The following is a 258,789-nucleotide window of genomic DNA, read 5'->3' on the forward strand; positions in this document are numbered from 1 at the left end:
AACAGAAAGATATCTGGAAAATCTGCAAATACTTGGAAATCAAGCAACACACAAGGATAAAAGAAAAAATAAAGAGAAATTGGAAAACATTTTGAGCTGAATGAAAATGATAATGCCACACATCAAATTTGTGGGATCAAGTGGAATAGTGATTAGAGGGAAATTCATAGCATTAAATTATTAAGCATTTATACATACCCCCCCTTCACCATCAGTTTATTTTGCAAGGAAAAACAAGGAATGAAGGACAAAATCCAGTCCTGAACACAAGTCCAATAATATAAAAGTGAACTGCTACAGATTAAAGAAGGTGTAAGTGGTATCAAAAAACATTCTGAACTTCAAACTGCTTATTTCAGTAGCAGATGCTTGCTGACAACATACAGCTAGTCTAACAAGAGGTGAGATTCAGAAAGGTCAGTGAAGGAAGGCTGGAAAAGTCAGGGGGTCCGTGAACAAGAGTAGCATGGGCTAGCAAAGTTGATAAACTCTGATACCAGGACAGAGGCTATAGCCATTGATTTGAAAATATTCCTTTCTAGGCATGGGTTGTCTCTGGGACATAATATACTTGTCACCTCCAGAAATAAGAAGTCTCTGAGTTTTGTCCAAAATTAAGAACTGAGATGCGGGGATTGTGTGCTGGTTTAACTCTGTAATTCCCAAATATTATCCCTACTTTGGAATCACCTGAGGAACTGTTTGTAGAAAATACTCCAGGTCCCTACTCTAAGAAAATCTGATTCAATATACTTGATGTGGGGACCTTCAAAAGTTTCTCAATTCATTCTAATGATTCTCAGTTTGGAAAGTACTGGTATAAATACTACCACTAATAACAACAACTGCTACTAGTTATTGAGTACCTGCCAGGTACTAGGTCCTGTTTTAGGTGCTTGACATGTATTGTTAGATTTAATTCATTAGCAGAAGGGCATTGTGAAGATCAAGTGAGACAGTGTAAGAAGTTTCAGTGCAGTTCATCCCCACTCAGAGGAATACAAATGGACAAGGAAAGTCATCTTGACATAGAGACGACAACTTTTTAATTACCTGTAAAGACATGAAAAATGTAATTAACACTGATTAAAGCAATAAAAAGACTGATGATGTCAGGGGTTAAGACCAAAAAAAGGGGAAAATATTGAGGCAGTTAAGGAAAAGTACCCAAAGAGGTAGAGAGCATTTGTCTCTCAAATCTGATCTATTCCTGGGCTGGTATAACAAATTGGCTTCAAAGATTCTGCATAATACCAGAATTGTTCAGAATTCCAAGTTCAACATTCACTCTCCGCCAGTGCCAACTTAGGAGTTAAACGAGACCCCAAAAGACCTATACCCTCTAGGTCTAAGGAGAAAGCAATTGGCTTCCTTAGAGTCCAAATCCTTTATAAAATTTTCCTAGACGAACCTGTTGTGGACAAAAACTTCTCAAATCACATTCAGTCTGAGGTAATTCTTACCGAGTATTCACCAACCTCTTAAAATGTACCTGGTCCCCAGCTGCATGTGGTATGGATACCTTACTCATTTTACATATTGTTTCTTGCTTAGCATGTTTGTCTGTCTTACTGATGTCTTGGATCAATTATTCCAGAAAGCAGAAAAGATGCTGTTTAATAGTGCCTAGCAATGGCGTATCCAATTACAATTCAGAAGTGTTCTTTGATAATGATGATATATGTAATAGGAAATAAGTACTATTACATACCACATGAAATTAGGATCAAGAAAGCCTTGAACAAAGTACAATATCATTCTGGCTAAAATATAAGAAATTTTTTTTGAGGACAGAGGTAATAATAGCTGTCTATTGGTCTGATACTCGAGCCCAAGGACATCTAGCTGTCATCTAACAAAAATCAGAGGTCCAACTAAGCTAGAGGTTAAGTGCCAGGTCATTTTCTAGCTCCTATCCATGAAATGAAGGCTATTTCTGATCTGCAATTATGTATTTCTCAAGCTTATGTGCCCTGTGCCCAATCAGAATCATCTCTGTTCCCTCTCCTTCCTCTATTAACCACATCCATTTAGCAACACATCAAAGGAATTAAGCTTTTTAAGTCTGATCCATTTAGAAATGGCCATTCATTACAGCTTAAAACAGTACCTAAGAATCAGGAACAAAAACAGAATTTTTTACATTAAGGTTTATTTTCTCAGGTTGCCACACTTCCTTTAATCACTACTTCCAATATCCCTCCTTTTGCTGTTCTTATGTCTACTTCTGTCTATAAATAGAAGAAAATCTGTGTTCAGTTAGCATGAATTACCATCTTTTATGCAGCTCCTCTTTTTATTCTCAACTCTGGACCCAATAAAATCTCCTTGGCCCTGAAAGATAGTGTCTCTAGAAATGTTACTTCAATTTTTAAAACTTAAACATTTACGAGGTAGGCGGATCACTTGAGGTCAGGAGTTCGAGACCAGCCTGGCCAACATGATGAAACCCTGTCTCTACCGAAAATACAAAAATTAGCCATGCGTGGTGGCACGTGCCTATAATTCAGGCTATTCGGGAAGCTGAGGCAAGAGAATCGCTTGAGCCTGTGAGGTGGAGGCTGCCGTGAGCCAAGATCGCACCACTGCACTCCAGCATGGGCAACAGTGAGACCCTGTTTCAAAAAAAACAGAAACAAACAAAAACTTAAGCATTTAAACCACATTTCTGATAAGTAATGAGATAGAATATTGAAGTTACAGTATAATAAGCTTCATTCTATCTAAGAGGCAGCCTTAGAGATCACCATCCATAAAAATGAAACAAAGGGCAGGCAAAGCTTTTACACTAAAGAGGTCTTGTTCATATTACTTGTATTATGGGAACCAAACAACAGTCGCATGAGTTTCCTAATCTTTTCAAACATACTTATAAAAAACAAGGCTATAATAAATCCCAGTTTACAAACCCTGTCCCAAATATTTAAAAATATTTTCCTGGACTGAAACAAATCATCAGAGACCTGCATGCCTGGACCGCATGTTCCGGTGTCATTGTAGAAATAACCTTACTAGAATGAACTAAGGTGTTGGCCATCGGGTAATACTCAAGACCATTTAAAAGACACATTCCTTTGTTTTATCCACTGAAAAGACATGACTGCTTTGTGAATGCAAAGAAGTTTCTTTCAGGCCTCGGTGCCAGGAAACATTCTTCTCTGCTGCAACTAGCTTTATATTTGATGGACACTAGTTCCTATAACTAACCACATTACCTTCTCTTTGTGGCCTGCCAGTTTCTCCATGGCCCACTTGTACATGACATTTTGGGGTAATAGCGTCATTTAGGTTACTAATTTCACCCAGAAACAAATTTTCTCATTTAAAGATACTGTACTATGTTTGTTTTTTTTTTTCATAAATCCTTTTTGGATCATAGTAGGGTAGAAATAAATCAATTACATAATTGTCCTAAAAAAAAAAAAAGGCTACTAGGATGTCTGCCCATACCTCCTTAAAAGAGGAAATGGCCCGCATGGACCAGTTACTTTCCAACAAATTGCAAATCACTTGTAGATTATTTGCCAAGGCAAGAAAGGCTGCTGCTCTAACTTTAGCCCCTACCATTTAATCCAAGGTAGATAGACAACTGCCTTCCACCTTCTCACCATCGCCAAAAAGATTCAGAGTTAGTTATAAAGGTCTCAAACACCTTTGGAACAAGACCCAGAAAAACAAACTTACCACCTTAGGCTTATTTTCTTGAGAATCTGGCAAAAGCTATAGACTCAGAAAAGTGTACATAACACAAACTTGTACCCAATTTCTGGGATTCTGGAAGGCCCATAAATACCCCCCAAGCTCATTCATGAGCCTTTAGTCAAGAACTCCTTTCTAGAAAATGGCAAGCCTAGATGCCACCCACTAGAACAAGAGAGAGAGAGAGAGAGATCCTGCATATTATGTTTATGTAAAAGGTTCAAAGATGGGTTGGGAATCACAGACATATTATTCGGTAATAAAATATTCATACTGTAATAACTGCCTCAAAATGCCCTGCTTCGCTCCTCTTCACTCCATAGTCACTGTGTAATCAGCAGTAAATTCGGCCTCACCCCAGTCTCCTTATCCAGGTTTATTCTTCCTCAGAGGACCTCCCTCCAAATAACATTATTTGTTTGTTGTCTGCCTCCACTGACTAGAATGGAAGTTCCATGAGGGCAGGGGTTTGTTTTGCTCATGGCTGTACCTCTGATACATAAGAGGCACTCAAATATTTCAATAGGTTTTTGGGGAACAAGTGGTGTTTGGTTACATGAATAAGTTCTTTAGTGGTGATTTCTGAGATTTTGGTGCACCCATCACCCAGGCAGTGTGCACTGTACCCAATGTGTGGTCTTTTATCCCTCACCCCTCTCCCACCCTCAAATATTTTTTAATGAATACCCTATAGGACTCTCTACTCTTTATAGAAGGGGTTGACAAACTACAGCCTGCAGGCCAAATCTAGGCTTCCACCTGTTTTTGTAAATAAACTTTTACTGAACTCAGCCACGCTTATTCACTTACATATTATTTATAACCGCATCAACACTACAATGGCAGAGCTTAGTAGTTGCAATGGGAACTACATGGCCTGCAAGGCCACAAATATTTACTATCTGGCCCTTTACAAAAAGTTTGCTGGCCCCCTATAGCATTCATTTGGTTCTTCTTTTCCAAACTAGATTGGAAGCACTCTCGAGACAGGTCTTATACTTCTTTGGACCTAGAACAGAGTAGATGCCCTAAAATAGCTAGCACTTTACAAACACAGATTTCCTACTTCCAACATACATTATTTTTACACAGTTAATCCAAAGATAGTATTTTCCATCATCAATGCATTTCTAGTAAGGCCAGAACTAATTACCTGTGTTTGATGATTTGGGGCAACACAGAGAAGGCATATTGATGCTATCTAATTAGTAAACTTTCTAGTTCAAAACCACAATCATGTAACCTTTAAAATATGAATGCATATTTAACAACTGGAAAGTTCTTCCTGATATCTTTCAGGCAAATAATTTTGAGGTAAGCCATAGTTATTTTCTCAAAGTCAAAAATCACTCTAACAAAACATCTATTTTTATGTCAGGCACATTATAAGCACTCAACAGTCACTGAATATATCACCCTCCCGTAAATATTCTGCTCATCGATTTTTGCAAATTACAATTACCTGAAAAGAGACATCAAGATTTATACCCTTTTGCCAATTCATTTAAAATATGCTCAGTAATTCTCAATTCTTTAAAAAATTATATCCTTTTTGTCATTCTCTGAAAATTTTAATTTGCATAGGTATCGTTTCCCAGGAACTGAAGACTAAATGGAAAAATCCAGGCATGCTACCAGTCCACTGTTTACTCCAACTACAGAGGTAATCAAACAGGATATTTTCCTATTATTGGATGATATGTCATTGGAAAATAATGTAGCCCATGGAATAAGAACTGAGAAGGGCTAGGAACCTTAATGAATTATCTTTGCTAAGTTATTCTGAATAAGCAACAATATACACAATAATATACAACCATTTGAGAAAACTATTGTTTATTTAGAAAAAAGGTTACACTGGTAGAATTCGGTAGATAAAAAAATTCTCTTTTAAAAATGTCACTGTGAAACTTTTCCAGACGAAAGTTCAGCAATACAAAGCTCCTACAGCTGTAGAATTAAAACAATTATGTTTTGATCCCCCCGCCGCCAAGATTTGTCTAATATAATTACAAGAAAAAATGGCAAGGGACAAGTGATCGCTGGTACCTTTTTCTTTTTTAAACACGTTTAATGTTGTACATGTACTATATAAAATGATTCCTAAGCATTTCATAAGACAATGCTCCCACTGCTTTTAGTGACTAATATTAAGAACAAGCCAAATAATAAATTAAAACAGTTTTAAAATGAGGTAAAATCAAAAGGGTTCAACAATTGTTTATTTTCAGTTTCAAACAATAAAAAGGAAGCATTTCAGAATGGAAATAAAAACTGAACCCAGGCAATATTTAATTAATCTAAAGTAAAACTCTGTACACGGGTAACCTTATGCAGCACATTGTGCTAAAAGTATGGAACAGTTAACACTTTCAGCCATTACTGAAAATAAACATGTAGAAACTAAGCAACAAGTTAAAATACAGTAATGCACGACTTAACAATTTTAAGTTTTCCACATGGAGCAATAAAGCAGATAACTGAATAATTTAAGGAGATGCAAATGGCCCTCTTCATTCTTAATTCTTGGCAATTTACTCAGGAAAATAAATTTCTGGTCGCAGCTGAACAGTTCCAGTCCGATCTCACCTGAAAGAAACAAAGTGATTATATTGATAGAGAAGAAGGAAGGAAGGAAGGAAAGGAGGGAGTAGGGGAGGGAGGCTTAGTCAAAGGAGGTAGGAGAAAAGGAAGGGAGAAGGAGAGAAGGAGAATGAAAGAAGGAGGGAGGGAAGGAGGGAGGGAGGGAGGGAGGGGAGAAGAAAGGAAGAAGAAGAGAAGGAAGGAGAGGAAAAGGTAAGGAGGGAGGAAGATTTAAGAAAGAACGAGAAGTTAATGAGTTCCATCGGTAACAAAGACTTGAGTCCCCAGAAAAGGATGAAATATTTGTGTGTTTCTTTTTGTCCATTCTTAGAATCCATTAAAGATAAACACACTAATGATGACTTAAAAAAAAAATTGAACATTGTGTGCGTGTGGGAGAGAGGGGTGGGGGTAGGGAGAAAAAAATGGAGCAACAAGTAAAACATTCCACAAGGGCAAGCAATAGCTTATTAAAAGTAAGTAGAAAATGTAGCAAAGAAAAGTAACCTATTTTACATGATCAACAAAAAAAGGAAAATGACATCACATTTTTCACAAGGACACAATTTTAATAGTAACTTATATTAAGATGCAGTGTCTGCTAAATTATAAAAATTGCTTTAAAAATATATTGACTTAATTATACTCATTTCCTTTCCTTTATGTATTGACATTTTTCAAATACTTCATATTGAAATAATTTCAAAACATGATTATTACAACATGTGGCAAATATCTTCACATCTGCCTTCATTCAAATTTTAAGCTAATGCTTAATGCATTAAACTTTATTGATGAAAATACTACATTCACATATTTCTTAAAACCAGGGCTAGAAGGGTCCTTAGAAAATAATCACTTACATGAAATGCTGACAAATAATTTACATACCATTTCTACACAGCATTCTGTTCACACCATGTATAATCTTGATATTATCAATAACTGTGGATACATTTAATGTTGAACTTACAATTTAATACTTAAAAGCCATTGTTCCTGTCCATTAATTGCTGAATGGATAAATAAAATGTGGTACACACTCATACAATGAAACATCATTTAGCCATAAAAAGGAATGGAGTACTGATACATGCCACAACATGGATGAGCCTTGAGAACATGATGCTAAGTGAAAGCCAAACACAAAAGGCCACAAATTATTGCATAATTCCATTTAAATGAAATGTCCAAAACAGGCAAAATCACAGAGACAGAAAGTACATTACTGGTTTCCAGGGGCCGAGGAAGGGAAGAATTGGGAGTGACTGCTAATAGGCATGGAGTTTCTTTTTGGGGTGACAGAAATGCTCTGGAATTAGACAGCGGTGATGCTTGCACAACATAGTGGATATACTAAAAACCATTGAATTGTACACTTTAAAATGGCAAGTTTGAGGCCAGGCGTCATGGCTCACGCTTATAATCCCAACACTTTGGGAGGCCGAGGCAGGTGGATCACCAGGTCAGGAGATCGAGACCATCCTGGCTAACACGGTGAAACCCCTATCTCTACTAAAAATACAAAAATTAGCCAGGCGTGGTGGTGCACGCCTGTAGTCCCAGCTACTCAGGAGGCTGAGGAAGGAGAATTGCTTGAACCCGGGAGGCGGAGGTCACAGTGAGCCGAGATCGCACCACTGCACTCCAGCCTGGGAGACAACAGCGAGACTTGGTCTCCAAAAGAAAAAAAAAAAGTGAAAGGTAAATTTGATGTTATATGAATTTTATCTCAATTGTTTAAATTGCAAAAAAAAAAAAAGTCAATGTTCCAATTAAGAGCATCATGGTATCACAGTATGGCCATTAGGAGAATAAGAAATGGGTTCTCAATCATAAAGATGTCACGTTACAAGAGGCAAGGGAAATTTTGGTGACACATTTAAGGTCACATTAAAGGATAAAATTGCTGTTGCTGTTAAAACATGTCAAGAACGTCTTCCCCAGGAACTGAAATTAAAATTTTTACTAGAAGCCAAAATCCTCAAGCAATATAATCATCCCAGTAATGTCAAAAGTATAGGAGTTCACACACAAAGACGGCCTATCTACGTCATTAAGGAACTGGTTCCTGGAGGCGATTTCCTCTCCTTTCAGAGAAAGAAGAATGAACTAAAACTCAGTGAAATTTTCATTAGATGCTGATTCTGGATGGTGTATCTCGAGTAAAAAATGTATACACAGGGACCTTGCTGTAAGAAACTGCCTGGAGGTGAAAATAATGTTCTGAAAATCAGTGACTTTGGAATGTCTCGTCAAGAGGATGGTGGTGTGTACTCATCTTCTGACTTAAAGCAGATTCCCATTAAATGGACAGCACCAGAAGCTCTTAATTATGGGAGATATCATTCTGAGAGTGACGCACGGAGCTTTGGCATCCTCCTCTGGGAGACTTTCGGCTTAGGGGGTCTGTCCATAGCCTGGAATGACAAATCAGCAACCACAAGAGCAAGTGGAAAGAAGATACTGGATGTCAGTCTCTTGGCAGTGTCCACAGAGTATTTTAATAAAATAATGCTGAGGTGTTAGGATTACAAACTTGAAAACTGCCCCCAAGTTTACTGAACTTCAGAAAGAGCTAGCTGTCATCAAGAAGAAAGCTGCATAGTGATGAAGCAGTGCCAAACTCAGCCTTCAGGACTCTATTTTCAGCAGAGCAGTATTTTTCTTCTTATTAACATTTATACCACATTACCTGCAACATTCTCCTAAGTGTTTTATTAACTATTTTTTAAAAATATGTACTGCTTTAACCATTGTAAATAAGAAAGTGTAAGTTCTGAATGTAAGGGATCACACAGATCTATCTTTTTCACATCTAGGACTGTTGCTGCTTCTCAAAAATTTTCTACTCCAGGCTCAGTTCATAGTCTGCTGTTCTCCATCACAGACACCTATTGGTGCTATAAGCTGTATTGGTAATATCACATACCACATTTGTAGGACACATCTCAACAGAAGATGGCCTTCCTACTCTGCTGAGACAAGATTATATGTGTGAACGCCATTTTATATTGGTAATTATCTGGACCTCCTGAGTTGTTCGTTTGTTTTTTTTTCTTTTTGGCCAGAGATAGGTCCTGTTTTGTTAGTAAGACTGCCATTTCCCTATGTTTCACAATGCCGTCCTATGCACAAACATCCTCAAAGAGTTGAGGCAGCTGATTTTAACTGATGTTACAGAGAGCTGTGATAGCAAGAATCAAGTTTGAAAAGTAAGGTGGTCTGGAGAAAGGAACAGCTAGGGTGGTGATCAAAGTAGAGAAGAAAAGGCAAACATAAAACCAGCCTTCTTAACAGAGGTATGCCTTTATAAAACACATACACGCTTTTTAATTTTATTATCAAATTCACCAAAAAGGTCCTAAGAAATGTTTTAGTAGTTTATATAGATTCTTCATAAAAGAGCCCTCTGGATGGCAACCAAACAATTTTTAAGAGAAACTATAAAATCAAGCCCACCAAAATAATATATTATTTTTGGTTAAGTGTCTTCACTTCACAGGAAGCATCCCAGAACTGCATTCCATGCATTTTTACTAGTGTCTGAAACTGTCAGGATTTTATTCTCATTCTCTCGTTCTTTTCACATAAACCCCAGGTAGAAAGGCATAAAAAGATGAACTTGACATTTAAAAAGTCAAACAAATATTTATAAGGAAGAAAGAATTTATGAGAAAGACATGGGGACAGCCATCCTAAATCCACTTTACTCCTTCATTTACCCTTATACTGCAACCTAGGAATTCTTTATAGCAAACAGAGTTCCTGAGATGTTCCACGTGGATAAAATGTAACAGAGTTAAGACGTGGATTCTGTTGAGCTGAAACTTAACTGCACCCAGGGATGCTTTTCAGGATAATTATGTGTGTAGGGGAAAGACACACTCAGGGCAAATGTTGCATGGAAGCCTTTTATAAGTGCTCATGCCCATGTCAAAATTTTAAAAAACAGCATATAAATGAATATTTGCTCTACCGTAAGTGGAAGAGCAAGGAAATAGAAAATTTCTCCTGCCCTCTTCAACTTTTCATGCCTATGAATATCAGTGCACAAAACCTATACTCAGTATTTTTTTTAAGTATAAAAGTTGATAATGAAGACAGAAATGATTTGTGTCTGTCATTTCAAGCTCCTTACAAGAGTCTAGTATACATTTAATGGTTACTACATACAGACCAAAATGAGAGCATATTAAATCTGCCCTCAAAAAATATGCTGCAGCAAATAAGCAAGCTCTTTTAATCAGTATAGGTTTCCCTCCTATAAAATGGTGTGTTTGGTGGCAAAAAAAGTCAACATTGCACTTATACAGAGATATTAAATGTTTCTCTGGCATCAATGTGAACATTGATGAGTTCCCTATCCCATACCCTTTACCAATACCTATCGTCAACAACTAGGAATAAGCCTCAGAATGGCAATGCATTCCTAAAACAAGAAATCTTCAGGAGCTTAGGAGGTCAGTTTCCAAGTATGAACTGAAGGGAAAACAAACAAACAAAAAATGGCTTAGAGCTAGAATTACAAAATCAATTGTCTACAAAGGCCAAGAACGTGATGAAAACAAAAGAAATGAGCTGAGTGGGGACTGACTGAGGTGAACTGTTTTTAAAAAGGCCCTTGCTCTATTCTAAAGGGGGGCAGCACCTAGACAGACAAGTCTAGCTGAAATCAGGACATAATGATGCTATGCAGAAATCAGAACACAATGTTACCAGATGTTCCAATCCTTCAAGAAAAACTGAAATTTGGATTTTGTCAATTCTGATTTTTAAAAACAAACAGATTTTTAAAATTTTGAAATATTGTGTGAGGTTAAGAAGGTGCATTTTGCTGGCGGTGGTGGCTCACATGTGTAATCGTACCACTTTGAGAGGCAGAGGCAGGAGGATTACTTGAGCCCATGAGTTCAATACCAGCCTGGGCAATATAGTGAGACCTCGTCTCTACAAAAAAAAAAGAAAGAAAGAAAGACAGGCCGGGCGTGGTGGCTCACACCTGTAATCCCAGCATTTTGGGAGGCCAAGGAGAGCGGTTCACTTGAGGTCAGGAGTTTGAGACCAGCCTGGCCAACGTGGTGAAACCCCATCTATACTGAAAATACAAAAAAATTAGCCAGGCATGGTGACACATGCCTGTAATCCCAGCTACTCGGGAGACTAAGGCATGAAAATCACTTGAACCCAGGGGGTAGAGGTTGCAGTGAGCCAAGATCGCACCACTGCACTCCAGCATGGGTGACAGAGAGAGACTCTGTCTCAAAAATGAAATGAAATGAAAAATAAAATAAAGTACATTTAACAAGCCACATTCTGCCCAAGGGCTGATAATTTGCAATGTAGGATTTAGAGGACATGTGAGACTGGAAGGAATGGACCTGCAAAATATATTTGGCCTTCTTGGAATGGAGGATTAGAATAGGAATGTAGTAGATTAAAAATACAGATTATGAATAAGTAGTGCTAACTGCTAATGTTCTTTAAAATCAAAGTCCTACATCCAAAATAATAAAAAGCAAGGAGACTGTATCTCAAGGCCTGGGAGCAAATGTCAGCTTAGCACAGCATTTAGTTCACAAAAGGACTTTCAAAAGTTTGCTGAACTCGACATCCCTGAGTTGAGGATCACATATATCAAGTTAAAATTGAGAAGCCAAAGGGTGGTGGTTCTCAGAGGACAATTTTATAAGCAGGAATTAAAAAAAAAAAAGTTAAAGTAGGAAGAAAGGTTAAAGGCAAAGGAACTAGTAATCTTCAAGAGACTAAATCAAGGAGAGGCAAGATGAATTTGTACAAAGACTTTAAGGGCAACAGAAGATGCAGAGAAGGAACAGAGTTTTGCAACCAAAAACAGAAGACCAGAAAAGATGACAGAAGACTGGAAGGAATTTAATTATGGTCATATTTATATACTGTTATCTTCTTAATTCTTAAGAGACAGAGTCTTGCTCTGTCACCCATGCTGGAGTGTAGTGGCATAATCATGGCTTACTGCAGCCTCGAACTCCTGTGCTCAGGAAATCCTCCTGCCTCAGACTCTCAAGGAGCTGGTACTACAGGTGCATACTACCATGCCTAGCTAAGTTTTATTTATTTATTTATTTATTTATTAGAAATGGGGTCTCACTATGTTGCCCAGGCTGATCTCAAATTCCTGGCCTCAAGCAATCCTCTTGCCTCAGCCTCCTACAGTGTTAGGATTACAAGCATGAGCCACCATGCCTGGCCTTGTATCTTAATTCTAATGTGATTATTTTAATGTTTGTGAAAATCAGGATGATACTTACAAATCACTGTCATTTCTCTACCAACCCTCCTTAAAAAAACTGTTCTAAAAACAATAATGAAATCTTACAAGTAACGACATCTTTCAATCATGGAAATATGACATATGTAAGAGTTGTCCTTTCTATAGAATAGAAAATAAAAGGTGAGTGGGGGAGGGCAGCAGATTTCAAAGTAGCCTGTAAATAGACGGTTCCAATCAGAAATGATAACATTCTTAAAGAAAAGGAAGAAAAACAGACCTGACCAACCCTGGAATGTATCCAAATAGAAAGTAGCAGTCAACAGCCAGAAAAAGAAACTATCAGCCAGGCATGGCAGCTCATGCCTACAATCCCAGCACATTGGGAGACCAAGTCAAGCAGATGGCTTGAGTCCAGGAGTTTCAGACCAGCCTGGGCAACATGGCGAAACCCCGTCTCCATTTAAAATTTTTTTTTGTTTTAAAATAAACTATCGGCCGGGTACAGTGGCTCACGTCTGTAATGCCAGCACTTTGGGAGGCCGAGGCAGGTGGATCACCTGAGGTCAGGAGTTCAAGACCAGCCTGGCCAACATTGTGAAACCCCGTCTCTACTAAAAATACAAAAATTAGCCAGGCGTGGTGGCACGTGCTTGTAGTCCCAACTACTAGGGAGGGTGAGGCAGGAGAATCGCTTGAACCCGAGAGGTAGAGATTGCAGTGAACCAAGAATGCGCCATTGCACTCCAGCCTGGGCGACAGAGTGAAACTCCATCTCAAAACAAACAAACAAACAAAAAAGAAACTATCAGCCAGATGGCCCAGCACAGTGGCTCAGACCTGTAATCCCAGCACTTTGGGAGGCCAAGGCAGGTGGATCACCTGAGGTCAGGAGTTCAAGACCAGCCTGGCCAACATGGTGAAACCTTGTCTCTACTAAAAATACAAAAATTAGCCAGGTATGGTGGTGCGTGCCTGTAATCCCAGCTACTCAGGAGGATGAGGCAGGAGAATCTCTTGAAGAATCACCAGGAGAATCACCTGGAAGGCGGAGGTTGCAGTGATCCAAGATCGCACCATTACACTCCAGCCTGGGCAAAACAGCGAGACTTCTTTGTCTCAAAAGAAAAGAAACTATCAACCAGAGTCTCACAAAATTAAGAGTCTACCCAAGAAGAAAGTATCGTACAAAGTTGTCAATGAGGAATTCAACAGGATGGACATCCAGCTAGACATACTTTTAAAAGAACATCCGAATCTAGAAGTTTTGCTATAAGACCACGAGCCAAATATCTAACCCTGACCAGTTTTGTCATCCCTTTGTTCCTAAGAGGTTACACAGAGGGGTAAAATACAAATTCATGGTCAGTGCAAGAAAAATTCAAATCTGTAGCATAACCTTCACATACAAAAGAATAATATTTGGGTACTGAGTAAACAGAGATATATAAAATCACTGTGAAAGTTGTCAGTGACAATGGCTGGCTCATTCCTCATGAAGATATGAAAGGTGGGCTTTTTGTTTTTCTTTTAATAGGGAGACCACATGTGACAGCAAAATGCCAGATTAAAAGAAAGGTTAAAATGAGGATTAAGAGTTTATGGCTCACCAGAGAAGATAGTTGTAAGGTTGGGATGGGGGTAGGAGCAGCTAGAATTGAAGAATTAGCAGTAATATTTCCTTTTAAATCTATTAAATTTGAAATGTTCTTTTATAACTCTCATTTACCCTACTTTACCCTAATCTACTTACATAGCAAGCACCAAAAAAGCAGGAAAAGCACACCATTCATCATGTGTTGACTATAAGGCAACCTCTCGAATCCCTGCTTTGCAGCCAAAATAAAGATGACAAAATCCATACCTTTAAGCCCATACCCTTATACAGAACTGGCTCTCAGACATTTCTCACTTGTAATTTAAACACTGGTAAACAGCCTTGGTTATCTATCTGGTCTCATAAAAGATTAGAAGCATCCAATAATATTAGGGGGGAGGTATAGACAAGCAAGGATACTTAATTAATATATTAACGAAGTATAGAAAAGCAAGTATACTTAATATATTAAGAAATGATGGCTAACATGGAAGCAAGAAAACGGGCTATAAAAAAGCAGAGTCGGCCAGGCACAGTGGCTCACACCTGTAATCCCAGCACTTCGGGAGGCTGAGGCAGGTGGATCACGAGGTCAAGAGTTCAAGACCAGCCTAGCCAACATGGTGAAACCCCATCTCTACTAAAAATACAAAAATTAGCCGGGCGTGGTAGCAGGCGCCTCTAATCCCAGCTACTCAGGAGTCTGAGGCAGGAGAATCGCTTGGACCTGGGCGGCAGAGGTTGCAGTGAGCTGAGATCGCGCCACTGCACTCCAGCCTGGGCGACAGAGTGAGACTCCGTCTCAAAAAAAAAAAAAAATAAAAAAATAAAGGCAGAATCAACAGCCTCAAAACACAGCTGTCTGGAACCATTACATTTAGGGGGCAAATTGTCCTACGTACTTCAATAATACTAAGGCATCACCAAACAGTAACTATTCAGATTATCTTAAGTGCTCAAAAAAGGCGATGTTAGGGTCTGAACACTGTATCCACTATGATGGAAACACAATTTATTTAAGATGGGTAAAATACTTTTTAAATCTCACATAAAGCATTAAGTGCATTACCTAAAAAAAGAAAAAAAAAAAGAAAAAAAAAAGTTACACATTGTAAATTCCAGAACTAAAAACACAGACCATATTTTCTGTTGCAAAACATGGGCAGTGGTAAAAAAAAAAAAAAAAAATGGCATGAAAACTTAAAAATCTTTGGATAAGACATCAGCATGAGAAAGCAAAAGGAACAGAGAACACTAAAGGATAGAAAGACTGAGGATAGTCAACTGGCTCTGTTGACTAATATCTTTATGACCCTCTTCAACTTAACCTCTCAGAGTCTGTTTCTTCACTTATAAAATGCAGATACCACTACCACCATTTACAAGACAATAAGGACTTTAAAAACATAATTAATTATCCAGAGAAGATGGGAATAAGTGGTGAAGAGAAAGCCAGATGTTCTTAAATATATCTCGGTGCTTAAAAAAAAAAGTGTGGCTAATCAGCAAGCTTAAAATGAAAACAGCTTAAAAATAACTCTGAATCTTGTTTTGCATCTATACCCGAAGACTTGGTCGTTATATTTAGGTGAAAAAAACAAGTAGTTGTAGCTTGTAAAATGCATCTAGTTTTTCAACATTATCAGACCTCATTTTATGTTTCTATCATTAAGTGAAAAGGTGATGAGAGAACACTCACCTTGATGGAAAGTCTTCATTATCTGTGCTTGTCCGAGGACTTATGAGTAGATGACAAATTAAGGGAAAACAACTTTTGGGAATGGCGGAAAGAACAGCATCTCCCCTTTTAGTACAGCACCTCAGGTTGCAGGCCTAAATGGGCTCTGACCAGCCTGGTAGCCTCAAACTCTACCAGCTCTGCTTGTCTGCCTCATCATTTTGCCCTTCTATTCCCAATGTCCCCAGCCCTAGGGACTCTCTGTTCCCTTTCTTCCTCTCTGTGATAATATAACCTGAAAGACTATAAATCCCTTAGTGGCATTAAAACATCTCAGTCACCACAGAAGTATTTTTAAATATCAAGAACATCAAGTATCCCACTTTCAGATTTCACACATTTTGAGAGAGTTAACTGGAAAGACCATTTCAAAACTAATCAGCCCTTAAGCATATAAACCACATACTAAAAGAGTACAATTGTAAACATGACCAGTATCAAAGCTTTCTACTACAATAACTGAAAACATCAAAATGAAAAGGATATTGTTTCTTCTCTTCCTTTCCTCCTGAACTGTCCCGTTTCTCTTTCTTTTCTATCTTTTCTTTATCATGCCTGGACTCCTATAAGAAATAGTAGAATTAGCTGGGGAAGGGAAAGCCAAATATAAAAGCCAGCTCAAAACCCCTTTTCATCACCCATGAGCTATATTTGTCTTCAAAAACTTACTTAACATGACACCAAAAGCATAAGCAACAAAAGGAAAAAAATAGATACATTGAACTTCACCAAAAGTAAAAACATTCATGCATCAAAGAACACTATCAAGAAAGTGAAAAGACAACCTATAGAACTGGAGGAAAAATTTGCAAATCACCTATCTCATAAGGATCTAGTATCCAAAGTACACAAAGAACTCTTACAACTGAGCAACAAAAACACAAACCCTCAAAATAAAAAATGGTCAAGGTATCTGAACAGATTTCTTGAAAGATAAACAAATGGCCAATAAGCACATGAAAAGATGTTCAGCATCATTAGTTATTAAGAAAATGCAAATCAAAACCACAATGAGACACCACTTCACACTTACTGGAATGGCCATAATAAAAAACAAAAACAGAAAATAACCAGTGTTGACAAAGATGTAGAGAGATCTGCACCCTGATACTTTGTTGGTAGAAATGTAAACTGTACAGCCACTGTCTAAAAGATTTTGGTGGTTCCTCAAAAAGTTAAACATAGAATTACCATATAACCCAGAAATTCCATTCTTGGGCATATATCCAAGATAATTAAAAATAGGTGTTTGAACAAATACTTATAGCCCCACACAAATGTTCACAGCAGCACTATTCACAATAGCCAAAACGTGGAAACAATTCAAAAGTCCATCAACTGAAAAATGGATAAACAAATGTGGTATATTCATATAATGAAATATTACTTAGCTATAAAAAGAAATGAAGTAAATGACACATGCTACAACATGGAAGAACTTCAAAAACATTATGCTAAGTGAAAGACATCAGACACAAAAGGGCACATTATTGTACTATTTCATTTATATAAAATATTCAGAATGAGTGAATCCATAAAGAAAACAGATTTATGGTTCCCAGGGGCTGAGGAGAAGGGGAAATGGGAGTGACTGTTTAAATGGGTATAGAGTTTTCTCTTGGAGGTGATAAAAATGTTTTGGAACTAGATAGAGATGATTACACAATACTGTAAATATACTAAATGTCACTTAAATGTACACCTGTAAAATGATTAATTTTATGTTATTTGAATTTTACCTCAATTAAAAAACACCTAAAAGAACAGCCTATCTTTTAAAGCATAGAATTAAAATGTTCATTATATAATTTTCTAGAGCTGTTTTTATGAACTATGAATAAATGGCATATATTTTCAATATATATAACAATGTTTTGGAAACAATTTATACTTTAGTAATGGCTTGCTTATTACTTTATGGCAGATGCGTGAGATTCATTTTAAATATCAACCATTAATATGTAAGAGAATGTATCTTATACTCAATTTTTAAATCAAATACAAGTATCAAAGAAATGAGTTTATTAGGAGAAAACGTTACAAAAATGTTTCAAATCACAATCAAGACTTTATGATGCTATGATGGTCAGAGAGAATACACGTGACCATATTTTAATCTCAGGAATAAAGAGAAACTAAAAGCAAAGAGTTGGTGGAGAAAAAAGAAAATGCAAAGAACAGCTGAAACTCAATCAACAGAAGTAGGTGGGAATGGAATGGAGAGGGGAAAGGAATCTCAGAGGTATACTAACTCTACCCTCCTAGTAATCTGGGACTGAACTGACTCAAATTCCCCAAACGGAATGCCCTCCCTCAATACCTCTTCTTCCCACTCCTAAATAATGAACAAAAGACTATAGGACTAGGAAAAAAATTCAATATTTGCTAAATTTTCAGGATTGATTTTTTTAAGATAAAGCATATTATTCCTTTATTTTCCTAATTTACCTTTTTGCCACCGGAGGAGATTTTATCCATCTTCTCAGATTTAAATGAATCACTGCCTTTTTCTTTGCCTGAAGATTTTGACTTATTTTTTTCCTTGTCTTTCTCATTTGGATAAGGAGATTCACAAGGACTTTCACTTTTATGTTTTGAAACCCCCACTAAAATTACAAAAGAAAATCATGAAAGCCTTTTCCAATTCACTTCGATGATATCTTCAAAGATATGAATAAGTCTACCTACTTGTTCCATTCTCCTCTTTACGTCTCTTGGTTAAGTCCGGTGGCACTTCACGGTCGTTGTTTGAGTGATCCTAGAACCAAGAATTGTGAACTACATTGACCAAGGGCTTCTGTTTTTGTTTTAAAGTATTACTTTTATATGAGAAGGGCACAGCTAACTAGCAATGGAGAGTATTTGCAGTAGTTTCACATACTTGGTAAAATGGCATGAAAGACAAGCCGAGCTGACAGAGATTACTAGGCTGAAGATCCTTATTAACGTAGAAAATGCAAACACTTCAGGGTAAAAATATCAATAAAATCATGAAATAACAGACTACTATGGAACAAACTAGTATTTTTTAAAAGGCAACATACACACTGGTGTACATGATAATGAGCTTTCCAAACTAGTTTAAAAAAATTTTTACAAACCCTTTTCCGCTCTTTCCTGTCCTTTTCATCTTTTTTCTCTCTTTCTCTGGATCTTTCCCTTGACTTGTCCAAATCTTTCTTGTCCATTTCTCTCTCCTTACTCTTGGACAGTGGTGGAGGAGTATGATTAATGTAGAGCTGTTAAATTAAGGCAATATTACTAAAGATTATTAGTTTTCCAGTATTGGCATCATTTGTTTGTTTACTAAATGAAACACAATTGGGAATTATACCCAAAGTAAAAACTGGTCAGCTATCTGGATTACAAGAGGTAAAATAAAAGGGCATGGCACAAATTATACAAAGGCTTCAATTCTTGGCCTTATAAAAATCACCATTTAAACTCCATCAGTTCATTTGTGCCTCAACTGAGACTCATTAGTAAATTCACAAGCTAGAGTATTCCTTATAGCTCTATTGTAAAGACCTATAACCACCATTACAAGAGTCCATATATGAACAATAGTGACTGGAGTTTCTCTACTGTTTAAAAAAAAAAGAAAAAAGAAAAAAACACCTCTACACAATCATGGAAATTTTAAATAGTCTTACCATCCACCGATAGGCAGTCAATAATGGCAATAGGCAAAAGTATAAAAATAAAACCTAGCTATGATTTTGCTAATAATTCTTTTCTGCCTCAGTGTGAACCATGCAAAGATTATCCCAAATTATTTTTACAAATGTAAAGGCTGTGTGTTCTCTACTTCTGAAAGCACTCCAATTTCTATCAAAATAATCACAATTAACTGTGAAATTTGTCTTCTTGGTTCTAAATACCTCAGAAAGCCATCTAGTCAGCTGAGGATGATTAAACAATTCAAAAGACTAAAAAATAATGAACCAATATTCTCCTCTGCCTATTCTTTCTCTGCCAAAAGGGCTATACGCAATAAAACAGCCAATCATCAAGGATATTCTAACTAAATAATTGAGAGATAACCCTTCTTAGGTGAGTTGTAAATATGGAAATATGCTGTAACATAAAATATTTAGGAAGTAGTCAGGAAATAATCAGATACCTAACCTTATGGCATTTATATCTGTGCTACAAGCCTATGTTTAATTTAAGACATTAAAAGTATTATGCAGCAGAATACTGAATATAACTCATTACATAACTACACAATGCTAGATACACCTTAGGAACAAATAGAATAGTGAGTCAAAAGTCAAATATTTTTACATGAAGAAATCCTTTGGTATTCAAAGGAATACATGAAAAATGAAGACCATCAGTTTGAGAATTAAACACTTATTTTTTAACACCACCAAACATTTTCAATTCAGTTGGCTCAGAAATACTGCCATAGCAATGCAGAAGTAGATTCTTTAAAATTTCAATGTTTAAAAGTTGATAAACTGAAATAGACAAAATGCTTATTAATAAAGAGCAAGAGAACGATAGTCATAAAAATACTTGTCTAAAAGATACTCTTGCTGGCGAGAATGCCTTAAATGACATCAAGATTTTTCTAATCGTGAGGTTTATTCATATCTTAACATTATTTATGAAAATGATTAAGACAAAGGAAATATTGCTGCAATACTCAAAGAAGACTTCTCTAAGTAGTAATTTTTCCCAATAAAAGCAAAAAAAAAAATACACACACACACACACAACCCTTATTAATAATGAAGTTTTGAACTGTGCTTACTTTCTGTACTGCGAGGAATTGAGAAATTTTTCTAGAACTTACTTCTGGCATTAATGTTCAAATACTTCATTCTTGACATAAAAAGTCACATAGCTCAACTGACACACAATCAGAAATTCTTAGTTCAGAATGTACCCAATTCAATTCCTTCTTTAGAGTAGTTCTGATCAAATACTCTTTTGCATAAAAACAGAGTTTCTCATTGCCTAATGAATTAAATGCATACCCCTTAGTTTAGGCATTCCAAACTCTCCACCAACTTTTCACAATTATATCCTGCTATAGTAACCCAATGCATTCTATGCTGTGGCTATCACTGCTCCCTAACATCTGTCCTTTCCAGCAGTTCTCATTACTAGAATGGTTGTTCATTTTTATCTTAACTTCTTAAAATCCTACTTAGCCTTCAAAGATGGCCAAAGTCATCAGCACTCAACCATCCCTCAACTCTGCAACTCACTTTCCATTATTTTATATTTACCTTTTTTTTATGACAAGTGCTCCCTATTAACTTCATGTCATACATTTTTGTCCATAACAGTTTCCAGTATGGTAGAAGAGCTAAGGTGCCTTTCTACTTTTACATACTTCCTAGTTCCTTGTACACACAGTGAATACTCAATACAAGTTTGACAAATAAAATTAAGGATTCATTAAATGGATTTGTATGTAGCATCGCTGGGTTTTGTTCTTGATTGGCTTTTATTCTTGACATTCGGATCATTAAGGTCCAAAAAAGAATTTGACTGATTTTCAAAATCTGTTTCAGAAAACTCTGCTCCACTGACTTTATTAAAGCTTCACTATATTATATAAAGATGGCCTCACTTTTAGGCTTGGGTTTGGCTGTAAATCCTCATTTTGAGATGGTGAACAAATTAAAAGCTAAATTCTGTCTTGAGGTGGTTACTGATGCCCTCCTAAATTAGAGAGAGGCTGATTAATGGAACCTGTTTTTTTTTTTTTTTTTTTTTTAACACTATCTTCATCAAAAGTAGCTGCTAGAATTGCTACATCAAAACACAATTGATCAAAACTAGAAATACACTATTTGGAAATTAGGGGTAAAGGGTGAACTGACAGAAAAGATTTGGATACTAAGCTAGATTTTTCTTCTTTTAGTTAATCTCATTTGAAAAGCTAAAATCCATGTATTGCTTTTACCACAAATTAGAAAGTAAAAATAGCAAATAAATAATAAAGAGAATCCCACAGAAAACGCATAACTAAAAAGTCAAACTAAAGCAGGGAGAGAATTTTATAGGTACAAGTGACAAGATAATATGAAAATAGATGCGTATCTTCCAAACCCTCTAGAAAGTAAAAGCTACCTCAGAAACAGGCTAAAGATAATCAACTCTGGAGATCACTCAAAGTCCAGTGAAATTTTTTTTCTAAGACATTCATATGCTATTAAACTTTCTAGACACATAAAAATGCAACATCAGCTACTATGCAAACCAGTACTTTGCATGCTTTACCAAAGTGCAAAGGCTTAAGAGATCACTTCAAATATTTATTGAATACCTAACCTTACTGCCAGGCACCATGCTAAGCACTAAAGATCTGAAAAGTAGTAGGAGTCACACAGTTTTTAGAAGCATATGTATATGCCATTTTCAAATTTTTCTGGTTGCATGTGGAATAAATTAATTAAATTTTAAAGGCCTGCAAAACACCATTTTTAAAAAGGAGGGATGTGGGAGACTGGCTTGAATCACTAATTTTTAAAAACCAAGGCAAGCACACTAAAGGAGCTAGAAAAACCCTCTCAACTATTGTTGAAATGGGTGGTGCTAGGAATCAAGAAACCTTAATTTTAGTTCATGTTTTGATACTAACAAATTCTATGTAACTGGGAAAGCTAAAGAACTTTTAGTCTCTCATTTGTCAAAAAGACACTATCCACCTGCCCTGTCTACCTCACAGCACTGTTATGAGCATGAAATGAGACAGTACATATTTTCAAAAGGCCTTTTCACAAATGTGAGGAACCATCATCGATTAGAAAATCCAGTTAATTCTAACAGCAGGTTACAAACTGCTTCAAAGTATGTTTCAGTAAACAAATATTCAGAAGTTAACACTGTTAGCCCATTAATTTAAAATAGCCCATAGAAGCCACTGATGGTTAAGACTGACATAAACAATTTGAAACTGGTTATAAAAACCTACTATATTGCAGTATATATTTAAGTTAGCCAATAAAAAGTTTACATTAAATGAAAGTTCTATAGATATCAAAATTGAAATGGAATATAAATTAAGTTTTCCAAAACTAACCTAAATAGGAACATCATTTTAAATAATAATCCCATGTAATAAAAAATAGCAGTATATAATTCCAACCTGATATCAACATTTTTGTAACTCCTACTAGGTATGGAGAACTCTGTTAGTATTGTGACGTTATGGCTAACAGCAAAAAAACAAAAATACGTTGGACGTTTAGAATTTTCAAAAATAATGTCATTAGGTTGATGTTGTGTCTAATGTGTTATTTCGGCTTGTTCTTCAATAGCGTATTACAGAATAACCCCAATATCTACTTCAAATAAAACATCCATTCAAATCAGAAAAAAAATAAAACTAAATGGAAGTTCTCCCAGCATAGCTGAGACTTTTGATTAATATAGTATATTCTAAAAAACAATGCTACAATTTTAGGACACAGGTACACTGGCTAATATAAACTTAAAAATTAGTGCCTTATTTGCCCAATATCCACAGACATTTCATTATAAATCTATACATCTAAAAGCAGTTAGTAATGTCAACTGGCTCTGTTTCAAAATTTCATTTGGTCCACCAGTAAAGAAATCATGCTTAGCTGATTTCTATTTTAATCATGGCAAGCAATATTTATGCTGAAAAATAGGCTTCATTCTGCTGAGCAGATTCATTTGCTTGTAGCTTGTAAGAGGAGGCAAAGTAGAAAATCAAAGAAGGGTACACGTTTTATAACAAAGACAAAACAACATGAACAATGGACAATTCAAGCATAATACTGAAATAAACTCTGTAATAAGATACACAAACTGCACACTACTTTTAGTAGCAGAATACTCAAGAAAGTAGAATAATAGGTAAGAATTAATACTGACATGTAAACACAACCACCGAGTATTCCTGTCCAGGGGAATGATTCTTTCACATTAACAGTATCTCCTGATATTGTGCTGTAACTACCAAAAAGGTACCTCAGCAGAGGATATATAAAGAATTTTTATAGATTGAGATGAGTTCCATTTTTAAAACAGATATGTGAATGCATCAAATTTATTTTTTGGTATTTTGGGTTGTCTAAACAGTCAGACAGCCTGGCAGATTTGTTTTGAAAAATTAAATAAACCCAAAACAATCAAATAACCTCTTCCCCGAATGTTAAACTTATTTCCAGATTTTGAAAAAGCATAAAAGGAGAAGGTATAACACAGCAAGCAAGGAGAGATGATAGAAATGTTGCCACATTACACACATTTTATAACAATCTCATTAAAAGGGATCACTGTCATCTGTTGTTTCAGTTTTAACATTTAATATTTTTGAAGGTTATTCAATGTAAGCAGAGTACTTTATCCCACTGATCTCAGCTTACTGAATGTACTAGGGTGAGGACATCTACTAAGTAAAATAAGTAAAGAACATTTGGTTTACTTAGGCATGATGATTTTAAAAGACTCAAACCTTTGCTGAAGATTCCTTGAGTTCGATGAGACTGTCCTGTAGAAAATGAATGGAGATGACAGGTGAGCTGGCATAGTTCTCAGAACCCAGAGGAACTTTGGGAAGTATGGCTGTAACCTGGAAATAAACCAGCTACTTCTTGTGAGGATAAATTTCATGATGTCATTATCAATATGAATATCAACAATAAAAAAAAACATGTAATGGAATTGTAATGTTAAAAACTAAATTAAATGTACTCAATGTAAGAAATAAAAATCTTTCTCTGCTCAGAATTTAAAAATAAATGTCAATGCCACATTGTTCATATCTCTCTACTTAAGCTATAGTTAAGAGGTTTAAGAAAGCAAAACATTTTTTTCTCCACAAAAAATTTAAAATACTGGAGGTCACTGTGGAAGAACAACATTGCCTTATATTTTTCATAGTTCTTCTTTAATTGGGAGGATTCACATTTTACTTTATTTGTAACTCTAATATGAATATACACATCCTAGCTAAAAAATTCAGTGGCATTGTATTAACAAGAAAACAAAATATATAAGAGTAATCACTTTTTTTTTCTGCAAAGTGCCTATCATGGTGAATCTCACACCTCCCCCACACAAAGAAAGCATTAAAAAAAAAGAAAGAAAAAGAAATCAACTACGATATTCCACCACAGTGCTCTTGATGAAGAATTAATAACTTACAGTTTTTTAAAAGTTCAACGTACTGCAAATTCAAAGATTCCATGAAATTAGATGACTTTAGAATTAAAATTAAATATGGAGCAAGGAATGGCTACCCTGAGTCTTCAAGAAGGCTACACCCACGATTTTGTGCTGCAGTTGAATGCCTGGGGTTTCTCTTTGCTGGGTGGTAGGATTGGATGCCACATCTGCTTTTATCGTAACGCAAGGTTCAACTTGTTGGGAACCCAATGGGTATAAACAAACCTCCAAGGGAAGATACAACAGAAGCTGCATGCTCACTGAATATACACAACTACAGGAGAACTGATCACCAAGGAGACTTTAAAATGGAACTCCTTTCAAGACTCCTTCTTAGAAGGCACACATCGGTATGATGCTCATCAAGAAGCTTGAATTCAGAGGTAACTTGTTTATCTTGTGTCATCCAGGAAGTCTTCAGTGCTATATATTCTTCAATATGCTGAAAAATAGGCTTCATTCTGCTGAAAAGATTCGTTTGCTTGTAGCTACCATTGCACTCCAAAAAAGACTGCTTAAAGCAGTTGAGGCACTTCTGGGTAAAATTTCTCTTGCACTTTGAAACACTACAAAATTAGTGCTAAGTCCTTGAAGTTTTAACATTTTTATAATAAAAATACTCAATAGGAAAAAAAATCAGTCCACCAATATAGAAAAATTCATTTTCTAATGCAATATAAAACCTCCAGTGGCTCCAGTGAATGCTTGGCATAAGACTTGAAGGAAGTCAGGACACTGGTATTCCAAACAGGTGAGCCTAACATGGACGCTGCCTTCCTCAGGCTATACTAACCTTTACTGTGGAGGAATGTGATGGAGAAGGGTGAGTATCAATTTTGCGGCGTTTTTGTTCTGTTAAGACAAAAAGAAATAGTCAGAATAAGGTACATTTCTAGTTTTCCAAACACTTAAAAAAAAACACCAACTTGTATGACAATCAAGTTCCCCTAGCAAAACCCCTATATAACTTACCAAAACAAGGAGACAATAACCAACTATACATTAAAATAACAAAACGTAAGAACGTACAAAGAAAGGTAAACTTGCCCCTTTCAGGCTCTGGAATATCTGATCTGGGAACAGGTGATTTCAAGGACCCAGAAACTGGTGTTTTTTCTCCTCCTTTAACATTTTCCTTTGATTTCATTTCCTTTGCTATATCTCTTTCTCTGGATGGCTCCTTCTCTCTTTCCCTTTCTTGAGTTGATTTTGATTCTGCGTTGGGGACAGTGGTCTTAAATTTCTCATCTTTAGCTTTTTCTTCCTTCTTGAATTTTTCTTTCTCTTTGTCAGACTTCGGCGTTCTTTCCTTGGTCTCTCTTGCTTTTTCATCTTTATTTGGCCGCTCTTCCTTTGGTTTTTCTTTACCATCTTTACCAAGTACCCTGGCCTCTGGAGTAGTAGCTGGAGTCTTTTCTTTTTTCTCTTTTTCTTTTTCTTTCCCTTTTTCTTTGTCATTTTCTTTAACAGCTTTGTTGCTTAAGAATAAAAACATGGGATTTTAACACAAATAATCATAAAATATATCCTTTGATATATGATAAAATATATCATAAAGGGTTTCTTACTAACTTCAAAAATACTAGAACTAAGGGGGAGTCCTTTGAAAACTAAAGGACAACTTTAAGACAAGGAAAAAGGAAGAAGTAATGGTCGGGTGCAGTGGCTCATGCCTGTAATCCCAGCACTCTGGGAGGCTGAGGAGGGTGGATCACTTGAGGTCAGGAGTTCGAGACCAGCCTGGTCAACATGGTGAAACCCCGTCTCTACTAAAAATACAAAAAACTTAGCTGCGCATGGTGGCGGGCACCTGTAATCCCAGCTACTCTGGAGGCTGAGGCAAGAGAATCACTTGAACCTGGGAGGCAGAGGTTGCAGTGAGCCAAAATCACACCACTGCACTCCAGCCTGGGTGACAGAGCAAGACTCCTTCTCGAAAAAAGGAAGTATTTCTTTATCCAGTAAATCATAAACAAATTCATTAATTGCAGATTTAAAAGATGTATTAGCCGGGCACGGTGGCTCACACCTATAATCCAGCACTTTGGGAGGCCAAAGCAGGCAAATCACGTGAGGCCAGCAGTTTGAGACCAGCCTGGTCGACATGGCAAAACCCTGTCTCTACTAAAAACACAAAAAAAATTAGCCGGGAGTGGTGGCACACGCTTGTAATCCCAGCTACTAGGGAGGCTGAAGCACAAGAATCGCTTCAACCCAGGAGGCAGAGGTTGCAGTGAGCCAAGAATCAAGCCACTGCACTCCAGCCTGGGTGATGGAAAGAGACTCTGTCTCAAAAAAATAAAAAAAGAATTATTAAAATAATGTCAGGCTCTTTTTTGGCATACATTTATAACCTATGAGAATAAACGGTAAAAACCAAAACTATATCCCACAAACCAACCAAGGTAACTACTATCAGGAAATGCATTACTTAGCTGGATGGATCACTACTTAAATTAGTGTAGGCTTTTCTTATGTCTGTCCTTACTCAGATTGTTCACAGCAATCCCTCTATCCTAAAATATTTGTTTAACTTCACACCTACATTCCCCTGAATATCCCAGCAGGAGAAACAAAGTCGTTATACAAGCATAACTATACAAAACATAATTAGGATGTAAAGCGTATCAGCAAAATAGGGTACATACAAAATTTCAAAGCCCAACATAAATGACTTTTCACATTACTCAACAACCACTCCCCTTCTACTCATGAGGACTCATAGAAGAATTTAGAATTATGAGGGCCAGGTGCAGTGGCTCATGCCTCTAATTCCAGCAGTGTGGAAAGCCAAGGCAGGTGGATCGCTTGAGGCCAGAAGTTCGAGACCAGCCTGGGCAACATTGCAAGACCAACCCCGTCTCAAAAAAATACATTAAAATCATTTTTAAAAAGAATTTAGAATTATGACACATGGCACAGTGTTCCTACCTGTTAGAGCCACTATTTCCATTGCTTGAATTCCCTTTAGGTGTGGTACTAGAAGCTTTATTAACAGCTTTCACACCACACTGAGATCTCTCCCTTGATTTATCTGAAATAAAAAGTAAGGTTTTATTTAACAAGCCCCTAAATGTAAATAAGCTACAATTTCAGAGCAAAATGATTAGAGAATAATTAGAAAGAAACAGCAAGCTGATTACTTCTTAATGCTTATATACTCCTATCTAGGGAATAAAAAGTAATACTAAGCCAGCATTGTACTCATTCTGTGATACAAAACATTTCACTTTGTTGAAATAAAATATATTACTTATAAGTTTCTACAAATAAGCATACCAGTCTCCTCAGTACTGCTTTCATCCGATTTAGATGCACTTCCTATTGATGATGAAGAAGGCCCACCACCAGGCCCATTTTGCACACTGGCAACTGCATTCCTCGGAGGGGGGTCTTTGTGATGAAACTCATTTTCAGGTATCATGTATGACTTTCTACTTTTCAACTGCCCAGAGTAGCTGAAAGTCGCACAAAGTGTTTAAATATACAAACACAAATCAAAAAACATAAACATGAGGTTTTTAAGAATAAAATTAGCAAGTTATTCATTCTACTATGTGGTTCTAGAGAATTAAAAAATACCAATTTTTAATAAGTTCTTGAAGGTTTTTATAGAATGACCAGCTTTCTTAAAAATTACAATTTCACTATAAACTAATCCTTAAACTAAGATGGCTTTTTTTTTTTACTCTTGAAGATCTGTTAACTATGATGATAAAATTATATTTCCTCCCAATCAAGAAATATTATATATGACTTTAAAAAAACTATCATCCAGTATAGACCGGAAGTTGATAATCAGAAGTGGTAACTCTCACCAGCCTGTGGAAACATGATCGCATAATCTCCCATAATCTCCTGAAGGCAGAAGATAAACTTCAACACTGTAAAACATTTTAAAGTCTTCAGAATCCTTCTGTCATCTAGTCTTGTAAATCACATTAAAATATAATTTTGTTACCCCATAGCCAATGCATATAGATCTGGCCTCTTCTCTTTTTCTTCTTGGCAGATTTTGTGTACTCTTCTTTCCAAAGCTTGACCCAGATTCAAAACTTTTGGGTACCAAGGAAGTATTTTTGTTAGCACAATCAAGATATTCCTGATGTGAGTATATTCGCCTGTTTCAAGGCAATGTACTGATGCCTACAACAAACATTTTCAGATCCATTATTATAAAAGTACAAGTATAAAGAGAAAAATTTGCCTTTGAAAAATCCAATTTTTTTTTTACCTTGGTTAGTTTGTAATGCCATTTATGTACAACATGTCGAAAATTTTCATAGTCTAATTGATCAGCCTTATTTCCACCATCAAATCCAGTTGCCCGTAATATGGTAAGGAATCCTGGATAGTTTCCACATTCCTAAGGAAACAATGTTTGTCACTTTTAAAGAAAAATTATGATCCACAAAATAGCAGAAATTGAAACTTAAGTAGACTAGATCAATGTTTCCGTGTAAAAACATCATGCTTATTTGGATAAGTAGTCACAAAAAGTTCAAATTATACAAAGATACTAATTTGGAATGTCAGTTTGAGATAGAATAAAAAAGTACACAGCACATTTTAATAACAAATTAATTGTGCTTATAAACACAGTTTTACAACTGAATCTTAAACTCAGCTTCTCTTTTAAAACTCAACTATCTAGATATTAATGGATGTGGTCATTATATACATGGGTAAAATATAAGGGTTTTTATTAGTCATACCTTTTCATATGTGGCTCTATCACTATGCCACCTGGTCACAGTCTCTAACATGCAGCAAAGAAACCTTCCGTATCGACTGGCTTCATTTTCAGTACAGCTTGCAACTGTGTAAATTATGTCAGAGAAAACCTACAGGAAAAAAATGTTTAAAAAATAGAAACAAATCAAGGTCAAAATCAGTTAAAAATATTAGAAGATTCTCTTACAGCAAGTCATAATAAACAGGTAAGCTTAGTCAAAATGTATATTCCCTTTATATAATGACGCTGCAGAGAACTTTGGAGATTTTGGCTTTTGTGGGGAAATAATGCATTCATAAAACAACCACCCAAAACAAGAACTTTTATAAAGAAAGCTGATTTACAGTGACAAGGAAAAAAAAATTTATCATTATTATTACATAATAAGTTTTTTTTTTTATTATTACATAATAGTTTCTTAACCACTTAGCCATACATATTACTGGGTTTACGGGGAGAGTAAGCAGAGGAAATGCTGATAGAAATTAAAAATAGGCAGCTGACATACTGGAACATACATTATGTTTTTTGTTTTGTTTTGTTTTGTTTTGTTTTGAGACGGAGTCTTACTCTGTCACCCAGGCTGGAGGGCCGTGGTGTGATCTAGGCTCACTGCAAGCTCCGCGTCTCGGGTTCACACCATTCTCCTGCCTCAGCCTCCTGAGTAGCTGGGACTACAGGCACCCACCACCACACCCGGCTAATTTTTTTGTATTTTTTTTTTAGTAGAGAGGGGGTTTCACCATGTTAGCCAGGATGGTCTCGATCTCCTGACCTCGTGATCCACCCGCCTCGGCCTCCCGAAGTACTGGGATTACAGGCATGAGCCACCGCACCCGGCCACATTATGTTTTTAAACCACAAAATGTAGTAATAAGAAAAAAGCTAAATGCAAAATGTGCATATGACCATACTGAAAAGCTTCCCTGCTTTTATATGTGTGTGAAGGTGTAAACTTTTTTGTCTTTTTTTTTTTTTTGAGAAGTGAAGGTTAAGAATGGAGAAGAGAGTTCTACCTATTATGATACAACACGTAAACTCAAATACTTAGTTAATAGTTTAACCTTGAGTGCCTATTACATATCAGGTACTTTTTATGTGTAGTGATTCATTTAATCCTCACAACAATCTTATGAAGCAGGTACTTATGCTTTACAGATAAGAAAACAGGCACAGAGAGGTTAAATAACTTGCCAAAGATCATACAGCTAGAAAGTAGTAGAGCTAGGATTCAAGTTCAGACACTTGGTTCTTGAGTTCATGCTTTTTAATTAAACACACAATAATACCTCTATAAATTATAATGTTAGCTATCTTTGTGTGAGAACTTTTTAAAGGTTGCAATAAAAACTTACTCGATCATAGCAAAGAAGTGTGGAGAAATTTGGAGTTTTCTGTTGATGTACCAATTCAACAAAACGAGCACAGTAAACAGCATCAATTGCTGAAAAAATACATCGAGGAAATATACACAGCTGTAGAAATTTTGTGATGGTCTCATTTTTGGTAGATTCTAAAAATAAAGGAAGAATATATTAAGTGGTAAACTTCTTCCCCAAGTGCCTCAAAGCCACTAAACATGACAACATATTACCTTTAGTGTAGAGAATACTATAAACCACAAACTATTTATAGTTTGTAACCAAATGTCATGCCTGGTCATGATTATCATTTTTACTATGTGGACCTTTTTTTCTATGATTTCTCCAGAAATATGTTTTATACAGAAAAGCTGAATGACAAGCTGCCAATATGTAGTTAAAAGTTAATTAACTTCACCAGCAAACTATATCAGTTCCTCCAGTGAACATGAAGTTGATTCTGCATTAACAAATAACCAAAGAATGGGATAGGGAACACTGAGTTGAAATACAAACATAATACACTTTAACACCTCTAAAGTTATAATGTTTTGTTTTCTGTAATTTACCAGCATCAGGAACCTAACAATTCCAACAACTTACTTGCTAAAAGCCAGTTGTCCTTTTCCAGTTTCAATCTCTGTAGAACTCTCTGTACATGTTCCATCTGTTTCTTTTCTTCTTCAAGAAGCTTGTCCTGAAGGGCAGTACAGCGCTCCTTCTCTTTTTTCTTTTTATTTGGGGGCTACAAAGAATTCAATTAGACACTTTTCTAACTATATGCACATTACCTTTCTTCTTTTAATTGAAAAGTTTAAAGAGATAAAGGCTGATAGTTTATAACTACTTTAACATGAATATAGGTCCACTTGAACGTGCTACTTTTATCTCCATTCAACACACTCATAACACTGTCATGGCATCTTCATACACCATCAGAACAGGCTACATTTGCAACACTGACACTATTAGTCTCAGGCATGGTGTCATCTTTGACTCTTCCCTCTCCTTTATATCAAGACTGGTTTACAAGCCTTGTACACTGCCACTACCTCCATCAGTCTATGCTCTCACAATAGACTGCCTAAAAAGCCACCTAGCTGGTCTTTAGCCTAATGCTAGTCAAAAAGCATCTTTCATACTGCTGTCATGAGTAATCTTTTTTAAGTACCATTTTTTACATTACTATCCTGCTCAGGAATCTAAAATAGCTCTCAATTTTACCAAGTCTACTTTTCTCCCTGACTTCCAATGCCTACATAATCTGGCCCCATCATAACTATTCATATGAATCACTAAGTATATTCACTACATGAAAGTGAATCAGTAAAAGTGGTCTCCCTAAACCTCAATCTACTTCCTGTCTTTGCTGGAACCCTATGGTGACCTCCCTATCTGCTTCCATATTTCCAAACCTAATCTACCTTCAAGGCCTGTCCATTTCAAGACTCGGCTTTTCAATAGTCTTCTCCTAAAGAACTCTCCTCTTGAGAACTACTGCTCTTGCTATTAGAGTCACAGGAATCACTTTAAGTTACTAGCATAGTCGTCAGTAGAAAAGGACACTCAAATAATTTTTGATTAATCATAACCTCCACCTAGTCACCAAACTCCTGGCCCCCCACTCAGAAGTAACTATTAAACCCCATTTAAGAAAATATTATATAGCAACAAGATCACTGTTTTAAGGAACCAGAGCTAAAACAATTTCAAAATATAGGTAACATTGAATACCATAAAGTTATTGCACTTGAACTACTAGAACAAAAACCTACCATTTCCTGATTGTCATCAATTGCTTTCATCTGGACTTTAAGTTTATTGACTTCTCGTTCATAGCTGGTGTGTGGAACTGCAAGGTCATACATTGTCAATGACCAGAATGTAGCATAGAATTGAGGGCTAATGTCATCCCAGACTTTGGAAACATGTAAGGAGACCACTGCTTCATGGACAGGCGCCATCACCATCTCACATGATGTAATGTACTTATGAACTTTATGTTGCTGTTTACTTCCCTTTTCTGATTTTTTAAGTTCATCATACTTTGACTGTAGATAAAAAGTAAAAATATATACATACATACACACACAACATAATTTATAGCTTTGACTTTCATGGCATAAAAATCTATATTCCCTTCTAAAGAATCAAAAGATGACCAATCTCAAAACTGTTGTAGAAATTCTAGTTTCTTACGAACAACGTTTATTTTAAGATAAATCATCTCTGGAAGCTATTCCAGTCTTTAGTACTGTGTGCCAACTAGGAGATTCTCAGAGGGTTCTTATCTAATCTGACCTGTTGAGTAAAGTGAACAGGGTATATGCATGTTCTCCTCTTTCATTCCCCCACCCTACTCCCTCTTGCTGCTGTATCAGGGATTGAACATGTAGGGTTTCCAGTCCTGCTTTTGAGATATTCAAGGGAACAAATAGAAGGTCTTAACATGAGAAAAGAGGAAGAATGGAACTAGTAATAGCCAACTAGGACAGAATGTAGTATCACTACATGCAGACCCTACCAACTGTTAAAATTCGTCAATTAAAAAGCTGGATCAAGAGGCCAAGGCGGGCAGATCACTTGAGATCAGGAGTTTGAGACCAGCCTGGCCAGCATGTCAAAACCCCATCTCTACAAAAAATTAGCCAGGCGTGGTGGCGCAGGCCTGTAATCCCAGCTACTTGGGAGGCTGAGGTGAGAGGATCACTTGAACCCCAGAGGCAGAAGTTGCAGTGAGCTGAGATCATGCCCCTTCACTCCAGACTGGATGACAGAAGGAGACTGTCTCAAAAAATAAAAATTAAAAAAAAAAAAAGCTGGATCAACACTAAGAAAAGTTATGAGAAATTTGTTTTAAGACTGCTAAGTAGGGTGACCAATTGTCAGGGTTTGCTGGGGATTCAGGGATTTCTCAGGATTTAAGACTTCAGTGCTAAAACTGGGAACATCCCAGGCAAACCAGGACCAACTGGTTACTCTACTGCTAAGCCAAATAAATTTTTCTGTGAAAAGCTGTGGTGTATTGAAGTTTAAAGCATGTGAGAACTGATGCTGCAGCTTCTTTCGTTTGACTGGTTTATCCTAATTTGGGGGAAAAAACAGAGGAATGCCATATTCTTAATTGTATGAGGAAAAAAAATTGTTAGTACAATGGGAGGGGCTGCAGAGATATGTGTATGCCAAATATATTATACATATATATACACACACAAAAATATATATTTTTCTATATATTCTATATATATGAAGATAACATATATATGAACATATATATTATACATGAACACACACACACACACACACACATATATATATGAAGACAACACAGAGTTGCTGCTATTGTTTCACATCCTTCAGTCTCTTTAGGATGAAAGAGCTCTCATCCAGAAAATTTTGTTTAAGTTAGGTATCACCCTTCATACGAACCTAAAGGAAGTCCTAAAACTAGTTACTTCCTTACGTTAGAAAATCACTTAAATCATTCTATTTGTGCTAAACATGTAACCCAAAACGAGATGATCAAAGGTTCTGCTTCCAGTTCTACACTGTGATAGGCAAAAGAGTCTCAGCTCCTTACAGCTCAGTTACCTGCCTTCCTTCCTGAGTGCTCAATTTTACAATTGTTCTAGAATTTTACAGTTGTTCTAGAAGTGGGAAGATTTATGCTCTGTTATCCCCATTTTAGAGAGCATGCTGACAACCACTGAGACCACATAAGTGACAAAGTTACAAAGAACATTAGTTACGAAAAAGGAGTCCCAATTGCATCAGAAACCTGAGGGAATAGCAGTTGGGAAAACAGAGAGTGTTTTTTAATTTAGAGGACAGGTCTTATTGAAGGTAACTAATATGAATCTAGATGAGCAGAATGACTTCTGCTAAGGTTCTAACAAAATGGGATAAAATAGGGCTGACATTATCTGCATAAGACAGCCTAATTACCTGTTCTGGGCAAGATCTAGAATATGAACTAGGTAAAAGCCTATCTTTCAGACCTGTGTCTCAAGGTGGACCACAACCTCAACAATTAAAACTAAAAATTAGTTTATAGGTATGAGAGGGTTACATGATAGCTCCAATCTCCCCAGTCCTCTGGGTCTGAATCTGTGATTTCTATTGCTAGGAACCCCATAGTCACTATCTAGTTAGAAAAATAGGCTTGGTCAGAAAAGAAGGCTATACTTCATATTTACCTAAGATGAATATGTCCTTGTCTAAAGTCAGTTTAACTCCCACTTCAAGTTCACACCTTCAGTCAAATGAAGAGACATAACAGTTCTACATTTCAAATTGCCTGGGGAACTAGACTTATGGAATAGAACTGATATCCACAATTATTGCTGTACTTCTCACTATTGTTCAAAAATCTCGTCTCAAGAATCTGAGCAGGCCAGGCACAGTGGCTCATGCCTATAATGCCAGCACTTTGGGAGGCCAAGGCAGGCGGATCACCTGAGGTCAGGAGTTTGAGACCAGCCTGGCCAACATGGTGAAATCTCATCTCTTCTAAAAATACAAAAATTAGCTGGGTGTGGTGGCGGGCACCTGTAATCCCAGCTACTTGGGAGCCTGGGATAGGAGTATCGCTTGAACCCGGGAGGTGGAAGTTGCAGTGAGCTGAGATTGCGCCACTGCACTCCAGCCTGGAAGACAGAGCGAGACTCCATCTCAAAAAAAAAAAAAAAAAAAAAAAAATCTGGGCAGCGTTTGGCTGAATTATCCTCAAGAGAGCCTGCTGATAGTCAGTTTATAGAGGGGACATAGCAGTCACCTAATATACATTTTCACTCTCTCAACGAAGGCTCTTCAACAGAGGCTTTCACTCAAGAAGCAAAAGCAAGGATCCCCAGGACAGCTTGGATGCCCATCCAGCACAACCACAAGATTGCTGGGAAACCCCTTTTCCAGAGAGTGGCATGCTGCCTACAGATAAAAGACTTATATCTGACTTGGCTATACAGCCACTTTCATTTAGTTTTCTGTTTTCTTCCAAGCCTGAGAGGGAAATGCCATTTCTTTGTTTAGGTTTTTGTATCTCTTAAAAGACAAAGATAATATTTTACACAAGTAAGAGAGAAAAAGTAGCTTGAATGACCTGCTCCATTTTCTGAGCTGGAAAAGTTCAGCCAACCACAGACAACCAGGTGTTCCTGTTTGCTAGGATTCCATATTGCTGATTAGCGTGTTCACTTAGCACAGGGCAGGTCAGAATTCCTAAGATGAAGAAATTCTCCCACCTCTGTCTGTCAAGAAATCAGGTACCCTCTTGCACAGCTGAGACTGATCTAACATGGGGTGTGACAACAGTAAGACGTTACACAAAGACGGCAAACAATTCTCTGGATTGAGAGGATCTAAAGGGGAAGAAGCAGCCTAACACCACTCCCTTATTGTCTTTTTCCCTTCAGAGTGTATACATAACACAGGAATTTCTGCATAGTGCTAACAAAGTGATAATTAAATCAAGTAGCAGTTAGTTAGGGAAGAAGTGGGAAACTCTAGCAGTTGATATGTAAACACTAACAGCAGATGTTTGATTAAATGATCAATTAGTCTCCAAATTTCTCATCACCTTTTTTGTATACCTCTACCACACAGCTTTGTACCCCTATTGGAAACAAAGAAGGGATCCTAGTTTAGGGCCAAGACCTTCCCCCAAAATCTGTAGTGATATGTACTTACAGATAAAACCGTTAAGAAATAATTTGAATCGTTCTTGAGCGGCAGCAAAGACACTTGTACTTACCGAAATATGATGGGCATACATTGGCCTAGACAGGAAAAATGCTGCATCATGGGGTGTATGAAATTCATTACAGAGTACATCAATTGAAGGCACTCGCTTTATATAATCTTCTGTGCTCAGATTAGATGCTAAAAACCCACCAAACTGCACCAGGGTATCATGACACTAAATTTAAAAAATAAGACAAAATCAACATATTTTCCAAAGTGATTAAGAAGTCATTTTAGGAATATTTTAACAATTAAAAATCCAAATTTTATAACTTAAAAGGACTTTAGAGACTATCTACAAGTATAACCACATGACCATATTACAAAAAAAGATGCCAAGGCCCTGACAGGTTGACTAATCCAAGGTTTTACTAGCCAACTAGGTCTCTTAAATGTCAAGCTGTTGTTCATCACTTTTAGTAGAATATATTTACCTAAATCAAATAAAATAATAACCATAGGCAAACAGAAGTCAATTCCTTTGCCCTTAAAAGAAGAAAACTTTATTTACAGAATATATTTATAAATATTAAGTACCAAAACCTAAGATTAGCCCACAAAATGTGTTTAACTATCATCAACTATAACACAAAGAAAAAGAGAGACAGCAACCCAGCCTGGGCAACACGGCAGAGGCCCAACTCTACAAAAAAAATCTAAAAATTAGCCAGGTGTGGTGGTGCATGCCCATAATCCCCAGCTACTCGGGAGGCTGAGGTAGACTGATCACTTGAGCCAGGGAGGTCAAGGCTACAGTGAGCTGAGATCATGCACTGCACTCTAGCCTGGGTAACAGTGAGGCTTTGTCTCAAAAAAAAAAAAAAAAAAAAAAAGGGAAAAGAGAGTGAGCATGCACAAGGCATGCACAAGTGGGCAAGCAAGCATCTATTCTGTTACGACTGAGATTTCCAGAGATCGGGAAAGATATAAATGCAAACAACTTGAAGTTGCAGGAATTTAATGATGTAATATTTAATTAATTGACAGCCTTACATATAACATCTCTTGGAGCTATCTCTTAAATATCACAATTTACATAGAAATAGGCCCTATTTCCAGAATGTCTTTCGCATTAGGATGTCTCATATTCAAATGATGTGCAAAAATGACATTTTTCAAATTATAACACATTATCTTCCTTTAACAGGATTAAAAACATGTACATAAACATAAAAGCCACTTTAACTTGCCTGGTCATAGAGCTTTCCCACAAGTTTCAAATGTTTCTCTCCACCTTCCTGAAAGATTACCCCATTTCTCTGCTGAGCCATAAGCAGACAGAGAGGAAGGGCAAGATCATGGTCCAATAGAGCATCCTTTAATCTCTGAGAGGATTTTTTAGTGTTTCTGATCTGACCAAAATAACCACCCTGCACAAGGGAAGACACAAATTTACCAGTGTACAGTACATAACCCATGCTAATTTGAAAAAGACACAGAAAAAAGTTGAGTTAAAATGCTTAATATAAAAAACTCCTACATTCCACATTCCTTCCCTTACACAAATTTATTTCAGTGACTATTACTGACTACAGTCACTGGCTTAAAGACAAATGTCAACTGAATTTAAATTTCTGCATATTTTCCATTTTCCACCTTGCAGTCCCCTCATAAAGGATTATTCATTATTCAGTATGGCACAGATTCAACAGAGCAACTAAGACTTAAGGGAGTGAGGATATCAAGGATCATAGAAGATGTAGTAATTATTTGGTAATTATTTTATTTATTTATTTATTATTTATTTTTTGAGACAGCATCTCACTGTCTTGCCCAGAATGGAGTACAATGGCGAGATCTTGGCTCACTGCAACCTCCGCCTCCTGGGTTCAAGCAATTCTCCTGCCTCAGCCTCCCAAGTAGCTGGGATTACAGGCACCCACCACTACACCTGGCTAATTTTTTGTATTTTTAGTAGAGGCAGGGTTTTGCCATGTTGGCCAGGTTGATCTCGAACTCCTGACCTCAGGTGATCCACCCACCTCAGCCTCCCAAAATGTTGGGATTATAAGCGTGAGCCACCACGCCCGGCCTTATTTGGTAATTATTTTCCTTACGGATGCATTACTTACTGCCTTTTATACTTTGTTTCAGCTTTTTTAAAAAGTTAAAGTAATTACTGTATCTCAATTTCAAAAGGGGGGCAGGGGTGGTTGTGAAAGGAAGGTATGTATGGCTTTGACATTTGGTTTTATAAACTTATATATTGTTTGGATTCTTTACTATGACCGTGCATACATTATGAATTTTAAAAGTTGATGAACAAAAATAGCAATTCTTACCTCAGCTTTTAGCTGCTCTCCACCAGTCATAGCCTCTAGTTGCTCCATTGTCATTTCCTCTGTAATTTCTATTCCTGCCATTTTTTGTACCACTTCTTTCAATATAAGCAGGTCAAAACTATTCAAAAAGAAAAAAGAAACAGTCTATAGTTAGAACTTCAAATATAAAAGTAACAATGTATTGTAATTAATATACTGAGAAACCCTTAATTATTTGTATATAAATATGGGGGAAGGGGCTGAAGCAGTTTTTAACTGCATTCCTAGAACTATATTGACAAATACTTGGTGCGTAAGTTTATTTTAACTTTTACTTGGAAATAATTGCAAATTTACAGATAGGATGGAAAAATAACAACAGTACAAAGCTCACCCATATATCCTTTACCTCAACTTCACCTGGTAACATTTTTACTCCTGCTTGATTATTTGCATTTTCTCTCCCTCTCTGGAGCCCCTCTCTACATACATAGTCACACACTCAATTTTTTAATCATTTGAGGGAAAATTATTTACATCATGGCCTTTTACCCCTAAAATTTCTAAGACTGAATTTCCTAAGAGAGCTATTCTCTTAAATAACCACAGCACAGTTATCAATTTTAGTACATGTAACGCTGATACAATACTTTAATCTACCATTCATATTTCATTTTATCAGTTGACCCAATAAAGTCCTTCATAGCATTTTTTCTCCTCCAATACAGGATGGCCAAAATGTTTTTGATGGTATAGAGCCATTTCTAAATAATCCATTTACTAAACAGGGACAAAGATGTAGCATGGTCACATACACTTGGAAGCGAGGCAGGGAAGGAGGAAAAAAAGAAGTTCTAAGTTGTGGTATCTGAGCCAAAGATGACAATTTAGTGGCCAGCCCAGAGCACATTTCAGTAATGTGCCAACAGTTATGCTTTTTAATCTGCAAAGTTTAGGACTACCAATGGAAATAATACCTTATGTCCTCTAAGATCTTCTTTAATTAATCTAAACAAAGTAAAAACATTCTTTCCTAAAACATACAGATGTTTTTCCAAACGTAAAGTCAGACATACCCAAGACACAAGCTAATAGACGAAAGAACCATTTTCTAAGATTCTTATTAAGTGTTTGTTCTCTCAACTTGCCTTGCTTTCCTTAGTTTTGTTTGTTTTTTTTAAAGAAAGCCCTCATGAAAACTAGTATATAAGTACCAATGAAACAGTTTATTTTTTCTTTAAACTATGTTTTAATTAGATGGTCACAAAAACTGTATTCACAGTACAGAAAGCTGAGTTATAGATTAAAAAATGATATATATTCTCCTGGCCTATAGACAAAGAAGAATAAAAATATATAGAAATGGCAGAGAGATGAGCATAAGGGATGTGCCCATAAAATCATAAGTTTAAAGTTTTTTTAAGTTTTCCCTAAGCCAAAATAAGAATCTGTCAATAATTACTTAGGTAATACTTGTTTGGAACACCAAGTAGCTTTTAATTTTTTGTTTGTTTGCTTTCTACCAGAAAGCTTCTGAAAGCAATTCAGGTTCTTTGATTCTAGTCAGTTTACTTCTCATGAGGTTTAATACACATACATACTAATTCAAACTCTAAGCACTGATATTGACCCAAAATAAAATAAACTTCAGTATTTATAAAGAAAAAAGGACATTGTCCAAAAGGTATGAAAGCCTTATGTATCTCTAAAACTCAAATTCAAAAATTATGCTTTAAAGGTATTATATACACCCTCAAGATAAACAAGTTCCTACCAGATGTTCAATGTGACACAGGTCAATTACTGCATACTGACCTAGTGCAGTATGTTTTGTTATACGAAGATATACAATGTATCATATTAGCCATTTACTCAAAAGCCTAATAGGCAGTCAAAATAACTGAAAGTATCTTTTTAGTGCATTAACATATATAGCCATATAGTACATTTATTCATGAAAAAAGGTGTCTATTTATGTATTAAGTTATCATTTAACTAAAGAATTTTATGTAAATAAGTGAGCAACTATTCTACTTGAGCCTACAACCAACAAGTAAGTAGTCTTTCGGGATAACAGAGTCTCAATAACCCCAAACCACCAAAAGTACTCTATTGAATTTCATTATGTATAATTTGCTATGAATACCTTTTGCCCGCCTTTAGCTGATTGGCAACATACTGAAGAAGACCAGCAAGATCAATTGGATATTTACGAAAAACTGCACCACAGAAACTAGCCAGACCTATATAAAATAAAAAAAGAGTAAAAACAACTCATAAAACAAAATGCACAAGTATCATTTCAACTAAACCTCTAAAACAAAATGAGGTAGCAATAATTGTATTGCTGATGCTGTTGAATGGAGCTTCATAATAATAACAATAACCAATATTTATTGAGCATACATATGTCAAGCACTGTACCAAGCACTTTATAATGATTATCTCATTTAATCCTTGCAACTATTATCCTAGGTTGGTATAACCTATTGATGAGGCAAATTCAGAACAGATATGTCATGTAACTTGCTCATGGTCACGTAGTACAAAGTAGAGCAGTAAGTCAAATCTTTGCAGCCTGATTCCAGAGTTTGTGAAACTAAGATATAACAAAATCTTGCAGATCACTCATTAAACTTGAATAAATGACAAAATGCCAGCCCCTGAATGTGAGTCAAGAAAAAAAAAAAATCTCTTTTTATCTTGGAACATGCTACTAGTTGTGGAGGTGCAAGAAAATAAAGTATTACCAGACCTAGAAGCAGACAAGAGACCAATTTTAACCAATGGTCCATATCATACCATGAATAGGGAGGAGACCCCAGCCAATACAAGAGTAGGAGATTCAAGTAAAGTCAAGTGCTCTGCAGCCTATTCCACAACTATTTGCTAAGCACCTAAATGATATTGGACAAAACACAAGTCCTGCCCTCAAGGAGCTGAGTCTAGTGGAAGATACAGAAAAGTAAACAAATAACTATGATGAGCAAAAGGCTCCATGGGAATATAAAAGAGGAGCACCCAATTCAGACTTGTGGGTGGGAGCATTAACAGAAAAAGCTTTCCAGAGGAAGTGACCTCTAAGCTGAAATCTAATGAATAAACAGAACATGGAGTGGGCCATGAAGGGTATTCCAAGTCAAGTGAATAATGAGCAAAAGTTCATGGAAAGTACAAGAAGTTCAGTATTAATGGAATCTAGAATATCGGGAAGCAGGGAAAAGATGAGGCTAGAACAGTGCAAAAGGACCTGATTTCAAAAGAACTTACTTGTATGACTTATTAAACATTTCGGACTTTAAAGGACAATGGGGAGCCACTGCAAGATTCCGCTATCAGATACAATAAGTTGAAAGAAAAGGAACTGGCTGCTAGAAACCAAAGGTACAAGAATTAAAAAGAAATATGGTTAGTTTTTTTGGTTAAACTAAGTCAAGTTTTTGTTCTTTTAAGATGACTGGAACCTCAGGATGGAATGGGAAGAAATGAGACTAGATCCCTTACGATCAACTCCTATAAAATAATGTTAGTTAAAAAGGAGATTTTTGGCTAGGCATGGTGGTTCATGCCTGTAATCCCAGCACTTTGGGAGTCGAGGTGGGCGGATCACTTGAGGTCAGGAGTTCAAGACCAGCCTGGCCAACATGGTGAAACCCTGCCTCTAACGAAAATACAAAAATTAGCTGGGTGTGCTGGCGTGTGCCTGTAATCCCAGCTACTCGGGAGGCTGAGGCAGGAGAATTGCTAGAACCTGGGAGGCGGAGGCTGCAGTAAGTCGAGATCACGCCACTGCACTCCAGCCTGGATGACAGAGCGAGACTCCATCTCGAAAAAAAATAAAATAAAAAGAAGGAGATTTCACCTCCCCAGTAATGCTTACCCAAATTCTATCACAGTCAATAATGGTCTCTTAAGTTAGGAAAATAAATAAGTACCATATCAACCTCCTTACATAGCCAAGGGCTCTGCAGAACAAACTCAGTAGCTAGATATTCTCAGCAACTCTTAACAAATAGGCTTCTAAAAGTCTCTAAGCATCGGTAATAAAATGCATAACATGGCAGTTACCACAGATAGTAATTTCATCTTTGGAAAAATAAAAATACTTACTCTGAAGCCAGCTTGAGATGGTTGTGTCATCATGTTTCATTCTTTCCTTTTCTGGATTAGCTAAAGCTTCAATGATACAATCTTTCATACATTAAGAAAAAACTAAGTCATTACATCTCTAATAAAGACCCTTAAAACATAAATATGCCACATCATAGGGGCAAAATTGTTGGTCATTACAAATTATTTTTCTAGTTTTCCAAGACCAGGGATGTTGCTAAAACTAATTATTGAAAAATACACTTACTGTAGTACCAACATTTCTTCTTTAGCCTACTTTCCATCTTTCAGCAATCAAGATAGATTCCATCAATATCAAGATGTTTGGTAAGCCAACTGGGTGCAGTGGCTCATGCCTGTAATCCCAGCACTTTGGGAGGCCAAGGTGGGTTAGGAATTCAAGATCACCCTGGCCAACCTAGTGAAATCCCACCTCTACTAAAAACAAGGAAATTAGCCAGGTGTGGTAGCACACGCCTATAATCCCAGCTACTTGGGAAGCTGAGGCAAGAGACTCGCTTGAACCCAGGAGGCGGAGGTTGCAATGAGCCGAGACAGTGCCACTGCATTCCAGCCTGGGAGACAGAGCAAAAGTCTGTCTCACACACAAAAAAAAAAAGTTGGTAAGCCTAACATGTCTCCCTTTATACAACACAAAGACACACACGCACGCGCGCACACCCACACACACACACACTCTCTCACACACACACACACACACACACACACACAATTGACTGACCAAACTTCAGATCAGCCACCTGAATCAACCTCAGATGGTTACTAAAGGAAAATAGAATGAAAATAAAACGTTTACCATATGATCTATCAAATATGAAATCTACATATTACTTCACTTGAAAGGATACAGGCCAAGACATCATAATTCAATGAAGTGAGGTATTTCAATGAATCTACTACAGGTGTTATTAAGTTATCATACTTCTGTATTTGTGACAAGATCTGGAAAACAGCAACAAACAATAGAAGGCATTAACTGATCAAAGGATTTCTACTGTGCCAACTAAGTAATGGCTACACTTTCTATTTTTCAAAAGAAATAATGCTTATAATTAAAGTGGTTTCCTATATAAATATTTAACAAAGTGGTTTCTATATAAATATTTCATATTTATATAGAAATTACTATTTTATCACTGCCTTAGAGAATATTTTCTTAGGCTACATTTTTCAGTTAGAAAATAATTCCAATTCTATAAAAAATGACAGTGGTAATCTGACTGGAACTGCAATGAATCTGTAGATTCCTTTGGGCGGTATGGACATTTTAACTACATTGATTCTTCCTATCCAAGAGCATGGAATGTCTTTCCATTTGCTTGTATCATCTATGATTTCTTTCAACAGTGTTTTATAGTTCTAGTAGAAATCTTTCACCTCCTTGGTTAGATGTATCTCTTGGTACTTTTTTTGTGGCTATTGTAAATGGGATTGTGCTCATGATTTGGTTTTCAGCTTGAACATTATTGGTACATAGAAATGCTACTGATTTTTGTATGTTGATTTTGTATCCTGAAACTTTACTATGGGTACACACGGACATAAAGATAGAAAGACACTGGGGACTCTAAAAGGTAAGTGGGGTGGGGCAAGGTTTGAAAAACTACCTATTGGGTACTATGCTCACTATTTGGGTGAGGAGTTCAATAGAAACCCAAACCTCAGCATTATGCAATACATCCATGTAATAAACCTGCACATGTACCCCTTGCATCTTAAAAAAATTAATTTAAAAAGGAAATAATTCCAGGCCTAAAGCTGAATTTTGGAATGAAAGAGTCTAGTCTCTCTCATATGTTTTAGATAGCTCTAAATATTGGCCAGGTGTGGTGGCTCACGCCTATAATCCTAGTACTTTGGGAGGTCGAGGTGGATGGATTACCTGAGGTCAGGAGTTCAAGACCAGCCTGGCCAACATGGTGAAACCACATCTCTACTAAAAATACAAAAAATTAGCCAAGTGCAGTGGCATGCGCCTGTAATCCCAGCTACTTGGGAGGCTGAGGCAGGAGAATCGCTTGAACCCGGGAGGCAGAGGTTGCGGTGAGCCAAGATCAGGTCACTGCACTCCAGCCTGGGCAATAGAGCAAGACTTCATCTCAAATAAATAAATAAATAAATAAATATTGCAGTGATAGTATTACATATAAATCACAATGAAATGTTATTTGAATGTTTCTAAAAGCTAAAATCAAGTAATACCTCCAGAAATCAAGATGTGGTATACAAAATAACATTATATATACAAAATAACTATTATATTGCCTATAATAGTAGCACTGTTACATATTACTATTAAAATAGATCAATGTGTTAAATATATTGTGTAGTAATTTTGTTTTTAGCATAACCTTACAATGTTTCATTTTCTAACATCATTCTATTTCCACTTGCACTGATTTAAAGGCAACAGAAAGAAAAATCCCTTAAAATAATATTAACCTCAAAACATACATAATCAAACAAAATGGTTGGATTGCTGTGGCTCAACTTCCCAATTTGTCTTCCAGAAGGCTTCACATTTTCCTTGGTTAGGCGCCTACGGAGGAAGAAAAAGGTGGCAGGGATCATCTTAAGTAACATTCCTTGTAATGTTGATAGCTTTGTTACATCATCGTGGGGGAAAAAGCAATTATTCCCCAAATATCCAAAATGGATTCATGTAAACAACTACATTCATCACATCCTTTATGGTAGGATTTGGGCTATTTTGGTTAGGGATTCTCTCAGAGGATATTAAGATTTTATATTAAATGCTTAACATTTATAAAATACACATTTCCACTTTATAGTAATAGTCTAATAATCAGTAAAACTCTTAATGTACTCTACAAGTACATAAAACTCTTCTTACAAAGAATCAAAATTATTTCAGATTTAGGAGGACTCATCAGTTTAGGGATTAAGATATCAAATTTGGTGTCATGCAATGAAATGTCTCGTGCCATCTGGCTCAGTGACTCTAACAGAGTTACTGTAAACTTATGTAACTTTACTCCCTCAATATGTAAAGTTATCTGCTTTTCATATTCAAGGTAAACAATATTTTGAAACTAAATTCTACTCCTTTCCTTCCTCTTTATTTCTTCCTTTGCTCATTACCCTTTTGCCAGCATTCTGCAAATTTTATCTATGAATTCTTACAGTTCAAAACAATTATTACATAGAATCTTAAATGCCTCTCCTGAGATGATTACATAATAAATCTAGAGACTTCAAAAGGCTACAAGTGACAGGAAGGAAGCTTTCTAGGATGAAAATATAATGAAGTAAATTATGAATTCAGTTTATAATTCAGGAGATGTGACCATTCTCCAAGTGACGAACTTGCTTTAATTAATTTCTCATGACAAAACTGGCCCAATCAATCAAAACTGTTTCATCAACTGCTTCCCTTTCCAATTCTCCATATCCCAGTTTTTGTTTCATAGAAAAGAGAGACCATTAGTTTTAAAAGTTAGCTATACAGTATTTTGTTCAAATTTCCAACTTACCACTACCTGTCCCTATTTCTAACCCCAATATTTCAGGTGCCTCACTCTACTTGCCAAGGCCAACCCCTCCTCTCTCTGTTTTTCATTCCATTCCCTTCTGCCTCCATCACCCTGGAGGGACAAACAAACAAAAATTAAAGAAATATTTTCTTGTCTTTGTCTTCCCCTCAAACTACCAGTGTCTGGCATATGGAACATAATAAACATTTGTAGAAAGAATTACTGAATGCCCTATAGCAAGCTCATGTTTTAAATAGTATTCAAAACTCATGAAATTCTACAAGTAATAAATTAATACATTATATGCTCAATGTAAAAACTTCAAACAGTAACAAAATCATATTGTTTAAGCCTGGTAAAATAGTTATAGCTTACAAATATAACAAAAATCCAAGTATATTAAAAATTCTGCACATACTATTCTGTAGTAAATTTTATTTTTATTCATTCATTCATATTAATGCCTACGATGACAGTCAAAGTACTAAGCATTAGAAATACAAGGAAGATTGTGTCTCAGCCTTTTGGCTAAGGTCAGTGTAGAAATATAAGGATGAAGCCGGGTGCAGTGGCTCACGCCTGTAATCCCACCACTTTGGGAGGCCAAGGCGGGTGAATCACAAGGTCAGGAGTTCGAGACCAGCCTGGCCAACATGGTGAAACCCCGTCTCTACTAAAAATACAAAAAATTAGCTGGACGTGGTGGCAGGCGCCTGTAATCCCAACTACTTGGGAGGCTGAGGCAGGATAATCGCTTGAACACAGGAGGCGGAGGTTGCAGTGAGCCAAGATCGTGCCACTGCAGCACTCCAGCCCGGGCAACGGTGCAAAACTCCATCTCCCAAAAAAAAAAAAAAAAGAAATACAAGGATGAATAACAGAGTAACAGTTCCTGCTCTCAAGCCTGGTCCAGTGAAGGAGACAGATTTAAATTCATTTATTAAATTTCAATATTCTAAAAAAGAGCAATCAACAGAACAGTACTTATATGCTATTGATAATATAAAAGGTGGCTGGGGTGTGGTAGCTCACGTCTGTAACTCCAGCGCTGGGAGGTCAAGGTGGGAGGATCACTTGAGGCCAGGAGTTCAAGACCAGCCTGGGCAATATAGTGAGGTCCCATTTTTACAAAGAAAAACAATATTAATATAATAATAATATAAGAGGGGGATAATATATATTGTATTGGCTTGCATATACATAAGAATATATGGAAGGATAAATAAGAGACTAAACAGTGGTTACTTTTCCTTGGGGGGAAGAACTGAGTAGATGGTGGATGGGGTGAGACTTTTTGCTGTATGTATACCTTTTATATTTACTGAAATTTAAATCATGTAAACACATAAACTATTCAAAACATTAGATAATTAAAAACAGAAAAACAATCATAGCAAGGTACGTAGAGGTATGATAACATTATATGCTAAAGAATAGTGATGGAAATAAAGATAGATTGTTTCTGGCAGTTTATGCTAGGGAAGCCTTCACTAGAAGTAACACTGGAGCTCACTCTCCAAGAATGAGGTCACCAGATGGAAAGAGGGAAAGGAAGGTAAGGGAAAACCTGTACAAACAGAGGGAACAAAAAGTATATACAGGGGAAGAGAGGCTAAGGAGAGAGTGGTACATTTAGGGGACATAAGTAGGCTCAGTACATCTGGAAGTAGAATTGGCAGAAAAGGAGGCTGGATGCAGGGAGGGACAAACCAGGGAGGACCTCTTATTTATATCACCATGCCATAAAGCTTAACATATACCTTCAGGTAAAGTCAGTCACCAAAGGATTTTTAGGTAAGAGAATATACAACTATAATACACCAGATAAAACAACTAAGGTAGTAGTGGTAGAGACAGTGGATGAATTCAAGGTATTTAAAAATGCTTAATGTATTATTAAACAATCCATGCAGAGCACTTAGTTTAATGCCTGGCACATACAGTAATAGCTCCCTAAATATTAGCTGCTGTTGTTAAGCTAGAAACTGTACCTGGAGAACTCTTAAGTCCAGAAACTCTTTCAGATCTAATATCAACTCCTGCCAAACAAAACTCCCCCAAGTGAAATCATTTAGTCTCATCTATCCTCCCATAGCACTTTATTCATACTGTATAACAGCACCTATTATACTAGGTTGTTTCAATATAATCCATAGGCTCACAGGAAAAAAAAAAAAAAACAACTAGATTGTGATCATGCACACACCTGTTCTCCCAATAGGCTGTGACCAGAAACAATATCACTGGGCAAGGACAACATTTAACAGACATTACACACTGTTAAATCTAAATAAACTGAGAACGAACTACTTTTAATTAGAATAACCATACCACTGCCATGAATTTAAAAAAGGAATGACAACTGACAATAGCCTCGTTGAAAACACTTGCAATACAGCAATATAATTAAGCATTTAAACTAATACTAATCTGAAGTACATGATTTTCATAATTAAACTTCAAATAATCTACTGGGAAGTAGAACATCACTCTTATGTTTTTAATGATATGAAAATAAAAGTGTACAAATTTTTTTAAAAAAGAAATTTCTCAAAAGTTGACTCCCTATGGAGATAGTTCTGGATAATTTCATTAGTTCTTCCTAACAGATTAAAAAAATTCATTATGGTAACTTTCAGCAGTGGAAATTGCTAGAACTTTTACTACCTTGCACAAATCACTAAAGGTAAGCAAAGGCCACAGCAGGCTGTCCTTAAAAAGAAAAAACAAAACCTTCATCCTATAATATGATGCACATATTAAAGAGGATTTCCATTAGATTTTTATCCATATGTAAACACAACAACTATGAAAACATTAACTTGGTAGTCAAAATGAGCTAAAACCACAGTTAACAGTCATTCCATCTGTAGTATATAAATCAGCTATACCATTCACAACACATAGGCTTTCTCAAAACTGAGGCTCAGACAAGCTACCTGAAAGAAAGTATATTAGATTCAGATATAATTTAGATTAATATGAAAAATAAATTAAAACTTACTTCATGATATATTTGGCTCTGTCTATTGTTTGAGCTTTAACTTTTACTAAAAGTGGGTGACTGTTATAAGTTTCATTCTTCCACTGGCCATACAGACGATATCTTAAAAAACGATGAGATGAAAAATTAGGAAAAGTTAAACACTTAGAGGTTAATATACTAGAATTACTAATAGTTAAAAACATGAAAATAATATGTATTTACCTATGCTGATATGGAAATGTTTTAAACATTCCCCATAGTTCCTCAGACATACAAGCATTGCAGTCCATCAAAGAAAGAGATGGAAGTAGTACCTGGTCAGTAATGCTAAGCAAACAGCTAAGGATAACTTCCTAAAAGAAAGAAGGAAAAGTTATTTCAGTAAGAGGTCTATATTAATATAACCAACAATAAATTTATAACAGCCTTGGGAAAATTACCATTTCTTAATAACATAACACACAATATCCCATTCCTCACCCACCCTTTTCACAAAGCTTATTTATGCTTCTCCATCGAAGACATAAAATGGGGTGAGGAAAGGAAAGGGATAGCAAAGGAATGAGGAACTTTTATCTCTCTTCCTTTTTCAACATCAGGGGAAAAAATGTTAATCTTAAAAGATAACTTTGCATACGCCGCCAAAAACTATAATCAGCATCTACATTATAAAACAATTACTCATACAGATGATTAAAGCTTGTTCACAGTAAAATTTGTAATATACTGTAGCAAGACAAACATTAGACACATTATTGGATTTTTCTAGTCTCTTACCGTTTTTTCTTTATCTTCTTGTTTGCTTCCATCAGACTGAAACTACAATTTAAAAAAAGAAATTAATAAAATACAAAAAGGTTAAGATTATGATGTCACAATTAATTTCTAATTTGAAAAAACTTTAACTTGCACATGGTTGTAAATTGTTCTTACTTTTTACAAATATGTAGATTTTAAATATAGCCTGTTAACCTTTTTAAATTTTATCTGTTTCTAACCTCTAAGTCATACTTGACATCCATGAATTTTAAGTGTCAATTTTTATAAACCAATTCTTTTCTCAACCTATCAAACCAAAGCATCCTAAAATTGATCTAAGAATTTATTATAAAAGTGTAGCAAGGGCTGGGCGCGGTGCCTCACGCCTGTAATCCCAGCACTTTGGGAGGCCAACGTGGGCAGATCACCTGAGGTCAGGAGTTCGAGACCAGCCTGGCCAACATGGCGAAACCCCGTCTCTACTAAAAATACAAAAATTAGCCAGGCATGGTGGCGCACACCTGTAGTCCCAGCTACTCAGGAGGCTTAGGCAGGAGAACCACTTGAACCCGGGAGGTGTAGGTTGCAGTGAGCTGAGATCGTGCCATTGCACGCCAGCCTGGACAACAAGAGCAAAAAAAAAAAAAAAAATTGTGGCCAGTACAAAAACTTCATTATAATACATTTGCATTTTTCCATCCAGAGATTATAGTTTTTCTTCTATGGAATTAGTATAATCAAACACTAAAGCAACAAAAATGCACAAGCCAAAATTAAACGCAAAGAAATTTAAATCTATCTTTTAATTCACCACTCCCAAAGTCCTCACTGAAAGATAAGCCCAAAATACCAGTAACATTACTAACAAAGACAAAACCATTGCTTAAATTGTACAGACTGAATGAAAAATCCTGGGTCCGTATTATATAAACAATTTGCAGATTTACAGATGAGCCCCTAAAGTGATGTTTGACAAGGATGTCTATTAATTCAAAATGAAACAGTGAATGATACTTGTGTGAATATAAACAGACAGAGGGCTGGCGGAGTCTGTAGAGGCCAAAAAGACAACTAAAGTACTGACAACCAGTGACAATCTAGATTTCTGGCAAGGATTTAGCTCAATATCAAGTGAGAAAGAGGGAAAAGCTAATATGCAGATAACAAGCTTCTTATTTTCTTGGTAGATAAGGGTGTTTTGTGTATGCATACGCTTTCACACTTCAGTAATATAATGGATATTACCACAGGAAAAGTCTAACTGTTATGCTACATTTTCACATAACACTAATTCAGGGCCTGCCATGTTACCTTTATGGGAAAATACATACACTCAATTTGTTTTTAATTGGCAGGTTAAAAAGGTATGGTTCCTTTCACAGAAATAATTTATTAAGTCAACATATATCCTGGTAAGCAAAGAAGGAACTGGGTTATAAAGGAGTGGCCTGGCAGAAAAAAGCCAGATGGTTTGGTTTGGTTTCGGGGTGGTGAGGTAGCACACACATAATTCTGGTGGCACATAGGGTGTACATTGGGAAGCAAAAATACAGGTATCCTGTAACTGGAAAAACTAGGTTTATGGTATATTATGTCGGGGAAAAAGACAGTTAAGCTCCTCCTTTCCTGGTATACTATAATTTAAACAAACCTAATAAAGCGACACACAGTTTTTTTCCCATAGAAATAAAACATTTTCTTATTTACTAAGTTGTCCTAACTCCCTTTCTAGGTGACTCATATGAGTTTCAAGCATCTATTCTCTAGATTTCATATCAATTTCAAACATCAATTCTCTAGATTTCATTAAGCAGGAAAATTTGAAAAGGGGAAAGAAATATAGGAAGCAAAATAAAACCATCTAGAAGAGCAGTAAAAGACCTTCCTATCAAAGTCGAATTATAGCAAGAATGTACAAAATTAAATCAAGAAGTACATGCAAATAAAAGCAATTTTCTTTTGTTTGGTAGGAAAATACATTCTACTCCCTTGATACTTTTTCTTTTAGTTTAATTTGCTTTTTAATTCAAAGCAACTGTAAGACTCTCACATAATACTATAAGTTTTATTGAATGCCAGCTAGAAATGGGAGGGAGACAGAAACAGGGAGGGAGAACAAGAGACATGCATTCATTCATTCATTCATTCATTCAATGACTAGATTCCAGGCATTGGGAATTCAAATATGAACAGGACAGAGTACTGGCACCTCTTGAAGATCAAAAACTGTACTTGGGCCAGGCACGGTGGCTGACGCCTGTAATCCAAGCCCTTTGGGAAGCTGAGGCAGACAGATCATGAGGTCGGGAGTTCGAGACCAGCCTGACCAACATGGTGAAATCCCATCTCTCCTAAAAATACAAAAAATTAGCTGGGCATGGTGGCACTCGCCTGTAGTCCCAGCTACTCGGGAGGCTGAGGCAGGAGAATCGCTTGAACCCGGGAGGTGGAGGTTGAGGTTGCAGTGAGCCTAGATCACGCCACTGCACTCCAGCCTGAGCAACACAAGACTCTGTCTCAAAAAAAAAAAAAAAGATTTTGAAAATGGAAAATAAAACTTGCAGATCTATGAAGATCAAATGGGAAGTTAAAAAAAGCTATATGGATTGTTGAGACCTGGCAAATTGTTTAAATGTAATCAGCCTAACTTCTATGAACTCTCAGAAATCGCGGGTTCGGTGGCTGGCAAGATAGCCAAATAGGAACAGCTCCGGTCTGCAGCTCCCAACAAGATCAACGAAGAAGGTGAATGATTTCTGCATTTCCAACTGAGGTACCCGGCTCATCTCAGTGGGACTGGTTAAACAGTGGGTGCAGCCCACAGAGGGCGAGCCAAAGCAGGGTGGGGCATTGCCTCACCCGGGAAGTGCAAGGGGTCGGGGAACTCTCTCCCCTAGCCAAGGGAAGCCGTGAAGGACTGTGCAGTGAGGAACAGTGCATTCTGGCCCAGATACTAAGCTTTTCCCACAGTCTTCACAACCCACAGACCAGGAGACTTCCTCTGTGCCTACACTACCAGGGTCCTGGGTTTCAAGCACAAAACTGGGTGGCCGTTTGGGCAGACACTGAGCTAGCTGCCGGAGTTTTCTTTCAAACCCCAGTAGCGCCTGTAACACCAGGCGAGACAGAACCATCCACTCCCCTGGAAAGGAGGCTGAAGCCACAGAGCCAAGTGGTCTAGCTCAGCAGATCCCACCCCCACGGAGCCCGGCAAGCTAAGATGCACCAGCTTGACATTCTCGCTGCCAGCACAGCAGTCTGAAGTCGACCTGGGACGCTGGAGCTCAGCGGGAGGAGGGGCGTCTGCAATTACTGAGGCTTGAGTAGGCGGGTTTTCCCCTCACAGTGTAAACAAAGCTTCTGGGAAGTTCAAACTGAGCAGAGCCCACTGCAGCGTCACAAAGCTGGTGTAGCCTGACTGCCTCTCTAAATTCCTCCTCTCTGGGCAGGGCATCTCTGAAAGAAAGGCAGCAGCCCCAGTCAGGGGCTTATAAATAAAACTCCCAACACCCTAGGACAGAGCACCTTGGGGAAGAGGCGGCTGTGGGCACAGCTTCAGCAGACTTAAACGTTCCTGCCTGCCAGCTCTGAAGAGGGCAGCGGATCTCTCAGCACAGTGCTCAAGCTCTGCTAAGGGACAGACTGCTTCCTCAAGTGGGTCCCTGATCCCTGTGCCTCCTGACTGAGAGACACTTCCCAGCAGGGGTCGACAGACACATCATACAGGAGAGCTCTGGCTGGCATCTGGCGGGTGCCCCTCTAGGAGGAAGCTTCCAGAAGAAGGAAAAGACAACAATCTTTGCAGTTCTGCAGCCTCTGCTGGAGCTACCCAGGCAAACAGGGTCTGGAGTGGACCTCCAGCAAACTCCAGCAAACCTGCAGCAGAGGGGCCTGACTATTAGAAGGAAAACTAACAAACAGAAAGGAATAGAGTCAACACCAACAAATAGGATGTCCACACAAAAACCCCATCTGAATGACAAAGACCAAAGGTAGATAAATCCATGAAGATGAGAAAAAAACAGCACAAAAAGGCTGAAAATTCCAAAAACCAGAATGCCTCCCCTCCTCCAAAGGATCACAACTCCTCAACAACAAGGGAACAAAACTGGACAAAGAATGAGTTTGAGGAATTGACAGAAGTAGGCTTCAGAAGGTGGGTAATAAGAAATTCCTCCAAGCTAAAGGAGCATGTTCTAACCAAATGCAAGGAAGCTAAGAACCTTGAAAAAAGGTTAGAGAATTGCTAACTAGAATAACCAGTTAAGAGAAGAACATAAATGACCTGATGGAGCTGAAAAATACAGCATGAGAACTTCCTGAAGCATACACAAGTATCAATAGCCGAATCGATCAAGCAGAAGAAAGGATATCAGAGACTGAAGATCAATTTAATGAAACAAAACGTGAAGACAAGATTAGAGAAAAAAAGAATGAAAAGGAACAAACAAAGCTTCCAAGAAATATGGGACTATGTGAAAAGACCAAACCTACGTTTGATTGGTGTACCTGAAAGTGACGAAGAGAATGGAACCAAGTTGGAAAACACTCTTCAGGGTATTATCCAGGAAAACTTCTCCAATCTAGCAAGACAGGCCAACATTCAAAATTCAGGAAATACAGAGACCACCACAAAGATACTCCTCGAGAAGAGCAACCCCAAGACACATAATTGTCAGATTCACCAAGGTTGAAACAAAGAAAAAAATGTTAAGGGCAGCCAGAGAGAAAGGTCGGGTTACCCACAAAGGGAAGCCCATCAGACTAACAGCGGATCTCTCAGCAGAAACCTTACAAGCCAGAAGAGATTGGGGGCTAAAAATAAACATTCTTAAAGAAAAGAATTTTCAACCCCGAATTTCATATCCAGCCAAACTAAGCTTTATAAGCGAAGGAGAAATAAAATCCTTTACAGTCAAGCAAATGCTGAGAGATTATGTCACTACCAGGCCTGCCTTACATGAGCTCCTGAAGGAAGCACTAAATATGGAAAGGAAAGACTGAAACCAGCTACTGCAAAAACCTACCAAATTGTAAAGACCATCGACACTATGAAGAAACTGCATCGACTAACAGGCAAGATAACCAGCTAGCATCATAATGACAGGATCAAATTCACATATAACAATATTAACCTTAAATATAAATGGGCCAAATGCCCCTAAATTAAAAGACATAGACTAGGAAATTGCATAGGGTCAAGACCTATCAGTGTGCTGTATTCAGGAGACCCATCTCACGTGCAAAGACACACATAGGCTCAAAATAAAGGGATGGAGGAAGATTTACCAAGCAAATAGAAAGCAAAAAAAGCAGAGGTTGCAATCCTAGTCTCTGATAAAACAGACGTTAAAACAACAAAGATCAAAAAAAGACAAAGAGAGGCATTACATAATGGTAAAGGGATCAACGTAACAAGAAGAGCTAACTATACTAAATATATATGCGCCCAATACAGGAGCATCCAGATTCATAAAGCAAGTTCTTAGAGACCTACAAAGAGATTTTGGCTGCCACACAATAATAGTGGGAGACTTTAACACCCCACTGTCAATATTAGACAGATCAACGACACAGAAAATTAACAAGGATATTCAGGACTTGAACTCAGCTCTGGACCAAGTGGACCTAATAGACATCTACAGAACTCTCCACCTCAAATCAACAGAATATACATTCTTCTCAGCATCACATCACACTTATTCTAAAATTGAGCACATAATTGGACGTAAAAGACTCCTCAGGGCATGCAAAATAATGGAAATCATAACAAACAGTCTCTCGGACCACAGTGCAATCAAATTAGAACTTGGGATTAAGAAAAAAACACACAACTACATGGAAACTGAACAACTTGCTCCTGAATGACTACTGGGTAAACAATGCAATTAAGACAGAAATAAACAAGTTATTTGAAACCAATGAGAACAAAGACAAAATGTACCACAATCTATGGGACGCAGCTAAGGCAGTGTTTAGAGAGAAATTTATAGCACTAAATGCCCACAGGAGAAAGCGGAAAAGATCTAAAATCGACATCCTAACATCACAATTAAAAGAAGTAGAGAAGCAAGAGCAAACAAACTCAAAACCTAGCAGAAGACAAGAAATAACTAAGATCAGAGCAGAACTGAAGGAGATAGAGACACAAAAAACCCTTCAAAATATCACGGAATCCAGAAGCTGGTTTTCTGAAAAGATTAACAAAATAGACTGCTAGCCAGATTAATAAAGAAGAAAGAGAGAAGAATCAAATAGACACAATAAAAAATTATAAAGGGGATATCACCATTGATCCCACAGAAATACAAACTACCATCAGGGAATACTATAAACACCTCTACGCAAATAAACTAGAAAATCTAGAAGAAATGGATAAATTCCTGGACACATACGCCCCCCCAAGACTAAACCAGGAAGAAGTGGAATCCCTGAATAGACCAATAACAAGTTCTGAAATTGAGGCAGTAACTAATAACCTAACAACCAAAAAAGGCCCAGGACAAGACGGATTCAAAGCCAAATTCTACCAGAAGTACAAAGAGGAGCTCGTACCATTCTTTCTGAAACTATTCCAAACAATAGAAAAAGAGGGACACCACCCTAGCTCATTTTACGAGGCCAGCATCATCCTGATACCAAAACCTGGCAGACACACAACAAAAAAAGAAAATTTCAGGCCAACATCCCTGATGAACATAGATGCAAAAATCCTCAATAAAAAACTGGCAAACTGAATCCAGCAGCACATCAAAAAGTTTATCCACCACAATCAAGTTGGCTTCATCCCGGGGATGCAAGGCTGGTTCAACATAGGCAAATCAATAAACGTAATCCATCACATTAACAGAACCAATGACAAAAACTACCTGATTATCTCAATAGATGCAGAAAAGGCCTTCGAGAAAATTCAACACCCTTTCATGCTAAAAACTCTCAATAAACTAGGTATCGATGGAACATATCTCAAAATAATAAGAACTATTTATGACAAACCCACAGCCAATATCATACTGAGTGAGCAAAAACTGGAAGCATTCCCTTTGAAAACCAGCACAACACAGGGATGCCCTCTCTCACCATTCCTATTCAGCATAGTATTGGAAGTTCTGGTCAGGGCAATCAGCCAAGAGAAAGAAATAAAGGGTACTGAAATAGGAAGAGAGGAAGTCAAATTGTCTCTGTTTGCAGATGACATGATTGTATATTTAGAAAACCCCATTGTCTCAGCCCACAATCTCCTTAAGCTGATAAGCAACCTCAGCAAAGTCTCAGGATACAAAATCAATGTGCAAAAATCACAAGCATTCCTATACACCAATAATAGAGAGCCAAATCATGAGTGAACTCCCGTTCACAATTGCTACAGAGAGAATAAAATACCTAGGAATACAGCTTATAAGGGATGTGAAGGACCTCCTCAAGGAGAACTACAAACTACTGCTCAAGGAAATAAGAGAGGACACAAACAAATGGAAAAACATTCCATGCTCATGGGTAGGAAGAATCAATATCGTGAAAATGGCCACACCATCCAAAGTAATTTATAGATTCAATGCTATCCCCATCAAGCTACCAGTAACTTTTTTCACAGAGTTAGAAAAAACTACTTTAAATTTCATAAGGAACCAAAAAAGAGCTCGTATACCCAAGACAATCCTAAGCAAAAAGAACAAAGCTGGAGGCATCATGCTACCTCACTTCAAACTATACTACAAGGCTACAGTAACCAAAATAGCATGGTACTGGTACCAAAACAGATACATAGACCAATGGAACAGAACAGAGGCCTCAGAAATAACACCACACATCTACAACTATCTGATCTTTGACAAACCTGACAAAAACAAGCAATGGGGAAAGGATCCCCTATTTAATAAATGGTGTTGGAAAACTGGCTAGCCATATGCAGAAAACTGAAACTGGACCCCTTCCTTACACCATATACAACAATTAACTCAAGATGGATTAAAAGACTTAAACATTAAGACCGCAAACCCGAAAAACCCTAGAAGAAAATTTAGGCAATACCATTTAGGACAAAGGCATGGGCAAAGACTTCATGACTAAAACACCAAAAGCAATGGCAACAAAAGCCAGAATTGACAAACGGGATCTAATTAAACTATTCTGCACAGCAAAAGAAACTATCATCAGAATGAACAAGCAACCTACAGAATGGGAGAAAATTTTTGTAATCTATCCATCTGACAAAAGGGCTAATATCCAGAATCTAGAAGGAACTTAAACAAATTTACAAGAAAAAAAAAACCCATCAAAAAGTGGGCGAATGATATGAACAGACACTTCTCAAAAGAAGACATTTATGCAGCCAACAAACATGAAAAAAATGCTCATCATCACTGGTCATTAGAGAAATGCAAATCAAAACCACAATGAGATACCATCTCACACCAGTTAGAATGGTGATCATTAAAAAGTCAGGAAACAACAGATGCTGGCAAGGATGTGGAGAAATGGTAATGCTTTTACACTGTTGTAAATTAGTTCAACCATTGTGGAAGACAGTGTGGCGATTCCTCAAGGATCTAGAACTAGAAATACCATTTGACCCAGCAATCCCATTACTGGGTATATACCCAGAGGATTATAAATCATTCTACTATAAAGACACATGCACACGTATGTTTACTGCAGCACTGTTCACAATAGCAAAGACTTAGAACCCACCCAAATGCCCATCAATGATAGACTGGATTAAGAAAATGTGGCACATATACACCATGGAATACTATGCAGCCACAAAAATGGATGAGTTCATGTCCTTTGCAGGGACATGGATGAAGCTGGAAATCATCATTCTCAGCAAACTAACACAGGAACAGAAAACCAAACACCGCGTGTTCTCATTCGTAAGTGGGAGTTGAACAATTAGAACACAAGGACACAGGGAGGGGAACATCACACACAGGGGTCTGTAGCAGGGTGGGGGGTTAGGGGAGGGATAGCATTAGGAGAAATACCTAATGTAGATGATGGGTTGATGGGTGCAGCAAACCACCATGGCACGTGTATACCTATGTAACAAACATGCACGTTCTGCACATGTATCCCAGAACTTAAAGTATAATAATAATAAAATATATATATATATATATACACACACACACTTGCCTGTGAGCAACTGAATTTTTAAGTTTGAATAGGCAGAGTGCAGTGGCTCACACCTGTAATCCCAACACTTTGGGAGGCTGAGACCGCGGATCACGAGGTCAGGAGCTCAAGACCACTCTGACCAACATGGTGAAACCCCTTCTCTACTAAAAAAAAAATGCAAAGATTAGCCAGGCATGGTGGGCGCGCACCTGTAATCCCAGCTACTCAGGAGGCTGAGGCAGGAGAATCGCGTGAACCTAGGAGGCAGAGGTTATGGTGAGGTGAAATTGCGCCACTGCATTCCAGCCTGGGTGACAGAGCTAGACTCCGTCTCAAAAAAAAAAAAAAAAAAAAAAAAAAAAAAAAAAAAAAAAAAAAAAAAGTTTGAATAAAACTAGCCACAATTATGCCTATATAGGCTATTAGCTGAATGGCCCAAAACAAGTTCCAAAATTGCCCTATAAAGACACAGTAGCTGATCGGGCTGCATAACAGTACAGGACACACAAAAAATATATAGGTTTATAGGTTTATTAGGAGGAGGGTTTTTGGGGAGTCATGGAATAAATGGAAAAGTTGTAGATATAACTAGATAATTTTTTATTACTAAGGATCTATTTTTCGTATCCCTGCCCCTTGAACATTTCAAACACTACTCAGGATTATGTCTCAGAAGAGAGAGGAAAAAAACACAAGATTTTTGAAAAGACTGGAACCTGAAACTGTGTGAATTAAAACACTATTTTCAACTTACTCCTTCTTCTCATTCTTACTACAATTTATTTAGTACTCACTATGTGCCACGTACAGACTAAAACCTTCGCATTTATTTCTTAAAACTACTCTATGAAGAAGCTTGGGCTTTAAGCTACATAACCAAGACAGATTTTCAATTTTGAAAACAAATAAATGGAATGAAGCAGAATCAGACTCCCCCTCCTGTAATAGCTGACAAAAAAACAAAAAGTAGTAAACATCAGCCTCAAAGTTCTAAAGCATTTGGTTTATAAACTACAGTTTTGGAACTACTGGTCTAAGGCACATTCTCCTTGCAATCCAAATTTTTATTATGAAAAATTTCAAATTACATAAAAACTGAAAGGATAGTATACTAAACAGCTATATATACCTACCTGCTAAATTCAACAATTAACATTTTGCCCTTTTTTCGGCAGACCAAAAAAATTTGCAGGCATGACACGTTTCTCAAAATAATTCAGGATGTCTCCTAAGAACAAGGACATGCCTCCATATTAACACAAGATCACTATCTCACCTATTTCCTAATGTCATCTAATACCCAGTCTGGGGTATATTCTGCCTGCCTAATTTCAGGTTTTATTAAGCTTTATTTGTAAATCAATTTAGAGCACTTTGGCTTTTACCAAGGGCCAACGTATGAAATAGCCACATAAACAGTCTTTCTAGACAAATTAATTACCATGGCAGAGTAAAACATAAACACAGAATCTCTCTCCCCCATTCCTAACACAATAAATAAAATATATTTTATTTATATTTATAAGAATCGCTTGAACCCGGAAGGCGGAGGTTGCAATGAGCTGAGATTGCACCACTGCACTCTAGCCTGGCGACAAAGCAAGACTCTGTCTGGGAAAAAAAAAAAAAAAAGGGAACTTAATGGCCGGGCACGGTGGCTCATGCCTGTAATCCCAGCACTTTGGGAGGCCAAGGTGGGCAGATCACCTGAGGTCAGGAGTTCCAGACCAGCCTGGCAAACACGGAGAAACCTCGTCTGTACTAAAAGTACAAAAATTAGCTGGGTGTGGTAGTGGACACCTGTAATCCCAGCTACTGAGGAGGCTGAGGCAGGAGAATAGCTTGAACCCGTGAACCCGGGAGGCAGAGGCTACAGTGAGCAGAGATCATGCCACTGCACTCCAGCCTGGGCAACAAGAGCGAGACTCCGTCTAAAAAAAAAAAAAAAAAAAAAGAGAGAGAGAGAGAGAGAAAGAGGAACTTATGCTATTTACTTCTAGGGGGGAAAAAGACAAACAAGATTCTGTGACTGGCTGGGTACGGTGTTTGACACCTGTAATCTCAGCACTGTGGGAGGCCAAGGCAGGTGTATCACTCGAGGCAAGAAGTTTTAGACCAGCCTAGCCAACATGGCAAAACCCCGTCTCTACTAAAAATATAAAAAATTAGCCAGGCATGGTGGCACGTGCCTGTAATCACAGCTACTCAGGAGCCTGAGGCATGAGAATTGCTTGAACCCAGAAGGCGGAGGTTGCAGTGAGCCAAGGTCACTCCACTGCACTCCAGCCTGGGTGACAGAGCAAAACTCTGTCTCAAAAAAACAAAGGCGGGGAGCTGGGCATGGTGGCTCACGCCTGTAATTCCAGCACTTTGGGAGGCGGAGGTGGGTAGATCATCTAAGGTCAGGAGTTCAAAACTAGCCTGGCCAACAAGGTGAAACCTCATCTCTACTAAAAATAGAAAAATTAGCTGGGTGTGGTGGCGCATGCTTATAGTCCCAGCTACTAGAGAGGCTAAGGCAGGAGAACTGCTTGAACCCAGGGGGCGGAGGTTGCAGTGAGCCAAGATCATGCCATTGCACTCCAGCCTGGATGACAAAAGCAAAATTCCACCTCAAAAAAAAAAGGGCAGGGGCAATATAAGCAGAGATATGGAAATTTTAAGAAAAAATAAAAAAAGAAATCCTACAGATAAAAAACACTGTAACAGAATGAAGAATGCCTTTGATGGCTTATTGGGAGATAATGCGGCTGAGGAAAAAATTCTGAGCTTGAGGATATCTCCATAGAAGCCTGCAAAACTGAAAAGCAAAGAGAAAAAAGTCTGATAAAAGGCAGAACAGAATATCCAAGAACCGTAGGACTAAAAAACTGTAACATATGCATAATGGAAATAGCAGAAGGAAGGAAGGAAGAGAAGAAATATTTGAAGCAATGATGACAGAATTTCCCCAAACTAGTATCAGGCACCAAACCACAGATGCGGGAAACTCAGAAAACACCAAGCAAGACAGATGCAAAAAGTAAATAAATAAATAAATAAATAAACAAATAAACAAAACAAACAAAAAAAACTACACTTGGGCATATCATGTTATAACTACAGAAAATCAAAGAAAAAGAAAAAATCCTAAAAGATGCTGGGTGTGGGGGAGAACACCTTGCTTATGGAGAAGCAAGGATAAGAATTTAAAACATTTCTCCTTAGAAACTATGCAAGCAGAGTGCAGTGAAAGATTTAAAGTGTTAAGATAAAAAAAAAACCTAGAATTCTGGACCCTGTGAAATTATACTTTAAATGTAAAGGAGAAATAAAGACTTTCTCAGACAAAAACTGAGGGAATTTGTTGCCAGTAGACCTCTCTTGCAAGAAATACCAAGTAAGTTCTTTAGAGAGAAAGAATATAGGTCAGAAACTTGGATATATATAAACAAACAAAAAAAGAAACACTGAAGTAAGATTAAGTGAAGGTAAAATGTTTATTTTTCTTATGCTTAACTAATATAACAAAAATAAGTTTGTTCAAAATAATAATAGCAACAATGTATTTGATTACATACGCATATGCGTGTGTGTGTGTGTGTGTGTGTGTGTGTGTGTATAAGCAAATGAATGACTTCAGTGATGCAAGGGTCAGGAGGAAAGAATTAGGATTATGCTGTTATTGTAAGGTACTCACACTACCCATGAAGCAAAATAGTGTGTTTGAAAGTGGACTTGGATCAATTGTAAATGTACATTGCAAACTGTGGGGTAATCACTAAAAAACTTAACCAAAAATGGGCCAGAAAGGGCAGGAAAAGAGTGGAAGACAAAAACAAGAACAAAAAACAGGGGCAAAAACTAAAAAAGAATAAGAAAAATGGTAGATATTAATATTAATCCAAATATATCAATTACTTTGAACACTGATCATCTAAATGCACCAATTAAAATACAAAGACTGTCAGAGTAGATCAAAAACCTAGGTCCACACAAAAACTTGTACAAAGGTGCTTACAGCAGCTTTATTCTTGATTGCCAAAACTTGGAAGCAACCACCATGTCCTTCAGTAGGTGAATGGATAAACTGTGATACATGCAGACAATGAAATATTATTCAGTGCTAAAAAGAAATGAGCTATCAAGCCATGAAAAGACACAGAGTAAACCTAAATGTGTATAATTTTACTAAGTGAAAGACAACAATCTGAAAAGGCTACATACTATCTGATTTCAACTATATGCCTTTCTGGAAAAGGCAAAACCACGCAGACGATGAAAAGCTCAGTGGTTGCCAGGGGTTGTGAGGAGAGAGGGATAAATGAGCAGAGCACAGAGGATTTTTTAGGGCAGTGATAATATTCTATACATTTGACGAGATCCCTAGTATGTACAACACAAAGCAAATCCTGATGTAAACTATGGACTTTGGGTGATGTGTCAATGTGGATTCATCCCTGTAACAAATGTACCACTCTGGTGGGAGATGTTGATTACAAGGGAGGCTATGCACATATGGGAACAGGGGCTATATAGCAAATCTTTGTGCCTTCCTCTGGATTTTGCTGTGAACCTAAAACTGCTCTAAAACATAAAGTCTAAAAAATATATAGGTGCTATCAAAAACATTTGAGTATGTCAGGTGAGCATGTTAGTGCTCTATAATTAAAGAAAATGTTATTATAGCAAAATGTGTCCTTTTACATGAAACAATTCTAGAACCACTACACTCCTCCACTGCTTAAGCCTAGAACAAGAATCCTCAAAGTTTGGTCTTTGGGCCAGGAGCATCAACATCACAGGAGAACTTCTTAGAAATGCAAATTCTAAGGTCTCATCTCAAGACCTACTGAATCAAAAACTCCAAGGATGGGGCCCAACAATCTATTTTAACAAGTCCTTGGCTGGGCACAGTGGCTCACGCCTGTAATCCCAGCACTTTGGGAGGCCGAGGCGGGCGGATCACAAGGTCAAGAGATCAAGACCATTCTGGCCAACATGGTGAAACCCCATCTCTGCTAAAAGTACAAAAATTAGCTGGGCATGGTGGCGCGTGCCTGTAGTCCCAGCTACTTGGGAGGCTGAGGCAGGAGAACTGCTTGAACCCGGGAGGCGGAGGTTGCAGTGAGCCGAGGTTGCGCCACTGCACTCCAGCCTGGCAACAGAGCGAGACTCCGTCTCAAAAAAAAACAAAAACAAAAACAAGTCCTCTGGGTGATTACAACGCATGCTGAAGTTTGAGAATCACTGTACTAGGAGTTAGTCCCATATACTACATACCTCAAATTTAAGAAACATATATACACATAATCAGAGAAATAAATTACAAATAACTATAGGGCTGGAAGATAATTCTGTTAAGTGATATCTGGTACAAGTATATAAGCCTCTTTTTAAAAATATACATAATTTGTATATAAAAGCAACCCTAAGCTTATAAATGAGATTTGTTAAAGAAGTGTAATTGTAAATACATTATTTGGAACTAAGGTCATATTCACCCTTTAGAAGCAATCTTAAAAATCCTGCTTGAATTCCAAGCTAGACAACAAAAGCCATTTAAACACAGAACAAATGATTTGTCACGGCAAAATCTTTTATGGGTAAAAATAGATCAAAATTCTAACTCAGATAACTGTAAGGATTCACTTTTCCATCACAAACCTAGTAATGAGAAAACGCAGATTTCTTCTTACACTGGTCTCTATGGTCAAAACTAACATTTTTCTCTTCCCTTCTGCCCTTCATCTCTGCAAGAATAGACTGGAGTTAACGCAGGAACCTGGCACAACTAGGGCAGAACGGGTGTACAGGATGAATGCAATGGAGAAGGCAAGAGGGGAAGTGTGACAGCTCTACCAAGTGTGTATCTTGGTAATAATATTGTATATGGTTATGTACAGGACTTCCATGAGTTGAAGGTTTGGTCTCCTGCTCACAAGTTTGATATTTATAACCAAAGAATTTCAGAACAAGAGATCTGAACATTAAGATTTTCAAGTTAAAAGAGCAGCATTAGGTAGGTGAAAGTATGAGGAGAAACAGTCTGTTTATATAGTCTCAAAGTGTTATATCTTCCCACAAGACATATATTAATAACAAAGGGAAAAATAGTAACTGTATAGTGGAGAAACCTGGCAGAGATCATCTTAACCAAATGATAAAGTTAACATCACCAGCAATGGAACAAAGTGACTTCACATGCACCTGATATGATGCACTGGAAAAAAATACAGCCCTTTTGTTTCTTGAGCAGGCACTAGCTAACATGAATCATCCTTTTCAGACAATAAAAATCAAGAGTGAAACATTATTATACTTCCTTTCTAAATTTCTTTAAATTTTTTACTGGTACAAATATTTGTACATATTTGTGGGGTACCTGTGATAATTTGTTACAAGCAATCCCATTACTGGGTATTTATCCAAAGGAAAAGTAATCAATATATCAAAAGAATACCTGCACTCTCATGTTTATTACAACACTACTCACAACAGCAAAGCTATGGAATCAACCTGTTAAGTGCCCATCAACTGATGAATGAATAAAGAAAATGTGGTATATATATATACACAATGGAATACTATTCAGCCATAAAAAAGAATGAAATCATATCATTTGCAGCAATGTGGATGGAACTGAAGGTCTTTATGTTAAGTGAAATAAGCCAGGCACAGAAAGACAAATATCATATGTTCTCACTCGTGTGAAAGCTAAAAAAGTGGCCTCATGGCCGGGCACAGTGGCTCACGCCTGTAATTCCAGCATTTTGGGAGGCGGAGAAGGGCAGATCACCTGAGGTCAGGAGTTCGAGACCAGCGTAGCAAACATGGTGAAACCCTGTCTTTACTAAAAATACAAACATCAGTTGGGCGTGGTGGCGGGCACCTGTAATCCCAGCTACTCGGGAGGCTGAAGCAGGAGAATTGCTTGAACCCAGGAGGCGGAGGTTGCAGTGAGCCGAGATCGCGCCATTGCACTCCAGCCTGGGCGACAAGAGCGAAACTCCATCTCAAAAAAAAACAAAACAAAACAAACAAAAAAACCCAAAAAAACAAAAAAGTGGTCTCATGGAGGGAGAGGATAGAATGACAGATAACAGAGGCTGGGGGTGAGGGGGAATAAACAGAGGTTGATTAATAGGTACAAATATGCAGTTAGATCGATGGAATGAATTCCAATGTTCAATAGCAGAGTAGGGTGACTACAGTTAACAACAATGTATTATATATTTCAAAATAGTCAGAACAGAGGACTTAGAATGTTCCCAACATTTAGAAATGATATACTTCCATTTCATATGAATATTATATAATAAACTATATATATAGTAATAATTAACTACTTAACAGATTTCTTTAGAGTACCTTTACATAATGTAAATTTGTGAGCATTAAAAACAACCTACCTAGGCAACATAGGGAGACTCTGTCTCTACAAATATTTAAAAAATTAGCCAGGCATGGCGCATGCACCTGTGGTCCCAGCTACTTGGGCTGCTGAGGCGGGAAGATCCCTTCAGCCTGAGAGATCAAGGCTGCAGTGAGCCATGGTGGTGCCACTTACACTCCAGCCTTCATGACAGAGTGCAATCCTACCTCAAAAACAAACAAAAAAAAATCTACCAGCTAAGTATAAAAAGCCAAGTCAAATATTTCAGATGTCAAGAAATTAATATACAATAGCCGTTAGTATTTCTATACAGTTGCTGTTGTCTAAAATTCAAATTAGATATAATCACCAAACACTGAAGACACCCTGCATTTGTGCTTTTTAACAATGTCTAGATGGTTTTTTTAGTTGTCATGATTCACAACTTTAAAGAAACTATGTATAATTCTTTTCAGCTTTAAAACCTTGGGCTGGGCAAAGATTTCTTAGAGCATGAAAAGCAAACCATAAAAGAAAAATACTGGCCGGGCGCGGTGGCTCATGCCTGTAATCCCAGCACTGTGGGAGACCGAGGTGGGCAGATCACGAGGTCAGGAGATCGAGACCATCCTGGCTAACACGGTGAAACCCCATCTCTACTAAAAATACAAAAAAAATTAGCCGGGCGTGGTGGTGGGCGCCTGTAGTCCCAGCTACTTGGGAGGCTGAGGCAGGAGAATGGTGTGAACTCGGGAGGCGGAGCTTGCAGTGAGCCGAGATCGCGCCACTGGACTCCAGCCTGGGCAACAGAGCGAGACTCCGTCTCAAAAAAAAAAAAAAAAAAATACTACTAAATCGGAATTAAACGTTAAAATTTTTTGCTGTCAAAAGATAGTTAACAAAATGAAAAGGCAAATTAGACTAAGAAAAAAATTTCACAATATCACATATCTGATAAGGCCTTGCATCCAGAATAAAGAACTCTTACAACTCAATAATAAAAAGACAAATAACGCAACTTAAAAATGTGCAAGAGACATGAACAGACATTTCACTAAAGATAACTATAAATGGCAAATAAGCACATGAAAAGATGATCAACATCCCTAGTCACTGGAACAAAATTAAAAGCTCAGTGAGATACCACTACATACCCACTAGAATGACTAAAACTTAAAAGAGTGACAACAACAAGTGTTGGTGGGAATGTGGAACAATTAGAAGTCTCATACAATAGCTCTTAGGAATGCAAAATGGTACAGATGCTTTGGAACAGTTTGGCAATTTCTTATGAAATTAAACATATACTTACTCATATGACCCATCAATCCCACTCCTGGGGACACAAACACACATGCCTCCCAAAAGGCTTGTGCAGGAATATTGAAAGCAGCTTTATAATAGCCTCCAAGTAGAAACAACCCAAACGCCCATCAACTGGTGGCTACACTCTGGTACGTCTATGTAATAAAATATCACTCAGCAATAAAGGAACTACTGACACATGCAACTTGGATAAATCTCAAAAGCTTAAGTGGAAGAAACTAGACTGAAAAGAGTATATACCATATGATTCCATTTATTAAATAAGATGTAGAAAAAGCAAAACTATAGTGATGGAAAGCCTATCAGAGGTTGCCAGGAACAGCAATGGAAGGAGGGAACTTCTATATCATGATTGTGGTGGTGAACATACAACTGTATGCATTTGTCAAAACTCATCAAATTGTACACTTAAAATTGTAGAAGTTTACTGTATTTAAATTATACCTCAAAGCTGATTTTTTTTAAAAAAAAGCATAAATGGTTATGGTTAGGATAGTAACTAGAATGCAGCATGAGAAAGACTCTAGGTTGCAGGTACTATTCTGTTTCTTTTTTTTTTTTTTATACTTCAAGTTCTAGGGTACATGTGCACAATGTGCAGGTTGGTTACATATGTATACATGTGCCATGTTGGTGTGCTGCACCCATCAACTAGTCATTTACATTAGGTATATTTCCTGATGCTATCCCTCCCCTCTCCCCACACCCCACAACAGGCCCCAGTGTGTGAAGTTCTCCTTCCTGTGTCCAAGTGTTCTCCTTGTTCAATTCCCACCTATGAGTGAGAACATGCGGTGTTTGGTTTTTTGTCCTTGTGAGAGTTTGCTGAGAACGATGGTTTCCAGCTTCATCCATGTCCCTGCAAAGGACATGAACTCATCCTTTTTTATGACTGCATAGTATTCCATGGTATATATGTGCCACATTTTCTTAATCCAGTCTGTCATTGATGGACATTTGGGTTGGTTCCAAGTCTTTGCTATTGTAAATAGTGCCGCAATAAACAAACATGTGCATGTGTCTTTATAGCAGCATGATTTATAATTCTTTGGGTATATACCCAGTAATGGGATTGCTGGATCAAATGGTATTTCTAGTTCTAGATCCTTGAGGAATCGCCACACTGTCTTCCACAAAGATGGATTAAAGACTTAAATGTTAGTCCTAAAACCATAAAAACCCTAGAAGAAAACCTAGGCAATACCATTCAGGACATAGGCATGGGCAAGGACTTCATGTCTAAAACACAAAAAGCAATGGCAACAAAAGCCAAAATTGACAAATGGGATCTAACTAACTAAAGAGCTTCTGCACAGCAAAAGAAACTACCATCAGAGTGAACTGGCAACCTACAGAATGGTAGAAAATTTTTGCAATCTACTCATCTGACAAAGGGCTAATATCCAGAATCTACAAAGAACTCAAACAAATTTAGAAGAAAAAACAAACAATCCCATCAACAAGTGGGCAAAGGATATGAACACACACTTCTCAAAAGAAGACATTTATGCAGCCAACAGACACATGAAAAAATGCTCAACACTGGCCATCAGAGAAACGCAAATCAAAACCACAATGAGATACCATCTCACACCAGTTAGAATGGCGATCATTAAAAAGTCAGAAAACAACAGGTGCTGGAGAGGAGGTGGAGAAATAGGAACACTTTCACACTGTTGGTGGGACTGTAAACTATTTGAGTTGGGTAGTGGACATATGGATGCTTAGTTTAGGGAAAGTCACTGAGCTGTATTTTTCCGTATGTATGTTTTATTTCAATAAAAATCTTAGTAAAAGAATAAATAAATAAAAGAATGGGTCCTTAACAGTCTGAGGCTGAAAAGACTTCTTACACATAGCAGCAATGATTGAAAACTACACTCAAGAAAATGACTAGAAGGAAAAGAATGCTAAGTAACCACTAATCATAAGGGAATTTAAAAAGCAGCCACTTGTCTGAAGTATATTTTCCCATGTGAGGGACTTGACTAATAATCTCGCTAGATTTGGGTTTATATTAATATATACAGTTATGCACCATTTAACAATGTTTCGGTTGATGGACCACATATACGACCAGGGTCATATAACATTATATTAGAGCTAAAAAATTCCTATTGCCTAGTGATATCATGGCTGTCCTAACATCTTAGTGCAAGGTATTACCTTTTAAATGTTTAGATATGTTCAGATACACAAATATTTAACAGTGTATTACAACTCCCCACAGTATTCAGTACGGGAACATTCTGTACAGGTTTGTAGCCTAGGAGTAACGGGCCATACCATATAGTCTAGGTATGTAGTAGGTCATACCATCTAGGCTTGTATAAGTACACTCTCTGATGTTTGCACAATGACGAATCACCTAATGATGCATTTCTCACCTGTCATTAAGCAACACTTGACTGCATATGGTTAGGACACACTGGAATTTTCCACAAACCTCACTCAACATAACCCTTTATTAAATGAGGTTCATATTTTTATTTCTAAAGATACTCATAACACAAGTATACTCAGAATATTTTCATTTCAAAATTTAGGTTTGTAAGAAAAATCTTACTTACCTCCTTCATAAATGACTTGCCTATGCGCACCACTTTTGCAAATAAAATGGGATCGTGAGAAAGGTGAGGACCAAGGTAACAGAACATATTGAACACGTCTCTCCTCAAATCTTCAAAGCTCTCAGCTTGTTTTGGTGCTCTCTTGTTTTGCAAAGCATTAACAGGTGAGCCTTTAGCACCTTTAGGAACGCCAACCCTATTTTAAAAAGTAAAATAAATAAATAAATAAATAAACAAATAAATAAGTATATAATAAATATAACTATATACACACACACTACAATATCTACCATTTTAACAAAGTTATCTTAATCAGTGAAATTTTTTCTTGCTCATATTTGCTTTCTACATTTCAATTGTGCCTAACTTTATTACACCAGATAATTCTCAACTGGTAGAAACACATAAAAACAACAGTCATTAGAAAAAAAAAATCAGAGCTCAGAGGAGAATGTTCCAAATTAACTGCTTAATCAGAGAAGTGTGGATTTCAAGGAACATTTAACACACACCATCTGAATCTGTTTTTAAACTTGGCCAGTATCGGGAACTTGGATATGGGAATGGGGAACAAGGGATGGACCTAAGATGCACTGGAAAATGAAACAGAAAAATATGGATATAACAACACTGATTCAAGTCAACTGACATTTCTCAATCTGGATTCCACAACCTAGGGTATGTGGAATGTGGTCGTAGGGAAAGTGAGCCATGTAATAAAAGAAGGTCACTTTAGGACACCATACCCAGAGTTCTCACCTGCTCAGCAGGTGCCCCACTGTGGAGTCACAGGGGTCACTCTCTAAGAAGCCTGCATGGTCCACGGCCCATGAAGTGACACTGACGGCAGCAACCAGCAGCTACACAAAAGTCACAAGGCTGAGGCTTTTAAGGCAGGCTCTGATCTATGGGGCTGTAGCCACAGCTGCTATCAATACTGCTCCTAAGTATCCTGCAAGTAGGCAGAAAGCTAAAGGACTAGATGACATAGTAACTGGGGATGATAAGAGAGGCTAAACTAGTAATTTCCAGAACAGCAGCCTATATGCCAGGAAAGGTAAGGGAACCAGAGAGGCAATGTCCTCACTCAGAGCCACTCAGCCAGGATGGAGAAAAATTACACTAAGAAAAAACCTCAGGAATTCTTTGCCCCTCCCACCCACTGAAAGGAGGGAAAGTCAAAACCAGAAGAATGGAGTTTCAACTCTCAATGGAACAAACCCAACCTAGAAGTCTAACTTGTAGTTTTCAGACTACACTGCAGCACACATTCTAGAACCCCTGGTCTAGACGTTAGAAGACAAGTCACTGATTAATATATATCAGACTGATACACTCTGTGAATAGTTCTTATCTTTTGATAAAAGGTACTAAAATATATGCTTGGTTTGAGGAGATAAGATAAATATAGATTTTGTTGTAGTCCTAAGCTATTTCTACCTCAATGATTAATAAAGTATAAAGTTACATACCTTCGGTAGAGAGGCTCAATAGTTATATGAATGAGCTTGCAAATAGCAAGGGCTATTAGCTTGTGTGAAGCTGCATAGTATGGAGGCATCTGATCCATAATGTTCTGTGCATGTTGCCAATCACCAATCTTTAATAAGGCTTCCAACAAGCCAAGTTTTTGGTTATCAGGTGGCTAAAAATGAATAGTCAAAACTAAGATACTCAGGATACAGACATCAAGAAATCTTAATACTTTGTCACTTAAAAAACTGACCTAAGCAACACATCAAAAATATTTGCTATTCATGGGAAATTAAACAATATATTCCTGCAAGTACAATCAAAATTTTTAGCTATTGAAAAAACATCAGGGCCAGGCGCAGCGGCTCACACCTATAGTCCAGGAACGTGGGAGGCTGAGGTAGGCAGATCACTTGAGCTCAGAAGTTTGAGACAAGCCTGGGCAACATGGCGAAATCCCATCTCTACAAAAAATACAAAAATTAGCCAAGTGTGGTGGCGCATGCCTGTAGTCCCAGCTACTCAGGAGGCTAAGGCTGGAGAATTACTTGAGCCCAGGAGGTAGAAGGCTGCAATGAGCTGTAATCATGCCACTGCACTCCAGCCCGGGTGAAAGAGTGAGACCCTGTCTCAAAAATAATAATTAATTAATTTAAAAAAAACAAACAGACACAGGCATTACAGTTTATAGACTTGGAATTAAGTTCTACTTCATGTTATGTCGTGCCACAGGAAACCAGAATTCATCATCTCTGAGAATCTCTTTAGGATTTGAGGGCCACTAATACACAGAGGACAATTAAAGTCAATACAACTTGTGATTTTACTTAGAAAACATTTTGAAATTTATACAAGAAAAAAAATATGACAGCTTCTCTTAAAAAGGAGCCATTCAGATTAAAAATAAAACCACTGTAGCAAATGATCCAGAAAATGAGGTTTCAGCAAAATGAAAACTAAGAAATTATTCTTCCATAAACGACTATTTAGAAGTTAAATTTCATAATTCAAAATCCAGAAGATAGTGTTAATTTTACTAGAATGAATTACATACTTTCTCTACTTTCTCCTCTTCTTTTTCCTTCTCTTTCTCTCGCTCATCCATTTTTTCAGAAGACAACACAACCATCGTAAGCTTTCTAACAATTTGCTTAGCTTCCGCAATTTCTCGTTTGTGTTCATCCATAATGCAATTATCAGCCGGAAGAAGCTAAAAATTGTACATTAAAATTTCATAAAATAGCTAATACCAACTACTTGTTCATATAAAAAGGAAACACTATTCTCAATTGATAAAACTATAAATAAGAAGTCTAACTTATTCGTGACCATTTGCCTTCTAAGTAAATTTCAGTTATTTTCTTATAATTTGACAGAATGAAGTACCTGAATTCTGTACCCCTTTTAAAATCAAGTCGCAGCTCAAAGTTTCACATCTTCTGTCTGACAGAGTCCCTAAAGTAATATAATACCACAACAGTGATGTTTTCCGTTGAATTTATTAGTTTACCCAAGAAAATACATAGCAGTTCCATTAAAAACATTACAAATTTCCCCATTAAAGGCTAAACTCCAAATTAAATAAAGCATTGCAATATGGATCCAATTTGGGAAAGGTGAGCTACTGAATAACACAAAGGGATAAATTTAAATCATCTAAATGAAAAATTTCAAGTAGAAAAATTATTAGTAACTTGACATCTCACTTTTTCTAGGAGCTTATTTAAGTCACAAGCTAGTTACTAATTTATTGCAAAAGAAAAAGTACTATGTGCATAGTCAACCCTCCATTATGAAAAAGGCTCAAGTATCTCAAACAGTCACCTTGTATGAGTGGAAGATGATTAATGAAGACATTTATAAAATAACTCTAACACAAAGAAAACTTTAGGCAACAAATTACTCAGTAGTTTCTGCTAGTCACTATGATAAGCTATAAAAGAAGTGTTCCTGACCCCTAGAAATGCATAATCTATTCCATTAACTAGGTTTAATGTAAACAGTAAATGAAAATAATAATGAACTATTAAACATTATAGATTTCATTCCATTTATCAAAAAAAAAAGGAGGGAGGGAGAGAGAAAAGTCACTATGGACTGGTGCAAGGAAGTAAGCAAGACTTTTTCTCATTCTGTATGTTCTCCCCTGGCAATCAAACACATTTGTATTGCTGTACTTATACACCTGGCACAGGTCCTCTTGTTTTATTTTTTACTTTTTTTTTTTTTTTTGAGACAGTTTTGCTCTCGTTGCCCAGGCTGGAGTGAAATGGCACGATCTCGGCCCACCGCAATCTCTGCCTCCCGGCTTCAAGCAATTCTGCCTCAGCCTCTCGAGTAGCTGGGATTACAGGCGTGTGCCACCACCCCAGGGTGATTTTGTACTTTTAGTAGAGATGGGATTTCAGCATGTTGGTCAGGCTGGTCTCGAACTCCTGACCTCAGATGATCTGCCCGCCTTGGCCTCCCAAAGTGTTGGGATTAGAAGTGTGAGCCACCGCGCCCGGCCATAGGTCCTTATCTTTTACCCAGACAATTACAACTCCCTCTAATGGCCAAACTGTTTCTTCTTATAGTTCTCTCAACTTTTATTTCTGTGTATTTTGAGAATATGTCATTAGATACATGTAAAGTTAGAACTGTTTTATCTTCCTAGTGAGCACAATCTTGTTATTATGAAGTAGCCCGCTTTATCTCCTTCTGCCAAAAAGTCTATTTTGTCCAACAGTAAGTTTGCTGATCTATTTTCTCATCCTTTTACTATCAACATTTCATTATCCTTAAGTTTAAGCTGTTTCTCATATAAATAATAAACTCATTTTTAATTCCACTTGACAATCTTTGTCATATTAACAGGACCACTCAGTCTGCTTACATTTACTGCTAAATGCAATCATAATGAGTAATAAATCTATCATCAATTTGTACTTTCCACATATGCCGGTCTATACTTCCCTCTAAAGTCATACCTGTGTTTTTAAATTTTCCCTTTTCTGTCCACTTTTCCATATTCTCAGTTTCTACATCACATCTCTCCTTTAAATACTAATATGGCTCTCCACTCCCAAGAGAAAAATCCAGATTCCTTACTATGTCACTTAAGCCGTTAACAGTTTAGCTTTCTCTATTCCATCCTCATTCCCCCTATATACCACCCTAGGCTCCAACCACTCTGAGCTTCCTGACAGTCCCATAAGGGGATAAAAAAGCCCTTTCAAATCTCCTGCCTTGGCTGGGCATGGTGGCTCACGCTTGTAATCCCAGCACTTTGGGAGGCCGAGGCAGGCAAATCACCTGAGGTCAGGAGTTCAAGACCAGCCTGGCCAACATGGTGAAACCCCATCTCCACTAAAAATACAAAAATTACTTGGGCATGGTGGCATGCGCCTGTAATCCCGGCTACTTGGGAGGCTGAGGCAGGAGAATCACTTGAACCCAGGAGGCAGAGGCTGCAGTGAGCCGAGATAGTGCCACGGCACTCCAGCCTGGGCAACAGTGAGACTCTGTCTCAAAACAACAACAACAACAACTCCTGCCTTTATACTCAGTTAATTCTACCTACAAAGTTTTCTACCATTTCAGCCTAGATGGTCCTACTTGTCTATCAAGATCCCAGTTCAACATCACTAGTTTGGGAAAGTCTTCCAAAATCCCCCAAGACAGATATGGTCATTATCTATTCTGAGCTTTGTGAATATCTCCAATAGAGTACCTATTAAATAATGCAAAATTTTTTTCTCCCTTCCTAGAGTATGACTGCTTCCAAGGTAAAGACCAAGTTTTACTCAACTCTGTAGCCACAGTATACAAAAATAGGCAATGATGTTAATAAAGTGATTTCAAAGGCAGTGAAGATGATATCACCTTTGGACATACTTGTTTTAAATTAATAGATATCCTAATACAAAACCTAATAGAAGAGGAATTTATATACTATTAGCCTAGATTCTGAAACTGATGACTAAATTTTTGTTAAACTAGAGGTCATCTGCCACAATCATGAACTCTTCTACATCCTGGGTCCAGCAATAAAAGCATAATAGTCATTTAGTGCACACGAATAACACAAGAAAAATATTTTTTAAATATACTAAATATAAAAATACACTAATGAAGTTCCCCATTCATCCTGAATGCCTAAAATTAACATTTTAGAGAGAAAGAAGCAGTATATAGGTAACTTTATATTTCCCATCATTTGTAGATAATAAAAAGGCTTAAAAAACCACATTGGTTAGAACTTGGCCTCTCTCCCCATGAGCTATGCCTTGATGACAGTTAAGAACTTGAACTTCATATCCAAACTTAAACTCCGTAAAGGTGACCAAAACTTAAACTCCATAAAGGTGACCAAAAAGGTATTTAATGTTCATAGACTGCCAAATAACTAAATTTATTCACTTTATAAAGTAAACACAAATCAACAATGTATTGGGGCTTCAAAGAGTGAGACTTGAGAACCTAGAACCAACCCAATCCTGGGGGTGCTATGTGGCTACCTACTCCTCTTCCCTACCCTTGGGACAGACAATCAAGTATTCTTAGCAGCCCACTTGACTTACATGTACATAAAGATCATCTAAATCAATAAGATTAAATTGTAGAAGTACTGCTGCAACTCTGTATAAAGATGATGGTGTCTCGCCATTTGGTTCCTAGAAATATAAAAAAAAAAGTTTCCATTTAGTGCAGAAAGGACAATTAAAGCAATATCCTTCACCTACCAATAATTAAGAACAATTAGATCAAATACTCTAGGCCAAGAAAATGCTTCACTGCTCTTCCTTATCTTACCAAATATCTGAATTCAATACAAGGATTATTATGCCAACATCCCTTTTCACATTGGAACATCTTCTGAAGAACACAGGAAAGCAATTTCAAAAATGGACACAATTTACAGTGCAGGTTAACATTTAAATAAAATCTCACAGCTGAATAGCATAAGTGAGATTTTATAATGCACAAGATTTAGTCTGCAGTTCTGTTTATATGTGTGTTTTCTTTTCTGTTTTTTTGTGTGTTTTTTGGTTTTGGGGGGTTTTTTTTGAGACAGGATCTCACTCTGTCACCCAGTCTGGAGTGCAGTGGCATGGTCATGGCTCACTGCAGTCCTGACCTCTCAGGCTCAAGCGATCCTCCCACCTCAGCCTCCTGAGTAGCTGGAACTACAGGTATATGCCACCACACCCAGCTTTTTTTTTTTTTAGTAGAGATGGGGTCTCACTATGTTGCCCAGGCTGATCTCGAACTCCTGGGCTCTAGCGATCCTCCCACCTCAGCCTCCCAAAGTGATGAGATTACAGGCATGAGCGACCATGCCTGGCTGATACACATGTGTGTTTTCTTAACTTGCTTTTTCAAGTTAGTTCTTAGTGGAGACGCAGATAGACAAACTGTCAAGTGCAGAAGAACCATCAGCATTTGCTTTATATTTTTCTTCCTTTAATTTTATTTCTTGGGTTTTATGCTAAGTATATCTGGCTGTCAGCTGATGTTCTCCACAAAACAGGTGTACATAAATATTACAGATGAATAAATCGATGTTTTCAAGTACAGAATGGCAAAGTCAATTCCAGGCCAGCCATGAGGACCCTACATAGAAACATAAGAATCTTTGAATGCTATCAATTTTCAAAGCTAATTTTAACACTGCTGAGGTCAGATGAATGGAACAGTGAAGTGAGAATAACTGGCAATAACTAACTGGCCAAATGTAAATAAAAAGCAAACAGTAACAATACACTATGTTCTTTTTATAGTCAATACTGAAAATGAGACCTTTGTATGTGAGGTTCCTCCCACAATTATGATATTATGCAAATAAAATACAAAGCTAACCAAACTAATGTGCATCATTTATAGAAGGCATTGTTTCACTCTATTTTTAAAAAACAGATGAGATGTCTTCAATGTAACAATAGTTTCCTAATTCTAATTTGCTTACAGGCCAGGCACAGTGGCTCACGCCTGTAATCCCAACACTTTGCAAGGCCAAGGTGGGCAGATCACCTGAGGTCAGGAGTTCGAGATCAACCCGGACAACACAATGAAACCCCGTCTCTCCTAAAAATACAAAAATTAGCCAGGCGTGGTGGCAGGCACCTGTAATACCAGCTACCTGGGAGGCTGAAGCAGGAGAATCACTTCAGCCCGGGAGGCGGAGGCTGCAGTGAGCCAAGATCACGCCACTGCACTCCAGCCTGGGCGACAAAGAGAGACTCCATCTCAAAATAATTTTAAAAACATGTAAAAATAAATGCTTATAAATGGTTACTTAGTAGCAAAACATTTTCCCATAAAAATGAATTGTGGCCAGGGTTTCAAAACAAACTCACAAAAGCTTATTTAACTTATTGACAACCTGTCCTCCACTACCTGACTTGAATGTACCAGGGCCACATTCATTACTCCCTTCATTCTTGTTTAAATACATCACCACCATATGCCCCACACTCTCATCCACATACTGTCATGCACAGTCCCTGTTCTGTCCCATCATACCTTTCCACATCCTTGAAATACTTCCACGGAATCATATGGAATTCATGATCCATTCTCAGCAAAATTCCCTATATCCAAATTTCTCATCTAAAGGTTCTTTTCACCGTGGTGCTCACACAGAGCCTGGTTCACCCTGAGAACAGCCCTGCTATTGTAACGCAGTTAACTGGTAGCTGTTTTCCTCAGACGCCTCACACTACCAGGCCTGGAGGTGATGTGGCAGTTTTCTTTTTGCTTGTTATTGTTGCTTCCAGACTATTCTCCCTCTATCCACCCAGCTTTGAATTTCATATCACTCACTACTCCCTCACTATTGTTGCAATCTAGTTTCATTCTGTTGTGGTCAGAGATGATATTTTGCATGATTTCAACTGAGACTTGTTTTGTGGCCTAATATATGGTCTATTCTAAAGAATGTTCCATGTGCTTTGAGAAGAATGTAGATTCTGTTGTTGTGTGTAATGTTCTATATATGTAACGTTGTTCAAATGTTCTATTTTCTTACTCATCTTTTGTCAAGTAATGGTTAGTTGTTCTAACCATTAATGAAAGTAGGGTATGGAAATGTCCAATAATTACACAACTATGTTTCCTTCAAGTCTGCCAATGTTTGCTTCAAATACTCTGGGGCTCTGTTGTTTGGTACAGGTATGTTTATAACTGTTATATCTTCTCAATGGGTTATCCATTTTATATTATATAATGTTTTTCACTGTCTCTTGTAACAACTTATTGTCTTAAAGTCTACTTTGATATTAGCATAGCCACCCCAGGTCTCTCCAGCACAATGCTTGCACAGAATATGTTTCCATACTTTCAGTTACAAGCTATTTGTATCTCTAAATCTAAAGTGAGTTCCTTATACACAGTACGTAACTGGATCATGATTTTTTATACATTCTGCCAAACTCTTGCCTTTTAATTGGTGGGTTTAATCCATTTACATTCAAAATAATTATAGATAAGGATGAACTTCTATCATTTTGCTACCTGTTTTCTGTCATATTTTTGTTCCTCATTTCCTCTATCACTGCCTTTTTTGTTTGATTTTGTGTGTGTGCACCATTTTGATCCCCTTCTTTTTTCTGTTTAGTTTTTAATTATTTTCTTAGTGGTTCCTTTGGGTATAATAATTAACATTTTAAACTTAAAACAACCTAGTTTGAATTAATACCAACTTCACTTCAATAGTGTACAAAACCTCTGCACCTATACATCCCTGCCCCTCCCCATCTATTGTTAGTCACAAATTACATTTTTATAGTGTGCCATTTGACAGATTTATAACCTGGGTGATGGGATGAATTGTACCCCAAACCTCAGCATCACACAATATACCCAGGTAACAAACCTGCACATGTACCCCGAGTCTAAAATAAAAGTTGAAATTATCTTTTTAAAGATTCATAATTATTATGTATTTGTCTTTTAAGTCATATAGGAAAAAAAGAGGACTTACAAACCACAAATGCAATAGTACTGGCCTTTATATTTTACCTAGAGTTACTTTAACCAGTGTTCTTTCTTTGGCTTGGCTTCTTCTACCTGCTCAATTCTACTGTTGAACCTCTACAGTGAATTTCTTATTTCAGTTATTGTACTTTTCAATTCCAGAATTTGTTTGGTTCCTTTTCATAATTTTTATCTCTTTATGGATGTTCTCTATTTATTTGGTGAGACAGCACACTCCTGGTTTCCTTTAGCTCATAAAGCATTTTAGGACTATTGATTTCAATTCCTTATCTAGGCTGGGCACAGTGACTCACACCTGTAATCCCAGCACTCTGGGAGGCCGAGGCAGGCAGATCAACTGAGGTCAGGAGTTTGAAACCAGCCTGGCCAACACGGTGAAACCCTGTCTTTACTATAAAGACAAAAATTAGTCAGGCATGGTGGTGCGCACCTGTAGTCCCAGCTGTACTCAGGAGGTTGAGGCAGGAGAATCACTTGAAACCTGGAGACAGAGGTTGCAGTGAGCCGAGATTGTGCCACTGCACTTCAGCCTGGATGACAGAGGGAGACTCTGTCTCAAAAAAAAACAAAAAAAAAAAACTGGACATATTTAATATTATGTAGCAACTATGGAGATTAGATTCTTCTCCACCCCCAAATACCCAGAGGTTGGTTGATGCTGCTTATTGTGGATTTATTGTTGTGTGTGTGTGTTTAGTGACTTTTATAAACTTTTTTTGTAAAGTTTGTATTCTTCATCACGTGTGGCCACTTGAATCTATGTTCTGTTAGCTTAGTGACCAACTAGTATATTGACAGTTTTTTTAAAGGCCTGGAGCAAAAATAAATGGGAAAAGAGAGTGCATTAGAACATTCCTCAAAGTTTGGCCAGACCATTCACAGCTCTGCCTCAGTCTTCACTTCCTGCCTACTCAGACCCAGAAGAGAAAGCTTAGGGTCTCTGTTGGCCTTTTCTGGGCATGTGCCCAGCTCTGAGCATAAGCATGACCTTCTTATGGTATATATGACAACTTTTTAAAAAGCTCTTTTTCCCCATGTATCTCTTTTTCTAATGTCTTCCTTCTCAGGCTTTTTGGTCTCACTACTGCTTGTCTCAGTTGTTGTCCCTTGCTCCAGGCCATTACAGACAATAATTGTGCCTTTAAGTGCTTTTGGCAAAAGCCATACCAGCCCTGAGAATACTCCCAGTCAAAAGATACAAAAGTAGGCCCCTATGTGGGTCCTTCAGGGAGCAGGTAGCCAGATTAAAACCCAAAAACACAATTCTTTGCTCCCTCTAGCATTAGCAACCTGCACCAGGAGTGTGGGCTTCTATCACCATGGCCACCACTGATCTGGGTGTGGGGGCTAGTAGACAGGCAATTTAAAATGCCACAGCACTCTCAATTAACTTTGTAGAGCTCTAGAATATAGTAAAAAAAAAAAAACTTACACCAACCAGGGAAAGGACTGGGGAAGAATAAGACAGCAGCAAAGTTGACTGATAGTTTTTTCCACTTCGTTATGTTGTTTTTGTGGCGAGACAGAGCTCTGGAGTTCCCTACTATGCCACTTTCAGTGATGTCCTATTGATGCCATTTATGGATCCTTGAGTCTACTGCCCTTCATTTTGCAACAATATTAGCCTCTGTCACTCTCTCTGACTACAATTCTTAACTTTTGGAGATTTTCATATACATGTAGGTGAGCCTTCTACCATGTAACCTCTTGGTTCTCCTGAACCCTTTCTCTTCCAAAGATCTTCTATACCCTATCTTAACCACTTACTCCATATCCTAAATCTTATTATTACCACTAATGACAATCCTTCCATAATGCCAATTTCATGTATCTGTCCTCAAATGGGCCCTTAATGCTGCTGGACAATCATGTTCCATTTGTCTTAGCCATTCACTCAACTATATCATGTATCACTTAACAACGGAGATACAGTCAATGCCTCTTTAGAGCATACTTACACAAGCCTATATGGTACATAACCTACTACACATGTAGGCTATATGGAATACTCTATGGCTCCTAGGCTACAAACCTGTACAGCAAGTTACTATATTGAATACTATAGGCAACTGTAACACAATGATAAGTGTTTGTGTATCTAAACCTATCTAAACACAGAAAAGGAACAAAAAAATTACAGTATAAAATATTTAAAATGGTATACCTGTGTAGGACACCCACCAAGAATGGAGTGTGCAGGATCAGAAGTTGCTCTGGGTAAGTTAGTAAGTGAATATGAAGGTCTAAGACATTGCTGTACACTACTATATATTTTATAAACACTATATACTTAGGTTACATTAAATTATTTTAATATTTCTTTCTTCAATAAATTAAAATAAATTAAGCTTAGTTACTGTAACTTTCTTACCTTATAAGCTTTTTAATATTTTTTAACTTTTTGACTTTTTTGTAATAATGCTTAGCTTAAAACACACATTGTACAGCTGTACAAAAATATGTTTTCTTTATATCCTTATTCTATAAGCTTTTTTGTACTTTTAAGATTTGCTGGACAGGCACAGTGGCTCACGCCTGTAATCCCAGCACTTTGGGAGGCCGAGGCAGGCGGATCACCTGAGGTCAGGAGTTTAAGACCAGCCTGGCCAATATGGTGAAACTCCATCTCTACTAAAAATACAAAAAATTAGCCAGGCTTAGTGGCAGGCGCCTGTAATCCCAGCTACTTGGGAGGCTGAGGCAGGAGAATGGCTTGAACCCAGGAGGCAGAGGCTGCAGTGAGGCCGAGATTGTGCCACTGCACTCCAGCATGGGCAAGGAGAACAAAACTCCGTCGCAAAAAAAAAAAAAAAAAAAAAAAAAAAGATTTTTTAAGCTTTTTAAACATTTTTGTTAAAAACTAAGACACAAACACACACGTGAGCCCAGGCCTACACAGGATCAGAATCATCAGTATCACTGTCTTCCATCTCCACATCTTGTCCCACTAGAAGATGTTTAGGGGCAATAACACTCATGAAGCGGTCATCTATGATGACAATGTCTTCTTCTGGAATACCTCCTGAAGGACCTGAGGCTCTTCTTGAGGAGGTGTCACTCTTTTCAGAAATATGTCCATGCTACGATGGTTTGCCTGGTTTGTTTGTTTCATCACAGATTCGCTTGTAAGCAGATAATGCGCCATGTACATTCCTCTCTATTAATAAAAACCTTGGTCAGCATTGGGGTCCATGTTTTCAAACTTTTTTTTTTTTTTTGAGATGGAGTCTTGCTCTGTCACCCAGGCTGCAGTGCAGTGGCACGATCTCGGCTCACTGCAATCTCCACCTCTCGCGTTCAAGTGATTCTCCTGCCTCAGCCACCCTAGTAGCCGGGATTACAGGTCTGCACCACCATGCCCAGCTAATTTTTCCGTTTTTGGGTAGAGACAGGGTTTCTCCATGTTGGCCAGGCTGGTCTCGAACTCCTGACCTCAAGTGATCCACCCATCTCGGCTTCCCAAAGTGCTGGTATTACAGGCGTGAGCTACTGTGCCTGGCCCACGTTTTCAAACTTTTTAAGGAGCTTGCTGAAAAGCTTCTGCTAAACCCTTTACTGTGAATTTTCTTGGGGGTTCTTCTCCTGTAGTTTCCTTTTCTTGGGCCTCTTCTTCAGCTACGTGTTCCTGTTTCATTATAATCTTATGCAACCACTGTCATATATGTGGTCCATTGTTGACCGAAACATCATTGTGCAGCACATAACTGTACTTCCCTACCTTCTCTCCTAACCTCCAATACCTCCCTCTCTCATCCTCTCAGCTGATGTCCTTGCTTTCTACTTCAGTAAGAAAATTAGATCAATTAGACTTCTACAAACTCCCAATCACACCTACCCAACTATATCTACATATATTGCCTTTATACCTGTTATGATAAACTCTCTATCCTCCTATATCAAGTTAATCCACCCATTTAAGCACCAAACTCCATTTTCTCTATCCTCAAGAACACCGCTCCAAATAATTCTCACCTCTCTCCCCTGTAACACCAGCTCTCCACTTTCCACTCAGTCATACCCATCAGAATACAAATGCGTTCTCTCTCCCATCTTAAAAAAATCTCGAACCCACTTCCCTTGCCATCTACCATCCCATTTGGTCTGCACCCCTTTGTAGCAACTGCTTGATAAAGTTGTCAATTGTCACTGTCTCCAATTCTACTCTTTCCATTATCTCTTAATATCACCCAATTCCACCAAAACTGCTAGTTTTGACCTCCCTCCAATGGTTAATTTTCAGTCCTTAAATGACCTATCAGAGGCATTTGATGGTTAATCATTCCTTCCTCTATTTAGCTTCCAAAATGCCACATTCTCTCTTTTCCTCCTACTTTACATGTTGTTCCTCATCTACCTTATTTGCTGGTTCCTCGTCTTCTCCTAGACCCTTAACACTGGATTGCCCCAAGCCTTAGTCCTTGGTTCTCTTCTCTTGCCTCTCTGTATACAACCCTTAGTGATTTCATCCAATGTCATATATTTAAATAGCATCTACATGCTTTTGATGCCCACATTTCTATTTCTGGCCTGGTCTATTCTCTTGAACACCAGGTCCGTATATCCAATTATTTACTCAGATCCATGTGGGGAAAAGAAAGAGAGATCAGATTGTTACTGCATCTGTGTAGAAAGAAGTAGACATAGGAGACTCCATTTTGTTCTGTACTAAGAAAAATTCTTCTGCCTTGAGATGCTGTTAATCTGTAACCCTACCCCCAACCCTGTGCTCCCTGGAACATGTGCTGTGTCAACTCAGGGTTAAATGGATTAAGGGCTGTGCAAGGTGTGCTTTGTTAAACAAATGCTTGAAGGCAGCATGCTTGTTAAGAGTCATCACCACTCCCTAATCTCAAGTACCCAGGGACACAAAACACTGCACACAAAACACTGCGGAAGGCTGCAGGGACCCCTGCCTAGGAAAGCCAGGTATTGTCCAAGGTTTCTCTCCACGTGATAGCCTGAGATATGGCCTCGTGGGAAGGGGAAGACCTGACCGTCCCCCAGCCCGACACCCTTAAAGGGTCTGTGCTGAAGAGGATTAGTAAAAGAGGAAGGAACGCCTCCTTGCAGTTGAGACAAGAGGAAGGCATCTGTCTCCTGCTCCTCCCTGGGCAATGGAATGTCTCGGTGTAAAACCCGATCATATATTCCATCTACTGAGATAGGGGAAAACCGCCTTAGGGCTGGAGGTGGGACATGCGGGTGGCAATACTGCTCTTTAAGGCATTGAGATGTTTATGTGTATACATATCCAAAGCACAATACTTAATTCTTTACCTTGTTTATGATGCAGAGACCTTTGTTCACGTGTTTACCTGCTGACCTTCTCTCCACTATTATCCTATGATCCCGCCACATCTCCCTCTCCGAGAAACACCCAATAATGATCAATAAATACTAAGGGAACTCAGAGGCCAGCATGGATCCTCCGTATGCTGAACGCCGGTCCCCTGGGCCCCCTTTTTTTCTTTCTCTATACTTTGTCTCTGTGTCTCTTTCTTTTCCAAGTCTCTCGTTCCACCTAACGAAAAACACCCACAGGTGTGGAGGGGCAACCCACCCCTTCAGATCCATATATCGATTATCTACATTTGGATGTCTAAGAGACATCTCAAACTTAACATGCGCAAAGTGAATTCCTAATTCTCCCTCCCAACACTCCAAACCCAATCTACCTGAAATTTTCCCTAAGTTGGTGACAACACTATCTTTTTAACTGCTCAGTCCAAAAAACTTCAGAATAGTCCTTAACTCTACTTTCTCACATCCTGTATCCAATCCATCAGCAAACACTATTGGTTTACCTTCAAATACATTCAGAATCTCATCAATATCCACTGCTGCCACACACAATCAGACTGATCCATTGAAAATCTAAGTAACCACACACACACATGCATTCTCTCTCTCTCTCTCTCTCACCACAGACACACATGTACACACCCAACTCACGTCACCATTGGAGGCTGCTATTAAAGAAACTCCTTACTCTGATAGCTCGTAATTAGTGGGAAAATATTAATCATTTGTCCTGCCTTTCCAGTAGGAACCGTATTTCAAGGAAAGCAAACAGCCTGAGTTAGTAAGGGACAACTCTTCTTTATTAGAAGAATGACAGCTAATAAATATATAGGGCATGATAAAATTAGTAAATCATCAATTTGGAACCCCTAAAGGGAAAGGTGGCTCAAGCAAAGGTCATCCATAAACCATTTAATGTAAAGTTGATGAGAAACTGGATATTCCCAGGCTGCCAAAGTATCAACCTGCAGATAATTTGTTATTGAAGGGAAAGGTGGTGGGGGGGTGGGGGGATGCCATTGTATAACTGAGGAATCAGACTATCACAAACTTACTGAACCATTTAAAGACAGTCGAACATTAGATGTTACATAATCTATAAAGTATTTTTGCCATTAAATATTTTGCCTTTAGACCTAACTCCAAGTATAGAACAAATACAGGAAATAAAGAACAAATAAGATGAAAAAGCAATTAGATAAATCCAAAAGATGAGGTCTTCTAGGAATGGTCTCATCAATAAGTCAATGCCATTAAAAAATGGAGAAGGTGGGGAACTATTCTAAATTAAAAGAGACGAAGAATCTTGACAATCAAATACAACATGTGGTCTTTGATTAGATCATCATGTGAACATACCAGGTGTAAAATGCATTTTGGGGATAATTTGGAAAATATGAATACAGTCTAGGTTTATTATACGACAGTAATCTAATTATGTTATGAAATTGATCCTGGAGGATCACCTGAGGTCGGGAATTCGGGACCAGCCTGACCAACATGGAGAAACCCCACCTCTACTAAAAATACAAAATTAGACAGGCGTGGTGGCAGCCACCTGTAATCCCAGCTACTCAGGAGGCTGAGGCAGGAGAATCGCTTAAACCCAGGAGGCAGAGGTTGCGATGAGCCGAGATTGCGCCATGCGCTCCAGCCTGGGCAACAGGAGTGAAACTCCATTCAAAAAAAGAAAAAAAAAGGAAAATGCCCTTCCTTTTAAAAACCGTAAACTATAGTATTTAGGGAGAAGCTTTCATGATATTTGTAACATAAATTAATATTTTTAATATGGCAACATGTTAATAAACTTAATTGTAAGTAATGGGGTTATAAGTATTCATTATATTATTCACTCTTTTCTACATTTGAAAATGTTCACAATAAAATGAGAGAGAAACAAAATGTAAAGCTAAGTTAGATCACATCACTACCCTACTCAAAACCCTCCACTGACTTCACTCAGTATCAAAATCAAAAACCTTGCACTGGCTCTGTGATCTCATCCCCCACATCTCTGACCTCATCTCCTACTGTTCTACTCAATCACTCTGATACATCCACACTGACCTCCTTACTGTTCTTCAACACATCAGGCATGCTCACACCTTAGAGCCATTGCATTGACTGTTCCCTTGGCCTAGAGGCTCTTCCTCAGACATCTATACAGTTTACATCCTCATATCCTTCATGTCTTTGCTTAAATCTCAACTTTTCAATGAGTATTCTCACTATTCCAGTTAAAATTGCAACCTACCACTCCTGATCTTATCTTGCTCTGTATTTTTCCCCATCTCATTAATTATTTTCTAACATATAATTTACTCAGAATCTAAACATCAAAAAAGTAAGAATTTCTGTTTACAGATATAGCCTCAGTACCTAGTACACTACCTTGCACAAATATAGATGCTCAATCTATATTTCTTAAATGAATGAATTTGGGGTATGTATAATAGGGTTGAACCATGGTACTACCATTACTACTATTACTGTGTTTTGAATCCAGAAATCAAAGGGCAATATGGATGAGACCTATCACCTCCTCTTCCTTTCCTGTAACAAGACAACTCCAGACAAGTTTGTCTTCTGGTACCTTCACACTTTCTTGTACTCCCTTCCTGTCCTTTGTGCTGTCTCTCATGCTGTCCCCAAATCCTCTACTGTACAAGTTGAGTATCCCTCATCTAAAATGCCTGGGACCAGAAGTGTTTTAGATTTTGGAATTTTTTTTCAGATTTTGGAATATTTGCATACTGGTTGAGCATCCCAAATCTGAAAACCCAAAATCCAAAATGCTCCAATCATCTCCTTTGAACATCATTCAGTGCTCAAAAAGTTTTGGATTTCGGAGCTTTGTGGATTTGGGATGCTCAATCTCTCACTGTCGTCGATATCATAGAATAATACTAGCATTAAGGGGAAAAAAAAAGAAGCCTATTAATCCAAATAAGACCCAGCTGGTCAACATATGAGTTGGGGAAAAGGATTGTGAACATTTTCAGGTAGTGATGGGAAAGGGGTATGGTGGAATTAGGCCAGGGACCAATACACAGATTGACCATATATGCTTGGGAGCCAACTCTCAAGGTTACATCACCTAAGCAGTTCCTGATTTTCATAGCTTTCCTTACTTTACCTTCAAGGCCAAAACTTTTCAAAAATATCTGACATTTCTTCCCCTACCCTCAGTGGCCCTTAAAACTGCAGATTCTCACAATGACAAGACTTTTTTTTTTTTTTTTTTTTTTTTTGAGACAGAGTTTCGCTCTTGTTGCCCAGGCTGGAGTGCAATGGCATGATCTCGGCTCACCACTACCTCCACCTCCTGGGTTCAAGCAATTCTCCTGCCTCAGCCTCCCGAGTAGCTGGGATTACAGGCATGCGCCACCACGCCCGGCTAATTTTGTATTTTTAGTAGAGACAAGGTTTTTCCACGTTGTTCAGGCTGCTCTCAAACTCCCAACCTCAGGTGATCCACCTGCCTCGCCCTCCAAAAATGCTGGAATTACAGGCGTAAGCTACCACGCCTGGCCCATAAGACAGTTCTAACAATAGAAACAAAGGGATGGTATTACATAGAGCAATATGAGGGTTAGTCATTCCAAGAACAAGTTATTTCTAAATTAAGTATTTCTTGGGTAAGTATTTCTTATATAAGAAAAATGGTCGTTGTCTACAAAAAAAAAAGATTATTCAAATACTGTTGACCCCCCCGGGTATATGTTAATTCAGCTCAAAAAAGTTACATTATTTATAAGGAATGTTTTCATACAAAAAGATTTTCATTCTAAAACTCACATTCAACTAACCTGATATTATGCAGGTCATCATTATTCACTGTCATATGCTCTCAAACCCACAGTCTCCAAAGCCCTAATTTAAATTTTAATTAATCATGCACAAGTTAAATTTCAGCCAACCTGTCACTAAAGCAGTTGGCTTCATGTACTCAAGCCCAGAGCAATCATGGTGGCTCTTAAAATCTGATAGAATGCTTGAATCTCTCTTTCCCAATACCAAGAGTGGACTTTCTGAGACGGAGTTTTACTCTTATTGCCTAGGCTGGAGTGCAGTGGCACGATCTCGGCTCACAGCAACCTCCACCTCCCAGGTTCAAGAGATTCTCCTGACTCAGCCTCCCGAGTAGTGGGGATTACAGGTGCCTGCCACCACGCCTGGCTAATTTTTTTTTGTATTTTTAGCAGAGGCAGGGTTTCGCCATGTTGGCCAGGCTGGTCTCAAACTCCTGACCTCAGGTGATCTGCCCGCCTCAGCCTCCCAAAGTGCTGGGATTACAGGCGTGAGCCACTGCACCCAGCCGCCACTGCTCATTTTTGAACAAAGGTATTATGCTCCTGCCCAAAAACCCTACCATGTCTCTTGTTTGGTATTGAAAAGCTATATGCTTTTAAACTGTCGTCTGCTTTCTCTTCTGTCTGCTGGAGCATCCCAGATCATAGAAAATACAAGATGAGCAAAGGCAGTAGGTACTATATCATTTAAGAATACTAAAAGGAATTATCTTATTATCCTGACCTCACACTCCAAGAGTATAGAAACAGACACTCCTCTACACCAGAGTAACCTCAGTGCCTAGCAAACAGCATAATCATAAACATTCAATGAATGCTTTCTGACTAGCTGACTATCCCAGGCAAGTAAACAAATTAGCAGAGCTATACCAAAAGGTAAATGGAGGCCTTATTACATTAAAATCCTCCATGCTATCAAGAGAATTGTCTTCCTAAAACATAGATCACTCGTTTACAATTAGTGAGCATTTACTATAGGCTAGGCAATAAATTAATCCATAGGAATTAGTAAAACATAGAACCTGCCCTATATGGTTTACAATCTGGCAAAGGAGATAGATACAGTTTATTCACCTGCCCTATATGGTTTACAGTCTGGCAAAGGAGATAGATACAGTTTATTCTAAGATAATCTGATAGGTGTTAGAAGTTATGTGTCAAGTTTTATGAGAATACAGATTAAGAAGTGACTAATTCTGCATGGGTAAAGAGTCAGCTAAGCCTTTACAGAACAAGCAGCATTTGCTCTTAAAGAATAAATAGGAGTTCACAAGATGAAGAAAGGAGAAGTGAGAGGGTTGGGTAAGAATGGTTTCTTAGTTATAAGGAACTACAGGAACAAAGGTTCATAGCAATATCTATATCTAAGTTCAAGAAATGGCTAGTCACTTAATATGACTAGAATATTAGATTTAAGAAAAAAATAACTATAAAGATAAGGCCGGAAAGAACAGTGCCAAATTGTGAAGAGCTATTTCTGCCACATTTAGAAGTTTGAATTTCATCCTAGAAGTAAAGGTTTTTGACCAGTGAAGTGCCTCAGTTAGGTCTCTTTAAGAAAGCAACAATAACAATAATATGAAAGATGGATTGAAGTAGAAATAATCAGAGACACAGATTAGCTTGACCGCTATTTTAGTGGCTTAAGGGAATGATATAAGATGTGCCTTGAATATTTATTCACATCCCTAAAAAATTCCAATAGCCATTGTTTATAAAACAAAATTCTTGATCCAAGCACAGTGGCACACGACTGTAGTCCCAGCTACTTGGGAGGCTGAGGTGGGAGGCTCACTTCGGACCAGGAGTCTGAGACTAGTCTGGGTGAGATCCCATCTCAAAATAAAAAATAAATAAATAAAAATAAGATTCTAACTCTTAACACAGTATTCAAAGCCTGTGACAATCTGAAGTACACATACCTTCCCAATTTCATTTCCTGTCCCTTCTTTTCCCATCTTACAACCCAGCCACATCAGACTATGAACCATTCCTTCTATCTCTATATATTCACACTGCCACATCTTGATTCTCACATTGTTTGTTACTTATGCAGAGAAAACCTTAATGAACTCCTATTCATCCTTCAAGGACCAGGTTTAAAAAAAGACACATCTATAAAGTCTTCCCTGACTCCACCTCTCCCAAGGCAAAACTTAATAATTCTTTCCTCTAGGCTTTCACATCACATCATTCATACTACCAATATAGTACTTATCACATTGCATTGTTAGCTATCCATTTATCTATCTCTTCTGCTAGAACGCCTGAGATGAGACCAATCATTTACAAATAAAACAAATTAAATTATATAAACAAGATTAAGAAATCAATCTCTAAATATACATACATACACGTTTTTCTTTACCTGGTAAAACTTGAATTTGAACCCAAGAATATGACACAGTGTTTGCGGTTCACACATACTCATGTAAGATTCTAACAAAGATATAAAGAAGTCATCGTGTTCTGGCCTGCATTCAAACACTTCTAAAATGACATCCAAAACTCTATTGGGATCCAGATTAAAGCATCCTGCAACAGATGAGACATACAAAAATTTAAAAATGATTATACATCATTTCTAGTGAAGCCATTAATTTTCAGGAATAACTCATATAGCAAGATAAAAATGTTTTTAAAAACAACTTTCTTTACAAATTTGCTTCCTCTCTCCCAGAGGGAAATAAATCCACTACACATTTTTACAGATGAGAATGTGACTTTCCCAGAATCACAGAACGGGTTAATGACAGAGCTGGGTCAGTATAGTCCAGGACCAGTGATACCAGTCAAATAAACATTCCTCTATGCCACACTTTGCCTCATCAGTTCTTGATTACTCGGGCTAGTGAAACAGGTCCACATTATTAATTCTTGGAAAAACACGAAAATCAAACAATGCATTTTACAAATTAAGCAACTAAAGGGTTTTTTTTTTTAATGTTTTAGGCAGAAGTATTTGGAATGCTGATAAACAGTTAAAAGTCCAGGTTCACAAAAGTGGACCATCATTTTAAAAATCATTTTTATTTTATCTTACATATACTACAGAACTATAAAATATACCACTGATTTATATCCATGGCTTTTAGTAGCATTCTAAAGGGAAAAGTGGTATGCTATTTATCCTAACAGATCAAAGAATACCAAGGGAGTTGGAGGCTCCTGGTTTACGTCAGTTCCCACATGCCTTTCATCAAGCTGAATGAGATTCTAGTATTTTAAAATATGTATATTTCATTAAACATAGTCCCTAAATGCAAGCTAACCACTTCATTGGGCTAACAAATAAACACTGATTTCTTCTAATACTGGAGGAAAAAAGAACTGTGATAAATTTAGGGACATATGTTACATCTAAACACTTATACCTTATGGATGAGTTAGGGGATTTTTCCAAGAAAATTCCTATGTAATTTCCATAGGTTGTATGTCCCAACCCTTTGGTAAGATGATATCTCCAGTTACTTATATTAACGCCACACTTATTTATATTAAATGCTATAAAACTAATGTCATTTCACGTTTCATACTACCTTAGCAATCACTTAGAAAACCAAATCCTCCAAATACAAGTTTTCCCTCTTTTTATGAGATCCAAACTTAAGAACACATTTTCTTCCGCTTCTCATACTAAGGAAAAGAAGGACTAAAGCAGTGATCATGTCTTACTCAAAAAAAGCTCCATATTTTCATAAACTCTCCAAAAAGACGTTTCCCTGAAGTTCTAGGAAGAAAACTTCTAAATATTTTTACCTCCCCCTGTACTTCAAAAAAGTATGGCCTATGAATATAAAAGTGATTCGAAAATAGCAATTAAGATCCTTAAATGCTGCTGATGGCAATGAAAAATGGTACAACCACTTTGTAAAATTGGCAAGTTTCTTTAAAATTTAAACTTATACCTACCATATGACCCAGCCTAGGTATTTACCCAAGAGAAATAAATGTCTATGTCAATACAAAGATTTGTACACAAATGTTCACGGCAGGTTTATCTGTAATATACAATACTCCTCAAACGTCCATCAACATATAAATGGATAAGCAATTTGCCGTATAGGATAAGTGGAGTAAGGAAAAGTACAGTGGACATACTCAGCAATAAAAAGGGAAGAACTACTGATACAGGTAACAGTATGAAAGAATCACAAAATAATTATGCTGAATGAAATAAGCCAGACAAAAACAGTACACACTGTACGATTCCATTTATAGACAAATTCTAGAAAAAGCAAATTAATCTACAGTAACAAAAAGCAGATCAGGCCGGGCATGGCAGCTCACACCTGTAATCTCAGCATTTTGGAAGGTCAAGGCGGGTAGATCACTTGAGTCCAGATGTTTGAGACCAGCCTCAGCAACATGGCAAAACCCTGTCACTACAAAAAATTAGCCAGGCATGGTGGCACATGCCTGTAGTCCCAGCTACTCAGGAGGCTGAGGCGGAAGGATTACTTGAGCCAGGGAGACAGAGGCTGCAGTGAGTCAAGAAGAAGAAAATTGAGGGGGAATGGGAGAAATGTGCACTATCTTGTTTGTGGTGTTTTCACAGATGTATACATATGTTAAAACTCAAATTGCACACCTTAAATATGTGCATTTTACTGTATGTCAATGAAGCCTCAACAAAGATGAAAAATGCCTTCACACTGCTGTAACACTGATGATAGATTATGGAAGTAAGATCTAGCAAATTCTCAAATCATGTAACTTCTCCTACATTAACTAAATATAAAAAATTAAATCACTAAATAAAAATGAATTAACACTCTATCACAGAAGACAAAAGAGACACTGAATATAATTTTTGGCAAACTGGCTGGCTTATAATTACCCATTAGGCTACATACACAAAACTCATAAATAAAGAATAGAACAGCAACATGTTAGATTAAAATCTTTTAAGTGCTTCATTCACATTGCTTTTAAGTTTACATTTTCAGTATGCTGAAATGTGAACCACTAGCATTATGTTTTATTTAACAGCATTACTCCATCAAGGCTATTCTATCAGTGACCTTTACTATCAACTACCCACTTTCCTTCTAAGTGCAATTTAAGGCAGTAATCTGAAACAAGAGGTATGTGCACTTTTACTTATAACAGGTATCACCTTTGCATCTTTCATTAAAGAAAAACTGGCTCATGAGTTTTCTATTACATATCTCAGGTGCCGTAAGTCCAATTAATTTTATCCATAAGATAGAAAAGGTAGCCAATTGAAGGTTTAGAAAATTATTTTCATTTATTATTATTTTTAGAGACAGGGTCCCGCTCTGTTGCCCACGCTGGAGTGTAGTGGTGCATTCATAGCTCACTGCAACCTCACACTCCTGGGCTCAAGTGATCTTCCCATCTCAGCCTCCCAATTGGCCAGGACTACAGATGCAAACCAACATGTCTGGCTAACTTTTTTGTAGAGATGGGGTCTCACTATGTTGCCCAGGCTGGTCTCAAACTCCTAGTCTCAAGTGATCCTCCTGCCTTACCCTCCCAAAGTGCTGGGATTGCAAGCATGAGCCACCATGCCCAGCTGAAAATTATTTTTAAAATCTTAGCGTTTTAAGTAACAGTTAAACTAGTTCATATACAGTGAGACTCTAATAATAATCAGTAAGTTTGAATATCCAAAATGTTTCCCTAATGGCAGCTGTAGTAGAACATAAGCAGTCTTGTATGCAAACATCTTAGAAGAGCTTTGTCCAGCCCAAGCACTGATAATCATGTGATCTTTACAGAGACCACAAACCTAGCTCCCTACCTCTACCACCAGCTACATTAATACACACAGAAATTTATATATATATACACATATATTTTTTTACATATACATACATACACACACACACACACACAAACACACACACATATGCCTTTATGCCTTTTGAGGAACAAACAAGAAACCATATTTAAAGAGAATAAGTGGAAAAATAAAGAAACTGCAGATCTACAATGGCCATAGATGCCCTCCTTCATTTAAATAAGTATTAAATAACTACCCACTATGTGCCAGGTGCTTGTGATTCTCCGGGAAAATAGAACAGAGGAGAGAGGGGGGATAAACACAAAGAGGCAAGAGAAAATTTCAGGGGTAGTGGGAGGAATGTGCGTTATCTTGTTTGTGGTATTTTCACAGATGTATACATATATTAAAAGTCAAATTGTACACTTTAAATATAAGCATTCTACTATATGTCAATGAAGCCTGAATAAAGCTGAAAAACTATAGCGATTAATAAAATGGTTACGCTACCCTTGAGAAGAGTTCACACCTTTTGAATGATACATCTTTGAAGAAATGCAGGAAAAAGCAACTGGAGTTTCCCCAAAGATAGAAAAAATAACCAGTTATGTTACAGCGACACCAACTAGGGGCAAGAAATATGATCAAACTGACAATGACTGTTGTAGAAATTAGGCCAAATTGAGATCTTAACAGGAAAATAAAAGACCAAGATAATATTGCAGACATAACTAGGAGAGATGTCCAGCCTATAAATTTCAGGCAAGAAAACGGAATTATAGCCTCAATCATCATGTTCCTGAGAGAATGGACCTTAGGAGACAAAGAAAATCATGTTTTTAACAAAATGAAATGATCTACAATGTAGAAAGAGTTTCTTTAGAAGCTAATAAAAATCTATGCTAGACTATTTCTAAGAAACACTATTTGCAAAAAAAACTGCACATCTCAAAGCAAGAACCAATGAATAACAAAATAAAAGTATGATCTAAAAAACAGTAACAAGGCCAGGCATGGTGGCTCACGCCTGTAATCCCAGCAATTTAGGAGGCCAAGGCAGGTAGATAGCTTGAGCTCAGGAGTTCGAGACCTGCCAGGGCAACATGGCAAAACCCCGTCTCTACAAAAAATACAAAAATTAGACGGGCATGGTGGTGTGTGCCTGTAGTACCAGCTATTTGGGAGGCTGAGGTGGGAGGATGGCTTGAGTCCAAAAGGCAGATGTTGCAGTGAGCCAAGACTGTACCACTGCAATCCAGCTTGGGCAACAGAGCCAGACCCTGTCTCAAAACAAAAATAAAATAAATAACAACAACAAAAAACCCCTATAGTTGGAAACACTAATTGCTGTCTTCTTTTTCATACTATGAAGGGAAAACTTCTAACATATAGCCAAGAAACTTCAATAATGTAAAAATTTAAGTAAATAAGGCAGCCAACTTCCCTTTCAAAGAAATAGGAAAAAGGTGGCACAATAAGATGTGTCTAAGCTGAATGGACCCTATATTCAGATTGAACCAAAGATAAAATACTAAATACACTCAAAATCATGTAGTCAAAGGGGTGAAATGTCCCATAATCTATCCAAAAATAAAAATCATTTGGCTTAAGGATTTATTTTGTTTTTAATGTTACTCTGGTCACTTGAGAGACTGAAGAGGCAAAGACTCTCACTCTACCCTTCCCTAGCCAAATCTATACCCTTTGACACCAGGCAACAAATGAAGGTCTTGAGGTTTGGTGAAGAAAGCTCTGGTTCTGCGAGCAAAGGTAAAGGGGTTAGAGCCTAGGCCAAAAAGGTCCTGGACCACTAAAATCCAAAAGCAGGAAGAACCATTTTCACTCTCTAAAGCTACGCTCAAATAAGCTAGCTCCGTGATTAGTTGTTAGGCAGAACTTTTGATTTAGAGCAAGAATCAGCAAACTATGGCTCGTGGGTTAAATCCATTTAGCGGTCTGTTTTTGTAAATAACATTTTATTGGCACACAGTCACATTTATTTATGTACTATCTATAGCTGTTTTTACGCTGTTTTTACACTACAATGGCAGAATTAAGTAGTTACAACAGAAACCATATGGTCCACAAAGCCGAAAAATATTTACTATCTCACCCTTTATAGAACACACTTGCTGACCACTGATTTAGAAGGAAAGGAAAGAACACTTAGCAACCACTTGTTTTGATTATATATATTTAAAGTGTACAGCATGATGCTCTGATTTTTTTTGAAGAGCATCCAAAAGAGTAGAGTTCTTACCGTTTAGTTCAGCAAACAAAGGAGTCCACCTGTGATATCCTTTCCTCTAATTTCTAAAAGATGTTTTTTTGCCATCTTCAAGCTATGGCCATTTGTATGGTGTCTATGACTCGGCAGCTGAATAGTCTACTGTTCACTATTCATTCGTATTTAATAAGTTGTTCAAATTTAGTGTCAGATCACAATCACCATGCAGATGCATAATGGTTCTGCTTCCTTGCTTGCGCATGCAGTAAACAGCCCCAAGTTATCCAGCAGAATATAAAAAATTTTGATGTGCCAGAATCTTTTAGGAGCAAATAACTGCCTTTTTTTTTTTTTTTTTTTTTTGAGACAGTGTCTCACTCTGTCACCCAGGCTGGAGTGCAGTGGCACGATCTCTGCTCACTGCAACCTCCACCTCCTAGGTTCAAGTGATTCTCCTGCCCAAGCCTTCAGAGTAGCTGGGATTACAGGCATGTGCCACCATGCCCAACTAATTTTTGTGTTTTTAGTAGAGACAGGGTTTTACCATGTTGGCCAGGCTGGTCTCAAATTCCAGACCTCAGGTGATCTGCCCACCTCGGCCACCCAAAGTGCTGGGATTACAGGCTTGAGCCACCGCATCCAGCCAAATAACTGCCTTTTAACTAAAGGATGATAAGTAAGGATTTATCCTGGTCAGACCAAGTACCCTGAAAGTATGTGCACCTAAAATGTATACTGCCCAAACTAGGTATCAGTTTCTGACACTGGCTGATGAAGGAGGTATTACCTGTCTAGACTGTTCCTGAACAGAAAACAATGGGAATAAACACAGAGAAACCTATCCAAAGAGGCCATGAAAAATAGGATGCTGGTCAGTGAGGTGTTCTGGACAGAATGAGACAAGGCCTGGATGAAGTCTGCACTAAGAGGGACTCCAATAAATGCTAACAACACTGAAAGAATACTCATTGGAATTGAAGTTTCAACCTCTATTTTCACATCAATGAAAAGTTTCATTCAGGCCGTGTCCGGGGGCTCACACCTGTAATCCCAACACTTTGGGAGGCTGAGGCAGGTAGATCACTTGAGGCCAGGAGTTCGAGACCAGCCCAGCCAACTTGGTGAAACCCCAACTCTACTAAAAACACACACACACAAAAATAGCTGGGCATGGTGGTGCACGCCTGTAATCCCAGCTACTCGGGAGGCTGAGGCACGAGAATCGTTTGAACCTGGGAGGCAGAGGTTGCGGATAGCCAAGATTGTACCACTGCACTCTAGCCTGGGCAACAAAGCGAGACTCTGTCTCAAAAAAATAAAAGTTCATTTCTCAGACAATTGGGGGAGGAGGAAATCACCTAGTCAGAGATAAATAAACACTGAGACAGGAAGATGAACTTTCTAAAATTCTCCATATCAGGAAAAAAATGCTAAGAGTCAGTATAGATTATACAAGAATAGAGGAAATATTCATTCCTTTTTTACCCAGTATTTATTTATCACCTACATACCAAGTATTAAGGATAAGGTACCAAACAAAACCCCAGTCCTCACAGAGCCTACATCACAGGTGGAGGGGGAGGAGGTACAGAGCATATTATATGGTGATATGTGCAAAAAAGAAAAATAATCAGAGAATAGCAGGGAGTTTTGACAGGGGTGGGCAGGGAAGGCTTCACTAAGAAGGTGACATTTGACTGCTACTTGGTGGGTTAAAATATAGGTTTAGCCCAATAAATCAATTGTTTATACTCATAGACTGTCCATATACCTCATGAGCTTGCAGTTGTGCTTGTTACACTGTTCTTCAGAAACAGGATCATAGCCTGTTCTCCCTGAGAGCAAAGTTCAAGAAAAGTAAGTAGTGTACATTTTCTAGTAAGATAAAAGAACACCTTCAAGAAAAAATCCCTCTTTGAAATGTTCCCAAAATAACAAAGGAATAAAAAGGTATAAACTCACAAGAAATAGAAGAAACAGATGTCAACAAAAAAGGATATAAAGTAAAAAAAAACAAAAAAACAAAAACATAGCACAGAATTTTTATGTGGGGAATACTATCTTAAGTAAGTACGACAGGATACAAGGAAAGACAAACTTATAGCAAAGCAGTACTGAAAACCTTCTCAAGCTAGATCAAAAAACACTCAGGAAAGTGTGGCCCCTACCCTAGAAAGAACAGAAAGGGGCTGGGCACAGTGGCTCAAGCCTGCAATCCCAGCACTTTGGGAGGCCAAGGCGGGCGGATCACCTGAGGTCATGAGTTTGAGACCAACCTGGCCAACATGGCGAAACTCCATCTCTACTAAAAATACAAAAATTAGCTGGGTGTGTTGGCTGGAGTCCCAGCTACTCAGGAGGCTGAGGCAGGAGAACTGCTTGAACCCGGGAGGCAGAGGTTGCAGTGAGCTGGGATTGCGCCACTGCACTCCAGCCTGGGTGACGGAGTGAGACTCCATCTAAAAAAAAGAAAAAAGAAAAAAAAGAGAAAGAAAGAACAGAAAGGAACTAAGGAACCACCATGGGAAGGTTTTTAAAAATGGGTCACTGCCACACAGTTAAGCAAGAGTCCCACAGCCCTAGGGGGCCACCCATCTTGGTGTTAAATTGACAACTGGAAGAAACAACAAAGACACTAGATCAGCTGCCAGAACTAGATTAACTTCAAAGAAAAGAGTAAATTTAAACAAAAGGCTATTTAGTTGGGCACAGTGGCTCATGCCTGTAATCCCAGTACTTTGGGAGGCCAAGGCAGAAGGATCGCTTGAGCCCATGAGTTCAAGACCAGCCTGGGCATAGCGAGACCCCGTCTCTTAAAAAATAAATAAACAAAAATTTAAAAAATAAACTAAAAGCTACTTACTTGTTGGTAAGAACAAAGGTGATTATAGTAAATATAGTTTTAATTGGATTCCTACACAAAGCACTAGAGGAAGGAGATAAGGATTGGGACACCTTCTCCCTCTTTCTTAGTCATATATAAACTCCAAAAAAAGAGAAAGAACCAAGAAGCTGAGGATAAGCACCCCTAAGAAACAACTAGTGAGGCACAAAATATGACTCCTCTGGCAGGTCTCAAGACCCAGGTACTGCAAAATCTTCCCTAAGATAGCACAACACCTAGTAAATAATAAAAAAAACTCTTTCTACCTCAGGAAAATCTGGATTACCCTATTTTTCTAGTGCTCATTCATCTTTTCTACAGAAGTCAACTACTTCTTCCAAATGCTCAATGCAAATAAAAAGAAAACAGTAATGCTACAGGAATTCTACTTAAAGGGTAGGGAGAATAATAACTTTCCTATCTGTTACACTTTTACAACAGCTGTTGCACTTACTTTAAAAGGCTACTATAAAGATAAAATAAGTATCAAAGTCCCTTGTAAAGTTATTTTGAAAATCAAGTTCAAAATTACACATCTGTAGGTTTCAAAAGTTCACTGAAGATTTACTGTATTAAAGTTTTCATGTTTGCTTTTTGGTCCTCCATAAAATGGTTGAGAAATACTTAAAAATAGAAATACTAGAGAAACATAGGGCACTCTATCAGAACAGTCCATCCTGTTCTTTGTCATCCATTCTCTTTTGAAAGTGTTGGCTTACCACACAGGATCCCCTCCACAAAAAAGAAAGACTAGACAGAGCAGGACCTAATATTAACATACAAGGTATAGTGACAATAAGATTTCTCACAAATATCATGCTAAATTTTATAATTATTGATAAACCATTAAAAGTAAAAGCTAAACACCTCTCCCATTCCTTAACTGAAAAAAAAAAATAGATGGAATGCACTCATTTTGTCTTTATGGATATTCTCCAATAGCTAAAATAACTTGTTACCTTAACAACACACACTATACAGATAAATGTCTTACCTATTAAAGATTTGATATTTTCTAAGATTAAATCACTAGTAATACTTCCAGATAAATCTTGCCCCAATTCAGCAATCAGCTTGGCATAACCTTCATTCTCTTCTCTTAACAAATTGAATTTTTGCTGCTTATAACTGAAATCAGATAAATATCATTAAGGGGATAAAATTAATTTTAATTAACAAGCTTGCACAGAGTACTGTATTCTCACTGAATTTTCTTATCTCCAACCTACAGCAATCCTAAGAATAGTTGTTGAAAGTTTACCTCTTTGTGTACCTTTTAGAGTAGAAAATAACAGTGATTCATATGAGAACCCCAATATTAATTACATAGGGAAAACCAGTAACACAAGAAAAGGATATTGTTAATATCAGGGAACAATAACATATCACTATTTCCATCTCTAAGAATATACCCTGAGTATAGCCACAGTCATAAATTATTTTATTGCTAATGATGAAAGCATGAGTATTATTTTAACTTTGAATATGGGCAAAAGTAACAAAGGTTTTGCACAGGTAAAGGTCACTGATGACTCAATATTAGGCTACTTTTAGAAGGCAAAAAACACAAGACATGCTAACCACAAACAAAAAAAACAATCTTCAAAGTCCCCTTAGAAGCTACTAGCATTCAAAATATGAACGAAAAAACATACTCAGATACTTGATCTGCAACATAAGATACGTGTACTTACAAGAGTTTTGTCTTGATTTTAACTGACTTTTGATTGAATTGCTGTGATTGTTTGATAAGCCCTAATGATTCCAGTGTTTCTGGATCCAGGCGTTCCTTTAGAACTGTGTCTGAAACTAAATACTGTATTAAAAAATATTAAAGGTCATTTATTCCTTAGCATTGCATCCACAATGTTAAATATATTCAAACTAAAGCTTCCTAAATAAGAATACAAAAATAACATTCTCTATATAACAATCTACAATTTATAAAAAGGCTTAGAAGTTCAATTTAACAAATATTATGACTCCAAATATTGAAATATTTAATAAACGGCTTTCAAAAAATTCACTATAAAATTATATGCATGTTGTATACTGCCTATAAATGACAAGAACTACAGATGAAATTTTCAATATGACTGCATTTGGCTTATCTGGATTTTCACCTAATACAGCACTTAATAGCCTCCTATTTTAAGTTAAATTCTAGTATAGCAAAGACAAGCACCTTCTTCCAGGTCTCAACCATGGCAGTGCTCCCTGGTTCTAAATTTATGAACACAAATGGTTTACCAGACAACAATCATGGCAAGTTCTAGAATTTATCATTTTTAAACTACCTCTATTCTTTTACTCTTTGCTTAACAGTTTATGAGGAAAAAAATCCATTTAAAAGCTGTCTACAATCATTTCTACTTACTTTATAAATGCTTACCTTTTTCTTAGGAACTTACTAGGTCAGGAATATCACCAAAGGTTTTAAATGTATAGACAGTTTAAGTGATATGGATATGGTTACAAGCTTATTTCATAGAAACAGCATGTCTTATTTCACAAAACATTCCATTTCAAAACCCAAATCTCACCTTATGAGAAAAGTCAACTGAATGTCAATATCCTCCTTCATTAACATGATTAACTTCTATTACAACTGTTTAATGCAGATTTTTAAAAGGGAAAAATATTTTTAAAAACTTACCAAACATGCTAATACCAACTGTGTAAAATAGTCTCTCTTGCTTTTTTCTTCTAAACAATTTGTCTCAATATCTATAATGATGAAGAAGAAAAAAGTTTGATTGATTTGTCTAGACTCCCCAGCACTAAAGTAAGATACTTATTTTATTTGAAACTAACTAATTTTAAAATGCCTCAATCTGAATTTGGAAAAATTCAAAACTATGGTAACATGAGATGTTATATGAATGCTTTAATTTCTCCTAAAACTGGAGATTGACCCTGTGACCTATGACAGATCCATAAAACAGTACATCAACTACACTGGAGCTACCTGCTATGGCACTGGAAGCAACAAAGCTTCAAAAAATATTGTTCGCAAAAAATGAAACATTCAAACAAAGTTTAAATGACCACTTGTCAGAGATGCTAAAAAAAAAAAAAAAAGATTATTTTAGGTGGAAAGTTGAACAGGGTTATAACAAAGATTTCTTCTAACTCTAAAGAGCCTAATACTCAGGCTGGGCGCAGTGGCTCACGCCTGCAATCCCAGCACTTTGGGAGGCCAAGGCGGGTGGATCATGAGGTCAGGAGTTCAAGACCAGCCTGACCAACATGGTGAAACCCTGTCTCTACTAAAAATGCAAAAATTAGCCTGGGGTGGTGGCACACGCCTGTAATTGCAGCTACTCAGGAGACTGAGGCAGGAGAATCGCTTGAACCCGGGAGGCGGAGCTTGCAGTGAGCCGAGATCGTGCCACTGCACTCCAGCCTGGGCGACAGAGCGAGACTCTGTCTCAAAAAAAAAAAAAAAAAAAAAAAAAAAGATCCTAATACTCATGAAGATCAAACCCATGACTTTCGCCACCCTGGTCAAATTACCATGTTCTAACCAAGCTACCTGGCCACCAACCTTATGAAAAGACAGTATTAAATATTTTTGGCCGGGTACAGTGGCTCACACCTGTAATCCTAGCACTTTGGGAGGCCGAAGCGGGTGGATCACCTGAGGTCAGGGGTTCAAGACCATCCTGGGCAACATGATGAAACCCCGTCTCTACTAAAAATACAAAAATCAGCTGGGCTCAGTGGCACACATCTGTAAGTACAGCTACTAGGGAGGCTGAGGCAGGAGAATCACTTGAACCTGGGAGGCAGAAGTTGCAGTGAGCCGAGATCGCGCCACTGCACTCCAGCCTGGGTGACAGAGTAAGACTCTGTCTCAAAAAAAAAAAAAATTAACATCTTATCTTGAATTATAATTCTAGTCAGTAAATAGAAATTATTCAAAATTTTTATCTTCCTACTGAAATATTTAAAAACTGAGAGTTTCAGTAAATTATTCAGAAAATTTGTCAAAAAATTTTCTGATCTGAAGTGTGGAAGAAAAAAAACAATTAGTGCCAAATGCCAAGCACCAAAAATTTCAACCAGCATTGGCAGGATTACAAACAAGGCTGATCTCAGGATTACTGCTTTAACTGATTATATACTATTAACCTAATTTTACAGTCAACTCATAATTTAGAATATGCTATAAAGAGAAGCACTGGTTTTAGTGAAGTAATAAAAATTGTCATCTACATGTTCTACTGCCAACACTAAGAATCAAAAGAGAAGGGGATTTTTCATCAAACATATCCACATTTTCCTGGCCCTTGACTTTCCCTTCTTGGACAGTTGCCATTTCTACATATCCTGGCCACCGTAGCTAAGCACACAGTTAGCTCATGTGTATTAAGGAAATTTTAGGGTGTAATTTATGCAATGTAAATTACAATACAATCTCAATTTCTCATTAAGACTTTTAACCCATGTGTATCTCACCAATCCTTTTCAGGGACTCCCAATTGTTGCCCTGCTATCTGGTTTTCTGGTCCCTCCTCAGTCTAGAACTTTAAAGATACTGATTTTAAGGGATTGGGGCTAAACTGGGCCCATTCTTTTACCCAACATGTATCTATGCTCCAGGGCCCTAAAGTCCCTAAGATCTACCTCTCAAGGTCCCTAAGATCAGGGGCACTGGATGGCAGATTCATCCTCTTCAAGTCAAGTCTCTCCTCTCAGCCACTTAACCTGATTAAGACACTTACCCTCTGAGGGTTTGTGAACCTGGAATGAATTATTTTAGCTCATTAATCTTAATTCTTAGAATTGGATAAATTACTTAAATGTCTAACCATTCTCTTGGGTTCTGACAATGTTAGGAAACGCTTAAAAGAGTCTCAGTAAATTTCTTAGCTGAGCTATCTCAACAATCAGTACAGGACTCTATTATCCCAACTGTACCTTCCCTGGTTTCTTTATTCTTTTTGCTCTAACTCATAACACCATTCTAATAAACTCATTTATTATCCCTGACTCCTTTACCTCGAATAAATTCTCTTTAATTTCCCCTATGATTTCAATAAAAAGCCCTCAGCTATTTCCAGCTCTAGTGCCCAGCATCACCAATTACCTACCCCAGCCCAGAGGCCCCATCAGCATATCAACTTACAGCAGACTCCCCCTTTCTATAGCTCTCATGCCCCCTCACCTTCATACTATTAGTCTGTTAAAGTTGCTATCAGCCGGGCGTGGTACCTCAAGCCTGTAATCCCAGCACTTTGGGAGGCCAAGGCAGGCGGATCACCTGAGGTTAGGAGTTTGAGACCAGCCTGGCCAACAGGGCGAAACCCTATCTCTATTAAAAATACAAAAATTAGCTAGGCGTGCTGGCACATGCCTGTAATCCCAGCTACTCAGGAGGCTGAGGCAGGAGAATCACTTGAACCCACGAGGTGGAGGTTGCAGCGAGCCGAGATTGCACCACTGCACTCCAGCCTGGGCAACAAGACTGAAACTCCATTCTCGGGGCGGGGCTGGGGGCGGCGGTGGGGAGGTGGTGAGGGGGTGGGGGGGTGGGGAGGGTGGGAGGGGTGGGGAGGAAGTTGCTATCTTAACCCGGAAAGTGCAGCACTAATTTCCCTTGTAACTGTCAACATTTAGAATGACAATATGATGTAATAAAAAGATCATAGGCTGTGGAGCCAAAGGGACCCAGGTTCAAATTCTGCCTTACTGGCTTGCATGGCCTTGAAAAATCACCGCTTCGCTGAACCTCATTTTTCTGATCTGTACTCCTACCACCTTTACAGGAGTTGATGTAAGGATTAAAACAAAGATTAAATGCTTAACACAATGCCTAGAACATGGAAGGTACTCTAAAAGCAGAACTTAAATTGTTATCATTATTATTGTCATCATCATCATCATTATTATTAGAGGTAGCTAGCATTCTTACTCCTATTCCCCATCCTTGATCTGGGATCACACGTGAATCATTTTTTTTCTGCCAAGGGTGAGGGTAGGTGAGTGAGGGAGCAGGTGAGGGAAATCCTCTTTCCAAGTTTGCCGTCATAATCTTGCTTATAAAAATGGACTGGATAGGCCGGGCACGGTAGCTCACGCCTATAATCCCAGCACTGTGGGAGGCCAAGGTGGACAGATCACTTGAGGTCAGGAGTTTGAGACCTACCTGGCCAACATGGTGAAACCCCATCTCTACTAAAAATACAAAAAAAATTAGCCAGGCGTGGTGGCACGCGCCTGTAATCCCAGCTACTCAGGAGGCTGAGACAGGAGAATCACTAGAACCCAGGAAGCAGAGGTTGCAGTGAGCCAAGATCGTGCCACTGCACTCAGTCTGGGCAACAGAGCAAGATGCCATCTCAAACAAAAAATGGACTGGATAGGCTAAGAGAAATTTCCCAAAAGCAACCAAGCATCATCTTCATGAATTCATGTTACTCGTAAAAGACAATGACTTGTAACAATAATTCATATTACTAAATAACTATGAAGGGAAAAATATAATCTAGTAAGTCAATAAAGAAATTACTAGGGCCAATAAGCTGATAATTGATGATTAGCCAAAGAAAGATATACTCCTGACACTATCAAGGAACAATAGCTTCCACAAAATGTTACCTACAAATCTGTCTTACAGTCTTACAAATTTATAGTAAAAATATTTTTAACTGAAATTTGTTTCATGATGTATTTATTTGCAAAAAAAAAAAAAAAAAAAGGTAATATCTTTAGTGCCTCACTAAAAATTTTAGCTTAAAACATTTTTTGGTTGGCTTACATCAATCCAACAGATACCATGAACATATACTCTATCATCCAAACCAGGATAGTTATGAGAGTAAAAGAGGGTACTATTAATAATTAGCCAGTGAAAACAAAACAAAACTGGGACATGTGGTCATCTCATCAATGGTCTTCTCTTTTCATTTATCACTCCCAGTCCACATACATTTTGACCTACTCCCAACATTACCGGGAACTCAGGAAATCTGAAACTTCCTGAAGGATCAAGCACCAGGATTTATATTTGTCAAGAACAAATTCTAAATTCTCAGTAAGATATTTAAGTAATTTATCTAATTCTAAGAATTAAGATTAATGACCTAAAACAATTCATTCCAGGTTCACAAACCTGCAGAGGATGTCTTATTTTAAAGTGAATATTGGCCGGGTGCGGTGGCTCACACCTATAATCCCAGCACTTTGGAAGGCCAAGGTGGGAGCATCACTTGAAGCCAGGCATTCAAGACCAGCCTGGGCAACATAGCGAGACTCTGCCTCTAAAAACTAACTAAATAAATAAAATGAATATAATAATGTTTGGCAATGTCTTCTATTAGATTCAAAGTTACAGAAAGCACAAGACTGGGCCTAGTGCAGTGGCTCATGCCTATAATCCCAGCACTTTAGAAGTCTCAGGTGGGCAGATCGTTTGAGCCCAGGAATTCCAGACAAGCCTGGGCAACATGGTGAAACCCCATCTCTACCAATATATATATACAGATATATATAAATTATATATATACATATATATAATATATATTACATACATACATATATAACATATATACATATATATTATACACATATATAATATATAATATATATATCTGTATATATAATATATATGTGTGTATATATATATTTTATATGTATATATATATTTTAGCAGGGCATGGCGGTGAGATAGGAGGATCACTTAAGCCCAAGAGGTTGAGGCTGCAGTGAGCCAAGATCACACCACTGCAGTCCAGCCTGGTCGAAAGAGTAAGACCATGTCTTAAAAAAGAGAAGAAAAGAAAAGAAAGCACAGGACTGACTGAAGGGAAAACTGTGCTCAGTTATTTTCATCTAGATCTAAAATTAGAGAAAAAAAATTATAATAAACATTATTGTTTAAATCCATGCCATGGGATACTACATTTCATTCTAAGTCACAGAAATACTCCTTTTTTTTATCTTGCATGAACCCTTATTTATTCTGGAAAAATAAAGAAGTTGCTATTCCCAAAGCTGGTTTCTCATCCTCAAAACAAAAGTACTTTTGATTACTTTGGCTCTTCTTGCTCTTTCTAAAATTAAGAATCAAAAGAGTACAAGAGCAAAGTAAGTATTTCTTGAGAGTCCTAAGTCTGAGATTCTGACATCATTCATTGAAAACCTGCATTGAATAAGATTATTTGGTTACCAAATCTCAGAAAACTTGGCCTTTTAACTTGAAATGACTTAATTTAGCTCAAATTTATACAAATCTACATTGTCAAAAACTCAAACAATTTGAATTATACCTCTAAAGCTTGTTTATAACATTGATTATGACATTTGACTTATATTGCTATATTCTCTACAAAGAATCAATTTGCTTCTAGACTTGCAGAAACATTTGTAAAATTCTTAGTTTAAAACATTTTATTTAACAAACATTTGATTTACCAAACAGCACATTACAGGTGAAATAAAGGCTTAATACCTACCTAATATGCAGAATACATCAGCAAGAATGGAGGGCATATCCTCACGAAATTCCTAATTTTAAAAATATAATTACAGTAAATAGCAAAAAAGCACACAGCAAGTATTAGGGTTTCATAATAACACTCTTCTGTGAAACTTAAAAACAAAAAATGGCTGGGAGCAGTGGCTCACACCTGTAATCCCAGCACTTTGGGAGGCCGAGGAGGGCAGATGACTTGAGCCCAAAAGTTTGGGACCAGCCTGGACCATGTGGTGAAACCCCATCTCTACCAAAAAAAAAAAAAAAAAAAAAAAAATTAGCCAGGCGTGATGGTGTACTAGCTACGAAGGAGGCTGAGGTGGGAGGATCATTTGAGCCCGGGAGGTGGAAGCTGCAGTGAGCCAAGATCGCACCACTGCACTCCACCCTGGGCAACAGAGGAAACTCTGTCTTTTAAAAAAAAAAAAAAAAAAAAATTGATTTCCAGGTGGTGCTGAAAAAAGATTTTTAAAAAACAAAAACCCATCATTATATTGACAAATATTAAAATTCTTCAAGTAAACTTTCATAACAAAGAGGAAGAAGATAATGTTTGCAAAAAATGTTTAAATGTCTACCATGAAATAACTTGATAAAAAAACAGAAACCTAAACAAGCACTTTGGGAAATAAAGAGCACAAATGAGTAACATTTTTCCAAAGAAGTTTCGTTTTAGAAATCACATGAATTTAGAGTGCCTCATACTTACCTAAAGGAAGACTGTTAAAAACTGTACATTTTTCATCCAAGACTTTAAATGTTGTGCTCATGCCTGAGTCAATATTTGATTTATGCAAAAATCATAATGGTATCAGAAAAACAGAAATCTTGAAAATACAAAACCAGCTAAAAAGCTAAAAGCTGGTTTGGGCAGTTTTCAGTTTCAGGAGGTACATGTACAGGTTTGTTACATGAATATATTTGGTAATGCTGGGGTTTGGGTTTCTATCGAATCCATCATCCAAATAGTGAACACAGTACTCTATAGGTAGTTTTTCAACCCTTATTCCCCTCCTCCCTCCCCGCTTTTTTGGAGCTCAATATTCTCTTTATTTTCTTTATTTACTCTTGTAGCCTTTGGAGAAAATGACCCAAAATCGGGCCAGGCACAGTGGCTCACGCCTGTAATCCTAGCACTTTGGGAGGCCGAGGCAGGTGGATCACAAGGTCAAGAGTTCAAGACCAGCCTGGCCAACATGATGAAACCCTGTCTCTACTAAGAATATAAAAATTAGCCAGGTGTGGTGGCATGCGCCTGTAATCCCAGCTACTCGGGAGGCTGAGGCAGGAGAATTGTTTGAATCTGGGAGACAGAGGTTGTAGTGAGCCAAGATTGTGCCACTGCACTCTAGCCTGGGTAACAGAGCAAGACATTGTCTTGGAGAAAAAAGAAAAGAAAAGAAAAGAAAAGGATCCTCCTGTTCCTGAATAAAAACTTCAGCATTATTCTAGACTTGTCTCTTGACTTTCCACTCCCACGCTCAATTTTAGGGCTATTTTCCATTAGAGGGGATCATAGTTCACTTACTGCAGTTAACAGTTTGCTGGCAGTATAGCAACCCTAAAATTAGCCTATTTTCAGAAACTAAAAGAAATTCTAAAGAAAAATCTGGCAGCTGCAAGGAGACGCACAAGTTACTCTTCTGTGGGTAAGATACTGGACAGTATATAGTACTAAGAGAAAGCCATGACAATCAAGCTGCAGAAGTATCTATAAAGACATCATTAAGTATTCAAAAGAAAGAAGAAGCTATGTAAGAGCCAAACACACATATATAAAATTCACTTGAACTATCCATTTTCAATAAATGAAAAAAGAATCAGAATCAGATCCCATAAACAAACTAAAACCTATACCAATGCTCAATTTACAAAATGAAATAATCTTGTCAATCAGATTTTAGCCTCAAATTTCTTAAGGGCTCTGAACTCTGGTTATGTCTATTTAAATGCAAGTACTCAGGCCACTTGAAGATCAAAAATAGAGTAAGACAAGAGTTTTCAAAAATGCAATATTAGTTGTTTAAGAAAGATTGGTAGCAACTGAATTTTTTTAACGTTAAAAAAAAGGAATTTGACTACTCCAACATGAACTAATTCTGTTGTTATCAGCTGGAGATAATTTAGAGACAAAAGGGAAACTCACTGAATTCCTACTGCTCAAATACACCCCAATATGGGGTGGAAAATCACAACAGCTAAACTTAGAATTTCCTTAAGACTATCCCTGGGAAAGCACAAAAAACATACAAATATTACCTCCCCTGACAGAAAAAAAGGCTACAGAAGATTAAAGAAACACAGTAAGAGAAGTTCAGATTGAGACCAAGAAGCTTCAAATCCCACACCTTAATAAAACCTATTATAAAAGCTATTCTGAATTTTATTTATATACAAGTTCATTATAAATGTATATATACACATATATACACAGACACAAGATAATTTTATTTATATACAAGTTTAAAAGCCAGCTTAATAATAAAAGAACAGCACGCCACTTGTAAAACCTCAAGCTTAACTACTGGTTTACAATTTGAAAGCCCATTTTCCAATTTAAATGGCAAACCACCATGAAAAATAGTTGGTCTGAATCTAACTTAAATTCTCCAATAAATGAAGGAGTGAAACAGAATAACCATGTAAAAGAGTTTTTTTTAATCTAGTCGATATTTTTTAAACCATAAGTAAATGAAAACTGGCACCAAGTGAATGTTAGAGCCAAACAATTGCAATTTAAAATAATTTAATCCTCAATTTTAAAATATATTTAATTTCTAAACATAACTACAAACAAAAAATGGCTTATACTATATTGAGAGAAAAATATTTTAGCCAATTTACTTTTTTAGAGTGGCATTTTTTATTAAGGACACCTTAATTTCTTCTTTTTTTTTAATTATACTTTAAGTTCTAGGGTACATGTGCACAACGTGCAGGTTTGTTACATATGTATACATGTGCCGTGTTGGTGTGCTGCACCCATTAACTCATCATTTACATTAGGTATATCTCCTAATGTTATCCCTCCCCCCTCCCCCACCCATGGATACCTTAATTTCATTACAGCACAGGCTTTTTTTTTTTCTCCCTACCAGCTTACCTGATATTTCCTACTTTACCAACAACCAGATAAAAAGATTAAACTATCTATGTTCCTGTCTGGCAAAAATGGGTTACCAATGTCACCTTAAAACATCCATTACTCACTTCCATAGTTCTGAGGGGAAAAAAGTTAAAAAAAGAAAATTTTAAAAATCCATCCACTACTATAATTTTGAATAAAATACAAGTTATAAACTTCAGGGATCTTTGTGTCAAAGCAAAAAGATATATAACAACTATTAACTTAAAAAAATATATACATACTTACACTAATGTCACTAAGAACATTAGATGCCTGTTCATGCTTTAGATTTCCTTTAATTACATGATATGACAACTCATAGAGAGCTTGCTGGAAATCTGTTGAACATAAGAGAAATAATGTAAGGATACAGTCTCTTGAACATGAAAAGTAAATCTATATATTTCCTACATCTCAGAATTATTATAAACATCAATAATGAAAAATATAATTCTAATGCTTTTCCTCTAGCAATTTTTTCTTTTATTTTCACAAAAACACAAAATTAAAAGGTTAGAAAAATGTTAACCATCTCTCCACTACTATAACTACAGCTTGAGCATTCCTTTCCAGTTTTTTCTGTATGTCTACAGATTTTACATATTTAAATTCACCATGCACATCATATAGCATTCTGATTCCCCCCAAAACACTTTTAAAGCATTTTTTCATGCTACTCGAGTCTCTATAATTATATTCAATGAACTCTAGCAAGTGGATTCAAACCAATCATTCTCCTCACCAGTAGACTTCAGATATATACTCAATTCAATCTCAGCACTATAGTGACAACAGATAAAGAATAGCAGTAAATATACTACTGAGTTTTAACCATACCCTAGTGTGAGAGAAATTTCTCCCCAAATCTAAATCTCTTTGTCCCATAAAAATCAAACAAAAAATACATGTATAAAATGGCAGTTCTATGATAACTGTCAACTACAAGTAGCAACATTCACTATTAATTACCACAGTCCCCTTTCCTGAAAAAAGATATTTTGGTTTTGGAGTGGGTAGTTAGTGGTCAGGTGAACACCTCCTTCTGGTCATCTTTTTTTTAAGTCCCATATACTGAAAACTTTACCTCCTTCCAATCATGAAAAGTAGTGAAACAAGAAGCTTTAAAGATGCTAATGTAAAATAAAGTCTATTTGTAATCTCCTTTTGAGTGGAATCAAAATTTTTTCAGAATCAAACAGCAAGTTAAAAAATCAAATACTTTAAAAATCTTCTTAGCCAGGCGCAGTGGCTCACACCTAAAATCCCAACACTTTGTGGGGCCAAGGCAGGAGGACGGCTTGAGCCTAGGAGTTCGAAACCAGCCTGGGCAACATAGGGAGACCTCATCTCTACTAAAAAAAAAAAAAAAAAACATTAGCCAGGTGTGGTGGCACACACCTGTTATGCCAGGTACTCAGGAGGCTGAGGCGGGAACTTAAGCCCAGGAGATCAAAGTTGCAATGAGTTGTGATAGCACCATTGTCTCAAAAAATAAAAATAATAATAAAAATAAACTTCTCCCCTGCTATGACTCCTAGCCACAAAAAGGAACATAATAGAAATCAAAATGTACATAAATCCCCCCTTAATGAAAATACTATTTTGCAGTAAAATTAACTTGTTCATTAAATCATTTGCTATTGCTATTTGCTATTGCTAATAATTATTCCAATTATTTATGAAGAATTCTTTATTAAATATATTCTGCCTATTTTACAACTATATCTACGTTGTGCTTTTAAATAACAATATAAAAACAAAGGAAAAAATTTCTGTATTTTGGTATCGCAGGTATAAGAGGTCAACTTTATGCTTTGTATTTCCATGAATAAAATGCTTTACAACAAACAACAAATAATACTTATTTAAAATTTTCCAGACAATTAAGGTGGTTTTTTTGGCTTTTTTTTTTTTTAAAGCAATAACTTAGAAGAACAAAATAGCCAATTATCAAAAACTAAGGTCCCATGAGAATATGTCCTCTGGTACTCACAGGGGACCAGGGAAGTCTAATCTTAACCACAGAAGGAGATTAAAATAGAGAACAAGTGACCTGGGTCATTTTGCTGAAACTAAAGTGACATAAGAACAATCACACTGTAATCCACACAGCAGCAACGAATAGTCCCTAAATCACAAGTTTTCTTATTTTTTTTTTTTCTTTTGAGACAGAGTCTCGCCCTCCAGGCTAGGGTACAGTGGTGCAATCTTGGCTCACTGCAACCTCTGCCTCCTGGGTTCAAGCGCTTCTCCAGCCTCAGTCTCCCAAGTGACTGCAATTACAGGCGTCCGCCACCACGCCCAGCTAATTTTTATATTTTTGGTAGAGACAGGGTTTCACCATGTTGACCCGGCTGGTCTTGAACTCCTGACCTCAAGTGATCCACCCGCTTTGGCCTCCCAAAGTGCTGGGATTATACGCGTGAGCCACCAGGCCCAGCCTAATTCACGAGTTTTCTAAATGCCTATTTAAAAATGGTTAGGAACTCCTATTGTGTTTTATCCATAGAACTGTAAGTGGTGGTTTAAAACTGTCAGGTTAGTTCCACAGAAACCTATAAAATCTATATTGCAGGTGAAAAACTTTATATTTACAATGAGGAGGAAAACTTACAACCTTATAGTTATCTACAAAAAAATTCAATAAAATATTTTATCTTAATGTTAACACTTCAGAAAGAGTAGTTTCAAGAATAGCCACTAGAGGCCGGGCGCGGTAGCTCAAGCCTGTAATCCCAGCACTTTGGGAGGCTGAGGCGGGCGGATCACAAGGTAAGGAGACCGAGACCATCCTGGCTAACATGGTGAAACCCCGTCTCTACTAAAAATACAAAAAATTAGCCGGGCGTGGTGGCGGGCGCCTGTAGTCCCGGCTACTCAGGAGGTTGAGGCAGGAGAATGGCATGAACCCAGGAGGCGGAGCTTGCAGTGAGCCAAGATGGCACCACTGCACTCCAGCCTGGGCGATAGAGCAAGAGACTCTGTCTCAAAAAAAAAAAAAAAAAAGGCCCCTAGAAGGTACTTCTAGAGATTCTTAGTTTTTGCGGGGTTTGAATGTTGAAGACACCAGTTCTTGGTTATGTCTAATATTGCTAGTACTACTCATGTTTGTTTTTTTAAACAATAATGTACTGTTTATTTTCAAATAGCTAGAAGGAATTTTTAATTTTCCCAACACAAAGAAATGATAAATGTTTGAGGTGATACACTAACTACACTAATTTGATCATTACACATTATATACACGTATCAAAATATCACACTGTACCCCAATTACTCATGTTTATTAGCCATCATTACAATGTTGTTTCATTGGCAGTGGCTGGGGTGGGGGGAAGGTGATTTATAAAAGAAACAAGGAGAAGCAGTGTGTGCAAGGGAAACTGCCTGCCTGAAATGAAATTAATTCAAGGGAAGGGCAGAAAGAGAAAGGTCAGAGGGGACACTGCCCGAACTCAAACCCCTAAGACAGAAAAGAGATTCTGAAGAAATGACATTCAGTCAGTTTCCTGCTAGGACAACAAACTGGAGCCCCTCAAACCAACGCCTGCCTGTTGACAGAGATCAAAGGAGTATATGTGTTAAGGAAGCAGGCAAGGGTAAGAGAAGGAGAGCAATGGCAATTCAGCCAATAAGGCCACACTCATAACTATTTCTGGTTTCACATGTGAATCAGAACCATGCAAATAAACAATAATCTAATAGTTATTAAAGATCCAGAGTCACATGGTTACACTATTCACACTATCATTTATTGAAAATTCTTCTATTTTATCCACCTAATGTTTCTATCAAACAAGATCAAAGTTAACTGAGATGTTAAAAACTGATTTTAAACCCGGGGAAGAAAAAAGATAAAGTACCCAAGTATTTTTAGAAAGGAGTCTTTTTGTACATTCTTATACTTCTGACAGTCAACTAACTTAAACAAGAATACATTACTGTCTATCAACCTCAAAAATCTTTTGAGTGATCATGCAATTTTATAAGCAGGATAAACAAGAAAATAATTTGGGGGGTGGCAGGCTAGGAATGTTAACTCTTAAAACAGGTCTTACCCATATGACAGGGTGAAAAATGGCTTCTTCCTTTGTTAAAAAAACATTTTCGGCCAGGCACGGTGGCTCACGCCTGTAATCCCAGCTCTTTGGGAGGCTAAGGTGTGCGAATCGCCTGAGGTCAAGAGTTCGATATCAGCCTGGCCAACATGGTGAAACCCCATCTCTACTAAAAATACAAAAATTCGCCAGGCGTGGTGGCAGGCGTCTGTAATCCTAGCTACTCGGGAGGCTGAGGCAGGAGAATCGCTTGAACCTGGGAGACAGAGGTTGCTGTGAGCCAAGATCGTGCCATTGCACTCCAGCCTGGGTGACAGAGCGAGATTCCATCTCAAAAAAAAAAAAAAAAAAAAAAAAAAAAAAAAAAAAAACCATCTTCCACTCACACATCCAAATGTTCTTTTTATGAAACAAGGTTCACTCTGTCACCCAGGCTGGAGTGCAGTGGTGTGATCTTGGCTCACTACAGCCTCTGCCTCCCGGGTTCAAGCGATTCTCGTACCTCAGCCTCCTGAGTAGCTGGGATTATAGGCACACGCCACCACACGCAGCTAATTTTTTTTTGTTTTTTTTTTTTTTTTTGGTAGAGATGGAGTTTCACCATATTGGCCAGGCTGGTCTCGAACTCCAGACCTCAAGTGATCCACCCACCTCAGCCTCCGAAAGTGCTAGGATTACAGGCGTGAGCCACCGCACCTGGCCCAAATGTTCTTTAAAAAGTATATCCTCAGCTATGCAAGGTGGCTCATGACAGTAATCCCAACAATTTGGGAGCCTGAGGCGAAAGGACTGCTTGAGGTCAAGAATATGAGATCAGCCTAGGCAATATAGCAAGACACCTCATCTCTACAAAAACTAAATTAAAAAAATAAGGCTGGGCACAGTGGCTCACACCTGTAATACCAGCACTTTGGGAGGCCAAGGCGGGCAGATCACCTGAGGTCAGGAGTTCAAGACCAGCCTGACCAACACGGTGAAACCCCGTCTCTACTAAAAATACAAAATTAGCCAGGCATGGTGTCACATGCCTGTAATCCCAGCTACTTGGGAAGCTGAGGCAGGAGAATCATTTGAACCCGGGAGGCAGAGGTTACAGTGAGCTGAGATTGCACCACTGCACTCCAGCCTGGGCAACAAGAGTGAAACTCCATCTCAAATAAATAAATAAATAAATAAGCAAGGAGCGGTGTTGCACACTTGCAGTCCCAGCTACTTGGGAATCTGAAGTGGCAGGATTGCTTGAGCCCAGGAGTTTGAAGCCGCAGTGAGCTATGATTACACCACCACTGCATTACAGCCTGGGCAATGGAAAGAGACCCTGTCTACTTTAAAAAAAAAAAAAAAAAAAAAAAAAAAAAGTATATCCTCTATTATGAAAGTCATGATTTTTGGTAGAACAAAAATAAATATATATATATGTAAAATTGTTCTTAATCTTCTATTCACAAAAGCATAATTTAAATGACCATAATAAATTTTATCTAATGATTTTTGGCTTCAAATAGAATATCGGTTATAAAAATGTATTTTCTAATTTAAAAAAATACTGTGGGTTTTACCCCCAACAATACTACTGTAAATGCTTTACACTTACTAGACACAATCACTTTTAGTTTTGCCCCTCCTTTGCCAAATCCACATGTCTAATTTTAAATTAACAAAATGTTAAATAGTAAAATCCTTTGAAACTAAAGTTACTGGAAAATTATAATACATACTGCTTAATTACATATTTCATTTAATAAATCATATCTGTGATATGCAGTAAACAACTCCTTTGAATGTTTCCCATGACAACTGCCTTTAACAAGATCCCCAGACACCACCTAAACATAACCAGCTTTAGTAAAAACACTGAACCTCAGTTTCTGGAAATTTTCTAGTGCAAATAAGATCAGAACAATTTTTCTTTCCATGTTATCTTTTCTGTCATATTTATGATTGATACAGCTAACAACTGCTGAAATTTAGCTAAATACACCAAGCCCCAATTACAAAAGTCAAGCAATATCATATCATTATAATGCAGGTCAAATAACATCAGTATACAGAGATATAGTCTTACTGTAACTGCAGTTTTAATCCTGACTATAATATAACCACGTAAAACCTTTATATAATGTGAACTATCTTATACCTTTTGTTTTCATACCTAACAATGAATAGAAAGCAGACAGTTACTAATTTTAATCAAGAAATAACTAAGATACTTTTAAAAATCTTACCTCTGTATGTTGAACTATCATGGCTTTTATTTTCACTGAGGATCCGACATAAATGCAAACTAGAAAAAAATAGAAAACATGTATTTCAATTTCCACCCTAACGTGAGATGATTCTTATAAAGCAAATTATATCAACTGGCAAGTAAAAAAAAATTTAATCAAGCATTTATTCTGCCTTTCATATACAAACTGTACCACTGGTAACTCATAGAAGATTAAAAATACCTCTGTAGTAATAAAGAAGGAATTATGAAATTAGAATATCACCATTTAAGACCCCTAATTAATAAAAGAATCTAGGCATCTACCAATGGCTGCTCACATTACTAAAAGAGACTATGGGCCGGGTGCAGTGGCTCATGCCTGTAATCCTAGCACTTTGGAAGGCCAAGGCGGGAGGATTGCCTGAGCTCAGGAGTTCGAGACCAGCTTGGGCAACACAATGAAACCCCGTCTTTACTAAAATACAAAAGAAATTAGTCAGGCGTGGCGGCATGCGCCTGTAGTCCCAGCTACAAGGGAGGCTGAGGCAAGAGAATTGCTTGAACCCAGGAGGCAGAGGTTGCAGTGAGCCAAGATCGCGCCACTGCACTGCAGCCTGGCAACAGAGCAAGACTCTGTCTCTACAAAAAAAAAAAAAAAAAGTAAAGAAAAGAAAAGAAAAAAAGACTATGACACATTATGTGCCTCCAGATTCTGATGAAAGAAAACACCATGTAGGCTGGGCATGGTGGCTTACGCCTGTAATCCCAGCACTTTGGGAGGCCAAGACAGGCAGATAGCTTGAGCCCAGAGGTCAAGACCAGCCTGGGAAACATGGTGAAAACCTGTCTCAACAAAAAATACAAAAATTAGCCTGGCATGGTGGCTCATGCTTGCACTCCCAGCTACTCGGGAGGCTGGGGTGAAAAAATCAAATCATCTGAGCCCAGGAAATTGGGGCTGCAGTGAACCATGACTGCTCGCTCCACTGTACTCCAGCCTGGGAGACAGGAAAAAAAAAAAAGGAAAAAAGAAAAGAAAGCATCACCTACCTATGAAGTTGTCTTTAGGGGAGAAAAAAAGTGTGAATCAAAATCTGATCAAGCCATCTAGATCCAACTACCAATTTACAGAAAAAGACAACAGAGGAATATATTAAGAGATACCATAGGGATACAATCACCAAAATCCAAACTGTGGGAAAATCTAACAGAGAGTGACCCAATCTCTTGAACAAACAAATTGCAAGGAAAAATGTAATAAAATATAAAGGAAGAGTGCAAGAGAGGAAAAGAGGAACAGAAGAGCTACAACACAGAAAAACAATTAACAAAATGGCAATAGTAAGTCCTTTCCTGTCAGTAATTACCTTAAATGTAACATCTAACTCCATGTTCAAAAGACAAAGTATCTAAATTGATCTTTTTTAAGATGAGCTATTTTTTTAAAAAGCTGTATGCTGTCTACAAGAAACGTGTTTTAAATTTAAGGACATAGATAGGCTGAAAGTGAAAGGATGGATAAAGATACTCCATTCAAATGTTAGCCAAGAGAGAACAGGGGTGGCTATGCTTATATTAGACAAAATATACTTTGAAAATATAACAATTATAAATATATACACATACCACATCAGAGGACAACAGCATATGAATATATGTGACACAGAGCTGAAGAAACAAATAGACACCAACACAGTAATAGTAGGGAATTTCATACACTACTTTCCATAGAATACCCAGACAAAAGATCAGTAAGGAAACAGAAGACTTGAATAATACTACAGACCAAATGGATTTAATGGACATATCCATAACATGCCACCCAAGATAAGGAGACTACATTCTTCTCAAGCACACACAAACCTTTTTCCAGGCTCTAACATGTGATCTAACATTCTGATCACATTAGATCACAAACAAATAACAAATTTTAAAAGATAGAAATCATACCAAGTATCTTTTCCAAACACAATGGAATAAAACTAGATATCAATACCAGAAAGAAAACTGGAAAGTTCACAATTATGTAGAAATTAAACACATTCTTGAACAACCAAAGAATCAAAGAATGAAATCAAAAAGGAAATTAGGAAATACCTTCAGACAAATGAAAATGAAAACATAAATACCAAAATTCATGAGATATACCAAAAGCGGTTCAAAAGAGGAAATTTGTAGCAATAAAGGCTTTTTTTTTTTTTTTTTTTGACACAGTATCTCATTCTATCACCCAGGCTGGACTGTAATGGCAAAATCTTGGCTCACTGCAGCCTCGACCTGAGCTCAAGTGATCCTCCCACCTCAGCCTCAGCACCACCACTCCCCCAACATCCCATTAGGTGGGACCACAGGTGCATGCCACCATGCCCAGCTAATTTTGTATATTTTGAAGAGATGGGGTTTCACCATGTTACCCAGGCTGGTTTGGAACTCCTGGGCTCAAGCAATCTGCCCACCTCAGCCCAACAAAGTTCTGGGAATACAGGTGTGAGCCACGGAGCCAGGCCTATAAATGCCTTTTTCTTTTTTAATCTCAAACCACCTAACTCAAAACTTCAAGGAACTAGAAAAAGAAGAATAAACTAAGTCCAAAGTTAATAGAAGGAAGGAAATAATAAAGATTAGGGCAGAAACAACTGAAATAGAGAATTAAAGAAGAAAAAAAAATCAGCCAGGTGCGGTGGCTCACGCTTGTAATCCTAGCACTTTGAGAGGCTGAGGCGGGCAGATAGCTTGAGCTCAGGAGTTCAAGACCAGCCTGGGCAACATGGTGAAACCCTCTCTCTACAAAAAAAATACAAAAACTTAGCTAGGCATGGTGGCCCACGCCTGTAGTCCCAGCTACTTGGGGGGCTGAGGCAGGAGGATCACTTGAGCCCAGGATGTCGAGGCTGCAGTGAGCCAAGATAGCGCCACTGCACTCCAGCCTGGGTGACAAAGTGAGACCTTGTCTCAGAAAAAAAAAAAGAAAAAGAAAATGAAAAAAATCAATAAAATTAAGAGTTTTTTTTTAAAAAAGATCAACAAAACTGACAAATCTTTAGCTAGACATTCAATAAAGAAAAAGAAAATTCAAACAATATTAGAAACGAAAGAGAAAACATTACAACCAATTACACAGAAACAAAAAGGAATATAAGAGGCTACTACACCATGATACCAGAGCCAGACAAAAACATTACAAGAAAAGAAAATCACAGGTCAATGCCTCTTATAAACACAGATGAAAAAATCCTCAACAAACACCAGCAAACAGAATTTAACAGCACATTAAAAGGATCATTCACCATGATCACAATGGATTTATCCCTGGGATGCAAGGATGGTACAACATACACTAAATGTGACACATTACACTAACAAAACGAAGGATAAAAATCACTTGATCATCTCATTAGATGCCGAAAAAGCATTTGACAAAATTCAATATCCTTATGATAAAACTCTCAACAATTAACTATAGAGGCTGAGCGCAGTGGCTCACGCCTGTAATCCCAGCACTTTGGGAGGCTAAGGCAGGTGGATCACTTGAAGTCACGAATTGGAGACCAGCCTGGCCAACATGGTGAAACCCCATCTCTACTAAAAATATAAAAAGCAGCTGAGTGTGGGCCAGGCACGGTGGCTCACGCCTGTAATCCCAGCATTTTGGGAGGCCGAGGCGGGCGAATCACAAGGTAAGGAGATCGAGATCATCCTGGCTAACACGGTGAAACTCTGTCTCTACTAAAAATACAAAAACAAAATTAGCCAGGTGTGGTGGCAGGCGCGTGTAGACCCAGCTTCTCGGGAGGCTGAGCCAGGAGAATGGCGTGAACCCGGGAGGCGGAACTTGCAGTGAGTCAAGATGGCGCCACTGCACTCCAGCCTGGGCGACAGAGCGAGACTCTGTCTCAAAAAAAAAAAAAAAAAAGTAGCCGAGTGTGGTGGCGTGCGTCTGTAATCCCAGATACTTGGGAAGCTGAGGCAGGAGAATCGCTTGGACCCAGGAGGTGGAGGCTGCAGTGCTGCAGTGAGCCGAGATCTCACCACTGCACTCCAGCCTGGGCGACAGAGCAAGACTCCATATCAAAAAAAAAAAATACATACTAACTATAGAATGAATGTTCCTCAACACACACAAAAAAAGGCCATAAATAACAAGCCCATAGCTAACATTATATTCAATAGTGAAAAGTTGAAAGTTTTTCCTCTAAGATCAGGTACCTGCCCACTCTCTCCACTTCTATCCAACAGAGTACTAAAAGTCCTTGCCAGAGCAATTGGGCAAAAAGAAGAAATGAAAGTTATCCAAACAAGAAAAGAAGTGAAACTGTCTCTGCTGACAAAATGATCTTATATTCAGAAAATCCTAATGACTACACCATAAAGTTAGAAATAATAAATATATTGTATCCATCAAGGCAAAAAATTTTTTTAAAAAAAGGAAATAATAAATAGGGTAAAATCACAGGATATAAAAATCAACACACAAAAATAGGTAGTGTTTCTATATACTAACAATGAACTACCTGAAAAAAATTTTTAATTCCATTTAAAATAGCTATATTGTAGCATTGCAAGAATGGCAAAAAGAGAAAAATAAAAATAAAAATATAATAGCTACAAAAAATAAAATACTTAGTAATAAATTTAACCAAGGAGGTGAAAGATCCATACACCACAAGCTATCAAATGCTGATGAAAGAAACTGAAGATGACAAATAAATGAAAAGATATTCCATGTTGATTGATTAGAATAATTAAGATTGTTTAAATGTCCATGCTACCTGAAGAGATATAAAGACTCAATGCAATCTCTATGAAAACACCAATGCCATTTTTCACAGAAACAGAAAAATCCTAAAATTTATATGGAACCAAAAAAAAAAAAAAAAACCAATAGCCAAGGCAATCCTGAACAAAAAGAAAAAAGCTAAAGTATCACACTATTTGACTTCAAGGTACAGTTGGCCCTCTGTATCCACGGGGGATTGGTTCCAGGACCATCTCCCACACACACCAAATTCACAGATGCTCAAAAGTCCCTTATATATGGCATATATACAGTCATCCTTCTGCGTCCGCAGGTTCCGCATCTGCGGATTCAACCAACTGTAGATAGAAAAATACTTAACAGTCAGCCCTCCATATCCACAGCTTTTGATCTGCAGTTGGTTGAATCTGTGGATGCAGCCAACCCACTAAATATAAGGCCAGCCAACTGTATATTACAAAACTAGGGTAATTAAAAGAGCATGGCGCTGGCATAAAAATAGACACATCAACCAATGGAACAGAATAGAGAGCGCAGATATTAATCCATTCATTTATAGCCAATTAATTTTCAACAAAGGGTACCAAGAACACATAATGGGAAAAAGACAGTCTCTTCAATAAAGAATGTTGGGAAAACTTAATATCCACATACAGAACAATGAAACTGGACACTTACTTCACACCATATACAAAAATCAACTCAAAATGAATTAAAGACTTAAATGTAAGACCTGAAACTATAAAAATCCTAAAAGAAAAAATAGGGGAAGAGCTACACAACACTGGTCTGGGCTATAATTTTTTAGATTTGACCCCAAAAGCTCAAGTAATTAAAGCAAAAATAGACAAATGGGATTACATCAAACAAAAAAAGTTTCTACACAGGAGGCCGGGTGCAGTGGCTCATACCTATAATCCTAGCAGTCTGGGAGGGCAAGGCAGGCAGATAATCTGAGGTCAGAAGTTCAAGACAAGCCTGACCAACATGGAGAAACCCTTCTCTACTAAAAATACAAAAATTATCCGGGCATGGTGGCGCATGCCTGTAATGCCAGCTACTCAGGAGGCTGAGGCAGGAGAATCGCTTGGATCCAGGAGGCAGAGATTGCAGTAAGCCAAGATCGCGGCACTGCACTCCAACCTAGGCAACAGAGCGAGACTCTGTCTCAAAAAAAAAAAGTTTCTACACAGGAAAGGAAACAATTAACAGTGTGATGGAGACAACCTATGGATTCAGAGAAAATATTTGCAAGCCAAACATCAAATATGGGGTTAATATCCAAAATATATAAAGAAGTCAAGGGGCCGGGCACGGTGGCTCACGCCTGTAATCTCAGCACTTTGGGAGGCCGAGGTGGGCAGATCATGAGGTCAGGAAATCGAGACCATCCTGGCTAACATGGTGAAACCCTGTCTCTACTAAAAAAATTCGAAAAAATTAGTCGGGTGTGGTGGCGGGCGCCTGTAGTCCCAGCTACTCGGGAGGCTGAGGCAGGAGAATGGCGTCAACCCGGGAGGCAGAGCTTGCAGTGAACCGAGATGGTGCCACTGCATTCCAGCCTGGTCAACAAAGCAAGACTCCGTCTCCCAAAAAAAAAAAAAGAAGTCAAGAAAACAACCCAATTTTAAAATGGGCAAAGGACTTGAGTAGACATTTCTCAAAAGACATACAAATGACCAACAGAAAAAAAAACCTCAAAATCATTAATAACTAGGGAAATGCAAATTAAAACTACAATGAGATACCACCTCACACCTGTCAGAATGGCTATTATCAAAAAGACAAAAAATAAGTATCGAAGATGTGGATAAAAGGGAACTCTTGCCAAGCGTGGTGGCTCAGGTCTGCAATCCTAGCCTTTTCGGAGGCCAAGGATAAGAATTGCTTGAGGCTAGGAGTTGAGACCAGCCTGGGCAACCTAGCAAGACTCCATCTCTACAATCAACATATGCTGACATCACGCCACTGCACTCCAGCCTGGGCAACAGAGTGAGACCCTGTCTCAAAAAAAAAATTAAAAAATAAAACATATTTCCAAAATAAAAGAAAATGGTGATGCCAGCCAGGCACGGTGGCCCATGCCTGTAATTCTAGCAATTTGCAAGGCCGAGGCAGGAAGATTCCTTGAGGTTAGTTGGAGATCAGCCTGAACAACATAGCAAGACCCTGTCTCTACACAAAAAAAAAAAGAAAGAAAGAAATAGGCATTGTGGTGTGAGTCCTAGCTACTCGGGAGGCTGAAGCGGGAGGATTGCTTGAGTCCAGGGGTTTCAGGTTATGATGAGCTATGATTTCACTACAGCACTCCAGCCTGGGCAACAAAGCAAAATGCTGTCTCAAAAACAAAAATAAAAAATAATAAGCCTGGGTAACAAAGAGACCTCATCTCCACAAAAAATAGACAAAACTAGCCCGGCATGGTGGTGCAGGCCTATAGTCCCAGTTACTTGGGAGGCTGAGGTGGGAGGATCACTTGAGCCCAGGAGGTCAAGGCTGCAGTGAGCTGAGATCACGCCATGCACTCCAGCCTAGGCAACAGAGTGAGACCTTGTCTCAAAAAAAAGAAAAAAAATAGGCCAGGCATGTGGCTCACACCTGCAATCCCAGTCTTTTTGGAGGCCGAGGCATGAGAATTGCTTGAGGCTAGGAGTTCGAGACCAGCCTGGGCAACCCAGCAAGACTCCATCTCTACAAAAAAAATTTAAAAATTAGCGGGTCATGGTGGCACATCCCTATAGTCCCAGCCACTTAGGAGGCTGAGGCAGGAGAATCACTTGAGCCCAGGAGTTCAAGGTTACGGTGAGCTATGGTTGCACCACTGCACTCCAGCATGGGTGACAAAGCAAAAGCCTATCTCTCGAAAAAAATTAAATAAAATAAAATAATGCAATTGTTATGAAAAACAGTATAGAGATTCCTCAAAAAATGAAAAGTAGAGCTACCATATGATCCAGCATTCCTACTTCTGAGTACTTATCCAAAAAAATTTAAGTCAGGATCGCACAGAGATAGCTGCACTCCCATGTTCACTGCAGCATTATTTACAATAGCCTAGAGGTAGAAACAACCTAAATGTCCACCAACAGAAGAGCAAATAAAGAAAACGTCGTGTATATCTATGAAAGTAAACATTATTCAGCCATAAAAAAATGAAGGAAATCCTGTCATGTGCTACAATGTGGATGAACCTTAAGGACAGTGTGCTAAGGTAAGAAGCCAGCCACAGGACAAATACTGTATGATTCTACTTATATAAAGTATCTAACGTAGTCAAACTCAGAAGCAAAAAGTAGAATGGTGGTTGTCAGAGGCTGCAGGAAGGGGAAAATGGGGAGTTGGTGTATAATGGATATAAAGTTCAGCTCATAGAAGATGAAAAAGATCAGGAGAAGATCTGCTAACATTGTACTTATAGTTGACAATATTGTACTGCTCACTTAAAATTTGCTAAGAAGGTAAATTTCATGTTAGGTGTTTTTTTTTACCACAGTAAAAAAGTTACTTAAAAATTGTTAATTTTGTTAAATCCTGAACCCTAAGAACATGTTGTTTTGGGGTTTTTTTGTTGTTGCTGGTTTTTTTCGTTTGTTTGTTTGGAGACAGAGTCTTGCTCTGTCTCCCAGGCTGGAGTGCAGTGGCACGATCTTGGCTCACTGCAGCCTCCACCTCCCAGGCTCAAACAATCCTCCCGCCTCAGCATCCTGAGTAGCTGGGATCACAGGTGTGCACGACCATGCCTGGCTAATTTTTGTATTTTAAGTAGAGATGGAGTTTCACCATGTTGGCCACGCCAGTCTCGAACTCCTGACCACAAGTGATCTGCCCACCTCGGCCTCCCAAACTGCTGGAATTACAGGAGTGAGCCACTGTGCCTGGGCAAGCATGTCTTTTTTTAAGAACACATCCTTTTGGCTCGGCGTGGTGGCTCATGCCTGTAATCCCAGCAGTTTGGGAGGCCGAGGAGGGCGGATCACTTGAGGTCAGGAGTTCAAGACCAGTCTGACCAAATGGTGAAACCCCATCTCTACTAAAAAATACAAAAATTAGCCGGGCGTGGTAGTGCATGCCTGTAGTCCCAGCTACTCGGGAGCCTGAGGCAGGAGAATTGCTTGGACTCAGGAGGCAGAGGTTGCAGTGAGCCGAGATCACACCACTACACTGCAGCCTAGGCGACAGAGCAAGACTCTATCTTCAAAAAAAAAAAAAAAAAAATTAAAAAATAACACATCCTTTCCATAGCCTATATGATGAAATTTAAAAGGTTGCATAAATAATTTCTGCCACACACCCAAATACAACCACAGTATTTGTCTACAGGTAAAGCACTTGTGCGATTGTTTGAATTGCAAGCTGAACTAGCTTGTTTTTATGAAACACCATTTTTTACTTGAAAGAAAAGCAAACTATGGTTTTTAAGACATGGGTCTTTCACAGGCATTTTCTCAAAACTGAACCAAGTGAGCCTGTCACTTCAAGGAAAACAACAGAGTACTTGCTGCCGATGATACGCTTTTACACTGTTGGTGGGGGAGTAAATTAGTTCAACCATTGTGGAAGACAGTGTGGTGATTCCCCAAGGATCTAGAACCAGAAATACCATTTGACTCAGCAATCCCATTACTGGGTATATACCCAAAGGATTATAAATCATTCTACTATAAAGACACATGCACACGTATGTTCACTGCAGCACTATTTACAAGAGTAAAAACTTGGTACCAACCCAAATGCCCATCAATGATAGACTGGATAAAGAAAATGTGGCACATATATACCATGGAATACTATGCAACCATAAAAAAGGATGAGTTCATGTCCTTTGCAGGGACATGGATGAAGCTGGAAACCATCATTCTCAGCAAACTAACACAGGAACAAAAAAACCAAACACCACATGTTCTCACTCATAAGTGAGAGCTGAACAATGAGAACACATGGACACAGGGACAGGAACATCACACACTGGTGCCTGTTGGGGGTTGGGGAGCAAGGGGAGGGAGAGCATTAGGACAAATACCTAATGCACGTGGGGCTTAAAAACTTAGATGACAGGTTGATAGGTGCAGCAAACCACCATGGCAAATGTATGCCTATGTAACAAACCTGCACATTCTGCACATGTATCCCAGAACTTAAAATTTAAAAAAAATAAGACAGTTGTAACACATGCAGTGTAACCCAAAAAGGGCTCAAATACAGACTATATAAAGAACCCCTACAAATCAGTGAAAGAAACTCAAGCAACTCAATAACAAAAAAGGCCAAAGATATGACAGAGACCTTTCACAAAAAGAAATAAGAACTCCAGTACAGGCGTGGTGGCTCACATCTGTAATCCCAGCACTTTGGGAGGCCAAGGCGGGCGGATCATCGGAGGTCCGGAGTTCAAGACCAGCCTGCCCAACATGGTGAAACCCTGTCTCTACTAAAAATACAAAAATTAGCCAGGTGTGGTGGCACACACCTGTAATCCCAGCTACTCAGGAGGCTGAGGCACAAGAATCGCTTGAACTCGGGAGGCAGAGGTTGCAGTGAGCCAAGATCACGCCACCACCGCACTCCAAACTGGGCAACAGAGCAAGACTCTGTCTCAAACAAACAAAAAAAAAGAAGTACTCCAAATGACCAATAACATATAAAAAGATGCTCATGGAAATATAAGCCACAGTAAAATTACATACATATTTACAAAAAATTTAAGTCTGACAATATCAAACATAGTGACAATGTGAAACAAGGTCAACTCATACACTGCTGGTGGGAGTGTACACTGAAATAGCTTGGCAATATCTAACAGAGCTAAAGTGTAACCTATAACCCAGAGATTCTACACCTAGTATATACTCCACAAAAACACATGCTTGTATACACCAAAACTGTTGTATAATAATGTTTCTATTGGCACTGTTAGTAATAGCCAAAAACTAGAAGCAACAAAAATGTTTAACAAGACAGCATAAAAATAAACAAATACTGGTATACGATGGAGTATCTTGCAACTATGAAAATGAATGAACTAAAAAAAAAAGGAAAATCAATGAACTGCAAACATACAATATGGATGAATCTTAAAAGTCATAACTGTTGAACAAAAGCAGCCAGAAACAGTAGGATAAATATTCAATGATTTCATTTATATGAAGTTCAAGAAAAAAATTAAACATATTGGGTAATGACACTGCAAAGAAAATCAAGAAAGTTCCTTTGAGTTGAAGATGCAAGGTTAAAAAAAGAGAAAAATCAAGAGGAAAACCATAAATGTCAGGATAATGGTTACTACATGAGAGGTGGGAAAGGTTTGATCGGGAACAAACGGTATGTTGCCTTGACCTGGGTGTAAGTTACATAGGGGTGCATCTTACAGTGATTATTTTAAGCTCTATATTGAGGTTTCATGACTTCTCTGTATTTTCATTACATTTCACAATTTAGAAAAAAATTCTTCCATGTTGCACAAGGCTTTAAAGAGAGCCAATGAATTCATATAGAAGAGTTTCTTACTCTTTTATATCTAGTAATCCTTTTTCTAGTCAATGAAACAAATAATTTTAAGACTTACAGAACCTGCTTATATATCACATCTAAGGCTAAATAAGATGCCAGATTACAATCATCCACAGAGAGATTATCTACTTTGCAGATTATACATAACCTTGCAGCTCACCTCTGTGCCTTCTGATTATGTCAATACCCTATCATCAGGATGAGCAGGGTAAGGTTATTAAAAGTCAACAGAGTAAACTTTTGCTGGTCAACAATTCACTTCTAGGTTTCACAAATATGTTCAAAACCAAAAAATAAAAAGGCAATGGAAGCCAGGCACTGTAGCTCACACCTGTAGTCCCAGAACTCTGGGAGGCTAAGGTGGGTGGATCAGTTGAGGTCAAGAGTTTGAGACCAGCCTGGCCAACATGATGAAACCTCGTCTCCACTAAAAATACAAAAATTAGCTGGACGCAGTGGTGCGCACCTGTAATCCCAGCTACTCTACAGGCTGAGGCAGGAGAATCGCATGAACCCAGGAGGCAGAGGTTGCAGTGAGCCAAGACTGCATCACCGCACTCCAACCTGGGCAACAGAGCGAGACTCTGTCTCAGAAAAAATAAAAATAAAAAATAAGGGCAATGGAGAGCATCTACTAAATTAAATATTTAGTTTGAAAATGTCAGGCCAGGCATAGTAGCTCACGTCTGTAATCCCAGCACTTTGGGAGGCCAAGGTGGGTGAATCACTTGAGCTCAGGAGTTCAAGACCAGCCTGGTAATATCAACTGAGCTCAGGAGTTCAAGACCAGCCTCGTAACGTGGTGAAACCCTGTCTCTACCAAAAACACAAACAATTAGCAGAGCATGGTAGCACGCGCCTGTGGGCCCAGCTACTCAGGAGGCTGAGGTGGGAGGATCGCCAGAGCCCAGGAAGTTGAGACTGCAGTGAGCCAAGATCACACCAGTGAGCCATGATCACACCACTGCACTCCAGCCTGCACTCCAGGGTGACAGAGCAAGATCCCATCTCAAAAACAAAAACAAAGAAAGAAAATGTCATTTAGCTATTAAACATTTCTCACTAAAAAAAATTATTCTGAGAGTACCTTACAAATGGTAAGCTGGTTTAAGTTTGATCCCAAGTACTTTCAACTACTTCCCTGGAGAACTAGACAGGCCTTCTAATGGGTTGAAAAGAGAACAGTGGTTGGTTAAGAACACTGGTTAAAGTTGGGTATGCTGGCTCATGCCTGTAATCCCAACACTTTGGGAGGCCGAAGTGGGAGGATCACTTGAGCACAGGAGTACAAGACCAGCCTAGCCAGCCTAGCCAACAAGTGAGACCCCATCTCTACAAAAAAAAAAAAAAATAGAAAAAAAAAGTAGCCGAGTGTGGTGGCACATGCCTATAGTCCCAGCTACTTGGGAGGTTGAGCTGGGAGGATCACTTGAGCCTGCAGGTCGAGGCTGCAGTGAGTGGTGATCGTAGTACCACTGCACTCCAGCCTGGGCAGCCTGGGGAACAGAGTGAGACCCTATCTCAAAAAAAAAAAAAAAACACGATTAAGCTTCTAATTTCACAAAATACGTTAAACCTAACATAAGTTTATCTGGAATATAAAACAAAATCAATCTTCCTTCCACTAGGCAACATAGAAATAACATCTGCTTCAGACTAGCATCAGAAGATATAACCTAAAAATGCCATCTAGGTCTTTTGTGGAGAGGAGATATATAAGTATATCAAGGTTGCTTCAATATTTACTATGAAGTATTAAAACAATTCCCTCTTTGGGTTCTCATTTCCCTTATAGGGTCAATTCCCTTTAGAATATAATAGCAGGGGCCAGGCACCGTGGCTCACACCTATAATCCCAGCACTTTTAAGAGGCCGAGGAGGGCAGATTACTTGAGGCCAAGAGTTTGAGACTAGCCTAGCCAATATGGTGAAACCCCGTCTCTACTAAAACTACAAAAATTAGCCGGGCTTGGTGGCCAATGCCTGTAATCCCAGCTACTCAGGAAGCTGAGGCAGGAGAATCACCTGAACCCAGGAAGCGGAGGTTGTAGTGGGTCGAGATCGCACCACTGCACTCCAGCCTGGGCGACAGAGTGAGACTCTGTCTCAAAAAAAAATAATAATAATAATAGCAGGAAGCACCATGTCTTTGAAAGAAGAATTTAACAGAATAAAGTAACTCATCTTTCCCTTTGTACTCGGGCTACTAAAATGCAATTTCAAATATTCCTTCATATAGAAAAAGAGAAAAAAGAAAAAGAGGAAAGGAAAAGGAAAGGATGAGAAAGAAAGAGAAATAAAATAATTGTTTAAAATTCCTCCTTATTCACTTGAGCCCAGGAGGTCAAGGCTGCAGTGAGCCAAGATCGTGCCACTGCACTCCAGCCTGGGCAACAGAGTGAGACCCTGTCTCAAAAAAACAAAAAACAAAAAAAAAAAACTTCTCCTTATAACAATGCACTTGCTTCCTCACATTTTCAATAGTTTCATTTCTATTTAACAATCTTAATGCATGTCTTTTGCAAAAAGCCTTCCAATGGTTGCGGGGAAGAGTTTGCACATCAGTGTTGCAAACTCCTACCTAGACTAATGGTACAGTCATCATTACATAACTTTAAGAAATAACTGAAATATAATTCTATATTGTCAGTCACCAGGCTACAAACATGTTCATTAGGACACAGATGACAATGTCATCATGAACTATTAGTTAGAATCTCAAAGATTTGCTCAAGTTGCATATGGAACCATTGAAAGGTTATTACAATAAGGCAATTTGTTTGCATAATAGATACTTATATTTCCCTAGTATAAAAGAGGTATTCCTTTGGCTGGGCGTAGTGGCTCATGCCTGTAATCCCAGCACTTTGGGACGCTGAGGGGGGAGGATCACTTGAAGCCAGGAGTTTATGACCAGCCTGGGCAATATAGCAAAACCCCATCCCTACTCATACACCCGCACAAAAAAATGTTTTTAATTAGCCAGGCATGGTGGCATGCACCTGTAGCCCTAGCAATTCAGGAGGCTGAGGCAGGAAAATCCCTTGAGCCTGGGGGGGTCAAGCCTGCAGTGAGCCGTGATCGCCTGCACTCCAGCCTAGGTGACAAAGCAAGACCCTGTCTCAAAAAAAACTTAGTTAAAAATAAATTTTTTAATAAAAAAAAAAACAGGTATTCCTTAGTTATAACAAGAAACTAAAAACAAACACTAAGATTTTTCCCCAACAAGTAGATGTATCTGTGCTCTTCTCCCTAAGTAATTCACTAATAGAAGTCCACCAAGGATTCTTAAAGAAACTGTTTCTGAACATTACATTTGTCTTACTATACACCTGCCTAATGGTTTTAGGTCACTAACCTAAATTATAGGGAGAGGAAAAAACAAAACTACCTCTAATAGTTGCCCACTTTAATATCGCTTAAAAATAATCAAATTTTCTGTCTCAGTCCAAATTGAAATTATTTTAATCCCTTAATAACTTTCAAATACTTGAGTTTACCATTTTTCCACTTTTTAATTTAATTTTTTAAAAATAAAAATAGAGATAGGTTCTCGCTATGTCGCCCAGAGCTCTCCTGGGCTCAGGCAATCCTTCCTCCTGCCTCAGTTGCCCAAGTAGCTGGGATTACAGGTGTGTGCCACAGTGCACACCACCTTACATGCCACCACGCCAGGCATTCATTTTTTCTACTTTTAAAATAGTTTAGTGCTATTATGGAGATGCTGTCTCAGGTCCCTGAGAACGAGGACAGAATCTACTTTCTGTCAAAAGATGTATGGAAAACTGAATAAAATGTCTGAAGTTCCTTCAAGGACTTAAAAGGTATTTTGTGAATACTTCTTAACATGAGTATACGGCTTTTCATCTTACTTGTTCCCATTTTCCAGTAAAAAGGAAACAGAGTCACAAGCTTAAACTACTTGATTATGCTCACATCTCAAATGTGGCTTTCATATATAGAAGGCTGATGTTCATTTACGCTTCACTTAATTCTTTAAAACAAGACAACAAAAAGGTTAAATGTAGTTAAATAAAGTGCTACCTCTATTATCATTTGTAGAACAGAAACATAACCCACAAAAATGAATACTGGGACAACACAGTTTTATCTTGTAGAAACATGCATTTAAAAGAAAAGGAAACAGGAAATGTTAAAAAAAAAAAAAAAAAAAAAAAGACAACAGGAGTTGCCGCACTTACAGTAGGAAAAAAGCACAAGTATATTGACAGCACTCACCCTACCTAAACATTAAAGCATTACAGAATAATTTGTTTTAACAAACAAAGCAGTAGCCTATACAACCTCCTGACATTGCTTCAACATTTTGTGAAGAATGTTTCTCTTCCCAGGAAAACAGACTAAGACTTATACTTAGCTTATGAATACAGGTCGAAATGGGAAATTAAATGCTAAATGAAAACTGAGACATCAAGAAAAGGTTTCAGATAAAGCTTTGGCTGAATTTGGAGCAACTTTGCGAGGAAAAAAGACTCAACCACCAAGACTAAAATTTCTTAGAATGATTATATCCCTTTACCTGGAATCCTCCAAGAAATTCAGATCAGATGGCATGTTTTGAACAACCAAATATACTTAAATAAGTTCTAGAATGTCTAAAATCATGTCGTAGCAGCAGAAGAAAAAGAACAGCAATCAAAACATTTGGCAATTAAATTTTAAAACTTTATTGTAACTACCATTAATAAGGTAAGACCTAACAAAACTTTCTAATTGATACCTAAATAAGCTATTCAAACAAACAGATGATATTCAACAAACATAAGTATTTCAAAATTAGACTAAGTATTAACATGAGGCTAGCATCTTCAGATTAAGAGCTTCGAATATCAATTCTCCATTAAGGTTGCCTGTAACAAAGAAATGCTGAGTTCACTGTGTTAATGATTTCTACCAAAAACAGAATTCTACACTGGATCTACCAGTACATGCAAGTTTATTAGCTTCATCATGGCAAGTTCTACGTCAATATAAAATAATCAAGAAACTAAAACTAATTCCAAAATTAAGTGATTAAATACATATCTTTCAGAATTTGGAAGAGTTTGCATTTAGATATAAGTATTATTGGAAATTACAATTACATTTTGGTAGTCCTCCTTTGCCCTTCTGATCCCTCTTGGAAAAGGTCACTCTTTAAGAGTTCTATAATTTAGCATTAAAAACATAATTGGTATCTCTGGAAACATAATGGGATATCTAGATATGTGATGGATGGACCATTCAGATAGGCAAAATACAGTTTTACTTTTCTCTCTAATTACCTAATAAAACATTCTTCAAAGTCAAGACCTTCCATTTAATAGACAGTTGTTTTTCATGGCGTACAATTAAGAATTTGCCCTATCTGAAAGTTATAAAATGCCCCATACATCTCTTATGTTGCTTTCAACACTAGCTGACTACCACCCCCAGAAAAGATTTATGCTGGTAAGAAGTGACAGACAAGAAATGAATTAACAACCTCATGAAATATATCACATTATTTTTAAAAAGATAGTTTTCAGTCAAGTTAAAGCTTATCTGCTAATTTATCTTGTTAAAAAGGAAAAATTCACGCAAGGTATAATTTTAAATATTGGTCATATTCTAAACGCCAAATCTATAGCTTCACTAATAATGTGGTGGCACACTACCTTCATTTTTAACATTTCCAGTTGCTGTTTTATATTTCAGAAGCTGTTTTCAGACAAAGGAAAAAGGTTTTTTGTAATATATTTGCACCACCACGTATTCTGCCTAGCAATATGAAAATGCTAACACCTATCTTTAGGAAGACACAAAAACTCCAAAGACATGCTATATGCAACAAAGTTTCATAGAGGGAAAACAGGTCAAATAAACTGAAACTAAGTACTGGATGGTGATGTGTTTAACTATTTAAAATAGCTTATTATGTTACACAATTTTAAATTCTCTTCCTGTAACAGAATGCAATCATAAAACTGACTATACTGATTTGGATCTACTATAATTCAATCCACATTCCACAAGTCATGCAATAACTACATACACGTAAGTTCTAATAACAGGTTTTTTTTGCTGTTGTTTTTGGTTTGTTTTTGTTTGTTTGGGTTTTTTTTTTTTTTTTTTTAAGAGTTTCGCTCTTGTTACCCATGCTGGAGTGCAACAGCGCGATCTCCGCTCACCGCAATTTCCGCCTCCCAGGTTCAAGCGATTCTCCCGCCTCAGCCTCCTGAGTAGCTGGGATTACAGGCATGTGCCACCACGCTCGGCAAATTTTGTACTTTTAGTAGAGATGGGGTTTCTCCATGTTGGTCAGGCTTGTCTGGAACTCCTGACCTCAGGTGATCCACCCGCCTCGGCCTCCCAATTTGCTGGGATTACAGGCGTGAGCCACCACTCTCGGCTTCTAATAACAGTTTTTAAGCAGCTCTTCAAACATAAGAACTATGAGAGATAGCATGTATTATGTAAATATACATAATGTGAACCTAAAATTCCATTTTATCTAAGTATTTCGATCTCCTACATCACTTTTTCTCAAACCATTACCAGTCAGAAGCCAAGCAGAATTTCACCTTATAGCCCTAATACCACTCATGCTAAGGTGGCATTAATAATAGTAAAACTGTTGGGAGGCCGAGGTGGGCGGATCGCCAGGTCAGGAGATGGAGACCATCCTGGCTAACACGGTGAAACTCCGTGTCTAGTAAAAATACAAAAAATTAGCCGGGCGTGGTAGCACGCGCCTGTAGTCCCAGCTACTCAGGAGGCTGAGACAGGAGAATCGCTTGAACGCGGGAGGCGGAGGTTACGGTGAGCCGAGATCGCGCCACTGCATTCCAGCCTGGGCGACAGAGCGAGACTCCGTCTCAAGGGGGAAAAAAAAAGTAAAACTGTCAAAAAACAGTAGCTGAAAGGAGGAAGCTGAGCAATCTACAAAGATAACAGCCCCTAAATAAATGAGCTGGCTTTGAAAGTAAACAAAACAATGAACTGCTTTTATCAGTTTTGGGGGATTACCCTAATATCGATGAAGATGATGGTCTGGCTGGGTAACTTCCCATCTTGCCTTCCCCAAACTTGATGGCTATTTGTCAACTAGCTATCAAACTTGATAGCTATTTGTTAACTAGCACATACGAGGATTTGTAAAATGTTCATTATAGTTAAAAACGAAGATTTATCAAATAGCCTTCTCTGACAATTAATAAACCAATAAGTACTCTAAGCATAGGCTGGGGGGGCGGGGCATGTGTTAAACCAAAAGAAATATGAGACATAGTCCCTATATTTCAAAGGCCTCCCAATTCATTACAGTGCAAGAATAAACACACATGAATAAGTCAGAGACCAATTAATTGCTAACCTGAGTGGTACAGACTTTAAGTGCATGAGCTGTCCTGAGAAGTTTAAATATCTAAAGGTTGGAATAATATTACTTTTAATAGCTATCACTTGAGCACTTACTATAAGCCAAGTGCTTTACAGGCATTATTTAGTCTTCACAACAATCCTTTGAGTAGAGTACTTATTATTCCCAATTTACTCAAGGGGAAACAGTCCAAGTGGTTAAGGAACTTACCCAAGGTCACTCAGCTACTTAAGTGGCTAAGACAGCCGCTTATTTAGGGAATTCTAGAGCTCACACTGTTAAGACTTCATACAGCAGTGCGTGGGGTGCGGGGGAGGAAGCCACATAGGCTGGCACTATTACAAGCGCGGGATCCGGCAACGCGTTCCTCGTGTTTCGTTCCAAGTAACGAAGTTACAAAGATTTGAATCTTTAGCATGAGCCACGGTAAACTGGCTACTAGAAATGGAGAGGGGTGGGCAAGGACGACAAAAATGGCTAACGAGGGTTAATTTCATCCAGGGTTGAGCTTTAGCATCTAAAAGCGACCCAGAGAAGGAAATGAGATGTTATTAATATTTGTTCTTATATCTGAGGTTTGCTTTGCTGCTTAAACGACTCCTTCCAGGGGAAGGGGAGGAGGGAGCGCTCTAATGTGGGGGCGAGAAGACTAGGGGTATGGCAAATTACTGTTTTCGGTGTTACGGGGGAAAGTTTCACGACTAAAGGAAACGCGTTATCCTAGGTACTGGAGAAGCTTGGAGAGCTGCCAGAATTAGTTGCAGTCCCAGGATAAAATGGGGTTTAGGGAACATTTAATGACGAAAGTTGAATCCAACCCGAAATAGCTCTAAGGTGAAAAGACGGAGCAAAGAAATGTCGGTAGTTCTTCAGGGAAAGCGGCAATCCCTGCCACACTTCCCCACGGCGCTACGCGAGGCCGGGACAGTCGAGAGACCGCTCCCCGGGAGGGCGAGAGGTGCCAAACCGGGTTCTTCGCGGCGCCCCGGGCTTCGCGGCAGCGGGCGAAGAGGAGAGGAGGGGAGGGGAATCCGGGACGGTTCGCCCTCCTTGGACTTCAGGCAGAGGAGGCGCCAAGCTCCAAACTGCGGAGTCCAACGGGTGCAGAGTGAAGAAATGGCACAGAGAGAGATGGAAAGTCCGAATTGCCCCGGCTCAGCCCCATAAAGATAAAGCAGCCAAGTGAGATCAAGCGAAGAGGGGGACACAAAAAGAGACCAAGAGGGAGCGCGGAGACCTGCAGGGGCGGAATAGGAGTTCTACTAAGAGGCTAAAGGAAGCCCAGCTACCGCAGGCAGTAGCGATTTCTGGGAGGCCAGGGAAGGAAGGAGGTCCGCGGCGGTAAACAGCACCTCTCCCCGAGTTCGAAACTCCTAGCCGACCATCCACGCCCGCCGCCCGGGTGGGGGAGGGGGTACATCTTTCCCCCTCAACCTCCCACTACAGGTGAGAGTGCAGCTGACGCCCTGGCCCGGCCCGGCAGTGCGCCTGCCTCCGGCCTGAACACTCACAATTCGCCTCTCCCTGATTTCTCCCAGTTCTTTATCCACTCTGCGGGAACCACCACAGCCGCGGACGCCATCTTCCTCTCACTAGTAGCAGAAGCCCGGATGTGTAGCACGCGAGCGAAGGGTCAAAGGGGAGCACCGCCCACGAGGAATGCCGGGAGCTAAGAGTTCGGTTTTCGATTTCCCGCCCCACTTTCCTCTCCACCCAGCGGAAACCCGAGGCAAGGCAGCCAACGACGTGGAGACTCGCGGGCCCCTTTGCGAGGTTACTACACGGGTTGCGCCCTCCGAAGTCTTCGGCCTTACTTCCCATTAGAACAGAGAAATGCCATCCACAGGCCAACAAGTAGACTTCATCTTCTTCCGTAATATCTACCCCTAACCACTAATACAAACACGCATTTTTCAAGCACCTAATATGTGCTAGACACTGGGAATAGAGAAATAATACAGTCTTTGGGAAAGCCATAAATATAAGCAAATAAATTACATTACGCCCTGCTGACTGCTGAGATAAAAGAAAATAATCGGGTCCCTCTCCTTCTCCCTCTCCCGTCTCCCTCTCCCCACGGTCTCCCTCTCCCTCTCTTTCCACGGTCTCCCTCTGATGCCGAGCCAAAGCTGGACGGTACTGCTGCCATCTCGGCTCACTGCAACCTCCCTGCCTGATTCTCCTGCCTCAGCCTGCCGAGTGCCTGCAATTGCAGGCGCGCGCCGCCACGCCTGACTGTTTTTCGTATTTTTTTGGTGGAGACGGGGTTTCGCTGTGTTGGCCGGGCTGGTCTCCAGCTCCTAACCGCGAGTGATCCGCCAGCCTCGGCCTCCCCAGGTGCCGGGATTGCAGACGGAGTCTCGTTCACTCAGTGCTCAATGGTGCCCAGGCTGGGGTCCAGTGGCGTGATCTCGGCTCGCTACAACCTCCACCTCCCAGCCGCCTGCCTTGGCCTCCCAAAGTGCCGAGATTGCAGCCTCTGCCCGGCCGCCACCCCGTCTGGGAAGTGAGGAGCGTCTCTGCCTGTCCGCCCATCGTCTGGGATGTGAGGAGCCCCTCTGCCTGGCTGCCCAGTCTGGAAAGTGAGGAGCGTCTCTGCCCGGCCGCCATCCTGTCTAGGAAGTGAGGAGCGTCTCTGCCCGGCTGCCCATCGTCTGGGATGAAGTGAGGAGCGTCTCTGCCCGGCCGCCCATCGTCTGAGATGTGGGGAGTGCCTCTGCCCCGCCGCTCCGTCTGGGATGTGAGGAGCGCCTCTGCCCGGCCGCGACCCCGTCTGGGAGGTGAAGAGCGTCTCTGCCCGGCCGCCCCGTCTGAGAAGTGAGGAGACCCTCCGCCCGGCAGCTGCCCCGTCTGAGAAGTCAGGAGCCCCTCCGCCCGGCAGCCGCCCCGTCTGAGAGGTGAGGAGCCCCTCCGCCCGGCAGCCGCCCCGTCCGGGAGGGAGGTGGGGGGGTCGGCCCCCCGCCCGGCCGGCCGCCCCGTCCGGGAGGTGAGGGGCACCTCTGCCCGGCCGCAGCTACTGGGAAGTGAGGAGCCCCTCTGCCCGGCCACCACCCGGTCTGGGAGGTGTACCCAACAGCTCATTGAGAACGGGCCATGATGACAATGGCGGTTTTGTGGAATAGAAAAGGGGGAAAGGTGGGGAAAAGATTGAGAAATCGGATGGTTGCTGTGTCTGTGTAGAAAGAGGTAGACATGGGAGACTTTTCATTTTGTTCTGTACTAAGAAAAATTCTTCTGCCTTGGGATCCTGTTGATCTATGACCTTACCCCCAACCCTGCGCTCTCTGAAACATGTGCTGTGTCCACTCAGGGTTAAATGGATTAAGGGCAGTGCAAGATGTGCTTTGTTAAACAGATGCTTGAAGGCAGCATGCTCGTTAAGAGTCATCACCACTCCCTAGTCTCAAGTACCCAGGGACACAAACACTGCAGAAGGCCGCAGGGTCCTCTGCCTAGGAAAACCAGAGACCTTTGTTCACTTGTTTATCTGCTGACCTTCCCTCCACTATTGTCCTATGACCCTGCCAAATCCCCCTCTGCGAGAAACACCCAAGAATGATCAATAAAAAAAAAAAAAAACTTCTCAATTAAAAAAAAAAAGAAAATAATCTGGAAGGGGGCAGCCATTGACTGTGTGCCAAGCATTATGCTAATACGAGGGATACGACCTAACCGTGGGAAACATGGATGCACGAGTTCTGACACGCTCTGCACTTTGGGAGGCCAAGGAGGGTGGATCACATGAGGTCAGGAGTTTGAGACAAGCCTGACCAACACGGTGAAACTCCATCTCTACTAAAAATACAAAATTAGCCGTGCATGGTGGTGCATCTCTGTAATCCCAGCTACTTGAAAGGCTGAGGCAGGAGAATCGCTTGAACTGGGGAGGCGGAGGTTGCAGTGAGCAGAGATGGCAACATTGTTCTCCAGCCTGGGCAACGAGTGAGACTCTGTCTCAAAAATAAAGAAAATAAAAGAAACATAATTACTATGTTTAAGGAGGGTTACTATGTATTCATAAAAGTTTCAATTGACTGGGAAAATATAGCAATCCTAGTCTTGAATGTACTCAATTACAGTTTTGAAACATGTGAAGCAAAAATTAACAGAACTACGAGAACAAATTGACAAATTCACCACCACAGACAGGGTCTTTAGTTCATGTCTCTCAGAAATTGACAGATGAAGCAGACAAAATAATCAGTGATGATGTAGAAAATTTGAACAAATGAATATGCTTGATCTGGTAGCTATACATAGAACACTGTACCTAGCAACTGGAAAATAAACATCCTTTACAAGAACACATGAACAGAAGTAGAGGGAGGGAGTGAAGAAAAGAAAAAAAAAAAAAGAAGCAGCAGGGCCGTGTTCACAGATCAAAGGGACCTAGCCAAAGGGAAAAGTGGGGGCCAAACTCCATGCCATGCTCCACTTGCCAAACCACACGTTCAAGTGTGGTACTGCATTTAGCTGGAAGATAGAGCATATTTTCCTAATTCACACAAAGGCAATGTGTCATCTAGTGGTGGTCCAGCACATCGAACGTGTATAAAAATTAACCATATACTAGCTTTAAAAAAAAACAAATGTCGGCCAGCCGCGATGGCTCATGCCTATAATCCCAACACTTTGGGAAGCCGAGGCTGGCGGATCACTTGAGGTCAGGAGTTTGAGACCAGCCTGGCCAACATGGTGAAACCACTTCTCTACCAAAAAAAAAAAAAAAAAAATTAGCCGGGTGTGGTGGCACAAGCCTGTAATCCCAGCTACTCGGGAGGCTGAGGCAGGAGAATCACTTGAACCTGGGAGGTGGAGGTTGCAGTGAGCTGAGATTGCACCACTGCACTCCAGCCTGAGTGACAGAGTGAGACTCTGTCTCAAAGAAAAAATAAAAATATAAAATAAGTAAACAAGTTTCAAAGAATCAATCTTAACCAGTTCACATTTTCTGACCACAATGCAATTAAATTGTAAATCAATAACAAAAAGATAAAGAAAGAAAATTATAAAAAAGAAAATGATCATACTTTGAAATAAATCACAGGTCAAAGAAAAAGTCAAAAAAGATAAAATACTTAGTACCAAATAATAACAAAAATATTACATATCACAACTAATGACAGAAATTATGGGTTGCAGCTAAAGTGATATTTTAAAAAATATGCCCTTACACCTTTGTATTATTAAAGAAAAAAAGGTTGAAAATTCAAAAGCTAAGCATCCAATAACAGAGTAAACAGTAAATGAAAATAGAAATAAAGAAACTTTAAAATAGCAAACATTCATTCAATTCCAGAATAAGCAGGGTTTTTTGTGGTTGTTTGTTTGTTTTTGAGACAGAGTCTCGCTCTGTCACCCAGGCTGAAGTGCAATGGTGCAATCTTGGCTCACTGCAACCTTTGTCTCTTGAGTTCAAATGATTCTCATGCCTCAGCCTCCGGAGTAGCTGGGATAATTTTCTTGTATTTTTAGTAGAGACAGGTTTTTCTCTATGTTGGCCGGCTGGTCTCTAACTCCTGGCCTCAAGTGGATCCACCTGCCTTGGCCTGCCAAAGTGCTGGGATTATAGGCTTGAGCCACTGTGCCCGGCTGAGAATAAGCAGGTATCTTTAAAAAATTAATGAAAAAGAAAATATCCATTATAAAGGATCAATAAAACCAAAACTTGGCTGGTTGAAAAGTCTAATAAAATTGACAATCTTCTGGCAAGACTGATCATAAAAAGGAAGAGAGAAGCTACATATAAACCAGTACTAGGAATTATATCATTGGGTTCATGACAGGAAGCAGATGACATACTTAAAAGGAATAATTAAAGAGAGTTTAATGAAACAACCATGCACAAGGATGTGGGCAGGATTAAGGGAAACCTACAACAGGTGGTGAAGCACCTCTGGGATAGCAATACTAGAAAACATTAGCACTCCTAAGCCTCTAGGGGCAAGGGGAGGGAGTCCTTACCAAAAACTAGTGAGAGCTGTAGCAGTAGCTATAAGGAAAGCAACACCCAAAGGGAACTGTGGGTTTCTGTGGAGAAATATAGTCACTGCCAATTCATATCCCAGCAGGGAGGGAGTCTGAAAAATACCCCAATCTTTCTCTCCTTCACCATCTGATCTCCTGTTGATACCTCCCATGGGCTAAAGGCTAGAAGAAGTCACAATGCAAAAAATGCTGGTGAATGCAGTTTATATGGGTCAGGGGACAGAGCAGGCTGGAGAAAGGTTAAAAGTGGATCTTGAAAGGGAAAACAGAATTTCCAGTACTGCCCATTCCTTTTGTCCCCTCTTCATCCACTCTTGCTTTTTGTCTGGATGAAAAACTCATGTCCTCAAAACAGAATGTTCAAAGTCCTATCAGCTACTGTATCATTACAGGATGATGTTGATTCATTCATATGCCCACATGAAATCTAAAATATTAGCCAACACCAGTGGTTTTTACACAAAGTAGAAGAGAAGGAGGAGCTATTAACATAAACATAGTTGCTACAGTCCCTGCTTCTAAAACGGGAAGCAAGCCTTCAGTTGATAATCATACCTCTTTTTTCTACCATTCACTCCATGTTTCCCTTATCCTCTTCGAGCATCTCAGCAGGCCGGGATACATTACCTGATAAAGTTCCTGAAACCTTTATCGCCACTGAATCTGGGTCCTTATAATCTTGCCTTGATTGAATTACCAGTTTTCATTGACCAATACTATTGAGCAAGAGAGTGATAAGAGGAAGCCCACTGAAAGTCGGTGGGTTCTAGACACAGTCCTTCTTGCCTTCATTGTGTAGTAGTCAGAATAGACCACCCTGCTCAGTACAGTGACTCCTTATTTGCCCCCTGTTCATCATGCTGCTGTTCGACAGATTGAGGAGCATAAAATGGCCAGAGAGCAGGGTGTCAGCTTCTCAAATGTCAGAATCCTGTCATATTCCCTGGTGGAAGCATTTCTCCTGCACTAGAACTTCCTAACCCACTGAGTCCAACATGTAGAAATGGAAAGCAAATATTTTTTCAGTGAGGGGGTCACTCCTACCTCTACCCCTTGAATCTTGGACCCATACACTATGGCAACAATGGAGAGAATATGATATATTGGCCTATGATGTAAAGCACATAGTAGGTTCAGTAGGACAGAATCCCAAACTTGCTGAGTGCTGCCACCCTGCTGGTGTCATTACTGAGCTTTCATCAGGAAATTTCACCATTCTGAGAAATAAAAATAAAATCCTGGCTGAGTGCGGTGGCTCACACCTGTAATACCAGCATTTTGGGAGGCCAAGGCAGGTGGATCACTTGAGGTTAGGAGTTAGATTCCAGCCTGATCAACATGATGAAACCCCATCTCTACAAAAATACAAAAATCAGCTGGGCATGGTGGCGGGCGCCTGTAATCTCAGCTACTTGGGAGGCTGAGGCAGGAGAATCACTTGAACCCAGGAGGCAGAGGTTGCAGTGAGCCGAGATCATGCCATTGCACTCCAGCCTGGGCCACAGAGCGAGACTCTGTCTCAAAAAAAAAAAAAATTAAAAATTAAAAAAATAATAAAATAAAATCCAGGCTGGGCGTGGTGGCTCACGCGTGTAATCCCAACACTTTGGGAGGCCAAGGCTGGCAAATCACGAGATCAGGAGTTCGAGACCAGCCTGACCAACATGGAGAAACCCCGTCTCTACTAAAAATACAACAAAATTAGCCAGGCGTGGTGGCAGGCACCTGTAATCTCAGCTACTCGGGAGGCTGAGGCAGGAGAATCACTTGAACCCGGGAGGCAGAGGTTGCAGTGACCTGAGATTGCACCACTGCGCTATAGCCTGGGTGACAGTGTGAGACTCCGTCTCAAAAAATTAAATTAAATTAAATTAAATTCTATGCCCCCACCCACCACTGCAACCCACTAAACGGCCCCTCTCTTGGCTAAGTAGGCCCCAGAGAAACTTTCAAAACTTAGTTCCCAGCCATGATGGGATGGGAGATAGGACACGCCTCATTTTACCCCCTCTCTTGCTAACTGCCAATAAGCTTTCTTCCCTAAGAGTTAAACAGAAACCAGTGCTTTTGAAAGATTTGCTCCACCACTGATATCAACCAACCACCTGACACCTGATGCTGCCCCTCCCTTTTGTGGTTTGATACAACAACTGACTAGCATTTCTTCCTGATCAGAGGCCACTGATCATGGGGTAGTTCTGACTATTCTACAGAGGCTGCGCACAGAGGAATTTCATGTCCTCTGCTTCACCTTTTGATGTATAGAGGCTAATTGTAATACATCTAAATGTTAAGTCTCTATCCCAAAGTGAACATGGGACACCTGTTGCCTACATGTTAGCTTACTACACATGCCTGTGCCTCTCCTTCATGAATAGTCATAGCTCCTCTTATAACCTGTTGAATATGTATACTTAGCCAACCCTCTTAGCTTCAATTCTTGTTCCCTTTACTCCTCCCTTGATGTGTCCAGCCAGAGACTTTGCTTCCCAGCATGCAAGATTGCCAGCCTGCAGGTTGCAACCCCTTATGAGAAATAAAACTCTCAGCGGCCGGGCACGGTGGCTCACACCTGTAATCCCAGCACTTTGGGAGGCCGAGGTGGGTGGATTACCTGAGGTCAGGAGTTTGAGACCAGCCTGGCCAACATGGTGAAACCCTGTCTCTACTAAAAATACAAAAATTAGCTGGGTGTGGTGACACATGCCTGTAATCTACTCAGGAGGCTGAGGCAGGAGAATTGCTTGAACCCAGGAGGCGGAGGTTGCAGTGAGCTGAGATCGTGCCACTGTACTCCATCATGGGCAACAGAGTGAGACTCCATAAAAACTCTCCTTTCCAAATGTATAAACCTCATCATTTTTCAGTTGATGTGGTTCTTCAGTTGACATATCAAGACAGATGTTTTTGCATGATGGGACACAGGATAAGATCAATTAATTCCATGGAGATGAGCTTATCACATTTCCTTCATCCTAAAATGAGTTCCTTTGTTGGTGGCACTGTTCGGTGGGATGCCATGTTGATGAATAAGGCATTCTACGAGTCCACATGGTGGTGCTGGCAAAAACACTACAAGTATGAAAAGCAAATTTGTATTCAGACTATGTATCTATTCCTGTAAGGACATTTTGTGCCTTCTCCCATGATGAAAGGAGTCTAGTGTAACTAACCTCCCACCAGATGACTATCTGGTTCCCTGTGGAATGGAACCACACTGATGCCTTAGGCTTTGGTCTCTGCTGATAAGCAGATTGCCCATTAAACAGTGATGCTAGAGAGATCAGCTCCAGTGAGAAGAACCTGCTGTCGAGTCCACATATAGACCCCATTCCAGCTGCCATGACCATTTTGTTCAAGGGCCTACTGAGCAAACATTAAGGTAGCTGAAGGAAAAGGTTGGCTAACATCAACAAAATAGATCATCTCATCCACTTGATTGCTGAGAGTCTCCTCTACAAAGAATGCCCTCTGGGGACAATTACGAGGAATACAAATACCTTCACACTCTGGCCTACTCTAAGAGGCCCATCCATGTATCTCTCTCCTAAGCCTCCTCATCACCAAATTCTTACCTTGTTTTTTTCACACTCTTCACTAGCCAGCCAACTTATTAGCCTCTGCCCATGAATCTGCATAGATCAGTATATGAGGACATTTCTCTTTCCTTCAATGTAAACAAACAGATGTAATATTGGGAAGATTTTCCTATACCTCCGTCTTTAGGGGCCATTCCTGAGTGGGGCTATAAGACAACTGCTGCCCACTTCCAGCAGCTGCAAGCCAACTATGCAAACACATCCATAGACCCACAGACCTACAGTTTCTTGCTTTGTTAAATGGTCATAGAGAGCTCTCTTTGAGGCCATATATATGGACTTATGGAGAAGTAGTGGCAAGTACCATGAGAGTCTGAGCCACTTCCTCGTTCAGTTTACTTTTACCTTCCCACTTTTCTAGGATCCAATATTATATGCAATTTCTATTTAACAATAGAATGCTGCCTGCATATGGCCATTTGATGATTGAATGGGTTAGATAACACTCAGTTAATGATGGACAGTTCAAGTCACATAATTTCTTCGTGTTCCATAGTCAGAAATTCAGTCATGGCCAGGAATGGTGGCTCACGCCTGTAATCCCAACACTTTGAGATGCCAAGGCAGGAGGATCACTTGAGGACAGGAGTTTGAGACCATCCTGGGCAACATAGTGAGACCCTGTCTCTACAAAAATAAAATAAAAATTATCTGGGCATGGTGGTGCACACCTGTAGTTCTAGCTACTCGGCAGGCTGAGGTGGAAGGATCCCTTGAGCCCAGGAGTTCAAGGATGCAGTGAGCTATAATTTTACCACTGCTATCCAGCCTGGGCAACAGAACAAGACCCTGTTAAAAAAAAAAAAAAAGAAAAGAAAAGAAAGAAAAAAGAAAAGGAAAAGGGGCCTAGTAGCAAACCAGGTGCTGCCTTTCAAATGGAGAATAATTGTCAAGCAAGGAAAGTATAGTCTTGGCCAGGTGCGGTGGCTCATACCTGCAATCCCAGCAGTTTAGGTGGCTGAGGCAGGCAGATTGCTTGAGCTCAGGAGTTCGAGACCAGCCTGTACAGCATGGTTAAACCGCATCTCTACAAAAAATACAAAAAGTAGCCAGGGGTCAGTAGTGTGCACCTGTAGTCCCAGCCACCCTGGAGGCTGAGGCGGGAGAATCACTTGAGCCCGGGAGGTGGAAGTTGCAGTGAGCCAAGATTGTACCACTGCACTCCAGCCTGGGCAACAGAGCCAGACCCTGTCTCAAAAAATAAAAAGGGGAAATATAGCCTTGCTTCAATCCCCTAAGATTCTGTGCTGTGAGAATTGTAATGGGCTTCATAGAACGTCTCTGCCACACTCTTCCAAAACCATTCAGTCTGCTGAGTCATAAGGCCCAACCAACAGGGCAGCCCAGATTTGCTGCAGAGCCTTTTCTTACTTCAAATCTCACTCAAAACTGGCAGCCTTACAGGTTACTCAGTAAATAGGCCAGAGCAGCATGCCCAAATATGGTATACATTGCCACCTAAATCTAAAGAAGCCCGCAGAGGATTGGTTTATTTCTTTGTGGCGGGCGATGCAGGGAAAAACAATTTGTCTTTTATTTTAGAGGAGGTATCCTGACATGCTCCAGACCACTGGACCCCTAGAAATGTCATCCATTCAGCAAACATCAGAACTTTCGCAGGATTTGTCTCCTAGCCTGTGACCACAAGTCAATTAGGGTGCTTGATTGTTGCTGCTCATAGTGATCATTATCATTATGTCATCAATGTAATGGACCAGCATTATGTCTGTGGGATGAAAAGACAGCAGTTCCTTTTGGAATAGATTATGACAGAAAACAACATAGTTTAAGATAGCCCTGAGGTAAGAGAATGAGGATAAACTGTTCCTGATTATCTTTGCTGATAACATTTGCTAGGGAATTAGGTGCCAGAGGCGACGTTCATTTGCTCCAGTAAATGGGAACCACAGCCATGACTGGCATCATTATCTGACTAACAGTAGCTCACAATCATTTTCCAAAACCTATATGGCATTTTCCATAGGCCAAATGGGCCAGTTAAACGGGTAAGCAATTGGAATCTTCACATTTCCATTTTTCAAGTCCTTGGTTTTGGTTCCAATCTCTCCCATTGTCTCAGGGATTTGGTATTGCTTTAGTGGTAGGGGTGAGAGGAGGAGGTACAGTTAAAAGGGTTGCTATTTGCTACTTCCCTATAATAAGAGCTTTCCCTCTGTGGATATGTGGGTCAGAAAAACAATGTGTGGTGATTCTGCAAAGACGGGTGCAAGTTCCCACTGAAATGGACTCAGACCAAGACTTTATTTAGCACCTGACTCAATAAATCCCCTCTCTGGTGATGGACGACAGTGGCAAACTATGTCTATAAGAATTAGCATTGGCCAGGCGCAGTGGCTCACGCCTGTAATCCCAGCACTTTGGGAGGCCGAGGAGGGCAGATCACGAGGTCAGGAGATCGAGACCATCCTGGCTAACTCAGTGAAACCCCGTCTCTACTAAAAATACAAAAAATTAGCCAGGCATGGTGGCGGGCGCCTGTAGTCCCAACTACTCGGGAGGCTAAGGCAGGAGAATGGCGTGAACCCAGGAGGCGGAGCTTGCAGTGAGCCGAGATCGCACCACTGCACTCCAGCCTGGGTGACAGAGCGAGACTCCGTCTCAAAAAAAAAAAAAAGAATTAGCATCAATTCAGAAACAGGATCTAATAATTTTCAAATTGTTCTGGGTATTTTCTTTTTCTTGGTCATGGTCCTCTGGTAAATGGGCACAGGTCCCAGTCTGAGGGAGATTTAGAAGATTTGCAATATATATCTGTGATAGCATCACAGCTGAGTCCTTTCTTAGAGAGATCCAGCCTCCCTCTTAATCAATGGGCTCCAGATCTGTGAACTGGCTTAGTAGATCTGGGAACAGAGTAGGAGTTGAGGAGTCTGCAAAGTTTCTGCGTATCAGACCTAGAATTTTTCTGCTTCTGAAAGTCACCCCTATTTTATTCCAAGGGAATTCCATAAATAATCAACCACTGCAACAGATGGAGGCAAAAACACTCTATTGCCATCCTATCCCTGCACTTTATTACGTTACTTGCACCCACCTTAGTTCTCAAAGTTAAGTACCATCACAGGCACTGTACCCTTTTGGACCCTATTGTTCCCACTGAAGCATCTCCCACCATTATCCCCGGCCTACAAAGGATATTCAATGGAGCTTTTCAATAATACTAATGCTCATCTCACCAATGTATTTCTTGATGCCTTATTAAAGAGAGTGCCCTCCCAGTAGGGTGACCAAGTTGTCCCAATTTTCCTGGGACTGTACTGCTTTTAAACTGAAAACGTCATAACCTAGGAAACCTGTAAGTCCTAGGTGAATCAAGACAGTGGGTCACCCCACCACCCAGTTCTTCTGAGAATATAGTTGGAAGTAGGCACTGAGCAGGTGGCATATAATAATCCCACTTTAACATTCCCTTCCCCTTGGGCATTTGAGCATCTGGGCTACACTAAGATCTTTTTGTTTTTGTTTATTTTTTTTTCTGTCACCCAGGCTGGAATGCAGTGGCATGATCTTCACTCACTGCAACCTCCACCTCCTGGGTTTAAGCAACTCTCCTACTTCAGCCTCCCAAGTAGCTGGGATTACAGGCATCCACCACCTTGCCTGGCTAATTTTTGTATTTTTACTAGAGACAGGGTTTCACCATGTTGGCTAAGCTGGTCTCGAACTCCTGACCTCAGGAGATCCACCCACCTCAGCCTCCCAAAGTGCTGGGATTACAGGCGTGAGCCACCATGCCTGGCCATAAAAGGTTTTTACACAGGGGAAGCCTGGTACCCTTAGACAAGGAATATAGGGCTGCTTCTACTGGCAAGGAAGGGGAGTTGGGGGTTAAATTTTTCTCAGCCTCATCTGTTTATGCCCAAATAATTCCATCCAATGTGTTAGGGTCCTATTCCTTCCCCAGGAGTGCCTTTAACTTAGCCTAAGAGTCCTGGCAAGTCTTTACCTTTAATTGATGCCACACATCTGCAACATTTATAATCAGTCCTGGCCGGGTGTGGTGGCTCACGCCTGTAATCCCAGCACTTTGGGAGGCCGAGGCGGGCGGATCACCAGAGGTTCACCAGCCTGGCTAACATGGTGAAACCCTGTTTCTACTAAAAAAAAAAAAATACGAAAAATTAGCCAGGCATGGTGGCACACACCTGTAATCTCAGCTACTCGGGAGGCTGAGGAAAGAGAATCACTTGTCACGCCATTGCACTCCAGCTTGGGCACCAAAAGCGAAACTCCGTCTCAAAAAAGTTAAAAAAAAATTATAATCAGTCCCTGAGCATGATCTTCAGGCTTATCTGTCCTGCAGCTCCAGGAGAATTAAGACTACTTTAATGCCTCTAAAAGGCAGTAAGTTGGGACCGACTCATATTCAGAGAAGGACTGTGTGGTAGATAGAGCTCCCTCTCCCCTCTCCCCTCCCCCCTCTCCCCTCCCCCCTCCCCCCTCTCCCCTCCCCCCTCCCCCCTCTCCCCTCTCCCCTCTCCCCTCTTTCCACGGTCTCCCTCTGATGCCGAGCCGAAGCTGGACGGTACTGCTGCCATCTCAGCTCACTGCAACCTCCCTGCCCGATTCTCCTGCCTCAGCCTGCCGAGTGCCTGCGATTGCAGGCGCGCACCGCCACGCCTGACTGTTTTTCGTATTTTTTTGGTGGAGACGGGGTTTCGCTGTGTTGGCCGGGCTGGTCTCCAGCTCCTAACCGCGAGTGATCCGCCAGCCTCGGCCTCCCGAGGTGCGGGGATTGCAGACGGAGTCTCGTTAACTCAGTGCTCAATGGCACCCAGGCTGGAGTGCAGTGGCGTGATCTCGGCTCGCTACAACCACCTCCCAGCCGCCTGCCTTGGCCTCCCTAAGTGCCGAGATTGCAGCCTCTGCCTGGCAGCCACCCCGTCTGGGAAGTGAGGAGCGTCTCCGCCTGACTGCCCATCGTCTGGGATGTGAGGAGCCCCTCTGCCTGGCTGCCCAGTCTGGAAAGTGAGGAGCGTCTCTGCCCGGCCGCCATCCCATCTAGGAAGTGAGGAGCGCCTCTTCCCGGCCGCCATCACATCTGGGAAGTGAGGAGCGTCTCTGCCCGGCCGCCCATCGTCTGAGATGTGGGGAGCACCTCTGCCCTGCCGCCCCGTCCGGGATGTGAGGAGTGTCTCTGCCCGGCCGCCCTGTCTGAGAAGTGAGGAGACCCTCTGCCTGGCAACCGCCCCGTCTGAGAAGTGAGGAGCCCCTCCGCCCGGCAGCCACCCCATCTGAGAAGTGAGGAGCGTCCTCCCTCCTCGTCTGGGAGGGAGGTGGGGGGGTCAGCCCCCCGCCCGGCCAGCCGCCCCGTCCGGGAGGTGAGGGGCACCTCTGCCCGGCCGCCCCTACCGGGAAGTGAGGAGCCCCTCTGCCCGGCCAGCCGCCTCGTCCGGGAGGGAGGTGGGGGGTCAGCCCCCCGCCTGGCAAGCCGCCCCGTCCGGGAGGCGAGGGGTGCCTCTGCCCGGCCGCCCCTACTGGGAAGTGAGGAGCCCCTCTGCCCGGCCAGCCGCCCCGTCCGGGAGGGAGGTGGGGGGGTCAGCCCCCCGCCCGGCCAGCCGCCCCGTCCGGGAGGGAGGTGGGGGGGTCAGCCCCCCGCCCGGCCAGCCGCCCCGTCCGGGAGGGAGGTGGGGGGATCAGCCCCCCACCCGGCCAGCCGCCCTGTCCGGGAGGTGAGGGGCGCCTCTGCCCGGCCGCCCCTACCGGGAAGTGAGGAGCCCCTCTGCCCGGCCAGCCGCCCCCTCCGGGAGGGAGGTGGGGGGGTCAGCCCCCCGCCGGGCCAGCCGCCCGGTCGGGGAAGTGAGGGGCGCCTCTGCCCGGCCGCCCCTACTGGGAAGTGAGGAGCCCCTCTGCCCGGCCAGCCGCCCTGTCCGGGAGGGAGGTGGGGGGTCAGCCCCCCGCCCGGCCAGCCACCCCGTCCGGGAGGGAGGTGGGGGGGGTCAGCCCCCCACCCGGCCAGCCGCCCCGTCCGGGAGGTGAGGGGCGCCTCTGCCCGGCCGCCCCTACTGGGAAGTGAGGAGCTCCTCTGCCCGGCCACCACCCCATCTGGGAGGTGTACTCAACAGCTCATTGAGAACGGGCCATGAAGACAATGGCGGTTTTGTGGAATAGAAAGGGGGGAAAGGTGGGGAAAAGATTGAGAAATCGGATGGTTGCTGTGTCTGTGTAGAAAGAGGTAGACATGGGAGACTTTTCATTTTGTTCTGTACTAAGAAAAATTCTTCTGCCTTGGGATCCTGTTGATCTGTGACCTTACCCCCAACCCTGTGCTCTCTGAAACATGTGCTGTGTCCACTCAGGGTTGAATGGATTAAGGGCGGTGCAAGATGTGCTTTGTTAAACAGATGCTTGAAGGCAGCATGTTCGTTAAGAGTCATCACCACTCCTTAATCTCAAGTACCCAGGGACACAAACACTGCGGAAGGCCGCAGGGTCCTCTGCCTAGGAAAACCAGAGAACTTTGTTCACTTGTTTATCTGCTGACCTTCCCTCCACTATTGTCCTGTGACCCTGCCAAATCCCCCTCTGCGAGAAACACCCAAGAATGATCAATAAAAAAGAAAAAAAAGAAGACTACTTTAATGCTGGCATTGTGGCTCTTTGATTTTCCATTGTGGTATGAGGTGTGCATTCAAGGCTTTCAGTTTGTCCTCTTTTCGATGTAAATTCTTTATGGTCATCAGAAACAGCCTTAGCCAAGTTAGCAATCACCATTGTCACCATAGGGACTAAGTGCTCTAGCCATTTCATTTTGCAAAGATTTGTCCTACAATTGCATCCCATTTGAAGCCACCATGGGTGATAATTTAAGTAATCACCATTCAATTCATGCCACACATTAAAAATGTCCCATTTCCCCTAGCAAAGAGGTCATCAAGCAGATAGCATTCTTTAGGACAAAGAAGCAGAAATTAGGAGTGCAGCGAGTTTACTGGAAAGTGAAACTCGTGAAGGAAAAGAGAATCAGTAATCAGAGGTCTAGACACACAAAAAAATTAAACTTAAGTTAAACACAGGATTTCAACGTTCTTTTTTTTTTTTTTTTTTTTTGAAACAGGGTATCTCTCTGTTGCTCAGGCTGGAGTGCAGTGGTGTGATCACAGCTCACTGCAGCCTCAACCTCCTGGGCTCAAGCAATCCTCCCTCCTCAACCTCCTTAGTAGCTGGTACTACAGTGCATGTCACAGCACCTGGCTAATTTTTTTTATTCAGTCAGTGGTTCTCAAACTTTAGTGTGCATCAGAATCCCCTAGAAAGCTTATTAAAACAGACTGCTGGGCCCTACTCACAGGGTTTCTAATTCAGTAGGTCTAGGGTGGGGCTTGAAATGTGCATTTCTAACAGGTACCAGGTGACACTCCTGCTGTTGGTCTAGAGACAATATTTTGAGAACTGCTGCCCTAAACATTAGAAGTGGTTCTTAAAAGGCTGGGTGCAGTGGCTCATGCCTGTGATCCCAGCACTTTGGGAGGCTGAGGCGGGTGGATCACCTGAGGTCAGGAGTTCGAGACCAGCCTGTCCAACATGGTGAAATCTGTCTCTACTAATAATACAAAAAATTAGCTGGGCGTGGTGGCGGACGCCTGTAATCCCAGCTACTTGGGAGTCTGAGGCAGGAAAATCACTTGAACCCGGGAGACAGAGGTTGCAGTGAGCCGAGATCACGCCACTGCACTCCAGCCTGGGCAACAAGCGTGAAATTCCATCTCAAAAAAAAAAAAAAAAAAGTGGTTCTTAAAGTGAGATACTCCAGCAACCTACATCCGAATCACCAAGAACCCTGGCCTCCTGAGGTGTATGTTTTAAAGGAGAAGAGACACAATAAGCAATTAAACTAATAGAAATACAATGTCATAAAAATAAAGTGGAGCAAGGAGATGAAGAGTGATAGGGAATGCTATTTTAGATAGGGTGGTCAAATCAGGCATCTCTAAGAAGAAAACATTAGACAGAGACCTTAATGAACAGAGAGCAAGCTATTAATTATAATTCATGTCAATATGTTAATGTGTGAAAGAAGAGTATTACAGGCAGAAAGAAAAATCAGTGCAAAACCCATGAGACAGGAATATGCTTGGTATGTGTTCCTGGAATAACTCAAGGCCAAGAATTTGATTCTTTGTTCTTTCTGGTTCTTTGTGTTCTTTTCTCCCTGGGGTAATAAGCTTCAGTTTATTCTCTATCTCATAAATAGGGTCATACAATACATGCTGTTCTGCAACTTGCATTTTCCGTTAATGATAAATCATGAACATCCTTTCATGTCACTACATTTAAGATCTGCCTCATGGTTTATAAGAATTGCATAGTATTTCATAATATAAATGCACTAGGGATTTATTCGGGAAAAAAAATCAATTCTTTCTTCTTTTTTTGGAGACGGAGTTTCACTCTCGTTGCCCAGGCTGGAGTGCAATGGCACGATCTTGGCTCACTGCAACCTCTGCCTCCCAGGTTCAAGTGATTCTCCTGACTCAGCCTCCTGAGTAGCTGGGATTACAGGCACATACCACTATGCCCAACTAATTTTGTATTTTTAGTAGAGACGGGGTTTCACCATGTTGGTCAGGCTGGTCTTGAACTCCTGACCTCAGGTGATCCACCCACCTCGGCCTCCCAAAGTTCTGGGATTACAGGCGTGAGCCACCACACCCAGCCTCTGTGTATGTGTGTGTGTGTGTGTGTGTATGTGTATGTGTGTGTATATATATATATACATATATACATATATATACATATATACATATATATATATATATATGTATATATATGTATATATGTAAATGAAATAGGGTCTCACTATGGCCAAGCTAGTTTCAAACTCCTGGTCTCAAGCAATCCTCCGGCCTCAGCCTCCCAAAGTTCTGAGATTTACAGGTGTGAGACACTGTGCCTGTCCTCAATTATTTCTTTAATCAGTTTCCCATAAAGGAATAGTTAAATTGTTTCCAGGTCTTAGCTATGACCCAAAAAATGCTGTAGCAGGCTGGGCGCAGTGGCTCACGCCTGTAATCCCAGCACTTTGGGAGGCCAAGGTGGGCAGATTACTTGAGGTCAGGAGTTTGTTACCATACTGGCCAACATGATGAAACCCTGTCTCTACTTAAAATACAAAAACTAGCCGGGCATGGTCGTATGCGCCTGTAATCCTAATTACTGGAGAGGCTGAGGCAAGAGAATCGCTTGAACCCAGGAGGAGGAAGTTGCACTGAGCCAAGATCACACCACTGCACTCCAGCCTGGGCGACAGAGCGAGACTCCATCTCAAAAAAAAAAAGAAAAAAGAAAAGAAAAGAAGGCCGGGCGTGGTGGCTCACGCCTGTAATCCCAGCACTTTGGGAAACCGAGGCGGGTGGATCACGAGGTCAGGAGATCGAGACCATCCTGGCTAACACAGTGAAACCCCGTCTCTACTAAAAATACAGAAAAATTAGCCGGGCGTGGCGGCGGGCGCCTGTAGTCCCAGCTACTCCGGAGGCTGAGGCAGGAGAATAGCGTGAACCCAGGAGGCGGAGCTTGCAGTGAGCCGAGATCGCACCACTGCACTCCAGCCTGGGCGACAGAGTGAGACTCCGTCTCAAAAAAAAAAAACAAAGAAAAAAAAAAAAAGAAAGAAAAGAAAGAAATGCTGCAGCAAGTATGTGTATATGTGTGTGTATGTACTTGTTCATACATTCCTTTACGCATTACAAATTTATTGAGCCGCTATTATGTGTTTGGTACTGTGTTATGTGCTGAAAATACAATGACTAACAAAACAGACATGATTCTTGCTCTTATGGAACATATAATCTACTGGGGAGAGTATCATACAATTAGTATATAGTAAAAAACTGTCTAAAGTTCTAGCAAGGTATGGCAGACACTGTTGTTCAGCGACCCAACTCTCACTCCCAGTCCCATTTTCCCCAGCCTCCTCCCAGCTAGAATACTGGCCAAAGAGACACAGTGGGTTGTGGTAGGCAATATAATGGCCCCCCAAAAGATGTACATGTCCTAGTCTCCAGAACCCGTGAATATGTTAGGTTACATGGCAAAGGGGAATTATGACTGCAAATAGAAGTAAGGTTGCAAACCAGGTGACCTTAAAATAGGGAGATCAGCTGGAATTATTCAGGTGGGTCCAAAATAATCACAGGAGTCCTTAAATGTGGAAGACAGCTGGCAGCAGAAGAGTCAGAGAAGGAGATGTGGTGATGAAAACAGAAGTCAAAGTGACGTAGGCTGGGCGCAGTGGCTCACACCTGTAATCCCAGCACTGTGGGAGGCCAAGGCAGGAGGATCACCTGAGGTCAGGCATTCGAGACCAGCCTGGCCAACATGGTGAAACCCTGCCTTTAGTAAAAATACAAAAATTAGCTGGGCATGGTGGTAGGCACCTATAATCCTAGCTACTTGGGAGGCTGAGGCAGGAGAATTGCTTGAACCCGGGAGGTGGAGCTTGCAGTAAGCTGAGATCTTGTCGTTGCATTCCAGCCTGGGCGACAGAGCAAGCCTCCATCTTAAAAAAAAAAAAAAAGGTCAAAAGTGATGTGATTGTGATTGCTGTTGCTGGCTGTGAAGGTGGAAGGGAGCTACCTGTCAAGGGATATGGGCACCCTTGAGAAGCTGGAAAAGAAAAGGAAACCAATACACCCCCAGAACCTCCAGAAGGCACATAGCCCTGCAGACACTGTGATTTTAGCCCAGAGAGACCCATTTCAGACTTCGGACATCCAGAACTGTGAGATATTAAACCTGTGTTCTTATGGCCGGGCTTGGTGGCTCACGCATGTAATCCCAGCACTTTGGGAGGCCGAGGCGGGCAGATCACCTGAGGTCGGGAGTTCAAGACCAGCCTGACCAACATGGAGAAACCCTGTCCCTACTAAAAATACAAAAATTAGCCGGGCATGGTGGCGCATGCCTGTAATCCCAGCTACTCGGAAGGCTGAGGCAGAAAAATCGCTTGAACTCAGGAGACCGAGGTTGCTGTGAGCTGAGATCGCGCCATTGCACTCCAGCCTGGGCAACAAGAATGAAACTCTGTCTAGGCCGGGGTGCAGTGATTCACGCCTGTAATCCCAGCTACTCGGAAGGCTGAGGCAGAAAAATCGCTTGAACTCAGGAGACCGAGGTTGCTGTGAGCTGAGATCGCGCCATTGCACTCCAGCCTGGGCAACAAGAATGAAACTCTGTCTAGGCCGGGGTGCAGTGACTCACGCCTGTAATCCCAGCACTTTGGGAGGCTGAGGTGGGTGGATCACGAGGTCAGGAGATCGAGACCATACTGGCTAACATGGTGAAACCCCATCTCTACTAAAAATACAAAAAATTAGCCGGGCATGGTGGCGGGCACCTGTAGTCTCAGCTACTCGGGAGGCTGAGGCAGGAGAATGGTGTGAACCCGGGAGGCGGAGCTTGCAGTGAGTGGAGATCGCACCACTGCACTCCAGTCTGGGCAACAGAGCCAGACTCCGTCTCAAAAAAAAAAAAAAAGAGTGAAACTCTGTCTCAAATAAATAAATAAATAAATAAAATAGAATAAGTAAATAAATAAACAAACTAACTTGTGTTCTTTTAAGCCACTAAGTCTATGGTAGTTTGTTACAGCAGTCATGGGAAACGAATGCAGGGGTTCTTTGGGAAAACTTTTGCTTTCCTGATAACAGCGCTGTCTCTAACTCTTCTTTCTTATTTTTGCCTTTAATGTGGAGCTGTAAAAGTCATCTAGTGGCATTGAGGAAAAGGCCAGAAGAACTGTGAAGCCATCAGCCCTAACATTGTTGAGCTGCTGAACAAATGCTAGCAGCCCCTGATCTCTAGCTTTCCAGTTTTGTGAGAAAATAAACCCAGAAATCCATATTTAAGCCATTGTAGGTAGATATTCTGTTACAGACAAAAACACCTCTGAGTGATAAGAAGGTAAAAGTATGAGGCTATGAGAGAATATAACAGAAACTTGGACTGGTGGTTATGAATAATGTGGGTAGTAGAATTTTTCAATTGTTATTTCTTCTTGTTGTTGTTCTATTGACTGATTGATTGCTGCTCAACATCCAATCCCTCTCCCTATTTGGGGAAGAGTCACCCAGTATGTGCAGCTTTGTAGTACTGAACCTCCTACTTCAAGATCTAAATGAGAAAATCTTCCATCTAGCTGCTCCATGGCAACCAGTGTACAGGCACTAGCTCACCTCAACCAGAAAAAGGGAACAAGGCTATTTAAAAACAAATGTAATAATTCCGGCCAGGTGCGGTGGCTTATGCCTGTAATCCCAGCACTGTGGGAGGCTGAGGCAGGCAGATCACCTGAGGTCAGAAGTTGGAGACCAGCCTGACCAACATGGCGAAACTTTGTCTCTGCTAAAAATACAAAAACCAGCCAGGCGTGGTGGAGGGTGCCTGTAGTCCCAGCTACTGGGGAGGCTGAGGCAGGGGAATCCCTTGAACCCGGGAGGTGGAGGTTGCAGGGAACCGAGATTGTGCCACTGCACTCTAGCCTGGGCAACAGAGCAAGACTCTGTCTCAAAAACAAAACAAAACAAAACAAAACTTGTTAATTCCCGCTCACCATCCCCCCTCAGACTCTAGATGTTCCTCCCAATATCCTCTAAGCACTCAATGTTTCTGTATGGGCCACTGGTTTCTTAACTGCAAGCACCTGTGACTCTCTGCCTAAGGGCTTTCTGACCACAGGAGTGTGCTTAGCCAGTATACAAGGCAGGCCAGAAGTGCCAGGGAGTTAAGGCCCTTGGGAGAAACCCTCTATCAATGATGGACACAAATGAAGGGAAAATACCCCCAGCTTCCTTGTTCCCTGGGCAGAAAACCCGATGCATGTCCTATTTACCCTTCCTGAGGCCCCAGTGGAATTGAATCCGAGTTGTCCCAGTGTAATTTGTTCATTAGCAGACCATGTGTTGTGTTGTGTTGTGTTTTGAGACGGAGTCTCACTTGTTGCTCAGCCTGGAGTGCAGTGGCATGATTTTGGCTCACTGCAACCTCCACCCCCCAGGTTCAAGCGATTCTCCTGCCTCAGCCTCCCAAGTAGCTGGGATTACAGGTGCCCGCCACCACACCCAGCTGACTTTTGTATTTTTTTTTTTTTTTTGAGACGGAGTCTTGCTCTGTCTCCCAGGCTAGAGTGCAGTGGCAGTGGCGTGATCTCGGCTCACTGCAGACTCTGCCTCCCAGGTTCAAGCGATTCTCCTGCCTCAGCCTCCCGAGTAGCTGGGATTACAGGCACCTGCCACCGCGCCTGGCTAATTTCTGTATTTTTTAGTAGAGACGGGGTTTCACCATCTTGGCCAGGCTGGTCTCAAACTTCTGACCTCATGATCCACCCGCCTCAGCCTCCCAAAGTGCTGGGATTACAGGCATGAGCCACCGCACCCGGCCAATTTTTGTATTTTTAGTAGAGACAGGGTTTTGCCATGTTGGCCAGGCTGGTCTCAAACTCCTGACCTCAAAGTGCTGGGATTACATGCATGAGCCACTTGCACATGGCTTTTTTTTTTTTTTTTTTTTTGGCAGACCATATATTGTTTTCCATTTCTTCCCTATCTCACTTCCTTCCATTGTTTCCTGGGATTACCTCCCAAGTAAACCACTTGCTCTCAAACATTTACCTCAGGGCCTGTTTCACCCAAAGTATGACTTTTGGTACCAGAAGTGGTCATTTAAAATAGACCCTCAGGATGGAATTCTGGAGCTGGATCACTTGTAGAACGTATGAAAACAAGAACCTCATTACTGATGGTAAGCAGAGTGTTGGTAATCCCTGGCATGCTGTTGCCTCACAATTGCTGAGATTGGTATAGGGTACAAGTGAAAGGAAGCTTATGCAATAGTTCTAGCACTTGAAAGGTGGAAATTTTAAGAATCATTGAGTTAGTTTCCTGTTGTTAATGGCCATAGAAACCTTAAAGGAAGAAAATGATAAGTTTTGTCAGCTAACTTTTTTTTTTTTTTTGAGGTGAAGTTTCGCTCTTGTTGCCCAGGGAGTGCGATGGTGCGATCTCGGCTCACCACAACCTCTGCCTCCCAGGTTCAAGCAATTCTCTTGCCTTAGCCTCCCAAGTAGCTGGGATTACAGGCGTGTGCCACCACACCCGGCTAATTTTTGTATTTTTAGTAGAGACAGGGTTTCACCATGTTGGCGAGGCTGGTCTTGAACTCCTGACCTCAGCTGATCCACCTGCCTTGGCCTCCCAAAGTGCTAGGATTAGGCATGAGCCACCACGCCCAGCCATGGTTAGCCAGCTATTAACTCAAGGAATAGTGTGGGCCAGGCTCGATGACTCATGCCTGTAATTCTAACACTTTGGAAGGCCAACGTGGGAGGGTCACTTGAGCCCAGGAGTTTGAGACCTGCCTGGGCAACATAGTGAGACTCTGTTTTTCCAAATAATTTTTAAAAATAGCTAGGCATGGTGGTGAATGCCTGTGGTCCTAGCTACTCACAAGGCTGAGGTGGGAAGATCGCTTGAGCCTGGGAGGTCAAGGCAGCAGTGAGCTGTGATCATGCCACTGCACTCCATCCCAGATGACAGAGCAAGACCTTGTCTCAAAAAGAAATTTTTTTAAAAGAATGATGTGAAAGCAAAAGGCCTTCATAAGAAATTGTATTTTTTAAATCTCTTCCGGAAAAGAATAGTCTATTCTAATAGACCCCAGGTTTGACTGTGAGAGTGATAGACTTACACAGAAGGATGATGCTTATCTTCCACAAGATCTGCCCCCACCTCAGCACATTTCTTCTATAGACAAATAACAAGGGATGATTCTTAACATGGGCCAAGAAGAGAAACAGTGTTTCTACTATGGGAGAAAAGAGATTATTCACTGAATAGTTGTCAGTCTTGGAAAATTTCTATTTGCCAGAATCAGGAGAATAAACTGGGAATAGATCTTGAGGGTTCTGGACCAGGAAGGGATAGAAAGCTGGATATGGAAGAATTTATAGTTATTGGAACACTCTCCCATGACTCAGGATTTAGCATCCTGGCAAGGACATCTGGAGCCAGTCCTAGTATGCTGCTGGAATGGCTCCTTGAAACTTGGAGACAACAATGCCTCTGTAGTAAATGAAGGGGAGTTGTTGGAACTGCCTTGACTTGAGAGAAGGGTCAAAAGGCTCAGAAAGGTAGGCAAATTAGCACAGCTTACTTATGCAAAACCAGAAAATATATCAGTGGACAATGTCTCCTGAGAGGGCCCAGAGGACACTTGTTTTGTTAAGGCTACTAGCAATATTGAAAAACTCCATGGTGGCTGTTTTCTATGGGTCAGGGTACATGATAGGAGAGATTGCTATGTAATTAGGCCCCTTGGTGTCTGTCAATGAAGATAATAGGATTCTGAAAGAGCAGAGGCCAGGTGGTAGCAGTTAACTGTCAGAGTCAAGGTGAATGTAATAATCATAATGGACAGCAAGTCTGGAATGGCAAAGATGGAACTTTGACCTACAGGACTCTGTAGAGATAGTTAACAAACTGACATTCCCTGGAACAAGATAGATGAGAACCTATATTAATTTGCTAAGGCTGCCATAACAAAATACCACAGATAGGTTGCTTAAACAATAGAAATGTATTTTCTCACAGTTCTGGAGGCCAGGAGTCCAATTCAAGGTGGGGACAGTTTGGTTTCTTCTGAGGCTTTTCTCATTGGCTTGCAGATGGTCTCCTTCTCACTGTCCTAACATAGTTGCCCCATGGGCTCTGTATTGTCTGTGTCCTAATCTCTTCCCTCTAAGGACACCAGTCATATTGGATTAGGGCCCACCTATATGATCTCTTTTTACCTCAATTGCCTCTTTAAAAGCTCTGTCTCCAAATACAGTCACATTCTAGGGAAAGGGGGATTAGAAATTCAACATATGAATTTTGAGGGGGACACAATTCAGCCCATAATAGAAGCCAACAAGAGTATTGCTTATAAAATAAAATTAAAAACCAGCCAGGGCCAGGTGTGGTGGCTCATGCCTGTAATCCCAGCACTTTGGGAGGCTGAGGCAGGCAAATTGCTTGAGGCCAGGAGTTAGAGGCCAGCCTGGCCAACATGGTGGAACCCTGACTCTACTAAAAATACAAAATTAGTCAAGCATAGTGCCACGATCCTGTAGTCCCAGCTACTGAGGAGGCTGAGGCAGGAGAATCATTTGAACCCAGGAGGCAGAGGTTCCAGTGAGCCAATATTGCACCACTGCACTGCAGCCTGGGCGACAGAGTGAGACTCTGTCTCAAAAAAAAAAAAAAAAAAATTCACAGACAAGAATCAGGCGCAACTCCCCTACTATAAGTTCCCAATAGTTAAACAGGGTTGGATTGCTGTAGAAGACCCAGGAGACCCAGCATGAGGGTGCTTACAAATGTACAGTTTACTAGAGGAGAATGATATAATATAGCAGGAAAGTAAGAATATGCATCTGATATGGTTTGGCTGTGTCCCCACCCAATTCTCATCTTTAATTTCCACATGTTGTGGGAGGGACCCAGTGGGAGGTAACTGGATCATGGGGGCAGGTCTTTCCCATGGTGTTCTCATGGTTGTGGGTGGGTCTCACAAGATCTGATGGTATTATAAGGGGAGTTTCCCTGCACAAGCTCTTTTTCTTTGCCTGCTGCCATCCATGTAAGATGTGACTTGCTCCTCCTTCCCTTCTGCCATGATTGTGAGGCTTCCCCAGCCATGTGGAACTGGAAGTCCATGTTAAACCTCCTTCTTTTATAAATTGCCCAGTCTCGGGTATGTCTTTATCAGCAGCATGAAAATGGACTAATGCAATAAATTGTATTAGTCGTTGCTGAAAAGATAACTGAAAATGTGGAAGCAACTTTGGAACTGAGTAACAGGCAGAGGTTGGAACAGTTTGGAGGGCTCAGAAGAAGACAGAAAAAATGTGGAAAAGTTTGGAACTTCCTAGAGACTTGTTGAATGGCTTTGACAAAAATGCTGATAGTGATATGAACAGTAAGATCCAGGCAGAGGTGGTCTCAGATTGAGATGAGGAATTTATTGTGAACTGGAGCAATGGTGACTCTTGTTATGTTTTAGCAAAGAGACTGGCAGCATTTTGCCCCTGCCCTAGAGATTTGTGGAACTTCGAACTTGACAGAGATGATTTAGGGTATCAGGTGGAAGAAATTTCTAAGCAGCAAAGCATTCAAGAGGTGACTTGGGTGCTGTTAAATGCATTCAGTTTTATAAGGGAAGTAGAGTATAAAAGTTTGAAAAATTTGCAGCCTGACAATGTGATAGAGAAGAAAATCCCATTTTCTAAGGAGAAATTCAAGCCAGCTGCAGAAATTTGTATAAGTAATGAGGAGCCAAATGTTAATCTCCAAGACAATGTGGAAAATGTTTCCAGGGCATGTCAGAGGTCTTCACGGCAGCCCCTCCCATCACATGCCTGGGAGCCTAGGAAGAAAAAACGGTTTTGTGAGCTAGGTCCAGGGTCCCTGTGCTGTGCACAGCCTAGGGACTTGGTGCCCTGTGTGCCAGCCACTCCAGGCATGACTAAAAAGGGCCAAGGTACAGCTTGGGCCATGGCTTCAGAGACTGCAAGCCCCAAGCTTTGGCAGTTTCCATGTGGTGTTGAGCCTGCAGGTAAGCAGAGGTCAAGAATTGAGGTTGGGAAACCTCTGCCTAGATTTCAGAGGATTTATAGAAACACCTGGATGTCCAAGCAAAAGTTTGCTGCAGAGACGAGGCTCTCACGGGGAACCTCTGCTAGGGCAGTGCAGAAGGGAACTGTGGGTTCTGAGCTGCCACACAGAGTCCCTACTGGGGCACTACTTAATGGAGCTATGAGAAGATGACCACTGTCTTCCAAACCCCAGAATGGTAGATCCACCAACAGCTTGCACCATGTGCCTGGAAAAGCCACAGACACTCAGCCAGCCCAAGAAAGCAACCGGGAGCGGGGCCATACCCTGCAAAGCCACAGGGGTGGAGCTGCCCAAGACCATGGGAACCCACCTCTTGCATCAGTGTGACCTGGATGTGAGCCATGGAGTCAAGGGAGATCATTTTGGACCTTTAAGATTTGACTGCCCCACAGGATTTCAGACTCACATGGGGCCTGTAGCCCCTTTGTTTTGGCCAATTTCTCCTTTGGAATGGCTGTATTTACCCAATGTCTATACCCCCATTGTATCTAGGAAGTAACTAACTTGCCTTTGATTTTACAGGCTCATAGGCAGAAGGGACTTGCTTTGTCTGGGATGAGACTTTGGACTGTGTACTTTTGAGTTAATGCTGAAATGAGTTAAGACTTTGGGGGACTGTTGGGAAGGCATAATTGGTTTTGAAATGTGAGGTCATGAGATTTGGGAGGGTCCAGGGCCAGAATGATATGGTTTGACTGTGTCCCTACCCAAATCTCACCTTTAATTCCTACGTATTGTGGGAGGGACCCAGTGGGAGGTAACTGGATCATAGGGGCAGGTCTTTCCCATGGCATTCTCATGGTTGTGGGTGGGTCTCACAAGAGCTGATGGTACTATGAGGGGGAGTTTCCCTTCACAAGCTCTTTTTCTTTGCCTGCTGCCATCCATGTAAGATGTGACTTGCTCCTCCCTTCCTTTGCCATGATTGTGAGGCTTCCCCAGCCATGTGGAACTGTAAGTCCATATTAAACCTTTTTCTTTTGTAAATTGCCCAGTCTCAGGTATGTCTTTATCAGCAACATGAAAACGGACTAATACAGCATCATAGACATAAATGTATACAAATAAAAAAATAAAAGAAACAAGAAGCAAGCTCTGTACATCTCAGAGTCACATTGCTAAGACAAATAAAGCAATATGCAGAAAAATCTGTATGTCACACTATCACCTGTGTAAAAAAATGTGATGCAGGCTGGGCACAGTGGGGGGACGCTGGCTCACACCTGTAATCCCAGCATCATGGGAGGCTAGATCACTTGAGGCAGAGGTTGCAGTGAGTCAAGATTGTGCCACTGCACTCCAGCCTGGGCGACAGTGCGAGACTCTGTCTCAAAAAAATAATAATGATGATGATGCAAATATCTCTGAAAGTTTATGGGAGAAACTGGTGACCTAGGCTGCCTATGTGGAATGGACTGAGTGGCTGGGGGAGGCCTGGAAAAGAGCTTTATCACAGCATACCTCTTGGGACCTTTTGAATTTGAACGATATGAATATTTTACTCATTCAAAATAATAAATACAATTTTAATTTCTATAATAATTATAATATAAAGTTGTTTTATCCAGTTCAATGGGATGTTTACAAATATTCCTATTTGAATTTTATTGTATTTGTTATTTGAGGGAGGATTAGTGTTTTTATATCTTTCAATTTGCTCAGATCTTGTTTTAGGTTTTTCAAAAAGAAGTTATAATGTTCTTCATATAAATCCTGTATATCTCCTGTTCCATTCATTCCTAGATTATTTTAAATTTTTTTTGGTATTGTGAATGGAATATTTTCCCATTGCTATTGCTAGCTGGTTATTCGTAACATTAGAAAATTCTACTGGTTTTTTGCTTGTCATGTAGCTAACCACCTTACCAAAAACTTTTATTAATTCTAGTAGTTTTTTCAAAATGTCAGTGGTGTGAGGAAAACAATTCTGGAAATTTTTGTAAAACCAGAGTCTATTGGGTTTTCTATGAATATAATAAAAATTTGATAATTTCTGGGTCTTTTTTCTGATAATTATTCCTATTATATTGGTTTTAGTAAAAGCCAAATGAGAGCCAGAGGGAGAGAGAGAAAAAAAATATGATAGAAGTTTATTTATTTATTTATTTAAAATAGAGATGGGGTCTCACCATGTTGCCCAGGCTGGTCTTGAATTCCTGGGCTCAAGCAATCTGCCCACCTCGGTCTCACAAAGTGCTGGACTTACAGGCATGAGCCACCACACCTGTCCAGCTTATTTATTTATTACATATCCGTATGACCAATTCAGGCTGGTGGGACATCCTTGCTCCACAAGGTTATTCAGTGATCCATTACTATCCAGCCATCTACTGGGGTATTGTGCTCATCTGAATGGTTGAAGCTAAATTACAGTTGTACCTATATTATAGCCTGTGGGGAGCAGGGTGGGAGAAAAGTCTAGGACAAGCAATTTCCTTTTAAGCACTTGAGGGGTACATTGAAACCTATCTCTTCTGTGCATATTCTACTGGTGCAAACATGGTGATGTGGCTGCAGGTATCTTTAAGAAAAACTGGAAAATGTAGTCTGTCTCAGTCATGTGCTTTAAAGCCGAACTTCTGAGGAGGAAGGGGAGAATAGATTTTGGAGGACAACTAACAGTCTTCTACACATACCACTTCATTTTCTTGTCTTATTGGATTGTTTAGAACATACAAAACAATGTTGAATAACAGTGGTGATAGCATCCTTCTCTCGTTCCTGATTTTAGTGAAAATGACTTCACATTTTCATTTAGTATGTTTGCTGTTGAGTTTCGGAAGTCTTTATCATGTTTAAATAGTTTCTTTCTTTTTTTTTGTTGAGATAGAGTCTCACTCTGCCGCCCAGGCTGGAGTGCAATGGCATGATCTCGGCTCATTGCAACCTCTGTCTCATGAGTTCAAGCGATTCTTGTGCCTCAGCCTCCCGAGTAGCTGGGGCTACAGGTGCATGCCACCATGCCCAGCTAATTTTTGTATTTTCAGTAGAGACAAAGTGGTTGGCCAGGCTGGTCTCAAACTCCTCACCTCAAGTGATCTGCCTACCTTGGCCTCCCAAAGTGCTGGGAGCCACCATGTCTGGCCTATAGTTTCTTTTTAATTTCTATTTTACTTTGAAGTTTTATTAGAAATGGCTGTTGAATTTTTGATGCTTTTTCAGTTTCTATTGACATAATAACATGAGTTTTCTCCTTTAATTGCTTCAGGTCATGAATTATGTTAATAGACTTTTTGGAGTCTCACTATGTTGCCCAGGCTGGAGTGCAGTGGCCATTCACAGGTACATTGATAGTACACACTACAGCCTTGAACTCCTGGCCTCCAGCGATCTTCCCACCTCAGCTTCCTGATTAGCTGAGACTACAGGCACATATCACCATGCCCAGCAATGTTAATAGATTTCTTAATGTTGAATCATTTTTGCTTTTCTTTATTTTTATAATTATAATTTTGTACAGGCAGGATCTTACTACATTGCCCAGGCTGGTCTCAAACTCCTGGCCTCAAATAATCCTCCCACCTTGGCCTCCCAAGATGCTGGGATTACAGGTGTGAGCCACTGTGCTCAGCAATTTTTTTTTTTTTTTTTTTTTTTGCTTTTCTTAAATAGACCCTACTTAGTCATGGTATATTATTCTTTGCTACACTGCTAAATTCAGTTTATTAATATTTTATTTTGAATTTCTACATGTATCTTTTGTGCAAATATTATCATATTTTAATATATTCCCACATGTAAGGCTATGCTAGCTTTACAAAATAAATTTCGGATCTTTTCATCTTTTTCTGTGGTCTGAGGACTGGTGCCTGTCCCTAACGTGTTACCATCTATGATGAGATAAATACAGAAATTGAGAGGGTTTAGAAATTGTTATAGCAATTTAACATCATTATGACATCCAAGCAGTGATCATCAGACTCATCAATGAGTAATGTATTCAGGTTTTGTAATTATCTTATTTGTCCCTATGTTTTTTGTTTTTGTTTCTGTTTTTTTTTTTTTGTATTTTTTAGTAGAGACGGGGTTTCACCATGTTAGCCAGGATGCCAGGATGGTCTCAATCAGTTTTTTTTTTTGAGACGAAGCCTTGCTCTGTCGCCCAGGCTGGAGTGCAGTGGTGGCACGATCTTGGCTTACTGAAACCTCCACCTCCCAGCGTCAAGTGATTCTTCTGCCTCAGCCTCCTGAGTAACTGGGATTACAGGAACGTGCCACCACACCTGGCTAATTTTTGTAATTTTAGTAGAGATGTGGTTTCACCATGTTTGCCAGGCTGCACTCGAACTCCGGACCTCAGGTGATCCACGTGCCTCTGCCTCCCAAAGTGCTGGGATTACAGACATGAGCCACCGTGTTCAATTTATTTTGATTTTTTTAAGTGTTTTTTTTTTTGTTTTTGTTTTTGTTTTGAGATGGAGTCTTGCTCTGTCACCCAGGCTGGAGTGCAGTGGCTCAATCTCAGCTCACTGCAACCTCCGTCTCCCGGGTTCAGGTGATTCTCCTCCCTCAGCCTCCTGAGTAGCTGGGACTACAGGCTCGGGCCACCATGCCCAGCTAATTTTTGTATTTTTAGTAGAGACAGGGTTTCACCATGTTGGCCAGGATGGTCTCAATCTCCTGACCTCGTGATCCGCCCACCTAGGCCTCCCAAAGTGCTGGGATTACAGGCATGAGCCACAGCGCCCGGACTATTTTGATTATTTTTTAAGAAAATTTAATTTTATTTCTGATTATTCTAAAAATTTGAAAATTGGCCTTGCACTTTATGTCTGCGTATTATTTAATTTTTCTAGTCTTTTAAATTAAAATTGGCAAAAGTAGGCCAGGCACGATTCCTCATGCCTGTAATCTCAGCAGTTTGGGAGGCCAAGGTGGACAGAGGCCAGGAGTTAGAGACCAGCCTGGCAAACATGGCGAAACCGTGTCTCTACTAAAAATACAGAAATTAGCCGGGTGTGGTGGCGCACCTGTAGTCCCAGCTTCTCAGGGGGCTGAGGCATGAGAATCGCTTGAACCCAGGAAGCAAAGGTTGCCGTGAGCTATGATCGTGCCACCACACTCCAGCCTGGGTGACAGAGCGAGACTCCGTCTCAAAAAAAAAAGAAAAGAAAGAAATGGCAGAAGTATATGTCCACAATAATTCTAAGTTTTAAAAAACTTGTTCTTCACTGCAGATATTTTGAAAAACACTATCTAGAATGGACTAGATAACATTGAAATTATTTGTTCTTTAAAGGTTAGCTAAAATTGGCCAGGAGCAGCGGCTCACACCTGTAATCCCAGCACTTTGCGAGGCCGAGGTGGGAGGATCACTTGAGCTCAGAAGTTCAAGACCAGCCTGAGGAACATAGTCTCTATTTTTTTTTTTTTCTAATCAAAGCATTAAAAAAAAAAAAAAAAAAAAAAAGGTTAGCTAAAACTTAGCTAAAACCCAACTAGACCTGGTGACTCTCCATTCTCTTCTGTGGTTATTGCTCTTTTCAGGTTCTCTACTTCTTGGGTCAATTTTGGTAGTTTATAGTTTGCTAGGAAACCAGTCATTTCTTCTACATATTCACATTTGTTACCCACAATAGTTTCTTAAAATTTTTATCATATGGCTGTGTTTTTATCGACTTGCTCATTACTAATATTTTTCCCTCCTTTCCCCTTCTTTCCTTCTTTTTTTTTTTTTTCTTCCTACCTTAGGCTAGCTGACAGTTTGTCTATTTTATTAGTCGTTTCAAAAAAAAAAAAAAAGCCAAAAAACACCTGCTTTAGGGGCTGGGTGGGAGGGTCCAGTCCAGGGTAGAAAACTGGGTTAGTTGAGAGTCGGCAGATGAGGCCAGTCGGAGCCGAAGGAAAGGAGCGGCGGAGGCGGCTCAGCGGACTCAGCCCTGCCAAGGAGAATTCCTAGGGCCGGACCTAGAGTTTTCCGGGCCCCATCTTCCGACGTCGCCGCCCCGGATGTCATCTTATTCTCCTTTGTCTCCGCCTCCCCCTCTCCTCCTCCCGCGCTGGGCTCGCGGTGCCTGGTTCCTCTTGGAGCCGCTTCTTCCGCCGCCGCCGCCGCCGCCGCCGCCACTCGGTTCATCCTCCTGCACCAGATGGCCAATCGAGTGATCAGGCTGTACACAGTGGTAGTCAGTCTCAGGACCTCAACTGAAAGCACAGCTAGAAGGGCGACTTTCACAGGGTCGGTTAACAAAAAGATTCTAGAGCCATGATCGCACTCCATGGGTCTTTTTGTTGCTGGTGCTTATGGCCTTCCCATCATGTGTTCCCTGTCGATGTGCACTTTCTGGTATGGATAGACACAGGACACCTCTGTATGACCTCCCTATTGAGCAAAAGATGTATGGAGAATCAAAAATTGAACACAGTATGACATACATTGGCCTTATATTGTTAAAGCCATGGAGAACCATAAGGATGAGCTTACCACCATTTCTGTACTGGTTGGAACTTTCAGTGAGTCAAAAGAAGAGGAATACAGGAAACTCTACAATAAGTAGCTAGTGCAGCACTATCCAATAGAAAGATAACATGAGCCAAAAATGTGAGCTATGAGTGTCATTTTGAATGCTCTTGTAGCTGCATTAGAAAAAGTTAAACAGGTAAAATAAATCTTAATAGATTTATTATTATTATTAAGTCTCGTTCTGTGGCCCAGGCTGTTGTGCAGTGGCATGGTCTCAGCTCACTGCAACCTCTGCCTCCTGGGTTCAAGCAATTCTCCTGTCTCAGCCTCCCGAGAAGCTGGGACTACAGGTGCGTGCCACCACACCTGGCTAATTTTTGTATTTTTAGTAGAGACGGGGTTTCACCATGTTGGTCAGGCTGGTCTCAAACTCCTGACCTCAGGTGATCCACCCACCTCAGCCTCCCAAAGTGTTGGGATTACAGGCGTGAGCCACCGCGCTCGGCCAAATCGTAATAGATTTAATATTATATATCCAAAATAGATCATAATCAATTAATATGAAAAATATGAGATATTTTACTTTTTTTTGCATTCTAAGTCTTTGAAATCTTGTCTGTTTACACTTACAACACATTTCCAATCAGATTAGCTTCGCTGCATTCCAGGTGCTCAATAGCAACCACCATTTCGGACAGTGCAGTTTCTTCTATTTCTGCCATTGAGGTCAAAAGTTCTGGACAGTTACTCTGCTCAATCTCTAGGAGAGACTTAGAAATATATTGACTATCAAGCCAGGCACGGTGGCTTACGCTGATTTTGATCTTGGGGGACACTCAAACCTCAAACTAATAGAATGTTCTCTTGTTTTCTAGCAGGAGTAGCCCTTTTAAAATTTGAATTGATTACAAATTTCTTCCTCGTTTAGGGCAGTGGAAGAAAGGCCAGCATGAAAATATGTTGATTTACAGTTCCCACCATGGCAGGCAGCCCTTTAAATGCTACTTGTTTTTTGCCTAATATATAATTTAATAGATCCTAAATATCCACTCTTTGAAAATTTGTGCACATGTATTCCACTTGAACAATTTTGCAAATTGCACAGAGACACAAAATGGTGGAAGCATTAATAGGTTGAATTTACTTTTTTAAAAGCCAGCTTTTGGGTTTTGGCTCTACGCATTTTTGTTTATTTTTGTGATAGAAACAGAGAGGCATTACTCAGATCCCACTTCATGAAGGCTCTCACTGTCCAGCTTCAAGGAGTTTGGTTAGCTGTTACTGCCATCAGCTGTTAGTAGCTCCAAGGTCAGACCACCTCAGTTTTTGAGCTGAAATCATCCTCAGGATGCCCATGGCTAATGATGGAGCAAAAGGAGGTATTGGGATATAGCCTTTTCTGCTCAATGCAGAACTCATCTGATGGACAATCTTTGCTCCAGAGCTCCCCATTGGACTGACAGAGCCTTTCTCAGGTCTACATTGCAGTCGTACAACACCCCCTTCCCTTTTTTTCCGCAGACATTACTCCTCTATAAACCTTTCGTACCCTTAACTCCCTAGTATCTGTTTCCCTGACAACCCAACCTGTGACGAGTTTCTAGTTCACTCATTTGAGCTTTATCTTTCATTAATTCCCTATTTGTATTTTCTTTTGGATAATTTTGTGGCTTTGCAACTGTGTTTATAGTATATTACTCAGTGTACATATTTTCCACTTTTAATAATAAGAGCATTTATAGTGGAGTATTGCAAACTGCTGGATTTGAATGCTTTTAGGACAGTCATGTACTCTCCAATTCTCCATAGGCCCTTCCTCTACCTATTTTTACATCTAACCACTTCCTACATCTAAATCACCTACATAGGCCCTGGACACATTTGTGATTCCTAATGTAAAGCTATACATTTTCTTCTAAATAGAGCCTTAGATGATCCCATAGGTTTTGTTATAAAGCATTTACCTTTTTGTTACTTCCTAAAAAATTTATAACTTCTGTCTTGATTTTCTCTTTTATCTAGGAGTTTTTTGGGGATTTGTGGGGTTTTTTTGTTTGCTTGTTTGTTTGAGATGGAGTCTCTCTCTGTAGCCTAGGCTGGAGTGCAGTGGCATGATCTCAGCTCACTGCAACCTCTGCCTCCCGGGTTCAAGTGATTCTCCTGCCTCCCAAGTAGCTGGGATTACAGGCGCATGCCACAACGCCCAGCTAAATTTTGTAATTTTTAGATAGAGACAGTGTTTCGCCATGTTGGCCAGGCTGGTCTTGAACTCCTGGACTCAAGTGATCCACCTGCCTCAGCCTCCCAAAGCTCTGGGGTTTTGTTGTTGTTGTTGTTGTTTTGTCTTGTTTTTTAGAGACAGGTTCTAGCTCTGTCACCCAGGCTAGAGTACAGTGGCACAATCATGGCTCACTGCAGCTTTGACCTCCCAGGCTCAAGCAACCCTCCCACATCAGCCTCTAAAGTACAGGAATGCACCACCATGCTTGGCTACTTTTTTTTTTTTTTGGAGATGGGGTCTCACTATGTTGCCCAGGCTTTGATCTTGAACAAAATTTTTGTAGAGACAGGAGTCACGCTATGTTGCCCAGACTGGTATCAAACTCCTGGTCTCAAGCAATCCTCCCACCTTGGCTTCCCAAAGCACTGAGAGTACAGGCACAAGCCATTGCACCCAGCCATGATCTAGGGGTATCTAGGAGACTGTACCTCAGTTTTTAAGTAGTAAAGATATTTTGACCATCTTCAATTATTTATTTTAAATTTTACTGGATTACAATGAGAATGTGTTGCCTCTACAAATCTCTGCTTCTTTAAATTCATGAAGTTTTCCTCTGTGAAGAAGCACACAGTTGATAGACATTAGAACATAATTTACATTAAAAATTTTTTTTCCAAGTTCCCAAGACCTGGAAAACAAAATAGTTTACATTTTAAAATGTGTGTGGAAATATACATATATATGATTATATGTTGAACTTGTTTGTCACATTATTCAGTCATCTATTTTCTAGCTTATTTTTCATCTACTTGATCATTCAAGTTCTGAAGGAGATATATTATAATCTCCCATTATGGTGGTGGTTTTCTATCAAAATCTTCTTGGGTTTCTGAGAGTTTGCTGTAAATATTAAGCTGCGATACTTCAGTACATAAAAGTTTGTGATTCATCACTTCAACAAGGATTGAACCATTTATGCCCCCTTTTCGTCTTAATGCATTTGATCTTGAATTCCACTTCTTTTTTAATAAAGCTTGATGGCTTAAGCAACGCATTTATAACCTCACAGTTTCTGTGAAGCCTAGAGTCCTGACCTAACTGGGTCTTCTGCTTCAGATTCTCTCATAAGATTGCAATCAAGGTGTCCATTTAGGGTCTTTCACAGGCTGCAATCAAGGTGTCAGCTGGGGCTGCAGTCTTATCTCAAGGCTCACCGTGACAGGATGCACTTCCAAGATCACTCAAATCGTTGCTGGAAGGATTCAGCTCCTTGCTGGCTGTTGGACTAAAGGCCCCAGTTCCTTGCCAGGGGGCCCTCTGCATCAGCGTAATCACTTAGGAAGAGCCAGAGACAGAATATGAGCGAGACACAGAAGCTACAGTCTTTTGTAACCTAACTATGAAAGTGACATCTCATCACTTTTGCCATGGCTCATTTGTTACAAGCAAGTCGCTGGGTCCAACACAAGAGGAGGGATTTACAAGAGGGTGAATATTGAAGAGGTGAGGATCATTGGGAGCCATTTTAGAAGCAGCCTACTACAGCTTGGTGCAGGATTTTTTTTTTTTTTGAGACGGAGTTTCACTCTTGTCACCCAGGCTGGAGTGCAATGGCACAATCTCAGCTCACTGCAACCTCTGCCTCCCGGGTTCAAGCGATTCTCCTGCCTCAGCCTCCTGAGTAGCTGGGATTACAGGTGTGTGCCACCATGCCCAGCTAATTTTTGTATTTTTAGTAGAGACGGGGTTTCACCATGTTGGCCAGGCTGGTCTCAAACTCCTGACCTCAGGTAATCCACCCACCTCGTCCTCCCAAAGTGCTGAGAATTATAGGCGTGAGCTACCTCGCCTGGCCTGGTACAGGATTTTTAGTTAGGAGTTCTTTTCTCCCAATTTTCTGCAGATGGTATTCCACTGTTTTCTACCTTTCTGTGTTGTAGATTTTTAAAACACAAAAAAACTAGCCAGGCATGGTGGTGCACACCTGTAGTCCCAGCTACTTGGGAGGCTGAGGCAGGAGGATCACCTGAGCCTGGACATGTTGAGGCTGCAGTGACCTGTGATCATGCCACAGCACTCCAGCCTGGGTGACAGAGTGAGACCCTGAAAAAAAGTAAGTAAGAAAGAGAGAGAGAGAAGGAAGGAAGGAAGGAAGGAAGGAAGGAAGGCAGGCAGGCAGGCAGGCAAAGGAAAGGAAAGGAAAGGAAAGGAAAGAAAGAAAAGAAAGAAAGAAAGAGAAAGAAAGAAGAAAGACAAGACAAGACTGGGCTCGGTGGCTCACACCTGTAATCCCAGCACTTTGGGAGACCGAGGCGGGCGGATCACGAGGTCAGGAGATCGAGACCATCCTGGCTAACACGGTGAAACCCTGTCTCTACTAAAATTACAAAAACTTAGCCAGGCGTGGTGGCAGGCGCCTGTAGTTCCAGCTACTCAGGAGGCTGAGGCAGGAGAATGGCGTGAACCTGGGAGGCGGAGCTTGCAGTGAGCCGAGATGGCGCCACTGCACTCCAGCCTGGGAGCAAGACTCTGTCAAAAAAAAAAAAAAGAAGAAGAAGAAGAAAAGAAGAAAGAGAGAAAGAGAGAGAGAGAAATAAATAAATAAATAAATAAATAAATAAATAAATAAATAAATAAAGTGGTGTTACCAGAGCCCAAGAATCTGGGTTATCCAGCGCAACCCTGTCTGGCAGGATCTGGGGTTATAGAGGAGCTGCAACCAGTACCAGACATATTACCCAAGACAGAGAGGAAGTTCTACAGAAATGTCCAAGCTTCTCCCTGTTCCCAATCTTCAGCCTTTTACCAGTGCCTCCCAGTGGCCAAAGCTAGCTGGAAGCTAGAATGTGTTCTTTCTGTTTGGAAACTTACAAGGTTTTCTCTTTATACTTGGAATTCAAGGATTTCACAAGGATAAATTTTGATGTGTGTCTCTTTTCATTATCATTCATAAGACTCAGTGAACACTTTTAATCTGCGAACCCAAATCTTTCTTCAACTCAGGGAAATTTTCTTCTATTATTTATCTAGTTAGGTTTTCGCTTTCTTATATTCACTTTGTCCTTCTGGACTCCTATCATTTTCACAACAGATCTCCTGAGTTTCTTAATCCTCAATGATTTCTATTTCTTTACATTTTTGTTCTCTGTTGAAAGCTATTTCTTCCGCTTGATCTTCCAGATTGCTAATTTGGTTCTCAGTTAAGGATCATCCTCTTTTCCAGTTTGTGCACTAATTTTTTTTTTAATTCTAAAATCATGTTTTCTAGTTCTAGATTGTCTTTTTTGTGCTCTAATTGCACATCCTTGAGAGCTTTCATTACTTGTTTGTTACACTTTATCATTTGACACACGTGTATATAATATACGCCAAGCACTGTTCTAAATATTTTACAAATATTAACTTGTTTAATCATTTACTAATTCTCTGTGACTCTTCCCGTGATTCTGCATCAATAGAAGCCATCTGTCTAGTTGTGTGAGTTAGTCTTCCTCCCTCTAGTTAATAAATGTCCTCAAATGGGTCATTTCTCCTTACCTGCTCATAGTTCTGACTTCTTAGCAGTTAGGTCAGATTAGGGTCTCCTGAGCAGTGGTAAACCAGTGAGTGGTAGAAGACTAAGCAGTTTTTGCTGTTGTAGGTGAGAAATCAACTAGATGAAGAGATATTATGCCTTTGCTGAGACGTAGGAAGGAAGCCTCTTTGCCCCAAGCCTCCCTGAGCATACGTGGCAATCTCTTCCAACCATAGGGGCTGAAAGTAATTCAGACCAGCAAAATAGTTTTCCTCAAGTTCCATCATGGTCATGTGAATCAGTCAGGTCCCTTAGGGCTTCAGGAAAGCAGGTGAGCAGGTTGAACCTTCATAGAACAGGCTTCATAGAGCAGAATCAGTCTTTGTTCCAGGTTTCTTTTTTTTTATTTTTTTATTTAAAATTTATCGAGGGCTTTCCTGTATTTACTGGAAAGCCTGCTAGACAAATTCTAAAAGAGCTGTAACACCCCCAGGTTTTAAGAGAGATACCCTGCCCTGGCCGGGCGCGGTGGCTCACACCTGTAATCCCAGCACTTTGGGAGACTGAGGCAGGTGGATCACGAGGTCAGGAGATCGAGACCATCCTGGCTAACACGGTGAAACCCCATCTCTACTAAAAATACAAAAAATTAGCCAGGCGCCTGTAGTCCCAGCTACTTGGGAGGCTGAGGCAGGAGAATGGCTTGAACCTGGGAGGCAGAGCTTGCAGTGAGCCGAGATCGCACCACTGCACTCCAGCCTGGGCGACAGAGTGAGACTCCATCTCAAAAAAAAAGAGAGATACCCCGCCCTCTACCACTATCCCTTGACTCTCTCTTGACACTAAGCAGATCAGACAGTCTCAGCCAATTCAGCAGGGGAACTCCAGAGCCAAAATTGCCTATTTGAAGTGTCTCACTGGCCAGGCGTGGTGGCTCACGCCTGTAATCCCAGCACTTTGGGAGGCCGAGGCGGGCGGATCACAAGGTCAGGAGATGGAGACCATCCTGGCTAACACGGTGAAACCCCGTCTCTACTAAAAATACAAAAAATTAGCCAGGTGTGGTGGCGGGTGCCTGCAGTCCCAGCTACTCGGGAGGCTGAGGCAGGAGAATGGCGTGAACCCGGGAGGCGGAGCTTGCCGTGAGCCGAGATCACGCCACTGCACTCCAGCCTGGGCGACAGAGCGAGACTCCGTCTCAAAAAAAAAAAAAAAAAAAAAAAGAATGAGACCCTGTCACAAAAAAAATTAATTATTTAATTAAATTAAATTAAAATTAAAATTAATTTTAAAAATAAAATAAAGTGTCCCACATTGGGCAGAAATGGTCAGATGCTAGCATCACTGCCATATGCAGTCATAGGCTGGACGCTGCTCAAATCTGCTCTCCATACCCACTAGAAAATCCTAAAAGAAATATAGCCTTAAATACAGTTTTTAGGCTCCATCACCTTACCTATCCTGGCTGTTGTGTTACTCTCCAGCAGGATTCAGGAGGAAGAGTGTGTCAGGAACATTTATTCAAGCTTTTATCTTCCCAGAACTTGAGGATACTATTTCTTTTTTTAACCTTCCATACTGTAGAAGCATTGCAGCCATGCTAATTTCAAAGAGAAGAATGAAAGAAAGTAGGAATAGCATTGCTACTGGTTTTCCAAGACCTAAAAATTATGTCGTATTTCTCTAGTTTGGTCTTGAGATCTTTCTCTGCAGAGGGAGTGTAAACTCTAGCCCTGCCCTGATTAGGTTCCAGGGGATTGTTTGTCGATATTTACACTGTGCCTTTCACAGGATACTTCTTTATCCTAGCAGATGGCCTAATGCCTAGGTATCTGACCCATGGTCAGGTGTCCCTCTCATAGGAAACTTGTTTATACTGTCAACTGCCCTTGAGGCTCTTTTCTGACTTGTGTTCAGTTTATTCCTACCAAGATAGCCACTCTTTAGGAGAGCTTTCACTGGAAGTAAAATTAGGTCTGTGTGTGTCAGTCAGGTGAGGTACAGAGAAGACAACATAACAAAAACACATGAAAAAAACAAAAGCAGTTTATTACTCATAGATCCCAGAGAGAAGAAGGGTGCCAACAAGCAGATTGTCAAACCAGTGAGAGGGGAGTGAGAAACAGAGAAGACCTATGCAGTGAGTCATTCACTGGGGCCCAGGATACTACCAAATCAGAGTTCCCTTCCAATTGGTGGAGTTAGAGAAAGCAGACATGAGTTCTATGGGGTTGCATTGTGACAGAGTGGTCATTGCAGCATATCTGTAGAGCCCCTGTTGAGGGTAGAATAAATGGAGTGAGTCAAATGTGGTCACACCCGGCTAATTTTTGTATTTTTGGTAGAGACGGGGTTTTGCCACTTTGGCCAGTCTGGTCTCAAAATCCTGGCCTCAAGTGATCCGCCCGCCTCAGCCTCCCAATGTGCTGGGATTACAGGCTCATCACGCCTGGCCCAACATCTTAATGACTAAACTGAAATACTTGAAGCAGGGGTGGCAAACTCAAAGACTAGGGTCAAGCAGGTAAGTATGTGAAGGAAGGGACCAAGTATAACTACATAAGCATTCACTGTGTGAGTGGTAAGGATGGCAGCAAATTCCAGAAGGCAAGCTACTCAGCTCCAGCATACATTGCAGTCAAAAATGCAGCCTGAACCGGAGCCTACATTCTTTTTTTTTTTTGAGACGGAGTTTCGCTCTCGTTGCCCAGGCTGGAGTGCAATGGCATGATCTCTGCTCACTGCAACCTCCGCCTCCCAGGTTCAAGCTATTCTCCTGCCTCAGCCTCTCGAGTAGCTGGGATTATAGGCATGAGCCACCATGCCAGCTAATTTTTTGTATTTTTAGTAGAGACGGGGTTTCACTATGTTGGTCAGGCTGGTCTCGAACTTCTGACCTAGTGATCCACCCACCTCGGCCCCCCAAAGTGCTGGGATTACAGGCATGAGCCACTGCGCCTGGCCCAGAGCCTACATTCTTAACCACAGTGCAATGCAACCAACATTTAGGGCTGAACCTGTACCCATACCACCACTCACCATACAGTAAAAAGGCTGCAATAAGATGAGGACTTACGGCCGGGCATGGTGGCTCATGCCTGTAATCCCAGCACATTGGGAGGCCGAGGCAGGCAGATCACCTGAGGTCAGGAGGTCGAGACTAGCCTGGCCAACATGGTGAAACCTTATCCTACTAAAAATACAAAAATTAGCCAGGGGTGGTGGCGGGTGCCTATAATCCCAGCTACTTGGGAGGCTGAGGCAGGAGGATCACTTGAACCTGGGAGGTGGAGGTTGTGGTGGGCCAAGATCATGCCATTGTACTCCATCCTGGGCAACAAGAGTGAAACTCCATCTCAAAAAAAAAAAGAAAAAGAAAAAAAAGATGAGGAATTACATCACCACTCTTTTGATTAATCAAGAAAACCATAAGGTAGTACTACTGAGATCCCTACCCATAGCACCAGAATAAAGCCCATACCAACTTTCACCACATCAAGCAAAAGCACCTTTTTAAATCAAGGCCATCATCATACCATCACTTAATTTACTAGGAGCCAATCTCTGATACAACCATGACCTATATTCATATCAACATTTAGCCCTCCATGAGAAAGCATTAGCGAAGAAGAAGGTTTTTATCCCCACAATACCAAGAGAAAGCTGTGGCCACTCGATTTTCCTTGTGGACCTAGAAGTGTTCAAAAAAAATAGTTTATTAATCTTTTAAAAGTTTGAAAAACCTTTAAGTAGCAATTTATCTAATTCTTTTAATGGTTTTGTCATTTGTACTACGTGGATTACTATCAATTATTTAACCAACGCCCTATATTTAGGGCTTCTTCCTTCAAGTATTCATCGTTACAAATAATTCTGCAATGATCATTACTATGTATCCATCTTTAAGTATTTCTACAAGATATATTCACCAAAGTGTAGTTGCTAGATCAAAAGGTCTATACCAGCCCAGCATAGTGGCTCACGCCTGTAATCTCGGCACTTTGGGAGGCCGAGGAGGGCGGATCACAAGGTCAGGAGTTCAAGACTAGCCTGGCTAGCATGGTGAAACCCTGTCTTTACTGAAAATACAAAAAATTAGCCGGGCATGGTGGCATGTGCCTGTAGTCCCAGCTACTTGGGGGGCTGAGGCAGGAGAATTGCTTGAACCCAGGAGGCAGAGGTTGTAGTTAGCCGATATTGCCCCACTGCACTCCACCCTGGATGACAGAGCGAGACTCCATCTCAAAAAAAAAAGAAAGGTCTATACCTTTAAAATGTTTATAGATATTGATAAAATGGCATCAAAATATTAACCCAATGTATAATCCTACAGACAGTGTTAAAAGAATGGCTATTTATCAATATTCAAGCCAACCCTGGAAACTGTCAATATTTCAAATCTTTACTAATCTGACAAATCAGATGAAATATTTTGATTAGCATTTATTTGGTTATTAATGAGGTTCAGTGTCTTTCATACATTAGCCATCTGTATATTCTCATAACCTTTGTCTATTTTTCTAATGCGTCATTGGTCATTGATTTGTAAGAATTTTTTTGTATTAAGTAAATAAGGTTTTCTCTCTCATATGTAGTGCAAATATTTATTCACAATTTATTTTTTAAAATCTTTATTTGTGCTGCCTTATGCCATGCAGATTTTTTTAAATGTAGTTGAATTTACGTCTTTTTTTCCTTTAAAGCTTCTTGGGGCCGGGAATTGTGGCTCATGTCTGAAATCCCAGCACTTGGGTAGGCTGAGGCAGGAAGATCGCTTGAGCCCTGGAGTTCAAGACCTGCCTGAGCAAAGTAGGGAAACCCTGTCTCTACAAAATTAAAAATTAAAAAAAAAAATAGCCGGGCATGGTGGCGCCCACCTGCAGTGTAGTCGCAGCTACTCAGGAGGCTGAGTTGGGTGGATAGCTTGAGCCCAAAAGGCCGAGGCTGCAGTGAGCTATGATCGCACCGTCGCACTCCACCCTGGAGACAGAGAAAGACCCCATCTCAAAAACAAACAAACGAACAAACAAACAAAAAACTTGGCTTGTGTCATGCTTAGAAACCCCTCACCTGCTTTTTTCTTTGCTTGCTGTTGTTGTTGTTGCTGTTAAGAGATAAAGTCTCTCTGTAGCCCAGGCTGGAGTGCGGTGGTGTGATCACAGCTCGCTGTAGCCTGGAACTCCTGGGCTCAAGCAAGCCTCCTGCCTCAGCCTTCCAAGTAGCTGGAACTATAGGCACGCACCACCATAACCGCCTAATTTTTTAATTTTTTATTTATTTATTTTTTTTGAGATGGAGTTTTTGCTCTGTTGCCCAGGCTGGAGTGCAGTGGCATGATCTCGGCTCACTGAAACCTCTGCCTCCTGGGTTCAAGCGATTCTCCTGCCTCAGCCTTCCAAGTAGCTGGGATTACAGGCGCCTGCCACCACACCCAGCAAATGTTTGTATTTTTACTAGAGACGAGGTTTCACCATGTTGGCCAGGCTGGTCTCGAACTCTTAACCTCAGGTGATCTACCCTCCTTGGCCTCCCAAAGTGCTAGGATTACAGGTGTGAGCCACCACGCCTGGCCGTGATCTACTTTTAATTTGGACTAGTGTAACTCCTTCATGCAATAAACTGAAAAGAGTCATTTTGTCTGTCAGGCCTCTGAGCCCAAGCTAAGCCATCATATCCCCTGTGACCTGCACGTATATATCCAGATGGCCTGAAGCAACTGAAGAATCACAAAAGAAGTGAAAATGGCCTGTTCCTGCCTTAACTGATGACCTTACCTTGTGAAATTCCTTCTCCTGGCTCATCCTGGCTCAAAAGCTTCCCTACTGAGCACCTTGTGTCCCCCACCCCTGCCAGCCAGAGAACAACCCCCTTTGACTGTAATTTTCCACCACCTACCCAAATCCTATAAAACGGCCCCACCCCTATCTCCCTTCGCTGACTCTCTTTTCGGACTCAGCCTGCCTGCCCCCAGGTGATTAAAAAGCTTTATTGCTCACACAAAGCCTGTTTGGTAGTCTCTTTACAGCTCACACAAAGCCTGTTTGGTAGTCTCTTTACACGGACGCGCGTGAAATTGTCTATTCTTGAAGTTCCTCATTTAAACAAAGGTCAAGGAGTAGGCACCTGGTAGTATCAAGCCTGAAACAAAGCAATAACGTGATGTTTCACCCAAGCCCAGAGTCCTAAGATCACAGACGACTAGGCTGTGTCTGGCAAGAAGCTCCTCAGCTCCCTCTCTGCAGTTCCCTGCCCTAAGCGAATGTCACCACCTGCTGAGAGCAACAGCAGCAGTACCACTAGAGGGAGCCTTTGGTGGTAAAAGAAAGATCCCCTGGTATCTCCAACCTAACCAAGAGGGCAGAGCTTAGAGAGGATACCTTCCCTTTGGTGAGGTGACAGGATATCTGGCTTAACACAGTTATCTTTTTTTTTTTTTTTTTTTTTTGAGACGGAGTCTCGCTGTGTCCCCCAGGCTGGAGTGCAGTGGCGCGATCTCGGCTCACTACAAGCTCCGCCTCCCGGATTCCCGCCATTATGCTGCCTCAGCCTCCCGAGTAGCTGGGACTACAGACGCCAGCCACCACGACCGGCTAATTTTTTTGTATTTTTAGTAGAGACGGGGGTTTCACTGTGTTAGCCAGGATGGTCTCGATCTCCTCACCTCGTTATCCGCCCGCCTCGGCCTCCCAAAGTGCTGGGATTACAGGCGTGAGCCACCGCGCCCGGCCCACAAAGATCTTTTTGACCAGACATATGCTAGCTAAGGGATATCCAAACACCAGAATGTGAAGCCAACCTTCCATCAGACTTAAACTTTTGACAGGAGAACAAATCTCAAACTGATGAATCAGTCATGTAGCTAGCTAGCTATAGAGCTTTCAACTTAAATTAGCAGCAGCTGCCCAATGCCATGTGAAGTAACAAACTGGTTTTTGGGTTTTTTTCCCTTTGGTTTTAATGTTATGTGTAATATATACACACACACACACATATATATATATATATATATATATATTTTTTTTTTTTTTTTTTTTTTTTTTTTTTTGAGACGGAGTCTTGCTCAGTCGCCCAGGCTGGAATGCAGTGGCGTGATCTCGGCTCACTGCAAGCTACGCCTCCCGGGTTCATGCCATTCTCCTGCCTCAGCCTCCCGAGTAGCTGGGACTACAGGCGCCCACCACCACACCCGGCTAATTTTTTTTGTATTTTTAGTAGAGACGGGGGTTTCACCATGTTAGCCAGGATGGTCTCGATCTCCTGACCTTGTGATCCAAAAAGTACTGTGCAGTTTTAAAATCAGAATGGTGATAAATATATACATTAATTTGGGAATAATTACTACTTTTGCAAAATTCAATCCTTTGCTGTCCCTCTAGATTAATTTTAGTCTCTTTTTTTTTTTTTGAGACAGAGTCTTGCCCTGTCGCCCAGGCTGGAGTTGGAGTGCAGTGGCGTGATCTCGGCTTACTGCAAGCTATGCCTCCCGGGTTCACGCCATTCTCCTGGCTCTCAGCCTCCCGAGTAGCTGGGACTACAGGCGCCCGCCATCATGTCTGGCTAATTTTTTTTTTCTTTTTTTTTTTGTATTTTTTAGTAGAGACGGGGTTTCACCGTGTTAGCCAGGATGGTCTCGATCTCCTGACCTCATGATCCGCCCGCCTCAGCCTCCCAAAGTGCTGGGATTACAGGCGAGAGCCACCGTGCCCGGCCTAGTCTCCTTTATATAGGTGTTACACAATTTCTTCATTAATATCGTATTTATGAGTCACCTATAATGTGCAAGGCACTGTTTATTCTTGTATGCTGGACATACAAGAATATGTCCCTGTTTTCATGAAGTTTACAATCTAGCTGGGGAGGGAGACAACATTTTTAAAAACAAATAGCCGGGTGCGGTGGCTCACGCCTATAATCCTTGCACTTTGGGAGGCTGAGGCGGACGGATCATGAGGCTAGGAGTTTGAGACCAGCCTGACCAACATGGTGAAACCCCCTCTCTACTAAAAATACAAAACTTAGCCAGGCGTGGTGGTGCCTGCCTGTAGTCCCAGCTACTCAGGAGGCTGAGGCGGGAGAATCGCTTCAACCCAGGAGGCAGAGGTTGCAGTGAGTCAAGATCGCACCACTGCACTCCAGCCTGGGCGACAGAATGAGAATCTGTCTCAAAATAAAACAAAATAAAATAAAATATGACAATTGGTGACAAGTGTTATAAGGAAAATAAACCTGGGTGAGAGCATAAAGAATAAAAGGAAAGGAATGCTATTTTACATAGGCTGATCTGGGAAGGCCTTTCTGATAGGTAACACTTCAGCAAAAACTTAAAGGAGGTGAATGAATCAGCCATGAGGATATCAAGGTAAAGAGCATTGCAGGCAGTAAGTACAAAGCCCTGAGGCTGAAGCATAACTGGCTTGTTTGAGGAACAGCAGGAAGCTAGTGTGACTGAAGTACAGGTGATAAGATCTGAGTGGTAACCAGGGATCAGGTTATATAAGTCCCTGTAGGTCATGGGAACGATTTTGGATTTTATTCTGAGTGGGTTTAAAAGACACTGGGAGGTTTTAAACTAAGAAGTGACACGTCTGATTTATTCTTTTAAAGGATCAGTCACTTTAATGAGGAGAATAGAATGGCAAAGGTGGAAGCTGGGAACTCAGTTAAATCCAGGAGATAGATGATGGTAGCTTGGGCCAGGGTGGTGGTGAGGGTAATTTGTGCTCAGAACAGAAAGAAGTGAGCCAGGGCCTCTTCCCTCCAGAGGCATTTACCAAGCAAAAGGTGTTCCTTAAGTGAGAGGGACACATGAGACAATGAGTTAGTGACCTGCAGCCACCAGGAAAGTAGACCCTGGACTCTGGATATCTCTCTCTGTGTGTGTGTGTGTGTGTCTCTGTCTCTCTCTCTCTCTCTCTCTGTCTCACACACACACACACACACACTCTCTCTCTCTCTCTCTCTCTCTCTCTCTCTCTCTCTCTCAACTAGGATTCTGTTGTAGTCTTTGCTCCAGGGGTCATTTGCCCAGCCCAGGAAACAACTGATAGGCAAGCAGTGCTTTGGGGTGGACACTGGGAACTGAAGAAAGCAGCTGAAGCTGTCCACCAGCCAAAGGGGACTCCTAGTGCAAATTACACTCTTGTGCAGAGAGAACTCAAAGGACTACACTCTGGAATATGGAAACAAAAAATTCCTCAAGCTTTGTTTCCAGACCACTAATGCTTTCAGGTGAGTCATGACTAAGGCAAGCTTAGAGAGAGACCAGAAACCCAGAGAGGTTAGCATAGCATGCAGGGATAGCTTTTAACCTTAAGGTGTTTGACCATTCCAAAGAGGTATGTGAGAAGCTGAGCTGCTCATTTGTTGGTTTATGGGGCTGCGGGACAAAAGGTGGAATCTAAGGTGTACTGTTCCCTGCTTTGGGTTTGGAAACTAGATAGCTACACCCTAGTAGTAAGGACGAACCAGAAGTAAATTAGCCTTCATGACCTCTGTAGATCAGATTTATCATTTGAATGGCCCACAAAATACCAAGATTTAAACTTGGAATAAGGTAATCCCGTACTCTTCCCATACTATTAGTGCCCCAGGCACTTGGTAAGGAACAAAAAAATCCTTTCTGGGAAAAGATAATATTATTCCAAGTCTCAAATTATTTCTATAAATAATTCTTCAGGACCGGGCACAGCGGCTCACACCTGTAATCCCAGCACTTTGGAAGGCCAAGGCGGGTGGGTCACCGGAGGTAAGGAGTTCGATACCAGCCGGGCCAACATGGTGAAACCCCATCTCTACTAAAAATACAAAAATTAGCTGGGCATGTTGGCAGGCACCTGTAATCCCAGCTATTCGGGAAGCTGAGGCAGGAGAATTGCTTGAACCCAGGAGATGCAGTTGCAGTGAGTCAAGATCGCGCCACTGCACTCCAGCCTGGGCGACAAAAGCAAGACTCCATCTCAATAATAATTAATAATAACAATAATTCTTCAAATAGGATATCCAACAGATAACTAAAGATAATCAGGGGCCAGATGCGGTGGCTTACGCCTGTAATACCAACACTTTGGGAGGCTGAGGTGGGCAGATCACGAGGTCAGGAGTTCGAGACCAGCCTGGCCATCATGGTGAAACCCCCGTCTCTACTAAAAATACAAAATTTAGCTGGGCGTGGTGGCGGGTACCAGTAATCCCAGCTACTTGAAAGGCTGAGGCAAGAGAATCATTTGAACTCGGGAGGCGGAGGTTGCAGTAAGCTGAGATCGTGCCATTGCACTCCAGCTTGGGCAACAGGACGAGACTCCGTCTCAAAAAATAAATAAATAAATAAATAAATAAATAACCAGAGCCAGGCACAGTGGCTCGTGCCTGTAATCCCAGCACTTTCAGGAGGCCGGGGAGGTGGCTCACTTGAGGTCAGGAGTTCAAGACCAGCACACCTGCAGTCCCAGCTACTCAGGAGGCTGAGGCATGAAAATTGCTTGAGCCTAGGAGGCAGAGGTTGCAGTGAGCCGAGATTGAGCCACTGCGCTCCATCGTGGGCAACAGAGTGAGACTCTCTCAAAAGAAAAAAAAAAAAAGATAACGAGACACACAGTGAGAGACAACAAAGATTGAGCAAGAAGCATCAGAAACAACAGACAATACGAATACATCTGCCATCCACTATGACTCTAGATACTGTTAAAACCCCTATTTAAATACTTCTTAAGGAACTAGAAACTGTAAAGTGATACTACAGATTTGAAAACAAACAAACCAACTGGCTGGGCGCATTGGCTCACGCCTGTAATCCCAGCACTTTGGGAGGCCGAGGCGGCAGGTGGATCACCTGAGGTCAGGGGTTCGAGACCAGCCTGGCCAACATGGTGAAACCCCATCTCTACTAAAAATACAAAAATTAGCCAGGTATGGTGGCACATGCCTGTGGTCCCACCTACTTGGGAGGTTGAGGTGGGAGGAGGATCACTTGAGCCCAGGAGGTTGAGGCTACAATGAGCCATGTTTGTACCACTGCACTCCAGGCTGGGCAACAGGGCAAGACCCTGTCTCAAAAAAGAAAAAGAAAAACTGTCAATAGTAATAAAGTAGAATTTATTTAATCTTATAAAATAGCAAAATGGAATTTCCTTAATCTTAAAAGAAACCTAAAGCAAGCATCAAACTTAAAGAATAAATATTAAAAGCTTTCCCCTATTAATGAGGAATGAGACAATGATATCCATTATCACTATTTCTATTCAATATTTTACTAGGCACAAAACAGCAATAAAAAATAAAAAAATTAAAGGTAAAAATATTAAAGATTAGGGCTGGGCGCAGTGGCTCATGCTTGTAATCCCAGCACTTTGGGAGGCAGAGGCAGATGGATCCCTTGAGGTCAGGAGTTCGAAACCAGCATGACCAACATGGCGAAATTCCTCTACTAAATACAAAAATTAGCCAGGCTTGATGGCGGGCACCTGTAATCCCAGCTACTTGGGAGGCTAAAACAGGAGAATCCCTTGAACCCGGGAGGCAGGAGTTGCAGTGAGCTGAGATTGTGCCATTGCACTACAGCCTGGGCAACAAGCGCAAAACCTCGTCTCAAAAAAAAAAAAAAAAGAAAGAAAGAAAGAAAGAAAAGAAAGAAAGAAAGAAAGAAAAAGAAAAAAGAAAAAGTACAGTAGATTATTATAATTAATTAGAGAGTTTAGCAAATTGCTGGATACAAAATTAGCATTCAAAAATAAATTATAGAAGTATTATAGAAGTAAATATTTGTGATCCTGGGATAGGCAATAGTTTCTTAGATAGAGCATCAAAAACACGAATGACAAAAGAAAAAAATAGATAAATAGGGCTTCATAAAAATTTAAAATTTTTGTACACCATAAGTCACCATCAAGAAAGTAAAAAGACAACCTACAGAATGGGAGAAAATATTTGCAAACCATATATCTGACAAGGGACTTTTATCTAGAATGTATAACCTTAACATTCAATAATCTTTAAAAAAAAAAAAAAAGCCCAATTTGATTTTTTGGTTTTTTGTTTTTTGTTTTTTTGTTTTTTTTGAGACGGAGGCTCACTCTGTCACCCAGGCTGGAGTGCAGTGGTGCGATCTCAGCTCACTGCAGGCTCCGCCTCCCAGGTTCACGCCATTCTCCTGCCTCAGCCTCCCGAGTAGCTGGGACTACAGGCGCCTGCCACCACGCCCAGCTAATTTTTTGTATTTTTAGTAGAGATGGGGTTTCACCGTGTTAGCCAGGATGGTCTCGATCTCCTGACCTCTTGATCTGCCCACCTTGGCCTCCCAAAGTGCTGGGATTACAGGTGAGAGCCACCACGCCCAGCCAAAAAAAAAGCCCAATTTTCAAAAAGGGGCAAAGGGGCCGGGCACGGTGGCTCACGCCTGTAATCTCAGCACTTTGGGAGGCCAAGGCAGGGGGATCAGGAGGTCAGGAGTTCGAGACCAGCCTGGCCAAAGGGACCAGCCTGGCCAACATGGTGAAACCCTGTCTCTACTAAAAATACAAAAATTAGCCGGGCATGGTGGCAGTACCTGTAATCCCAGCTACTCGGGAGGCTGAGGCAGGAGAATTGCTTGAACCCAGGAGGCAGAGGTTGCAGTAAGCTGAGATTGCCCCATTGCACTCCAGCCTGGGCAACAGAGTGAGACTCCTACTCAAAAAAAAAAAAAAAAAAAAAGTTGGCAGATGCGGGGACAGCAAAGGGCTTAAGTAGACATTTCTTCAAAGAAGATATACAAATGGCTGATAAAGACATTTAAAGATCTTCAGGGCCAGACGTGGTGGCTCACATCTATAATCCCAGCACTTTGGGCTGCCAACGTGGGAGGATATCTTGAGCCCAGGAGTTTACGACCAGCCTGGGCAACATGGTGAGACTATCTCTACATAAAAACGAAAAATAAGGCTGGGCATGGTTGCTTACACCTGTAATCCCAGCAATTTGGGAGGCCGAGGCAGGCAGATCACCTGAGGTCAGGAGTTTGAGACCAGCCTGGCCAACGTGGCAAAACCCTGTCTCTACTAAAAACTATAAAAATTAGCCTGGCATGGTGGCGGGCGCCTGTAATCCCAGCTACTTGGGAGGCTGAGACAGGAGAATCGCTTGAACTTGGGAGGCCGAGGTTGCAGTGAGCCGAGATTGAGCCATTGCACTCCAGCCTGGGTGACAGAGCAAAACTCCATCTCAAAAATAAATGACTAAATAAAATAAAGATGTTCAACATCACTAATCACTAAGGAAATGCAAACCAAAACCACGAGATACCATTTTACATGCAGAAGAATGGCTATAATTTTAGAAAGATAGAGTTTCACAAGTCTAGACGCTGAGCCGCAGCACATTTGCAACGTCACGTGGAAGCTGAAGCTGCACCTCCCACGTGGCCCCTCTAGCCAGCTGAGCACCTCAGATAAGAACTACACCCAGGCTAGCACCAGCAGCTCAGCCACCAGCAGCAGCCCCACCCTCTGCAGCTGGCTCTCCTGCTGCTGCACTCCGCGGCAGCCAGGTCTGATGGCCCGGGCGGCAATCACTGCAGCTGGCATGGCTGTGGACTCTGCTGTGGGGCACATACTGGGTCATGCCATCAGTGGGAGCTTCAGTGGAGTAAATAATGCTGAGCCCCCAAGTGGTGACATCACTTACCAGAAGCCTCAGGGAACCCACCTGGCACAGCAGCAGTAGGCTTTCTTGTATGAGATAAAATGGTTTTTGGAATGTGCCCAGAATCAGGGAGACATAAAGTTCTGTGAGGGTTTCCATGAGGTGGTGAAACAGTGCAGACTTGCAAATGGATTTATCTAATCAAGAAGTTCAAATTGAAGACATGGAAAATCAGCTCTCATAACTAAGTTAATTTAGCATAAAAACATAATTGATAGCCGGGCGTGGTGGCTCACGCCTGTAATCCTAGCACTTTGGGAGGCTGAGGCGGGCGGATCACCTGTGGTCAGGAGTTCGAGACCAGCCTGGCCAACATGATGAAACCCTGTCTCTACTAAAAATACAAAAAAATTAGCCAGGCATGGTGGCAGGTGCCTGTAATCCCAGCTACTCGGGAGGCTGAGGCAGGAGAATGGCTTGAACCCTAGAGGCGGAGGTTGCAATGAGTCGAGATCGAGCCATTGCACTCCAGCCTGGGTGACAAGAGTGAAACTCTGTCAAGAAAGAAAGAAAGAAAAAAGAAAGAAAGAAAAGAAAAAGAAAGAAAGAAAGAAGGAAAGAAAGAAAGGAAGGAAGGAAGGAAGGAAAGAGAAAGAAAGAAAGAAAGGAAAAGAAAGAAAGAAAGAAAAAAGAAAGAAAGAAAAGAAAGAAAGAGAAAGAAAGAAGAAAAATGAGGGCTAAGAGCTGAGACCCTTTAGCTATGCTAGTATCGACCACCTCATCTATCCTAGTGATGGCATCATGTAAGCCTGTTCATGCTCTGACCCTTGTGGTTTCCCTTTTTTTTTTGGAGACGGAGTTTCACTCTGTCATCCAGGCTGGAGTGCAGTGACGCGATCTCGGCTCACTGCAACCTCTACCTCCTGGGTTCAAGCCATTCTCCTGCCTCAGCCTCCTGAATAGCTGGGACTACAGGCGTGTGCCACCACACCCTGCTACCCGGCCAATTTTTTTTTTCCCATCACCACGTCCAGCTAATTTTTGCATTTTTAGTAGAGACTGGGTTTCACCACATTGGCCAGGCTGGTCTCGAACTCCTGATCTCAGGTGATCTGCCTGCGTGGGCATCCCAAAGTGCTGGGATTACAGGTGTGAGTCACCACACCTGGCCAAGATTTTTGTTTAAATTCTAAATAGTAACCGTTTGCTTTGGGGCTTACTCAGTTGCTTTTTGCTACTCAAGCCATGGAAGAGCAGACAGGAGGCTGTTCAGAAAAAAATGTATACTAAAGGATGACGTTGGCTTTTTGTTTAAAGTCTGTTTTTTCTCATGTTAACACAATATCCATCTGAGCCTGTTTTACTAAGGTTTTTAAAAACTATTATCATAAATAAACATTGAACTTATCAGATGCCTTTTTTGGCATATATCAAGAGGATCATGTGGTTTTCTACCTTTCATCTATTAATATAATACTATACAATTAATATAGTTCATTATACTGAACCATCTCTTACATTTCTGGAATGAATTCCACTTGGCCATGGTTAATGCACAACTTTTGTTATTGTTGTTAAATATCATATCAGGGTTTTTGCAGATATATATATATAGACATATAGATATATATATGTTGTTTGAGACGGAGTCTCACTCTGTTGCCCAGGCTGGAGTGCAGTGGCGCAATCTCGGCTCACTGCAACCTCTGCCTTCCGAGTTAAAGCAATTCTCGTGCCTCAGCCTCTCGAGTAGCTAGGATTACAGGTGTCCACCACCACACCCAGCTAATTTTTGTATTTTTAGTAGAGACAGGGTTTCACCATGTTGGTCAGGCTGGTCTCAAACTCCTGACCTCAGGTCATCCGCCCACCTCAGCCTCCCAAAGTGCTGGGATTACAGGCATGAGCCACCACACCCGGCATTTTGCAGCAATATTTTTGAGTTATTTCATCAAACTTATTTTGAGCAACCCCATTTTCTTGACTGATGTTTTTCCCTTCCAAACCATCACTATCAGGATACAGAGCCCAGAGACATAGCACAGTCCATCATCCCATGCATGGTCCCTGCTCAGTTCAGGATTCCTTCACATACCATGTCTTGGCCCAACACAAAGGAGCCCTCATACAGTTCATAGTCCTTAACAATAGGAGCCAGCAAGGTGGGAAATGACCCTCTGTCTAGTTGAGGATCCTCATACAGATATATGCTCCCCAAATTACTAAGCAGACAATCCTCTGAGCAGACACTAGCAAATCAGCCAAGGTCCAGACCTCTAAACAGTTCAATAGGAGATGAACCCCACTCAGCATCTATATCAGGAATTGCAAAGTGGTACCCTTGAGTGGATTCCTTTTTTTTTGAGATGGAGTCTCACTCTGTCGCCCAGGCTGGAGTGCAGTGGCATGATCTCGGCTCACTGCAAGCTCCGCCTCCAGGTTCTCACCATTCTCCTGCCTCAGCCTCCCGAGTAGCTGGGACAACAGGCACCCGCCACCACGCCCGGCTAATTTTTTGTATTTTTAGTAGAGACAGGGTTTCACCGTGTTAGCCAGGATGGTCTTGATCTCCTGACCTCGTGATCCACCCGCCTCAGCCTCCCAAAGTGCTGGGATTACAGGCGTGAGCCACCGCGCCCCGCCTTGAGTGGATTCTTGATCCACATTGCACACTTTTCTCCATACACAATGCTTCTTTTTTCTTAATAATTTTTTTGTAGAGACAGGGTCTCGCTATGTTGCCCAGGCTGGTCTTGAACTCCCAGGCTCAAGTGATCCTTCTGCCTCAACCTCCCAAAGTGCTGGGATTACCAGAGTATGCCACCACACACAGTCCCTTTTTGAATTGAACCAAGACTTAAAAATCAGAATATTTATGGCAGGGCACAGTGGCCCATGTCACCAGTGCTTTGGGAGGCAGAAGTGGGAGGTTTGCTTGAGCCCAAGGGTTCAAGGCCACCCTGGGAAATATAGCGAGACCGCGTTTCTACAAAAAATTTAAACATTAACTAGGTGTGGTGGTGTGCACCTGTAGTCCCAGCTTCTAGAGAGGCTGAGGTGGGAAGATCACTTGAGCCCAGGAATCAGAGGCTGCAGTGGGCTGTGATCACACCACTGCACTCCAGCCTAGGAGACAGTGACACCTTGTCTTTAAAAAAAAAAAAAAAAAAAGAGGCCGGGCGTGTTGGCTTACACCTGTAATCCCAGCACTCTGGGAGGCCAAGGTGGGCAGATCACTTGAAGTCAGGAGTTCAAGGCCAGCCTGGCCAACATGGTGAAACCCTGCCTCTATCATATCTACTAAATATAGTATTAATAATAATAATATATACTTTTTTTTGTTTTTTGTTTTTTGTTTTTTGTGAGACAGAGTCTTGCTCTGTTGCCCAGGCTGGAGTGCAGTGGCGCGATCTCGGCTCACTGCAACCTCCGCTTCCTGGGTTCAAGCGATTCTTCTGCCTCAGCCTCCTGAGTAGCTAGGATTACAAGCATGCACCACCACGCCCAGCTAATTTTGTATTTTTAGTAGAGAAGGGTTTCTTCATGTTGATCAGGCTTGTCTTGAACTACCGACCTCAGGTGACCCACCTGCCTCAGCCTCCCAAAGTGCTGGGATTATAGGCGTGAGCCACCACATCCAGCATATACTGTTTATTTTTCTCTCATATTACAGGTTGTTTTCTGAACCCGTTTCCATGAGGGGTGAGTGTTTCAGGAAAAATGGAGGAGTGCTAATTTCTTTGTGAAAGTAATTAATATTCCTCTGCAATTAAATGTGTAGATACTCAGCCTACAGTATTTGTTCATTTACCTGCTGGCATCTGAGCTAGTAATCCTGCTGCTCAGCAACAACCAGACAGTCCCCTCCAAGAATATGGCCGTGCAGCTCCCTCTCCAGATATAGGTCTAATCCTCTACCTATATTCAGTCAAAATGAAGACAGTATCCCCACAGATAGTGGTTATATAGATATCCCCAATTCATTACTCAGTAGGCTTTGAAACAGGATCTTCGTAGACCATGATACATAAACATGCCACTATTTGGCAAATCAGAAGATAATACTTAAAAACCAAAAACCTATATTCATCCTACCCTTTCACTACACATGATACAGTCTGACTAGACAGATCATTTTTAGAGTGTTGAGACAGACCCTTCACAGTTCATTATATACAAACCTAGAATTATATCTTGCCATGATTTTCTAAACTATGGCATGGATATAGGAACTGGTTATATTGATAGCTGTTTCACACTAAGCTGAGTGTTGGTATGAGAATGGGCTGTAGTCTGAATCCATAAACTTACCTTTAGGTAGGTGATATAGTTTGGATCTGTGCCCCCACCCAAATCTCATGTTGAAAAGTAATCCCCAATGCTGGAGGTGGGGTCTGGTGGGAGGTGATTGGATCATGGGGATGGTTTCTAATGGTTTAGCACCATCCCCCTTTAGCTGTTCTCGTGATAGAGTTGTCTTGAGATCTGGTTGTTTAAAAGTGTGTAGCTCCTACCCCATCTCTTTCTTCCTCCTGCTCCAGTCATGTAAGACGTGCCTGCTCCTGCTTTGCCATCCAACATGATTATAAGTTTCCTGAGGCCTCTACAGAGGCAGAAGCTGCTGTGCTTCCTATACAGCCTTCAGAACCATGAACCAATTAAACTTCGTTTCTGTGTAAATTACCCTGTGTCCAGTATTTTTATAGCAATGGAAGAATGGGGGCATCGCCTATGGGATTAGTTTTGAACGTAGAATGTCTTGTATGGTGAGAGTTGATGTATCAGTCAAGTTAGGCTAGATTATACCAAGGTTGAAAAATCTTAGTGGTGGCCAGGCATGGTGGCTCACTGTAATCGCAGCACTTTGGGAGGCTGAGGCCAGAGGATCGATTGAACCCAGGAGTTCGAGACCAGCCTGGGCAACATGACAAAACCCTGTCTCTACAAAAAATATAAAAACTAGCTGGGCGTGTTGGTGCACACCTGTAGTTCCAGCTACTTGGGAGGCTGAGGTGGGAGGTCAACGCTGCAGTGAGCCAAGATCATGCCACTGCACTGCAGCCTGGGTGACAGAGCAAGACTGTGTCTCAAAAAAAAAACAAAAAAAAAAAACTTAATGGCTTAAAACTACAAAGGTTTATTTTTTGTTCTTGTTGCATATCCAATGCAGTTCAGCAGAGAGGCTCTGTTCATCAGAGCCATTTAGCAAACTTTGATTAGACAAAGGGTCACATAACATGAAACAGGCCGGGCGCGGTGGCTCACGCCTGTAATCCCAGCACTTTGGGAGGCTGAGGTAGGAGGATCACTTGAGGTCAGGTGTTTGAGACCAGCCTGGCCGACATGGTGAAACCCCGTCTCTACTAAAAATACATAAATTAGCTAATTATGGTGGCCTGCGCCTGTAATCCTAGCTACTCGGGAGGCTGAGGCAGGAGAATTGCTTGAATCTGAGAGACAGTGCTTGCAATGAGCCGAGATCGCGCCACTACACTGCAGCCTGGGTGACAGAGCAAGACGCTGTCTCAACCACCACCAACAACAACAACGACGAAAACCATGAAACAGTTTCTCTCAGCCCAGGACTACAAGTAAGCCCAAATCTTACAGGACACTTCTTCTGTCTAGATTAAGGTGTATATCCATATAACTCTTTAGCAAAGGGTAGTCCCTACTCATAATAGGCCCAAACTACATAAGCCTTACTCATGAGCCAGCACTGGACTAGAAAGTCTAAACCCGGCCGGGCGCAGTGGCTCACACCTATAATCCCAGCACTTTGGGAGGCCAAGGCAGGCAGATCACCTGAGGTCGGGAGTTTGAGACCAGCTTCCTCAACATGGTGAAACCCTGTCTCTACAAAAATACAAAAATTAGCCGGGCATGATGGCGGGTGCCTGTAATCTCAGCTACTCGGGAGGCTGAAGTGGGAGAATCGCTTGAACCCGGGAGGTGAAGGTTGCAGTGAGCCAAGATCACACAACTGCATTCCAGCATGGGTGACAGAGCAAGTCTCCATCACAAATAATAATAATAATCATCATCATCATTGATCTGTATATACTTTTGGAATGTTTACATACACAGGCATATCTTATGCAAATAATAAAACTTCTGGCTTATCCTCTTAAAACCTTATATTATTTTTCTCATTACTACACTGCATAAGACCTCAGCTACAATATTGAAGAAAAATGATGACTGTAGTGAGCATCTTTGTCATGTTCATGATCTCAAAGGAAAAACCTTTTGTTTCGTTAAGTATGATAATGGGTATAAGTCATTTGAATATCTTTATTAAATTAAGGACATTTCTTTATATCCCTATTTTGCCATTAGTTTTATCATAAGTGGGATATTGAATTGTGGAAAGTGTGTGTTTTTTTTTTTTTCTGCATCTTCTGAGATTACCATATGATTTTGTCTTTTAATATGTTAAGACGACCAATTAAAACAATTGATTCCTTAATAATAAACCATCCCGGCATTTCTGGGAATAACCCCAACTTATTCAGGATATATTATCCTTTCCATATATTACTGGACTTGGTTTGCTAAAATTTGGTTTAGGATTTTTGCACCGATAAGTGAGATTGACATGTCTTTTCCCTTTTTCAAACTATTCGTGGGTTCTGGTATCAAGATAATAGGAACCTCATAAAGTGAGTTGATGAATAGCCTATCTATTTCTAGTCTCTGGAGAAGATTGGAACTATTTCTTCTTCAATGGTTTAGTAGAACTCAACTGTAAAGACATATAGATATGGAGCTTTACTTTTATTTGAGTTTTCTACTTTTTCTGTATCAATTTTGATAAGTTGTGTTTCAAGGAACTTATCCATTTTATTTACATGTTAGTTTACGACATAAAGTTGGTGATATTATCCTCTTATTATCTAATTATCTCTTGGATCTTGAACCAATAAATTGCTCATTAGTAGCTATTTGATGATTCTAAACATCTTTTCATGTGCTTTGATCACTTTTTTTACTTATCTTTAGAAAGTAAAGATAAGGTGGCCGGGCACAGTGGCTCACGCCTGTAATTCCAGCACTTTGGGAGGCCGAGGCCGGCGGATCATGAGGTCAGGAGATCGAGACCATCCTGGCTAACGTGGTGAAACCCCGTCTCTACTAAAAATACAAAAAATTAGCTTGGTGTGGTGGTGGGCGCCTGTAGTCCCAGCTACTCAGGAGGCCGAGGCAGGAGAATCGCTTGAACCCTGGAGGCGGAGCTTGCCGTGAGCGGAGATCGTGCCACTGCACTCCAGCCTGGGTGACAGAGCAAGACTCCGTCTCAAAAAAAAAAAAAAAGAAAAGACATTCTCCCACACCCATCCTCATACTCTGTCCTTAGGATGTATGCAATCTCTCCATTTAATCTCTCATTAGGGAGAGATTGCATACGTGCATACATGCAATCTCTCCCTAATCCTTTCTCGAGTCCTACAAAATCAAGCATTCTAGCTTCCACTGGCTATCAATGGATTTCTCCCATGCCAGGAAGAAATGCATGTCCTAGCAATGAGGAGTGGGAGGAGTGACTTTTGTTCCATTAATAAAACTAGAAAGAGGCCTGGCTCATGCCTGTAGTCCCAGCACTTTGGGAGGCCGAGGCGGGTGGATCACGAGGTCAGGAGATCGAGACCATCCTGGCTAACACGGTGAAACCCCGTCTCTACTAAAAATACAAAAAATTAGCCGGGTCCGTGGTGGCGGGCGCCTGTAGTCCCAGCTGCTCAGGAGGCTGAGGCAGGAGGATGGCGTGAACCCGGGAGGCAGAGCTTGCAGTGAACCAAGATGGTGCCATTGTACTCCAGCCTGGGCGACAGAGCCAGACTCCATCAAAAAAAAAAAAAAAAAAAAAAAAAACTAGAAAGAGACTCGGCCTGGTGGGTCACATCTGTAATCGCAGCACTTTGGGAGGCAGAAGTGGGAGGATCACTTGAGGCCAGAAGTTTGAGACAAAAAAAATTAAAAATAAAAACAAAATAAAAAAAGAAACTAGAAAGAGACACTGTGTGCTTCTACCATTTCAAAGCTGTTTTCCCCCCGAAAGTACCTAAAAATCAAAGTTACCTCTTCACTGCTTCACAGACAGCCCTTGGAGTGCAGCAGGCTTCAGCACACGGACGAGGGACCACTCTGGTGAGGCTTTATATCTACAAGCAGCTGTATCTATAACAGCAAACTCCTATTCACCTTCTGCCTATAACAGTTTCACACTCACACATACACATCACACAGTGAGCCAGGGGACAGACCCCAACACAGACCTAAGCTCATGCCCACAGAATGACTCAGACCACAAACAGACACCACATGACCTGGCTTAACCCTGTACCCACCCCATGGCTCTTCAAATAAGAGTGAAACGTGGTATACATCAGAGCCAATATGGGTACCACCAGGAGATAGTCTCCCACTCAGGCTGGGTCTATGCCTCTATACATACCAAGCATACGATGGAAATGCCAGGCCTGAGCCCCCTGCCCCCACCCCCCACACACAAACACACACTTGCTGTAACATAGCAGCTACAATGATGGCCCTCACTAAGAATGAGGCCCATGCACAATCCACTCCCCAGCACACCCAAATGCAGCCCCTGTTCCACAGAGGAGACACTCATACGCCAAGGATCAGCACAGAATGTGATAGCCTCCAGGCAAACTCACTATGCCATCATTCATCATACAAGAAATCCTCATTGGAGCAAGGCCTCTGTAATGACCACTGCTCAGCACCAAAGGCTGCATTTCCAGCCCTCACCTACTGGACCTGATGGGGATGGGACATGTGGGCCCCACCTTCCTCCATGAAACGCTCTCTTCCCTCAGATCCCTGGACTCTGCGCCTGCCTCTCCCACTCTCCAAGTTCCCCTCCCGCTGTCCCCTGCTCCCATGGACGCTGTTCGCTGGGCCCTTGAAGACCTCCCCCACTACTTCACACAACTCCCAGGTGACCTGTGAATCTCTGCTCAGGTGTCCTCGCCTCAAGAAGCCTTGGATGGTCCCACCCACAGCACCTGGACTTGCCTCTCTGTCACAGTGTGACCGGATGTTCCCAGGTGCCTATCTCTCTCTTTTGAGAGCTAAGGTCCTCATGGGCAGGAAACCACTGCCACTCTCCTCCACGTCTCCAGCACCGAGCATGGTGCCAGGCTGTGAGCCAAGGCTCCGTAAAACTGGGTGCCTCTCGAGCTGGAAGCCTGTGTGTCTGGAAGCTCAGGGAGCAGCTGTGACCTGCACGTGGGATTCCTGAGCTCCCATGAACAGGCAGGAGAGGAGACACAGGCCTGCACGTTGCTGTGGAAAAAAGCCCTTGCAGAAGGCAGGAGGGGCTGTCAAACCAGGCTTGCTCTGAAAATGTGGCAGCAAGGGCCGCCTCTAATAAACCCCGTAAAGGCTCAGTAAATGTGTGTTGAATCAGCAGAGAGGCGTCGCTGCAGACTTAGCCATCATGAGAGGGATGAAGGGCCCTTGAGTTCCTCTGTTAGTGAGGATAATTTAGCAGGCAGAAGAGAGGGAGGCTGCATCAGCGGCTTGTAGGGAGAAGCACTTGGCGCAGCAGAACGGGCAGTGATGGCCCAACAATTCCAGGTCAAGCGATGGCTTCAGAACACGCAGGGGATCCAGGCCCCTCCTTGCACGCCGAGGGGGAGCACTCTCTGCAGTAGCCGGTGACACACATTTCATCACAGGGAGGAGGAGTGGCTTCAGGGTGACCGACTGTCTTGGCTTTGCTGGTACGAGGGGATTTCCTGAGAAGCCAGACTTTCCAGTTTAAAATCAGGCCAGTCCCAGGCAAACTGGGACAGCTGGTCACCCTCTGTGGCATTGGAGGGCATGTCAGTCTCAAGCAGGGCCTCTTGCCTTCTGCTGTTTAGAGCGGAGGAAGTGAAGGGGGCCTGGGTCTGAGCCGTAGCTCAGTGGGACTATGGGCCTGCCTCCAGTTCTAATGGGGGGCTGCCTGGAGGTGGCATGGGTTGGGCCCTCTTTTTCTTTTTTTAATTTTTTTCTTTTTAATTAATTATTGAGACAGGGTCTCTCTCTGTCACCCAGGCTGGACTGCAGTGGCGCCATCATAGCTCATTATAGCCTCGATCTCCCAGGCTCAAGCCATTCTCCTCCTTCAGCCACCAACTCCCACAAGTAGCTGAGACTACAGGTGCGTACCACCATGCCTGGCTATATATATATTTTTTAATTTCAGTAGAGATGATGTCTCGTTATGTTGCCTTTGGGGTTGGTCTCAAACTTTTGAGCTCAAGCAATCCTCCTGCCTCAACCTCCCGAAGTGCTGACATTACCCGTGCCCAGAACGTTGGGCCCTGTTCTGGAGGGCTTGCCCTAAAGAGGTTTGGTCTCAGCTCTGCTATGGGCACATTGTCCTTGGCAGGTATACTCATAATGACCCAAGACTGAGCTAAGACCAGTCTGTCTTCATCTAAACTGGACTCTGTGTATGGCCAAAGTCTGTCTTGGGGAATCCCTAATCTTGTAATGGTTATGCACTCTGGACTGGTTTAGGGATGAGTGTGTGCTCAGGCCTGTGTCAAGCCAGTGTCATGGTTTGTTGAGCAGGGAGATGTCCACATCCTGTCTCAGCAAAGCCTGCCCCCTTAGTGGAGGCATAAGCAGGTATCTGAGGGGCAGCTGTCTCAGTATGTCTAGCTGAAGGTTGGCCATAAACCCTGGTCTAGCCATGAGCTGGTTTAGAAAGTGTTCTCTGTGGGTATATACGTGGGTCATGTCCTTGGCACTGATGTGCCATGGTGTCATCTTGGCTGGTGGTGTCTCCTGAGATAAAGGTATATTCCGTGGCGGTCCCCTGGCATGTTAGTGGTAGTTTTTACCCTTTTCTAGACAACGTCTGTTTCATAGTCCATGTCTGTCACTGACCTAACTAATGGCTGACTCATGCTATGATTTAGAACTTGTGTGGGCTGTGCATCGTGAGTTCTGGGCAGGTTTTAAGTGTCCTTGTTAGAGACTCCCTATATTTCTTTTTTTGTTGTTAGACAGAGTCTCGCTCTGTCGCCCAGGCTGGAATGCACTGGCGCGATCTCCATTCACTGCAACCTCTGCCTCCCAGGTTTAAGTGATCCTTCCGCCTCAGCCACCTGAGTAGCTGGGATTACAGGCATGCACCACCATGCCCGGCTAATTTTTGTATTTTTAGTAGAGACGGGGTTTTACCATGTTGGCCAGGCTACTCTCGAACTCCTGAGCTCAAGTGATCCACCCACCTTGGCCTCCCAAAGTGCTGGGATTACAGGTGTGAGCCATCACGCTTGGCTGAGACTCCCTATAGTTCTTCAACAGGATGGAGAGTTTTCTGAAGTATTAATGGTATGACTGAGGAGATCCTGTTTTGAAAGCAAGTCCTGAGTCTTGGGGTAATGCAAGTGGAGGGATACGAGGAGAATCTGCTTAGGGAGGGTCGCAATGGTGGAGATATGGTCCCCAGCTTGTATTAAGGAAACAAAATGTCTTCTTTATTGAAGAAAGGGACAGTATAGTTTTTAGTAAGAGTCCCAACAGAGCCTAGGCATGTGTACCACTCACCCCAAATAATCTAGGCTGTCCACCATTTTTTTTTGAGACCGAATCTCGCTCTTTGGGAGACCGAGGCAGGCAGATCACCTGAGGTCAGGAGTTCGAGACCAGCCTGGCCAACATAGTGAAACCTCATCTCTACTAAAAATACAAAAATCAGCCGGGCGTGGTGGTGCATGCCTGTAATCCCAGCTACTCGGGAGGCTGAGATAGGAGACTCGCTTGAACCCAGGAGGCAGAGGTTGCAGTGAGCTGAGATCATGCCATTGCACTCCAGCCTGGGCGACAGAGGGAGACTCCGTCTCAAAAAAAAAAAAAAAAAAAAAAAAATTAGCCAGGCGTGCTGTTGAGCACCTGTAGTCCCAGCTATTCAGGATGCTGAGGTAGAAGAATTGCTTGAGCCCGGGAGGTCAAGGCTGCAGTGATTTTGTCACTGCACTGCAGCCTGGATGACAAGGTGAGACTCGGTCTCAAAAAAAAGGAAAGAAAGAGAGAGAGAGGGGAAGGAAGGAAGGAAGGAAGGAGAGAGGGAGGGATGGAAGGAGGGAAGGAGGGAGGGAGGAAGGAGGGAAGGAAGGAGGGAAGGAGGGAAGGAGGGAGGGAGGAAGGAGGGAAGGAAGGAGGGAAGGAGGGAAGGAGGGAGGGAGGAAGGAGGGAAGGAAGGAGGGAAGGAGGGAAGGAGGGAGGGAGGGAAAGAGGGAGGGAGGGAGGGAAGGAGGGAGGGGGGAAGGAAGGAGAGAGGGAGGGATGGAAGGAGGGAGGGAGGAAGGAGGGAAGGAGGGAAGGAGGGAGGGAGGGAAGGAGGGAAGGAGGGAAGGAGGGAGGGAGGGAAGGAAGGAAGGAAGAAAGGAAGGAAAGAAAGAAGGAAAAGGAAAAGTTAAAGTTTGCCAATCCTTATGCTAGAGAACTGTTCCCATTTGTTCAGCTCATCTGGAAGGATAATAGATGGCAAAAAATAGCATAAAATTTAGTTTGTGGCCATAATCCTCACAACAACCTGTTGATGTAGGGTGACATTCTCATCACATTCACAGATGAGGAAACTGAGATACAGAGAAGTGAAGTGACACAGCTAGTAAGTGCCAGAACCAAGATCTGGCCCCAGGCAGGCTGGCTTTATAGACTGGCTCCTATCTACTACAGAGAACTGTCTCCTTTGTAGAGCAAGGCTAGACATGCAGCCTTTATACAGCCTCCACCCTGCTAGTGTTATCACGATTCCGGAGTTCATTGAGGCCTCAGCTGGACTAAAGCAACATGCTCCAGTGCAACATCTGGACCCTTGCAGACAAATAATTGCACTATTCTTTACATCCTGTCTAAGTTCCCTTGTCACATCTGTGAGGAAGACCTCCCTGTTCTACTTTCCTCAGCCATACTCTCCACACATAGAAAAGGACAAAGACTCAGCTACTTAGGAACATCACTTGGCTGCAGTGAGCTATGATTGTGCCATGCACTCCAGCCTAGATGACAGAGCAAGACCCTGTCTCTAATAAGAAAGAACAAAGAATTTCATAAGTAACATTTATTCATTCACTATTATTCAATTCTAGCATTTTCTTCTATCTGCTTCAGAATTTCGTTTATTAAAAAATAAAATATAGGCCGGTCTCAGTGGCTCATCCCAACACTTTGGGAGGCCAAGGGTGGGGTGGATCACGAGGTCAGGAGTTCAAGACCAGCCAGGCCAACATGGTAAAACCTCATCTCTACTAAAAAAATTCATAATAATACAAAAATTATCTAGGCGTGGTGGCACACACCTGTAATCTCAGCTACTAGGGAGGCTGAGACAGGAGAATCGCTTGAACCTGGGAGGCAGAGGTTGCAGTGAGCCGAGGTTGCACCACTGCACTCCATCCTGGGAGACAGAGTAAGACTTCGTCTCAAAAAAAAAAAAAAAATTGGCCAGGGCGGTGGCTCACGCCTGTAATCCCAGCACTTTGGGAGGCCGAGGCGGGTGGATCACGAGGTCAGGAGATTGAGACTATCCTGGCTAACACGGTCAAACCCCGTCTCTACTAAAAATACAAAAAATTAGCCGGGCATGGTGGCAGGCGCCTGTAGTCCCAGCTACTCCGGAGGCTGAGGCAGGAGAATGGCGTGAACCCGAGAGGCAGAGGTTGCAGTGAGCCGAGATCAAGCCACTGCACTCCAGCCTGGGCAACAGAGCAAGACTGCGTCTCAAAAAAAAAAAAAAAAAAAAAAAAATTAGCTGGGTGCCGTGGCAGGCACCTGTAATCTCAGCTACTCGGGAGACTGAGGCAGGAGAATCGTTTGAACCTGGGAGGCAGAGGTTGCAGTGAGCCCAGATCATGCCATTGCACTCCATCCTTGGCAACAAGAGCGAAACTCCATCTCAAAAAAAAATTAAAATTAAAATTAAAAAAATAAAAAATAATAATACTAAAATATAGCCCCAGTTGAAAATCCCTGTTCACTTCTGTATCTCTTTTCCTTCTCTCTCCAGCGGTAACCACTATTCTGAAATTGGAGCTTATCTTTCCTGTGCGTGCCAGAACTCTTAACTAGCCTGCCTTTTTTTTTCTTTTCAAAATTTCATCATCCAGCATAGGCAAGAAATACTAGCTTTTCAAGTTCATATAGTCTCTCCAATCATTTTCATCCCTCCTCTGATGAGGTAACCTTTGAACCTGGTTGTTTGGAGTTCAGTGTCTTTGTTCATGGTGATCTTAATCTACTCATAAGAGTGGTTGCCAGGCAAGAAAGGGGGATGGAAGTAAACAGAACGAGAGTCACGTCTGAGTCATTAGTCGGCCACAATTAAGTGCTTCCTATCTCAGTCTGTGACATCCAGCTGCTACTCACAGGGCCAAAGCAAATATAGCAGGGGCACTTCCTATGAGGGCCTTTGTTTAAGTGGTGTTCCAGAGTGCATGCTGTACTGGGTAAGGCAACCCACAGCAGATGAAAACATCTTGATCAAAGGGATGAGGAAGGAAGGAAACCAGAAGTCACAAGTAAGAAGCAGTGACAAGCATTGTCTTCCAAGAATCATCTTCAGTTTTCCAAAAGGAATAAGTTTAGGCCTGGTGTGGTGGCTCATGCCTATAATCCCAGCACTATGGGAGGCCCAGGCCAGCAGATCACTTGAGGTCAGGAGTTCGAGACCAGCCTGGCTAACATGGTGAAACCCCATCTCTATTAAAAATACAAAAATTAGGCAGAAGTGGTGGCTCACACCTGTGGTGCCAGCTACTCAGGAGGCTGAGGCAGGAGACTTGCTTGAACCTAGGAGGCGGGGGTTGCAGTGAGCCAAGATCGGGCCACTGCATTCCAGCCTGGGCAACAGAGCAAGACTCCGTCTCAAAAAAAAAGAAATAGTTTAGGGGTTACAAGATGGTAAGGTCAGAAACTGGTCAGAAAATGAAAGGCAAGATAAGTTGAGGCAAACAGCTCAAGACCTGGGCTGAACTGAAAAAAGAGGAAAGGGCATGGTGGCTCAGGCCTGTAATCCCAGCACTTTGGGAGGCTAAGGTTGGTGGATCACCTGAGGTCAGGAGCTGGAGAGCAGCCTGGCCAACATGGGGAAACCTCGTCTCTACTAAAAATACAAAAATTATACGGGCGTGGTGGCATGTGCCTGTGGTCCCAGCTACTCAGGAGGCTGAGGTAGAAGAATCGCTTGAACCCAAGAGGTGGAGGTTGCAGTGAACCAAGATTGCTCCACTGCACTCCAGCCCAGGCAAGACAGCGAGACTCCAAAAACAAAAACAAAAACAAAAAAAAACAAGAGGAAAGAGTAATAGGGACCTGTGCTGCGTGTCCTTTATTGATTTGCTCCTCTAGATCCACTCTCTTTTTTTTTTTGAGACAGATTCTCACTCTGTCGTCCAAGCTGGAGTGCGGTGTCTCGATCTCAGCTCACTACAACCTCCGCCTCCTGGGTTCAAGTGATTCTCCTGCCTCAGCTTCCTGATCAGGTGGGATTACAGGTGCGTGCCACCACGCCCGGCTAATTTTTGTATTTTCAGTAGAGACGGGGTTTCACCATGTTGGTCAGGCTGGTCTCGAACTGCTGAGCTCAGGTGATCCACCCGCGTTGGCTTCCCAAAGTGCTGGGATTACAGGTGTGAGCCACCGCGCCTGGCCTAGATCTGCTCTCTTCTCTGTTCTGTACTCTGGGAGACTGACCTATGTACATCACATCAGTGAGCTCCATTGCCTCTGGCTTCCAGCTGGGTTGGTTTGTTTGTCTGTCTGTCTGTTTGTTTGTTCTGTTTTGTTTGAGACAGAGTCTCACTCTTGTTGCCCAGGCTGGAGTGTAATGGCGCAATCTCAGCTCACCGCAACCTTCGCCTCCAGAGTTCAAGCGATTCTTCTGCCTCAGCCTCCCGAGTAGCTGGGATTACAAGCATGCACCACCATGCCTGGATAATTTTGTATTTTTAGTAGAGACGGGGTTTCTCCTTGTTGGTCAGGCTGGTCTCAAACTCCTGACCTCAGGTGATCCGCCCACCTTGGCCTCCCAAAGTGCTAGGATTACAGGCGTGAGTCACCGTGCCCGGCTTCTCCAGCTGAATTTGGTCAGTGGGGAGGGACTGGCAAGAATTTTCAGAAAGGGCAGAGAATGAAGTTAGGGTACTTATTCCCTAACTTTTTTACTGAGGGGTTTCCAGCAGGCTGGCTGGCCCTTTCTCTCACCTGAATGAAGGTCATAGTTCCTCCTGTGAATTAGCCCTTTCCATACAATATTTGCTCTTCTCCAACCCAAGTGCAAGAAATCACCCCCTTCCTTTGCTTCCTACTTTGTTAAACCTGGGTTCTGCAATATAACTTATGGATTCTCTACATCCTATACAAATGTTGTAAATAAGCCGGGAGCGGTGGCTCACACCTGTAATCCCAGCACTTTTGGAGGCCAAGGCAGGTGGATCACTTGAGACCAGTAGTTTGAAACCAGCCTGGCCAACATGGCGAAATCCTGTCTCTACTAAAAATACAAAAATTATCCAGGCTTGGTGGCACAGGTCTGTAATCCCAGCTACTCAGGAGGCTGAGGCACGAGAATTGTTGGTCCTGGGAGCTGGAGTTTGCCGTGAGCCAAGATCTCATGCCACTTCATTCCAGCCTGGGTGACAGAGTGAGACTGTGTCAAAAAAATAAATAAAAATAAAAATAAAAAAATAAAAAGCAAATGTTGTAAATAGTTGTTTTATTCAGTGCTTCTTTCAAAAAAATTGGTTAGGCTATCTGTTCCTACTGGACTTTAACTGATCCAGAACTCCTTTTTGTATTACTGAGAAAATTCCTTACAAAATAATTCCATTACTTCTATTAATAACAACTCATTGACTTTCAATTCAAGGAAGAGATATATAAAAAGACACTCTAACTAATAATGTTGTGAAACCACAAAATGTTTACACCCAAATTTCCTAAAGAAATCATATTCAGGCTGGGCGCGGAGGCTCACGCCTGTAATCCCAGCACTTTGTGAGGCCAAGACGGGCTGATAACTTGAGGTCACTAGTTCGAGACCAGCCTGGCCAACATGGTAAAACCCTGTCTCTACTAAAAATAGAAAAATTAGCCAGGTGTGGTGGTGCATGCCTGTAATCCCAACTATTCGGGAGGCTAAGGCAGGAGGATTGATTAAACCCAGGAGGCGGAGGTTGCGGTGAGATGAGATCTCGCCAGTGCACTCCAGCCTGGGCAACAGAGCAAGACTCCGTCTCAAAAAAAAAAAAAACAAAGCCAGGCACAGTGGCTCACGCCTGTAATCCCAGCAATTTGGGAGGCCAAGACGGGCAGATCACCTGAGGTCAGGAGTTCAAGACCAGACTGATCAATATGGTGAAACCCCATCTCTACTAAAAAATACAAAAATTTGGTGTGGTGTGGTGGCTCATGCCTATAATCCTAGCACTTTGGGAGGCCAAAGCAGGTGGATTGTCTGAGCTCAGGAGTTCGAGACCAGCCTGAGCAACATGGTGAAACCCCATCTCTACTAAAATACAAAAAAAGTAGCCGGGCGTGGCGGCATGTGCCTGTAACCCCAGCTACTTGTGGGGCTGAGGCGGGAGAATAGCTTGAACCCGGGAAGTGGAAGTTGCAGTGAGCTGAGATCATGCTATTGCACTCCAGCCTGGGCAACAGAGGGAGACTGTCTCAAAAAAAAAAAAAAATTAAAAAATTGCTGGGTGCAGTGGCTCACACCTGTAATCCCAGCACTTTGGGAGGCCAAGGTGGGTGGATCACCTGAGGTCGGGAGTTGGAGACCAGCCTGACTAACATGGAGAAACCCCATCTCTACTAAAAATACAAAATTAGCCGGGCGTGGTGGTGCATGCCTGTAGTCCCAGCTACTCAGGAGGCTGAGACAGGAGAATTGCTTGAACCCAGGAGGCAGAAGTTGCAGTGAGCCGAGATCACACCACTGCACTCCAGCCTGGGTGACAGAGTGAAACTCTGTCTCAAAAAAGAAAAGAAAAGAAAAGAAAAGAAATCTTATCCAGAACATTGAGTTCTAAGCTCAGGAATCTTTAATATCTTTTTAATTTTTTTATTTTTATTTATTTATTTTTTTGAGATGGAGTATCGCTCTGTCACTCAGGCTAGAGTACAGTGGCACAATCTCAGCTCACTGCAACCTCCACCTCCCGGGTTCAAGTGATTCTCCTGCCTCAGCCTCCCAAGTAGTCAGCCAATTTTTGCATTTTTAGTAGAGCTGGGGTTTCACCATCTTGGCTAGGCTGGTCGCAAAATCCTGACCTCAAGTGACCGCCCACCTCAGCCTCCCAAAGTGCTGGGATTACAGGCGTGAGCCACCATGCCCGACCTAATATCTTTTTTAAAATGTTGAATTTCACAAAGGTAATCTCTGATGTGTTTATTTATTTGATGTCTATGTCCCCTACTAAATTCCATGACTCTGTTAGAACAGGGACATATCTGTTTTGTTGTATGCTATATCCTCAGTGATGAGGACGGTAACTCTCAAATAGTAGATCCTTGACATTTTTTTTTTAAGTTTAATGAATGAGTGAAAAAAAGTCAAAAGCAGTAATAACAACAATTAACCATCATGGATTACTGATGAGTCACTCTCTTAATTAGAGGCAGATGTGATGAGGCAGGCACTTGTTTGGATAGCGTCCTTAGTGAATCATGTGACCTGTTTATGGCTTACAATTATATCGTTTTGTGAAGGTGGTGTGGGAGTGTTCACAAATTTTTCAGGGTGTCTGCTCCATTATAAAGATAACATGAGATGGTAAATTTCAACATAGCCTGAACAAAATTGGACTTTAGGAAAGCCTTAAAGCCTCATTCAGAGCTGAGGAATTCATAACACATGTTTTGCAGGGGTGTGCCTGTAATATCAAGTGAGTCCCTGAAGGGAAAAGGCAATAACATTAAGAAACCTGTAAATGCTTTTGATAGGAGCACTAGCAGAGATTCCTTAACTTAATTGTGCCCTTACCTAACACATCACCCAGGAAATAATACTCATCAGTACACCCTTTTCAGGGCATTCATTTGCAGATGCTTCTGGTCAATAAATCAGCAAACATTCCTACTGCACCTACTATTTGTCCCATCCTGTGAAGACACCCTCCCACCCCAAGGCCCTGGCAATGATGAATAAGACATAGTTCACATCTGTGATTGCTCACAGACTAGTGGAGCCATAGTCACAATATAAGTACCCTAATGAAGGTATTAATTTTTTGTTTTGTCTTTTTTTTTGAGACAAAGTCTCGCTCTGATGCCCAGGCTGGAGTGCAGTGATTCGATCTCGGCTCACCGCAACCTCTACCTCCTGCGTTCAAGCAATTCTCGTGCCTTGGTCTCCCTAGTAGCTGTGATTACAGGTGTGAGCCACCATGCCCGGCTAATTTTTGTATTTTTAGTAGAGACGGGGTTTCACCATATTGCCCAGGCTGTTCTCTAACTCTTGAGCTCAAGTGATTCACCCGCCTAGGCCTCCCAAAGTGCTGGGATTACAGGCGTGAGGCACTGTGCCAGGCCTATTTCAGTTTTCTTTCAGTTTAATTTTTTCCCCTTCCCATTCTTATTGAATTAATTTCTTTTTTCTTTTCTTTCTTTCTTTTTTTTTTTTTTTTTTTTGAGATGGAGTTTTGCTCTTGTTGCCCAGGCTGGAATGCAGTGGCCCTATCTCGGCTCACCGCAACCTCTGCCTTTCGGGTTCAAGCGATTCTGCTGCCTCAGCCTCCCGAGTAGCTGGGATTACAGGCATATGCCACCATATCCGGCTTATTTTGTATTTTTAGTAGAGAGGAGATTTCTCCATGTTGGCCAGGCTGGTCTCGAACTCCCAACCTCAGGTGATCCGCCCGCCTCGGCCTCCCAGAGTGCTTGGATTACAGGCGTAAGCCACCGCGCCCGGCCCTTATTGAATTAATTTCATTTTCTGATTATATAAAACATTAATATGCTTATAGAAGTCAAGAATATGTAATAATTCATACTCAGGAATGTCACTTCCTTCCATCCATATCCTTTCTGTACCACTGGTCCTGCCTCCTCCAATCTCTTGTGTGGTGATCTGCATTGTTGTTTTCTGGTTTATTTGTCCTGTGTTTCTTTTCCTAAAGATAAGCAGACATAGGACTGTTTTCTTGTTTTTCCTTCTTTGTTGACCAGATGGGAAACTATTACATATACTCTTTTTCATTTTGCTTCTTCTGCTTAACATTAATAGGGATTTTTTTTTTTTTTTTTTTGAGACAGTCTTGCTCTGTCACCCAGGCTGGAGTGCAGTGGCATGATCTCAGCTCACTGTAACCTCTACCTCCTGGGTTCAAGCGATTCTCATGCCTCAGCCTCCTGAGTAGCTGGGATTACAGGTACGCGCCATGATGCCCGGCTAACTTTTGGGTTTTTGATAGAGACAGGGTTTTGCCAAGTTGGCCAGGCTGGTCTTGAACTCCTGACCTCAGGTGATCCTCCTACCTTGGCCACCATGTCCTGCCAAATAGGGATATTTTAAGGTCTACTAATGTCAGGACTAGGGTGAGGTAAGGCATACTGGGCCCAAAATTCAAGAAGACACTAGTGAACTCTGATTGGAGGAGTCTGATATCTGATAGGTGAATAGGTATACACCTAGCAGAGAAGAGGATCAAGACGGGACAAAGGAAAAGTATGTGCGAAGGCAAGGAAGCATGAAAGAGCATTGTGAAAAGTGTAATGTAACTAAAGTAGAGAATGTTTGTTAGGGAGTGCCTGGAGATGATGCTAATAAAGTAGGTGGAGGCTGGGTTATGAATTGCCTTAGGTGCTAAGAGCCTGGACTTTATCCTAGAGGCAGTAAGAAACCCTTGAAGATATGTTCCACACCCTTGATTGCAATATTCACTCAGTCATCAGGTTTCATCAACTCCACTTCCACGATGGCTCCTCTTGAAGGGTTTTTTTTTTTTTTTTTTTTTTTTTTGGCGGAGGCAGGGAACAGAGTTTCGCTCTTGTTGCCCAGGCTAGAGTACAATGGTACAATCTCGGCTCACGGCAACCTCCACCTCCCGGGTTCAAGCGATTCTCCTGCCTCAGCCTCCCGAGTAGCTGGGATTACAGGCATATGCCACCACACCTGGCTAATTTTGTATTCTTAGTAGAGACGGGTTTCACCATGTTGGTCAGGCTGGTCTCAAACTCCCAACCTCAGGTGACCCATCCCCCCCTTGGCCTCCCAAAGTGCCAGGATTACAGGCGTGAGCCACCGTGCCCGGCCCTTTTTTTTTTTTTTTTTTTTTTTAAGACAGGCTCTTACTCTATCGCCCAGGGTGGAGTGCAGTGGTGCAATCATGGCTCACTGCAGCCTCGAACTTCTGGGCACAAGCAATCCTTCCACCTTAGCCTCCCAAGTAGCTGGGACTACAGGCACATGCCACCACACCCTGCTAATTTTTTTTTTTTTTTTTTTTTTTTTTTTTTTTTGTAGAGACAGGGCTTCACCATGCTGCCCAGGCTGAGCTCAAACTCCAGAGCTTAACTGATTAACCCACCTAAGCCTCCCAAAGTGCTGAGATTACAGGTGTCAGCCACTGTGCCTGGACCTTGAAGTTTTTTAATCAGGGCAGTAACAGGATTATAATTTTCTTTTAGTGAGAGGAAACTGGCAATGTTGTATGGATTAGACTAGGAGAATAAGTGATAAGAATGGTAGAACCAGAGGCAGGTAAGGAGGCTCAGAAAATAAAAGGTGATAAAGAACTGAATTGAGAAGGCAGTGGCAGGCAGATTGGACAAAAAGAGAGAAATGTTTATGAGATAGAATTAGCAAAACTTGGCTGGAGTGGTGGCTCATGCCTGTAATCCCGGCACTTTGGGAGGCCAAGGCAGGTGGATTCCTTGCACTCAGGAGTTCAAGACAAGCCTGGGCAACATGGTGAGACCTTGTCTCTACTAAACTACAAAAATTAGCCAGGCGTGACGCCTGTACTCCCAGCTACTCAGTAGGCTGAGGCAGGAGAATCACTTAAACCCGGGAGGCGGAGGTTGCAGTGCGCCGAGATCACACCATTGCACTCCAGCTTGGGCGACAGAGGGAGACTCCATCTTTTTTTTTTTTTTTTTTGAGACGGAGTCTCTCTCTGTTGCCCAGGCTGGAGTGCAGTGCCGCGATCTCGGCTCACTGCAAACTCCGCCTCCTGGGTTCATGCCATTCTCCTGTCTCAGCCTCCCAAGTAGCTGGGACTACAGGCGCCCGCCACCACGCCCAGCTAATTTTTTTGTATTTTTAGTAGAGATGGGCTTTCACCGTGTTAGCCAGGATGGTCTCGATCTCCTGCCCTCGTGATCTGCCCTCCTCAGCCTCCCAAAGGAGACTCCATCTTTAAAAAAAAAAAAAAAAAAAAAGGCCGGGCGCGATGGCTCACGCCTGTAATCCCAGCACTTTGGGAGGCTGAGGCAGGTGGATCATGAGGTCAGGAGTTCGAGACCAGCCTGACCAACATGATGAAACCCCGTCTCCACTAAAAATACAAAAATTCGCTTGAACCAGGGTGGTGGAGTTTGCAGTGAGCCGAGATCACGCTACTGCACTCCAGCCTGGGCGACAGAGTGAGACTCCATCTCAAAAAAAAGAAGAAAAAAGAAACGTGGACAGTCTCCCTCTTCTAATTTCTTTTTGCCTTCACAATCAAGATGAAACCAGGAAGTTTCGGTAAAATATTTGTTTTATCAGGTTATGCCTGGGAGTCCCCAGGAGGTGTTTTTAATGTCCTCATGAACCTGATATGGAGAGTTCAATAAGACACCTGAGTGCCTTACCCTTGCCACAGTTAGTGTCCACTGTCAAAGTATAAATTTTAGGAAGTTAAAAATCTGACTCATACGGCCGGGCGTGGTGGCTCATGCCTGTAATCCCAGCACTTTGGGAGGCTGAGGCGGGCGGATCACGAGATCAGGAGATCGAGACCATCCTGGCTAACACGGTGAAACCCCGTCTCTACTAAAAAAAAATACAAAAAATTAGCCGGGCGTGGTGGCTGGCGCCTGTAGTCCCAGCTACTCGGGAGGCTGAGGCAGGAGAATCACTTGAACCCGGGAGGCAGAGCTTGCAGTGAGCCGAGATAGCACCACTGCAGTCCGGCCTGGGCGAAAGAGCGAGACTCCATCTCAAAAAAAAAAAAAAAAAAAAAAAAAAATATGACTCATACAAAATATAAAGCGAGCACCAATGAATTTTTTTTTTTTTAGATAGATTCTCGCTTTGTCTCCCAGGCTGTAGTGCAGTGGCGCAGTCTCTGCTCACTGCAACTTCTGCTTCCTGGGTTCAAGCAATTCTCCTGCCTTAGCCTCCTGAGTAGCTGGAATTACAGGTATGTGCCACCACGCCCAGCTAATTTTTGTATTTTTAGTAGAGACAGGGTTTCACCATGTTGGCCAGGCTGGTCTTGAACTCCTGAGTGCAAGGGATCCACCTGCCTCGGCCTCCCAAAGTGCTGGGATTACAGGCGTGAGCCACCATGCCAGGTCTTAAAATTTGTATTTAACTCATTAATGAGCATACAGCAGTATGGTAAGTAGGTTCAGAGGAAAATCTGAAAGATAGATATTGATACTAAAAGAATTTTAGAATAAGATTACTAAATTAGATACAACACTGGTTGATATCCCATAGGGAAACACAACTGTTAGCTTTGGGATTATCTTTTCCACCAGACAGAAATCATTTGCATGAAAGAAGTCTGCAAGTTAATATGCAACTTTACAGAGACTTGATCTTAATCAATAGTAAGCAGTTAAGTCAGGCAAGGCACGGTGGCTCGCGCCTGTAATCCCAGCACTTTCGGAGGCCCTGGCAGGCCGATCACCTGAGGTCAGGAGTTTGAGACCAGCCTGACCAACATGGTGAAACCCCATCTCTACTAAAAATACAAAAATTAGCCGGGCTAATTTACTTCATTCTCTGCCCTTTCTGAAAATTCTTGCCAGTCCCTCCCCATTGACCAAACCCAGCTGCAGAGGCCGGGCGCGGTGACTCATGCCTGTAATCCCAGTACTTTGGGAGGCCAAGGTGGGTGGATCACTGAGGTCAGGAGTTTGAGACCAGCCTGACCAACATGGTGAAACCCCATCTCTACTAAAAATACAAAGTTAGCTGGGTGTCATGGGGTGAGCCTGTAATCCTGTCTACTTCGGAGGCTGAGGCAGGAGAATCGCTCGAACCTGGGAGGCAGAGGTTCCAGTGAGCCGACATCGCACCATTGCACTCCAGCCTGGGCAACAGAGCGAGACTCCGTCTAAAAACAAAAACAAAAACAAAAACAAAAAAGAGTGAAACTCTGTCTCAAAAAAAAAAAAAAAAAAGCCAGGTATGGTGGTTCATGCCTGTAATCCCAGTACTTTGGGAGGCCAAGGTAGGCAGATCACAAGGTCAGGAGTTCAGGACCAGCCTGACCAACATGGTGAAACTCTGTCTCTACTAAAAATACAAAAATTACTGGGCATGGTGGTGCACACCTGTAATCCCACCTACTCAGGAGGCTGAGGCAGGAGAATTGCTTGAACCTGAGAGGTGGAGGTTGCAGTGAGCCCAGATCGTACCACTACACTTCAGCCTGGGCAACAGAGCAAGACTCTGTCTCAAAAAAAAAAAAAAATGCCGGGTGCAGTGGCTCATGCTTGTAATCCCAGCACTTTGAGAGGCCGAGGCGGGTGGATCACGAGGTCAGGAGATCGAGACCATCCTGGCTAACATGGTAAAACCCCGTCTCTACTAAAAATACAAAAAATTAGCCAGGCATGGTGGTGGGCGCCTGTAGTCCCGGCTACTCGGGAGGCTGAGGCAGGAGAATGGCGTGAACCCGGGAGGCGGAGCTGGTAGTGAGCCGAGATTGCACCACTGCACTCCAGCCTGGGTGACAGAGTGAGACTCTGTCTCAAAAAAAAAAAAAAAAATGGAAAATCCACACAAAGTAGATTAGTGGTTGTCAGGGGATGTGAGGAGGGGAAATTGGGAAGCACACGGTTTATTTTTGGGGTGATGAAAATATTCTGAAGTTAAATAGGTGTGATTACAACATTGTGAATATACTAAAAACCACTGAATTGTGCATTTTAAATGGTTTACATGGTGAATTTTATGTTATGCGAATCATCCAAAATAAATAAATAAATAAACAATACAATGATGTCATTGTAATGCAAACTACCCTGAAACTCATCAGACCCATGGTTACAAAGCCACACTATTAGATAATATATTGCATGCTTTGACCAGGGATCAGTGCCAGTCAAGAACTTTGGCAAAACGCTCAGGCTGATTTCAGCCTTGTTGCATACCTCAATATATGCCATCTCCATATAAGGCATGGCTTTTACAAAGAGTTAATACATGCATTAACCCTCACAGCATAACTGTCAAGCACAGTGTGCCCATAGCAGAGCTGAGACCAAGCCCCTTTAGGGCAAGCCTTCCAGAAGAGGGCCCAACCCATGCCACCTCCAGGCAGCCCCCCATTAGAACTGGAGGCAGGCCCATAGTCCCACTGAGCTACAACTCAGACCCAGGCCCCCTTCACTTCCTCCGCTCTAAACAGCAGAAGGCAAGAGGCCCTGCTTGAGACTGACATGCCCTCCAATGCCACAGAGAGTGACCAGCTGTCCCAGTTTGCCTGGGACTGGCCTGATTTTAAACTGGAAAGTCTGGCTTCTCAGGAAATCCCCTCGTACCAGCAAAGCCAAGACAGTCGGTCACCCTGAAGCCACTCCTCCTCCCTGTGATGAAATGTGTGTCACCGGCTACTGCAGAGAGTGCTCCCCCTCGGCGTGCAAGGAGGGGCCTGGATCCCCTGCGTGTTCTGAAGCCATCGCTTGACCTGGAATTGTTGGGCCATCACTGCCCGTTCTGCTGCGCCAAGTGCTTCTCCCTACAAGCCGCTGATGCAGCCTCCCTCTCTTCTGCCTGCTAAATTATCCTCACTAACAGAGGAACTCAAGGGCCCTTCATCCCTCTCATGATGGCTAAGTCTGCAGCGACGCCTCTCTGCTGATTCAACACACATTTACTGAGCCTTTACGGGGTTTATTAGAGGCGGCCCTTGCTGCCACATTTTCAGAGCAAGCCTGGTTTGACAGCCCCTCCTGCCTTCTGCAAGGGCTTTTTCCACAGCAACGTGCAGGCCTGTGTCTCCTCTCCTGCCTGTTCATGGGAGCTCAGGAATCCCACGTGCAGGTCACAGCTGCTCCCTGAGCTTCCAGACACACAGGCTTCCAGCTCGAGAGGCACCCAGTTTTACGGAGCCTTGGCTCACAGCCTGGCACCATGCTCGGTGCTGGAGACGTGGAGGAGAGTGGCAGTGGTTTCCTGCCCATGAGGACCTTAGCTCTCAAAAGAGAGAGATAGGCACCTGGGAACATCCGGTCACACTGTGACAGAGAGGCAAGTCCAGGTGCTGTGGGTGGGACCATCCAAGGCTTCTTGAGGCGAGGACACCTGAGCAGAGATTCACAGGTCACCTGGGAGTTGTGTGAAGTAGTGGGGGAGGTCTTCAAGGGCCCAGCGAACAGCGTCCATGGGAGCAGGGGACAGCGGGAGGGGAACTTGGAGAGTGGGAGAGGCAGGCGCAGAGTCCAGGGATCTGAGGGAAGAGAGCGTTTCATGGAGGAAGGTGGGGCCCACATGTCCCATCCCCATCAGGTCCAGTAGGTGAGGGCTGGAAATGCAGCCTTGGGGTGTAGCAAGTGTTGATCTTAGGAGAGGGGTTTCACAGTTGAGGCATCATGGCAGAGGCCAGCTTACAGGGGGTAGAGTGGTGAACAGGAATGAAGAGACACGGGCTACAGACTGCTCTTCTAAAAGCTTGGCTCTGACATTTATAGACATAGAAATAGAAAGTCCTAGTTTTGGGGCTAAGCACGGTGGCTCACACCTGTAATCTCAGTAGTTTGGGAAGCTGAAGCTGGTGGATCACTCGAGCCCATGAGTTCCAGACCAACCTGGGCAACATGGCAGAACCCCATCTCTACAAAAATACAAAAATTATCCTGGCTTGGTGTTGTGCGCCTGTAGTCCCAGCTACTAAGAAGGCTAAGGTGGGAGGATCGCTTGAGCCTGGGAGCTTGAGGCTGCAGTAAGGCATGATGGCACCACTGCACTCCAGCCTGGGCAACAGAATGAGACTCTGTCTCAAAAAAGAAAGAAGGAAAGAAGAGAAGGAGAGAAGGTGGGACAGAGGGAGGGAAGGAGAGAGGGAGGGAGGGAGGGAGGGAGGGAGGGAGGGAGGAAGGAAGGAAGGAAGGAAGGGAGGGAGGGGCTAACTTTGGGATTTCAAGTGGAAGAGATGTAGTTGATTATAAGAAGGAAGTTGGGGCAACCCGCTGGGGTCCCCTTCCATGCTGTGGAAGCTTTGTTCTTTCACTCTTCACAATAAATCTTGCTGGGGCTCAAAAAAAAAAAAAAAAAGAAGGAAGTTGGGGAAGGATGCAGTAGAAAAGGAGTGAATAAAGAATGAAGAGATAGGCCAGGTGCGGTGGCTTACACCTGTAATCCCAGCACTTTGGGAGGCCAATGCGGGTGGATCACCTGAGGTCAGTTTGAGACCAGGCTGGCCAACATGGTGAAACCCCATCTCTACTAAAAATACAAAAAATTAGCCAGGTGTGGTGGCGAGCGCCTGTAGTCCCAGCTACTCAAGAGGCTGAGGCAGGAGGATCACTTGAACCCAGGAGGCAGAGGTTGCAATGATCCGAGATTGCGCCACTGCACTCCAGCCTGGGCAACAAGAGCGAGACTCCATCTCAAAAAATAAAATAAAATAAAATGAAGAGATAGAGAGAAGGTTCTTATTGGGGGCTGGGTCCAGGTATGCTGCAAGGTAATAAGAGTTCACATCATGGGTTGAACCAAGTCTCTTATTCTTTATCCTGAGCAGCTGAGAACACTGGGTCCCTGTATGGAGAAAGAGCTGGCTATCATAGAGTTTGCTTGAGGGTTGACTTGTGTACAGATCCTGGCCTAAGTATTGTCCTGTGCCTTGTTGGGCAGGGATATAGGTAGAGTGCTGTTCTGCAGGTAGTTATCTCAGCTGGTGTTGGAACTGTAACCACCCAACGGGTTCACCTGGCCCGCTGCCTAGACAGAGCCGATTTATCAAGACAGGGGAATTGCAATAGAGGAATTCACTCAGAGCCTGCTGCATGGGAAACCAGAGTTTTATTATTACCCAAATCAGTCTCCCCAAGCATTCAGGGATCAGAGTTATTATGGAGGACTTGGTGGGTAGGGTGCCAGTGAGTCAAAAGTGCTGATTGGTTGGGTTAGAGATGAAATCAAAGGGAGTCGAAGCTGTCCTCTGGTGCTGAGTCAGTTTCTGGGTGGGGGCCACAAGATCAGATAATCCAGTTTATCAATCTGGGTGGTGCCAGGTGCAGGATCTGAAAAATATGTCAAGCGCTGATCTTAGGAGCAGTTTGGGGAGGGTCAGAATCTTGTAGCCTCCAGCTGCATGACTCCTAAACCATAATTTCTTTTCTTTTTCTTTTTATTTTTTTTGAGACAGTGTCTCACTCTGTCACCCAGGCTGGAGTGCAGTGGCAAAATTTCGGCTCACTGTAGCCTCGACCTCTTGGGACTCAAGCCATCTTCCCACCTCAGCCTCCTGAGTAGCTAGGACCACAGGCGTGCACCACCACACCAGACTAATTTTTTTATTTTTTGTAGAGATGGGGTTTTGCCATGTTGCCCAGGGTGATCTCGAGCTCCTGAGATGAAATAATCTGCCCACCTTGGCCTCCCAAAGTGCTGGGATTACAGGCATGATCCACCCCACCCAGCCTAAATCATAATTTATCATCTTTTGGCTAATTTATTAGTCCTACAAAGACAGTCTAGTCCACAGGCAAAAGGGAAAGAGCTATTATAATCTTTGTTCCAAAGTTAAATTATAAACTAGGTTCCCCCCAAAATTACTTCAGCCTACAGCCAGGAATGAACAAGGACAACTTGGAGGTTAGAAGCAAGATGGGGTTGGTTAGGTTAGATCACTTTCACTGTCTCAGTTATCATTTTGCAATGGCAGTTTCAGAACCAGCATCACATTCTGATCTGCTGATCAAGTGGTCACATGGGGTATGTCTAGGAGCTGTGTCATAGTTTGCTGAACACTGGGCAATGATCTATCTACAGGGAGGCCCTTCTCATAGTGTCCTGAGCAATGGCTCAGGTATGATTCATGTCCTGATAGGTCCTGGCATGCCACTGAGAGTGTGTGGACTTAGCCTGTGGAGGCTAAAGCAACTCTATCTTGGAAGCTATTTCACCATGTTGGCTTCCCATCAACCCCTATTCGAGGAAGGCCTCTAAGATTTCCAGTTTATGTATTGATCCTAGTGTAAGAACATGTATTAATATTTACCGTAAATCCCGCCCTTAGGTCAAACAACCTTGATGTTATCATACTTCAGTTTTCCTATATATCCCTTCTGAACCACCCCCCTCCCCTATGGTGTATAAACCCTAGGTCTGGGGGAAAATGCTGCAGGGATCCACCATTTTGTCTTGCTGTCACCCAAGACACACAGACCTGGCTTTTGTTCATAAGTCCCCTTTTTTTTTTTTTTTTTTGACCGAGTCTCACTCGGTCGCCCAGGCTGGAGTGCAGTGGTGCCATCTTGATACAGCTGCGATGAGTGGAGGAACACCAAGGTTCTTCCTATTGAGTCGAATTAGATAAAACGACATGGACACACGTGGAGTGGTTTTAAGGAGCGGAGAGTTGGCCGGGTGTGGTGGCTCACGCCTGTAATCCCAGCACTTTGGGAGGCCGAGGCGGGCGGATCACGAGGTCAGGAGATCCAGACGATCCTGGCTAACAGGGTGAAACCCCGTTTCTACTAAAAATACAAAAAAAATTAGCCATGCGTGGTGGCAGGTGCCTGTAGTCCCATTTACTCGTAGTCCCAGCTACTCAGGAGGCTGAGGCAGGAGAATCAATTGAACCCGGGAGACGGAGGTTGCAGTGAGCAGAGATCACACCACTGCACTCCAGCCTGGGCCACAGAGCGAGACTCCATCTCAAAAAAAAAAAAAAAAAGCGCTGAGACTTTTCTGCTACACATGAAACAATTATGGAGCTGCTTTAAAAGAGACAAAAACTTTCCAAGGACCCCTTTTCCTCTCTGTCTTTTTTTTTTTTTTTGGTGGAGTCCCGCTCTATCTGCAGGCTGGAGTGCAGTGGCACTATCTCGGTTCACTGCAACCTCCGACTCCTTGGTTCAAGCAATTCTCCTGCCTCAGCCTCCCGAGTAGCTGGGATTACAGGCACGTGCCACCAGGCCCAGCTAATTTTTATATTTTTGGTAGAGACGGGGTTTCACCATGTTGGCCAGGATGGTCTCGATCTCCGGACCTTGTGATCCACCCACCTCAGCCTCCCAAAATGCTGGGATTACAGGCGTGAGCCACCTCACCCGGCCGACAAATCCACTTTCTTAGAAAGAAACTTTTAATAGGAACTTATGGGCCGGGTGCACTGGCTCATGCCTGTAATCCCAGCACTTTGAGAGGCCGAGGCAGGCGGATCACCTGAGGTCAGGAGTTCAAGACCAGCGTGGCCACCATAGTGAATCCCCCTCTCTACTAAAAATACGAAAATTACCTGGGTGTGGTGGCACACACCTGTAATCCCAGTTACTCCGGAGGCTGAGGCAGAAGAATTCCTTGAACCCAGAAGGCAGATATTGCAGTGAGCCAAGATCATGCCACTGCACTCCAGCCTGGGTGACAGAGCAAGACTCTGTCTCAAAAAAAATAAGAAAGTGGATTTGTCAGCCTCTTTCTTCAGCCTCTTAGCTTCCTCAAACTTTGGGGCAGGTTGCGTAGACCTACCCACCATGAGACATAAGCCTATACCATCTGAGATTACACTGTCTGTACCAAGTGTTCACTTGTCTGGGTCATCTTTTAGGCAGGAAACTGTTCTCAGTGTGAGGATCAGTGATCTGATCACCCCAACTATCCAGTAACTCACTGAGCAGGGATGTGTTCCTGGGCTCTGCTTTTGCCCAGAGCTGTCTCTTGGTTCATAAAATGGTGGTGTAGACCCTGGTTTGGTCTGGGCTATTTCCTTATGTGTGAAGCATTTTTGTGGGAAGGAAAGAATGGTCTTTCTGAGGGCAGATGCTGCTTTTTCTTTTTTTTTTCTTTTTTGAGACGGAGTCTCACTCTGTTACCCAGGCTGGAGTGCAGTGGCACGATCTCGGCTCACTGCAACCTCTGCCTCCCGGGTTCAAGTGATTCTCCTGCCTCAGCCTCCCGAGCAGCTGGGACTACAGGCACGTGCCACCACACCTGGCTAATTTTTTGTATTTTAGTAGTGACAGGGTTTCATTGTGTTAGCCAGGATGGTCTTGATCTCCTGACCTCGTCATCCGCCCGCCTCAGCCTCCCAAAGTGCTGGGATTACAGGCGTGAGCCACCGCGCCCGGCCTGATGCTGCTTTTTCAAGTGCACAGTGATGGCGTGGATGTTGACCTTTGTCTGAGAAGGGGTAGGCACCAGTGGTGCTGAGAGAAAATGAGGATATGTCCTCTAGACCCTGTGGTAGCTGAGAAGTGGGGATCACCATATGGGCTGAGCAATGGTGTAAGTTTTTCTCTGTGAGTGCTTTGTCCTGGTATGTCCCAGTCTTGATGTTACCACAAAGTGTGGTCTGGGCAGGGACTGACTTCTGGTTTTCTGGTGTGCCAGATGCGTGGCATGGTGTAGTCTAGGTTGGTGCTGTCTTATAGTGGCCCACGTAGTGGTGTGGCAATGAGGCAGGAAAATGGGGTCTAGAGGCAAGGAACATAAGGCCAATACACACTACAGCTATGACAGGAAGTATCTTCTCCATAGGGCGTACGCCAAGAAAATGACTTTGTAACTTTACTTCATGCTCTTCATTTACATAGGGCATACACCAAGTAACCAATGGAAACCCTTAGAGGGTATTTATTTATTTATTTATTTTTCTGTGGTTTTTTTTTTTTAATTTTTCTTTTTTTCCCCCAGAGGGTATTTAAACTCCCACAGATTCTATAACGGGGCCCTTGGGCCCCTATGCTCGCTCCCACACTGTGGAGTGTACTTTCATTTTCAATAAATCTCTTCATTCCTTCCTCGCTTTGTTTGTGTGTTTTGTCCAATTCTTTTCTTTTTTTTTTTTTTTTGAGACGGAGTCTCGCTCTGTCACCCAGACTGGAGTGCAGTGGCACGATCTCGGCTCACTGCAACCTCCGCCTCCTGGGTTCAAGCAATTCTCCAGTCTCAGCCTCCCAAGTAGCTGGGACTACAGGAGCCTGCCACCACAGCTGGCTACTTTTTGTATTTTTAGTAGAGATGGGGTTTCACCATGTTGAACAGGCTGGTCTTGAACTCTTGACCTCAGGTGATCCACCCACCTCAGCCTCCCAAGGTGCTGGGATTACAGCTGTGAGCCAACGTGCCAGGTCATTTTTGTATTTTTAGTAGAGACGGGGTTTCACCATGTTGGTCAGGCTGGTCTCGAACACCTGACCTCAGGTGATCGACCCGCCTTGGCCTCCCAAAGTGCTGAAATTATAGGCGTGAGCCACCGCACCCAGCCAGGGCTCATTCTTTCTTTTGTGAATAGGCATCTAGGCCCCATGTTGGCTCATGAATCTCTCCTAGTACGGCAGGTGGGGAGTTTCATGGCCTAGTTCAGATTTCAGTTTTGATATATCTAATGGTATAGGTGTAGGCCTTTATCCAAGTGAGAGCTGTTTCCTGATGGGCTAAGTGTGAGTATAGTTATCAGTCTTGGTCAACAAGGACTTCGTGTTATGGTGTTCAGTGGCAGTATATATAGTATTATCTCTTTTCCATATAAGATTTTTTTGTCTTGGTTTGCTAACAAATGATCTGCAATATAGTGTTGTTATGGTAGGCCTTCTAGTGTAATGAGTGAAGGAATGATTCCTGATGATTGCTCTGGTTGTGGGGCTCCTGCTGATTTACTGAATGCCGAGATAAGTGTGTTTCCTGGTCTCTGCTTTGTACGTTCTGTAGAACACTGAGTTTGGGACAAAGTACAGATATGTTTTGGTCTTTGTGCTAATCCTTCCCATGATGTGCTGAAGCAAGTCTTTGTACTAAGCTCTTGCTAAATAGTGGTATGACTAGTGTTCCTGTTGAGTTCATCTGTTCCCTGATGTACTACACACATCTGAATATCTGAATATAGATTCCAGCCTGGCAGAAGGCTATTTCATGGAAAATTTTTAAGATGGGTGGGTAGAGACCTGATTCTAAGGTAAGAGCTGTCTCATAATTTGCTGAGGAATGCGTGAGTATGAGCGGTGATCTGAGCAGGGCTCTATCAAGGTGAACTGCCTCGCACTTTGGGGCAGGTGTGCATAAACCTACCCACTGTGAGACATAACCCTGTACCCTCTGAGATAACATTGTCTGTACCAACTGGTCACTTGTCTGGCTCCTCTTTTAAGCAGGAGACTGTTCTCAGTGTGCAGATCAGATGGTTGAAGTCGGCCAGGTGCGGTGGCTCACACCTGTAATCCCAGCACTTTGAGAGGCAGAAGCAGGCGGATCACCTGAAGTCAGGAGTTCGAGACCAGCCTGGCCAACATGGTGAAACTCCGTCTCTACTAAAAATACAAAAATTAGCGAGGCATGGTGGCTCAAGCCTGTAATCCTAGCTATTCAGGAGGCTGAGGCAGGATAATTGCTTGAACCCGGGAGGTGGAGGTTGCAGTGAGCAGAGATCGTGCCAGTGTACTCCAGCCTGGGTGACAGAGCGAGACTCTGTCTCAAAAAAAAGAAGGCTGAAGTCAGTGTAGGTTCTCACAAGATAGGGCTGTCTCCACATGTGTTGAGAGGTGAGATGCGTACATACTGTGGTCAGTGCATGAGCACCTGACTTAGACTTGTTGAATAGTGGTAGGGATACTACATGAACTGCCATGCAGTATATTGACTAGAGGTGGGACATAGGACCAGGTTGGCCCTGAAAAGTTAAGTGATCTTTTATGCATGGGCCTGAGTCTGTGTTTGGGCAAGAGTGAGCCTCATAGTTTTTCAAGCAGTGGTATAGCTATAGGCCCACCCATCTCTGGGAAGGGGCCATATTCTAATATGCTGAGTGGTAGCAGAATATGGGTCCCTGTCTGGGTGGGTGCTACACTTTCCTTCAGAAGTACAACCAGGCCGGGCACAGTCGCTCACGCCTATAACCCCAGCACTTTGGGAGACGGAGGCGAGTGGATCACCTGGGGTCAGGAGTTCAAGACCAGCCGGGCCAACATGGCAAAACCCCATCTCTACTAAAAATACAAAAATTAGCCGGGCATGGTGGCAGGCGCCTGTAATCCCAGCTACTCAGGAGGCTGAAGCAGGAGAATTGCTTGAACCCAGGAGGCGAAGGTTGCAGTGAGCCGAGATCGCACCACTGCACTCCAGCCTGGGTAACAAGAGGGAAACTCTGTCTCAAAAAAAAAAAAAAAAAGAAGTACAGCCAAACTACTCTCTTTCACACTCTCAATTTCTGCTGGAACAGCATAACCCACTCCTCCACAGAGCAGACCCATCCTACAGCAATTATTGTTTCCACACGCAATACTTTACTCTGGTCATGTCTGTCACATCAATAGCTTCAACTTGCGGGCCAAGGAGTACTCCTAAACATTCATTATGCCTAGACACTAAAAAATCTGGATAGCAAACAAGTAACAAGGACGATCCCTTTCTCTGCTATCATTAACTCTTTGCGTTTCTTCTTTAGTTTCTCTGCCAGTCACTGCCGTCATTCCCCATGGTAGTTTCAGAAACTCAGAGTATAAACTTACTCTCCTGGTTCCGGTGTGTACTGGTGTGATACTGTGAAATATATATATTTGGTCTTCCTCCCCGTTTCCTGGCATACAACTACTAAAATCCTTGGACTCTCCAAAGTTATGTGTTTTTGTATGCTAATGATTGACTGATAGCTTCAGGATATGACTCACCCAAAAGACAAAGGCCAACCTCCAGGGAGTGGAGAGTGGCTGAAGGTCAAGTTGAGCACCAGTGGCCAATGGTTTAATCAATCATGCCTATGTAATGAAAACTCCATAAAAACCCAAGAGGACGGGATTCAGGGAGTTTCTGGATGACTGAATACATGGAAGTTCCTGGAGTGGGGTGTGCCCAAGGAGGGCACAGAAGCTCTGCACTCCTTCCCGCGTACCTCGCCCTATGTATCTCATCTGCATCCTTTGTAATAAAGCAGTATGTGTAAATGTTTCTCTGAGTTCTGTGAGCCACTCCAGCAAATTAATCAAACCCAAAGAGGCAGTTGTGGGAACCCCAACTTAAAGCCGGTTAGTCAGAAGTTCTGGAAGCCTGGACTTGTGACTGGTATCTGGTCGGGAGCAGTCTTGGGGACTGAGCCCTCAACATATACAGGATCTGATGCTATCTCAGGGTAGATAAAGTTAGAATTGAATTAGAGGACACCCAGTTAGTGTCCGCTGCAGAACTGATTGCTTGTTTGTTGGTGAGGAGAAATCCCCTACATTTGGTCACAGAAGTCTTCCGCGTTGATTGTGGCTGTGTTGGTGTGAGAGCAGAAGAAAAACCTGTTTGAGAGTTTTTTCCAAAGAATCCAAACATGGTTAGTTTTCCCTAACGAGTGGGAAGAAGAGTGTCCCCCAAAACTCATGTCAACCCAGAACCTGTGGACAGGTCTTTGCAAATGTAATCAAGTGAAAAGAAGGTCATATCAGATTAGAGTAGGCCCTAAATCCCATGTGACTGGTGTCCTTGGTGTCCTTCTAAGAAGAGGGAAATTTGGCTGGGCATGGTGGGTCATGCCTGTAATCCCACCTACTCGGGAGGCTGAGGAAGGAGAATTGCTTGAACCCTGGAGGCAGAGGTTGCGGTGAGCCGAGATCGCGCCATTGCACTCCAGCCTCAGCAACAAGAGCGAAACTCCATCTCAAAAAAAAAAAAAGAAAGAAAGAAAAGGCCAGTGCGGTGGCTTATGCCTTTAATCCCAGCACTTTGGGAGGCCAAGGTGGGTGAATCACGAGGTCAGGAGTTCAAGACCAGCCTGACCAAGATAGTGAAACCCCTTCTCTACTAAAAATACAAAAATTAGCTGGGCGTGGTTGTGTGCGCCTGTAATCCCAGCTACTCAGGAGGCTGAGGCAGGAGAATCGCTTGAACCCGGGAAGCAGAGGTTGCAGTGAGCTGAGATCTTGCCATTGCACTTCAGCCTGGGCGACAGAGCGAGACTCCGTCTCAAAAAAAAAAGAAAAAAAAGAAATTAGCCAGGTGTGGTGGGGGGGGGGCGCCTGTGATCCTAGCTACTCAGGAGGCTGAGACAGGAGAATCACTTGAACCCAGAAGGCGGAGTTTGCAGTGAGCCAGGATCCTGCTATTGCACTCCAGCCTGGACAACAGAGCAGGACTCCATCTCAATAAATAAATAAATAAGAGGGAAATTTGGACATAGACACACTGAGGAGAATGCCATGTGAAGGAAGAGGTTGGAGTGATGTGTCTACAAGCCAAAGGATGCCAAGGGTTAGCGGCAATCACCAGAAGTTAAGAGGAGGCAAGGATGAATTATTCCCTAGAGGCCCTGCTGATCCCTTGATTTCTGACCTCTAGCCTCCAGAACCATGAAAGACAATAAATGTCTGCTTTTCTTTAGCCACTCAGGGCGAATTTGTTATGGCAGCCTATGGAAACTAATACACCTTGTTTGTATTTCTTTCTTTTTGGTTAGACCCTGTCTAAACGCCAAGGATTTTTTGTTTTGTTTTGTTTTTTGTTTTTTGTTTTTTGAGACCGAGTCTTGCTCTTTCACCCAGGCTGGACTGCAGTGGCACGATTTCAGCTCACTGCAACTTCCGCTTCCCAGGTTCAAGTGGTTCTCCTGCCTCAGCCTCCTGAGTAGCTGGGATTACAGGCAGGCGCCACCATGCCCAGCTAATTTTTGTATTTTTAGTGGAGACGGGTTTCACCATCTTGGCCAGGATGGTCTCAATCTCTTGACCTCGTGATCCACCTGCCTCAGCCTCCCAAAGTGCTGGGATTACAGGCATGAGCCACCACACCCGGTTGGATTTTTTTTTTTTCACTAGTTCACTAGTGAGTTCATTCCTCTTTGAAAAAGTGAGTATAACGCCAACTGGATTTCATCAAACATCTACATCAGTGAAGCAATTAGGATGGCTGAAATAGTACCAGGGCGTGTTAGCCAAGTGGTACCAATTTAGAATACAGCTAATTTTTTTTTTTTTTTTTGAGATGGAGTCTCATTCTGTCACCCATGTTGGAGTGCAGTGGCGCAATCTCGGCTCACCGCAACCTCTGCCTCCTGGGTTCAAGCAATTCTCCTGCCTCGGCCTCTTGAGTAGCTGGGACTACAGGTGCCCGCCACCACGCCCGGCTAATTTTTATATTTTTAGTAGAGATGGGGTTTCACCATGTTGGCCAGGCTGGTCTCGAACTCCTGACTTCAGGTGATCTGCCTGCCTCAGTCTCCCAAAGTGCTAGGATTACAGATGTGAGCCACTGCGCCCAGCAGATTTTTTTTAAATAGTAAAACAAGTAAAATTTTTAATTTACCACAGATTTAAAGCACACAAACTTGTTCTGAGAAAGAAAGACCTTTAAAAATTCCTGAGAAAGGGCCCGACGCGGTGGCTCAAGTCTGTAATCCCAGCACTTTGGGAGGCTGAGGCGGGCGGATCACTTGAGGTTCGGGAGTTCGAGAACAGCCTGACCAACATGGAGAAACCCCATCTCTACTAAAAATACAAAAAATTAGCCGGGCGTGGTGGTGCACGCCTGTAATCCCAGCTACTCGGAGGCTGAGGCAGGAGAATCGCTTGAACCCGGGAGGAAGAGGTTGTGGTGAGCCAAGATCGAGCCATTGCACTCCAGCCTGGGCAACAAGAGCAAAACTCTATCTCAAAAAAAAAAAAAAAAAATTCCTGAGAAATGCCAGGCGTGGTAGCTCATGCCTGTAATCCCGCCATTTTGGGAGGTTGAGGCGGGCAGATCACTTGAGACCAGGAGTTTGGGACCACCCTGGCCAACATGGCAAACCCCATCTCTACTAAGAATACAAACATTAGCTAGGGGTGCTGGCGGGCACTTGTAGTCCCAGCTACTCAGGAGGCTGAGGCAAGAGAATCGCCTGAACCCTGGAGGCAGAGGTTGTGGTGAGCCCAGATGGCGCCACAGCACTCCAGCCTCGACCACAGACTGAGATGCTGTCTCAAAAAAAATAAATAGGCCAGGCATGATGGCTCATGCCTGTAATCCCAGCACTTTGGGAGGCCAATGTGGGCAGATCACCTGAGGTCAGGAGTTCAAGACCAGCCTGACCAACATGGAGAAACCCCGTCTCTACTAAAATTACAAAAAATTAGCTGGGCATGGTGGTGCATGCCTGTAATTCCAGCAACTCGGGAGGCTAAGGCAGGAGAATCGCTTGAACTCGGGAGGCCGAAGTTGCGGTGAGCCAAGATCCTGCCATTGCACTCCAGCCTGGGCAACAAGAGCGAAACTCCGTCTCAAAAATAAATAAATCGGTCGGGTGCAGTGGCTCACGCCTGTAATCCCAGCACTTTGGGAGGCTGAGGCGGGAGGATCACGAGGTCAGGAGATTGAGACCATCCTGGCTAACACGGTGAAACCCTGTCTCTACTAAAAATATAAAAAAAAAATTAGCCGGGCTTGGTGGTGGGTGCCTGTAGTCCCAGCTACTCGGGAGGCTGAGGCAGGAGAATGGCGTGAACCCGAGAGGCGGAGCTTGCAGTGAGCCAAGATCACGCCACTGCACTACAGCCTGGGCAACAGAGCGACACTCCGTCTCAAAAATAAATAAATAAATAAAGCCAGGTGTTGTGGCTCATCCCTGTAATCCCAGCACTTCGGGAGGCCAAGGCAGGCGGATCACCTGAGGTCAGGAGTTCGAGACCAGCGTGACCAACATGGAGAAACCCTGTCTCTACCAAAAATACAAAATTAGCCAGGCGTGGTGACACATGCCTATAATCCCAGCTACTCGGGAGGCTGAGGCAGGAGAATCGCTTGAATTCGGGAGGTGGAGGTTGCAGCGAGCCGAGATCGCGCGATTGCACTCCAGCCTGGGCAACAAGAGGGAAACTCCGTCTCAAAAAATAATAATACTACTAATAATTAATAAATAAAGTCCTTTCTACATTTTAAAATCAGGGGAAATATTTTGTATCCATCTGCTTGCTCTGTTTTTTTACCTTAGTAATTATGATAGTATAGTTTTAATCCATTTTAATAGGTAAATTTACTTCATATTTTATAGATTTGTAGTGTTCTTATTTAAAATTAAATTTCCAGCAATTACATATTTGGGGTCTAGATACTATATTTGATGGAGGAAAACCAAATATACAGCATCTTATTCCATTTCCTTCACTTCTTTTTATAAGTCATCTCTTATCCTTCAAAATGCTTTCCCTCTTTTGGCTTCATCTCATTATCAAACACTTCAACAATATGGCTTCTACTATCCTAAATTATCTCATTCTCTTTCCTTTTTGACAGTCTTCCACCCCATCCCAATTTCTGTCCTCCATCTTCCTACCTACTTTTTCTTTTTTTAGGAGATTAGGTCTCCCTATGTTGCCCAGGCTGGAGGACGGTGGCCATTCACAGGTACAATCATAGCTCACTGCAGCCTCTAACTCCTGGGCTCAAGTGATCCTTCCGCCTCAGCTTCCAGAATTGCTGGGACTACATGAGTGCACCACAGTGCCTGGCTATCTTCCTACCTACTAAGTGTTATGAAAGAAATTCTAATCAGGCCAGGCCTGGTAGTTCACACCTGTAATCCCAGCACTTTGGGAGGCCGAGGCGGGTGGATCACCTGAGGTCAGGAGTTCAAGACCAGCCTGGCAAACATGGCAAAACCCCGTCTCTACTGAAAATACAAAAATTAGCCGGGCGTGGTGGCACTCACCTGTAATCCCAGCTACATGGGAGGCAGAGGCAGGAGAATCGCTTAAACCCCGGAGGCGGAGGTTGCAGTGAGCTGAGATCATGCCACTGCACTCTAGCCTGGGCAAGAGTGAGACTCTGTTTCAAAAAGAAAGAAATTCTAATCATACTGCCTGGATTCCATACAAAGTCAGTTTCTCAATGGATAACCCTTAACATCCAACTCTGGAAAGGAATAGCCTTTGGGTCTAAGGCAGCCTCCTAGCTAGCAAATGGTTTGCCAGGAAAGCAAATGGTTTGCCAGAATCCATGCATCACTTAAAACCCACAGCTTAAGGTTATATGCATGATGGAACTTGAATGTATTCCTTGAACTTTTGTAGCTTACTGGTTACTCTTTGCTCAGATCTCAGTTCCTGTTTGTTCACTCATCCCTTGCTGAGTGCTGCCCCACGCCACACGCCGCACCATCTACTCCACCCACACCATTTTCCAGTTACTGAACCTTGCCCAACCCTTGTCGGTTGCCATGACTACTTCCAAGCTAAGTCAGGACTTTGACTTCTCCGCCAGGAGCTTTTTTTTTTTTTTTTTTTTTTTTTTGAGGCAGAGTCTCACTCTGTCGCCAGGCTGGAGTGCAGTGGCACGATCTCGGTTCACTGCAACCTCCGCCTCCCAGGTTCAAGCGATTCTCCTGCCTCAGCCTCCCAAGTAGCTGGAATAACAGACGCAGGCCACCACTCCCAGCTAATTTTTTTTGTATTTTTAGTAGAGATGGGGTTTCACCATGTCGGTCAGGCTGGTCTTGAACTCCAGACCTTGTGATCCGCTCCCCTCGGCCTCCCAAAGTGCTGGGATTAGAGGCGTGAGCCACCGCACCTGGCCCCACCGGGAGCTTTTTTTAAATTTAATTTTATTTTTTTGAGACGGAGTTTCGCTCTTGTTGCCCAGGCTGGAGTGCAGTGACGTGATCTTGGCTCACTGCAACCTCCGCCTCCCGGGTTCAAGCGATTCTCCTGCCTCAGTCTCCCAAGTAACTAGGATTACAGGCATGTGCCACCGCACCCGGCTAATTTTGTATTTTTAGTAGAGACAAGGTTTCTCCATGTTGGTCAGGCTGCTCTGGAACTCCTGACCTCAGGTGATCCACCCGCCTCGGCCTCCCAAAGTGCTGAGATTACAGGCACGAGCCACCGCGCCTGGCCCACTGGAGCTTTTTAAAACTCCTATATATTGAGACACACACTATACTAAATGCATCACATCCCTATCTCATTGAATGCTCACAACCTTATGAAGCATGAATTACCCCTTCGCTTTCAGCCAATGGTCATGCCTTCCATAATGTGGGAAAGAATGAGCCCATCCAACATAAGCTTCCCTAATTCCTGTCTTATCCATCTCAACCTTTCTCTGGAAGTTTTCTGCTTCACTTCATTTTCTCCAATTGTGAAAAAATATCAACTAGACAGAGACAGAAATAAAGAGGCATCTGAGAGACAGACATAGTCAGTCCATGGTCTCAAGAAGCACAGACCCTTTTTTTTGAGACGGAGTTTCACTTTTGTCACCTAGGCTGGAGTGCAATGGCGTGATCTCGGCTCACTGCAACCTCCACCTCCAGAGTTCAAGCGATTCAACTACCTCAGCCTCCCGAGTAGCTGGGATTACAGGTGCCCGCCACCACACCTGGCTAATTTTTGTATTTTTAGTAGAGATGGGGTTTCGCCATGTTGGCCAGGCTGGTCTCAAACTCCTGACCTCAGGTAATCCACCTTAGGTGCTGGGATTACAGGCATGAGCCACCATGCCTGGCCAGATGGCTTTGATTTTATCTTTGCAACCACCATTCCTATCCTGATGACTCCAGACCCCTCCCTGATAAGTTTCAAAATAATGGCTCCAAATGTCCCATCTCCCACCACAGCTGCCTTTGCCTCAGCTTTGAGGAAAGCATACCACACTCTTCTTTACGTTCTATCACATTTGGTCACTGGCTGAGAGAAGCCCCTCGGATCATCTATCCTTTCCCTTCCTTTCATCTCCACACTGTTCTGTTTCCTCCCCAAAACAAATCCACAATCCACCTCTCCCTCTCAGATTTTTCCACTGCACCATAGGGAATTGTCATTCAAAGATAGACAAACTCCTTTCCATGGAAACTTTCCCACTTTCTAGCTCTAAATGAAACATTGCTCTCTCCTCAAGACACCACTGCCCTGCATCTCCCTCCAGGGGAGGCCACACATTTATTCATTTTCTACATATTACAAGACCCAGAAGGCGGGCGTGGTGGTTCACGCCCATAATCCCAGCACTTTGGGAGGCCAAGGCAGGCGGATCTCTTGAGATCAGTTTGAGACCAGCCTAGCCAAAATGGCGAAACCCCGTCTCTACTAAAAATACAAAAATTAGCCAGGCATCATGGCTTATGCCTGTAGTCCCAGCTACTCGGGAGTCTGAGGCAGGGGAATCACTTGAACCTGGGAGGTGGAGGCTGCAGTGAGCTGAGATTGCACCACTGCACTCCAGTCTGGGCAACAGAGCGAGACTCTGTCAAAAAAAAAAAAAAAAAAAAAGACCCAGAGGTAGGGTTGGTATGCTCTTACTACTTTGTCACTATTTCTAAGCTGTAACTCTTCCAACATTGCGTCTTTGAAGTTCATGTCACCCAGTTTTTCTTCTTCATTGCAGTCATCTAACAACCTGCTGGCCAGCCTCTCACTGGATATATTGCCACCTGTATCACAGTCTTCCTCTACTAAATTGGCCATCAACCTGGATGACTTCAGTGTTCTTATCAATAAACATCCATCTTGGGCACTTAATGTCTAGGTTGGGGAGTCTAAGATGGCAGCATTTGAACAGCCTTTGCTAACTTAACCTTCTGGTTTCTTGGTGGTTTCTCATTATAAAAGCACTGCATTTGAACAGAGACTCAGCCTTGTGGTGTCCGGTATAGAGAGTCGAGGATGGTGTCAGTTCTAAAAAAAAATCTGAGTTTTTTTTCAGCAGCTGACTAGATATCCAAGTATCTTATATGGGGAAGTGTCTGGGAAAGATGTTTAAGCAAGAGTTGCAGCAGACAGTCTAGGCTTATCTGGCAAGAATGTATTCAAATCAGCTCTATTACAAAGGGATGACATTGAATTAAAGTTCCATGATGTTGATAAATAAAACAATATTTCATCAAATATTTCCTGAGAGCCTACTACATGCTAGGTACTGTCCCAGAAGCTGAGGACAAAGGAGAAAGAAAAGAAGACATTATCCCATTGCTCAAATTAGTTCATAACTGTTTAACATAAATCATCCAAATATCAAGTAGAGGTAATGATACCCACTCCACAGGGTAACATTGTTTTGAGTTTTAAATGAGAGCATTAATGTACAGCAAATAGCTCAATGTATACATGGTCAGTAAACGGTAAAGGCATGGGGCTATTATGAATTCTCTGCACCTCCCAAATATGACCACCAGGTGTCAGCCTCCCCTAGCCAAACCCTACCAGGTGAAGGGTGTCCAGGTTGTCTATCCTTTCCAACACTAGAGGAAAGAGCAAAGGATCTTGGTGCGACGATTTACCCTTCACCTACTGCTGTTCTGAGCTACTTAGGTGCACAAATATCAGTACCGACTTTTTTTTGAGATGGAGTTTCGCTCTTGTTGCCCAGGCTGGAGTGCAATGGCGTGATCTCGGCTCATTGCAACCTCCGCCTCCCAGATTCAAGCGATTCTCCTGTGTCAGCCTTCCGAGTAGCTGGGACTTCAGGCGTGTGCCACCATGCCCAGCTAATTTTTTTGTATTTTTTAGTAGAGACGGGGGCGGGGGGGGGGTTCACCATGTTGGCCAAGCTGGTCTCGAACTCCTGACCTCAGGTGATCCACCCGCCTCGGCCTCTCAAAGTGCTGGGATGACAGGCGTGAGGCACCGCACCCAGCCCAGAAATATCTTAGTACCGATTTTAGGTGAGAACTTGCCTGCCTACAGACTAAACCCAGTTGTGCAGTCTCCCTAGGCATGGAAATTTGGAAATGTCCAAGATAAGGTCAAGGAAAAACAGAAAAAGAACGTTCAAGGCAAAGAAGAGCAAAAAAGCGGAATCAGGAAAAAGCCAGGGAGAGAATGAAATAGGAGGAGGAAAGAAGAGATTTAGAGAGAGGAAAAGATAAAATTTTTCTTACTCAGTCACCTCTCCAGGGCCTCACCAAAAGCTGTGCCAAAGCCCTTTCATTTAAGCCACCAGCAACCTGAAACCCCCACCTCCCAGGCTCCTGCCACACGTCAAATCCCTTTTTAATCCTTGTAATCCCACTGATTCTCTAGCTGGCTTTCTCTTGGATGTATTTCAGAGAGGAGCTTTAGAGTCCCTGGCAAAGAACTCATCATTCATTTTTGGCCCATGTAATTTCTACTTTATATATGAGCTTCCATCTTTTCCAGACTTCCCTGTTCTCCCCATTAGAAACTATATTTCCATTTTTTGAAAGACACTTTTCCCCCACTTACAATAGCCTCTTTCACTTTGCTAGTTCACCAAGCTGCAGGTTTTATTTCCCAAGTGCATAGTATTTTTTATCATTGGCATACATTTTTTTCAGGCTTCCAAAAAGTATTTTTAAAGTAGTCCACATGCTTCCTGTGGGTTATTGACTTTTTGAATGTTAGTCTTAATTTGTCCTAATGTCTAGTAACATGTGGCATACCCAAACAGGAGTAAGCCTTGTTCAGACACCATCCTGAAGCAGGATTGTTGACTCAGTCTGCTCTCTTTGGGCAGAAACCTGGCTGTAATTGAGTTAGGCCCATCCACCGGTTAAGAGCTCTTTACTTCACACAGAACAGATCTTTGCTCAGGAATTTCTAAAGAAAACCAGAAGGAGGCCAGGCGCCATGGCTCACGCCTGTAATCCCAGCAATTTGGGAGGCCAAGGAGGGTGGATCACTTGAGGTCAGGAGTTTGAGACCAGCCTGGCCAACATGGTGAAACCCCTTCTCTACTAAAAAAATACGAAAATTAGCTGGGTGTGGTGGTGTGCTATGCCTGCAATCCCAGCTACTCAGGAGACTGAGGCCGGAGAATTGCTTGAACCCGGGAGGCGGAGGTTGTGGTGAGCCAAGGTCACGCCACTGCACTCCAGCCTCGGTGACAGAGTGAGACTTTGTCTCAAAAAAAAAAAAAAATTAAAGCATATTGCAATTCACGTAAAGGCTAAATTTATGAACTAATGAACTACCACTAATTCCTCCTCACTCTTAGCAAGAAATGGTTAAGGGAAGTGAAGCAATTTCTAGGACAACATAAGGATTCTAGGAATTTACAGCCAGTTACCTGAAAAGTCTGAACTTGGATTTCTTCCAAATAATGACCAATCCAGGTCATTGCCTGATCAATCACAAGAGGCCTGAGCCTACAAGGCCATGTCCCACCTCTCAACTCTCCCATGGGAGGCTGTCATGAGACAATTTCCCATCGGCTCTCAGGCTCTGATGAGGAATGGAGCTTTCTGCCTCACTCCCACATAATATAAAACTGCTTTTAAATATAATACATAAATAAAAATTTATAAAATGCACATTTTGTATAAATATTAAATATAAATTTATATAAATATATATCCTGCATACTATAAAGCTGCAGAACATAAAACCTCCAAGTGGTAGCTGTGAAGGGACTCCTCCCAAATACAATGTCCCACAACACACATTGCAGTCATCTGGCCCCTTTTTGCTTCATTGTCATGTTTTTTTGTTTGTTTTTGAGACAGATTCTCACTCTGTTGCCCAGATTGGAAATGCAATGGCGCAATCACAGCTTACTGAAGCCTTGAAATCCTGGGCTCAAGCAGTCCTTCTGCCTTAGCCTCCTGAGCAGTTGGAACCACAGGTGCCTGCCACAATGCCTAGCTAATTTTTATTTTATTTTTTGTAGTGACGGTGTCTCACTATGTTGCACAGGTTGTTCTTGAACTCCTGGGCTCAAGTGATCTTGCAGCCTCAGCCTCCCAAAGCACTGGGATTATAGGCATGAGCCACCGTGCCCAGCCAGTGTTGTATTTTTAGTGTTGGGGACAATGATTCACAGGGAGCTCTCACCTAGGTTTAGTCTTCTTTTTGCTGTCTAAGTAATAAAATGTCTAAATCTAGAATGACTCATTGTTTCTTTACCAACCAAATTAGTCAGATCTTGGCCCTTGCCTTGCCTTTTTTTTCTTTGAGACGGAGTCTCCCTCTGTTGCCAGGCTGGAGTACAGTGGCGTGATCTTGGCTCACTGCAATCTCCGCCTCCCGGGTTCAAGCGATTCTCCTGCCTCAGCCTCTTGAGTAGCTGGGATTGCAGGCATAGTACGCCACCACACCCAGCTAATTTTCTTTTTTTTTCAGTAGAGACAAGGTTTCACCATGTTGGCCAGGCTGGTCTCGAACTCCTGTCGCTGGGACTATACAGGCGCGTGCAATCACACCCGGCTAATTTTTTTTAGTAGAGACAAGGTTTCTCCATGTTGGCCAGGATGGTCTTTTGACCTTGTGATCCACCCGCCTTGGCCTCCCAAAGTGCTGGGATTACAGGCGTGAGCCACCACGCCCGGCCGGCCCTTGCCTTGTCTTATGTGTGAGCTTGACAACCCTTAAACCAGTCCACACAACCAAAATGTGATTGAGTCCAAAGCATGACAGGTGAAGAAGATAGCTGGGGCCAGGCACAGAGGCTCATACCTATAATCCCAGCACTTTGGGAGGGCAAGGCAGGAGGGTCGCTTGAGCCTAGGCCTCCAAGACCAGCATGGGTAACATAGTGAGACCCCATTTCTACAAAAAAACAAAAAACCAAGCCCAAAACAAAACAAAAAGACAATACAGTTGGTTCCATTGACAACGTCTGATTACTCCTTCCTACAGGAGGCTGTTGCTGTTTCTGACACTAAATGAGGGTTCACGTTTGTGTTGTATATTCTTTTTTTTTTTTTTTGAGATGGAGTTTCTCTGTTGCCCAGGCTGGAGTGCAATGGCACGATCTCGGCTCACTGAAATCCACGCCTCCCAGGTTCAAGCGATTCTCCTGTCTCCTGACTCAGCCTCCCAAGTAGCTGGGATTACAGGCGCCCGCCACAACGCCTGGCTAATTTTTGTATTTTTAGTAGAGGCGAGGTTTTGCCATGCTTGTCAGGTTGGTCTCGAACTCCTAGCCTCAAGCAATTTGCCCACCTCGGCCTCCCAAAGTGCTGGGATTACAGGCATGAGCCACCGCGCCCGGCCTTGTGTTGTATATTCTATGAGTTTGGACAAATGAATAATGGCATGTATCCACCATTACAGTATCATACAAAATAGTCTCACTGCTCTAAAAATCCTCTGTGCTCTGCTTATTCATCCCTGTCTCTCTCCTTCCTAACCATTGATCACCACTGAACTTTTCACTATCTCCATAGTTTTGCCTCTTCCAGAATGTCACATAGTTGGAAACATACATTATGTAGACTTTTCAGATTGGCTTTTTTCAGTGAGTAATACGCATTTAAAGTTCCTACATATCTAGCCCGGGCTTGGTGGCTCATGCCGGTAATCCCAGTACTTTGGGAGGCCAAGGCGGGCAGATCACCTGAAGCTAGGAGTTTGAGACCAGCCTGACCAACATGGAGAAACCCTGTCTCCACTAAAAGTACAAAATTAGCTGGGCATGATGGCGCATGCCTGTCATCCCTGGTACTTGGGAGGCTGAGGCAGGAGAATCACTTGAATCCGAGAGGCGGAAGTTGCAGTGAGCCGAGATCGCGCCATTGCACTCCAGCCTGGGCAACAAGAGTGAAACTCCGACTCAAAAAAAAAAAAAAGTTCCTATATGTCTTTTCATGGTTTCATAACTCATTTCTTTTTTTTCTTTCTTGGTTTTTTTTTTTTTTTTTTTTTTTTTGAGATGGTGTCTTACTCTATCACCCAGGCTGGAGTGCAATGGGGCGATCTCGGCTCACTGCAACTTCTGCCTCCCAGGTTCAAGTGATTCTCCTGCCTCAGCTTCCTGAGTAGCTGGGATTACAAGCGCCCACTACCATGCCGGGCTAGTTTTTTTTATTTTTATTTATTTATTTATTTATTTATTTGAGACAGAGTTTCGCTCTTGTTGCCCAGGCTGGAGTGCAAAGGCACAATCTTGGCTCCCCGCGACCTCCGCCTCCCAGGTTCAAGCGATTCTCCTGCCTCAGCCTCCTGAGTAGCTGGGATTACAGGCATGTGCCACCCCAGGCCCAGCTAATTTTGTATTTTTAGTAGAGACAGGGTTTCTCTTTTTTTTTTTTTTTTTTTTTTTTGAGACAGAGTCTCGCTCTGTCGCCCAGGCTGGAGTGCAGTGGCACGATCTCAGCTCACTGCAAGCTCCGCCTCCCGGGTTCACGCCATTCTCCTGCCTCAGCCTCCCGAGTAGTTGGGACTACAGGTGCCCGCCACTGTGCCCAGCTAATTTTTTTGTATTTTTGGTAGAGAGGGGGTTTCACTGTGTTAGCCAGGACGGTCTCAATCTCCTGACCTCGTGATCCACCCGCCTCGGCCTCCCAAAGTGCTGGAATTACAGGCGCGAGCCACCATGCTCGGCCATTTTTTAATTTTTAGTAGAGATGGGGTTTCACCATGTTCTGGTCTTGAACTCCTGACCTGAAGTGATCTGCCCGCCTCGGCCTCCCAAAGTGCTAAGATAACAGGTGTGAGCCACTGCGCCCAGCCAACTCATTTCTTTGTTTCTTTTTTTTCCTTTTTTTTTTTTTTGAGACGGAGTCTCGCTCTGTCCCCAGGCTGGCATGCAGTGGCGCGATCTCGGCTCACTGCAAGCTCCGCCTCCAGGGTTCACACCATTCTCCTGCCTCAGCCTCCCGAGTAGCTGGGACTGCAGGTGCCCGCCAACGCGCCCGGCTAATTTTTTTTTTTTTTTTTTTTTAAATCTTTAGTAGAGACGGGGTTTCACTGTGTTAGCCAGGTTGGTCTCTATCTCCTGCCCTCGTGATCCGCTTGCCTCGGCCTCCCAAAGTGCTGGGATTACAGGCGTGAGCCCACTGCACCTGGCCTATATTTTTTTTTTGTTTTTTGAAACTGAGTTTAGCTCTTGTCGCCCAGGCTGGAGTGCAGTGGTGCCATCTTGGCTCACTGCAACCTCTGCCTCCTGGGTTCAAGCGATTCTCGTGCCTCAGCCTCCAGAGTAGCTGAGATTACAGGCCACTACGCCCAGCTAATTTTTGCATTTTTTCTTTTAGTAGAGACGGGGTTTCACCATGTTGGCCAGGCTGGTCTCGAACTCCTGACCTCAAGTGATCTGCCCACCTCGGCCTCCCAAAGTGCTGGGATTACAGGCGTGAGCCATTGCACCCGGCCACTTCATTTCTTTTTAGTGCTGAATAATATTCCGTTGTCTGGATATGCCACAGTTTATTTATCCATTCACCTACTGAAGGACATCTCAGTTTCTTCCAAATTTTGGCAATTATAAATAAGGCTGCTATAAACATACATACACTTTTTATTTGTGATTGGTTAAGGACCAGGAAAAAAGAAAAAAAATCATGTATGTGCAAGTTTTTGTGTGGGCAAGAATTTTCAATTGATTTGGATAAATACCAAGGAGTGTGATTGCTGGATTATGTGGTAGGAATATGTTTAGTTTTCTAAAAAACTGTCAGTTGTCTTCCAAAGTGTCTGTCCTACTTTGCATTCCCACCAGCAACAAATGAGAGTTCCTCTTGCTCCACATCCTCATCAGCATTTGGTGTTGTCAGTGTTCTGAATTGTGACCACTCTAACTAGGTATGCAGTGGTATTTCATTGTTGCTTTAATTTGCATTCAGCTAACAACATATGATGTAGAACATCTTTTAATATGCTTATTTGACATCTGTATGTCTTATTTATTGAGGTTATCTGTTCAGGTCTTTGGCTCCTTTTTTTTTTTTTTTTGAGCAGGAGTCTCACTGTGTTGCCTAGGCTGGAGTGCAGTGGTGCATCTAGGCTCACTGCAACCTCCACCTTCCCAGTTCAAGCACTTCTCCCTGCCTCAGCCTCCCGAGTAGCTGGGATTACATGCTCCCGCCACCACGCCCAGCTAATTTTTGTATTTTTAGTAGGGATGGGGTTTCACCATGTTGGCCAGGCTGGTCTAGAACTCCTGACTTCAAATGATCCACCCACATCGGCCTTCCAAAGTGCTGGGATCACAGGCGTGAGCCACTGCACCCCACCTGTAGTTTTCTTTTTTTGTTTTTTTTTTTGTTTCTGAGACGGAGTCTCACTCAGTCACCCAGGCTGGAGTGCAGTGACACAATCTCAGCTCATTGTAACCTCCGCCTTCCGGAGCCACCGTGCCTGGACCCGTAGTTTTCTTCATATAAATTTTATACATATTTTGTTAGGTTTATATCTAAGTATTTTTCTTTTTTCTTCCACTCAATTTTAACAAATCTCAACATTTTGCCGTTTTTTGCCTTTTTTTTTTTTTTTTTGAGACAGTCTCACTCTGTCGCCAGGCTGGAGTGCAGTGGCAAAATGTTGGCTCACTGCAACCTCCACCTTCTGGGTTCAAGCGATTCTCCTGCCTCAGCCTCCTGAGTAGCTGGGACTACAGATGCGTGCCAACACGCCCAGCTATTTTTTGTATTTTTAGCAGAAACGGGGTTCCACCATGTTCACCAGCATGGTCTCCATATCTTGACCTCATGATCCATCCCCCTCGGCCTCCCCAAGTTCTGGGATTACAGGGGTGAGCCACCGCACCCGGCCCAACATTTTGCCATTTTTGCTTCAGATTGTTTTAAAAATAAAACATTAATAGTACAAGAAAAGTATAAATAGACTTGAATTGCCTTGTGTATCTCTCCTCTATCCCATTTCCCTCTCCCTCCCCCCAAAACACCACTAGAATAATTTGGTATCTATCATTTGTATACATAGTTATAGATGCATGATTGTAACGTGGTATCCGTTTTTCTTATACTATATGTATCTTGTAGTATATGTAGTATATGTTTCATTCTTTCTCTCTTTTTTTTTTTAGAGACAAAGTCTCACTCTGTCACCCAAGTGGTGTGAACACAGCTCACCGCAGTGTTGATCCCCTGGGCTCCAGTGATCCCCCTACCTCAGCTGCCTAACTAGCTGGGACTACAGGCCTGCGCCACTATCCCTAGCCAATTTTTCGTATTTTGGGTAGAGATGAAGTTTCCCCATGTTGCACAGGCTGGTCTCAAACTCCTGGGCTCCAGCAATCTGGCCACCTTGGCCTCCCAAAATGCTGGGATTATTGGTGTGAGCCATCTCACTTGACCATGACACATGCAACTCATTTTTTTTTTTTTTTGAAACGGAGTTTGAGGCCGGGCGCAGTGGCTCATACCTGTAATCCCAGCACTTTGGGCGGCCGAGGCGGGCGGATCACAAGATCAGGAGATCGAGACCATCCTGCTAACACGGTGAAACCCCGTCTCTACTAAAAATACAAAAAATTATCTGGGCGTGGTGGCCGGCGCCTGTAGTCCCAGCTACTCGGGGGGCTGAGGCAGGAGAATGGCGTGAACCTGGGAGGCGGCAGAGCTTGCAGTGAGCAGAGATAGCGCCACTGCACTCCAGCCTTGGCGACAGAGTGAGACTCTGTCTCAAGAAAAAAAAAAGAAAGAAAGAAACGGAGTTTCGTTCTTGTTGCCCAGGCTGGAGTGCAATGGCACGATCTCGGCTCACCACAACCTCTGCCTCCTGGGTTCAAGCGATTCTCCTGCCTCAGCCTCCCGAGTAGCTGGGATTACAGGCATGCACCACTGCGCCCGGCTAATTTTGTATTTTTAGTAGAGACAGGGTTTCTCCATGTTGGTCAGGCTGGTCTCAAACTCCCGACCTCAGGTGATCCACCTGCCTTGGCCTCCCAAAGTGCTGGTATTACAGGCGTGAGCCACCATGTCCGGCCACCACATGCGACTCTTTTTTTTCTCTTTTTTTTTTTTTGAGACAGAGTCTCACTCTTGTCATCCAGGCTGGAGTGCAATGGCACAATGTCGGCTCACTGCAACCTCCGCCTCCTGGGTTCAAGCAATTCTCCTGCCTCAGCCTCCCAAGTAGCTGGGATTACGGGCGCCCCCCACCTCGCCTGGCTAATTTTTTGTGTGTATTTTTACTAGAGACAGAGTTTCACCATCTTGGCCAGGCTGGTCTCGAACTCCTGACCTCAGATGATCCACTCTCCTCAGCCTCCCAAAGTGTTGGGATTACAGGCGTGAGCCACCGTGCCCGGCCACATGCAACTCTTTAATTCATTCCTTTCGACTATCATATGAAATTCCAGGCTGGGCACGGTGGCTCACGACTGTAATCCTAGCACTTTGGGAGGCCGAGGCGGGCAGATCACGTGAGGTCAGGAGTTCGAGACCAGCCTGACTAACATGGTGAAATCCTGCCTCTATTAAAAATACCAAAAAATTAGCTGGGCGTAGTGGTGAGCACCCATAATCCCAGCTACTTGGGAGTCTGAGGCAAGGCAATTGCTTGAACCTGGGAGGCGGAGGTTGCAGTGAGCCGAGACCATGCCATTGCACTCCAGCCTGGGCGACAGAGGGAGACTCCGTCTCAAAAAAAAAAAAAAAAAAGTTCCATTGTATAAATATATCACAATGTATTTACTCAGTCCAGTATTGGTACATATGTAGGTCATTTTCAATATTTCACTATTATGCCGGGAGTGGTGGCTCACGCCTGTAATCCCAGCACTTTGGGAGGCTGAGGCAAGTGGATCACCTGAGGTCGGGGGTTTGAGACCAGCCTGACCAACATGGAGAAACCCCGTCTCTACTAAAAATACAAAATTAGCTAGGTGTGGTGGCACATGCCTGTAATCCCAGCTACTTGGGAGGCTGAGGCAGGAGAAGTGTTTGAACCCGGGAGGCGGAGGCTGCGGTGAGCCCAGATGGCGCCATTGCACTCCAGACTGGGCTACAGGAGTGAAATTCTGTCTCAAAAAATAATAATAATAATATTTCACTATTAAAAGCAATGTTGCATCACTAGGGAAATGCAAATTAATACAACACTGACAAAATAAATAAACAAACAAAAAAACACTGACAGAACACTACATACTTAATAGAAAGGCTAAAATACAATAAATTGACAATACCACTTACTGGTAAGGATGTACTCTCATCCTTTGCTGGTAAGAATACAGAATGGTACACACATTTTGAGACAGTTTCTTTCTTTCTTTTTTTTTTTTTTTTGGAGACAGAGTTTCACTCTTGTCTTCCAGGCTGGAGTGCAAAGGCGCGATCTCACTCACTGCAATCTCCGTCTCTGGACTTCAAGGAATTCTCCTGGTTCAGCCTCCTGAGTAGCTAGGATTACGGGTTTGTGCCACCACGCCCAGCTATTTTTCATATTTTTAGTAGAAACGGGGTTTTACCATGTTGGACAGGCTGGTCTCGAACTCGAACTCCTGACCTCAAGCAATCCACCCACCTCAGCCTCCCAAAATGCTGGGATTACAGCCATGAGCCACTGTGCACGGCCTCAGTTTCTTTTCTTTCTTTCTTTTTTTTTTTTTTGAGGTGGAGTTTTTTTTTTTTTTTTTTTTGAGTTTCTTTTTTTTTTTTTTTTTTTTTTTTTTTTTTTTTTCTTTTTTATTGATCATTCTTGGGTGTTTCTCGCAGAGGGGGATTTGGCAGGGTCACAGGACAATAGTGGAGGGAAGGTCAGCAGATAAACAAGTGAACAAAGTTCTCTGGTTTTCCTAGGCAGAGGACCCTGCGGCCTTCCGCAGTGTTTGTGTCCCTGGGTACTTGAGATTAAGGAGTGGTGATGACTCTTAACGAACATGCTGCCTTCAAGCATCTGTTTAACAAAGCACATCTTGCACCGCCCTTAATCCATTCAACCCTGAGTGGATACAGCACATGTTTCAGAGAGCACAGGGTTGGGGGTAAGGTCACAGATCAACAGGATCCCAAGGCAGAAGAATTTTTCTTAGTACAGAACAAAATGAAAAGTCTCCCATGTCTACCTCTTTCTACACAGACACAGCAACCATCCGATTTCTCAATCTTTTCCCCACCTTTCCCCCCTTTCTATTCCACAAAACCGCCATTGTCTTCATGGCCCGTTCTCAATGAGCTGTTGAGTACACCTCCCAGATGGGGTGGTGGCCGGGCAGAGGAGCTCCTCACTTCCCAGTAGGGGCGGCCGGGCAGAAGCGCCCCTCACCTCCCGGACGGGGCGGCTGGCCGGGCGGGGGGCTGACCCCCCCCACCTCCCTCCCGGACGGGGCGGCTGGCCGGGCGGGGGGCTGACCCCCCACCTCCCTCCCGGACAGGGCGGCTGGCCGGGCAGAGGGGCTCCTCACTTCCCAGTAGGGGCGGCTGGGCAGAGGCGCCCCTCACTTCCCCGACGGGGCGGCTGGCCCGGCGGGGGGCTGACCCCCCACCTCCCTCCCGGACAGGGCGGCTGGCCGGGCAGAGGGGCTCCTCACTTCCCGGTAGGGGTGGCCGGGCAGAGGCGCCCCTCACCTCCCGGACAGGGCGGCTGGCCAGGTGGGGGGCTGATCCCCCCACCTCCCTCCCGGACGGGGCGGCTGGCCGGGCGGGGGGCTGACCCCCCCACCTCCCTCCCGGACGGGGCGGCTGGCCGGGCGGGGGGCTGACCCCCCCCACCTCCCTCCCGGACGGGGCGGCTGGCCGGGCGGGGGGCTGACCCCCCACCTCCCTCCCGGACGGGGCGGCTGGCCGGGCGGGGGGCTGACCCCCCCACCTCCCTCCCGGACGGGGCGGCTGGCCGGGCGGGGGGCTGACCCCCCACCTCCCTCCCGGACGGGGTGGCTGGCCGGGTGGGGGGCTGACCCCCCCACCTCCCTCCCGGACGGGGCGGCTGGCCGGGCAGAGGGGCTCCTCACTTCCCAGAAGGGGCAGCCGGGCAGAGGCGCCCCTCACCTCCCGGATGGGGCGGCTGGCCAGGCGGGGGGCTAACCCCCCCACCTCCCTCCCGGACGGGGCGGCTGGCCAGGCCGGGGGCTGACCCCCCCACCTCCCTCCCAGACAGAGCGGCTGGCCGGGCAGAGGGGCTCCTCACTTCCCAGTAGGGGCGGCCGGGCAGAGGCGCCCCCACCACCTCCTGGACAGGGCGGCTGGCCGGGCAGGGGGCTGATCCCCCCACCTCCCTCCCGGACGGGGCGGCTGGCCAGGCGGGGGGCTGATCCCCCCACCTCCCTCCCGGACGGGGCGGCTGGCCGGGCGGGGGGCTGACCCCCCCACCTCCCTCCCGGATGGGGCGGCTGGCCGGGAGGGGGGCTGACCCCCCCACCTCCCTCCCGGACGGGGCGGCTGGCCGGGCAGAGGGGCTCCTCACTTCCCAGTAGGGGCGGCCGGGCAGAGGCACCCCTCGCCTCCCGGATGGGGCGGCTGGCCAGGCGGGGGGCTGACCCCCCCATGAGGTGGAGTTTTTGCTCTTGTTGCCCAGGCTGGAGTGCAGTGGCGTGATCTTGGCTCACCGCAACCTCCGCCTCCTGGGTTCAAGAGATTCTCCTGCCTCAGCCTCCCAAGTAGCTGGGATTACAGGCATGTGCCTCCAAGCCTGGCTAATTTTGTATTTTTAGTAGAGATGGGGTTTCTCCATGTTGGTCAGGCTGGTCTCGAACTTCCAAACTCAGGTGATCCACCTGCCTCGGCCTCCCAAAGTGCTAGGATTACAGGTGTGAGCCACCACACCCGGCCTGGCCTCAGTTTCTTATTAATATAAGTATATTCTTATCATTTAACCCAGTAGTCATACTCCTAGGTATTTATCCAACGGATTTGAACATTTATGCCCACAAAAAAACCTTCATCTGAAGGTTTATAGCCACTTTTTTCATAACTGCCAAAAACAGGAAGAAACCAAGGTAAACTTCAATATCTGAATGGGTAAACAAATTGTGGTACAGCCCTACAACGGCATATATTTTTCAATAAATAGGAATGTACTATCAATTCCCACAACAATATAGATGAATTGTAAATGTATATTGTTATGTGAAAGAAACCAGTTTGGAAAGGTGATATCCTGTATGAATCTATTTATATAACATTCTGTAAAAGGCAAAACTTAAGAAACAGTAAAAAGATCAATGGTTGCTGGAGTAGGGGAGGGTTTAATAGGTGAAACAAGGAGTTTTTTAGGGTGATGAAAGTATTTTGTATGATACTGTAACAGTGGATACGTGACACAATGCATTTGTCAAAAACCATAGCATCGGCTGGGCACGGTGGCTCACGCCTGTAATCCCAGCACTTTAGGAGGCCAAAGTGAGCGGATCACGAGGTCAGGAGTTTGAGACCAGCCTGGCCAACATGGTGAAACCCCATCTCTACTAAAAATACAAAAATTAGTTGGGTGTGGTGGTGCGTGCCTGTAATCCCAGCTACTTGGGAGGCTGAGGCAGGAGAATTGCTTGAACCCTGAAGGCAGAGAGTGCAGTGAGTCGAGATCACACCACTGCACTCCAGCCTGGGTGACAGAGCAAGACTCCCTCTCCGGAAAAAAAAAAAAAAAAAAGAGAATAAATTTTAATATAGCAAATTAAGGAAAAATATTTAGGAGATCAATGAATACCAGGATGGAATGCAGGCTGGGACAAAAGGATCTAACTTTATTACAAATGCATAGCATAACCTCAATGAAGAGGGTGGGAGGAAAGGTGCTAATGCAGGTACTGTTGGAAATGAGTGAGGTCTGTAAGACTAAAGACAAAAAGAACTGTGCACAAGCACTGTACTGTAGTTGTCAAAGTTATTTCCCATGAAGATAAGGCTTAACAGTTCTGAAATTGCTGTATGTGTATACTGGGATTCAACAGTAAGTAAATGGATAGTGGACGGTGGGAGCCATGTTTCTTACTGTTGGAGTGGGAGGTACAGATAGGCAACAGGAAGAGGCTAGAATTAACCATGTGATAATGGATTAGAGTTGGATACATCAATATGAATTCTTTGGGTTAATATAGATACTGTGCTGGGTGCAGTGGTTCACACCTGTAATCCAAGCACTTTGGGAGGCCAAGATGGGCCCATTGATTAAACTCAGGAGTTCAAGACCAGCCTGGGCAACACGGCAAAACCCTGTCTCTACAAAATTACAAAGAAAAAAAATTTTAGCTGGGCATGGTAGTGTCTGCCTATAGTCCCAGCTACTCAGGAGGCTGAGGTGGGAGGGTCGCTTGAGCCTAAGAGGTAGAGGTTGCAGTGAGCGAAGATGGCACTACTGTACTCCAGCCTGAGTGACACAGAAAGACCCTGCCTCAAAAAATATATGTATAGATATTGGTGGGTGTGGTGGCTCACACCTATAATCCCAACACTTTGGGAGGCCGAGGTGGGCAGATTACCCGAGGTCAGGAGTTTGAGACCAGCCTGGCCAAAATGGTGAAACCCTGTCTCTACTAAAAATACAAAAAAAAAAAAAAAAAAAATTTAGCAAGATGTGGTGGTGCACACCTACAGTTTCAGTTCCAGTTCCAGCTACTGGGGAGGCTTAGGCATGAGAATCACTAGAACCTGGGAGACAGAGGTTGCCATGAGCCAAGATTGTGCCACTGCACTCCAGCCTGGGTGACAGAGCCACCAGGCATGGTGGCTCACGCCTGTAATCCCAGAGCTTTGGGAGGCCGAGGCTGGCAGATCACCAGGTCAGCAGTTCTTTTTTTTTTTTTTTTTGAGACGGAGTCTTGCTCTGTTGCCCAGGCTAGAGTGCAGTGGCGCAATATTGGCTCACTGCAGCCTCCACCTCCCGGGTTCAAGTGATTCTCCTGCCTCAGTCTCCTGAGTAGTTGGGATTACAGGTGCACGCCACTGCGCCTGGCTAATTTTTTGTATTTTTAGTAGAGACGGGGTTTCACCATGTTTGAGCTGGTCTGGAACTCCTGACCTCGTGATCCACCCACCTTGGACTCCCAAAGTGCTGGGATTACAGGCGTGAGCCACTGCGCCCGGCCCTGGTCAGCAGTTCTTGACCAGCCTGGCCAACATGGTGAAACCCCGTCTCTACGTCTCTACTAAAGATACCAAAAAAAAAATTAGCCGGGGCGGGGCGCGGTGGCTCACGCCTGTAATCCCAGCACTTTGGGAGGCTGAGGAGGGCAGATCACCTGACGTCAGGAGTTCGAGACCAGCCTGACCAACATGGAGAAACCCCATCTCTACTAAAAATACAAAATTAGCCAGGTGTGGCGGCCAATGCCTGTAATCCCAGATATTTGGGAGGCTGAGGCAGGAGAATCTCTTGAACCCGGGAGGCAGAGGTTGCAGTGAGCTGAGATCGTGTCATTGCACTCCACCCTGGGCAACAACAGCGAAACTCTGTCTCAAAAAAACAAAACAAAACAAAAAATTATGTGGGCGTGGTGGCTCACGCCTGTAATCCCAGCACTTTGGGAGGCCGAGGCGGGTGGATCACGAGGTCAGGAGATCGAGACAATCCTGGCTAACATGGTGAAACCCAGTCTCTACAAAAAATACAAAAAAAAAAAAAAAAAAATTAGCTGGGCGTGGTGGCGGGCGCCTGTAGTCCCAGCTGCTGGGGAGGCTGAGGCAGGAGAATGGCGTCAACCCAGGAGGCAGAGCTTGCAGTGAGCCGAGATAGTGCCACTGTACTTCAGCCTGGGCGTCAGAGCGAGACTCTGTCTCAAAACAAAACAAAACAAAACAAAAACAAAAAAACTGCCTTTGTGACACTAATGGAAGGCCACAAGAATAGGATTATGGGAGGGTCCTGAACTCTAGGAAATTGTAGGCACAGTTTCTATAATCCCTTATTGCTCAGGAGTCATGTGGCCAGAGATCACATGATTCATGACTTTCTCCACTGCTCCTATAGATAACATCACTACTGTAAAACCTAAAATTGGTGTTTTGAGATATTTTTCAGACTGACCCCATCCAGACTTGTGACTCATGACTCAACAGGTCCTGTGGCCCCACACAGAGGCTGACTCAGTGCATGAGGATCATTTTCCACACCCCTATGATTTAATCCCCAACCAACCAGTAGCACCCATTCCATAGCCTCCTACCCACCAAATTGTCCATAAAAACCCTAACATCGGCCAGGCGCAGTGGCTCACGCCTGTAGTCCTGGCTACTCGGCAGGCTGAGGTTGCAGTGAGCTGAGATTGTGCCGCTGCACTCCAGCCTGGGCGACAGAGCAAGACTCCCTCTCAAAAACAAACAAACAAATAAAACAAAACACAAACAAACAAACAAACAAACACCTGCTAACATCTGAGACTTTGAGGAGACTGACTTGAGTGTTAACTCCAGTTTTCCCACATGGGCCAGCCTCATGGCCTTATGCCAATTAAACTCTCTACTGCAATGCCATGGTCTCAGTGGATTGATTTTGTCTGTGTAGTGGGTGGGAAGAACTTGTCAGGCGATTACACTAGTGAGGATGTGGAGAAAAGGGAACTCTTATACACTGTTGATGGGAATATAAATTAGTACACTCATTATGGAAAGCAGTATGAAGGTTGCTCAAAAGAAACTAAAAATAGAGCTACCATATGATCCAGCAATCCCACTATTCGGTATTTATCCAAGGGAAAAGAAATCAATAAATGAAAGGGATATAGAAACCACCATGTTTATTATAGCACCATTCACAATACTAAAGATAGGGAATCAACCTAAGTGTCTAACAACAGACAAATGAATCAAGAAAATGTGGTATATATATACACAATGGAATACTATTTTGCCATAAATAAGAATGAAATCAAGTGTTGACTGGGTGTAGTGGCTCACGCCTGAAATTCTAGCACTTTGGGAGGCCAAGGTGGGTGGATCACCCTGAGGTCAGGAGTTCGAGACCAGCTTGGCCAACATGGTAAAACCCCATCTCTACTAAAAATGCAAAAAATTACCCTGGCATGGTGGTGGGGGCCTATAGTCCCAGCTACTCAGGGGGCTGAGGCAGGAGAATCACTTGAACCCGGGACGCAGAGGTTGCAGTGAGCTGAGATCACACCAGTGCACTCCAGCCTGGGAGACAGAGCAAGACTCCATCTCAAAAAAAAAAAAAAAAAAAAAGAGGAATGAAATCCTGTCATGTGCAGCAACATGAATAAAATTGGAGGTCACTATGTTAAGTGAAATAGGCTAGGCACAGAAAGATAAACATTGCATGTTCTCACTCATATGTGGGAGCTAAAGAAGTTTATCTTGGCCAGGCGTGGTGGCTCACGCCTGTAATCCCAACACTTTGGGAGGCCGACGCAGGGGTATCACCTGAGGTCAGGAGTTCTCAACCAGCCTGGCCAGCATGGTGAAACCCTGTCTCTACTAAACATACAAAAATTAGACGGGCGTGGCAGCAGGCACCTGTAGTCGCAGCGACTTGGGAGGCTTAGGCAGGAGAATGGCTTGAACCTGGGAGGTGGAGGTTGCAGTGAGCCAAGATCGCACCACTGCGCTCCAGCCTGGGTGACAAGTGCGAGTCTATCTTAAAAAAAAGAAAAAAAGGCCAGGCGCGGTGGCTCACGCCTGTAATCCCAGCACTTTGGGAGGCCGAGGCGGACGGATCACAAGGTCAGGAGATCGAGACCATCCTGGCTAGCACGGTAAAACCCCGTCTCTACTAAAAATAGAAAAAATTAGCCAGGCGTGGTGGCAGGCGCCTATAGTCCCAGCTACTTGGGAGGCTGAGGCAGGAGAATGGCATGAACCCGGGAGGTGGAGCTTGCAGTGAGCCAAGATCGAGCCACTGCACTCCAGCCTGGGCGACAGAGCGAGACTCCGTCTCAAAAGAAAAAAAGAAAAAAAAGTTGATCTCATTGAGGTGGAGAGGAGAATGATAGTTACCAGAGCCTGAGAAGGGTGGGAGCAGGGGAGGGATGAAGAGAGAGGTTGGGTAATGGGTGCAAACCTACAGTTAGATAGAAGGAATAAGTTGGGCCAGGTGCGGCGGCTCACGTTTGTATTCCCAACACTTTGGGAGGCAGAGGCAGATGGATCACCTGAGTTGAGGAGTTTGAGACGAGCCTGACCAACATGGCAAAACCACGTCTCTACTAAAAATATAAAAAATTAGCCAGATGCGGTGGCGTGCACCTGTAGTCCCAGCTACCCTGGAGGCTGAGGCAGGAGAATTGCTTGAACTCGGGAGGCGGAGGTTGCAATGAGCCGAGATGGTGCCACTGCACTGCAGCCTGGGCGACAGAGTGAGACTCCGTCTCAAAAAACAAAAATCAAAAAACAACAAAAAAAAGAAGGAATAAGTTAGTAAAAGGAAAATAAATCTTGGGAACCCAAAATCACTAAGCCAAAGAGAAAAGTGAAACTGAGAACTGCACAGGGCAAACCTGCCTTCCATTCTCCCTAAATAAGCATTCTGTTCATGTGAGACAAATGCATATCTGATTGCTTCCCTTGCCCTACTGCTTCACTAAGCCAGACTAAGGGGTAAGTGAGTATTCCTGTGAATTGTGTAGTCAGTGCAAGGCTAATCAGAAACTCAAAAGAATGCAACGGGCTGGGCGTGGTGGTTTACGTCTGTAATCCCAGAATTTTGGGAGGCCGAGGCGGGCAGATCACGTGAGGTCAGGAGATCGAGACCATGCTGGCCAACACTGTGAAACCTCGTCTCTACTAAAATACACAAAATTAGCTGGGCGTGGTGGCGTGCGCCTGTAATCCCAGCTACATGGGAGACTGAGGCAGGAGAATCACTTGAACCTGGGTGGTGGAGGTTGCAGTGAGCTGAGATTGCGCCACTGCACTCTAGCCTGGTGACAGAGTGAGACTCTATCTCAAAAAAAAAAAAAAAGAATGCAACCATTTGTCTTTTATCTCCTTATGACCTGGAAGCTCCCTCCCCCACTTCAAGTTGTCCTGCCTTTCCGGATTTAACCAATGCACATCTTACATATATTGACTGATGTCTCTTCTCTGCCCAAAATGCATAAAACCAGTCTGTGCACCGACCACTTTGGGCACATGTTGTCAGAACCTCCTGCTGCTGTGTCGCAGGTGCATCCTTAACCTTGGCTACATAAACTTTCTAAATTGAGACTTGTCACGCATACTCTTTGGTTTACAAGTTCTAGTGTTTTGTTAGATATGAATTCTATATTTCTTTTCAAAGAATCAATATGTCAGTATGTTCAATTCTTTGCCTTCTTCTTTTAAACTTAACTTCCTCATAAAGCAACCCTTTTAGATTACCTGCTCCACCCTGACTCCTTTCAATCACCTGCCCCACCCTGACTCATTCGGATTACCTGCTACCTGCTCCGCCCTGACTCATTCTCCACCCTGCATAACCATTTTTTCCCTCCAAACCACTCACCCCGTCACGCTCTTTAAATTAGCCGATCGGAATTAGTTTAGCCTGTGCTGTCTAACCCTAGCCAATAGGGGAACGACACAGCAGCAGGGGCCACGTACGTCAGAGATAAGAACCCCTTTCCCTCCCTTGTCCAGGTGTGCGCTCACCATTGCTCCATCTGTAAGGGTGCACCCTTCTATAGAAGTATCTTGCCTTGCTGAGAATTAAAAAGAAAATTTTATATTCAAGTGCTATTTCTTTTGTGGCACCGAAACTTTATTTATAACAGTTTGAAGCACACACAGTAGGGTAACTATAGTTAACAATAATTTATTGTATATTTCAAAATAGTTAGAAGGGAAGATTTGAAATGTTCCTAACACAAATGATAAATATTTGAGGTGATGGATGCCCTAAATACCCTTATTTGATCATTACACATTGTATACATGTATGAAAATATCACACACACCCCATAAATAAGTACAACTATTATGTATTTTTCTTTTCAGATGGTCTCTGTCACCCAGGCTGGAGTGCAGTGGCATGATCACCGCTCACTGCAGCCTTGACCTCCAGGGCTCAAGCGATTCTTCGGCCTCAGCCTCCCGAGTAGCCGGGATTACAAGCACACACAACCGCGCCCGACTAATTTTTGTTATTTTTTTGTGGAGATGGGGTTTCACCACGTTGCCTAGGCTGGTCTCAAACTCCTGGACTCCAGTAATCCGCCCCCGTCAGACACCCAAAGTTCTGGGATTACAGCTGTTTACAAACGTGCATGACGACTATGTATCAATTTTTTAAAAGCAAAAAAAAAAAAAAAAATTACAACAGTTGAACAATTAAAAAAAGAATACACTTTCCATTCTTCCTTGCAGCAGGGAATAGCCAATGAAGAGTAAGTGCAAATACGATAAGGCTTCTGGGAAGGGTCTTTAAAGGGGCCTGGCCTAGATGGGAAGTCTGCTGTTTCACTTGTCCCCACCTTCCCTCTCTTCCTCCCACAAATAGCCCCTCTTCACAACTCTTAAAAGCATTCCTTTACAGTCCATTAACACTGCCACTACCTCTGCTGGAAGCTTCCTCATTTCCTGGGTTACTGCAATAGTGTCTTAAGTCATCTCCCCACCCCTTCCCTCTGATCCATTCTGTATATTACCCTACCAGGCTGCTTTTTCTAAAACCCAACTTTGATCAATTCACTACCCTACTTCAAACTCTTTTGATGGTTCTCTTGCCTCCAGAAGTGGTTCTTAAAACTGGCTGCATCAGAATCAGCTGGAGAATTTGAGGAAGTCATACATTTTCCCAAAACATAACCCAAACTGACTGAATGTGCATCACAGGAATGTCTAGGAATTAGAAGTTTCTTGTATTTTCTTCTACTACTACTTCTGCTTCTGCTTCTCCTTCTCCTTCTTTTTTTTTTTTTTCTTTCAAGACAGTGTCTCTCTCTGTTGCCCAGGCTGGAGGGCACTGGCATGATCTTGGCTCACTGCAGCCTCAACCTCCCAGGCACAGGCGATCCTCCCACCTCAGCCTCTCAACTAGCTGGGACTACAGGCGTGAGCCACCGTCCTTGGCTAATTTTTGTATTTTTTGTAGACATGGAGTTTCACCATGTCACCCTGGCTAGTCTTGAACTCCTGGACTCAAGCAAACCAACTGCCTTGGCCTCCCAAAGTGCCAGGATTACAGGTATAAGCCACCAGGCCAGGCCAAGGCAGACTTTATTCAGGACTATGGTGACAGGTATAGGAACCACTGCAATGAGATTTTGCAGTAGGGGAGAGAGACTGGGTTCAACTCCAAATATGACAAGACAAAATGAGAATTTATAGCCAAGGAACAGGATAGGAGTCAATGAATGGAAAGTTACTAAGAGGAGACATCAAAGATAGGGGAATTTTTTTCTTCTGTTTTCTCCTTGTTCAGGATCTTTTTATTTTATCTTATTTTTCTTTCTTTGTTTTAAGGCTAGGGGAAATCTTGCTGGGTAGACTCAGGATTCTTGCTGAAGTCAGGCTAGAATGATAAGATATGGAGAGTAGGCCAGCATGGTGGTTCATGCCTGTCATCTCAGCACTTTGAGAGGCCAAGTCAGGAGGATCTTTTGAGCCAGGAGGTCGAGATCACCTTGGGCAACATAGGGAGACCCCATCTCTCAAAAAAAAAAAAAAATCTGGCCGGGCGTGGTGGCTCATGCCTGTAATCCCAACACTTTGGGAGGCCTAAGCAGGCAGATCACTTGAGGTCAGGAGTTCGAGACCAGCCTGGCCAACATGGTGAAACCCCGTCTCTACTAAAAATACAAAAATTAGCCAGGCATGGTGGCAGGCGCTTGTAATCTCAGCTACTCGGGAGGCTGAGACAGGAGGATCACTTGAACCCAGAAGGTGGAGGTTGCAGTGAGCCAAGATTGCGCCACTGCACTCCAGTCTGGGCAACAGAGCAAAACTCTGTTTTACACACACACACACACACACACACACTCACACACAGAAAAAAAAATCTAAAAAAAGAAAGACATGGAGAGTAGAGGATGAGGAATTTGATCAGATATTGAGGTTGATCAGACACTGAGGGCAGGCATTTTTTACTAAACTGACTCAGCAGTATTTTTGCTAACACTGGATTAAGTGGGTCAAGGACAGAGCCCAAGGTTGGAGCTTAGTCAGAAAGAGGGCTCAGAGGACCCAGACTTAGGTTTGGTCAAGGAGAGAGTCTCTGTTACTATGTAACATAATTAACACAGCATGAACACAATAAACATTCAGTAAACGTTAGCAGCTACACTCTAGCCATAAGACATTAACGGTCGTGCCCCATGTACATGCTACTGTTCCCTTTCTATGCATTAGCACATTCTGACGAGTCCACTTAGAATGCCTTTCTCCTGCTTCGCCTAGCTAATTCTCCCTTGTCTTTCAACACTGAAGTCCTGTTGGAGTCAGTTCTGATCTGGGTCCCTCCTCTGGGCTCCCACTGCACCCTGTGCCTGCCTCCACCAAGTGAAAAACCACTGCAGGGTTTTAGGTGGAGGAGTGACCTGACTTGTCTTGAATATCTACTATATGCCAGGCACCACTGTAGGTTCTGAATCAAAATAAGAATAAAAAGAACACTTAGCAGCTGGGCGCGGTGGCTCACACCTGTAATCCTAGCACTTTGAGAGGCTGAGGCGGGTGGATTGCCTGAGCTCAGGAGTTTAAGACCAGCCTAGGCAACAAGGTGAAACCCCATCTCTACTAAAAATACAAAAAATTAGCGAGCGTCATGGTGTGTGCCTGTAATCTCAGCTACTCAGGAGGCTGAGGCAGGAGACTCGCTTAAACCCAGGAGGCAGAGGTTGCAGAGAGCTGAGATCATGCCACTGCACTCCAGCCTGTGCAACAGAACAAGACTCTGTCTCAAAAAAAAAAAAAAAAAAAGAAGAAGAACACTTAGAGGGTTACTGAGAAGATTAAAGAGATAAAGCGAGATAAAGCTTGCGAAGCACTTAAGACATTGCCTGACATATGGCAAACATTCAGTAAATGCTAACCACTATTACTTATATTTAGAAGAATGTAAATAACTATTATTATTACTATTATTTTTTGAGATGGAGTCTTGCACTGTTGCCCAGGCTGGAGTGCAGTGGTGCGATCTCAGCTCACTGCAAGCTCCGCCTCCGGGGTTCTTGCCATTCTCCTGCCTCAGCCTCCCGAGTAGCTGGGACTACAGGCGCCCGCCACCACGCCCGGCTAATTTTTTGTATTTTTAGTAGAGACAGGGTTTCACCGTGTTAGCCAGGATGGTCTTGATCTCCTGACCTTGTGATCCGCCTGCCTTGGCCTCCCAAAGTGCTGGGATTACAGGCGTGAGCCACCGCACCCGGCTAACTATTATTATTTATACTCCCTTACATACATTCAGGTCTTTGGCATCACAGTCTTCCTTTCTAAACACAAATCTTACTACCATCCTGGATGATGATCTCTCCAACATGCCAGCCTCTCTCTTGGACCTCAACTCCAGCAGCTTTCACCTCCTCCCTACTCAAGACACACCATGACAACACTCTGACCTTGACATTGTTGTTGGATTGTTGGATTTTTGCACAATAATAGACTGGGTATAACAATAGGAATAGATTAGTGTATATTAATAGAAAGCTCAGGTGCAATTTTCCATTAGTTTGAGATGAGAGTGTAATCTTCTGTTCTTGCCACAAACAAGCAAGAAGTCTTTTCTGTATGACTGGGTCCCAGGAAGATAAAAGCAGAGAAAGGAAAGGAGGTGCTGGCTAGAGATGCTAGCTTTGCCAGCACAAGCTAAGGGCAGGCATCTTTATGACTACTCAAAGAGAGGAAATTACAGTTGCAGTCTTTCTGGCAGCAAAGAGGGAATGAGAGGTTAGTGACCAAGATACTGGATCATGAATCAGGAGACTGAGGGGCGGATGCTGCCAATAGATGCTATTTGACATGAATGCTCATCACAAAGGCTGTTTGGTTATTGGTGAGTCAAGAGTAATCCTCTGCAAGTCTGCACCCCTTTCTCCCAGAAGAAGTTTCTTTTTTATTGTTGTTGTTTCCCTACTCATAGAAGAAGTTTCATGAAGCTGATAGCTCCGAGAACAAGGCCTGAAAGTCGGGGCTCACCCGCCCCCCCCCCCACCCCGCTTCACTCAAAGCTCTGCTTTTTTTTTTTTTTTTTTTTGAGACGGAGTCTCGCTCTGTCGCCCAGGCTGGAGTGCAGTGGCGCTGCAAGCTCCGCCTCCCGGGTTCACGCCATTCTCCTGCCTCAGCCTCCCGAGTAGCTGGGACTACAGGCGCCCGCCACCATGCCCGGCTAATTTTTTGTATTTTTAATAGAGACGGGGTTTCACTGTGTTAGCCAGGATGGTCTCGATCTCCTGACCTCGTGATCCGCCCGCCTCGGCCTCCCAAAGTGCTGGGATTACAGGCGTGAGCCACTGCGCCCGGCCCTTTTTTTTTTTTTTTTTTTTTTTTTTTTGAGACAGAGTTTCTCTCTTGTTGCCCAGGCTGGAGTGCAATGGCGCGATCTTGGCTCGCTGCAACCTCTGCCTCCCTGGTTCAAGTGATTCTCCTGCCTCAGCTTCTCGAGTAGCTGGCGCCCGCCACCAAGCCCAGCTAATTTTTTGTATTTTTAGTAGAGACGGGGGTTTCACTATGTTGCCCAAGCTGGCTTCGAACTCCTGACCTCAGGCAATCCGCCCGCCTTGGCCTCCCACAGTGCTGGGATTACAGGCGTGAGCCACTGTGCCCGGCCTATAACTGCATTTTGGAAAAGAGTTCTAGTGCTAAATCTTTGCCGTTCCCCTCAGCGGATAACTACATATTTTACGTTCCACAGTATCCAGCTGCCACTGAGGTGTGGTGGCCATCCTCAAAATTCCCTTCTACTTATCCACATCTTGTGTCCTTTAGTCTCTGAGGATGTGTCCTCTTTTTCTGTTCAAGGATAATGCCTCTATTCATGCTTGATCCGATCTCTTTCTCCTTTCCTCTGAGTCTTTATGCCATCAATTTTCCTTTCTTCTGTTAGGTGGAACCATATTAAATTGCTGTTTGCATCATTTGGCAATGGTGGAACATTGGCAACTTCATGCGGTTCAAGTTAATATATCTTCATTCTTTTCCTCTCTAAATGTTCCTTCTCCTCAACCAAAATCAATTACAATAAAATATCCTTGTATAGGTAAGAGTAAGCTCTCTATATATTGTGTTTTGAATTTTACACTTACATATGTCCCTGCATATAAAACCTAAACACCGTATCTCAGGTATACTGGCCTTTGCTGTTCATATCTCCCAATTGACAATTCACCCAATAAGTATTTACTGAGGATCTGGCATGTTCATGAAACACTTATTCACTCACCCAACAAATATCTTCTGAGCACATACACTGTGTCAGATACTGTTCTAAGCACTCGAACGATATCAGTGAACAAAACAAGGATCCTTGTGCTCTTAGAGCTTATATTCTAGCAGGAGTGGAAAGGAGACAATGTACAGTAAAGAAACATAATAATTAAAAGTACCATATAGTATGTTAGAAAGTGACAGATGCCGGGCGCGGTGGCTCACGCCTGTAATCCCAGCACTTTGGGAGGCCGAGGCAGGCGGATCACCTGAGGTCGGGAGTTTGAGACCAGCCTGACCAACATGGAGAAACCCTGTCTCTACTAAAAATACAAAATTAGCTGGGCGTGGTGGTGCATGCCTGTAATCCCAGCTACTCGGGAGGCTGAGTAGGAGAATCGCTTGAACCTGGTAGGTGGAGGTTGCAGTGAGCCAACATCGTGCCATTAGCACTCCAGCCTGGGCAACGAGAGCGAAACTCCGTCTCAAAAAAAAAAAAAAAGAAAAAAGAAAGTGACAGATGCCATGGAAAAAGCAGAAAGTTGAGCAGAGGAAGGGAGATTGGGAGTGCTGGGAGGAGGAACTGTAATTTTAAATATGGTGGTCACTGTAGGCCTTTTGGAGAAGGTAACAATTAAGCAAAGACTTGAAGGAGGAGAAGGATATGCTATCTGGGGAAAGTGTTCTGGGCAGAGTAAACAGCAAGTACACAGACCCTGAGTCAGGAAAACTAAAGAAAGAAGGAGGAGAATAGTAGGAAATGAAGACACAAAAGTAACAGAGTTTAGGGTCTTTGTATTAGGTATCTACTGCTGTGTAACAAATTGCCCTA

General features: G+C 42.0%; 1 protein-coding gene, 1 long non-coding RNA gene, 1 other non-coding gene and 2 pseudogenes across 35 annotated transcripts; 2 read left to right on the forward strand and 3 right to left on the reverse strand.

Annotated features, from left to right (window-relative positions):
* Positions 1-3,436: 3,436 nt before the first annotated feature.
* On the forward strand, positions 3,437-8,701 carry LOC104003989 (tyrosine-protein kinase Fer-like; annotated as a pseudogene).
* On the reverse strand, positions 5,519-138,605 carry THOC2 (THO complex subunit 2). 33 transcript variants are annotated; one of them, XR_010154889.1, is made up of 40 exons: positions 138,290-138,455; positions 118,172-118,230; positions 112,135-112,226; positions 108,742-108,793; positions 102,939-103,009; positions 101,977-102,098; positions 101,277-101,410; positions 91,791-91,957; positions 76,895-76,987; positions 73,387-73,542; positions 72,332-72,504; positions 70,860-71,055; positions 50,511-50,552; positions 49,956-50,086; positions 49,752-49,853; positions 45,696-45,792; positions 44,102-44,195; positions 43,233-43,313; positions 41,269-41,365; positions 39,144-39,261; positions 38,052-38,231; positions 36,872-37,036; positions 32,898-33,173; positions 31,726-31,867; positions 31,117-31,274; positions 29,742-29,870; positions 29,261-29,392; positions 28,988-29,172; positions 28,845-28,910; positions 28,306-28,484; positions 27,958-28,060; positions 26,074-26,504; positions 25,006-25,878; positions 24,314-24,349; positions 18,969-19,106; positions 18,556-18,625; positions 18,316-18,473; positions 16,354-16,430; positions 15,829-15,874; positions 5,519-6,288 (listed from the first exon to the last, which is right to left on the reverse strand). XR_010154889.1 is itself a non-coding variant. In XM_063804857.1 (40 exons), the coding sequence occupies exons 1-39, from the start codon at positions 138,358-138,360 to the stop codon at positions 15,847-15,849; spliced, it is 4,848 nt and encodes a 1,615-aa protein (XP_063660927.1). In that variant the 5' UTR covers positions 138,361-138,605; the 3' UTR covers positions 5,519-6,288; positions 15,829-15,846. The 33 variants fall into 33 exon arrangements, 19 of the variants coding, with proteins under 19 accessions (XP_063660927.1, XP_016798806.1, XP_016798809.1 ...); XR_010154888.1 differs by having other exon boundaries at positions 24,314-24,430; XM_063804857.1 differs by having other exon boundaries at positions 25,820-25,878; positions 45,708-45,792; positions 138,290-138,605.
* A 38,000-nt stretch (positions 138,606-176,605) lies between these two features.
* LOC112207180 (U7 small nuclear RNA) lies at positions 176,606-176,667 on the reverse strand. The gene has a single exon (XR_002941637.1). It is a non-coding gene; the product is annotated as a U7 small nuclear RNA (small nuclear RNA).
* An 8,191-nt stretch (positions 176,668-184,858) lies between these two features.
* Positions 184,859-190,040, forward strand: LOC100612494 (coiled-coil-helix-coiled-coil-helix domain-containing protein 2-like; annotated as a pseudogene).
* Positions 190,041-217,988: 27,948 nt separating this feature from the next.
* Positions 217,989-230,046, reverse strand: LOC129138648 (uncharacterized). Its single transcript, XR_008541981.1, has 2 exons — positions 229,803-230,046; positions 217,989-218,226 (listed from the first exon to the last, which is right to left on the reverse strand). It is a non-coding gene; the product is annotated as an uncharacterized LOC129138648 (long non-coding RNA).
* Between the last annotated feature and the right edge of the window lie 28,743 nt (positions 230,047-258,789).

The sequence above is a fragment of the Pan troglodytes genome, chromosome X (assembly GCF_028858775.2).
Source record: "Pan troglodytes isolate AG18354 chromosome X, NHGRI_mPanTro3-v2.0_pri, whole genome shotgun sequence".
Classification (NCBI taxonomy): Eukaryota; Metazoa; Chordata; class Mammalia; order Primates; family Hominidae; genus Pan; species Pan troglodytes.

What these genes read in the sequence shown, in the direction of transcription:
- THOC2 (XM_016943313.3), bottom strand. Translation starts at nt 138,360, where the DNA reads ATGGCGTCCGCGGCTGTGGTGGTTCCCGCAGAGTGGATAAAGAACTGG. An exon ending in TGATAGTTCAACATACAGAG is followed by an intron (nt 112,227 to 118,171) that starts GTAAGATTTTTA and finishes TATGTTCAACAG; the next exon opens with ATTTCCAGCAAGCTCTCTAT. An exon ending in TAGATGATCTTTATGTACAT is followed by an intron (nt 73,543 to 76,894) that starts GTAAGTCAAGTG and finishes TACAATTTTTAG; the next exon opens with CTTCTTCCGGCTGATAATTG.